We start from the raw sequence: 288,358 nt of genomic DNA on the forward strand, positions 1-288,358 counted from the left end.
TTAATACAGGTAGCTTGGGAATTAGATGTTTATCATTAAAATAAGCAGAATGTTTAAAAGCATGAAAAGAGTTTATTGTGAATTAGACTGTGCTTGGTCCACCCAGTGCTTAGCAAAGGTTCATGCAGATGCACAGCACTGGTTCTTTCAGCTCCAGAAATTTTTTTCAAAGTCATCTTGTAGTCCATGTAAAGTAGATGGACCCAGTAGCACGCATTCATTTCAGTGAACCCAGGACCAGTTTCTTGGTTAGCTGGCCAGTGTGGATGACTTTTTAACTATTCTTCCACAACCTTGGTTCTTGTTATTCATGACTTGTTATAAAGATGTTTCTATGTATGTAAACACATACAATTATAAATGTCTTGAGAAAATTAACCTGTACATTAAACAGACCCACATCCAAAGCAAATAGAAAAACCTACAAAACCCATATTGATTTTCTATCTTCTGTCGGCCCAATATTCATACACTCTCTGGACTCTTGCAGGACTGTTTTAAATGCTTTTTATCAGCCTCATAATTTTACATAACATTTCCATGTTCAAATGAAATGCTAGGCAAATTATTTTTGTTCTATTTCCATAAAACTGCCATACTCACCTTCTGTAGAGAATCACAGTGTGAAACTTCTCCTGTGAAGTTCTATGCATTATTAGCACTATCAGATATATTTTTGCTTTAATAGCTGTTGCAGGTCATATTTGCTACCCAGCTATTTTCTCAATGAAAATATTACCTACCTCTCCTATCAAAGTCAGCCAACAGCCAAGCAATCCACTATGGAAATCCCAAGCGTCACATGATCAGTAATTATACAGTACAAGCTCAGCTGAGCTGAGAAGTGTTTTGTTTATTCTTCAAAACCAAGGATGAAACATCCCCAAAGGACTGTTGTGTTTCATCCAAACCACCAAAGGCTGTGGGACATGAGAGAGGGCAGGTAGTTGAAGTTTTGTCCCATTTCTGTGTTGTGCACATCAGGGTGGTTTGAGTTTGTAACACCTGATCAGCCATGTGTTTAATGTCTGCACCCCATCACACCTGTCCTGCAGGCACATCTGTGAGGATGAAGCCACGTGCTGAACAGCACTGTCCTTCCTCTGCACTGGCAGATCTGGCTGCACAACCAGACCCTGGCTCTGAGCAGTGTTCCCCAAAAAGCCAGAAGTGAATGCGCTCATGCCTAATCTCTAAATTAGTGTGGACACAAGTCTTTATCTTGTTCATAAAAACAATGGAAATATGTTTATTGTGTATAAACTACTCCCTATTTTTTCCAATAACTGCCCTTCTTTTTAATCAGAAATAAACTAAATCCCGGTGCAATCTATTGATGAAACCCAGGATCTTTACCCATTCTAAGTGGTTTTCAAAGTGGTTTGGAAGCAGTATCAACATACGACTCGGGGGCTGGCTGTTGTTATGATTGTTACATTATGTTGTTTCCATTTTATTTATATTCTGGCTTAGAAGTGGCATTAGAAATCCATTAGAGCAAACAGCAGGGCTTCAAGCCTGAGGTGAAACGTTTGCTAACAGAACTACAGTAGCCAGCTTCGGGCGGGTTTATTGGTTTGATCGCTTAGAAAGCGCAGCCCCTGAAGTTGTGCTGGTTGTGTTGTGGTCAGAACGAGCTGAGCATCGTGCAGTAGATGCCGGCTGCCTGCAGGCGCCTGGGCTGTTCCGCCTCTGTGAGATGCCTGCAGGGATTGTTTCAGCGTCCCCCCGGTGACAAGATGCATCGTGCTTCCTTCCCAGTGTTTCCAGGGACAGCAGCACCTTAGCTCTGTGGGTACGAGGGAGGAGGGCAGTGCACGCAGCACGCTTGCGGGGGTCCGGCCGCTCCCGCCGGCTGAAGGCGTGTCAGCGCTGTGAGGGGGAGCTCATCCTCGTGCTTCTCCCGGTGCTCATCCCGGGGCGCTCCAGGAGCAGCGGCCGTCCGGGCCCTGGGCCGGAGCGGGCGAACCCCGCGCTCCGGGATTCCCTCAGGGAATGACGTCCCGGCGTGCGGCCATTGGCTGCGCCGTGGCGAGTTCTCCATTTATGGACACATCGGCGGCGCGGGGCAGCCCCGGTGCCGGCCCCTCGCCCCCTCCGGCCCTCACAGTGCGCCGCCGGCCCCTGCACCGCGCCGCTGCCCGCCCGGCCCCGCCCCGCCGGGAGCTGCGCGCGCGGGGAGGGCGGAGCTGCTGCCCCCTCCCCTCCGCCCGTCCCTCCGTCCCGGGGCGCCGGCGTGTCTGGGCAGAGCCGCGGGCAGCACAGCGCCGAGGAGCAGCGATGGTGAGCGGACAGCTCGGCAGGGGGCCGAGCGGGGCCGGGGCAGCTGTGGCGGGGCCGGGGCCCGCGGGGCAGGGGCGGCGGGAGGGCGGCTGTCGTGTCCCCCTGCGTCCCCTCGCGCGGTGCCGGGAAGGGGCCGCGGCAGCGCTCCGTGTCCCGCTCCTGGCCAGGGAGCGGTTGTGTAACAGCGCCGGCCTGTGGAAGCCGGGCCATGCCAGGCACTTGGCGAGGGCCAGCGGCTGCCGGCCCTGCAGACCCGGGTCGGTGCCTTCAGTCTCGTCCCGAACCCGCTTGTCCCATCGCGGGGCGCGGGCAGGGCCGGCGCCGCCTGTGGAGCGCGAGCCGCGGGTGCCGCCCTCTCCCGCCGCTTGGCTTCGGAAGGTTTTGGATGTTGGTGTCCTCGGTAGGAGCAGTCCCCTGGCAGGGGGACGGGAGCAGTACAACAACAGGTGACGCCTCTGGTTCAGAGGGCGCTGGCCGAGGGCTCTCGGCGGACAGAGCCGCAGCCCGGCCCTGCGGTGCCCGGCGCTGCCGCCGTGCCGGGGTCGCTCCGGTGCCCGGTCCGGCGGCGGGAGCTCTCAGGTGTGCTGCAAAGGCGGCTCCCGAACCCGGGAGCTGGGCACCGCCGCTGCTGGGCTGTGCGCTGCTGGGTGTCATGAGGGGATGCGATGTCAGGAAAACATCTTCGGTGCTGGACTGAGGGAAAACTGAGGTTCGCAGGTGAACCTGCTTCGCCTTTAGTAATTGCCTCCTGATGATTGATAATAGCTTTCATCCTGAGGTAACCCAAATAACGATTATGTCTACCTGTTACACAAGAGCTAAGAACAAGTAGTGAAGAATCCTATGTGGTAATAAACTAGGCTAAAATCCATAACTTTTAAACAAGTAATTTACTTAAAAATTTACTCTGTTCTAAAGCAGAGTACTAAAGATCTGAGTGTTAAGATACTTGAAAAACTTTTGCACTATTTTTGCTAAAGCTTAACTAAGGTTGAGATTTAAACTAGACTGACCAACCTAGTTCTTGTGTATTCAAAGCTTCACTCCGAATACCTTTTCAAGGATGTCTTTCTTATTGCCATTGCCTCTGCTTTGACTTCCTGAGGCAAGTGAAGTTGGACCTGGTTACATCTATGTGGAGCAAGATCTTTGCTTTAAATAAAGTATTGCAGAAGTTAGGAAACTAAAACTTCTCTTGAAGTCAGGGATAATGATACCAACTATCTCTTAAAAACTTGGTTTTGGTAAGGAGCTTTGAATAAGATAGGTGCTTGTCTTCCCTGGGGGCTGATTGTTTTGCCAGGTGATTCAGATCAACTCGTTAGACTTAATCTTTGCTCCTCAAGTACCTGCTGTGTCACAGACACCTGTGGCACAAATGGGCTCCTTGGCGGAGACTGGGTCATTGCTTACACTGCTGGCATGTTAAATGGGGTTGGAAGTCTTTGTTGCAGGTGCCTCAGGTGTGTCTGCCTGTTACCAGTAATACTTTGAAATCAGTGTATTAGTTGATCTGCTGTGGGGTCCATTCATTCCTTTTTAATGAAATGTTTTAATCATTTTCTGTAAATACACATAACTAACTGGCAGCATACTCCGTGAGATTTACTTTATCAAAATAAGGTAATTACTTTCTTCCACAAGATACACTTTGTAGGGGTGTATTCAGACAGTTATTCCCTAGCTTTTAATTTAATACTTAAAAGTACTTTTTCACTGTGATACCTCAAAATTATATGAATTGCATTTTTAGATTATTGGTAAGTAATTATTACAACAAAACTAGAAAATAATGTTTTTGAAAGAGCTGCTTTTCCAAATAATTTTGCCTAAACCATTGTTTGATAGTCATTAGAAGGTAGTATTTTGTAACTTAGTTGGCAGAAGGATTGCCTGGCAGGACTTAGAATGACTGCTGATGAACATGAATCATGCTACTAATATCCTGAAACTTTATACCCATTCTCTGTGCGGTATAAAAAACTCACATTATTCCCCTTATTTTTGTCTTAACAGTTTTGATGTCTGAAGGGTGAAAGAAGCTGAGTGTTGCAAGTGTTTTGTGTTTTCTAAATCGAGTCTTTTCTGCCATCTCTTCTTCACTGTAGACCTCAGAGTGACCCTTTCCTGTTTGACAGGGTCCCCGGTGCAGGGTGCTGAGTTGCCACTGAGTGACACCAGGTGCTCTCGGTGCTTCTGGGGCCATCTGACCGAGCAAAGCAGATCCCAGTGTCACTGCTCTGTCCCTGGTGCCTTGGCCACTCCCTGCCATGGTGCACTGCCCCGCCCAGCTCACCTGGCACCCTGCAAAGCTCCCTGCACTTAGCAACATGTCTGCTCCTTTGGCTGGTTTATTTTTAATCCAGATAGATAGATGTGTTACGTTAACAGGGTGGTTAGAGGAGGAGATCTGCCAGCATGGAATGGGTGAGCTGTTCCATGGCTGTACGTGGCAGTACAAGGTGGGAATGAGCAACAGAGGGGCAAAACTGTAGTAAAACTGACAAGACTAAGGAACATCTGGCATCTTGAAATTTTTCTCTTGAAATGCATCCACTTTGTGTTTCAGTGTTTTAAATTCAAAATAAAAAATCCTCAAAGCCTCTAACAGCTTAGCTGAAGCTTTTAAGTCTTCAAAAACTGGGTATTTTGTCAGTGCCAAGTAGTCCCACTCCAGTGAAGGACTCTATCCATAATATTCAGGAAGCCTCATGGTGAAACTAAGCTGGAACATGCTTGAAAGGGAAGCAGGAAAGTCTGCTGAACTTTATGCTATGTTATGTTATACTGTGAATTAGAACCTTCATGTTATGGGGTAGTTCATGGAGATGCATTGGAGGATCTGGAATTGGATAGAGAATCTGTATCACATTACAAAAATTATCTTGGACCTTTGATTTAAAGTAGCTCTTTAGTCTTCAGGGAGAGATTGTTCCCCTGAGTACTGTCAGCTGGCTTTGACTCTTCTAAAGATAAAACTTTGAATGTCAATCAGCAAGTATGTTCTCTAAGACATAAACTGCTGCTATATTTAGAAAATAAGCCGACCACAAAAATCAAATAAATGCTCCACTCCAACAACAACCCATCAGTGATCAACTTTGCCTGCTTTTGCATAATCTCTGTTCCAGAGAACTTCTGCCGAGGTTTTGTACCAATTTGTTGGGCAGAGAAGGGAAAGCTCTCAAGAGAAAGCAGTGTCTGGATTAGCTCACAAGTTGTTGAGCAAACCAGGGTTGTCCAATATACTTAGGTTAAAAAACCCGATGTGTTTCTATGTTACCTTTAACCAGTATTTCAGTGCTAAGCAATTTTCTGTAACACTGCAGTCAGTATGTACATTTTATCTGGGTGTACTTGGTGTCTTTGTGGTTCCATCTCTTCAGCAAGGACGGAAGGCTGATTTTTAAAAGGAAACATTTTTATAGCAGTTTGGCATCAGAAGAGGGCAGATGTTTATAGCCCAGTCCAGCAAGAAGCTGAGGATGTCTTGATTCCATGTAGTGCCCATGAAAGTCTGCAGAAATGACTGACTGGATTAGCCTGAGGGGACTTGCTGGCCTTTAGGATTCAGTTCTGAAATAGTGAATGTGTGATGGGAACCGGGACCTTATACTCCATTAAGTCTTTTTTTCCTGCAGGGAAGTCACAGGCAAGACAGTGATGCTTCTGTATGTGAAGGGTGCTTTTCTGTCTGGTGCTGCAGACAGTAGCCTCAGCTCAAACCTTGCTTTCTGCCAAGTGTGCAATACTAGGGAGGGTAACAGCATGTGCTTTGCGTTATGTCTAGAGGTGCATTAATGGAAAATCTTCAGCTGGATGATGTTTCTTTCTGGCTTATATATAAAATATACTAAAACACAGTAGCATTTGATGTGTTTTGTTTAGGCTTGCATTGTGTGCCTGCTTGTTTTTGTTTCTAGTTTAGACCTCTAGAATGATTATGGATATACTGTGTATGTTAGAGCATTTTTCAGAAGACACTAATGTATGCAGAATGTTACTCAAATACAACTTTTGCAGCTGGAAACTGAACCTGTGATTGTGTATGTATGTAGATCTTGACTAATTTTCTCATCAACTCTTTTGCCTCCCAGATATGTTTTTTTCTGTTCTACATACATAACAACTTGTGATGGAAATGGGGTGGCAATGCTATTAGTAGTTTAAACAAATTATTTGCATCCACTTTTTCTTAACTTTAAGGAATAACATTCACCAGTCTCACTGCCTTGTTCTTAAGGCATTGCTGCACATGTGGCATGGGTGAAGTTAAAATGAGTTTTGTCATGGTTAGCACATGGAATGTTAAACTTTTATGAGTTTTCAGTAAAATCTTAGTAGTGTTCCCATCTTAATATGGAAAGTATGCTTGCTACATTGCTCAAAACAGTAAAAAGTTGTACGTCTCTTTACAGAACTGTTATTATCATCTTTTGTAGTAATTTAAATTAATTTGACTTCATAAATACCAGTATATTCTCTTTTCAGTTGCAGGAGTTAGTCAAAAATTGTCATTGATCTAAATAGTCATATCTTGCTGTATCCAAGATACATTATAAAGAATAAAAGTTTTAGTATTTCTTATTTCAGCATCAGGATTATGAAATTCCTGTGTGTTTGGATTTGTATTCTAATATAGTCTGCATGTATGCATTAATGATACTAACGTATAGAACGTGTAAATAAACATCTTCAGAGTCCCAGAAGAATCCTTTGTATTAATAAAGCCTAACTTAGTTGCTGCATGTTGTGATGAGGAAGGGAGCAAAAAGATAGGTGTCTTTTTCCCTCTTGGGCTCCTAGCTTTTACTTTGCCAGGCTAACCCTGGGAGTGAGTTTCCTGTAGTTGCCTGAAGAGTTCTGACACAGGTTATTGTAGTTCTGCTGATGGAGACCAGCCTGGGACTGGCCTGCAAGTTGTCAGGCTTTTGTTTACCCTTTGGTTCTAGTTATTGCCGCAATAAATGGCTTATAAATGATAAATTCATCTGCTTTCCTTTTCAGTTTAGTAGAGCACTCTTGTAATGCAATCCTTCAGTCTGCTTTTTTTAAGAAGCTGCATTCCAGATGTAGGTGGTGTGTGGCTACTGAAAGGCATTAAGAACTGTGTTAGAAGGGGATTTTGCACCTAATTAACAAGGGTTTTGTTCTGGGAGTTAACCGTGCTAGACTAGAAGCAGTAAAATTGAAGCAGTTTTTGGAACTGGGAGGAGTGTGTTTATGTGTGTGCTACAAAAATAAGGATTTGGAAAATATTTCAGTTCCTCTGCAAGCACAGAAATCCAGGAATAGGCTTTGGTAAGAAAGGATTGGCTTGCATTACTGGTAGCTCTTTGAATCAAGCCACTTTGTACTATCTAAACTCTCCCCATTAATATAAGCAGGAAAGTTTACCTCAGCACAAAAGGCTAAAATTTCAGGGAAAATCATATAAAGGTTCTCTCACACATTTTCTCATCTGTTGGAGGCCGTTCACTTCTTCACTACCTATGGTCTGCCAAGGAGCTTCTCTGGTTGATGCTGGTCACTAGCAATTGACCAGCATTGTTTTCAACTCTGATTGAAGTGGATTTTTGTACTGCTTTGTATGGAGAAGTGTTCCAGGTGTATGGGGTGCCTGCTGACTTTTGGAACTGCTGAAGTCAGAGGACTCTGGATAGCTGTAGTGTGTTGTTTGGCTTTTATCATTTCTACTATGGCTGTAAAAGTATTTGTAAACATCAGAGAAATATGGCAGGAAGTAAACAGGAATTTTCTCTCTTCAAATGAGAACTGAGAGCTGTCTCTTAGGACTTGCTCAGACGTTCACCTCAGTCCCCCGTGGTACTCCTGGGGCAGCTTGGGTGTGAGGAACTGTAATTTAGTCAGACCTTCCTGGGCTCGATTCAGACTTTCCCATCTCCTACTCCCTTCCCCACATTCCTGAGATGCCAGTTACTGTCCTGCCCAGGAAGTACGGTTGTCACTCCTCCTGACTCATCCTCATCTTCTAGCTTTCCTATCCTCCACCTACTGCTTTCCTCCCTCACTTCAGAGCTGTGACTACCCCCTGGGGACGCCAGGTGTGCAGTCAAGTCCTGGCAGTGCATGGGATCTGTTCTCTCTGCTTGACTGAGTCATTGCTGTGATCAGAAAAGGTGTCTTGGTCTACAGCTTTTCCACACACTGAACCTCACAGGTGTTTTCTGCCCCTTCTGTTGAATATGCTTCAAATAAATGTGTAAATGGATTTGGGGTTTGATGGTGTCCTCTACACAAGGAAGTGCATCTAAACCCAAGATTCTGTAATGTAAACAGCCTAGGAAGAAGGATGGTCAAGGTTTTTTTCCAAAGACACAGCAGCATTTAATTGATACTAAAACCATTCATGGATTGGGTTCATAAATTATAAAGTGTAATTTTTACAAAATTCTGAATTTAATTTTTTTAAGTTGAAACTGAAAATACTTCTTTAATCAAAAGAAATGTAAGAGCTGACAAGGAAAGCAGTGTTGGCAATTGGAGCATGAGTCAGAGCTATCAGAAGTGATGCCTATTGGGAAGCCTACTTACAAGTGCTTTTAAAGTACAAAGGCTTATCTATTAACATAACTTACTAAATGTGAACTTGAAAGTTAAAGCCAGATATTAGCAGATCTTGAGTATACGTCTGATCAACAGTGTCCTGGAAGTGTCAAAAGGATTATAAAATAGGTCTGGTGCTCTGCTGTCATGTGTGTGATTTTTCAGCTTCCAGAAGTGTCTGGTGAAAGCCACTTCTGGCTTTCAGGGGATCAGTGCAGTGGCTTTGGGATGGAGTGATAATAGATGTTTTTCTTTAGACTCCTTCAAAAAAAGGGGACATAAATAGTTTATGCAAAAACATGTGCTTCTAGAAGCTATTTTCATGCTTTTTTCAGCAATCTGAAGTCTAAATTAGAGGTTTTGGTTGGCATCCTTCAAAGAGGATTAGCAGTCTCGTAGTGACTTGCTGCACTTGTCCCTGTACAGGAAGTGTGGGGCTTTTTTTCTGTGCCAGCTCAGAACCACTCACTGAATCACTGTCATCAGCTGAGCCTGAGTTTGTAACCACTTCTTGGTCAGCCTTGTCTAATTTAAGTGTTGAAGTCATACTCAAGTCTGAACAATGCAGCCTGATACCCTCAAAAGCCAGCACAATGTTTTCAACAGCTTTAAAGTCTTTCCTGCTTGTGTCTTATAAAATATGCTGCCTGGTGTTTGATCTTGCACCCTAGGACAGTCTTCTGTTTTCAGTCTGACATTCCACAACATTTGTGAGGCTTTAATTCTAGGCAGTTTACCAATGCACACTGCTATCTTTTGCAGTGATTGATGTCTTTTCCTGTGCTTTGAGTTGGATATTGCTAATAGCACAAATACAGAAAGATGGAAATTGGAACCTCTTGTTAGTAATGTATTTGCAGTGCCAAGCAGTAGTCAAGAACTTGTCTCATCTTGTTTTGGTTTGGTTTTTTTTCCTGCCTTGAAGGATACAAGTCTGCACAAATGCCTAAGTGCTTCCAAATTTGCTTTTGCAATAACTTCCAACCCTGTGTTATTCACAGCTTTGTGAAGAAGTGTGCAGATGCAGAGTGTGCTTTACGCTGCCAGCGCATTTGGAGTCCCTGGGCTCTCTGGTAGCTCTTTGGTGTGGAAGTGCTGCTGCTCTGAGGGGTAGCAGGAACATTCCGAGGGCAGAAGTTTACCTGGATATTGTGAACATCTTTGAGCTGCTGTGCTGCTTCTGGCACACACTGTTCACCTCCTGATCGCTTGGGTTTTGGACTTACTGCAGGTGTTTTGATGTATGAACCAAAAAATACTTCTTTTGCTAACATGAGGCATATTGAAGGAGAACTTTTGTTAAACCTAATCTTAAAAACTATTTCATGGGACTCAAAGCAAGTGCATACTTTTAAGTATTTGTTTATTCTTTCAGTATTTGAGGAGCGTTTGTTTTGTCTGTTTATTAATTCTGAAAGAATTTGTTTTCCTGTACTGATGCCCACCTGTATTCAGTACATACCTAAAGAAAGAGAAATGTGCAAAAGTATTTATAACAGTAACTGAAAACAGTCATACTACAGGTAAATTAAATGGGGAATTAAAAATGTGGTTAGATTCATTCCAGAAAGGATATAAAGCTACAAGCCCACCCATTCTTGCTTTTAGAGCACAGAGGTATAAGCTGTCTACATAGTCTGAAGTAGTAGATAAATCTATGGTATCTTCTGATAAGGCAAAAGAAACATGGATTTTGTGTAATTATTTCTGCTGTATAGCTAAATATAGATTGTTTTTGAAGGAATCAATGATAGGATGCAATCATCTAGGAAAAAATAATGAGTCATGGGAATCCATAGTTATATTAGACCCTTTTATCATACTTCTGTATTTTTTGTTGATTCTTGATAGTGTAATTTTTATGAGAGCAGGTTAAATTAATACACTACTTCTGTCAGGAAACTTCTGATATCTCTCCTACCATAATTTGAATTAAAAAATTTGCTACAGTGAAAGCTGATATATGACTAAGCATGATTTTGTTACATGTAGCTTCTGTAGCATGAAATATTCCACTTCCCTTCTAAACTTGATTTGTTCTTGAATTCTGAATTGGCTGAATCCAAGAAAACAAATATTTGAGTTGGCCAATGCAAATATAGTACATCCACTAAGAACAGAATCACTTCAGCTGGATTTATTTTCTCCACTTAAAAACTGTGCCTTACTTGCAGTCATGTTTCCAGGACTTGATGCTCTGTTGTTGGTAGTCTCCAAAGCCTTTTTCAGTGCTTCCCCTCAAGTATGCACTGGGAACCGCTATATTGGTTAGTAATTGCTAGGTTCAGCAAACCAAAGTTTCCTACAAAAACATTCCGGTCTTTGCAGTGGAAAAGCAAAAATAGCTTCTCAGAGTAGGGCAATTTGTGTGTTCAGTTTTTGAGGGGATCCTGGCTGATTTTTTGTGTATCCTGCAGGACTTGAGTAGACTGAGGTAAGGTGCCTTTTTGGAATTGATTGGCCCTGGTGGAGGGGAAGCATGTGCCTCCTGCTATGGAGGAGCAGTGTAAACCTGCTAAAAAATTGGAGAAGAGCTAAAAATGCCCAATTCTATCCTGAGCTGTACCCAGACTGCTGGCCATTGTTTGCTCTGCTGTGGCTGTTGGCTTTGCAAGCATCTCTTCCTGCTTTTTCCTGCGGTAGCTGGGAGTTCCTGATCCCAGCTGCCTGCAGCCACCTTTGCTGGAGCCCTGGTGGCACTGGCACACAGTGCTGCTGTGAGGAGGGACATTCTCCTCCCAGCTGAGCTGGGACTCAGCAGCCCTTGGGCATTTAGGGGCCAGAACTTGCCAGTGGCTGAGGGCAAGGTCCTGCCAGGAACAGAGGTCAGAGCCCTGCCAGGCACCAGGGACTGTATTGGTGATCCTCATTAGAGGAAGAGACTGCCAGCAAATAGAGGTTGGAGTAACTTCTACAGACTGTGCTGTTTGGTATGGTTTTTAAAGAAGGGTTAGACTTGACCCAGGGAAAAAAGTGAACTGGGATGTTTTGTAACAAATCCTGTATGAGATCCTGTTATAGCTCCATGTATGTCTGTGGAGGTCTGAGCTGAGGTCTGGCCTTTAGTGAGCAAAATCTTGAGCTCCATTTGAAGCAGAATTGGGAGTGGGCAGAATGACTTCATTGTAGGAGAGGCCACTGCTTTTGCTGTTTTGCTGTGCTTTAGTTGTTTTTTGTCTCAGCATTGAGTTGCAACCACAGAGTTCAAAGCGTGAACTGTTTTCAGATGAGAAGGAAAGCAGGGATAGGCCTTCAGCAGAGAAAGTCAGGTCAGAAGTGTACCTACAAGTGAAAGAAGACTTGGTAGTACCTGAGTATCCAGTGTCTGAAACTTGAGATAACGTTGAGTACCTGTTTCTAATGACTGAGCCTGGTTTCTTAAACAGCTTAGATATTTGTCTATAATTGTCACTCTTGTCTCTCAGCATTCTGTAATAAATATCTGCATAGCAGTAAAGGACTAGATTCAGTGTATTGGAGAAAATAAGAATTTGCTCAATTTGATACTTGCTTTAAATAACAAATCAGCATATATTCTGGTATGTGGTCAGCAAAACTTAGATTTGATAAAACTGAAATGGCTTCTGTTGTGATTTTTAAAAGTATATACAATAAAGGAGATTAATCTGATCTAGCTTGAAGCTGTCTTCAAGCACACAGAATATGTGTTCCCTGTAGCCTCCAGTGACTTTGACCTCAGTCTCAGGAATATGTAATGAAATGTGAGGCTACAAAGAGGTTGAACTTCAGCAGCACAGAGAGAATGGTTTCATTATTTCACTATTGGTAACTGGTAGTTCTAATGTTGAAAGGAGTACTTGGTTTGCCAGTACCAGTGTCAGTAACTCAGCTGACTGCTACAGGAGTCTTAACTGCTGCTCCCATGAGTGCTGTTTGTTAAAGCTTTTCTAGTGGTAATAGGAATTCTGGTTCCAGGGTTCTTAATGCCTGAAATACCAGCACACCCAGTCCACAGAGACCTGATCTCAATATGCAGAGTAAGTTCATGACCAGCAGTGGTTTCTTCCTGTCGTTTGTGTTTTTATTCTTGGTACATTCTAGGAGCACTTGAGAGGAAGTGGGGCAGTGGCTGCTTATTCCCATATTTGGTATTCTAGACAGAATGGACATCCTAAAGGAGAGAGGTAATCCAGTGTTCCTGGGCATCTAACCTGCCTCCATCCATGGCTTAATCCTGGCAGAGTCTCAGGGGTCCATTTCCTTGGTGGCTGTGCATTGTGCAGTTTCTGCCTGGAGTTACAGTCACGGTCAGTGGCACTCGTGGGGGCCCCTAACAGAGGTGGGCCTGACTCTTCACAGTACTAAAAACTTGTATTTACATGGTTGCAAATCCTTGTTCTCCAGTGGAGCTTCCCTTGGTCTACACATTAGTAGTGGTGTATTTTGTGTTGTAAAGAGTTGGAATTAGTGAGTGTTACTGAGTACTTTGGTGAAATGAGCACTTAAATATTTAACTGTGGAAAAGGAAACAATATTTAGAACATCAGCTTACTTGCATCTCCTAACCTTCTCCTTGGTATTTTTTCTGAGACTTTTACTGGAAAGGGCTCAATCTTCTGTACAGATTTAGGGGTGAGGAGGGAACCCCAAGCCCTAAATCTGCTTTCTTAAATAGTCACTATTAAAGCTATTTGGGAAAGAAGCAAATACGATATATTTCAGAAAAGCATTTTAATCACTGACAGTGTAGGCACTGCTTGGTGCTGGAATAGCTGGTTACCTTATCTGCTTCCATGCAATTCACCAGTAAAAAGACAAACTAAGATTTACCTTTTTTTGTTCTTAATTGCAGCAGTCTATACTTGAACTGAGACTAAATATGTTCAGCTGCATGTGTCAGAATGGCTGAAATGAATCCTTTATGGACACAGTCTTGACAGAACTAAAACCCTCCAGTTCTGAATAAGAAAGGAATGTCTGAAAACGATCCAGAAGACTAGAACGTAATACAGAGTTTTAAATCCCTGTTTCAGTGCCACAGGATAAGTTTATAGACTTGAACAACTGGTTTTTTTCCCGGAGCTGAGCACTTCTTTTGGGAAGAGGAATTTAAGAGCTGTTTATTCTGAAAAGAGGCTTAACGGTGTGAAAGTTGACAAGTGCTGAAGCAAGTCTGTTTGGGCTGTACTGGCAGTACAGGCTGTACCCTTAGAGTATGGGCAGGTGCTTCAGAAACCACTGAGGATGCTGTGATGGATGTTCCCAAGGTGGTAGTTTGTAACGCAGCAGTGTGTGGTTACCACAGTTAATGAATTAGTCATGAAGAGCTATTTAGTCTGACACACCTCGAGAGTGTTCACCTGCTGAAATCAGGTTTTCTTTTGTTCAGGTAATTTCTCAATGCTGCAGCAGGCTGAGGTGTTTTTGCACCTGAGGCCATTAGGTGGCTTTTTCACTGGACTTGTCCCATCTGTGGGTCTATTCTGAGACCAGAATACATTTAAAATGCAGCAGTAAACAAACTTTACCCTGCAGCCCTGCGGGGAGGGGGGCTTATCTGAGTGTGGCTGGAGCCCAGTCTGGGACTGGGAGGGACAAAACAAGCAAAACTGGTCTTGTCAGTTTGACTGTGACGAACCGGTTGTGGTTTGTACTGGGTCTCTGATACTCAAAAATGGTTAAATGGCTCTCAACTTGGGGGGTGGGAGTGGGGGGGAGACTTCAGTCAAAAACCAAGAATACCAGTATTAACTTTGACTGTTCTAGAAGCACTTAAGACGCTGGGGAGTTCTTCCCAGTCTGCACTTCAAAATATGTAGGTGGAGAGTCAGTAATTGTCATGTTAACTCCCTGTGGTGAGGTGGCTGTGGTCATTCATTTTACATCTGAAGCAGACAGTGTATCGGGACAATATACATTCTTATTTCAAGGTTATTTTGCCTGGTAACTACACTGACATCTTAAAAGTTAAAAGTCAAGGCTGTTATGGTGTTTGTTTTGTTTTTTTTTTTTTTTTCCTGCAAGCTTTTGAAAATATTTTATAATCCTGCTCTTTACAGGTGTGGAGTAGTTGGTTAACTTTAAAATACTAATCCTGTTGCTGTTTGCTCATTGATAGTGCAGGTGTACAAACAGGAAAAGAAAAAAAACAAAGGGGAAATTAATATCATCTGATTGCTAAAACAAAGCAGCTCAAATTTAGTAGCTAAAATTATGTTCAGGCTGGTGACAGGATACAGTGAACAATGAAACTACATTCTGTAGCTAATTGTGTCCTTTTAGGGCTTGTTTTGGAATTGTACTTGGCCAATTGAAACTCTTCAGGGGAGTAGAAGTCAGCCTCATTTAAATGAACCAACCTACTTATTTTGCATCACACCTCAATGAGATGCCTAGGCTCTCATTTTTCCTTCTTTGTATTTTTGAAGACTTTGAAATATATTCAAGAAATAAAACTAATAAATAAAACTAGTTTTTGGGGTTTTTTTAAGGTGGTGTTTTAAGTCAGGGCAGGTCAGGACACAAAGTATTAGAACTGGCAGATGGGGGGAGTACTTTTCTGTTGTTCTATCCATTTACTACTACAGCTGTAGTAAAACTTAAGAGTTTTGCATCCTTATTCCTGTTCTGCCTTCCAGTCTCTAGTGTGACAATGGGGGAGAGCCTCCCCAAGTACCAAAGCTGTGCAGAGCCTTTGTGATCACTCTGTGGGTGTTGTTTTGTTCTGGTGTCATTTTAATAAGGATGGAGTGGGGAATATATCTCAGGCATGTCCCTAACTGCTACCATGGATTGTGTTGTGGAGCTCTTCTAGGAGCCTGAATTATCTATAGGGTGAGAGAGGGCTGGAATGCTCTGCTGGTTTTGGCAGATGATACGTGCAGACTACACTGTGCCCCCTGTGAGGGAAATGGGACTTGGTCCATAGCAGGCTGAGTGACACAACTTTCTCAAACAGGACAGAGAATAAGGGAAATAAATCTTAGAGGGGATGGTGGGAGCCTCATCTGGTCCAGGCAAGCTGCTTCCAATTTCCATGTGGAGTTCTGCTCCTTCAGCTCTACCTTAGTAGTGCTCTTTCCATCTGTTTATAAGCCTTTAATATTGCTGATGGAATTGGTTCAGTCTGACGCCTTCTGTGATTCTAGCCTCATACAGGAAATGTCCTCTTACCCACAGATCAGCAATGTGGCTTTGAAATACCTGCCTGAATCTAGTCTTAGCTCTCACCCTCTACAGTTGCCTTTCTCATGCCTTCCCTTCTCAATCTTTAAGTCTCAGCAAGCCTTTGCAGGGGTCTTTTGTCTTCAACTGCAAATACCAAAGGACATGCTCCTTTCATTCTCATTTCTTTACAAGCTTTCAGAGTGATTTTGGGGGTTTATCCCATAAATGTTATCTGTAATGATGTAATGTGATGTCTAAGTTATGCTTTTACTAGTAGTTCTAAACAGGTTTAGGCTTGCTCAGGCAATGGTGTGTGTAAACATTGGATCATTTTTCTGGTCCTTTTTAAAGTGCAGATTTTCCTGGCAGTACATACTACAGGGAAGCTTGCAATGAAATATGTTGTATAAAGGCAAAGAAGTTCTGTTTTGTACTTTGCAGTAAGGTCATGGAGATGAAAATGCGTGTACATTTGTAATTCATGAACATGGTTATGTGAATGTCATCTTAGTACTTTTATCTTCATAGTAGTCCTTAAAGCTACTGCTGTCAAATGTTGGACAATTTTCAAAGTGCAATAAAAGATATCAATAATTGGTACATTAGCACTAAATAGGCAGAACATCCCTGAGGATAACTCTCTGGTAGGAATCTGTGGAATAGCTGGTGTTGGGTATTGCCTGTAGCCCACAGACAACAAGTGTGTGTTAGAAGATACAGGAAAGTGTTTCTGTCAAGCAGGCTGTCACTGAATGATTTAAAATGTAGAGCATTTTTGAACCTGCTGTCAACACTATCTAGAAGCAATACAGCTGCCTTACAACTGGGCTCAACTTGTACTTGGAAAATATGGCACCATTTTCCACCACAAATAACCAAAACCTCTGACACTTCACTTGCAAGGTTTTGTCCCTTTTGACAGCCCTTCTGCTAAACTGGCAATTACTGACTTATCCATGATTAAATTACTGCTGTTGTTCTCTAGAAATCTGGGCTTTACCTGATGCTCTGCCATGCAAGTGGTATGTAGATCAACCCTTGCTAAACATTGAGATTTGACAGGAGCAAATTGCAAAGCAAGATAGCTGCAGGCTGCCTCCTGTTCCTCTTGCTGTGTTTCAGCAGGAAAAAAATTATTCTGGCAGCCAGACATTGCAAAAGGAGTATGCAGAAGCACATCTGCTTATCTAATAGTCTGATTCTTTAATCTACAGCTTTTAAGAGATGCTTTCATTAACTGGATGAGACATGCTTAGCTACATAACATAGTTATTCAAATGGATGTTTTGTAGGGGAAAGAAAAAGGCACAGGCAGATGGCTGGGATGGTTGAAGATCATCATACACATGCCTGATGTGTGATGTATTTTTTCACTGTATGATACGTAGAGCTGTGTGTGGTTTGTAGAAAACAAGCTTTTCTCAGTGATGTGCTCAGGTTAATTTGAAGTATGCTGATTACCCTGGATGTATGTACAGACTGGAGAGTGAGAGGCTGGAGATGAGCACCATGGAGAAAGGGACCTGGAGTCCCTCCCTGATGGTGAGTTGAACATGGGGGCAGCCACGAGGGCCAGGCGTGTCCTGGGGACATCAGGCCCAGCATCACCAGCTGGACAAGGGGGGGAATTGTCCTGCTCTGCTCTGCATTGGGGCAGCCTCACCCCCAGTGCTGGGGCAGTTCTGGGCACCACAGTATTGAGCTGTTTGAGTGTCCAAAGCAGGGCATGAAGATGGTGAGGAGCAGCTGAGGGCACTGGGTCTGTTCAAGCTGGAGGGGACCAAGGGGAGAGCTCACTGCAGGTACAGCCTCCTTGGGAGGGGAAGAGGACGGGCAGGCACTGATCTCTTTGCTCTTGTGACCAGTGACAGAGCCTGAGGGAATGGCCTGAAGTTGGGTCAAGAGTGGTCTAGTTTGGACATTAGGGAAAGGTTCTTTACCCAGAGGGTGGCTGGGCACTGGAACCGGCTCCCCAGGGCACTTGTCACAGCACCAGCCTGACAGTGTTCCAGGAGAGTTTTGTCAACACTCTGAGGCACATGGTGGGCTTCTTTAGAATGTTCTATACACAGAGCTGGACTTTTGTGGATCCCTTCTAACTCAGGATATTCTGCAATTCTATGGCTTTAGCAGAGCTTTTGAGAATGGGAATTAGACTCCCAAACCTGTGTTGCTCAGAGCTTCAAATCCCACCTGATTTACCAAAAGGGCTAAAGCATTCCTTGTGTGCCTTGGCTCCCTTTTCCAGCACGTGCCTTGAGTGCTGTGGAGCACGGTGCCCTCGGTGGGCCCCCCTTACCAACAGTGCTGCCAGCCTGGCAGGATGGGAGCAGTAGGAGATGATGTGGCTGAGAACTGACAGCTTTTGCCTGACTTCACTCCTGGTTTGCAGCTGCCTCTAAATGCTTCACTAATGTGTGAAAATGTGAGAAATGCAATCCAAAACCAAACAGTCTTTTCAGTAAGTTAAACTGAAATGAAATCAATAGACATTTGAAGTATTAGAATAAGGTTACAGTACTGCATATAAAAACTTAATAGGAAGCTGTGAAGTGGGGTTATTCATCTACCTATTAAAAAGCCAGACTAGATGAGGCATTCCAGTGCACAAAGGCTTTGGGTTATGTTTCTGCATTTAAGTGCAATAGAAACCTACAGTAGGGGCTATTTTGTGTTGTTTGTAAACAACTTAACAAATTTCAATAAAGAACAGTTCCTGCCATCATGTTCTTTTTTATTTTGAAAAAATGTAAAGAGAAAACCCTGAGGTTTTCCTTAACATAGGTGATTCTGATAGCTTTCATTAATTGGGTTATTAACAAGGAGTGAGTTTGAAATACTAAAAATTGTATTCTCCATGGCAGCATAGCAAACAGTCACAGATTGGTTTGGCTGCTGGCAGCCTTCATACCTTGTTTGTTTAAAAAAAAAATCTGGGTAAGGAGTTCCTCTGGTGTTGTTGGATTTGGACTTATTTGACTTAGTTTTGTTGATACTCTCTTGTCTGTGTGTAAGGTTATCTTGGAAGATATTTGAAGATCCAGCTCTATAAGGTGTGGAACAAATTGTCCTTCATTTCAGTGGGACAGATTAGATGGAATCTGTAACATTGGGTTTCAGATAGTATCTGAAATGTGCAGACAAGGAGGAAAACAAGATGTGTAGATTGTGTCCTTTTTTTACATTTTTTTTTGGAAGGACACTATCCTTAAAAACACATAGGCTGCCTCAAAATTGTCTTTCCTTGCAGTCTTGCAACTGGTAGTTGGCCTAAATACTTTTTGCAGAAGCAAATGGTTTTCTTCTCAACAAAACTTTACTATGTAAATAAATCTGGCAAGTTATTACAGATATCTGGATATTTCATGATTCTTTGTTCTTTTTTAATTGTGTATTCATAATTAGAAGAATTTTGATTTTGAAAGCCTCAGTGAGTTTCAGTATTTTAGGTGTTGAATAATTCATTATGAACTTTGTTTACACACTGTTTATGTCCCAAACAACCTCAAGCAACTTATTAAAAAAGACTTTACCACATTCCTTTATTCAGAATTATCCTCTGGTTAATTACACTTGGCAAAATCTATGTTTATGGAGAGACTGGTATTCTGCTGAGCCTCAGTGAGGGATGCCAGGATTCAAGTCAGGATTGGGAGCTGCCTGCTCTGGATCATGCTAGGGAACCCCTGAGCCCTGCAGAAGCCAAAGGCCAGCTGAGACAGGAATGAATAGTGCTCACAGGTAAAAGGGACAAACCCAGGCAGCTGGGTAGCAGCAGAATAAGAGATTGATCTTGGGCAAGTTGAAAATGGAACAAAACTCTTGGTCCCTTGCAGCAACTACAGTAAAAGCCCTGGAAATGTGTCTGCAGGTTTAAGATTATTCAAATGCTAATACAGCATGTTCAGCCCTTAGTCAGCATTGGGGAAGCCTGCAGAAAGTGTCAATGTTTTTTAAGAAGTTGGTTTTGGCATTGCTCCTGGAATGCTCCCAACATTTCTTGTTTTCCTTCTGATTCTCATTCTGACTTAGGGGTGCCTTAGTGTTTCTAGGTCAGGTGTGAGGAAGGCAAAGGAACAAGTATGGAAGGAAACTGTATTGGAATGATTTGTCAAAGCTCATGAGAATTCTGCACAGAGTAGTTAGGAACAAGGTGAACTGCAGTGGTACCTGCTCATGGAGTCTGTGTGTCCCCCTGTGTGCCTGGCTCCCAGCCCTGCTGCTCAGTCAGGGCTGTGTGGCAGCACTGCCCCCCTACCTGGTACAGCCTAAAGGCACAGCTACTGGCATTGCATTTGGGTTGCTCTTTTAGCACTTAAGATTGTAATTCTCTTAGCCAAGATGGAGTCAAAGGCAGCATTTATAGCATGGTTGAAAGACTTCTAGCTTCTCCCGTGGTCCTGACCAGGTCGTAAGGAGTAGGTTGTTTATGAAGCTGTCATGTAAGCTTAGAGAAAAGCTATTCAAATGCAAGATACTTTGTAAGCCAGAACTTTGTTTTAAAGAAACACAAATTTGGCATGTACCACGGAATGTAGAAAAAGGTAAAGTTGCTTTATGGGCCTCACCAGGGTAATGAATTGCAGCAGCCAAAAGTGAAAGGATTTTGATAATCTGAGCATCTCTTCATGTCCAGGTTGTTTGGGATGGAGGGAATGAGAGACTGTTCACTGAATAGCTGTCCTGTCTGAATCAGAATATTATGCTTAGATGAAAAAGTAGTTCAGTTGCCTTTATTTTATATTTAATTCAATATTATTTCAGTTCATGTGGGTTTGAGTCAGAGGTCTGAAATTGAATGAGTCCAGAAGTTGAAAGCAAGGTACATCACAAGTTTAATGTGGGTTTGTGTAAAAGTGCTGCAAGCCAAAGTCTTCAGCCAAAGTTCAGCATTTGAGACTTAAATAGTTTTTCTTCATTATGCCAATTTTGAAGCCTTGTGATTTAGCTTGAATTGCACCTGTTCTGGGTTTTCATTATGAAGTTTAGCATTTTGCTAAACACATAGAAATGGGAAATTAAAGGGAAAAGAAAATGCAGCATCACACTGCACCACTACAGAGGTTCTTTTAAATAAAACCAGGCAATTGATCTGCAATGGTCTGCAGCAGTTTATCCTCAAAGCTGACACTTGGCTCTTTACTTGGTTTCCCCTTTAAATCGTTGGAATCTTATGTATACTTCTGATGCTGATGCTGAATTGCAAGGTCTAAAAGACATTTAAATTTGGTTTTTTGCGTAATACTGCCAAGTCAGTGATAAAGTTACAGGTTTTGTGAAACAGCTTCTTGGCTGGCATCTGTGCTCACAGCATAATTATGCCAATACAAGGTCTATGAGACTGAATCTAATACATGTTCTGATAGCATCAGTTTCTCCTAGCAAATGGAGGAAGAAGGATAGTTTGTAAATAATGTGTTTGTTCACATCTTTGGTAAAAGCCTAGAGTTACAAAGATAGCTAGATGTCCAAATTAATTTTTTGTTAGCTTTCTTGATTCAGGAATAATTTGAATACTAGACATTAACATTAAACAGTCTCACATACTTAAAATAAGACTGTTAGGAAATGGTTGTTTCTGTGTTAAAAGCTCTTTCATAGACCAATAGGAACTATCACTGTAGCTATGAAGTGAACTTCTGCTTAGAGTTAATAAAAGAGGAATCCTGGGGAGGCAGAGATCATACAAATGTTGGTAATACACAGCCCAGATAATAACCATGAAGGCCAGGTCTCCTAGCTGTTGATGGTTGTCTTAAAAAAATGTTGGGCCAGACACTTTTTATATGTCTCCATGAAAAACTGTGGTGTTCACTGCAGTGGAATGAATGCTTCATATTTGCAGTGGGTTTCTGTGCTTCCTTTTCTGGGATATCAGCTTCACTGGCAGAGTCCAGTGAGCTAGAGGAGATCAAGTATATTGATTTTTCGTTTAATTTTCTTGGGTGACTTGTATATTATTATGGCAATATGACAGTCTACAGAGCCAGGATACAAGCCTAATACAAATTAGACTAAATAATTTGAAGCATAGGATTTTAGAGGAAGAACTTTAGACAACTGTATGAAATCTTAAGCTAGCTGGGTTAATTTAAAAAAATGTTCAGAGAACAGCATTCTTATACAGATTTGAAAGTTACTGTAATAAAAGCAAGTGAAGTGAACTATCATATTGATTGAATGACAATAAGTCAGTTATTCTATACAACTGGAGCGTTACATGCTGGTTTTTTAATGTGTTTCTTCTCAAAGCTGCCGTGGACTGAATAGTCAAAGCTGCTTTAGAAAATTATTGAAATGACGTGTATTAGCTTTATGAATAATGTGCATGTGGAAGATGAGAATCTGTCTGTTATGGACATTGGACACTCAATGGGACCTGCTTGCCCTGGCATAATGTAATTATTAATTAAAGTAAAAACAATGCCCTGACAAAGGATGAATGAAGCTGTGCATGAGGTTGCCTCCTGACAGAGGTGACTGTACAGCTGAGAAAGTGGATTAGTATCTGCTTGAGAATTCTGCTCAGTGTGTGAGATTTGTTGGGTCTGATGTTTACTTCTTCTCCCAAGATTTTTGCCTCCTGTTGGTTTTTGATTAACTCTTTGGCAGTTGAAGTGAACTTGTAAATTTGGTCCATTGGCAAGATGTAACGTATTCCTGAGGTGGAATGCTCAAACAAATTCTTGTTTGTATTTATGTAATAATTAACCAAGGAAACGTCTGTATCTGAATACACGGAAATAAATGCTAAGGTTGGATTATTTTGAAGTTAAATTAAAGGTTTAGTCAACATATCAAATAGTCTTATTTCCCACAGTGTCTGAAGTAAAATCTGATTTTTGCACGAGTATTAAACCATGACAACTCATAAAAGGGACTCGTGTTGGGCCACATGCATGTTACCACCCAGGTACAGACTCTGCTGTAGGTGAGTGAGCACCACTCCCTGAGCCTTTCCCTGCTGCTCCCAGTTTGTGCTGCCAGAGGTAAACAGGAAGCTGCTGCCCTCCTGGAGCTTTTACTCCCTTCACTCAGCACTCTGTGAAATTAAAATAAACATGGAAAGCAATTTTTGCATCAGAACCTCCCCCAGGGCAGAGTTCCTCCTGACCCCCAAACGCGCTCCTGCAGCCGCTGTCCCGGTGAGAGGAGCTGCCAGCTCCTGTGCCCCGCGGTTATTGCTGTGAAAAACGCCAATCACTTGTTTCTAAAATTTTAAAAGTTTAATAGTAATAAAATGGTTATAAAAATAGTAATACAATTAGAGTAATAATGATTTGGACAATTTGAATTAGGACAATATGAGACAACAGAAACAAAGAGTTACGGATGTCCGGGTACCTTTTTCTGGGCAGCACAAGCCCGCAAAAGGACCCACGTTAACAGAGGATTAACCCTTAAAAACAACAGCCTGTTGCATATTCATACACCCCATACATGATGCATAAATTCCATTCAAATACAGGATTCTGTCTGGTCATCGTCAACTTCTTCCTCTGAATCTTAACAGCACCTTCGAGGCGGGAAGAAGTTCGTTTCTTCTGATAAGAGGGCAATAAATTCTTTTTCTCTGAAAGATTTAGGTGCCCTGTGGCTGTTATCTCGCTACAAGTCCTTTCTTTAAAAAAGTATCCCACATAGCATAGTTTCTATTTTAACATTTTTTTATAACCTAAAACTATATTTAACACACTAATTAAGAGAAATAATACAGCATTACTTTCTAACATAACACATATAATATTAATTTTAATATTTGCGAAAAGCCAATCACATAAAATCCGCATTTTTCACATTGCTGTGCGGGGAGCACTCCTGAGTGAGCAGGAACCTTCCAGCTGTTGCCTCCACATCCCACCTCCCCTGCCCCTGCTTCTGGGGCTCTCTCCTTGTGCAGGCTGCCCCTGTTCAGAAACACACTGCCCTGAGCCCCACATCTGAGCACAGCCCAAGAGCAGAGTTCCCAGCTCTACCAAACATGAAATAGACGTTCTTGAAGCCAGCGACTTGGGAAAATCCTGTGTAAACCTAACAGAATGCATTAGAATTCTACAAGCAGGTCTGCGGCAGTTGAGCTCTTTATCACAGGCTCCACCCTGGTACACAGAGCACTGATTGTCTTATCCTGCCCCACTCACCCCTGTTGAAACTATGCATACAGGAGCGAAGATCAAAGCAAATACCTCAAAAATAGGTGAACTTGAAACCCACGACCACGCTAATGCCCAGGTTAAGAATTAAGCATATCTTATTTGTGGTATCAGAACAGTTAAATGTTAAAACTCTGAGCAGTGCATAGCACTAATAAAGTTTGGTGATGTCAGCACAAAGGTGCTTTTTGGTACATGCTGTTGAAAAAAGTTTTGGCCACAGTTTTTTGCTGTGTTGCAGCTTTTGCAGTTTCATCATGCCTGTTGCAATAAAGAGTGGTTTTCTTTAGCCTGAACTGCCGCAGGCATGTGACTACATGACAGTCTCCACTTAGAAAAAAATATCTATATTCTCTCCGGTTTGTAAATAAGTTCAGAAAATGGCTTTTTTTAAAAGGAAAAAAAACAAAACAAAAACAAAAGAGACTCAGCTGTAGTTTTTCCAAATTATTTTAAATTTAGTTGTTATTCAGGGGGATGATTTAGCCAATGCTTATTTTAGAAATTAGTCTTTCAATTTTTGTGGAATTGCTACATACTGTTACTCAACTAAATCAAACTGTTGGCATAAAAACATCTTGTTTGGTATTCTTGGTTAAAAGCAGTAATAAAATAAGGTCTGTAATCTGCCCAACGTGTTGTGTTCTTACAATCCAATAATAATTGGTGATGACAAATATACCCAACAAAATGTAGATGTTCAATAATTGCAATAATTTAATAATTGCAAAAATATATTTATCCTTCCATCCTTAAATGTATTTATCCTTTTATCCTTTCATCCTTCAGTGTTGTTTTGTTATCAGTTTAAATGCTAAGTAATTCAGAAATATTGCAATGCTCTTAATTTACATTCTGCATAAATTAAAAAAAGCAAAACCTGCAGCTAAAGAATAAGGCTAAAAAAGTAATTTTTCTTTTCTTCATATTACTCTGCCCCACTCTGTTTTCTGGAAGGAGAGCACTGTGGTGCTGGGAAGGGGTAGAGGGGAGTCGGGGCTGGGCAGCCGCTGAGCTGCAGTGGCAGATCGCTCGGGGAGCTGCAGCATCCATGGCTTTCGGCATCGATGGGAGCTGCCATCCCAGAATTCTCCCTCCGGGGGGACTCCGGGGGTAACCAGGCGTTCCCAGTGAAACCCTGTCAGTAAACCCAGTAAAAAAACCAGGTGTTCCCAGTAAAACCCAGGATTGTCAGCTGCGGATGCTGCCGGGGCAGACCTTGGCCTTAGGCTCTCAGGGTGCTGTCCCGCAGTATCGCTGTGATGAGGAGACAAGTGTCTTCATTTTCCATGCACAGAAGGGAGCAGGAACGGCTGCGGCCCTACAAAGAGGGCAGTGACTGAGCAGGGAGGAATTCACTGCGGTCATTGGGGCCTGATGGTCTAAAGCTGGGTGCTAAAGCCTGAGATTCCAAAAGCTGAGATGGGGCAGGGGAGCGAGTGTTGACATCAGCTAGAGCAGGACATGGCTGGGGTGGTATCTTTGTAATGTGAAAAAATTGGGTTTTACTTGGTCGGAAATTTTCCCCCGGCACCAGCAGAGTGCAGGAAGCCCAGCATCCAGTGCTCCCCTCTGCAGTGCGTGCTGAGGTGCTGGTCCCACACGTGGAGCCTCTGAGTCACATTGCTCTGACATTCCTCCCTCTGGGGAGCACATGGGAAACTCCCAGTGGACTTCAGTTTATTACTTACTTGCAGGATGATCCAGGAAAAATATTTTCAGTCTTCTGCTATAGCAGAGGCAGTGGCATGTTGTCTGAATCTTCTGATAGAGTTGCCAAACTATGTTTTTCAATTAAAGACCATAATAATTTTACATGTGAGGTGTATGATTGCTTAAACCCCTTTGAAACCTATCTTTAGTGAAGAAGAGCAACACACATAAAATCTTTATTACACTTCAAGGATTGACAAAGCCAAGATGAAAATATTTGTTGTAATTTATCTCGTACATTTCTTAGATTGTATGATAGGTATATGCAAATGTAAACCGCATGTACAATTCACATATCAAGAGTTAGTGTGTGTGAATGCTGCTCAGTGCAGTGACTGCAGTGCAGGGGGGATTGTGGTGCTGTATATGCCCACAGATACATGGAATAAAAGCTGCTATTGCAAGGCAGCCAGGGCCTCTACTGCTCTACCAGTCCCAGGAAAGCTTGCTGCTCCTGCCACAAGGAACAAGTCAGACTTCAAACAGCTCCAGAGACTGTTCAATAAGTGAAGTAAGACAATAAATATCGAAGAGCAAGTCAACCATATTAAGTTGTTAACAGTATTGCATTTCCTTAGGAAAGGTATTTCTTGGAACATCAGGGCAAAGCCACCCAACAAGCTGTGGGATAAGCAAATAGGAGTTCACAGTTCATTAACTACTTCCCAGTATCTGCCTGCAGTCTCTGTAACTTGTTTCAAAATCTTAGGCCCTTTGCACGATCCGCTTTTGAGCTTGTTCCTGTCCTTACTTTTGTCTATCATGTCGCTGTGCCTTATTAAAAACAATATTTCAGAACTTCTAGTGAAAATTAATACTGATGCAACAGATTAGCCTTGTGGTTAAATACCGAAGTAACTTCTATTCTGGTAATGTCCTGTTACATATCTTAGAAGAGCTTATCTTAGAAGAATGCCAGTGTAGTTTCTGACTCCTGAAAATGAGCATGATGTGTAAATCCTGTAGACTCCCATGCTCTCATAACTCCTGTTGTGTTAGAGTGTGCATTTGCTGTCCAGGTGAGCAGGCTCTGGTTGCTGCCACATCTCCTCCTCCCAGCCCTGGCTGTCCCCTGGCTCCAGAGCCCGGGGCAGGAGGTGATGGTGGGGAGCTGCCCTGGGGCCAGGCCCTGCTGGGGCAGCAGCACCTGCACAGGAGCTGATGGGAGCAGGTGGTTGGGCCACTGGATCTCCTGCAGCCTGGAACCAGCTCTGGGGTCCGTCCTTCAGGTCATGTTGGACTGAATCCAACCCTGTCTCAGAGCAAACAGTGAGAATTTCCCCAGAAAAATTTTTATCAGTATTATATTTCCCTAGTGATTTTTTTTTCATATATTAACCTGCTAGTAGTTTCCATTCCTTAATACATTTTTGGTATTTTTAGTTCTCTGTTTAAGATGTCTATCCTGCTGCTTAGATGCTCAGTATTTTTGCTTTGCTATTTTCTCAAATCTTTAAGCACTGCTTTTCATCTTCCTTAAGATTTTCCTCATGTTAAATTTAAATAAATGGCCTTTTATCTTTGTCCATCTTGCTGCTTCTGCTGTCTTCCTTTAATTTCCTTTCAGAAATATGGTCACATCATTGCAGCCAATAAGTATTTTTTCTAACATAAGATATACAAGAGCTATTTTGGAGCCCATTTGTTCACTATAGCTTCTCTGTTTTGATTATCCCAGTCAAGGACCAAAATTAACATTAAGTATTTTTGCAATATTCTCTGGGAACGGCAGACCCTTTCATTTTTTAGAAATATGTGAAAGATTCCTCTAAGTAGATTAGAAAAGTTTGCTAATTTTGACAGATGATATCATTGCAGAAAGCCGTGGGTTTATTTTCTTGTTAGCTGGGAAAACTGATACAAATGATGAGTGTATGGGACTGGTGATGGGCCTCTTCTGGTAGAAGCACTGGTATCAGGTCTAAAGTGAATGGTGTGCAGCTTTGTCAGCTTTGTGACATCTTTGGCTGATGTGTGTGTCTCATTTACTATTGTGTTTAAATTCTGAGCTGAGGAGGCACATGCTCCAGAACCACAAGGATTTTGTGCAGTAGTACTGTGTCAGTTGAAAAGGGGAAGAAAAGGTCATGCTTGTGATCACTTGACACTCCTACTCCCTCGTGGAGGCTGAGCATCCCTTCTGCACTGTGATGGGTGTTCGCTACTGAAAAAAGCTGTTAGAGATTGAGAGTGGCAATTTTTTCCTTTGTGGGAATGAAGAATGATTATTGATGGCATGTAGGTGGTTGTAGTTTAGTGAGAGTTCTGATGGACAGAGTAAGAAGGTTCTCAGGCACTGAATATACAGTCTCTTCTGATCCCTTGTTTTTAGTGCTTTATTTTTAGATGTTCTATTTTTAAACACCTTGAAATACAAAACTATTTGCTTTTTTTCCAGTTAAAAGAAAACCCATGTTGTGACACAGCATGGCTCTATCTTTTTATAGCTACATCAAATACGTGTTGCTTAGGATAATGCAAGAATATACAAACAATAATAAAGGCAAAAATGAGAAACCAGCAGTTGATACTGTAACACAAGGTGGAGGCCAGCAAAAATAAATTCTGTAAATAAATGTCTTCTCAATACTTACTCATTCCATACAAAACAACGATCTGCTTTAACCATATTGTACTGCCAGTACCAAAAGCAGTGCAGGAAGCACAGACAGTATCTAGTACATAGGGGATGCAAAATATATTCTTTCTTGGTATTCATGTAGCAGGTGTGTTGATCTGTGAATGAGTGGGTGTTCAGGAGCACAGAGGGTGGGAGCAGAGTGGATTTTGCAGGATCCTGGTGTCCAGGTGCCAGAGATGCGGGGCAGCCCTGCCTCTCCTTGGGCTGCAGCTCAGGGGAGCAGCAGGCCCCGAGCTCACGGGGTCAGCTCGTGACTTGTAAATATTATTCTTGTCAGAGCAGAGCAGATCTGATTTGGAGCCTAAAACAGCAACCAAATGAATAATAACAGCTGACAGCAGTGTGGTACACGCCTTTAATTGCAGCCTTGCCAGTCCAGCCTCCACTCCCTGTGCAACGTCAGATGCTGGGTTTGGAAGCCCAGGAAGAGCCTGGGGGAGGCCTGGCAGCCAGGTTGTTCTACACTGGTGTTTCCACTTCTGTGGCTTTTTGCAGCCTGTTGAGATGTGTTTTTGTTTTAGGGTTGGTTTTTTGTTTTGTTTTGTATTTTTCTTAATCTGCCAAGCTCATCTTTTTCCAGCTGCTCAAGCTTTGTTAGTGCTGACACAGACTTTTATTTGCTTACTTACTGTACAGTTAGATCACACCTTTCTCTGAGAAAACCTAAGAGAAGCCAAGTGCCCATCTGCTGCCATCTGACCCTCCTGGCTTGGCCTGGGACTGGACCTTGGGCTCTTTGGCCAGCTCAGACCATGTCCCAGGGGAGCTCTGTGGGAGTTCCCGTGTCCTGGCTGGGGCTGCTGCAGGATCAGGTGTGGGGCAGCTCTGCCAGCCTTGTGCTGCAGGCTCTGAAGAACCTTCTGGGACAGAAGGACTCAAGCAGGCCAGGAGACCTGGCCTTGTGTCTGGATGATCCCTCTGGAGAGGGGTGGAGGGAGAATGTGCTGTGTGCTGGACAGCAGAGGGCAATTAGCAGCTGAGAGAATTACCCTGAGTGCACCCTGCAAAGCAGGTTCCAGTGGACACCAGGTAACGAGCTCAGGTGCAAATTGTATCCACATTGGAATGCTGCATTTTTATCTGGAGAGTGGAAAGCTCTGGCTAAAAAAAAGCTTAAATTCTCAAGAAATATTCAATAAGAACAAATCATTAGTGTAATTTTTAAACATATAGCCTTGACCTTTGGGAAATATGCAGCCTGAAGTAAGATTAAGAATTGCTTTTATAACTGCTATGATGTGAAGTTTTTTCAGATGATTGATTATAGGAAATTTTTAAATTTTTTTTCATTTCAAAATTCAGAAACCAGTTAGTTGTTAGCTGGATAAGGTTATAGTACCAGTTGGAAGTGACTGAAGTTGCTAAATTCAGGTTAGACTCTATAATAGCCATTGCTCATGCTTGGAAGGGCAAGAACTTGGGAGTGGGTGGTGTCTTCTAAACACTCCCTGTTTTGTTGCCCAGAGAAAGAGGTGGTAGCCACTGCACCTGGCCATGCCATTGGTGTTACCTTCCTGGAGAAGGAAGGGTGAGAGCAAAACTTAAGCACAGCTGGTCAGGCTTGGGCTTTTTTGTAGATCCCTGGGAGAAGTCTGACAATAATCTGGTGGTGATTTGCTGCTTCTCTGCACATTTGAATGTAAGGCTAAGTTTTGAAAGGAAAGGGGCAATTCCAAACTACTAGGAAACTGCCATTTAAATTGAGTTACATTTTTAATGTGAACTACTTCGTACCATGACTCTCAGCTGTCTTCTGTGCCACTGCTTTACTGGGTGTTTAGGCTGATTCCCTTTTTGTTGAACCTCTCTCTGCACGGTTTGCAGTGTCTGTGGTCGTGTGGCTCTCAGCTTTGATGGCTGCTGTGATTAGAGCTGGGCAGGAGCTGCCCTGGCACTGCCCTCCTGCTTCCCTGCTGGCTCCCAGTGCTTTGGGGAAGAACCCTTTGGCCTTAATCACAGTCAGCAGCCGTCAGAGACTTGCATAAAGCTGCTGTTTTGCAGACTGTGTGCACATTTTCCATGTATCCCGTGGCTTTGCAAGCTTTGTGCTCATTGAGCTCACTGGGTCTGATGCCATGGCTTCCAAAGGGAAGCTTGATTGTTTTCCCAGTCTCATTTCTTACACGTTTTCTGTGGCTTACTCCATTATCTGATACTAAACCACGTTCTGTATAGCTTTGTGAACAATCTAATTATCCATATTTATTTTGATACTGTACTTTTTTGTCTATCCTGCCAGTTCCTTTTTCCAAGTGTAATATCACAAATAACCTGATGAATACACTGAAGGAAATTATGCTTCTCCATTGGACTTCTTTTTGCTCCAAAAACTCAAGCTTCAACTAATATTTTCAGTCATATGTTTTATGACAGTTGAAAAATTGATTCTTTGTTTTCTCAGTGCTTCCAGATCACTGCTTCCATTGTACAGATAGAAAATCATCAAGGTTCACACAAGCTAAGCCAGTTTAAGGTTATTATTATATTGAATGTCATGTACACTTGTGGACATTCAGGCAAATTACTGAGATTGTGTTTTCAGACATATTTACTTCTGCTGTACTATATTTGAAAGCATTCTTTTGATTTAAGTTTGCAACTGTTCTCCACTGGTGTTGGCACTAATGGATCTGCATCAGGGTAGCTGGGGCTGGAGGCTTAAGAGAAAACACCCATAAAGGCTACAGCTTCTGTGCTGTCTGCAGTAGCAAGGTTTAGTGGAAGTTAATTTAACTTGAGGTAAAAATCCAGTTGGTTTTTATGTCACTTGACATGAAGCCAAGCTGTAGGCCTGGTGTAGCACTTGGTGCTAGTAAAGTTGTGTGGGTCATTTGCTCCTGCAGAAATATGTACACACGAAAATTGCCCCTCTGTAAGTTGCTGATGTCCCATTTCAAAATACCAATGCAGCTGAAGTGTTCAGAGTACCTAAATTTTCTTCTTTAATCTGTAACATTTTTGCAGAATAAAATAATGCATATACTTTGTAATAATAAATTGCTTGTATCCTGGCGAATGTGACTTGATCCTGGATAAAGTACACCCCAGCAGTGTAGCTAAATCACATTGTTACAAATTGGAGCATTAAAGAATAAGGGGAATTTGCAGAATTGGCATTTTGTTGGCCACATCTTCCTTGACAGCATACTTGATCACTTCTCAGCTTTAAATGTAGTAATTCCAGCATCACTAATTTCAGTATTGTGTAAGCAAAAATTAAGTAAAAAAAGGGAAGAAATCAGAACTCCATTAGCATTGTCTGCTAGGCTACAGAAAATAGGTTTGGGTTTGGAGAGCAGATTTATAGCTGGATTAATAGCCTTGATGTCGACTGGATTTAAATCTGTTTGTGGGTGTATCCATGGAGCCAAACTACTGTTCAAATCAGCTGGAAGAAAAACAGATTTTGATTTCAAGTGGTACAGCATGAGATGTCACATGTTTTAGTAGCATCCTGAAATAGTAGTCTCTGAATGTGGGGAGAGGGTATCTATTTAGATGTCATTAAGCATGGTGACTAACAGATCAAAAGGGACTGTGAAGACATGCAGCCGACAAGCTGGGGTACATCATTTGCAGAACATCCCTGAATACTCAACTGCAGCAGACTCACAGCTTCCCTCCCAGTAACAGCTTCTGTGCAGCTTTGACTTAAAAGACTGTAAAGGATGAGAAATTCATTGTGGTGATGGTAATTATCTTCACTGCTAATAGTTACAATGTAGGAGTGTAATTTTTGCATCCTTAGCTTCCAATAGCTGCATCTCAGTTGGAATAATTGGGGTTTTTTTCTACTAGTTTAAAAATGTCTGCCATCTGAAATTCATTCTGTGTGTAGGTGGTCACAAAACCCCCTGGAATTACCTTCTAGTTCTGGAGGGCAGTGCAGAGGCAAGTCAGCTGACACCACTTATGGATGCTTTCATGGAATGCCTGGATCAAGGAATAGAGTTCACTTAAAGGAAAACATTTGGGAAGTTGGAATTCAAATAATGGCTTTCAGTTACTTAGTGCTGATGAGAAATGTAGTAACCTTTGTGATGTTCATTGTGCTTTCCTGCAGGGCAGCAAAGGACACTACAGATACCACTGGCAGAGCCACAATGTCAAGCACAGTGGAGTGGATGACATGGTCCTGCTTTCCAAAATCACTGAGGATGCCATAGTGGAGAACCTAAAGAAACGATACATGGATGATTATATTTTTGTATCCTTTGCTGGTTTTGCGGAGCCCTGTGGCCCTGCTGAGCCAATGTGACACTAATTATATGAACATATTCTCTTTAAGCAGGTTACTCAAGGATGCTGAACATTTTATGTGACACTTCACCTGAGATAACAGAAATGGCTGTGAAAAGTCAGCTTATTTTAAGGGTTGAAAATAAAATAGCAAAAATTATTTTAAGGTACCCTTTGTAATGTTTTGAAGATTGTACTTCCCTATATTTATACATTCATGTGACCTTGAAGCCTCCTGAGGTAATGATACTTTTAAGAGCAAGAATTAATAGGTTTTAAGCCTGTTTACATTTATTGATGTGTAGTCTTCTATACCTCCAAAATTATAAGGCTTTCAAAATTGCATTTCTTCTGTCACACAGCCCTGTTTACAACTTATTCTGGAATTGTTAATACTGTGAATCGTGGGATGATGGAAACAGGTGAATATGTCAAAATCTGTAAATCTTCAGTGTTCTCACTTAAATTTTTTTCTATGATTAATGAAAATGTGAAAATTTAAATACTGGAACATGCAACCTAACAGGAAGAAAAGACTTTAGTACCCAAGGCTTGCTTTTTAAAAAAATTCATATGAAAGCAATTCCTTAAGATAAGAATAGTCACTATTTCATTTTCAGCTTTTGTAATGTAACATGAGCTGCAGTAATGAATTTGGTAAATTCTAGTCAGTGATGATGTACTCGAAAGTTATGCTGTTCCTTCTGCTTTAGCCAGGTTTTCATACTTCCTAGTTGTATCTGGAGAATAGTTTCCTTGAAGAGCTTAACATATTTTAGCAGAAAGGGGAGGAAATAGAAGATCTGGCTGTTTCCATATATTCTTGACAGATGGTCAAGAGCTGTGCAGCAGCTCAATTTAGCAAGGGCTGATAGAGGAAAGTTCATGTTGCAGTTGTTTCCATCACGAACTGCAGAGGTTTCTAATCCATGTGTGAACATGGGTTTGGACGCTCTGTTGAAGTACCACATGATTATTAAAATTGCTTTCTAGCAGCAGGATGAAGTTGCACAGTACAGGGACAGGCTGTAGAATCCTTCCTGGTAGCAGCATGAGTGCTTTTGGTCTGTGGAGTGCTGCATGTTCCTTGCAGTGTGTGCAGAGACTTCAGTGCCCTGTGCAGAAGAAGGATTTTTGCTTTTTCTTTTTTATGAAAATAGTGGGATTAACATGGAGATGATCTTTCTACTGAAAACAGAAATAAAAGTGTTTTCCAAGGGGACTGGTGGTCACATTGAGGGATCAGTCTTCCCTTATGTAGGGAGAAAGACTCCTTTTGCAATTCTGTGAAGGCTTTTCATTCAAAGTTGAAGATCATCTCTTGAATATTTGAATTGTTTGTGTGTCCACCCATGAATGAACATTTCTCAGTGCTACATTGTACAGAGATGACAGAATCAACCCAGAAAATGCTGGTATTGTTTACCAACAGAAAACTGTCACTTCAAGTGTTTATACTGACACAATGAGTAATTGATCTGTTATATCCAAGACCCAGATGTTGTCACTTGTTTTGAATTAAATTAAAAATGTATGAAGAAAGCATTGCAAATTAATATTACAGAAATTATGTCCATTGAGTTCTAGTTCTTCTCTAACATGTTACCTTTTGGCTCCACAGTAGGAGGTTCTTACATAGTACAATCCAGCAGGAGAGATTTGTCAATTTTCCTGCTTTGAACAGAAAGCTTAGATAGCAAGTTTGCCTGTGAACAATTCCAGATTGTTATTGAAACCTGCAGTACAACATTTTGGACCCATAGGTGTGGGCTCATGGCTAACTCCCAGCTCAGTGAAAAGTCATAGTGATACCTGTGAATTACTATCAGGTGCTTCCTATGTGGACACTGCAGCTGTAGTTCCAAAGGTTTATGAAGTATTTGAAATGCAGAGCATGTGCAGCTGAATGTAGAATGATGAAATACTGTATTAAAAATGTTGCAAAAAAATCTAATAATGGCTTGAAATTGAGTGTCGTGGTACAGGGCAGCCTGCAGGAGAGGACTCTGAGGGACTGTTAATAGTTTCACTCATAAAATAACAGCACAGACTGAATTACCCAATCTCCCCAGCACCCCCAGTGCATGCAGCTGAGTAATTGTCTCATTTAGCTCAGCAGTGGCCCTTTCCATCCAGCTCTGCTTGCTCAGCACTGTCCTGTGAGATCAGAATGTGTCACTGCACTGTATTCTGCAAAGGTCAAACCAATATTGCCTAATACTGACAATATGGCCTCTTCAGTTACAAAGGACTAAAACCAGTTCAAATGTGCCATTTCCTTTCTGTATTTTTATTCAAGGTGTGTCATGTTTTGGCCTTTAATACATGGTTCTGTACTTAGCTTATTCTAAAATAAGATAATACAAAAATATTCCAATTGAATGGTATGTTTATATTCTTGTAAGCCTGTTAATTTAATTTTTATTAACAATTGTTGTAAGCTGTGGTGGTTTTTACTATTTTTTGAAGTATTATGTAATAGGGGGAAAAGTTCTTTGTTGTTAGTAGTAAGATGATGCTTTATGAAACTGTTGTTACCTTAACTTCTTTTGAATGCAGACATACATTGGCTCTGTACTAATCTCTGTGAATCCTTTCAAGCAAATGCCATATTTTGGGGAAAAGGAAATTGAAATGTACCAAGGAGCAGTAAGTAAAACAGTCTAAAATATTGTGCACTATTCAGGGGCTTGGAAATATTATCCTGTACGGTTTTACTCTGGGAAGAGTTTGTTTCTGGGTTTGCTAGCATTGTGCTGGCCTGGGAAAACTTGGCAGGTGGTCATTGCCATAGACTGAGTACTCAGATTGAACTCCCTGCCATGCAAGATCAGTATTTCAAGAAAATATTTGCATTGATTAGCTCTAATCCATATTAGGTATCACTCCTTGACATGTCCCTGCTCCTGCAAAGGCAGTTTTTAAGCTGTCATATGCACAAAATGGCCATTACTGGATTTGGGGACTGTGATTTCAGAAATCTCTAACTGGACAAGAACAATAAAAAAAGGGAGGTGCCAAAATTAGATGCCACTTTTGAAAATACACCTTGAAGAGTGAGTTAGCACAGATACATCAGGGACTTAAAATTCAATTTCCTGCTTGAGTTGGGTGTGTGCACTCGGGGCAGCTGTTGGGTTTGGATGGATGAAAATGGGACCTGAGGCACCAGGCTCTGAGTGCTGCTGGGGGGAGAGCATTGTTAGCACATCACTACTGGTGGGATAGGATAAAATTGTGTGTGTCCTTTGGACAAGTAATACATTTCCAGCAGAAGCCATTTTTAGAACAGGGTATTTCTAGGAGAAAATTATGGATGAGAGAAAGTTCACTAGCAAAGTCTAGAGACTTTAGTTTGTTTTTATTAAATGTACCAAAGAATTCTTGGGGAAAACGCACTATAAAGTGCTATTTGGAATTACTTTTTCCAGAGAAATAACTCTTCCTATTTAAATACAAATTTATTTTGCTGTTTCTGCATTTTTTAATGCTGTCTTGACAAATTATTCTTTATTTCCACTCCTAGGCACAATATGAAAACCCACCACATATTTATGCTCTTGCAGACAGCATGTACAGAAACATGATTATTGACAGAGAGAATCAGTGTGTCATTATTAGGTAAGAAAAAGATGGGTAAAAAATATTTCATCTTCTTCTGGTGTTTTAACTTGATGAAGCAGAAAAGTTTATTATCTCATGAAAAATCCTCTGTCCACATCCACATTTTGGGATTTTCTGGGGTAGCTAGAATTTTCTGACCCTCCTTTTTGTTTTCCAGTAAAATCCTGATGACAGCTTAACCACAAGAAATCTCTTACTCACACAGCCAACTTCTTGTCCAATGCCAGAATTACAACAGCTTGAATGACTGCATGAGGGGGCTGCATTAACAGCTGTACAACCAGATACTGTTAAATCCAGCAATCCCACTTGGACTGCATTTATCATGGTCTTTTGTTCCTTTTGGAATTCTGCTTGCATTCACTCAGAGACAAAAGGCGAGAGATACTGGGAAATTAATTTTGTCTTCATTGTTAATCTATTTTAATTATTAAGCAATGGAATTCACTGTAGAATTCTTACTAAACTTTTTTTAATGACAGGCATCATTTAAGTGACAGTCAAAGTGAATTTTGGGACCAGAGTTCTGCTTTGTTCACATCTGTGGGTTTTATAGGTGGTGTGTGATAAAAGAAAATGTGTAGGGAGCAAGAACTGCAGGATCCTGGAGCTGGGACCCTCTGTCCCTCCTGACAGGGCTGCTGGGGGTGCAGGGCAGAGCACCTGGAGCTGCCCTTTGCCCATCCCCAGGGCTGTGCAGGGATTTTATACCTGGGAAGGCCAAGCAGGTGGTAACAGTTTGCTGGGTCCAAGGAGGGCCTCCCTGCTCCTGGGCCCCTGGGATAAAGGAAACAAAAAGCCCAGAGCTCTCCTGCCTTCACTGGGATGGCTGAATTGTTCTCTGACCTGTTAGGAATGGGTAAAATTGGGATTTTGCTTTTGGCATAAAGTAACATCCCAGAGAGTGGGATGTTTCACATGAAGCTAAATATATAGTGCAAATCTTTGAGCTGTTGTGGATTGTGAATAAAACCCCTATTTTTTGATCCTGTGCTATGCCCCACAATGCAATGCATGCTGAGAGTCACATTGAGAGAGTTCTGAGATGCAGATCTGAGATACAAACTTAGAGTTTTAATTTTACATGAGAGTTCTTGTTCTTGAGCACTGGGTGATGATGTACTTGAATGCTCTTAGGAATGTACATTTTGTATGTGCAGAGTGAAACTTCTCTGTGTGTGCACAGCCTATTCAAAGTCTGCAGGTGTTAATTGAAATTAGTGCAAAACTGAAACAAGAAGGATCATGTTTGCAAGGGACATTTCAGGGACTATTTTTCTGCATACACATTCATTTTTCCTTTGATATTTTTATTACAAACACTGTAGAAACTGTGGGCTAGGCTTACAAGTAGTTTTCGTTATGGTTTTTGATTTTTTAGGACGCTTTAGAATTCTTTTTATAAATAATAAATCAAGTAACTCAGCTGCTCACTAAATTCATATTGTTTGGTTGATATTTTAATCTTTTGCACCGCATTTGATTTAAACTGTTTAGATACTGCTTGTATTTTCTGATATAATGTCATCGCTATTTCCAACAACCAGGGCTGGCTTTGGGAGGAAATTTCTTGAAGTTTGGAGGTTGCTTGCTTTGTGTTTTGTTGTGTGGACCAGAAGGCACTGAAACTGCTGCAGAATGGCAGCTTCCAGGATGCTGCAGCTCTTGACTGAAATGAATGTTCTGCCTAACTTAGAGTCTGCTTCCACTCCATCAGTTTCACATAATAGCTGCCAGGGGCTTTACCATTTCTGCCCCTAAGTTTTTTCCTCAAAAAACTGAGCCACAGCTGTCTGTTGTCATTGCCACAGAAGCTGCTGAGCATAAACAGTTCCAAATGAAGCTTTGTGTTCAGTGAAACATAGTTTTTCTGTGAAAAATTGTCCTGTGGGAGATGAGTGATGATGATATGGTTATAGTGAGGTGCTTCTTGCATCTCTGCTTCATAACTAGTCTGAATATCTGAGTGACTCCACTGAAAATCCCTGGTAGAACAGAAGGAACAGAACCAGATAAAACTTAACCAGGTTTTTCCGTGTCAAAGTAGGAGACTTTCCTGCAAAGACAGAAGGTAAGAAATAAGGTGTAGACTGGCCCTGTTCCCAGCCAGATGACAAAGGCTCAGTCTGGCTGCTGTTGCATATGGAGCCTCAGGAATGGAGACAGAAGGGTGCTGGAGAGGGGGCAGGTGCACACTGCTGTGCCCTCTCACCGTGTGCTTTGGATACCTGTGGCGTCTGCCTGCGAGCCTGGGAGGGGACATGCATCCCACAGACTAGATCTGTGGTTCCAGGCAGGTGAAGAGGGTCCCTAAGGTAGGCAGAGCTCCTTTTACCTGGAGCATTAATTCCAAATGCATTTAGACACTGATAGAAAAACTCATCCTCTAAAAAACTTAAAAGTCAGTGAATGAACTGGGAAAGCAGATCCAAAAGAAAATGAATTCTCTGAAATGGTGAATAGATGGCAACCAAAAATAACCTCTTTTCATATGATAATACTAATTTAAAAAGAAAAACTGTTACCCAACAACCTTTCCAAGGCCAGGGAAGGCTTTTTCATTAGCTGAGTAATTCCAGCATATTTGCATATGTGTTAAGAAAGTTACATGTGCACATGTCTAATCCCAGCTGAGCTGCTTTGCATGGCTGCTGCAGAGTAAATGAACAATGAGATGATTCATGGGCTGGGCTGAGTCCAGGAGCAGCGTGTGCTTAGGTGGGAAGAGGGAGCAGTGGCCCCAGGTCTTCCCTGGCTCTGTGTGCCCGGGCAGGAGTGCAGAGCAAGTTCACTCACAGGGGTGACACAGCCACACTGGGCTTTATTTCTCATTCAGTTTATGTTTTACTGAGGCATGATATTTAATTTAGACCTTTCTTGAACTAAGTTTGTCAGTGGCAATTCAAGAGACTGTTGGCATTTCTGCCCTGTGTGGCGTGGCAGCCCTTCCAGACTGTCAACAAGGGGTTGTCCACTCAAGATTTTAATTATGAAAAATTGTCTCTTGTGTTTCTAATTCCTTTTGGGCTATCACTGTCCTTTAATTGAGAGAGTGGAGGTTATGATTAGTATTTTTCTATCATGTAGCAATAAATGCATTTCTAGCATGTTATGGTTCTACCTTTCTATAAAGCTGAGGTCTGTATTTTCACTTTGGTTCTGTGATCCCTGCCAGGAGATGTTGCCGTTGCTTTAAAGCAGTTTTTCTTGTTTGTAGTTTTAGTTTGCATTTGCCATTTGTGTGGCAACATTTGAGTCCAGGAAAGCAGTGTATAATGACTGCTTTTATAATATCTGAAAAGACAATACATCTTATGTACTACAAATAGGAGTTAATGAAAAGATCATTTACTGCCTGAACTGCTTTTAGTGAACAGCTCATGTCTATCTTAAATCTATTAAGTTCAAAATTCAGTATGAGAATTCTAGTCAGCTTCTGTATCTCAGCTTTCCAGGAGACTTAAATGGCTGATCAGTCTGGAGAGAACCTGACTGGAAATATGGCTGAGTTTTAATGAGGAAGTGGTAGAAACATAGGTCTAACACTGTAAGAAAAGTTAGGTTAAAGCTCTGATTCAGAAGGGAGAAATATTTCACTGAAATCATGCTACTGAGGTTTCTCTGAACATAATTGCAGAAAGTAAATTTTCTGTGTAAACAAACTAGAAAACTTATCCAAACGCATCAGAGTATTTTACATATACAGTGTTCTTTACTGGCAGATCCAAGAGTTCTTTATAAATATTTGGTATTAAAATGTCTACATTGTCCTGGCAATGTAGATAAGCATCATTTGTATTGTTCTACAGCCATGGATACCATGTTAATTGTCACTCAGAAAATTAATTTTAGAGAGAAGGATGATGCTGTGTATTGGATCTTGCTTCTCTAATTACTGATTGTTTCCTCTGGGAAGGAAGCAAGGAGCAGGAAAACATTTCCTTCTCTGTTTGTAGTCTTAGTCTGATTTGAGCTAAGTATTAATGGACTTTGTGGAAGAAAATGTCATTTTTCTGAAGTGGCAAATAGTGCTAGAAGAAACAATATATCTTTCAAAGCATTATAATTTTTGTTAGTGATTGAGATTATGTGCTAGTTTTATTTTTAGCAAGAAAAGTCTCTGAGGAAATTGTCACACACAGAGTCCACTTTAAGCCATTTTAAGAATTTTTTCAAGCTCTGAAAACCTCCAGACTTTCAACATACTTCAAACTTCCAAGTTAGATGATTCTTACATCTTCTTAAAATAGTGTTAATAGCAGCAGAGCAATAAGATTTATATGAAGCAGCTGCATGAGAACCATTTGGCAGGAATGGCACAATTTCCCTGTTCCATTTGAATACCTGAGCTTTACTGGGGGCAGGATACCATCCCATCAGATAAAGCTACTTAGGTTCATAAATAATGCATCTTCTTGTTTTATTCTAGTTTAATTGGAGCAATTTGCTGGTCTTTGATCAATAAAAACCTAAAACTGAAAAACAGTGTATGCATGCATAAATCTAGAGAAACTCTGGAAGGCTTTTGGCCAAATTAATTTACTAGAAAGGACCACTTTACAATCCCATTAACAATAAAACAGAGCTTTATTGCTCCAGGGCAGTTCTGTGGCAGAGACTATGGAATAAGAAATACAAGCCTCACTTAATTTGAGCAAGGAGGAGAAGGATAATGGATGCATTGAAGAAAAGCTTACAGAAATGTGTTATATTTTTACAGTGTGATAAATAATACCTGATCAGATTTATTCAGTGTTTGGCCTTGGATTCTCCCCTGTATTCATCTGAAAACTGCAATTTGTAAGCTTAGAGTATGATTCAGGTTCAATTGGTTTGTCTGGTTTTACAACAGGAAGAACAAATTTACTGCCAGCAGATTTTAAAGAAGTGTTATTTTAATTATTGAACTATTCATGATTTGAACTTTTAAAAGCAGTTTGCCATTCATCAAAATCTGTCCCTGTGAATGTAGTAGATATACATAATACAGGCGTTCTTGATTGTTAGGAAAAGGTGACTCAGAAGAATAATAATAATTATGGTCTGTGCTCCACAGATGGATGCTCAGTAAGTACTTTTTCACCCTTTCAAGTTTTCAGTTTGATCTATAAAACTGTAGTCAAGAGAAGACAAAAGCATGAAAACATTTCTGGGAAAATAATTTAAAAGAGCCTTTCAGTATTTCTGTATTGTTTGGAAGCTTTAAAGATGTAAAATCACATTTGCAGCTTGGCAGTTTGGGGAGTTTTTCCAGAATGAAACCTTTAATAATGTGTCTATTAGTCATGCTGATAAAGAGGTCTGAGTTGTTCTCAGTGAGTCCCTTTCCTGTACAGGACATGCTGATGTTTCTTTGGCAGATGCAGCTGAAGTTTGTGCAGGAAAAGATGTGCATTTGATCCATATCCAGGGACAAGTGGGCGCAGGGTGGAAGAGTCAACAACATTCACTGAAATTATTCGGGAGTTTAAAGACAGCACAGGTTTTCACCAAGGAGAAAACTATTTTAGCTCTTCTTGTGGTGTTGACCCAACATCTGTGTGTTGTTCTTTTTGCTCTGGTGTAGTTGTCCTGCTCATGGGAAATGCATTAATGTCAGAGCTGACTTGCACCAAGGCTTACAAAGTCTGGAGGAATTTTGTTGAAATGAAGGGCAGAAGCTTTAAGGGATGAAGTGAAGGGAGGTTGGGTTGCCTGCCATGCCAGCTTTCTTTCCCTCCTGAGAAACTTACTGATTGCAAGAAGGCAAAGCTGCTGCTGGTGTAAACACCATTCACCATTGAAGTGAGTTATTATAAAGGAAGGAAGGAAGGAATTGTGAGAGCTAGTATGGGATAGTAAGACTTCTTGTACCCTGTGTCAAGAGGCATAGGAGCAGGAAGGCAGTTCTTCCGTCATTCAGGATGTGATTAATAATGCCTCATTATTTTATTCAGGAACAACTAAAACAAAAAACTACTAAAATGAAGTAGGTATCTGGCATGGCATGCACAGCTCAGATTTTCAAATTAGTTTTTGTGTCAGGACCTGAAATCCCCCTAAATGTAGATGGGAATTGAGTCTTTAACTCTCTTTTGAGCATCTTGATTTAAGTTGATGTTTCTCAGTGCGTGTACTTTTCTGACCTTGGAGTCTCACAGAGGTTCTGGTGTCCATGCAGGATGGTGTATTCAGAGTTCTGTACTCACAAACATATCCCAGTACCATGCTACCACACTGCATCACAGTCTGTACTACCAGGTTACTCAGTCTGAATGTGCTGTATTTAATTAAGGTACTTCACCTTGGTTGGACAAGATGAACTTCAAATTACCCCACTGTAGAGTTAATTAAAAACTAACATGTACATTTTTGTATTTCTTTTTCTGTAGTGGCGAAAGTGGTGCTGGAAAGACTGTAGCTGCCAAATATATCATGAGTTATATCTCCAAAATTTCAGGAGGTGGTCCTAAAGTACAGGTGAGTTGATACACAGTAATACTGAAGCCTAAGTGGTCAGTATCATGATCAGTGATCCCAAAACAGATTGCTGAAGCACTGGCAGATTCCTAAATTTCATTGCTACTCTGACTTCATTGATTGTGGTCCCAGACCCCCCCCAAAAATTAAATTCTCATGTGTAAGTATGATTTGAAATGAAGATGATGGAAAAAACAGATCAGTTTATTGGCTCTGTTGATTGGCAGAACAATGCACAGAAGAACCTGGTTTTAGCCTCAGGCATTTTGTTTAATTCTGTAGGATTTTCCTCAAAAATAGGAACTAAAAGCTCTGGAAGAAAAATTGTTGGATTCTATTCCTTATATGATTGAGAGAATTTTTTTACAGATGCAGGATTTCTTAATATATAAGAAAGCCTTTTTAATATATATAAGCCTTTTTAATATATCATTTATATCTCATGGGGGGTGTGTTTTAGAAAAGCTGTAAGAACTTTAAAAATATCTATTTCTGAATTTGCATTTCTTTCATTTCCTAAAATTTTAGCATGTTAAAGATATTATTCTACAATCCAACCCTTTACTGGAGGCCTTTGGGAACGCAAAAACTGTACGGAACAACAACTCCAGCAGATTTGTAAGTCCTTCTACCTTCGAGATGACTTTACTCTTGTGTGCTGTTACAGAGACAGTGTTCAGGGGTATATCATCAATTTACTACAGGTGAGGTAAATGTCAATAAAGATAGAAAAAGATATAAAGTGTGTTTTAAACCATGGTGGATATCAGAGGCTTCTGTATAGTTTTTTTTCCCCTGCATTTCTTTCTCTATATGTACTGGGTACAGTTTTTGAAGTACCAAGGCTGCAGCCTTTACTAATATTATACAGGCAGTCTGTCATTCGAGAAGGGTCAAGATAATCTCATGAAGTGACTGCTCACTAAATTGCACACCAGAGGTTCCATTTGAAAAGGTTACACATAGGCTTTAATAATTTGAGATGTGTTCTTTGGCTAACATGAGTGTTAATGCAGGTAATGTCTCCCTGAAAGCAAGAGAACTTTGCTTCCAGGCAGAACACTTTGCTGTTGGTTGTAAATCTGTTGAGCTGACCTGCTGTTTAGGTGAGCCTCAAGGTTTCCTTTATACTGATCAAGAGTCTCAGCAGTGAAGAGGAGCCACTGATTTCCTCTCTACATTTGCATTAACATGGGATGTGTTAATATTGACCTGTATAAATACAGAAAATGTGTGGTGGTTCAAGAGTCTGAGCTTAGGTTATACCTTGAGGTATCCATAAAGATGAAATACCCTTGTAACATTGCTTGGAATACAGTACAAGTGCACAATTTTGAATTTGCATTTACTAATCATTTAACAGCTTGAATTATTTGTTGCAGGGGAAATACTTTGAAATACAGTTCAGTCCAGGTGGAGAACCAGATGGAGGGAAAATCTCCAACTTCTTACTGGAAAAGTCTCGAGTTGTAATGAGGAATCCTGGAGAGAGGAGTTTTCACATTTTTTACCAGGTCAGAAGTGTCTAAGTCCTTTCTGAATTATGTAAAGTATCTAGGACCTGTTTCTCCTTTTGACTGAATAGTTCTCAAAGCAGTGAGATTTGAGTGCACACTGCAGAGGTAACCTGGTCTCTGCTGGGAAGCTCAGTAGCATGGTGAGACACCATCTGCCATAGACCTGCCTGGCTGCCTTTCAGAACAGAATATTGCAGTATTTCAAAGCCTTGCTTGGAAACTCATTGTGAGTTCCCATCTGGAAAAGTCTAGGAGAATATAATAGAAAATGAGAACTTTTCAGCAGTTTTCTATTTAAACTGGCCTATATATAGAGAGAGAGAGGCCAGTTTATATATATATCTGTATTGGCCTATACTTCTTGTGACAGAGAAATCTGATTGTCAGTTTATTTTTCTGAGACATTTATGATAATACTTTGTTCAATTGTCCATGTATCCCAGTTTTTGTGTTTGAAAAGATTTTTCTGGCCTTAGTGGTCTTTGATGTGCATGGTCCTCACCTGCTGGAGTGCTGCTGATTAAGCTCTATAAAACTAGGGCCAAGCCAGAGCTTTGTAAGTGAGCTTGTAAGTTGAAGTGCCATTGCCAGGAGGGAAAGCTGAGTTGGTGCTGGAATTGCTCCAGGAGCTGTGTTCTCCTTTTCTGAGGTGTATGTACAATTTGTCCTGTCCTGCTGCTTTTCCTGTGGCCTGGAGAGGTTGTTTGACACAAGGGTTAAGAGACTGTGGGGTTTTGACAGCTCTGTTTTGTGTTTGTTCCTCCCATGTCTGTGCATGGCTGCAGGGCCTTTGCACAGGCCTGAGGAGTGTGAAGGGTGCTTGTCCTCACAGGGAGCCACAGGTGATGCTTTCTGAATGTGCTGTCAGCTGTGCCTGCCTTGCAGCAGGTGTGGAAAACAGATCCCTGCTAAGGAGTTAGGGAACACATTGTGGATGGAAAACCCATTTTGCCCTTTCTTAATGAGTTAAAGATAATGGAAGGCATTCAAGGCAGTCACATTTTTAGCTATTTATTAGTTGTGAAGTTAGAACTAAACCATTTGTGGGAATGGAATTGAGAGCCTGGTCTTTTGGGTGAAGCAATTACCAGAAGTTAGGAAGGGTTCATCCCTGGCACAGCAAGCACCAGCCATATCTCTCCCAGTAATCCCAGGCTCAGTCACCTGTTTCTGACCTGCTCATCTCTGCTGAGATTGTTGGGTGATCCCTAATGTGGGGGTTTTTATTCTGCAGCTCATTGAAGGGGCCTCCTCAGAACAAAAAAGCAGCCTTGGCATTACCAGTATGGACTACTATTACTATCTGAGTCTCTCTGGGTCCTACAAAGTGGATGACATCAATGACAAATCAGATTTCCAAGAAACACTGGTGAGTTCTTTACTGTATGATTTACATAGTGGTGGATGTATGTTCATTTCACTGTTCATTTTTAGCAAAGATGTTGATCTACTAATGTGGGAATGAGAAATTAATGTAGATATAACTCACTCTAGTTGTATTTTGCCTTGAGGAGGAGGTATGTTAACCCTGAAGACAGGTTTTGTAGAAAGCTGTTGTGATTTTCAGTTTGTTCTTTTTCAGAAGGGTGCAAATTTAATGAAATTTAACTTGTACAGATAATCTGCAGTATGAAAAAGGTGAAAATGCAAACACAATGAGGAACTTGAATTAGATGAAAATTATAAAAGAGTGCTCTGTTTTAGCTGAATTACCAGTGCTGGCTGACCTTCCATGCTTATTTAAAACAGTACAGCTGAAAAGCTGGAGAAAGGGAGTGTGAAAACACAGATCAGGGATCTTTATCCAGAGCTGCTGCCAGTTCATTGTGTGACTTGCCAACTGCTGGTGTCCTGTTCTTAGGAATTTACTATTTAAAGTAGATGTATTAACACATCTATGTATGTAGCACATTTAAAGGCCTAAAACATAATCGTTACTGTTGTATTGGAGCTTATTTGATACTTTAGAAAAACAGTTTGTTGAGAAGACATTCTGTAAGTTGTCATGTACTCAGAACTCCAAAACCCAGGGGTGCTGGGAATTTTCTAGGCTGAAATTCACAGCCTAAGCCAGACACTGGGCTGTGTTTTAGAGTAATTCAGTACAGCTTCACAGTTCTTAGTCTTGGTGGGTAAACTGACTGTGTAGAAGGAATAAAATCATTGTCTCTTAGGTTCCTTGTTTCCCAGTTTGCAATAAAACTAATTATTTTTAGTGTGACGCTTTAGAACAGGTGTTTATATTTTCCAGAACTTATTTTGTTAATGCATGTTCTAAAAAGTGTAGATGCTTCTGTATTTAATTTTAAAAAATACAGAAATGCTGAAGTAGAACATCTGGTACCCTTTGAAAGTTCAGCTTTAATGAAACTTGATTGTGTTAGGAATCTGAATTGCTTTGAATAACACTACTTTTTAACACCAACATTGTAAAAGGATTTCTAAGACAAGAGTCTCTCCGACTGATGCAAATTTGTTTGTTTTTCTTCCCAGCATGCAATGAGTGTGATTGGGATCTTTGCAGAGGAGCAGGCATTGGTACTGCAGATAGTGGCAGGAATATTGCATTTGGGAAACATCAGCTTCAAAGAAGTTGGCAACTATGCAGGAGTGGAGAGCGAGGAGTGTAAGTACCTCTGGAAACTGTTCCAGCAGCAGCAGTGGGCTGCAGCCCAGATGGCAGAAGGTGAACTGCAATTTAGAGCTGCTTATCCAAACAGAGCGTAGATTCTTAGAATGCCAGGCTGCCAATTGAGTCTCTGCCAAAACCAGGTGCTGAGGGCCCCTCTTTTGTCTTGTAAAAGGCCACTGACTTAAACAGAGGGTGATTTTGAATTTGAGAAATCCTGTTCCAGCCTTTGAGTGTGAAATAATAGACACTGTAAGAAGGGCTTGAACTCTGCTTCTTCCAGTGCATCAGCACACATTCATAAACCCCTGTTTATTGTGTGGTTTGTGTGGCTCCTGTGCTGTGGAAGCAGCTCCCAGCTGTGGGTGTCCCTGGGCCCAGGCATCCATACAGGTGTGTGCATGTGCCCTGTAAACAGAGATTCAGAAATGCAGGCTTTACATTCTGTAGTTATGTTCCCTGTCTCAAATTCCTCAGCTGACCCCTCATTGTTAGCCACAGCTACTGAGTAACCATTTCTTTCCAGTTCCCTTTCCCTTGTGCTCTGTCCTGTAGCAGCTGGGCTCACAGCAGCAAGGTGTTGGAATGTTCATGGACTTGGAGTTTTAAATGTTTTTGTTGTCATTTACACCTTGCATCCAATGTGGATTTATGCTACTTGGATAGTTTAAGGACAGAGGATAAGCACAACACACATAACAGTACCTTACACATACCTGTGTGATCTCTGAATTCGTGGTTCAGGATGGGTCTTATGTTTAGGAAAATTGCATTTGTTTACTTCTATGTAATTTATTTCATAACTAACTTATCTTGTGCAGTCAGCTTCACACTCAACTGTATTAGCATTCTCCTGCTATTTGTTTTATGAAACTGGGAAATAAAAATTACTAATTTTTAACCTTCCTAGTCTCTCAGACTTCTCAAAAGAAGTTAAGCGAACCCAAAGAAAAACATTTTGTGGCATGGTATTTATCTGCCTTTTGGTTCCAAATGTGCTACTGTGCTTCAATTGAAATCACAGTGTTAAATCTTTCAATCAGATCAAGATATTTGAAAGCCATACAAGATGGATACAGAGCGAGTTGCATCAAAATAACAAATGGCAAAGACATTAATTGAAAATAAATCATTAGAAGTGGTTGTATTTCTGTGATGAGCCATGTCCACCATGTTTCTCCTGCTCTCTGGGATACAAATATATAAATTGTGTATGAAAAATACAAGGGAAGAAATTAGAAACTAGAATGAATATCAAACTTACACATAAATATACTGATTTTAGAGAAGCCAGAGAAGAAATAGCCACATCCAGCACATCATTTCTGCATTATGCAGATGAAAGTTGGTCTCATTTCTCTTCTCCGTTAGTCCTCCCCTCAGTTTACTGTTTGTCCTAGCCAACTAAATAGTAAAGCATTCATAGCCTGCATAACCATGAAAGATAAAGCACAAAGAACCACCACTGGTTAGTCCTGCTTTGTGTAAGCCTGAAATAATAAAAAGTTTAGGAATTTGGTCAGTAGCATTCTGATTGTTATACAGCCAATTGCAGAAAAACATGCAAAGCCATTCTTTAGGACACCAGAAACTCTACTCTGAGTCAGAATGAAATCTGTACAGACCATTCTTGACAGACCTTTAGACAAATACATCTTTAAAACTGCCAGTGATTGCAGTCTGCTCTAGTTTTTGTTTATATTAATAGATGAAAAAAGTTCTTATTTGCTGGAAACCTTCCATGCTACAAATCATGGCAAATAATAGTACTTCTCTCTTGGAAGGAGAAAAGGGTTTGAACTCTCCCTCTTTACACTTGCATTGTGTTGAAAGGGTTGTTTTTCACTTCCTGGAAGCCCAGGAGGTGAGCCCAGTCTTTTCAGCTTTCCTTCACAGAGTGCATTTAAAACTACTCCACTGAATGCTACTGATGACTCTTTGAGGATCATTTTTTCAATTACATGCATATCCTGCTTTATAATAATTTCCAGACTGTAACTTTATGGTCCCTAACTAGGGAAAACAATCAGGCATCTTAGGAATGTGAAGCTGTATCAAGTGCTGGCCAGCTCCTCTTCCCTTACAGTAAATCATTAGCACTGGGGAGGGTTTCTGGGCTCTGCATGGTGCTCCTTGCCATTAGACTGTCTTCATAAATTCTTACCAGTAGTATTGGTTCAGCATTTTTCCTGGCATCTTAGCAGTATATGTGAGCATATCTGGTGGTCTGTAATTGCCTGCATTCTTTCCCAAGGTAAAGCCTACAATGATTGACCTTTTCATGTGCTCCTCATCCTGAGTTCTCTGAATTACCAGAGATGTTGCCAGTGACTCAATTTTGTGTGGTTCCTGGTACCCCAGAGTAAATTTAATCAGTTTGCTGATGGTAATAAATCATATTTTAGAAAGTGGGTGGTTATTTCCAGTTTTAAAAATACTTCTGGAATAATGTACTAAAGGGTTTAGTGAAGTCATGCTGTGACATTACAGATGCATAAAGTGCAAGTGGCTGCCACCTTAGTGATTATTTTACATCCTCTCCAGAGCAGTAAAGTAGATCTGAAACCAATGGAACATGGAGGAAACACTGTTAGAGGATCATGTGCTTTAGTGGAGGTGCAATACCAACTCCAAGAGTTTTCCTCAGGAGCTGTTTCCATTTGCTTTCAAGGCACTTCTATTTTTCCACTCCCTAAGGTGTGTGACACCTGCAGTAACATCTGCACCATGTGCTGAGAGTGAGAGAATACCAGACCCTGGGCTGGGCTGCTTGTGGCACAGATGGATTTTTGTGCTTTACTTTTGAACAGGGGGAAACAGAATTGGCAAAGTACTTACAGAATAAGGAATTAAAAAATAAAAGGCAAGGTAATTGAAAACTTTTTGCAATGATCTAACTTATAAGAAGAAAGAGAAAGGATATTAGGAAACAGCCTATTTTTTATTACATTTTAAACATTTCATGTTTTTACAAAGAATTTTCAATGGTGTCAATTTTATTTCATGTGTGAGCTCTACATTTTTTCCATCTCCTCCAAGAGTGGTTTGTTTGAACCACACAGTTCAAAACTATGTCCTGTGGCAGCTTACATGTTTGAAGGACTGAGGGTACAGAAATAGCTGACTATTTTACTTCAAGGTCGTTTATCTTAATTGAAATCCATGTAAGTAAAGAGTTGAAAATGTCCTTGAGGAGCATAGAGAAATTTTGAAGACATAAACTGCTCCACTTTTCTTTTTTAAGTTGCACACTCCATGCATTTTACTGTTATTTAAGATAAAGGTAATTTTTTTCTTTGTTCTGTGTTTAGTCTGTAAGTCATAATCCAGCAAGCCTGATCTTTCTTGCAGTTTTAGCTTTCCCTGCTTTTCTCCTGGGAATTAACCAGGACCGCCTGAAGGAAAAACTGACCAGCAGACAGATGGACAGCAAGTGGGGAGGCAAATCTGAGTCCATTAATGTCACACTAAATGTGGAACAAGCCTGCTACACCAGGGATGCCCTGGCCAAGGCCCTTCATTCCCGTGTTTTTGATTACTTGGTGGATGTAAGTTGGATTTGCTTGATTCTACTGAAGTATCCAAACAAGTTCAAGCGCACCAGGAATGTTCCTTGCAGGCCTTTTGTTGCCTGCATTTCTCTGCCCATGCCTGCCCAGTGCAGTGGGAGTGTGGCCATGGATACCAGACACAGGGCACTGCCTCTGACACCAGCTGTGCTTGCAGGCTCCTGCTGTGACTGTCCCTGGGGATCCTGATCTCCCTCCTGTCAGAATCCCCATTTCTGAGTGTGATTCCTCCTTCTCAGCAGGGCAGAATTGGCTGGTTGTGCTCCCCTGCTCTCTGCTCCCACTTCCTGCCAAGAGCCCCTTCAGCAGCAGGATTTGGCAGTGGAGCCAGGGGCCAAATTCCACTCTCCATGCTAAAATGCTCTCTTGTTCAGAGTCAGACCCTGGGCTGAGCTGGAGCCTGGGAGCCCTGGATGCTCCTGGTGCAGCAGGGATCTGCTCCCTGGGGATCTGCAGTGACCCAGAGCTCCCTCCCTGTCACCCATCCCTCTGTGCCTGTACCAGCACTGACCCGCACAGGAGGACACACGGAACACACAGTGCGGGGAAGAGATTCGGTGAACCCTCAGCAAAATTCATCAAATAGCAGAGTTAAAGCTGTTCTTTTTGTGTTGGCTCCTTTTATTTAACTGAGCTAATTACAATGAAAAGGAAAGATTTTTGTAGATAGTAGATCCAAAGGCTCACTGACCTGGAAAGCAGGATAACGTACTGTTCATTTCCTACCTGTAACACTTTATTAAAAAGTGAAAGCAAAAGAACATTTTCTATATATTTGTATTCAATTCAAGTATTTTTAAAGAATTTTATTATAAGTATTTAAGAATATTGGTGTATTTTAATTGTATAAACTACACTTTGTTTTATGTTTTGTTTCTCTTTTGTTAGTCTATTAATAAGGCTATGGAGAAGGACCATGAAGAATATAACATTGGTGTCCTTGATATTTATGGCTTTGAAATATTTCAGGTAGGACAATGGAATACTTGGGGTTTGAGCACGTCTGACCTAGGAGAGCTTTTTTGTAATTTAGAGGGGAAAAAATTTAAACCAGAAAAAAAATCACAAATCCTACAGCCAGAATGAAAGCAAAAAATCCCAACCCATCTTTCTGGACATTGTGATCTCACTGGTAATGTCTCACTTAATAAACATGAGGTATTGAAGAAACTTCAAAGAAATTAAGTCATTGTTCTTAAAAGGAAGATCTGAAATTCCACAAAATGTCTATAAAGTCAGCAACCCATCTGTCACTGACAGTGTTTCTTTGAAGCTTATTGCCAGAGTGAGAACTAAAAATCATTGTATATAAGGCAGGAGACTAATTTTTACATTGCTTCCTTTTCTACAGAAAAATGGTTTTGAACAGTTCTGCATCAACTTTGTAAATGAAAAACTGCAGCAGATTTTTATTGAACTGACACTGAAGGCAGAGCAGGTAACCAGACTTTTTAAAAATTATTTTGGAATTCACAAATGAGCTATTCCTTTTTCAGCTGGTGGCAGAATCGAGGTGCCATCATCTGCAACAGTAGATCTACCTTGTTAAGCGAGATAAAGGGAAAGAAAACAACCTTTGCTGTTGGCTGACCCTAAAACTGTAAAGCACATCAGCTGCAGGCATTTGTTCTCTGCTGGGGTGGTGCAAAGCCAGTCCACCCCACGGTGTGCTGCTGCAGTCTCATGACTGTGCCCAGGCTGCTGCAGTCTGACTCATGGCAGGGATGAAAGCTGCAGCCTGGCTCCATCCCTGGGCTTCCCTTGAGCATGACACACATCTCACTGGGGATACTTCCCTTCATTTCCTCCACACCTTTTCTGGTTTTGAATATATATATATTTATATATATTTATATATGTACATGTGTCTATATGTAAGAATGAAATAGATCAGAGAAATACAAAGGTACTTGTGAAGGTATTTGCAGTTCTCTGCTCACAGTCTTACTGCCAAATCTCACTTTTTTTGTTTCTGCATGGGAGAGCAGACAGGATGCAGCTGAGACAGGAGCCCTGTGTGCACTGTGAGCTCAGGGCTGGCACCAGCTTTGGGACAGAGTTTTCAGGAGTGCCCAGACACAATTGCCTTTGTGGGAGAGTAACCAGTCATGGCACTGGGTGCACAAGTGACCTGCAGAGTGTCTGCTGAGCCCTTGTATGTGCCACTGACTGGGTCAATTTAATCGAATTTTAATATGGATTTTCCCTCAGTCTTTCTTTAGGTGTCTTTTTAGATACAGCAGTTGCATACAGAAATAAAAAGCTGCATCTTCATTTCATGCACATTTCTAAATGTGTTGTCTGGGGGATCTGATCTTCCATGTGCCTGTCACAATCTGAATTTTTTTAAAATAGATCAGGATGTGGATACTTAGGTGCACTGTCAAGATACTGTGAAAGTCATTTTGTTACTATTTGCAAAGTGCTTTGACAATAAATGCAGTTGAAATCTTCCTGGTGTTGTCAGTAACCACGGAAGGGCTGTGAATGACAAAGGAATGTGTGGGGAGAAGAGAGTAGGATTCCAATTCATCTTTTAGGCAGCAGAGAGCTGGATTTAACTATCAGTAGGGTCATTTCTCCCACCTCCACCCAGTCATACATTTGGCAAGTCTTCCTGAACATGAGTAGTGCAGAGTTTGTGTCTGTGGAGTGTGTTGTAAATCTAGTGCTACATCTACAGTGCAAAAGAATGTTTGCATCTGTTTCTTTTTACTTAACAGGAAGAATATGTACAAGAAGGAATTAGATGGACACCAATAGAATACTTCAACAACAAAATAGTGTGTGACCTTATAGAGAACAAAGTGGTAAGTATTTAGAACAAGCAGGTGGAGAAAACAGCAAGAATTTTTTTCTCTTAAATATTTGGGTAGCTGCTTTTTCTCTAAAGAAGGTTCATAGGAAAATGCAAATACTGTTGTTGAGTTACTGAGTCATACTAAATCTATATATAAATCTTACATAAGATGTCTTATAGGAGCCCTAAGATATGTCATGTAAGATATACCATCCAAAAAGAGAACTATACCATAGCATGATTGACATGCGACTAAAAAGACAAAATAATGGGAATAAATTTATATCCACTGAAATATATCATGACCATACTGACATACTATACATCAGCTAATGCTCTTTGTGTCCCTGGCAGATGGAATTCAGTCTGGGGAAGCTACAGCACCACCTTTCCTTCCAGATGCTGTTGCAAATCAAGCAGAAACAAGTGAAGAGACAGTATTGTAGATAATGGAAATTGTGTCGTTTTGCTCCACAGACCGTTCTGTAGTCTCAAGTCTTTATGTTCTGTTTTGGGATGACAACAAATGTTGAGTTGTGCTTTAGGTCAGAAGTAGGATGTTTCTCAGATAGTTCTTTATCCTCATGTAGGCCAGGACAGTTTTGAAAGACTGGAGTGGCTTGTGCTTAAATGCACATCAGATTTTCCCATTTTCTGTCTGTATGAGAATAGTTAGCAAGAGAATAAAATTTCCCTCCCAGTCTCAGGTTATTTAGCTCCAGGTTTGTCAAACTACAGCATGTCCATTTAAATACTTTCCTCAGACGTGGGTTTACTTTTCGGTGGAGTGAGGAAAGAAACTTTAAACAGATGTTGAGTGTTTTGATGTTTTTGTTAATGTGGTTTTTTTCAACAGTGACCACTGTTTCCTCCATCATTTCCTAGTGTCATCTCTCCTTGAACTATTTGCATATTGGTGTAAAATTAATCTCAGTTGATTGGAGGGAAATCTTTCCTGGCTGTGCTTTAGTGTTTTTGTAGCAAAGACAACTTTCTCTTTGGGGGAAAAACTGGCATCATAATTTTTTTCCCCTCCCTTGAGCTGCTGTTGTTGTTCCCCACCACATTAGAACCCCCCAGGGATTATGAGCATTTTGGATGATGTGTGTGCCACCATGCACGCTGTGGGAGAGGGGGCTGACCAGACACTGCTGCAGAAACTGCAGATGCAGATTGGCACTCATGAACATTTCAACAGCTGGAACCAGGGCTTCATCATCCATCATTATGCTGGAAAGGTAACGTGGAAAATCCTCGCTGAACTCTCTGTAATGTGTTTCTGAGAAGGAGAACAGTAATGAGGGGAAGGGGGAAGCCCTGCAGGGGGCTGGCTTGGTTTTACACAGCCAGATTCTCCCAGGAGACAGTGTCCCTTCACAGGGCAGGGAGCTTAGGACAGAAATGCCTTCACAAATGGCCCTTGCTGGAGAGAGGAGTCTGAGCCTTGCTGCTCTCAGAACCAGAACTTAAATGTAATAAATGAGTGCCCCATGACTTTCATTATTGTAATCTCATTTGTTTATTACAGTAGCAGTAAATTTAAAGAATTTAGATATGAACATGATATTTAGGTGATGATATGCCAATAAAACTGGAAATATAATGTGCAGATCTATCTTGTTTGGATTTATTTCTCAGGGTATTCATTGTTTTTTGCAGTTAATAACAGTGAATCCTTGCTACACAAAAACTTTTCTTAGTAGAATTCAGTATTAAATTCTCTTGTCATGTTCCATTCACTAGTTCCATTAGTTTTTTAAAATTTGACTTTAAATGGAATTTATATTTAAGAATGAAGCTCCTTTGTTGTGAAAAAGTTTAATAATACATGCTAGAATTTAGTGCTCACTATAGTATCTAAGTTTTACCAGACTAACCAAAAAGTACAGAACAGCAACTGATGAGCACAGAATTAAAATTTTCTTTAATTATTGGGTTCTCAACTTACCACAAACAATCAATTTCCACCTTGGCCCAGGTATCTTATGATATGGATGGATTCTGCGAGAGAAATCGGGATGTTCTTTTCATGGACTTGATTGAACTCATGCAGAGCAGTGATTTGTACGTAAGCAAACCTTGCTTGGAGCAGGAATGCCGTGGTGGTTTGGAGGGCACAGAGGGCCACACTTCTCTGCTATGCACCTGCTGACCTCCTTTGTGTAACAGTGCCCATACCCAGTGCTGCAGGACAGCAGCAGCACTGCATTACCCTGACTTTGATTCTGCAGATTGGACCAAGGGAGGCACTGTCAGAACCAAATGTTGTAATGGCAGCCTTTGTTGTGGCCTCAAGCAAGGCCATCAGTGCTCTGGCTCCTCTCAGAACAGGCACTGTTTTGACAAAATAACTTTTTTGGTGATGTATTTTAATTAATTGATGCTTATTTTTTAAGAAGTGTGCATTTCTTCAAGTCGTCTAGATGTCTGGTGTCATGGCTTTCAATGCTCACCAAAATAGCAGAGGGTCTCTGTGAGGAATGAGGCTAATCTTAAAATAGATTTGATATAACTCAAGAGTAATAGAAATAGCTATTTATATTCTGCTCAACTATCAACTTTTACAGCATATTCCTTGACATGCCTGCATTGAATTGTCTTTCTATGCCAACCCTGTTTTATAAATTCTTTCCTAGGCCTTTTATAAAGGCTCTGTTCCCTGAAAATCTTCAAGTGGACAAGAAGGGCCGTCCTACCACTGCAGGCAGCAAAATCAAAGTATGTCTCTTTATGCCGTGTTGGTGTGTGTATATGTGGTTGTGTGTTTGTGTATGAATAGCTAAATGAGTTTTAAAAAGTATTTTCTTTTTTTACTGTCCTGATATTTTTAAAGATAGATGTTAGGAGTATCTTCATGGCAAAGTGATGCATTGTTTCAGCATTGTTAGAGTTGTTCTGCCCAGCATCGGTGTTCATTAGATTTTGCATCCTATAGCAGTGAATTTTCAAAAGGAGCAATTGATGGTTGTTGTGTGTGCATAATGAGTGAGCCACCTCACTCAGCCTCTGATGTCCTACACTAACTGCACATTACTGGTCTCTCTGCAGTGCAGAAATGCCTGACCCAGCACCCACCCAGTCAGCAGCAGTCTCTGCTGACCACAGAGTGCCTGGCCTAAGGCAGCGAGTGCTACAAGGCCAGGCTTTGGAGACAGATTGTAGGATACACACTTAGATTACACATGACTTGCAAACCAATATTTTACCAGCCTCTCTTCTCACATTTCACCCTGACAGGTTCACTTGATGCATTTGCTCCATATTTTTATATGGAACTTCTATGTACTTATAGAAGTTTTAATGTATTACATTGCTGGAGATAATGGTGCCTTCTATTTACTGATAAGTTAATTATGAGGTGCAAATTATCCCAAGACACTTTGGTTGTTGGAGAAAGACCAAAGGCACTTGTATCTAACCAATGGAGTCATCAGCAGATGGTTGATAATTGTAGGATTCCCTCAGGATTTACCCTTTCAGCTCAGATGCTGTTGTTTTCCTGTGTTTACAGAAACAAGCCAATGACCTTGTTGGCACCCTGATGAAGTGCACACCCCACTACATCCGCTGCATCAAACCCAATGAGACAAAGAAGTCTCGGGACTGGGAGGAGAGCAGGTATGGAGCACAGAGTGTGTGTGTGAGGAGAGGCAGTGCTCATGGTCAGAAGAAGCCACAAAAATTCCTGATTTGTAATTGTACAGACTACAAACAGAACTACATACTCTAAACCATCAGAAATGAAATCTGGCATGACCTCTCCTAAACTCTGAAGATAAGTGCTGGTCACTTGGTCTAAATCAGCACTTGGTGTGTGCAGCTCTTGGCTTTTCTCTTGCCAGTTATGAAAAACCAGCATTTGCATGAGTAACACAACCAGTATATTAAAGACTCAGTTTTCCATGTAAAATGTGCACACCAAATGTGTTATGATCACTTCTAACTTTGGCTTTATGCTTTGAAAATAGCTTCTATTAAGAAGCCAGAAAGCCAGTAGGAAATCTGTATCAAACCTGCCCAGCAGTCTCTATAACCAACAGTGGAGAAGGTTCCTGTTTTACTTGCATTTAATTAGCCAACTCTTTAAAAAGAATTGACCGGAATGTCACATCAGGTGATTATATAGACATTAAATAGATGTCTAAATGATGTTTTTGGTTTATCACATCTGTTTTAAGGCATCTTTAACTACATGGTGCTTGTAGCACCTTCCTCTGGAAAAGATGCTGCTCTTTTTGCACTGGGGTAGGTGCTCAGTGGGATGTGTAAGCTGTGTGGGGCCCTAATGTAGGTAGCATTCATTACTATATACCAAGTACTTCTGAAAATGGTAAAATTGCTGATAAAGCAAGTGGTTATTTTTATCATGGTGAAACAGCTTGCAAAGTCTGATAAAAAGCATTCTTGGACAACCCCAGCAGAATTCCCTTCCTGCCTTTCCAGCAGACCAGCACAGTCCCATGCAGATGGAGAGCACTTACAGAAGCTGTTGGGGCTGCACTCCAAAGTCTCACTGAGGGCTTGGCAGTAAATGTAGACCCACTTTAGCTTTTCCACCCTGAAAATCCTACTGTGCAGCACTTAATTTTCTGCTCTCACTGGGGACCAAAGGAGGAGACTAAGTGATCCTGGGAAAAGTATTTATAAAACTTATAGTTAAAAATCGAGGGGCTTTTAAAATCAATCATTTGCATATTGGGAAACAGGCCTGTTATTGTGGAAGGTGTTGCTAGGAAACCAGTGAAACAAATACAGTCCTAGTCCTGAGAAAAGGACAGCTTTCAGGAAACCCCTTCAGGAGCAAAAATGGGCAAGATTTCTTCTTGTTTTCCTGTAGTGAGGATGGTGTGTTACCCGTAGCTGCTGTATTTGCCAAGTGAAATACAAAGGATTGTATACTGTCAAGCTCAGACAGAAATGGAAAATGCTGCTTACAATGGTAATCCTTCATCCCTGTTTAAACATCCCAACATTCTTCAATTTCAATCTGTTATTGCCCACCTATTGTACTAGGACTTCACTGGGGCACTTAGTGGCAGGTCTGGGGAAGAGAAATTTATGTGCATGTGACAATTCAAAGTTAAACTTAATATTGTTGTTTCTCAAATTTACTGTGAAAAAGATTTGAGGGAACTAAAAAACATAATTGAGTTTATGTAATACTTTGCTGATTGGTGGATTTTAAATTTTTTTTGTTTTATTTTCTTGTGTGGTCACATAATGCTGCATCATACACAGGCTGCCTTAGTCAGTGGAATGGGAGTAGCAATTTGCTTATTAGTAGCAGGTTTACTAGACCGTGAAAATGTAACTGAAAAAGGAAAAACCCTTTCACAGAGCTGCTCTTACTTCATGCTCACAGAAGCCGTGGAACTCCACCTTTCTGCTGCTGTTGAATAACTCCAGAATATTTAGCACTGAAACATGGCCTTGTGTAATACCTAAAGCTTGTATAATACCTTAGTTAGTCCAGAAATTGGGATGTTCTTGAAATGTGTTTTTGTTCAGGTCCTGGCACAACCACTTGGACTTGTATTCAAAACTGCTGCATTAGCTGAATTCCCAGACCCTGACCTGCTTGAGGTTGCTGCCTGAAGGGAGATTTTCAGTGTGTCTTTTCTCAGAAAGGAAAGGAAAAAACCAGAAAAATGTCTCAAATTCTCTGATGCTGGACACTGATGCTGGCAAGACAGTAAGAAAATGGGAGTAGTAGTGTGGCTCCAGTGCATTATTCCAGATGTGAACAGGAGGGAAAGCTATAAACAGGAAAATGTATTTTTGTCCACCACCTTTGTACTGTACCAGAATTCTTGGAGTGGATACAAAATATACTTGATTCCTTGAACACAGCAAGATTAAAATGTGTAGTAGTCTTTATTTTAAGCTAAAAGAGCAACATCACTCATCATTTAGTAAAATACCTCTCAAAAGTGATCTTCAAAAAGAAGAAATAACTGAAGAGATTTTGTCATTTGTGGCAAGGGATTTCAAAAGATTTTTCCCTTCCTACTATGAGTCATTTGAAAAAAGTCTCAACAAAAAAAAATTGAGTAGTACATTTTATATTCAAATTTAACTTTGCAAAATAGCTTGAGAAATAACATTGAATTAACTGTGAGTGTTCCAGGATTTGAAAAACCTTCTGTAAAATCAGAGAAATAGTAAGCAAAACAAAAAAATGGCTCATTACAGGCTCACTTTTTAAAAATTATATGTAAACAAATGGTCTTTTATATACTGTTTGTTAAATTTGCAGGACTAAAATCTTAAAAACTGTTATAGTTCAGACTGAAAGCTAAAGCTTTTATACTTTGCTCTGTAGAAGAACAGCAGCAGAGTGAAAAACGGACCTTGCTTCTTTCAGCGTATGACTTAGATGAGAAAAGTAAGAAAATGCAAAGGAAATCAGCAACTGAAATTCTTCAAATCAAATTACCAAACATTAGGCAGTAGACTATGTAAGGATATGTAGACTAAGCAGGATATGTAAGAAGAAACATATAATCATAAATGTGTCAGGGGTGTAGAAGGAGGGAAAAGTGCAAAAGCTTTTTTGTTTTGCTGTTTTTCTGCTTAGCTTTTCATGGGCACATACTTGTTCTGATTAGAACCTGGCTGGAAGTGCTTGGTGTGAGGCGGCTCTGCTGATCTTGGGATAATGATGCTTCAGTTCCCACGTGCAGCAGAGTTTCTCCACAGCCATTAACACTTTCTGTGGGACTGGTACCAGCTCAGCTTTTGTTTGTAATTTAAAATGTGCCATGGATGAGTCATCTGTTGCTGGTTGTAGCCAGTTTTGTGCCTATCCTCGAATCCTTCCTTTGCAGCATGGTAAAATTAGGAGGAATTCTGGCTTTTCATCAGTATGCTGACCTGGCTTTCTTCTTTCTGATTCTTTGTGTAGTGAAGGTTTGGCATCAGGGGCTTTTTCCAGCCATCACATTTGGTCTTCTCTCCATAACAACGAGGAAAAAAATGTTACTGTGTTGCTGTTTGAGCTATGTAAAGCATAGGAAAAACCTTCAGAAGAGAACACAAAACAATTTCCCAATCCCTTGGATACCAGCTGTGTAATTGTATCAGTAATAGTTACTTGGCCTTTTATGGATTTTATTATTTAAGAAATTTATACAGAAATTATTTTGGAGATAGGAAGTTAAACTAGGAACAAATTATAAAGTTAATTTGCTGCATATATTTCAGTGCTGTAGTCTACCTACCTGGAATATCTTCCCTTCCATGCAGTGTGCAGGGTAATGTGAAAATGAAACTCATTTACCTGTGCATGAATTTTAGCAATCAACAGTTAAACGTGATTCAGATGTTTAAGAATGCCTCAATCCACAAATATGCTGAAATTAAATGGATTTTAAGGCTTGCATTGTTTTTGTCCCCAGGGTAAAACATCAAGTGGAATACTTGGGTCTGAAAGAAAATATTCGAGTCAGAAGAGCTGGCTACGCCTACAGACGGGTTTTCAAGAAGTTTCTGCAGAGGTAGGTAGCACTGTTTAGAAGAATTACTGTAAACAACAGCAGGGTTGTTTACATGATAAGGAGACAACCAAAAGGTTGCCAGTTTTGAAACCTTCCCAGTTCTCACTTAGCCATTTCTCCACATGTGCCTTGCTCAGTGATCTCCATTACACAGAAATTTCAAAGTGCTTCAAAGCCTGGCTTTGTGTCATTGAAAATACTTCATCTTTTCTGTAAACTTGCCTAAAGTCTCAGTATTTGTAGTGCTATGAGAGGGTTCCACAAAGTTACAAAGAGTTCAAGGAACTGATGCAGTGCCTGAAATCTGAGTGTCCAGCTGCAAGCCTTTTTCTAAAATGTTACTGCTCCACTCTCCCCACAGCAGACAGAAGACAGGTAAAGAAATCCGCATGTGCCATTCAACCACTGCAGTGTAAAGAGAGCCTCAGCTTACAGAGCTTGTTATCCTTCCACTGGTGTTCTGACAGCTGGGAATGGGCACAGCTCAAACCTCTGCAGCTGCTCTCAGAATGAATGAGAGCGAGTCAGAGCTCTGGAAGATCAGTCCTGTTCTCGGTGTCTTAGCGCCAGCTGTTACCATGATTAACTACCTCCACTAGCTAATGAAATCCTCTTAAATAGGAGCAGTTTCAAGATTTATACAACATTCAGCTTCTGTTCTTCAGAAACTGGACACATGCAGCTAATAAGTGCCCAAGCAGGCTTTATGTGATAAATCAGCTTTTGCTGGAAGTTGTTGCATTGAATTTGAGAGTGTCAAACAAAACCCAATCAGTTTTTGCGAGGAGTGGAGTATAGTTAATCAGACAGCACAGAACAAAGCCATTAGTAATCCTTCATGATAGTACCGAGAATATTCTAATAATGCAGTAACAGCCAGACCTAAAATCTCTGAAAGTATGGACTTCATTTTCATGGAACAATTATAAATTCCTTTTTCTTTATGACTTTCAAGCTTAGATGTATAAGCATGAACATGCTACAGGCTATGTTACTGAACACAGACTGTTGCTGAGACAAATAACAGATTTATACTGTGTGTTAAATCTAGCCTGCACACAGACTGTGAGGGCTGGGCAGGCTCTGAGAGTTCTGCACAGAGGAAAGCTATGTGGTACTTCTGGATCCACAGGCAACTGAAACTCCTCTTACAGAATTCATCCTTTTGTTTTAGATTAATTATCTTTGTTAAATGTAACATTTTGTTATGAGTAAAACTTTTCCTGCACCCTTTCCATTCACAGTTCCTAGCATCCAGAACAAGCTCTGTTCTGACCCCCAGAGTCAGTGTGAGTAAAATGGGGCTGAGACATGGGATGACAGGAAATGCATGCTTGTACACTTGTTTTCATTGGGCGTCCCTTGGCAGCTCCATGCAAGTGGAGATTGCTGGGCTGAATAGACTTTTATGTACAAAATTTACATTTGCATGCAAAAAGCCACAGTCACTGAAAAGGCCTGTGTGTTCCCAAGCATAACCAATCTGAAAGCTGAGCTCCCACTCCCTGCTCAGCCATCAGACCTAACTGCTGACTGGGAGTTTGTAATACCTATCTGGGGACAGTCATGATTTAAAATTGTTTCAGAAGCATGTTAAGAACACACTTAGTACTTGTGCTGAAATCATCTGCAAGATCATATTACACAAGCTTAACAAACCTGGATTCATGGATAGTGACATGACTGTTTCATGGGGAGCATGCATGAGGACACTGAAGTGCCATTGCTGAACAGCAGTGAACAGTCAGAGTTGTCACATTGTCAACCTGTGAAATGCTTAAATAGCGCATGTTCTAGAATTATCTGTTTGTTCTGTCCTCTAGATTTGTCACAGAAGTAAAATGTATGAAGTTAATTTGATGAAAAAGGAGAATTTTAAATCTATTCTTTGTTCTCAAGAGTTCTACACATATTAAAAGGTCTTGAATCACGTTTTCCCCTATGCCCTCCTTTGCAGCTCAGGAGATGTAGGAGAGAATTTGTAGCATGCTGAAATGTCATGTCACAGTCTCTTGTGTTGGTAGCAGTTTCAAACACCTTTATTCACCTCAGCTCCTTTACCTTCAGACTTGGTCACACCCACCTACACAGCTGCACTGTTGGCAGTACATGATGAGCCTGCAAAAGAGGCTGGTAAATAAATGAGCTGGGAGTTACTTTAAGTTACAACTCCTTACTGGGTTGCATCTATTTATCCCATAATACTGATAAATCACATAAATATGTAAATGTACACATTGTCTAAACACAGACTGTGTATAATACACTGCCATATTTAAGGTGGTGTAAGAGCTACTTCATTACGCTGTCCAGCAGAGTACTTGAGCATTTGTTAACTGAGAGATTTGAACATCAGTGGTTTGAATCCTACTGAATTACTCAGAAGTTACTTTCTTTTCATGCACCTTCTATTCAGAGGTGTTTGGGTTTTGTGATACGTTTCTTCTTAACTGTTTGCTATTTCTGTTTGTGTGGTATTGTTACTTAAATTGCATGATACTGTTCCTGCTTCTTGGCTGGATAACATTTTAGATATGATGATAACCAGTAATCAACATTCCTTTAATGTATTTTCCAACAGCTCCTTGCCTGGTTTTTGAGAGCATTTTATTAGGAGCTGCCTATATCATCTTAAGAACTTGGGAATTACAACAAACTGACCTCCAGAGCTGATCACTTTTTTCATGGGTTGAATAGTTTTGCTAATAAGCATGATTTACTTTACATCACTTAAGTATGCCTAAGGCATTAAAAGGAAACTGTCAAGAGTAAAGAATATAAGACTTTGGGGAGAAATTTGTCTCAATATATTTAGCTGTTCTCCAGTCTTGTCAAAGGAGCCCAGACAGCTGCTGCCAGAGAAGTTCCTTCCCCACAGACATGCTGGGGCAGCTAAAGCCCAGCAGTGCTCCTTTGGTGGGCAGTGGAACAAGGCAGCTTTGTAACTCCAGCCTGGCAGCTCCAAAAGCCCAAGTGAAGCCTGGAGAAGTGGGCAGTTTAAAAGGGGCTGCAGCCTGGCATTACTTCATTCTCAAGGCTTACAGAGGACACCATGAGAGAGAAGGCTCCGTGCTTTCTGTCAAAGTTAGGGCACTTCCCTGCTCCTTGGGGGCCCTCTGTGGGGTCAGTTCCCAGAGTGCCCTCAAGCACCAACATCACTGTGGCTTCCTTCTTGCACCAGCGGCCAAGCCAGAGGCTTCCTGGGATAGAGCCAGCCCTGGCTCCGTGCTAAATGCAGCCCAGCTGTTGAGCATGTCGTTAGGAGCACAAACTGGTCACTTGCTCAGAAACAGAAAAGACCTTTGTAAGAATAAGAGTGAGAAGGCTTGAGTGAGAATTTGGACATGTGCTTGGGAACCAGCTCAGAGTACCAAGGATGTAGCTACTCAAACCTGGGCCATAGGTCATTGTTGGTGAATAACCTCACCCTGGACTTAAGCAGATTCCAGCAGAACTTTGTGCAGTGAACTGCTGCAGTTACCAGACAGAACTTAGCATCTGGAAGTGGGAGACTCCAGGGTACTGTTGTCCTTCTCAGTTGTTTGGTCTCACTAAACAAGAAACATCTTAATACTGTGCATCTGCACACACACCAAGCTCTGAGCCTGCTGCCATTGTCACCCTCCCCCAGGGTAGTGCTGGCCAAGAGTCAGTGGTGTTCTGCTGCTGCTGTTTGACCTCAGGTTTTAATCTCTTCTCATTGGTGGTTTAAGGTATGCCATTCTCACCAAAGCAACCTGGCCCTCATGGAAAGGAGAAGAGAAACAAGGTGTCCTCCACTTGCTTCAGTCAGTCAACATGGATCCTGACCAGTACCAGCTTGGGAAGTCCAAAGTCTTCATCAAAGCTCCAGAGTCTGTAAGTGTGCCAGAACACAATTCTTTAATTATGCAGCTATTTGCTGAAATTAAAGTCCTGCCTGCTCAAGTTGAGCATGATACCTGCTGAGGTGTGGGAAGTGTAAAAATCTGAGACAAGCTGAGCCTGTCTATCACAGAGCCTCTGTAAAGGGCACACTACATAAAGTCACTGCAGGGGTTTGGCACTTAATAGAAAGAGAATTAAATACATCAAGAAGAAAAATAGGTTATGAAGATGCTTTGGTATCAAGAACATTGGTCCTCTTCTCATAACAAGAACTGTTGATGAAGGTAGAATAATCCCCAGGGACGGTAAGGACAGTAAATCAGTGTTCCAGAATGACTGCAATTTGAAATCCTAAAGGGAACATTAGGGAGGCATCACAAGGCTGGTTTTATCCTGTGCCTACTAAGTTAGGCAAAATCTGTTGGAAAAAAGTTTTCTTACTTTGCTGTTCAGGAAGGTTGTTAAGGAAAATCTGTGCTCTACTCACCCTTCTGGATTCCTGGTGCATCAGGAGCCATGGGCCTTAGTTTGTGTAGCACATCTTGCAGCTGAGCATCGATTTCTTGGTGTTTGAAGTTACATGCTAAAACAAAAGCTGAACACTTCTATAGCTACCATTTGCTGTTCTAGGAACATATATTTTTCTAATAATTCTAATAATTCAGGCAATGACGCTGCTGTGCCCAATCACATGGGAAGGTATTTGTTAAAGGCAAAAGAAGAATGTTTCTCCAAGGCATTATAGAAATTTTGTTGTTTCTACCATAAAAAGGGTAAGATATTGTTCAGGAATAATGGGATTTACATTCCTGCCTACATCTGAGAGACATGTTCATACACCACAGCATGTAGTACTTGAGGTGTTGGTTATTACAGTTCTTCAGGTGGCATATTGGCAGAGCAGGAAACTATTATGGGATTGATCCTACTTGGTCATGGCAACAACAGCCAGCCAGTTCTGAGGGAGTGTGAGCTTTACCTGCTTCCTGTGGAGCACAGCTGTGATTTCTTTCTGGAGATTATTGGGAGTTTTGTCTTACAAAGTTGGTGTGATTTCCTGGTGTCTGTCCTGTCCAATAGCCCGGTGGCAATGCTGCCATGGGATTGATGGATCCAGTTTCCCTTCAGTCATAAATGATCTGTAACCCAGCCTGAGTTGCTGCTGGCTCTTTGGAGAGGAGGACGTTGCTGCCCAGTAGAAGCATCTTCCCATCCCAGTGCATTTTTGTGATGCTAGGTCCTGCTTGCATGGATATTCACTTAATGGTGTATCTGTGAGTTTTACTGAGGGGCAATTCTGCAGGTTAGGACAGCATGAAGTTGACTGGAAATTTTTTGGGGGTTGTGTTTCAATTTTAATTTTAATTAATATTTTTAATTACTAGATATGTTTGGGTTTTTTTTTTTAATGCCATAAAATCTCTTTTTAAGTAAGTACTAAAATGAGTCTGGGCTTTTTTATTTTATGTTAAAAATATTTTTAAGAACTGAATATTTTAAAGAGGGATTTATCTTTTATTAAGAAAGACAATCATCTTTCATCTTATATTACTAAAATATTGGCTAGGTTCATATTGCTTCTGAGAAAAATAATCTTTTAGATGGTAAATGAAATTTTTTCTTTCTTCCACCAAAAACAGCACTTGTTGGGGTTAAAGATGAAAAATACTTGATTTGCTTGAGAGTGTAGGGGAGGCTTTATAATACATGTTTTAGGAAAGGGTTTATGTAGTATCTTTATTTCTATAGTTCAAGAACTGTATTTTAGCTCAGTGATTTAATTGAACTTCCTTAATGGTGACCTTCAGCTGCAGATGATAGATTATTTTGCCCTGAGATTTTGCAATTAACATTATTGTTAGAGAAATAACTGGTGAGTATTCATCAATATTGGTCACTGTAACCTGAATTTGGTGAGGTCAGTCATGCTCCTGCTGCAGCTGAGGATGTTTTTGCATCAGGAGCTCTCATGCCTGTGCTGAAACCCCAGCCAGTGCTTGTGTTCAGGAAGAGATTTTAAAAAAATTTTAAATAAGTTTGCTGTAGATGGAGAATTGCCAACTGTGAAATAAGGTTTTATGGGTGGCAGAAAGGCTTCATTATTTACATTTCCATCACACACCTGAATAAATAACTCTGTACAGGAGCAAGTGAGGTTTTGTGGAAATGGTTTGCATCAGATCGAGTTTCCTTTTTCAGATCAATATGAACAACTGTTTTTCTAGGTTTGCATGGTTTAGAGCAACAAAGTAAAAAAAAAAATCCTAAAGCCCAGGTTTGCTTCTCCATATACCCATTTTTGCTAATTACTCCTGTGAATGTTTAACATACAATGCAGGGAAATAATAAGCAACAGTCATGTCAGTGGACTGATTGAATGCTGCAATTTAGCCAAATGCTTGTGCCCCTGATAAGAAAAAAATCCCATTTCACTGGAGTATGTAAAAGGCTGTAGTGAATATGCTGTATCCTACAATATGAAGTTGTTTAAAATGCATTAAATTTACATGTCTTTTAATGAGACCTGGGATTCTCAAAAAAGGAGATCCACACTCCATTCATGTTTTAATAAAATAGTATTTTCTCTTGATTTCTGATATTTTAGACCTAAAAACCTTACTATGTCATTCTTGTGAGTTGTAAGGTCATAGTTACAAGTCCTGCAGCCAGCTGACAACCTTCAGTGGTGAGAAAGAATGGAGCCAGTGGACAGGAGGGTCTGAAATTCAGCCAGGGAAGAAAGTTGCTCGTGAACAGTTGTGTTACACATGGCACAGATCCCCACAGGCATGGTAACATTCTGACAAGAGAAGTAGGAATTTTGGAGAATGTGTGGGTGGAGGCTGAAGAAATGGCCAGTAGAAAACCTTGCATTGCACCAGTAGAGTATTTCAGGGAGAATCCGTATTCCTCTTCCTTCATCATTGGGTGTGGAACTTAATGGGTAGACTGGTAAGAGCCACAGCCACTCAAGCACCAGAGATCTCTTCCAGAAAGGCTTCCTTAGCATTCCAGTCTAGATACCACAGCTGTGGAAGAGGAACCAGCTTGGATCTAGAGTGAAATGCACTGGAGAGTTGTCAGAAGTAAAATGCAGCTTTTTCTTGAACTTTGCGTGTAAAATGTCTGCCCCACCCCACTGTCTCTTTGTACAGCTGTTCCTGTTGGAAGAGATGAGAGAGAGGAAGTATGATGGATATGCCAGGGCCATCCAGAAGGCCTGGAGGAAGTATGCAGCCAGGAAAAAATACGTGCAGATGAGAGAAGAAGGTAGGTCAGAACTTCTGGTGGCAGGGACTGCACACACACATGGTTGCAGGAACAGAAGGAGGGGCACAAAGGCGGGGAAATCCCTCTCTGTAGGCAAAAGTTGCATTGCAGGTAATTGTCTGAGTGATTGCACTTTGTTGGAGCCCTGCAGTACCACTGAGGAGGTTGACTGCTCTGCATGCTTGGACTGGGCAGTGTTTTGCTCTGAAATCAGAGCCAGACTGAGTAGGACAGACAGGGGAGGCAAAAAAAGAAAACTTCCCACAGTTACACAGGATCTGAGTAATCTGTAGGTGATAAGATCAATCCATGGACTCTCCTGGGACTTAGTTGTGTGTGACCTGGGCTGTGTGAATGAACATGCTGGGTTTGGAAGGGTTAATCTTTAATTTATAGCACTGTGAGAGATTTCTTAGTTCCAGAAGTGCTCCTAATTAATGAGAACTACACTTGCCATCAGTGTATTTCATTAGGAATGGGTTTAATGATCACATACATCCTTACCTAAAGGATTAGAGGCAGTGCTTCACTGTTTTTCCATATTACAAACAATGTGGTTCTCACTTCCCAAGAAATTCTGTGTGAAACAGTTGGCTCTTGGAGAGCATGAGTTTAGGAAACCTGGTAGATGCTATTAATCAGTGTTTATGTTTTGTATTTAAGCATCAGATTTGTTGCTGAGCAAGAAGGAGAGAAGACGGAACAGCATTAACAGGAATTTTGTGGGAGACTACATCGGCATGGAGGAGCACCCCGAGCTGCGCCAGTTCGTGGGCAAGAGGGAGAAGATCGATTTTGCAGACACTGTAACTAAATATGACAGAAGGTTTAAGGTGGGTGGAACAGCAACATCCCCTGAAGACCAGTTCTGCTGTGAGTCAGACTTGTCTTCACCATCTCGTACCAGGAACTGCCCAGCTCAGGGCCACACCAGGCAGGACACAGCTGAGTGTTTCCAGTGCCCAGGACACAGCTGAGTGTTTCCAGTGCCCAGGACACAGCTGAGTGTTTCCAGTGCCCAGGACACAGCTGAGTGTTTCCAGTGCCCAGGACACAGCTGTGTGTTTCCAATGCCCAGGACACAGCTGAGTGTTTCCAGTGCCCAGCTCACAGCTGTGTGTTTCCAATGCCCAGGACACAGCTGAGTGTTTCCAGTGCCCAGGACACAGCTGAGTGTTTCCAGTGCCCAGGACACAGCTGTGTGTTTCCAGTGCCCAGCTCACAGCTGTGTGTTTCCAATGTTGTGTTTCAGAGTGTGAAGCGAGATCTCGTCCTCACTCCCAAGTGCATTTACCTGATCGGGCGGGAGAAGATAAAGCAGGGCCCAGAGAAGGGCCAGGTGAAGGAGGTCTTGAAGCGAAGGATGGAAGTGGAGAGAATTCTTTCTGTTTCTTTAAGGTCAGTACCTGCAATATATTTTTTCCATTAATAGAGCAATTTGATTGATGAAGTGGGAATTGTAAGCTTTCTTTTTGAATTTGCTTGCTTTGGGTTTCAGACTTGCTTCAATAACCTTCAAATTTGCAATTTATCCCTAGTCAAAAATCTGCCATTATTGAAGAGAAGGATTTTAAATGTAATTTTAATAGCACCATTTAATTTTAAATGTTTTTTTTGCTAACAGTAATTACTGTAAAATTACTAAGTAGTATTCCTGTCTCTCAAAAGGGATTGTTTCAGCTATTCTATTATCAACACCTGAAATAAAATCAAACCTGTTCTCAGAATGCAAGGCTCTGTAATTAATGCTGCTTGGACTTTGTTATGTTTTTAAAAATTAACCATGAGTACTCTGCAAATGTCATTATAATGCTGGCTGTGTTTGCTGATGACATTTTAAACTGGGTGGTGTATGCTCTGATTTCCTTGCAGCACCATGCAGGATGACATTTTCATTCTACATGAACAGGAATACGACAGTTTGCTCGAATCAGTCTTCAAAACAGAGTTTTTAAGCCTCTTATCGAAACGATACGAAGAGAAAACGCAACAAAAACTACCTCTGAAATTTAGCAATACGTGAGTTCTGGCTTTTCTCAGTGGGCATTTAGGGATAAATGGTTTGTTCTTGCTGCCAAGGCAAATGATTGAGTGTAAGTTGTACTTTATTTGCAATACTAGGAGGTAGCACAGTGTAAAACCCTGCATGTGCAGGGATTCCAGACTTTGTGCTTGCCTTGTCAGAGGAACAGGTTAGGATTTACCAGGGCCATTTGACACTTCCCACTGTGTGTGTGCATGGAGAGCTGCCTTTGTTCTCCTGACAGGGAGGGCAGGGCCTCTGCTCAGCTGCTGCTGGCTCCTGGCAGGAGCAAGGAGCATCCTCTTCCTTCACCTTCACCTAGGAGTGCAGACATCTCAGTGAAGAGTTTGAAAGAATTCTGGGCACATAATGTATCAGTCTGAAATGCTGAAGTTTGTTGTGGGTGCCAGGGACTGCATGGTGAAAGAATAATTCTAAGGAGGCCTCACTTAAGTAAATGATATTGGGAATATTGTTTAGAAACAAGTGTGAAAACCTAGAGCACGTCTGACGTGCACTTTGGCTGTGAGGACATCCTGGAAACAGTCCCAGCAAACATGTGCTTTTGTTAATACTTCCACCCATTGAGGAGATCAGCAACAGCAGGCCTTGGATTTGTATGTTTATTTTATTGCCTTCAAAAAGGTGGAGGAATTACAAGAAGCAACAGGAGCTCACTAATTTTGTTTGGAAAGGGTGTAGAAAGAGAATTGAAGTGAGGAACATAACTCTAGCATACACTCCTGTACACTGAGAATGCAAAGCCAGTATCAGGAGTGTCACGTATTGCATTTTTGGGGTCTTGCCCAAAACCCTATGTGAGTACAGTTCAGAGCAGATGGGTAGTGTGGAAATGCTGGGAAGGAGTGTGTGTGTGTGTGTGCCTTTATGGGAAATAATGTGAAGTGAAGGGTGTGAGGCGTGTGTGTGCAGAGCTGTTCCCTTACAGCTCAGCACAGGCCCTGCCCCGGAGAACCCAGGGCGGGGCTCAGCCGGGCACAGGGTGGGGCTGTGCCTCTGACTGTGTGCAGGGCATGGTCACAAACAGCAGAGGCAGCACAGAGGCACTGCTGGCTCAGGGCTGACACATCTCCTGCTTGGACCTTTGCACATTTCTGTTCAAAGCTCACTGTCCTCTCCAGGGCATCTTAAACTTCCTTGGAGAAGCTGTACCAGGAAAGTTAAAACATAAATTAAGAACATTTTTTTTTAAAAAGCATGGAAAAAAGATTTAAATATGTGGTTATGTCAGCTGAGTCATTCATGGAATGCAGATTCTCAGTCTAAGCTTTTAATTTTATATTTCTAAGTTATCTGCTGCCAAGCAATACTGCCTTGATTTGATGTAGCAATTTTGGGGTTTTTTATTTGTGTGTCAGACTTGAAGTGAAGCTGAAGAAGGAGAGCTGGGGGCCCTGGAGCAGTGCTGGTTCCCGACAGGTGCAGTTTATACAAGGCCAAGGAGATGTGGCCATTCTCAAACCAAGTAATAAAGTGCTGCAGATCAGCATTGGACCAGGGCTACCAAAGAATTCCCGTAAGTAGGAATTTCCTCTGGAAATTAGGGGTTTATAAAATCAGAGAATGGTTATGGTTGCCTTTTTCTATCCATGCTTGGCTCTAGCCTCATCATGTTCTGTATGAATTTCTCTGTAACACACAGAGATCCTGAGGATTGCAGCAGAGTTCCTTGCTGCTCTACAGCTGTCAGTGGTCTGGACCTTGTTTACTGTAGATGCAAGGCTTTGCTTTATATCCTGAGGCTGAACTGGATCACTAAAGGGAGAATATCCCAAAGTTACCCTTTCTGCACCTAATGCTTTATAACAGCCTGGCCAAGCCTGCAGGAGTCAGATTGCCTATTCCTGAAGATCAGCTCTTTCTGATCCCAGAAGAGGGGGCCTTACCTCAATGATGTTATTGTGAGGGGGTGACAGAACGTTGCTGCTTTCTTCTAGGTCCTACGAGACGGAACCTTAGCCTAGGCAGAGGATATTCCAATAGGTCTCAAAATCAGACTTATCCTATGAGAGCTGCACCACCTCCTCCAGGTAAGTCCTCTTAGCTTGGGCTAAACAGAATTCCAGGTCAAAGTTCTTGGTTTTCTCCTGTCATCTGGCAATTTTTACCCATTAAAAAAAGATTATGGTAACAGTTTAATTTTCTCTTTCAAAGACCCTGCCTGGAAAGCATGTGTTTGTAGGCATTTTATGAAGTGTCCTGCTGGATATTCCCCCAGAGCTGTCCTGCTTGGTGTGGATGGTGACTTGTTCAGACACTTGGTATAAGCCACTCAGTCTAAACCTGACCTTGTAGCCTTCTGCAGTGTGAAGGGTACAGGCTCTGTGCTTATCAAGCCATGGACAGTGCTTTGCAGTGAAACTGCTTTCAGGGCCAGCAGAGCACAGAATGCAGTTTGTGTCTCATTGCCAGACACGTTACAGCTCCTGTGTGCTGTGCCAATGGGCACTGGCTCTTTCTGCAGGGCACTGATGTCATTAGGGTGTTCTACTTCTGCCCTGGGCAGATAGGATTCATTTTGCTTGTGAACTCACAGGGGAGAACAATATTCCATTGAGCCAGCATTTCCCAAGAGTTTGGGTTTTTTTACTTACACTCCCAGAGTACTTTCCTTTTAACAAAGAGTCCTCTTTCAGTCAGCTGCTGTTTATTGAGAAGCACAATGCTAATGGTGGAAGTTAGGGGTGTGACCAGTCTTGGTCACCAAATTAAAAAGACAATTCCAAATCCTCACAGCTGTATGAGTCAAGCAAACAACTGTGTGATCTCCCAGATCAGTAGTGAAGTGGGAAATTACTGTAAGAGCTGACCTGTGAGCAAACAGAGATAGTGAGTATTTGTGCAGCATCAGTTAAAGCAAGGACAGTCTGGTTTATGTTTTCAAAAACTGTTTCAGCAGTTTTATAGCTAGGAGAATTGTTACTGCTGAAGTTTCAAGTGCTGTGGTGACCCTCAGGCATTGGGCTGTCACATTTAAAAGGTGAGTAGAAGTTTCCTCCTACAAACCTCTCTGTAGGATACAGTGGCTTTGAATGTTAAACTCTCTTGGAAAGTAGCCACACAGAGCTGGAAAAACAAAATTGCAGACAGGTGTTACAAAAGAGTTCCAGTTGAAATTCTCAGACTTTCAAGGAGTTTAAAGCAATGTCAAGATTTGGGCAAATTCCTCCTTGAAAGTCCCAAACAATAATCTGGGTTCTGCTATTTTCACATCTTGTTTTGAAATCAGTGGTGCAGTAGCTGAACAGAGTGTTCTGTACGGGTTCAGAACAACCCAAACCTTTATTAACATCACCATAATGTCTGTGCCATCCTGGCTTGGATTGCACAGTGGGGTTTATGCAGGAGTTTCTGACCCTTAGTTCTGCCACAGCACCCAGAGAACATCAGCAGTGAAGAGCAGCTGTTACAGGCAGTAGGGTTTTCCCTGTAAAGGTGCTGATTGTGAATTCTCCTCTCTACACAGCTCTGTATAATCACAATGAGCAGAGGCTCACCCATGTAAGTGAGGAAACTGATTTTTAATTGAAGCATAGCTCCCCTTTTGTTCCATAGGAATTTTATGAATGTAAAGCAACCAGACTTGGGCTCTTTAGGCCCTGATACTGCAAGTAGCTCAGACATGGGGTGGGTTTGCTTTAAATTCAAGTTAGAGGCGTAATTATTTATTTAAAGGCATATACCCATGTCAGTCCTAGAAAATTCAAACTGCTCTTCAACTACCAAAATAACATCAAGGCATTTTTTAAAAACAAAACAACAAAAAAGCCCAGACACCCCCCACCCACATGCTTGTTAAAATAGACAAGTATTTATAGCAACTTAATAAAAACAATCAAATTCCTTGAGTATGTGGTAGACTGAGTTTGAACTTCAGGAGAAGGATTTTGGATATGGATTAGCTATGGATATGATTAATTATGATTATTATGGATTAACCCTTATCTGGATAAAATATTGTGCAGTGCTTTAGAGAGGAGTTGTTGATACCATGTTAGCTGAATGGAACTCAGCTGAGAGCTAACCCAAGGCACGAGTCTTAAACCTGAGCATGAGTCCATGAAGTTGGCAAGCCAAAAGAGATTGTCAGCAGACCAGAAGCTGGGTATATATCAACATTTCCACATGATTTTTGTTTGGGTTCTTTGATAGTGGGGCTCCCTGACAGGTGAGTCTGACAGCTAAGCCATCACAGGTTCCCTTTGCTGAGCTGGAGTTTGGGCTGCATGCACTCACTCACTCTTTCTTTACTTCCAGGTCAGCAGCAGAATGGAGTAATAAATCCCCCCCAGTGTGCAGCCCATCCCCAGATCCCAGGAGATCAGTGGGCCAATCAGAGGAACCTGTACACAAATATGACACGACCAGCTCTACCACGGCAAATGTCAGGAGGAGCAGGCAAGATTTCACAGCAACCACAAAGCTTGGATTTCTTGAAAGTACCTGACCAAGGAGCAGCTGGGTAAGATTTTACATTGAATCTGATAAAAAGATGTCCATTTTTGCAAATATTTTTACACACTCAAACTGTTCATGACTGATACACTCTGTGCATCAGTCACCAGGTTGTACTCTTGAGCTGTACTCAAAGGTTATCCATTCCATCAGATTCCAAAGCATACTCCATCCCATAGGAATAAAGGTGAAACAGTTCTGGTTTAATATCTTAAATATGAATGTTGAAGGCCTTAAAAATGTTAAGGTTTTTCAGTCACCCCACAGTTTCTACTTTAACTCAGCCCTTACTCCACTCTGTTGTAGAACATTAATGGAGCTTCACTGCAGTGGGAATCTTAAGTGTTACTTAACTGTCAAATTCAGCAGTTCTAGGAAAAAAAGAATTTAGTTTAGAAGCAGCAGTTTGCTGATGACTCCCATGATCTGCATGAATGGGCGTTCTTGGAGCCAGCAAAAGTACATTTATTTCTAACCATATCAAGAGCAACTTTTTGTGTGAACAGCCCTGTCTCAGCTGTCAGTCAGCAGACAAACCCCTGGGCAGGTGTTCTGCACTAAATTACCCTGTTGGTCTAAGCATTCTTCTGCTGTGTTATCCACCAAGGCTGATTATTAAGTAGATTAGTTACAATTTAAGCGAGCATTACACACCTCACAGTTGTCAAACAGTAACATAAATGTGCACAATTGACAGATTTTGAGAATCAGAAGTGCACCCAAGGGTTCCCAAGGAGGAGCTTTCCAGTTCCTAAACACAGAGCCCTCAAGAAGGGTTAGGCATGTGCAGAGGTCTTTGCAGTTGTACTGAATGGGTCATTTTACCCCACTGTGCCACGGGTCAGCCATAAGATATTTCAGGCATATTTAGAGCTTTTCTTTGTTGAAGATTAATCTTCAAATAAGAAAGAAATCAGAAGTAGCCACTGCTACTTATTTTACCACTTTCAAACTCATCAGCACATGCTAACAGGGACATCTCCATCTTGTAATAACTTCCATGGCTTTTAGTGGTGAAATGTTCTTGGCACATGGCAACTTCTTCCTAAACTCTTTTACTAATATTAAACTTTACTTGGTCTTGAGACTACAGTTCATGTAACAACAAAAACACATCAGCCACATGATAAAAGCAAAACCCAACAGCGCCAGCTGTTCTGCAGCAGTAACAAACCTAAGTACTCTTAGGAAAGTGACATTCCCAAGGCTGTCTTCCTGAGCATTATGAGCTCCTTTTTTAATACACTGAAAAGAAACAACGTAACTCTATTCAGCAGAGGATTTCAGACACACTGTGAGCTAGAAGAGGTGTGACTTTAGTATTTCAAAACCAGTGATATATAAGTAGATGCAACTTTTAAGGAGTAGAATTGGGTTTATTTTTAGCAAAGCTGCCAAGAAGGATACAGTGATACTAACAATCCAGTGCAGGACCAAGATGAAAATCAGCAGGCTCCCCCCAGCAGCAAAACATCTCATTTAAGATACTGTAGTTCTACCACAGCTGCACAAGAGCTGAGCTACTTTCCACTGTGCTGAATTCTTTAATTTCCGTACGTAGGTTTAGCTCTCACAGTGTTTCCTATCCTGAGCAAAGGCAGTAAGTAGATGCTGAAGATCATGAGAAAAATCTCTCCCCTCATAGATACACTGAGAACTGAAGTGCTGTTATAATCCATACTTCTAATCTTATTTTCTGGTGCAGTTCACTACAAAGTTAGAATCAGAGCTTTATTGACAAATTAAGCCTAGGACGTCATGTAAGTAACTGTAACCCTGTCCTGCAAAAGCCATGTTACATTATCATGGCATTACTGACACGATCACAGTTCATTCTCCTCCCCATCATTCCATTTTCAGTCATTGACCACATATATTATTCATTTTAAACTGACATACTGAGTCTAATACCTGTTCTCTCTTCCAGCCTTTATTAGCTGATGAGCTGACAAAAGGCATTTCTTCCCTCTTTCCCTTTCCTAATCTTTGGAGTGGTCACAGCTGTGACAGTTTGTGCAGCATCTCCCCTGCTGCTTCAGAGTTGGCTATAACAGAACAAGTCCATAGATGGCCCTGGAATCTGAGGGAACTTAAGAGATGCAAGTCTCTGTTACAGCTTAGTCACAAGAATGGTAAAGTAGCAAGCCTGTGAGCTAGAACTTATTTTTGATACTGTAAAGTGAATCACTGGTGACACTGGGGCAAGGGGAGAGACACAGCCTGAGCTGTGTAGATGTACCAAGATATGCATGAACTGCATGTACACATTTCCTTCCATTTCAGCCTGGGCACTAAATGTCTTCTAAGCATTGGAACTGCTGTTGGGAACTCGTCCATTTCCATAGGAAAGAAATGGCAACTCTGTCCCTTTTACAGGGAAGTCTCACACCGCTCTTTTGAGTTGTTGTGACATTCAAGCAAATGTGTTTTTCCTTTTTGTGTGCCATTGTTTGCAATGGATCCATTAAGAGAGGGGTTTGCTGGGGCTGAGGTTTGGGTGTCTCAGCCCCTGCTGTGTGTGGCAGTGTCCGCAGGCAGACGTCGAGCCGCCCGCCGCCCGCCGGGGGCCGGCCCAAGCCGCAGCCCAAGCCCAAGCCGCAGGTGCCGCAGTGCCGCGCGCTCTACGCCTACGACGCGCAGGACACGGACGAACTCAGCTTCAACGCCAACGACGTCATCGACATCCTCAAGGAAGGTACGGACACACCCAGCTGCCACTAACACGCTGAGCTTTGAGCCACGTGGCCACAAGGAGTTAGGACAGCACTTCCTGAGCCACCCCACTTCATCTTCTCTTGTTGGGCGTGCAAATTCCCATACTGGCCCAGGGGGCAGAGAAGCCTCCACCCCAGTCCAACCTCTCCACTCAGGAGGATGTCACACAGACCAAGGATCTGTCACTGCAGAGCTGTACACTCAGTGAGACACTAATTCTTGCTCTAGAGGAAAATTAGGCTAAATCACAGCTGTAGCACAAAAAGCAAAATGTAATTAAGCAGTTCAAACTCTGGGTCCCCAAAGCACCCTCCTCAAGGCAAAAAGATGTGGCCAAGAGATGAACACACTCCAAAAAATCCTGTCCCCTCATTCCTTCCCAGAAATGCTCTCACTGAGTGGGCACAGCTTTGCAAGGTTGCACCAAGTACACAGAAATGCTTCCAGAGCCTCACCCCTTACCTTGCTGTCTTTGTTACAGATCCTTCTGGCTGGTGGACGGGAAGGCTACGAGGGAAACAAGGTCTGTTTCCCAACAATTATGTCACCAAGATTTAAAACACTGTCAGAGAAAAACTGGCATGAAGGTAGCAGTGGTTGAAGTTATTTTCCCTGCCTTCAGGACACTGTTCTTCCAAGGTCTGCCTTCTCAGCAGTATTTTCACCAGTAAATTTGTGTATGAGCAGGAAGAGTTTCCCACAGTACAGACTTTGATTTTTGTCTCAGCACCATACAGCAATGAACTGACCAATTATTTATTATATTTAAAACCTGGTTTAAACACCTGGTAAGTGAAGAATGCTCAAACCTACCATCTTCCTGAAACAGGTGCTTTACAGTCTGGAACCAGGGACTTTGAAAGGGGTGTATTTATTAAGTGCCTTCAGCTCAGTATCAGTAACCTTTTTAATTATCTGCTGAAGATAATGTTGAATGCACATTTCCCCTAATGCAGATCATTCTGGGGAACATGTTAATAAGTATGCTGCTACATGTCAAAACGATTTAGGCTCATTTGGGATATTACCATCTGAAATACTACTGTGATGGTCTATTTAATTCTGTACAGAGATGTAATGGAACTGGTTTGTGTTTGCAGGTGTGTTAGGGACTCCAACAGGCACTGTAAGACTTTAAAACAGAAAACCACATAGTACTGTATGCTAAACAATGTTGCCTTCTTCAAGATTTATATTATAATATGGCTGGCCCATGTTGGATTTATGTTTAATACTCTACCTGTTATAGGAAGTGTCTTTATGCAGAGCTGTACATTTATAGAAATAGTTATATACTGTATATAAAAACTGGTTATGATAGAAACATGTATAAATGTATAATGCAGTAGTCCACTGTTCTTACGAGGTAGTACTGCTAGAATTTTTATGCCAGGTACTTACAGATATGCACTACTCCTTCTCCTTTTAAATAGCAAAAGCACAGGTGTTACTGCCCAAGTCTGCCTCCCCCAGAGTGACTGTTGCTTGCCCTGCAGTTCTGAGAATTCCTGCTTTGCCTTTTGAACCTCCATAAAATAAAACACCGGATGATCAACAGGTTTGTTCTCTGTGAAGTTTGTTCTCACATATACAAACATCCCTTGACAACAATGGCTTCAGGATTTTACTGCACTGACTTCTGAAGAAAGAATCCCTTTCTTCACTTCAAATTATTTTCCCTATGCCCAGCTGCAGTGCCATGTATTTCATTCTCTCATGTTAAAGTTAAAAGGCCCTGCCTATGCTGGTATTAAAAGTTGCATAAGCTTTAAGAGACAGCTAAAAATCTTGAATCCCTCCCAAACTATTGCCTAAATCTAACTTAGGTACACAAACTTTATCTTCTATAGCAGCTGTTTCTGCGAGCCAGAAATGAGGACCTCACTTCAAGGGAGGAATAATATCCACACAAGGAATGAGGCACATTTTTCAGAAGACATTTTGCAGCAAGTGCTAGGCTTACTTATCCCAGGGGAGAGAAAAATCTCCTGCTTGAGGAGAGAAAACCCAGTAGAGCTTTAACATCCTTCCCACAGGGGAACACTGAGAGGTCTAGGGCACTTCTGTAGTGTTGGGTTCTTGCCTTCTACATCAGAGCCAGGCACACTCATGAAGAGATGCTGAGCAGGCATAGAACAGCTAGGCATGGAAGGGAGATACTGAGTTCAGTATAACCTGGGGCCTATCAAAAGGTCTATTTTAACATTACTTACACAAGATTAATTTAACAAATAGACATACATGAGGTATTGGGGCAGAAAAGTTGCATTACTTACATGGTTGTATTCCCTGGGCATACAGATGCTGACACTTAGGTTAGAAACACAGACAAAAGCAAGCAAAGTGCCAAGGAGGTGACAAGAAGAACTGCCTTATGCTGGGTTTGACTCTATGATCCCAGGTGCAGAGGTTTATTGGAGAAGCAGGGGGGAAAAAGATGTGGGCAAGCAAACAGGTAACAAAAAACCTAAGGGGGTTCTTTTCAGGAAGTGGAGGAGGTTTCAAGGGTGAGCTGCTTTCAAAAGGTTTCATGCCCACAGTTCCACATCTCTATTCCCTGCACAGCATTCAGGAGCCTTCCACTTCTTCTACCTTAGCTCCCTTTTGTTTAGCACACAGAGAAACACAAAGATTTACAAGGTTAATACCTGTTAAAGATAGCCTACATCTTTCCCCAAACTTGAAGATGGCTAAGTCCAAAGAAAGAAATAAATTCCAGTATACTTTCTTGAAACAAGGCACTGAAAAAAGTACATATTTAGTGTTCTTTAAGGTACAACAAAAAAACCTGTCTGCCTTCTCTATCTTAAGAATGAAATAAGTTAATAAATATAGTGCAATATATAAAGCTTGGAGATTCTCTCTGGAAACAACCACAGAGAATAACCAAGCCCATTTAACTGCAAGTTGTAACATTCACCTGTTTAGTCAAATGTCCCACTTGGACATTAGATTGCAAATATGTAGGTTGTACCTTAAAGAGTCACACTCTCAATATTTAAAAGAAAGGAGTTTTATTTTTAGATAGAAAGCTGTATTACAAAGCAAATTTAAAACGTCACCTTCAGTGTGAGTCGGAACTGTCTGTGGGAGCTGGAATGCTATGTACAAAAGCAGGAGACAAAGTGCACACACCATCAGCCCTGGCTGCCCAGGGCTTCACAGCAGTGATGCAGCCAGATCCTTGATGATCTCACTGTTCAGCTGAGGGATGGTGCTGATGGTCAGTAGTTTGCTGCTTGCATACTTGTTCTTGATAGCCTGCAGAGAACAGAGATACAAAAATTTCATGCATACACCATTGACAGGCAGGTAATTTTGGGGCAGTTTGTCTGCCTGCTTGAAAAACAAGCAAACTGAACCATTTTGCAAAGTAACAAGAGCACAATTTGTCTAAAAGGTTTTGCTGTTAACATTAATGCAACAGCCTCTTACAGGCTTGTCAGAGGAGCATATGCTTTAAGATAACATACAGAGTATTTACCTAAGGAACTACAATATGCAGCAAAGATATTTTGAAAACATTAGAGAAAGTATTTAAGTAGCTAATACTTACAGTGTATTTTGTTAACTTCTCGTTCACTTTGACTACATTCTTGGCCATATGTTTCATGGTCATCACAAGGCCGTCTTCTGCATAGCCAGTGTAGTACTGCTGCTTTGTACCCTGCAGCAGAATGGGAACAAACTTGAGATTTGTGAGGGAGGAATTGCTGCTTGAGACACAATCAGTTCAGGCAGCAAACACCCCGAGCTCACGGCTAAGCCCCAAGTACTGGAAACTGTAGCTGTCAGTTCAAATGACAGCTCCAGAGCCACCTGATGGGCAGAAGTCTGGACACATGAATTTTCAAGACCATGCTTCTAGACTGAGCAGAGGATAAGAAAGCAACTACCAGCTGAATTACAACTCACTACTCATGGTCCACAACTTCATTATGCTACATGTACTGCAAGAATTATGAAAATCTACTTTTACTTACAGTGTAGCCTTCAATAACTCAATGCTTTCATGAGAAAATCCTTTTGTAACCCCAGTATTCACAGAGAAAAGGACTGTGAGTTTTTACTGGTACATTCCTTACTCTACCTGCCACTGTGCATCCAGCTGCTCAACCATCATTCCAGCACCAGCACTGTGACCAACTAAACACAATTTTTAAAGTACTTTTTTACTGGTTGGATTCCACTGAGTGTAGAACAAGTTTGATTAAAGTGCTCACCCATTTGGTGTGTCCCAGAGTCCTCTGAGACAGGCACAGGGCAGCAGCTGCAATCTCTGAGGGCCGGTGGTGCACCATGTCATAGTCTATCAGGGTCAGCTCCATCAGGTATTTTGCCAGAGTGTGTTGCTTGGCATCGGCCTAGCAGGTGGAGAGCTTGTTAATCCACAGTTTCACTTCACTTTAGCATTATCATTCAGAATTGCTTATTGTGCTCAAGAACAAAACAAAAATAGCAAAATCTTTACTACAGTTTAGGGATTATCCTTTCTAATAGACATTCCTCTCAAAATCAAGACCAGCAGCCATTTGGAATTTAGACACAAAGTCAAGTGAGGGATTTGAACAGAAATCTGCTGTATCAGGTACAGCTGTGCCCAACTAAGGACACTAATGCTCCCTCTGTAAAGCAAACTACGGAGGGGAGGTGTAAAATGACTTAGGGAGAAACTTATTTGAGTTACCCAGTGGTCTGCTGAGGTAACTGAAGCCCACCTCAAGTGTAGGCAGTCACTTGAATATAATTACTGAGATGGAGAAAGAAAGGGTTGGGTCAAAGAGAAAGCTTATCTTTTGATTCTTAAATAACACAATATTTACAATCAGAAGTTACAAAGAACTGCAACACTGCTAGTGTTTAACATAATAATTAGCCTGATTTATATTATTTATAATATAAATTATTATAAATAAATTTATATTATTTATAATATATAATATATATATTTACTAATAAGTAGCCTGATCACCAAGATTAAAAAGATTCAAAGCGAGGCTTCTTAGTTTAACAGTAAAATTACTGCCACTAAGGCTGAACATGGCATCAGTAAATAGAAATGTGAAATGCTACTGGCTGCCACAGTGACATTGTCGTGTTAGGCCACACGGTGGAGTTTCAGAGCTGAGCATTCCTTCATCCAGCATTTAAGCTGAAGGAGGAAAGGTCACATGATAAAAAAACCAGAAGCAATCCTTACAGGCTTTACCAATACAGGGAAGTGCTAGATAATGAGGACAAGTACCCACCTCCCCAGCTTTTGATGCTCTTCTTAAGAAGTGAATTGGAAGAGGTCGCCCCAGGTCAAAGTTTAATTCTTTAAGAATAATCATTTCCATTTCTCTAATTTCATTACTGGTGTAGGCATTGTCAGTAATATAAACAAAGTCTGCTATATCAGGAGACAAGATCTCTTCATATTTTGAAGCTACAAGCAGCGCCGTTACGCCCACCAGCTGAAGCTTCTTGCGAGGTACTGGGTGATTCTGCAACAGAGACATTTAAAATGCAGGCCCTGAGGTGTCAAACTCTAGATAATCAAGATTCATATTTATCAGTTTAGAATGTTCATTCCTATAAATGAGGTTTTCACTCTAGGCAAAGGTGTCTGTATAGTAACAGGCTCAAAGAAGGCAGCAGCCTCAGAGTTAAGGTGCTGCACTGTCACAGCTTTGTTTGCACACACCTTGTTTTCTAAAGGAAAGTTAAATCCTGAACTCCTTTACAGCCATTGCAACTGAGTGATTACTGAGCATGGCCTGGGGAAGATCTCACCTGCAGGAAGCGATCCATGATGGCCACACACATGTACAGGGTCTCCTGCAGCAGGCGGAACCTCGAGTGCACCTGCACGAGCCAGTCCACCAGGATGGCGCGCATGCGCCCGTTGATCGTCCTCCCGTCCAGGTAGTGCGGACGGACAGACTGCTGCAGCTGGGGGGACAGACAGGGGGTGAGCAGCCAGGCAACCCCCCTGGGACACCAGGGCAGCCCTGGGGCACCCTACCTCGAGCTCCCTCAGGTACAGGTAGATGTCTTTCACGTAGTCACTACACAGCTGGGGGTTCTCCCAGTCCTCTGCATCGATGTCTTCTACGTTGTTGAGCAGCACATCAGAGAAGGCCTGACACAAATCCTCCTCCTGCATGGATACATCCATAGGGACAGGAGACAGAACCTGAGGAACAGATCATACCTGTTAACACGGATCTACTGTGTAAGCATCACTGTTCTTTGTTTCCATGTTTCACCCATCACTAATGCAACTTCTTTAGATAGAAGCCTGGGCTCCAGCACAGCAAGTTTCCACTGACATACCACAAACACAGAAACCCAAGATCTTCCAGTAACTGCCAGCTAAAGCAGAAACGTCATCCAGTACTTCAGCAGCTCATTCTGCCACTTGAACATCATGCATTATGCCTTAAGTACAACATGCATTAAATGAAGACCTCAGCACAGAGACTTTGTTTCTTCAGCAGGGGAATGAGATACAGCCACAGATAAACTATTGTGAAGGTAGAGCTCAAAGTTGCAAATCAAATTAAAAACCAGAACAGTATCATCAGTTCCTACCTTTGGAACATCAGTTTCTTTGTTTGCTTGATTTACAGCAGCTGGAGCTTTAGGCAGTACAATTCCATTTGTCACCTTGCTAGGTCCTTTCACAGCCTTTATAGATGCTTTGGGGCATTCTGTTTTCTGTAGTGAAAACATTTATTATTAGCACAGAGCAGCAACCGAACTTCTCCCTGTACAGAGATTTCAAATGTTCCTTTACCTTAGATATGTGTGTTCCTCTTGTTGCAACTTTATTTCCTATTTCTTCCAAAGCAGCCCTTTTGCCAGTCACATGAGTTTTCGCTTTACTTCTAAGGTCAGACACAGCATTCTCCATCCCTCTAGTGATCTAAAATGATAAAATTGCAAAAGTTTAAGACTCAGAGACCAACAACTTTCCAATGCCTGATCCATTACAGACCTACCACCACTGTACCTACTATGCATTACTCAACCAGCTTTTACTTCCTAGCCAGTCACATATATTCAGAGGAAGAAGCCTCCTCTCTAGGTTCAGAGCACTGTACTTCTGAACGGTGTTATAAAAGTAAAATATGCACCCTATCTCATACTTTTTAAGGTCAGAGCGCTCACCTGCTGTTTAAAGCTCTCACACTTTGTAACTCTAGCAGCGCCCCCCAGAGGATGCATAAAGCAAACGCCTGGTTAAACACATGCCCTATGAATTAAAAAGCTGGGCTGCACACGCAAAACCTAATATTCTTTGTTAAGCATAGCAATGAAACCACCAGGCTTCAGTTTTTTCGTGGAGTTCAGTTTAAAGCATTAGACAATCGTCACAGAAGCGAGGCTCCTGCAGTCCCTGCCTACACCTCCCCCTAGGACAGCTTTAGTTTTCCCACTCCCACGTTCCCCGCAGTTCCGCGGGGGCGGCGCGGGCGGCCAAGGCCAGCCCGAGGCGGGGGCAGCGCCCGCGCTGCAGGAACGGGGCTCCCTCCCAGCGCTGGGCCACAGCTCGGCCCGGCCGCCGCCCCACCCGCCGAGCTACGGGGGGGCCCGGCCGGCCCGAGAGCCGCCCCCCAACCCCCGCCGGCCAGGCCGCGGCCCTCGCGCCGCCTGAGGGCTAACACCGGCGGGGCCCTCGGCCACCGGCGGCCCCTCTCGCCCTCCCGCCCCCCCGACTCCTCGCCCTGGCTGCTCCTCTGTCGCCTCCGCGGCCCACCCGCCGCCTTCACAGGGGTACTCACAGGGGCACGGCGCGTCACCGGCAGCGCCATGGGCACGGACACAGGGAGGCCGCTGCCGCTGCTCCACACAGAACCGCTCCGCTCTCCAGCCAAACCGGCGGCCGCTGCCTCACGCTGCCGCGGCTCCCTTTAAACCCTGTCCTGCTCTACTATTGGACAACTTCGTACGATGCACGCAGCCGATTGGTGCGTCTGCATAAGCCCCGCCCCAGCAGGAAACGGCTGCAGCGGCTTCCGGTGCGGGGGGCGCAGCGGCTCCCTCAGGGCAGGGCCGAGGCCGAGGTCCCTCAGGGTCCGGTGGGGTTTAACCCGAACGGCACCGGCACCGCGCCCGCCGCCCCCAAACGCCTCCCCGCGGGCGCTTCCCGCTCGGGACAGGCAGCCGAAGGTTTAATAACGAGTCCCGAGATTCAGGAACTTCAACGCTACCGCAGTTGCCTAAACCGACAAAAGTTTACTTGCAATTCTTCTCCAGAATTGCACTCCTCAAATTAGAATTCCAAGGTTCCCGATAACTCCATTTAGCAGGCTAATTAACTTCAGCTGAACGCTGATCCTTCACTAACAGTTTTTTCTTAGGCAGTACCTGCAGTAATACATATAAACGAAAATGTTTAGGGATCAAGATTTCCAGTGCAAAACAATGAAAGGGGAAAAAATTGCAAAAGAAACGGATTTTGAATTATACCAGTCTAACATTTTATTTATTGCATACAAAAGGATTTCTTTTGACAATGGAATTTTATTTGAAAAGTAATTTGATGCAGACTGTTGAGAATCTTATCTTTAAAGATGCTGCAGAAAACTTAAGGCAATGCATCTAAGCATATAAAGCACAGTAAGTGGTGGAAATTTTCAAAATGAAAAGCCTATTCCTTTTCCTTCTCTTAAACTATGGTTAAGTCACAACCTTCTGGAACAGAAGTAAGCTGCAGCTTTTTAGCCCCTGCAATAGCATTAAGATCAGAACACTGTGATTCCTGACAAATACCTAAGTGTTCAGCATCACATTACAACGTTATGCATACATTTAAAAGCAAGACAGTATCAGTAGCTATTATATAACAAATCAATTCATGGATCACTAAAATACCTCTAGTACCAGGCACTCAAATTAGACCCATAAAATATTTCCTTAAAAAGAAAAAAAAATCCCCCCAAACCTGTGCTTCTCTGTCCTGAAAGGAATCCAAAATAGATTCTATCACACACCCAGGGTCTCAGTTACTTCAGAGGCCCTGGGTTTTTTACCATATCTCTCAAGTACCTTCTTGGAAACTTTTAGAAATGAGTATCATCAGTCTTCAAGCATTAGTGGTCAATTAACTTCAACAGTCACTGGAAAACACAACGTGTCTGTTCAGTCCTTCCAGTTACTTTTATTCATTCTTAGCAGTGAACAGATTAATGCAGCTTCAGCTTTGCAGTCACTTTCAGTTTCCTACAGCCAGAATGTTCAAGAAGCTTTAGCATAAACCCAAGTAAGGTTTTGAAGCAGTCCAATCTGTTGCCTCTCTCCCATATCCCCCATCATACAAGCGCAAAGTGGTTTTAAGTTCAGTTTCAGCAATGCCATTAAGCTTGAAAAGGTCCATTTATCACACATGCTGGAATAAAATTTCTCTGTTTAAAGCCTCAGTGCCAGAGGTGTGAAGTTTGTTGCCAGCAATAGACACTGTACTCGCAAATGCTACTACTAACAGGTAAAAAAAAAATCAAATAAAAGGAAGCAGCTTTAACCATACAGAAACAGGCATCAAGTTCCATAAGGTAATATTCATAAATGGATTTTTTAGTGTAAACATAAGAGTTCATCTTCTAGGTTTACTGTAAACCGTTTACACGTAATCTGATCATGAAAGACAAAGACAAGGAACTGAAGGTATTTATTATTCAATCCACTTACAAAGCAGGTGGCTTAATGCAAGCTAATTGGCATGTTCATATATGATCCCCAAGGAACATCTTTTCCAAAGTGACAGTAATGCTGTCTCAATGTTTTTGCACATTTGTACTTTGCAATGTTGAGCACATTTAAATAAACTATAATCTATTAGATGTGAAAGAATGTTGATAAGCAACTGGAATCCTGATATGGACTAAAACCTCCTTCAAAGGCAAAATGTTAGTACATTATAACTTAATTCTATATACTATATTATGCAGCAAATCTTAACTATAGAAAATATTTCAATCAGTGATGGACTATTGGTAATTTGTAAAGAGGGAATCTATGATCAAGGCAAAAACTAGGGAACCACATAATTTGTGTCTCAGTTTCTACAGGAATTTACAGGCTTTCAAATTACTAATGAAAAATAAAAACAAGAGACAAGTGGATTTAGCTAACTTTATTAACTTTAAATCTAATAAAAATCCCAAGACAAGCCTGGAATCCTTAGAAATTCTATGAATTCACGTATATAAACCCAAACAAAAACCCTGCAGCTTTAAGTCCTTATTGAATGGTTTTATATTTTAAAAAAACACAAACCAACAAAACCCAAACAAATAAACAAAAAACATAGGGAAAAAAAATCCCAAAAAAACCAACCCTCAATGTGCGCAGATACTTCAATTTAAGTTAGCAGAAGACCAAACAGATTCTAAGCTCTTTTTCCATGTCCCTAAAAATTCTTTCAGTCTGCAAGTATCTACAATCCAGCTAACTGAAATCAACATTTAGTGTTCACTAAGAGCTGTTTCACAGCAGCATATATTTAAGTTAGGGATTCAAATTTCTAGACATAGAGAAAATGATAAATACAATCTGAACAGCAGTCTAAATGTTTAATATTGACATTCAAATATATCTGCATTGTGCTGAAATTTTTAAAACAAACACAAAAATCTGATCAGACAAAAACTCTGGTGATGAGTATGCTATATGTATCAGTCAAACTGAATATAATGCATGTTCTGTTCCCAGTATTAAGGATGTTATTTGACTCATAACTGATCTTGTAAATATACAGCAGCCATTTTTTCCTAATTAAGGAATGTCTCAATACATAATATTATCCTTTTCTAGATGATCTTTATACATTTCAACTAAAATATATATGATCGATTAAATTAAGGAATTCAAGGTTAGTAATGAGTGAAATCATACTTTCAAAGCTTGATACTACATAAAACAAACCAAAAAAGAGACCACACAATTCTACTTACTAAAGCAGCTAATCTCGCCTGCAAGTTTGGGGTCACAAAGCCCATAATATGTGCAAACAAATGCAATACAAGGAACCATGCAAAAATACAGTAATGAATTTAAAAAAAAAATGTAAAACAAAACAAATTTATAAATACACTGAAACTCAACTGTCTTCTACATAAACTGTAGGTCTAGCATTAGTTGTACCATATAGCAGAGCCAGCACTCTGGGTTCAATGCTTCCAAATCTGCGCAGGTAAGTCATGCCATCTTTGGTTGACTGCAGTACCAGCAAGGATGAGAGGGAGTGACAGGGAGGACAAGAGTTCTGGAAAGCAGTGTCAACTTTCACTAGGCAGCTGAGCCTCAATGTCCACTCTGCAAATGGGGCACTTCTTGTTAGTAATCAACCACTGATCTACACATACTTGGTGGAAAAGGTGCATACATGGAAGGCGCCTGTCATCAGAACACAAAAACATCAGTGTTAATAAAGCATTTCCATATCAACAACCCCATTGGAAAAAAACCAGTGTGGCCTTTGCTACTGAGGTCTGTTCTTTCTGTTTTCCCAAGTTTCAGAGCCTTTCCAGATGCACATGCATTCTGTCTAGTTCCAAAGAAATGGATGTGGGCAATGAAGTCAAGCATCACCTGGCTTCTGCTGTGTTAGACTGATTTAAACCTGCTGAAGTTTAAATGCTGTAGCATTACTCCAGAAACACTGACAGTCCTGATTAATTCAGGCATCAGCTTGGGCTCATGTTGTAACCCCGTCAGTCAAACTATGGAATAACCCACACTCTACCTAATGACAATACAGACTGAGCAATGTGCATTTTCAACTGCAACTTGTTTTATAGTACTAGTTCAATGCAGTAGTTAACTGTAACTGCTAACCTCAGCAGTACAGCAAAGCAGGGTACCAGATTCAAGTATGGTGCCAAAGCCAGAACATTAACATTATATTTGGATATTCAGTGTTATTTACCTGACATCTTCACCTTCCTCCAATATAGACAAACAGATGGTGCACTTTTCCTCTGTGTCTTCTTCTGTTCCTTCCTCCCCATCTTGTTTGCAGTGCAGTTTCCTCTGTGAGAACCAATCAGTTGTTACCTTGTTAGTAGAGATGACATTATTGACAAACTGAGTAAAATCTGTTTTTGATACATATTCAACACATTTATTTGAAAACATTTTGTAATACTTATTAAAATGTATTTGAATCAAAATGAACCAGCACTTGGAGCAAAACCCAGGACATTTCAGATTTAACTATTGTTAATTACAAAAGTCTACTGGAACCAGTCCTTTTACTTATTGTCTATGTTTAAATATCTTAATTTCATTCATGTAGAGGCAAACAAAAATCCTTTCAACCTATTTAACAAGTATGAAAAAAGTGTCATGTGGATAGGATTGTATCTTGCCATAGACTGAACTCTCGATGAGAGACAACCCCAGTTATCAAAACTCTGTACCCCAGTTGAAAACCTCCTGGTGTTCCAGTCTTCCCCATGTGTTCAAAGTAAAGGTTAAATTGATATATACCAAGCAGGTAAGCACTGTGAAGTGTTTACTGCAAACATAAGCTTTCGTTTGTGAGCTATCACTGAAGTCTGTTATTGGCTATTACCAGCAGTTATTTCACTACTCACAAGGCTACTCATAACTACTGGACAAGTTAATCATATCAAAGCACTTCTGTTTATCACATCACAGCAGCTCTCTATCTAAGCAACTAATTTTAAATTTTCCTTGTGAAACAAGTGGCACTGTAAGCTTTGTTTACAATCCTTGAAATTTCAAGATACAGAAAACATGCCCTCTTTGAAGCTGACATTTCTGCAGACTTAAACTAACCATTCACATTATTACAAGTTCAAAGAAATATTACAGACAGGGCACAATTTGAGAAATCCTCACCTTTTTGTATTTATGTGGATATGTGCATCTTTCTATAGTTCCCTGTGTTGCTCCACGATTAACATTGCCTAGTCGTTCCTCCAAGTGAATCAGCTCCTAAAAATCATGAAGGAATAAACAGTTTAAAAACTATTCTTTCAACTACATTGAGGAAGTATTAATTTTATTCTAACCTATTTTCATTTTTAGAATGACAAACTCTTATTTCCCAACTTAATTAAATATAGGCAAAGCCAAAAAGAGTATGTTGTGTGGGAAAAGTGATGGGCTTCTGTAGAAAAACCCACACAACACAGTCTGGTATTTTAAGTTCTAGGGAAATACTATTTTATGACAAAAAAATGAGAGCATTTGTCAGATAGGAATTGCTATCAGTATGTTCACACATACTTCTGTGTCTAATGAGGAAAAAGGCAATTAAAACATGCTAGGTAAATATTTGCTTTCTAACAGTCATTAAGGCTTTGAAGAGGAAAAAAAAAGTTGCTTAAGTTGAAATACAATGACTGATTTATTCTTCTCCAGCAATGAGTTTATTAGAACCATGAGATGTCACTGTAGAGGTTTTCAGTGGACTAGGTCATTAACTCTCTGCATCTGATACCTTTTATATTCTCCTGGCTTTTTTCCTTCACTCCATTTCAATTCCTGCACTATACAACAGGACAGCACTGTTAGCATGGCCAAGTCTCAGCCTCGCTTGGAGGATCCTGGCACAGTTACTCAGAGACAGCCCTGCCTTCCCCCAGAATGTCCTACTCAGTCCTACTGATGGCTGGTGGGCAGAGCAAGATGTACTGTCAGGTCATTGCCACCTAACCTGCATTGTCCAGGGCACCTTTTCCTGACCAACTTTTCAATTTGCTTTTGTCCCACTCCACAATGGTAAGGGCATTCTGTAAATAAATGCTATTTTCTTTATGATTCTTTTCTATCTATATATAGAACTAGCTCTATCATATACCCTCCCCATAATTCCCTCATGAGACATTTTGACATATATCTAGTTTTATTCTATTACAAACCTCAAAATTGCCCCTGAAAGGGCCTCTGAATGATGTTCCATCCAATCCCGATGAAATGTAACGGATGTGAGGGTAGCCCGCCATGTCTGGTACCTATTCAAACAGCAGATGTTAAGTTAAACCTATTCAGAACAGTTTCACTATTTTACTGTTCACTTTGAAAAGTTTAAGTTCCTTTTGCTTTCATTGAATCGCTTTTTACACTCCTCAGCCTGAGCATACAATTCCAACTGACAGCACAACACAAACACCACTCTGACACATCTAACAGAACCAGAAGCAAAACTGAAGTGAGACTAGAGCCTCTCCTGGAATCTCTCCACATCCACATTACAATTTCCAAGTCTCAAAATCTCAACCTACATTATATAAACCACCAGAAATATCTACCTATTTTGTAAACAGAGCACCTCACAGCTACACATGAAGTTATGAAAAGGACTCGCTACGGATTCTCAAATATAAGCTTTTGGTACCACAGAAAAAAGGCTAAAAAACTCAGTCTGGGAAAAGCAGCAGATACTCTTATCTGACTCAAAAGAACTGAACATCTTCAAACACAGTTTAAATTTAGAGGCCTATAAAAACTAACACTCAAAACTCACATCTAAAGTCAGTTAACTCTACATACATTCTACATTCGAGCATCCACTAAGCCTCCTTGCACAGTAAGAGACAGAAGCAGTGAACAAAAGCCCAGTGCTGTATCCCAGAGGCCCTTCAAACACCAGCACTTTTCATAAAGCAAAGCTGAAGGATAATTTATATAGCAGGGACCATCTCCACTGCAGGGCTGCTGCATTCCTTTTTTACCCCAGCAAGATGAGTGAATAATGGTATTGACTTGTTGTCAGGAACATTCCAATAGCAATCTTTGATGAATAGGTGAAAAAACCCCAAATGAGCAGCAGATGAGGTTTGCTTAATCCCACAGCACACCAAGAGAAAGACTGTAAGCAGCAATTCACTTGGAAATACTTGAGTACCATCTTCCTTTCTGTGCTATCAGCTGATAATGCCTCTGCTGCTGTATGTGACAGCTCAATATGCATCTCATGAGGCTGCCCACAAAACTGATATCCCAGATACTATTCATGAAGTCACATATTCACATGTTGCTCTTCTTTCCATCAGACACTTCCAAGTTTAACATATATAAAGGTGTAAAACTCAATGAATGCATTGTGGAAAAGCACAGACCTAGACAAAGCTACCCACATCAAATAAGAGACCAATAAGCTGCCTTTCTACGGTTTTCAAATCCAGTCTTGTAACTAAAAGCTGACAGGGATAGGCAAGATTCCTCTGCCCTAAATAATTTGTTTTCCAGAAAAGAAAGGCAGAATCTTATTATTTTAAAGCAGTTTACATGGTGCTTGTTAAATGACAATGTAGTGCCAACATCTGCCACAAATCCAGCCACAATATTGGTCTTAAATGTTAACAAACCAGAGTAATAGAAACTGAAGGTGCATATCAAAACACTTCATGTAAGTAATATCTGTTGGTATCATAGGTCTTACTGTTTGACAACATAAACTGTAGCTGTAACTAAGGAATTTTGGGGGAGCAGATTAAAAATATGGTGATTTGTGAGAAATCTGTCTCAGATAATCACTGATTTATGATTCATTCTGCATTTAAGCATGTAATTCTACTTCAGCTTCCAATTACAGAAGAGGCATTTAAAGAACTAGGTCATTCACTCACACTCTGAACATACTTATTGTGCCAGGTTTTCACTAGGCATAGACTTGTCTGGCATAATTTGGGAAATTTTATTGCCCAATATAACACTGGCAATCAATGGCCACCATTCAGAGGAAGGGAACTCCTGACAAAAACTAACCTAAGTCTCAGAAATGATATTCAATGCCTGGTGTTTTATTGACAAGGATTTGAAATCAGTGTTTTGGAAAACAATGCATCTGATAGTGCAGACACTGCATCATTCCAAGAGGTGCAAAGTCACAGATGTATTGCTGTAGTTCCATAATTACTGCCTCAGCAGCCAGTTTACCAACTGCAGTGACATGCACCTGGATACAGAACAAACTCTGCTACTGGAGACTAAGAAACCTATTAAAATTTATTTTAACAGTACAAAACCAAAAATTTTTCAGAGTACCTACCACAACAAACTACTGAACTCAAGATAATAGAAATGTTGTGTGGGACAATATATTCTCATGCTAATAAATGGGCCTTCATATTATCCTGACAGGGCTGGCATAACACCTCTGCAAAAATACCTGAACATACATTACGTACAGGCTCTTTCATAAAATACCCTGAGAGCACAGCTCACATTTCTGGTCAGGTAAAATGCTACTCTGAAAAAACACCTCTAAGAACAAAAGAAAAAAACCAGTTCTTTTACACCTGCAGAATAAGCAGTCTACTAACACAGCAAGATTTTAACTAAGTATAATTGTGACTACAAGATAGAGAAAAGACTTGCAAGAGAGAACTATCAATAATACCTAACTAAGAACAGTCTTACTAAAATCCCTTTGACAGTTACCACCAAGCTTCAATGCAAAAAGATTTCAGCTCTCTTGAGAGAGCTTCACACACAAGCAGAAGTGAGTTTTCACTAAGCTTTCATACAGAATGTAAGAAAAAAGGAAATGCTAAAGCTAATGAAGAATGTGAACAGTTAAAGGCAATGCCAGTCTGCACTAAATGTTTGTATATATTCTTTTGGATACAGTCAAATTAAAATATATACTTTAAAGCAATATATTCTGGACCTGCAAATTCCAGCACAAGTCTGCCAGGAACTGTAGAAATATCATTTGTTTCTTGTTTTGCACTTTCTATTGATACTTTCCATGACCACAAAAATCTGCAGCAACTACAGTAATTCAAGGCTAAGTCTGAACCATTCACAACACAAACATCCTCAGCAGTTTGAAACATCTGACCTGCAGGGAAGGCTTTCTTTCTTGCTACTCTCTGCTTTAAATACCCTCTGTCTTTGCAGGATCTTTCTGCTTTTTCAGTGGAGAGATTTCCTGCCCTGCATGGTACTACTAATCCCGTCCAGCCCAGCCTCCATGGTTCACATAAATATAATTTCATATGTATTAGAACAAATCCCCGGTGTGAGCTTTTCAGTTAACTAACTGCTCAGCTACTGTCAATACAAAAAGAAGTAAAGCTCATCATTTAATGTCTTAAACCAAATACAAACAGGGAAAAGCTGCAATTTTCATAGAAAATCATTGGGTGAAGGAACCCAATGAAGCACCATGTGCTGCACAGATAAAACCCAATGGTACCTGTGTCTTAGGGGAACATAAAATGAGGGCTCTTCAACAGTGTTTAATCTACAAAAAACCAAAGAACAGTAATTCATGTTTATATTATTAAAAAAACCTAGAAGCTTTTTCTTAAAAATGCAATTCTACTTGATGCAGCTAATCAAGGCTATTTCAAACCTGAAGTTCATCTTGAACTACTCTTACTACATCAAGCTACAGCCTTAAGTGTTCAGGTATTACACAGAAACTTGTGGGCTTTTGGGTTACAGAACAGCTGCATCTCTTAGAGCTGCCAACACCTGTATGACTACACTCTGAGCAATAGTATTCTGACCAGCACACAGCTACCATAATGTGCTGGGATCTACTGGCTTACACCTCCAAATCCCGAAGGATTTTCACAATTAAGTGTAAAGACAGCCTCAAACACTCTGAATCAATCCACAGGTAAAGGAAAAAAACAGTAAGGCTCTGCAATAGAAGAAAAAGGGGGCACAGGATATTGAAAGCTAGATGTGAAACACCTGAGAGAGACTAAGGTACCATAAGAAACTTTAGGTTTGCTTGGGGTTTGTTTTGGGGTTTGGTTGTTGTTTTGGTATTTTTTGGTTTGTTTTGTTTTTTTTTAAATATGATCCAAAGATCTCCCTCACACCGAGAAGCTGCAGGTTCCCAGATAAATTAAGGAGTCTTTTCAAAGCTTGCATCTATTTCAGAGATATTTCTTATACCATACCTAGCAAACTACAAAGTCCAAATAATTCCCCCACCACTCCTCACCCCTAAAATTCACATTCAAAAGGGCAGAAGAAGCTGGAGTCAAGAGTCTGGTACCCCATACCCCATAATAAATTACAGGAGTTGCCATCCTGCCCACTCTGATGTGGCAAACAGTGCTAGAGCCCCAAGTCAAAAAGCCTTTCATTAACAGTGCCAAAGGAGCAGCCAAAGGAACCCAGAGTAAACAGAAATAGAAGTGGCATCCAACAATGCTGGTATCAGAGAAGAACGGGAACAGATGAAAAGCCTTTGTGTCCTGCATCCTTCTTTTCTAATGTTCCATTAGTTATGCAATGCACTGATCTTGAGTCTCCCTAAAAATGATCAGTTAGCAGAATGGGTACTTGTCCAGAATGGATTTCATTCAACAGCTCTTTCCTCAGCACATACATGGCCTTAAAACAGTGACAAAGTCTAAGCCATGGTCACAAAGTAATGATATTAAATCTGGAGGGAAGCAGCCTGACCTTTGGATAGATAGATATGAAGAAAGCTCTTCCTAACTGCTTTTAATCTAGGACTCCTCCTGAAACAACACTTAAACAGGTAGAAGTCTCTTCAACCAAACTAGTAGAAAAGGAGATTTTGTTTCCCCAACCCTCTATTTGGACTGTCAAAGCTGCTGAACACTGATTAACTTCCCCCACATATCTTTATCATTTGGTCTCCCTGAGGATTAAAACTGCAGTCTGCATTCCAGCACTGAGTAGATGAAGATTTGGTTATCTGCATCTAATTAAAGTCAGAAACTGATACAGAGTTAACATAATATCATTAAAGCCCAAACAATCCATTATGTCCTTTACAGTCTGGAAGGGGCTTTAGTACTCCACTGCCAATTGTGCTGCAAGCCATTTCACAAAGTGGATTCAATACTAATGAAATTCTTAGTTGAGTGACTGGATCAGTTACTTTAAAAGACAACTCCCTCTCAAAAAAAGAACAGTTTATGATATCTGCATCAAAAAATACGACTCATGAAATCTCTGTTTAGTACCCTCTGTACTTGAAGAAGAAAGCACTCCTTAGAACATCAACAACTTTGCAGAGGGACTGTAATCACAGTTCAGCCTCTCCTCCTCCACCCCACTCCTAAAGTTACAGAGAAAAAAAACAGGTGGCAGGTGCAAATAATCTGCTGCCTAAAACAGCACTTTTGTTTAAAATCCAGTTAAGTTTGTTGATGAAAAACTTCACTGACTACTCACTCTCTATTCAAAATGTTTTGCTGACAGATCTGCTGTACTCACACACACACGAGAACAAAACCTGTGACTTTCTTTATTGCTATAGAAGGGCTAGAGTCATCAAAAGGCATTTGTAATGCTTTGAACTCATTGTATCTATAACTTCTAGCAGAGCTCTACCCTGCCTTCATGTTCTCCTAGCGTGTGAATACATTTTAAATTAGTCAAAGACTCTACACAACTTCAAAGCCACAGTGCTAGGTCTGATCACAGCAAGGTTCAAACCAGATCCCAAGCACTGGAGGAATTCCTGTGCTGCTCAGAGCAGCCTGTTCTGATCAAACATGCTGGCAGTGCACCATGTGCAAGGCCTCAGAACACAAACTTCAGTTTCACTCAGCCCCTCATTAATTACTGTTATCAGGATCAAATATCCCTCTACAAACACTTGTACAAACTTCTGTGGACTTAAAGACCCTCATTTCATCTGCCACTTTTGCCAATTAGAAACTGCATTTGCCAAGCAGAGGGGCATAAATCGCTAAAATATTTTATCACACACTAAGGAAATACTTCTGAACATTCTCTATCATAGCTCTCTTCTCTACTGCTAAAAAGATGAAGTGTGGGGTCCCAACTATTTGCTTACATAACGTTTTAGCTGTAGGAATACCCCAATTAAAATTAAAAGTTTCTCATCACACTGTAATATAAGGATCATCTAAACTCCTAAATTTCTAGAAACTTCACAGTGATGATTGAAGTAAATCCCACAGATGATTTATTACCCCTGATAAAAAGTACAGTTCCCTGAACTATTAGGAGGGAATCTAAAGCAGCTGATGTTGCCTGTTACTGTACAACACATTAAATAAATATGAGAGTGTAAAGCCATCTTTTATCCACTTGAAAAAGCAGACACCTAACCAAAGTATGCAGAAAAACTTAATTTGAAGAGATGATGCACAGGAGAAGGTTCTGCATTAAAAACCTCACTGGCTACACTAAAATACCAAATTCTACAGACTGATTTAGAAAGTCTCTGCTAAGGATGTCAGCAGCACCCAAGAATGACCAAACTTCATTTATCAGGGAGGTACTTAAGGATCATCATATCTGGTATTAAAGAGTGAGGAACAAGCAATGCAAGACCAGACTGGAGACAGTTACTACAGTTTGGTTATAAAGCCACAGTTCAAGCCCCAAATGTCAATTCAGGCTACTAACAGAGGAGTTTTGAAAGGATGAAACTTATAACTTTTCATTATAATTTTAGCGTTCATTTACAGATGAACTCACAATTTTTATTGGATTATCTAGCTTTAAGAGGATTAAACATTCTTGCTTGACAACACAGAAACACTAAATATACTCAAACTAAATCTGTTTCTCTGTGAATTTTCATTAAACAAAATTAAGAAAAATTTTAACTAAACCTACAAGCATTCTTTCAAAAATAATACTCTGTAACAAGAGTAAAAATATGCTAGTTTGTTTTCGTTTTCCACTGCAGATTAAAAAAAAAAATATGTGTAACATGTGTGTGACCTTACTGCCACATTTCCTGCAGATTATAACACTTCATGCTACAAAATTATATACTTGATCACACAGAATTAGGTTGATGAATAATAAATATTATTTGAAAACAATGAAATCTCTAGCTGGAATTCTAGTTGTGTGTATACACACATTATAAAGAGAGAATCAGTGCTAATTCTCATGCATTGGGTGGAAAGTTGGTACTTTTAACAATCCAAAACTGAATACTCTAAAAATCAGATGCAGAGGGTCAATGCATTGCAATGCAAGTGACAATTTAATTCAAGTATATTTCATTTTACAAGAGCTGAAGTTAGAAATGAGGATGTCCCTATACTGTCTCCTCTTACTACACAATGGGCCTGTTCAAGCACCCTCACTGGGAGCAACACATGGACAGACAGTGAAATATTTTCAGATAAGCACTTTGCAGCAATGTATACACATCCATTTTCCTTACAAACAAAATCAAAAAGCAATGATTATAATTCTCCATAAGCTGTCTCCTTACCATTAGAGGAAGAGCCCCTATTTGCAAGTGATGCAGTCGAGGAGGTGCATGGTAGTGGGCCAAGTGAGGATGCAAGGGCCCTGGAGGGTAGGTAGCTGCAGTCACACCAGCTTCAATTCCTAGTTCCCTGTCACATGAATGAAAGTGGCATTACAGTAAAGGAACAGCTTGCCTGCTAGGTACAATCCCTCTGCTTTGGAGAGCCTACAACACAATACAGCTACAACAACAGTTTCATGTACAATTTTTTTTTTTTAGCCATATTTAGATTTTGCTGAAGAATCTTCCTGTCATAACTAAAAGCTATATTTAAAACAGCTGCGAAGATTTAGTATTAAAAAAATCTAGAAAACTCCACCTTTACTGAGCCCAATAATATTATCCATGTGGAGTCTTCCCTGCAGCACATGCTGTGGGGACAGCAGTTGTCATGCATGCACCTCTTCACTAATGGCCAAAAGTATATTTTTTAATAATAAATATATTGTGGAATGTAAGTGCATGCTCATAAGTGGGCCTGATGCAATTGTAAATAAGTTCAAACAAAGAGGGGAGAGAATATACTAGTCTGTACTACAAAACCTTAAAAACCACTAGAAATATATTTAAGATATTGAGTACTCCAAGTAATATTTCAAAGCCATATCAACATCTACAAACTTTAAACTACAGGTGCATGCAGCAGCTTTTAAAACCACAGCCAGCATTGTCAGCACTGTGATCAGCACATTCTGGTCTCCTGCCCAGAGTCCCAAGGGCTCAAGTAGTGTCTGACTGCTCACCAGGCAGATCTCTCTGGAGCCTGTCGAGGATGGGAAGACATAGTCTGAGGCACATGGATGTGATGCCCATGACCATAATTAGGATGCATTCTGTGAGGATGTGGAGGAGGCCGTTCATGAGCACGTCTGTAACAACAAAGAACAGACACAATTAATTTCACATACTTTTTAGTATGAAGAAACCAACACCCATAACCAAAATGTTACAGACCAAGTGCCTTTAGAATAAGAAACTCACCATGCAGTATTTTAATTTCTACTTTAGATATAAGTTACAAGTTAATTTAAACACAGATTTCATATTCTAAACCAAACCAGCTTCAGCTACAGTGACCTGCCCTTCACTTGGCAGTCATGACTGCAGAGATTGAGAAATTGTTTAATCCTAACCTCAAAGGGCAGGGCAGGAAAGGAAGGGCCACATGACACTCATGCTCAGATTCAGTGCCATTCACAGCTCTGCTGCAGATTATTTCTAGTAAAACTATACCAGCAAGAGTAATTAATGGAAACTTAATACACTAATCAGAGGACATTTTCCTTGAAACATGTTTGCATTATAGCTCAGGTAAACTGAGCACACAGTTCTTATCCATGCCAGCTGGTACAGAACAATTATGGATTTGAAAAAAACCACTTAACTCCTGCTGACTGATTTCTATTACTTTCCCACTTTACCACAACATTACCATCAACATTTGCCTACAATTTCCTGTAAGTGTCCATATTTCTATATAAATTCACTAAGCTGCAGAACTGCCAATATTCACAACTCCAATCCCCTAACTACAGAAAAATGCCCAGATCTGATAAGATAGCACATTCATTTTTTCCAAAAATGCTACCTTGCTGTCTCACAGCCACTGGCTTCTCTGTCACATGCCATTTGTGGGCAGTTACTGCCTATAGATACTTAACCTGAAAACTGCCTCAAAAGCTGCAGTTAAAGCAGAATTCTCTTTAAGCATTAACTTCTAAACGAGTTTCAAGTTAGTTATGAGTCAAATTTGTATAACAAAGTTAGGAGCAACAACTAGAGAGCTCATTCCTGAAATTCTCTCACATATTTTAACACATTACCTGCAGAATTAAAACAAGCTCAGCTACTCTGTGAATACGAAGCTACTACTGACCTGATACTACTAATATCAACTAGCATCTGATGATACTAGTATCAAATGCCGAGTTAAGCAACAATTGTTACATGTCTTAGTAGCTACATTGCAACACTGATGACATTCTCAGTCTCCTCTTGTAAAGCAAAAGGCATAGTAAAGATATCTAAGTATCTTTATTTGATCTGAATTAAACCCAGTATATGGTTTGTTCATTTACATAATTTGTTCATTTTATTTTAAGGTATTGGTTATATAAAAAGAATCTTAACTGCATCAACAAAGCAAAACATGCTGTCAATCTTAGCTATTGTTTGAGTACATTTGTGACATACGTTGGGTGTTGCATCATCCTTCTTCTCTGGACCTCCATCCTCTGGATCACTTCATGAGGATGTAGCCTCTGTGCTGGAGGTGCTGTGGCTGGGATGTGATGGGATATTGGCTGGTGTGCTGCAGGGAGATGCTGTGGTATTGGAGCAGCTGCATTGGCTAAGGGATGAGTTGGGGGTGGAGGTGGAACAGGATGAGAAGATGCATGAGAAGAGATCGAAGGATGAAAGGGATGCACTGGATGAGGGATAACATAATCCACTTGAGGTGGAGGTTGTGGCTGTGGAGGAGGATTTCCATGAGAGTGAGGACATGCAGAAGCTTGATGGTGAAGAGGTCTGGTCAAGGAAGCATCTGCAATGAAAACATAAGGTGCTTTTAATTTGGTCAATTTTGCTCAAATTTATTTTAAGAAGTATCTTCACACAGGCATTTCAGTATTATTACATCAGTTTAAACAGTAGCAACATGGGAATATGTGTTTATGCAACTTTTAAATAAAGTGATTCTAGAAATATACCCTACAAGAAATCTGCATTTTCTGCAGTCAAAAGCATTCTGTTTTCCAATACTGGCAAAAAAAAGAAAAAAAAAAAGTCTGTGTGATACCAACTGGAAAAGGTACATAGAAAGGTCTGGGTTGGAAGTGACTTCAAAGATCACCTTGTTCCAAGCCCCTGCCATGGACTGGGACACCTTCAACAACACAAGGCTGCTCCAAGCCATGTCCAGCCTGGCCCTGAACATTTCCAGGGAAGGAGCAAACACAGCTTCTCTGGGCAAGTTTTGCCAGAGCCTCACCACCCTCACAGGGAGGAATTTCTTCCTTAAACCTGATCTAAATCTACTCTTCCACTTTAAAGCCATTCCCCTGGTGCTATCACCACATACCCTTGTCAAAGGTCTCCCTTCGGCTCTCCTGGAGCCCCTTTAGGCACTGGGAGGTGCTATAAGGTCTCCCCAAAGCTTTCTCTTTGCCAGGTTGAACAATTCCAACTCTCCTAGCCTGTCCTTGGAGCAGAGATGTTCCAGCCCTCTGAGCAGCTTCATGGTCCTCCATAGACTCATTCCAACAGGCCTGTCCTCCTTGTGCTGAGCAGCCCAAACCTGAAGCACTATAGCAGAGAGGAATAGTGCTTCCTTCCTCCATGAGGGACAAGTAGGAGGACAGAATCTCCTTCCAATATTACTTTACATTTGTTGTTTAATCTTTAAAAGTTTAATCCCCATCTTTCTGGGTTCACTATTCTATAGAGACAATAAAATTTAAAAAAAAGAAATCACAATCAAACAAATTATTGTGCTAAAGCAGATCTCACTGGAGGGATGAGACAAGGGATCAACCAAGGAAAATGAAATAAAAAGCCAGTGCTAGAATACAAAGGAAATGAAAAATATTTTCATTGTAAATACAGTTTTGAAGTCTCAGTGTTACTACGGTCACTCATAATAAAATATTTTAACTTTACCTTGGTCCTGTTCAAACCCCCTAACTGTTTAAAATATTTCTCAATCTGTGTTTTGCTACGCCAACTCTAGGATCAATGCAAGCAGGTTGGAGTGTTCCCCTGCTGCCAGGGCAGTGTGTCAGGGAGAGTGCATGCAGTGGTGCCAGCAGCACTCACAGGGAGAACGCATGCAGTGCTGTCAGTACTCACAGAGTGCATGCAGAGTCAGTACTGACAGGGACAGTGCATGCAGTGCTGTCAGTACTCACAGAGTGCATGCAGAGTCAGTACTGACAGGGACAGTGCATGCAGTGCTGTCAGCACTGACAGGGACAGTGCATGCAGTGCTGTCAGCACTGACAGGGACAGTGCATGCAGTGCCAATACTCACAAGGAGAGTGCATGCAGTGCCAATACTCACAAGGAGAGTGCATGTAGTGGCGGCAGGACGAGAGCGATGCCTGGGGCGGGGGCTGTGGCTGTGGCTGTGCCACGATGCCCGAGCCGTAGCCGTCGATGGGCAGGGCCTGGCTGGGCCCAGCGCCCGCCTGGTGCCCGTAGAGCGCCGTGCGCGACGAGGAGCCGGGACAGCACGGGTCAAACGCCGACGTGCCGTGGAAAGCGCCGCTGCCGTGGCTCCTGATACCACTGCTGCTCAAGTCTACTGGCAATGCCTGCTGCAGAGACAAACCATCTTTCTTCAAGCCACTCTTCAGACATTGAAAGCAAAGTCACACTCAAACATCAGATTTTTTTAAAAATAAAAATAGATACTATCAAAAGCAACTGGGATCCAAATATAGAAATTTTACTGCTTGACTCTGGAACATTTTTTATTCTTATTCCTAAATTCATCAATCTGCTGAGAGACTAACTTCCTTACAGTAGATTCTGTAAAAACCAACCAAACCCCCCCCCAAAAAACCCCCACCACCCCCCTACCAAACTAAAAACCTCACCAAGAATCTCTACAATAGATAAATAAGATTGATAGTTCTGCATACTGTAACTTAGCACAGTACTGTTCTTTCCTATGACTGTACTGGTTTACAGCTGTGATTTAATTGCTAAAAAACAATGCTTTTAGAGGAGAAACTCTTTTATACTTCTTATATACAGGACATTAGACTTGGTATTTTTCTTCCCTCAAAGCAGCTCAATGATTTGCATTGCAGAACTGCTATGATGGGCAGAATATTTCAAGGTAATTATGTTAGGTTTGCTATGCAGTCACTCATCTTACAGCCATGAAGAGGTCAGCCATCAATGATTACTTGAAGGGTTATGTCTTTCCATAAAATTTCAGGGTTTTGTGTTCATATAAATTACAGCTCAATTTTTCCTTTTAGTTCCCTTCTATAATGCCTGATGCAGAGCAAGAGAGCAATTTATAATTCAGCATCCTTATCCTCTTCCCTCCTATCTGGAACAACTTGAAATCCCAAGTCACAAGGTGTGATTGTGAGTCACAAGGATTAAACCTGCCTGCTCGTGGTAAGTGGTGCCAGAACTGCTGCTTGCTCCACATGGGGCAGGCACAGGAGGAGGCCTTTCCACAGGGCAGCTGGAGTCACTGAACGAAGGAGACAGCGGGACAGCGGGGTGAGGGTTGTGGTGGTGATGGTGGTGATGCTGGAAGTGGTGGCCATGTTGCTGGAAGCAGCTGCTATGTGGGTGTCCCAATGCATGATGAGTCTGTGAAGGCCCTCCACAAGGAGAATGCTGGGGGCAGCACGATGGCAGCCTTGGCATGGCTGGAGGGCCAGTTTCCAGTGTCGAATTGGATGCAGCTCTTCTTATTTCATCTTGAAGACAAAGTTAATATTGAAGTGAAAGAAATTAGTAATACTAATCACTGTAAAGCAGTGTCATAAATAGAAACAAAACACCCTGTACCTCAGAATTAAGTATTTAACCAATTGAAAACCAGAGTTAGACTATAACAAAACAAACTAGTTACAAAAAGTAGTATTTAGCTATACCTGCCAAATGAACCCGAACTGAATGGTTCAGGTGGAAGTACCCATGGCAACCACTGGAGGACAGGAACTGACACTTGCCTAATTCTACAAATTTAAGGCACATCATCAGCAGGGGAAGGAAGAAAAATTGTTCCTGTGGTCAGCGTGCAGAGACCTCAAATTCCTGTGCAACTGTGGTCCACCCAGGTTAATTGGCCCTCACCACACTTGCAGACAGGGCAGCTTTGTTTCAGTGATGTCATGAGTGCTCTCTGTATATACAGCTCTATATAAACGTGCTCCCAGGGGGTTATCCACAGCAGGAGATATACTCAAGGAATCCAGATACATCCTTCACTTTCTTACAACACACATTGAAATAACACCTCTGTAACACACTGAAATGAGAGGCTTAATTCCCAGTGAACTACATTCCACCTCCTCAAAAAGCAAGGATGTGGTTTCTTCTGTATAACCAAATCATTCCAACAGGCACAAACAGAAGGCTCCAGCAAATTTCCTGTATCTTTATGGAGAAATCAATGGTCTTTTTCAGATTCCTGTCCTCTCAGGTTACTACTGTTAGGTTCAGTACTAGAAGCTCACATGGGATTTAATTTTGAGAATGCTGATTAACTTCCTCTACCTCCTTTGTACTCAGAGGCAACACAACAGCTCAGAGCTCATTCTGTACCTCCAGTTGAAGTGCCAGCAGTGCTGCCACTGGGGAGACTGGGAGTGGTCTCTGGTGCTGCAGAGGGCTGGCTGCTGGAGACGTTGGGAGCTGCATCAGAGGCCTGCTCTGAGGTAGAGGTACTGGAGCTGGTAGTGGAAGCAGAACTCACGGCCTGCGGCTCCACTCGAGCTGATGTGGTTGGCACAACTGTCGGCTCTGGTGAAATAAAAAAGCTTTCATGTTCTCTAAGCTTTAAAAGGGCTGAGGTTTTTTTATCGTTGTTCCTGCTTTTGAACCATTTTACAAGACATTCGCGATTCTGGCCTTGCCAGAAGTTAAGAAAGTCAGAACATAAAAACCTGACAGGCTTGTGTGTGGAAAGAAAATTATCTTTTTTTCTCTCTTGCTTTTTTAATCTACTCAAGTTTTAATAATTAACATAAAATCAATTCTCAACCAAATCTGACATTTAAGTTTTATTTACTGGATAAAAAAACTTCTACTATAAAAGAGATTAAATTACTTCAGTACTTCATGATAAAAATGCTTGCTGATATCCTCCATTAATCTACAGGCAAACTACTCTATGATTAAGTATTATCCCTATAACTTTCTATTGCCTATGAAAAACAGAACAACTTTTAGACAACTCACCAAGAACAGCAAACATCTAAGCTAGCAGTACTACTTTACAAACTTCAATCATTCCAGATGCATTGTGCTAAAGGCTTTAGCAAGAACTTGGTTTCTAGTCTCAACACATGCTAAAAGCAGATTATCAATATTTGAGACTTCTCTTAAAGGTACATACCTGTTCATATTATATATTGCAAAGCTAACAGTGAGCAATGTATCCTGGAAATCCAAAGCACTTGATGAGTCTTGTCCTTTACTAGATAATTGTAAACAAGTTAAAATTTAAAACTATACTTGGTGGCATAATTAGAATTTAGTTTTGAAAAGGACTTGGACTATAAGTTTGAAATTTTTCTTAAGTAATGAAAGGCAATGACATGACTAAGAATATAAGATACCATAAAAGGGAAGATTATCAGAAATAGCTCAGGTTTTTTTAGTAAAAATGTTTGCATGGATATCGGGGGGGGGGGGGGGGGGGGAAGCATCAAAAAACTTCAAATACTTCCTTTACAGAGTCTCAAAATAAAATATGAGTCGTTTTCAAGACTTCTCTCTATATCTAGCAGGAGTATCAGCAACTCAGTGAGCAAAGGAATAAATGTATCTTCTCCCTCACAAGTCTTCCAACTCATCACATTAAAAAAACATGATCTGATATCGACATTTACATTCCTCTTACTTTTAATGTGGCCTTCCAATATACTAATTTTATTTCTTTTAAGACAATGTTTTGGGTGAAATATATTAATGTTTAAATTCAGAAAACGAGCAACTTTATAGAACATGTATAGCCTAAAATGAGAAGTGATCAGGCAGTGCTCAGGCCAGCGGCCACCCTGAGTTCCCTCAGGCTCAGGTTCCCCACCAGTCCTTACAGACACTTCTGATTCTCCCCTGCCCAAACCACTGAAAAACAGGGGGCTTGGTCCATTGTGAACTATTAGCTAAGAGAAACTGGATTTCTCAACTCACTGCCCAGACATGGGCCCTGGAAAATAAAAGGAGATAGGATCTTTATGCTCAGGGAAGCAGCCAGCCAAGTTTTAAGACCAGTATCTTTGATGAAATAGGTAAAGTTGGGCTAAACTCCTTTTACAGTGTTAATTCAGAAGTCCAATCATTTAACACTAATTCATGTGTGAAATTTGATGCCTAGACCCAAAAATAGTATTCCTTAAATCCTGGAAGATTCATCTTAGGCATTTCCTCTAGAAGGCAGGAGAAACAGCCAGTCTTTAACACACACATTACAGAAGTGTATTTTAAAAATAACTTGGTTTCTGAATCCAAGACTAAATTCTGTAATACGAATTTTAAGAGTAAAGTAAAGCAATAGAAACCTACACTGCACTCCTTCAACAATAGAGCTGTTGGGATATTTCACAGTAAATACCTAAAACGAAGAATCTGTTCATCAACTCATCCTCTACCTTACAAGCCATTAACCAACCAAAATTATTCTCAAGCCTTTCCGACTCTCCATCCCACCCCAAAAACCACAACTTGAAGAATTAGATACTGTACAATACTAAGCTTGCAATGCACGCGGGCAGAACCACACAACAACAAAGCTTACATTACAAATAACATGCACCAAAGAAATCCCCAAAACCACCACCATCTGCAAATGTGCAAAAACATACATGAGCTTCAGTTTTTCCTTCTCCCAATTTTATGCTAATTGCTAAGTTTCTCTTACGATCTTCAGCAGGAATAGACTTATTAAGTGTCAGCAGGTTTTAATGTTAGGAACCAATGAAAGGTTACAGCTTCAGAAACCTAACACACTTTACTAGTTTAGGGTTGGGCTTTTCTTTTTTTAAAAGCTATTTTTACTTCAAGGCCTGAAAGAACAGTCACTATTCCAAAGCATAGGCAATGATAGACTTTCCTTTTATAGTGTTGCATTGAAGTAAGTGCATATTTTTCAAGAAGTAGTTCCAACCTGTTCTGTAATTTCTGCCTGGTGAGTCAGCTCTCAGACACACACCCAAGGCAGCTTCGGAAGAAAAACTGTATCTTTAGATATAAAAGACTGAAAACAGCTAAACATTAAATTTTGAAAGGAAGGGCACATTTTCTGACAGGTTTGGAAACAGACATTAGAAATCAGACTTAGAAGGGTACCTTCTATCTGATGCCATTAACTCCAGTGCCATTACACTGCCCATCCTGCTCCTGCAGATTTCTCTGACAAGGCAACTCACCATCCTCATCCACGGTGAGGTCCACGACTTCGGCGGCGTTCTGCCGCAGGGGCTGGATGACGGTGGAGACCCTGCTGCGGGAGCGCTGCTCCGGCGGCCGCGCCGCGTGCGAGCTGGAGCCCGCGGCCCAGTGCGAGCGCGCGTGGCCGAGCGCCGAGCGGGACCTGCACAGGGGAACACCTTAGTGCTGGCCTCAAGCTGACCATGATTGCTTTCTTCTCCTCCTCTCTGAGGAGCTACCTGGAGATTTTTATTATTATAAAAGCATTTTATCACATTGACATACCCCATGACTCCGCTTTCACAAACACACTCACAAATGCTATTGCAGCCTTTACCAGAGAACATAACAGCAAATGCCCAGCATGGAGAGTTTAAAGGTCTCTAAGCCACATCCCCTGTACATGCAGCCATTTAAAAAAAAAAATTCACTGTGAAACCCTACAACCATGGCCAGGCAGCAATTACAGCTGAAGTTGTTTTGGGTTTGTAAACAGTAATTGAAGAGTCTGCAAATCTAATACTACTCCTGTGCAGTCTGAAACAGCTAAAAATGGTCTATAAATGATCTATAGGTCTATAAACGATGACAGACCTATGAAGACACTAAAAATTCATAAACATTAAATACTTTTGCACGTTAACATGTGACAGAGTGCTTTCAGAGGATAATTTTTATACTTCAAATTTACAAAATGTCATGACTTTGCAAAATCTCTGGACCTTTACCTCTAATATGATTTTGCTCCCTCTCTTCGGAGAACAAACAAAGCTTTTTGTGATACTTAAGCTAAAATGCAATGTGGCTTGAGGAGATCCTAAGCCTGTAACCATATCTAAGGAAAGGGATGGGTTTATCTCTATTTTATATCACACAGCACCCATTCTGTTCAGTTTAGCCATGCAAACCCCAACACTCAAGACAATGATCTTTGGAGTGTGTATCCTCTTTGAAGCATACAGTCTTTAATTAAGGGAACAGTATTTTTACAGTCTTGTATTTACCATTGCACTCCCAAAAAACTTTGATTCTCCAGTATTTATGTCAATCAAGTGGCTCTTATTTTCCAATTTGGAAAAACAATGTACTCAGACTTCAGAAATTCAGACGAGGAAAATATGAAGAAAAGGGAATGACTTCACTAAAAACAAACAAAACCCACTGCACAAATCACCATGGAGCTACTGCTGTTTTGGCTGGAGCACTGCAGAAGGTGAGGGAAGAAAGAATTAATTTTTTCAAGTCTTAAGACTATTACAGAAAACACATCTTATTGATGCTAGGAATATATGAAGCTGTTTATTTTTCACAAGCATCTAGCTTTAGGTAGGTTTGAATTTGAAGTTTTCTTCAAGAAACTCTACTTTAATAGATTCTGTAAAAATCTGAAAATATGGAACAAAACTTCCAGAGATTCTTGGAAGAACAGGAAAGCATATACAGCAGCAGCAGTTTCAAAAAAGTAGGCTGCATTCCTGAGAAATGCTCAGCTAATCCCTAGATAGTCAACTCAGCCTACACAGGCTCTCTCTAGGATCTCACTGTGCAGCTTTGCTTCCCCCAAATCCTGCACATCAATCACACTAATACAGCCACCTCAACTACTCCAGATTAGTTCAATTCTCAAGCTTTGGCAAAGCTGTGCTTTGGGTTTTTTGCCCTTACTTTGTTTGGGGTTTTAGAATTGGGGTTTTTTGTTATTGATCGGGTTTTGTTTTGTTTGGTTTGTTTTTTTAATCAAAAATGCATAGTGTGCATTCTGGTTAGAATTCCAGTGACATTAACTTATGGGCTCTTAACGGCACAAAGCATTGAGACAAACCCAGAGACAAGCAAAATTTTAATACAAAGAGATGCAAATCTCACCTGTAGTTTTCACCAACTGTGACAATCTCCACTTCACTGTCTGTTGAGGTAACATTTATTTCTTCGTTAGCAGTGACTTGGGGAGTGGAGGATGCTTCAATCACCACAACATCTTCATCAATACTTCCTGATGAGGAAAAAGGAAGAAGAAAGTTTCCATACTTTATTTATACTTCATTCACCAACTGTCATTATAAGAGATTATTTTTCACAGATTTAAAATATATGTAGGCAGAGAATTCCATGGTGTATGTCAAAATCTTAGGTGCAACTGTCAAATACATGACCTAATTATTAAAGGGAGCAATTCTGCTGTAAATATTGAAGCAAAAAGAAGGAAGGAGACAGAAGACTGAGTGTGGGGTAGATATGCAAGCTTGCATTACAAGCATTGAAAGCAATTGCAGTGAATTTTATTATCTGTAACACCAACAAAATTCAGTCATTTAATATAAAAACAGATCAAACTTACAAGCTAGCAAAGCAGTAGTGGTTTGTTTGCACTAATAGCTTTTAAAAAATTAGCTTTTTTTAAAAAATGTTTTTCTAGGTATCAGTTATCGACCAACAAGTTTATACTTACAAAATTAATCCCTTGGTGTTTATAAACACCTTTATCTATCTAGACTTTTTGTGGCATTCACAATCTGTACTAGACAGAGGAAGATAAAATTAAACTAAGAATGATAACAACAGCAACCAAAACCCCACAAAACAGACCAGTTTTCTTAGGAAAACACTTACACTTCAGGAATAATGGTTACAGTTTCAGCCTAACAAGCAGCCACATGAAATACTCCTCTAGAGCTGCAACACTGGCAGTGACAAGTCTGAGCCATCTACAAGACTTAAATTGAGCTATGGATTATTCACTGAGCACAAAAGAACTAAAAAAACCCAAGCTGTATAGCTTAGAAATCACTAACTATCATTTTGGTTTCTGCAAATTGCCTCAGGGAAGTGTTTGAAGAATTTGGTCTCGTTCAAGTCAATGCTTCCATCCTGTATGCACTGACTGTTCTCAGCTGCTTTATCCAATGAGAAAGATTATTCATTTTTATTTTATCCGTTTTTCTGCTTTGAAAAAAACCCAAACTGCATTACCTATTTTCCAAAGGCCTTTGTTTCTGACCACACTTATCTCAGAAAGATTGCTGGCTGAAGATGTAAAGAGTGATGCTTCCAAATACTGATACTAATAAAACTCTAACAATTGGAAGTAGCGTGGAACAAAATTAGTTCTCAGACCTTGCATGAAAAGTTTGGAGAAAACTGAAAACACTGCAAAGTCTAAAAAACAAAACAACACTCCAAAACTGAAAATATGAAAGGCCAGTTACTCAGAGTGAAAGGCAGCAGCTAAAGAGGCCCATCCAGAGCAATGTAAACATTGTGCCTATCAGGGCAAACAAGCAACAGCTTCCTTACACAGAACTATCTCAGTCAGTCACTACACTTATCTGCTGTCAGACAAAACCACCAAGCAGCTGGGAAAAGGTCCCTGAGAAAAACCCCCAGCTCCTCCTTCCATCTTCCAAAGCTGCACTTCTCTGAAATACAGCAAGTTTGAGAGCACTCCTCAGAGTCCACACGTCCTCAGGTTCAGTATTTATTAAACTTATGACAGATGCAGAAGTAGATTTAGGCTTAAATATGATTTTGTTACTTCAGAAAACAAACGAGTTCTCCTTGAGGACAGAATCATCTAGAATGTAGATCTATACTGAAATTCACCCAGTGTGCACCTCTACTGAAATTCTGACACAAGCTTAGCTCATGAAAACCAAAGGGAATTCTTAACTGAATATCTACACAATTCAGACACCTTTCTCAATGTTCAAAAGCTCATTTTATTCAACTGGGGTTTTTTTAAGCACTCCTTTAGCTGAGAGGTGATTGTACCAACTACACAAATCAGACTGTAAAAAAACATCCAGACTGGTACTGAATGAACAGGTTTTGTGACTTCCAAAATAACAAATAAAATCTTTAGGAAAACAGTCAAAGTTGCTCCAAGTAGGATACAGCATAGACATAGTTCAGAGACATGCAATTTCCTACTGTTTGTGCTTCTAAAACCACCTTCCTAAGTCAAAAGCACAAACTGGTGTTTTCATCCCATGAAGTACTTTCCTATGCAAGGAACCAGTACCTTCTTCAAAATTAAGCAGAAAAACTTCCCTAAACTATATAAAAATTGAATTGTTTTATACAGTCCACCATGATACAGTATAATTCACTTTTTTTTTAGCACCTACCAGTCATCTGTCTGTAAAGAACTTCAAGCAAAATTTAAAGCATGAATAGCTTACACATCAATGCATCCCCTGAGTGAGTGAAGCTGTAAGAAGGCAGCTAAATCTGGATAATTACAGAGTTAACTACACCATTCCTGCAGCTCCTGAGGGTTATCTTGCTTCAAGGAGAAGAGTCACTGGACTGCTGACAGCAAAACAGCTACACAGATGGAAGAGATGTATTTTGCACTACTTTCTGAATAATACCTTTGGCTACAAAACAAACAGAAAATCATCCTCCTGCAGGCACACATTATTTCTTTGTCATCTTCTGAATCACAGAACACATCAAGAAAATTATACTCTAGTTATTTGTGAGTAAATTAACCTTCAGGCCACCACTGAAAGACTCAGTCTGCATTTCAAGTGAGCTTCTTACAAACAAAACTTCTCTTGAAAATCAAAGCAAGGATTTTAATAGTTTCCACAGAGTTTGGGGTGTTTTTTCCCCTTCTCACATCTACAAATAATATTTCATAGTGCACACAAGATACCAAATTTCAGTTTGCAAGTTTTTCATTTCCCATTCAGACCTTTCAATAGCCATTAGTAATTAAGTCCTGCATGTGACTATTAATCAGAAATAATCGGTAACTTCTTCACATAAATTTTTTCCCCGCTTTTAAAAGCCTTTTCTATGATGGAAACCCAATGCTCAGCTGGCCTAGGGGAAGGGATAAACTGCACATGCTTGAATCCAAATCTGAACATGTGTAAAACTGTAAACCTCCCTTACAAATAAAAACATACTCTCATCCAGGCCTTACCTCACAAAATCAGTAAATCTGTCATAATAAAGTGCTTTTGTAAGCAGAATATAACTTTTATAATAAAATAAATATAATATTGGACTCTAAAGTTCAATACTTAGGCCAGTAAATGACATATTTTTCCCTAGAAAGTTGTAAGATTACTTCACAACAGAAATTACTTCACAAACAGAAAAGCAGCAAGTTGGTCTATCAGCAAGTGACAGAACAACTTGCTGCTTTAGAATCAAATACTTTAATAATCCAGAAGCTGTAAGCAAGAGACTAAGCTTTGCACAGTATAATATGTATAATATATATAATTATACTACTATTTAAAAGACTATGGCATAACTCCAAAATTAATTAATCATCATCCCAAGTACCCCACCAAGGGCATAAATAACACTGGTGTAATACTCAAATTTATGTTCGGCTGACTGTTGTCATTCTCAGAGGGTATTTTTACATCTGTTTTGCAATTAACATGGAGTTTAACCAGCTAGAATATTACATGTAAGATAACAAAAGTATTTTTCAATACACAATTTTAAATGAGACAATCTGATCAACGTTTAAGTGAAAGCAGAAGAGATTTAAAATCAGCAGTCAAGTTCCAGTGAGAGAGATGCCTTATTCTGAGTTCCAAGCCTGCACTGGATCAGACCAAGAGCCCACTCAGGCACATGTTCTCTCTGCCAGCTGCAGCAGGCAAAAACACTGTGCAGCCAGAGCAGAAAATTCAAACTACAAATTTTAACTAAAAGCTCTCATACCACCCAGCGTCCACAACAATATGTCAGAGCTTTCTTGCCCAGTCATTGCTCAGCTGTCAATAAGAGTGTTGTATGTGGGACCTAAGCCACTTATGCTTGTGAATTAAAGATTATGACTTGGACAGTAATTCAGTTTGAAATTAATAAAATAATATCCTGCTAGTATTAGTGAGTACTGTCTCCTTTACCTCTCCAATGTCTTGAACTAGGTATGGCTGGCAGCCCTGCTCTGAGCCTGTCAGAGCAGGACAACGCCCCTGTATGAGCAGCCACCCTCTGGGACTGAGCAGGTCATGGATTTGTGGCTTTGCTCTCGTTCTCAGGCTCTGAAGGTCCTGTGAACCACGCAGACAGACCAAACACATTTGTCCTTTCCCTCCCTAGATGTCTGAAGATTCCTGGGTGCCAGGACAGTCACTCCCTTCCCCTGGTGGCCTTGAAGGTCCTGCAGGAGGCCAAGCAGGTGCTGTTGATGAGCGTGGCACAGAGCAGGGGAGCTGACAGCACCCAGAGCACTGGCCACAAAATCCAGCAGCTACAAGCCCCAAGTGGGAACCTGGACCAGAAATGCAACCCCTCCTGTCACTGGGGCAAGGGACACCTCTGTCATCATCTGCTTCCTCTGAGGACTGAGTGAGTGACTCATGCTCTTTTGTATGGTTTTTGAATCTAGATTATGATTAGGTTAGATAATCTAGATTATTGTTAGGTTGATAAAGCAAACCCCATGTTAAGATTTGACCTGATCTGCAGAGGGTCCAGGTGATTAGAAATTTTAACTTGGTGGTAGTACAAGTTTTGTATTATGCTACTTGCAGATTGTATTACATTGATTCTACTTATAGAAATCCAGTGCCATTCTACTCATAAAATCCTGCTAAGAAAATAAGGACTTAATTGTAACTAAGATTTAGTGCTGTCAACATTCTGGCAAGAACCTGCCTGTTCCCTTAGGGTTGTGTGATGACAGCTTTTTTGTACCTGAGACTTACTTGGAATATACCTTCCAATAGCTGTGCACGATGGGAAAAATTTTCCAAAGCACACAAATTGCTTAGGAGTCTGCACCCTGGTGGAAAAGACAGTCAACCACAGTTTAGGGGATTTTGTCCAACTATGAGCCATGCTAATTGAAACCTGTACTAACTGTTCTTTAACCTTGCACCAAAACCAGTCCTATGGGCAATGCCACAACAAGCCAAACCTACAAATAGCATCTTTTCAGCACAGAAAGCTGCAGCAGGGCTGAAGTGAATGCTACACTAACTTCTATTACTGTAGCTATTTAAAGCCCCAATCCACGGCAGATGGATACAGCAGCACTGATTAATGTCCACTGCTCACAAAGCCAGGTGCTCCTCTCCTCACCACTTCTCAGTTCTTCTCCAGTAAGCAGCATGGTAAACAGGATACTTATACCCTTCCTTATCCACTAATGCTATTGAGATGAAAGGTTGGAATTATCAGCTGCATCAGTTGGTGTGAGAAAAGGACTGCATGCAGTAGTTTGTAGGAGGGATTAAGTAACTGAATAATAATCAACTTTAACAACAGGCAGCTCACTTCCACTTAATACCTGTTTATCTTAAACCTGTTAAAATAATCTGAGCATGAAGCAGTATTTGCTTAACGTTTTCACCAGCCTCTGCCTTGTAAAATATTGAATGTCTATATTCAATGTTTTTTTGGGAGACAGACAACAAATGTTAGAGAATTAAGATGACAGTAGTGAATAAACACTGTCTTATCATTCAAAGCAGCTTTGAACAAAATTTGGAGCGGCTTCTCATCAGCATTACATTCCAAGAGGAGAAAAACCTGTCTAGCATTAGTTGTTCAAAAATATAAAATAATACATCAGACCCTGAAGGAATGGTAAGTTATTAGGTGAACAATTTGAACAATCTATGACAATGCAAAACTCTACACAGCTTGTTTTTTCTAACAACACTTTGCCCTTTTCCAGAGTTCTGCTTTATTGCCAAATCAAAGTACATAAGGTTAAAAAATTGTTCCAATTTAAGCTTTTGCTAGATTTCCCTCCACAGACTGCCTCCAAAAGGCAGCTCCAATCCTTTAGATTCAAGATGAAAATCAAATTCTGGCAGAAGCAGAACATTTGCATTACAACACAGGAGATCCAACAACAGCAAAAGTTGAATTTTGCCACTTTTCATAGGCAGGATTTCATAGGAGGATCATTTCTGATGGTGTGTACACAGGGTTAGAGAAAAGCTTCTGCACTACCTAAACAAAACACAGAATCAAAATTCATGTCTCCCAGCAAAAATGCTGCCTTCTGTCATTTTAATTGCAATTGAAACCAAGTGATCAACACTGCAATTAGAATATACACCCTGTAAGCACCTGCACCTTCAGCTGCAAGGATCATTAAACTGCACCCAGCTGCTGTCTCCCCTGAAGGAGCTTCAGCTGCCCATCCCAGATGCAATGAGAACAATGCCTTCTATGGCACACAGCTGGTACAACAATATCATCCAGTCCCAGGTGTCAGGATGTACTGTGCACACTCCCACACTCCAAGGTTCACAAGGTTTCACCAGAAGAATAGCTTAAGCCCTAATAGAACAGGAGGAAAAACCCAATATAATGCTATTTGTTTTCTTGGTAAAGGTTTTGTTAAACAAACAACCCCCCCATCCCATCTCCATTAACATGATTTTTCCAAAATTAGCCAAGTTAATTTTATTAATTATAAGAACTGACTAAATACTTTGGTTTAAAAGGTCTGTTACTTTAATTTCTTGCAACAATCAGAAAAATTGTTTTCAGAACAGTCAAAACTAATTTAACTCGCTAGTTCTTTAAATGCATTGTATCTTTAGTTAAACATCAATATTCAAAGCAAAGAAATATTTTCTGCAATATCCTTAATACAAATTGCTATTCAGTAGGCTGCAAGACTAATCACATCACTTTGAAGCCTGCTTTTTTTAAAAAATCAGTTATTGCCACATCTTTTTAAAATGTATTTTCTTTTCCAATTGTTATTTTCCTCCTTTCCTAAGTCTGTCCTCTAGCACCTTTACATATATACCCCAGGCCTCATATTCTTAGCAGAAGTTATTTGTCCTTCAGCACACTGTAAATTCAGCAGATATACAGAGCAAAGAAATGCTCCCTAACATTAACAAGCTCATGTACATTACAATCAATACAAGCCTTTCCTCATATTAAACCCCCTCATGCTTGCTCACTACACAGAGAAGTTGCATAGCTGTTTTCCAGCTGCCCCCATTTCTGTCCTAATTAACTCAATAACCAGAAATGCCTTATATAACAGCACAAAGCTACCAAAAATGTTAATCACATTTTTATCTTGCTAAAAATAGGACACTTTCACAGAGGATGTCTGCTCAACTTCCCATTATATCTGCGATGTAAACAAAATGCTCAAAAACCTTTCCATCAATATATATTTCCACTGGAAAAACCCCCACAGTATTCACACACACTAAGCCAGAATCACTTTTCAGCTCCCTGCAAGTGCTGGTCCTGGAGTACAGGAATGAACAGGACACAATCTTTGAAGCAGACCTTCTTTCAGTTACAACTCATGTCAGTATTCTCATCTAAAATTACTTGTGCAGAACTAATTGGTTTTCTTCATTCATGACATGAAACAGACACTTTCATTAATTAAGAGTGCTTTTTACGTGGTATAAAAATTAATCCATTGGACTTTTCCACATCTGTGTGGAAGGAGAGTTGTTACTGATCCTACATCATTTTGGTTACATAGAAATCCACCCTCTCTGAAAATGGTAAGAAATCACTAACTTGGAAACAAATGTGTTAACACAGTAGTTTGAGAAAATGGCTTTTCATATAAATGTATGCATATCCCCATTATTTATTATTTACAAATCATATTCTTCAATATAGTTACACATGCATGTCAAATGCAACTTTTTTAGGCCTAATTAATTTCTATTCCCACAAATAGGCATTAAGATGATTAAGGCTGTGCAATAATTCTTCTGTTTCAGTTATATATGCCCAGCCCTAGCACTGCAGAAGTAAAACTTTAGCATTACAGATTTTACTTGTATTTAAACATCACAGACATTATTTCCTACTGCAATGAGTAACAAGCAATAATCTAGACTTTACTACTCTGGTTCTGTTCAAGCATAAATCCTGCCCTGAATGAATGAACATTCACACTTTTTCTTTTTTTAACCTGTTCTTCTATTTTCAGCCACATTTTCTTAGAGGAATGATCAGCACAGCCTGAGATATGGTTTCACTTATTAAAACATATTTGTCACTAGATAAAACACATGGTTGCACAGATTAACACCATGCTGTGTTCTATCTACTTCCCCATGCTCTCTAAAAAGCTGAACTAAAACAGAATGCACAACTACTTTCACTTGGCAAATTCAACACAAAAGGAAGCCCAAAAAAATCTGCCAATTAGCAAAAAACCACAACAAACTAACAAACCAGGAAAAACACCCCAAACAAACAAAACTAAACAAAAACATCCCCCAAAAAGTCTTCCTCCAAGCACTCAAGGATTCAGATAATGTGGCAAGACATATTATAAAAATAACTGTGTAAACCAACTGCCTTGGATTGAGTTTATCTGGGTAAAACATCTGGTATATATACAATACTTTTCTCTCATTATCTCAGTACTAAAGCTACCTTCAACTGCCTCATATTTCAGCTCTTATAACAATGGACTTTTTTCTTCCTATTTTTCTAAATTTTCAAGAACAGTTAAATATTAGCATATAGTTCTACATTCTGAAAATAGAATTATTACCACAATCAGTTCAAAACTAAATTTTTAACACAATTCAACAGCTAAAATAAAAATGGATCAACTCAGCAGCATGTGACTAATCAGACTGAGCAACTTCCATTATGTGCTGTAGAAGCCATTAACTTTTACATTCAAGATTTTAGATTTGAATGTTCTAAGATCTGAATGTACTTCTCCCATCAAGAATTTATGTTGCAATGTTCACAGTACTTGCAGTAAGTCTATCTGTAGTATTAACCTCAAGAACTGCTCTAAAGGACTTATACAAAAGCCCATTATACACAATGAAAGGTAACTAATACAAAATACCTCAGGAATTTCGTTTTACCTGAAGGAACAGCTGTGCTATTCTGGTGGTTTTCACCAGGTGACACAAACAAGTCCTCCTCCCCTTCAGTAGATGAACTGGAAGAAGATTCAGTACTGAGATCATTCTCACTGGAGCTGCTGGAACTGGGGAGTAAAGCATACTTTCTTCGAGCCAACACTTCCCGCTTTTTCCTCTGCATTAAAATTCGTTCTTTTTGGTTCTGTGTCCGCTGTGATGAACTCGTTTTCACAGCTCTCTTCCTATATGGAAGTCTTCTTAAAGAACTGTTGTGAAAACAGGGCCTTTTCATCAATAACCCAGGTACAGAGTCTGCCTCAGTCCGAGGCCACTTTTGTGACCTTGCACTGTGAGTTCTGCTTGGAGTATTCAGCACTGCCTGAGGGTGTCTCACAGGAGCATCCTTTTCCTCATCAGATGTTACTGTGTCAGAGTCTCCAAAATGCAAGCTAGATGAAGGCGATGAGATACAGTCACTAAAAGAAGAATCATTGTCTTCACTCTGTGTTTCTAGATGCTGTCTCAACCCTAAGATTCCTTTGTTTTCTTTATCAGGACAGTTCTGAGTGTATGAAGGACCAGCCTGCTGGCTCTTGCGTTTTTTTCGCACCACAATACCTTTCTCTTGGTCTGTATGGTTGCCATTCATGTCCTTTTGCTTTTGAGAATCACCACACAAGTGAGAGAACTCATTCCCTACTTTACTGGCAATCATCTCAACTTCTGCAGTGAAGCTTTTGGCCTCCCCAATAGGCTCAGGGTTCAAGAGGATCCCCTTCAGACTCTCCTGTCTCTTTGGTGCATCAGAAGGAACTTCACTCTTCATATCCGCTTTTAGAGTATAAACTATATTACATTCAGGAGTCCATTTAGACATGGAAAGATTTAAGAAAGGCCTAGAAAACAAAACAGATAAGCATCAAGAAAAGAAGCATTAGATTTTTTCAAAAGCAAAGCTAAAATAAGAGAAAACCCATTTACTGCTAGGACTAATCCCCCAGTGGGAATGGCAAAACAACAGTAACCAAAATGCAACTGTTTCAAAATAACAAAAACACACTTTGACAATGTAGTTTTTCATGAAGACAGAGCTCTTTAATTTTTTATGGTCAGTGAATATATTATCACTCTCACAGAGCAAATACTTGTCTATGTCACCTGCAAAACCAATGATGTTTGCTTTACTGATACTTAATCATGGCAATTACAGGCTACTGCTTATAGAAGTTACCTGAATTTTGGCTAAATAGCTCCCATAGCCATCAACTAAAATGCCTACTTATTTAATAAGGCCTGTATCTTTCCCTGCAGCAGAACATATGGACAGTAAATAGCTCAATACAACACATGGGGTTGTATGGTGTCAGTTGAGCCATAAAAGTCAGTTACTTGAATTCATCATTATTTCTGAATGAAAAGGAATGAAACATGAGAGATTTTGAACTGTTATTATTTTGGGGCAAGGTCATAAAAATCCATTTATTACCTTGAGTCTCTTTCAAAAACCACCACACATTAGCAGTACAGTGTACAAAGCTATTTTCAGTCCATGTACTTTTGACTCTTACCCTATGACAGAAACTGAGTATATCATAGTATGTGTTCCCTTAGCAGTCACTATTGGGCAGCTTCCCCTCCCTGCAAAATAGAAAGCTGCCAATGTATAACATGAGCCTCAAAGAATACTTTTGTACTGGAAGAGACAGACAACAGTAACCTCAGTAATGGATCCATGTTCAATCTGCTTCATCTGCCATCTCTGCCTTTGGTTTCAATTCCCAAAAGGGAATAATGAAACAATTTGGTTCCCACTGTGATAACTACTGGAACTCTTTTCTGTAACTAATATCAGGGGTTTTATGCCTCAGCTGAATAAGGCTATAGTAGATACTTGACATCTTACAGCAAGTTGTGCTGAACTACCAAAAGGCTGCTGAAGAAAACATGTGCAACAATTCTCAAAGTGGAATAAGGCTGCCTAAGCAGCACAGCTGGGAATATGCCTGAAGGCACAAAAAACACCTGAGCTATGCTAGAAACAGCAGCAACACCCAGAGGCACTCTGAGAGCCTGGTCTGCATGAACCTCCCAGAGTTCCACAAGGCCAAGCGCAAGTCCTGCACCTGGGCTGGGGCAATCCCAAGCACAAATACAGGCTGGGCAGAGAGAGTGAGAGCAGCTCTGGGAAGAACTTCAGAGGGTGTTACTGGATGAGAAGCATTACATGACCTGACACTGTGTTTGCCGTGGCTCAAAAAAGTGTGGCCAGCAGGAGGGGATTGTCCCTCTATTCCACCTGGACTAACATGTGCAGCTCTGCAGCTCCCAGCTTAAGGACATGGAGCTGCTGGAACAAGACCACAGGAGGGCCATAAAGATGCTCCCAGGGGTGGAGCTTCTGTCCTATGAAGACAGACAGAGAGAACTGGGGTTGCTCAGCCTGGAGAAGAAAAGGCTGCAAGGAGACATTACAGCACCTTCCAGTACCTAAAGGGGGTCCAAGAGAGCTTGAGAGGGACTTCTGACAAAGGATATAATGACAAGAAAAGGGAAAATGGCTTCAAACCGAAAGAGGGCAGGTCTAGATTAGATATGAGGAAGAAATTCTTCCCTGTGAGAGTGGTGAGACACTGAACAGGCTGCCCAGAGAAGCTGCGGATGCCTCCTGGAAGAGCTCATGGAAAAGCTGGGCTTTAAGCCACGTGGTCTTGTGGAAGGTGTCGTTGTCCGTGGCAGGAAATTTGGCAGTAGATGACTTTTAAGGCTCCTTCCAACCCACACCAGTCTATGATGGTTCTGTGATCTGTGGCAGGTTAAGCAGCCCTGCCTACTCAGGTCCATAATCCTCTGCCTGAATCTCCAAACTCTTCCAAATGCTAATGCATCCTATGAGTGCTAATATTTAACACTCATTTATTTCCTCACAGAACATATCAATACAAGACTGAGACTACAGAACAGATTTAAATAAGAATTTTTTTAGACTGTTTCACAAACTGATGCTTTCAAGAGCAACTGGGAGCTAGCTGTTCCTAACAGACCCTAAAGAATTCCTTATTTCAGTTTGCAATGGGTATAAACTGATGGATCATCCCTGTGTCCTCTTCCTAGCCATAAGCAACTACTACACTCCATGTGATGTTATCTGGGATAAAAACTTTGCAAAAGGCATCAATGCTGCACAACTAACACCTACAGAAGCTGTAAGTTGACAGGATCTTTTTGGAGATCAAGAACCTTTTGGATCCTAGAACCCCAGCCAAAAATCCCCATTAGAATGTCCTCACTGGAAAGCCTACAAACATTTATAACAACTACTGTTAAATATGAGGCCTATATCCTCTGATAACAAAGTATTGCTGTTCCCTGTAATACAGTAGATAGGCTTGTCTCACATGCAAGTTAAAAGTTATATTCATGCAAGTTGGAATAAACCTCCTCTTGCCAGTATAGACAAAGGGCTCTTACTGCTATAAAAAAAAGTAGTGCTTTGATGAAGTAAGTTTTAGTGGAATGTACTATATAAGGCTACCTTTTTCTTTAGGGCTGAAAAAAAAGAAGTAGCAAAATTGGAAAAAATTAGGAGTACAAAAAGTCTACTAGAAAATAAAGCCTACCAAAGCTGTGGAGTTCTGCTGTCTACCCTTGCCAGCTCCAGCTCTTAGACAGTCCTCACCATACTCATCCATACTATCCTTCTTTGGAAAGATAAGGACCAAGACTTCCATTTTATCCAGTTTCTAGTAAGGACAGGAATGCAGCATTCAGACCTTCCACAAGCACACAGAACAAGCAGTACATAGTCCTTCTTCTCATCCTCCCAAGGTCACCTTTTAGCTCTGTTATTTATGCACCACTCTTTTACAGAAATGTAACAGTCTAGTCAGTCTTCACCCCAGTCCAAAAGCAACCCAGACCCTCCCACAACAGCCCTGTATTTCATCACAATTTTTTTTAGAAAATCCACAAAATATTTCAGTTTGGGGGGATTTTTTTTTATTATTTAGAAAGCTTATTGTCTTTGAACACAGTCATAACTTGCCAGCATATACTACATGTCCAGCCTATACATAACTGTTTCCTCTCCTTTTAACATGATAACTTCAGAATCAAAGAGAATTGACTCCTCCATTTTTTATAAGAAATTAAAATCTGAACATTTTCTCATTATGTGAGCACAACCAAGGGCTGATCTACAAAGGATTCTGTTCTATTCACTGGAGTGCTATCCCCCTTTTTATTTGTAAACTAAAGTGGAGGAATCTCCATCAGTATGAAAATTCTGCATGCTCAATGTGATTATCCTTGCATAAGCTCTGTTTACTTTAGTGCAGAAGCCACTGTGCAGAAATACAGATATAGCTATTTAAGTTACAACAAAAAAAATGAGTGCAATGACATTTACACTTTGAGAAACCTCAAACTACTGTGAGGTGATGAAAACCTGAAATTATCACAGTGAAACTGAGTGCATCTGAAACATTATTTACTGGATTTGTTTTATTCCAACAGGGAGCCTATGTACACTAGCCAGTTATCATAGATTCAAACATTTTGTAAATTTTTACTCTTACAACCATGGCAATTCAACCAAGTAATCAAGAGCTCTCTATTTTTGCTAATCAGTAGAGAGGCTGAAGGACTGCTTACTCACAGGAGAGCTGCTGCCTTCAACTACAAACTTACACAACAGCTTAAACAGGAGGGGTTCTGAAGTGAACAACAGCAATCAACAATGACAAATAATCCATTCCTTCACCATTTAGAAATGCTATTACAAACTTTCAAACAAAAAATTTGACCAAAAAAAGACAAAAGCTGGACTAGATTTCAGTCCATTTAAAGTATCTTCAGTGGTGAGACATAAATGTCCATTTTTCTTCTGCACAGAGGACAAAATTAAAGAGGGACTACAAAAATAATATGCAAATAATTAAGTCATTAGAATGAGGTCATTTGCTGTTAAAATATTTAGAAGGTCCTACAATATATATTTCTAATTAAAAGTAGTCCTCAGAAGCTTTTTCAAAAAGCAGCAGATGAAGTAAATTCAATCAGCATTAGTGTTCCTCCTTCTAATCAAAACATCTGCCTATTGACTTAGTCCCCCATGTTTCCTCTCAAAGTTTTGATTTACTATCCTCTTTTAAGCCATTATGACTCAATGAAGAGCTGTTAAGACAGATACCTGACAACTATAGATAGTTATTCTAAGTTCCCCTCTCAGGTGTATGACTGTTCAGAATTATGAAGTGCACATGACTTTTATCCATTTTTTTCACCATTTAAAACCACTGATATTAATCATTCCAAGACATACAGCTATGCAAGGAAATTCATGCAAACTGGGAAATCCCTGGAAATACCTAAGTCAAAGAAAAAGGTTAAAGAGGTCTTTAGAGCAAGTTTTTGATCACATATCAAAGCAAAACACATCTGAGTTATAAGATGGAGCAAAGGATTTTGTCATTAATCATTTCCTTATAAGCAATCAAAATGCATGTAGCATTACAGCACTATAAAACAGTAAAATGCTTTATTACACAACATGTAACTCAGTTTTTTGGTATAAACTTCACTGATGAATATATGTGACCTAATAATAATTACCCTGAAAATGTATTTTCAGCCACATTCCGAATGCAGTCAACTCCCTTCACCACCTGGGAAAAAATCTCCTTGCATTTGTTGTCTCTTTATTCAATTCTAACTTGTTTTCTTTGCATATGGTCACTGAACTCCCAACTAACTTCCAAATTAATTCCCTTCCCTGATATGCAGCTTGTATCAGATTTTACTTTTACCATCATTTTTACTCTGACAAGCTAATACTCGCACTGTTAAATTCATGAGAAAACCTTTCTTTGCTCTTATTATAAATATGTATTCTTATTCATTCAGCAAGGCTTTTCCATTATATATATCAAGAAACAGGAAAATGAAAAAGGTTATAAAATTCATACAAGGCCTTCAGCAAAGTGAGAAACCTTAAGCACTGCTACTTTCCAATCTCAGGGAGGCAGCCAAGCAAGGCTGATTCCTGCATGGCCCTGACACACTGGAGGCTGACAGAAGGCTCAGGAGCCACTTCAGGAGTTGGACCCCCAACTCAATCCCATGGAGACTGAACCTCAGTGCTATCATGTCCTGCTGCTCCAACAAAAAAAAGGAACTCACTGAGCAGATCACAAAAAAACACCACTCGTTTTCTTAAAAGAAGCAGTTCTGTCTTATTAATTTCATTTCTATCAAACAGGGACAACCAGTATGCCTGTCCAATGCAGAGTAAGTGACAAGAAGCAAAACATCTAATATTCACTTCCACTAGCAGGAAAACAAGTGCAATCAGATTTCAAAATTTTATTGCATTCTTCTTCACTTTTTATCACTTTATTAGAAAAACAATGCTCTTCTAAAGCTTGTTTAACTACTAAATTTTAGCATCCTACATATTGTTCATCTAATCTTTGACTGAGAATAAAGCAACAGATAAATTAAAGACCTATGCATTTTATAAAACAGCCACATTCAGAAGGTAATCTGTAATTCCATAGTGTTTGCATTGATACTATGTATCTTTATTCATAGGACAATATGAAATACTATTGCAAACCATTCTCAATTTCCTTTCTGTGCTTTAATGCAGACACGGTGATGACTCCATTTTTAAATGACAAAATTACTGGAGAATTCTCTGAGCAGAATACTTATGTTCTGCCCTACAGAAAGGTACAGTAATTCAGAACAACATACAAGTTCTTGCTTACAGGCTCCCAGAGCCAGCCCACTACACCCAGCCCCGACAGGAGGGTTTGCCTGTGCTTTGCAGAGGTGCTACAGCTACGTGAGCCACAGCAATGCAGGGAGGCTTAGCCACTTCTGGCAGGCAATTCCAGGAACCATCACTGCCTTGGAAAATCTACTCTTGAAGTGAAACAATGTTATTCCAAGTACAGTACTACCCTTACTAACCTTCACAAAGCCATCTCAAAAGTCAGATCCCACTAACTCTACCATCAAGTACTGTAATGAACAGTGTCCAACCTCTGGACCAGCAAAGTCACCTTAATTTTATCCCCCCAAAAAAATCTTTTGGGACCTTCAAGGTTTGCTTCCTGATGCCTAAGTCAATTCAGCTCATTGTGCAATTATCCTGTAACAGAAACATCAGGACACCTATAGGACAGCTCTAGAATGCCTCTGTTGTGCCAGGCTGCCATTCACCTGAACAACACTGCACTCCTAGGGAGAGACTGCTGAAGTGTCTGCCTCACCTCTTCCAACAGAGCCCAGCACACAACAGCCACAAACAGAGGAGCTCTTCAGGACAGGAGCCACGGCCTGGCTCCAGCTGGAACAGACAAAATCCACAGAGCATGTGCAGCTGGATGCACCTCCTGTTAGATGGTGAGCTGAGAGCAATGCTGCACAGAGCCCCCTGCGAGCATAGGGGAGCTGGGCTGCACAGAGCCCCCTCCCAGCACAGGGGAGCTGGGCTGCACAGAGCCCCCTGCGAGCACAGGGGAGCTGGGCTGCACAGAGCCCCCTCCCAGAACAGGGGAGCTGGGCTGCACAGAGCCCCCTCCCAGAACAGGGGAGCTGGGCTGCACAGAGCCCCCTCCCAGAACAGGGGAGCTGGGCTGCACAGAGCCCCCTCCCAGAACAGGGGAGCTGGGCTGCACAGAGCCCCCTCCCAACACAGGGGAGCTGGGCTGCACAGAGCCCCCTCCCAGCACAGGGGAGCTGGGCTGCACAGAGCCCCCTGCGAGCACAGGGGAGCTGGGCTGCACAGAGCCCCCTCCCAGCACAGGGGAGCTGGGCTGCACAGAGCCCCCTGCGAGCACAGGGGAGCTGGGCTGCACAGAGCCCCCTCCCAGCACAGGGGAGCTGGGCTGCACAGAGCCCCCTCCCAGAACAGGGGAGCTGGGCTGCACAGAGCCCCCTCCCAGCACAGGGGAGCTGGGCTGCAGTACACTGAGTCAGTCCATGGCCATAAAGACACCCAAGGAAATCCCAGCCTGAATCAAGCATCAGCATGCACACACTCAACTGGACAAGGAAGCTGCCTGCCTTTGCAGGATGGATTTGACAAAAATATATTTGATATTGCAGGTGTATTTGACAAAATACACAAGCACAATGTGTATTTTTCACAAGCACATTTTTCAGTCTAGACATTTCTTTGCTATGTCCTAGGCTTAAATCAGTTAGCTACATTAACACTATGTAAATCATGGGTTTAAGATAGAAGCATTATGATTTGGCAATCAGGAATGTTTTGGCTTCAGTGAACTCCAAGACAAACATAACAGCATTGAACTTCAGAATAAAAAGTTGTAGTTTTATAAAGTGATGACAAAATGCAATTTTTTATTGGAACTTAAGATCTTAACTAAAAGTTCTGCCTCCCAAGACAGCTAGGAAAGTTCTGAGATACACAGCCATCAATAATTATTTTAAAAATTGTTTCTTAGTCCCCCTGGCATTTTTGACCTTTGAGGTATGTGTAATTCTTCTTGATGTAGTGTCATTTTGCAAACACTTCTCAATAAAGCTTTGAGGAGCAAAGTTAAACATGATCTTTGCCACAGCTGCTAGTAAGAGCCTTTCAAGTGAGACTTGTGAAATTAACCATTAGGACAGTTTTATGCTGCTCTTCAGGAAACCTATGAGAAGTAGGGGATTTTACAGATACTAAACTGAGCAGATCTGCCAGTTTCAGGGGAAAGGACACTGCAGCAGACTTCTCCACTCTGCATCCAGCAGAGACAAAAGTAAACATTTTACCTAACAGCAGTCAAATATTAGTACTAAACTGTATTGGGGAAAAAAAATGACAGAGGCAAATAGCCCTTTCTCACATCTTGCTAGCAAAGCCATGAACCAGCCTTCTCAGATTTCACTTGGTGAACACTTAGTGAGGAAGACATCAGTTTAATTTAGGGAAATTCCTTTTCCAAATAGCATAAACTACATAAAACAACAAAATAATCTTGTTTTATCACCAGATCTGTAGTGGTTTGGCTGTTTGTATGTCAGTAAGGGTGAAAGAGATTTCTAAACATACATATTGAATAACATTGTATGGGATAAATGTACAATGTAAGGATAGGATAATTACTCAAAGTTGTAGTCTCCTAAGCTTTGCCAGTGTAGTTGCATCCAAAGTTTACAGTGCTCTTGTAAGAGACACAAGATGTATCCTCAGCTGAAGTCTTAACTAGTGAACCTTCTTCAAGGTTAGGTACAGACTGGTGGGATTTTTTTGGTGGGCTCAGGTTAGGCCTAGCAGAGAACCCTAATGGGGCAGAAGGAAAGGAAGAAAAGAAAATGTTTCTTTCACCAACCCAAACTTTTGCTGACACCTCACTTAAAGGAGACTGCACATCAGGAAAGCCATGAGGAACCCTTTAGACAACGTCTGCCTATGGCAAATCCATCTCTCTGTACTATCCCCATTGTTTATCTGTGAATGAAATCACCCTGTTCCCCATCCCATCATCTCCCCCCCCTCAATTTTTCCCTATTTAATCAACTGCTCGACATGCAAGCCTCTATAATCCATCAGCTATGGAGGAGGGAACTACCACTTCTATCTTCTCAAAAGAATGTCCTCACCATTAGAGGAAACAGAAACAACTGAAATGAAAGATTGTACATCTTGGAAAAAGAAGGCAGCAACTGCTGTCAGCTAAATGTTACTGCAACACAGCCACCTCCAGTGAAAATCAACTGCTGTAACTGATCTGGTTATGTAGGTCAACAAAGTTACTAATTCAAATATAAACTGGAGTCACAGTCCTGTTAAGATACACTCTTAATACACTTTTACAAAGCCATTGCTTCATAAAAAACATATTTCTGAAAGGTCAGAATGTTCTCATCCATATTTTGAAAGGACATGCAAAATATGCATGAGTGCCGTGAGCTATTGCTCCCTTCAAGTTCCCAATACCAGACACAACCTCATCTGTAGCTGCCAGGACTTCAGCCATCAATAAAAACCACCAGGTTTTTAAATATGTGAGACTTCAAGAGTTTTAAAACAGGAAGCTTGGTGCCTTCTACACTATTACTTAATTAAAGTGAACCATAAAATGTTCCTACAGCCTTTCCCACCTTATAAATTCCATAAGTGATTCTATACTGTGCATGAGTGCAGAGACAGGTGACCAGATGTTCTCTCTATCAAATAAACCAAGATCACTTCTTTCCCTGTCAACCCTTGCACATCAGCAAGGATCATCCTGTCTAATATGGTTTGCTTCTGTTCCCTCCCTGCCCCAAGACAGTCCCTTTATCCACAAAAAGTAAGTGCAAAAACACTTAAATTGCTTAAATTGTTCTGACAGCAAGAACTATGGATATGTAAACAACAAGAAGATGTGATTTCTGGTTTTAAGACTGGCAAAGCATTGTAACTATTTAAATATTAGTTTTCCTGGAAAAGCTTTCTACTAAGTATCCAGCATTAATATACCTTTGGAATTTTCTACAAGTTACAACAAAGACAAGGAAAGACCTTATACTGAAAACCCAGCTTTCCTTTAATAGTTCATAATACAGACACCATGACAAACACAGGTCTACACAATGAGCAGTCAATTCTTACCCTTTTGTTCAAACCTTTTGTTTCTGAAATAACTGCATTAGAATCAAATTATTCTAATGACAGTAAACTCTTACCTCCTGCATTATGTCCTCTTCTGGAGAAGTACTTGGCTATCAGGAATTAAGGGTCCCATTTATTCAGCTAAAGCAACCAAGCCTTGCTTATGACTTAATAAAATCATTTCAAGCCATGGAAGAGCTTATTCAAACAACATGAAAATTCCATGAATGCATGCTCAGCCCTAATCTCAGAAACACGGACACTTAATAAAGTACATACCCTTAGCACCTGCCAATTGCAACAGTGACAAGCCTACGTACCTCTGAGGATCCTGGCCTACATTTCTGAATGAACGTTCCTTCCTTGTTCATCAGGCAAAAAACACCTGAAAACAGTGATTTTTTTTAAACATGGGTTAAGAGAACACTAACTTCGCAAACAAAACAAATGACGTCATAACAAACGCTATTACGCACAGAAATAGAAACTCATTTCCCTTAGGGGAAAATTTGTGACAAATTTGTGACAAAACCCCAGAGAGTGCTGCGGCTGCCCGCAGTGAAGACACGGCTTTGTGCGTCAACGAGGCGCTGAATAAAAAAGGAAAAATACATTCTGCGTGAAGTTCCCACCCGCTGCACAGCCCCACGGCTCAGCGCTGCCGTCAGGGCGCGGGGCGGGGGAGCCCCGGCCGGCCCCGGCCCCATCCGCGGGGTCCCCGCCGCCCCCCGTACCTGAGACAGCGAGGCCGCGGGGGAAGGGGCGGGTGCCGCCGGCGCCCTGCGCAGGGCCGAGGGGTAGAAGCGGCCCCGGTAAGCGCCGCAGTGACCCCGCGGCGCTTCCCGGTGCGGCTCGAGAGGCCGCAGCGTCCTGGCTGTGCCGGTGCGGCCGCTGCCCCCGGTCCGGTCCCGGTGCGGCCGCTGCGCCGGGCGGGCCCCGCTCTGTTGTGGCGCAGCCCCCGCCGCTCCCTGCCCAGCGCAGCGCGACACTCGGCGCTGCTTTACAGCCGCCCGCAAAGCGCAGCCGCGCCGGCGCGCGCCCCGCCTCCTGCCGCGCCCCCTGCCGGGCGGCGGCGCCGCCACAGCGCGGGCTGCGGAGGGGACGGGCCGGGGCAGGGCGGGCTCCCGAGGGCACCGGGCTCCCGAGGGCACCGGGCTGCTCGGGATGGGTTCCCGAGGGCACCGGGCTGCTCGGGATGGGTTCGCGGGCACGGCCCAGGCTGCCTTCGCTGCTGCTGTATGTACGCGGTTGTGTGTAAATACGTAAAGCGGTGGTGTCAGAGCATGGACCGGGCTGTGCTTGGTGGTGCCGGGGAAGGGGACACAAGGCAATGGGCAGAAACATGCACAGAAAGTTCCACCCGACCTGAGAAAGAACTTCACTGTGCAGCGAGCGAGCGCTGGATCAGGCTGCCCAGGTACCCCACAGCTGGATGCAATCCTATGCGTGGCCTCTGGGATGACACGGCTTGAGCAGGGAGAAGTCAGATTAAAGGGGGACCCACTGTGATTCCCTCCAACCCGACCCTTTCTGTGATGTCCCTTCTAGGACTGGTCTAAAAGCCTTGCCTTCTCTGCCCAGCGCTGTGTCTGTCCTTGACACCACAGTATCTATCTCACGGCTGCCTGTCCTGCAGCCAGTGACAGCTGTGAAGACATGCCAACAAATCCCAACTCTCCATCCCAGCTCTTTGGAAATAGGAATGCATTTGCCTTTACTGCACAGTGCAGTCAGTGACTCGGGCTGAGGTGAGCCTTCCCCCTCTCCATTAGTGATGCGCACACAAAGGGTGAGGAACCTGTCCTGTACAGTGGCCGTGTGTCACAGGACAGCACAGCTTTGGGAAAGCTCTCATACAGCAGCAAGCCTCAGTGTTTGCTGAGTTTGCAACTGCCAGGATATCTCTGCCAGAGATGACCTTTCATCAATGTCAGGGTACACATTGCAGCTCCAGACTGAAACACTGGATAGAACAGGGTCCTATACTGTCAGTGACCAACAGCGACATTAACCCGAGGCTTTGGAGCAGAAAAGTACAGTCTGGTCTACTAATAGTTAAAGATCTTACTCAGAACGCACTGCACCAGAGAGTCATCAGCACACAGCAGTTCCTACGTGTTTTGGAGGAGCTAAACAACCTGCATGCATCATTACAAAAGACATGGTCACTGGGGAAAAATGCATGTTGACACTATTAATTGCATGAGTTTCTGAACAGAAGTTCCTTAAAGCAAAAGTGGATAAAGCAACATGGAAATTAGACTCATAAGTGTACAAAATGCAAAAAGTGCTATAGCACATAAACAATATGGAAATAAAGACTTTTTCAGCTTTATGTGTGAAATGAGAACACAGGAAGAAGTGAGACCCACACAGAATGAAGGTGGAAAAAAGGATCACAGGTTATTTCATGTGGTTCCATGAGCAAAGCAACAATTAATTTCAGTTTGCAATAAAGACAATACCACAGGTTTTCCAGCATTAACTGTCTACCTTTCTCTACATATTTCTTGTGGTGTTGGGTAGTTTTCTTTTTTTTAAGTCATGTCACATTCAACTAATTTCAGCCACAGATAATAACCAATGAAACTGGGGAAAATGTGAAGACAGCAACAGACAGTGGGAGGAAGGACATATCATTCCACAGAGGTCACTAGTGGCTTGACTGTGTAAGCAATTTTAATATTTTCCATTAAGCATTAGATCCAAAGTTGGAATACTTTACTAAAAATCAGCTGGGGAAAAAACAATCAAGACAATATATGGAAAGAAGTGAATCACCCTGAGGACTAATAGAAGCAAAGGGAAAAAAACATCAAATACAAAGAATGTGCACTTGAATGTTAATGACCAAAAGTTTTGGGTATTTGTCAGATAAAAGGCAGTTGGATGCAAACTTCAATTACCAATGTAATTAAGTAAATGACCATCAGTCAACAACATTTTGTAGACATGAAAAAGCAAACATGTCTGTATAATAATTTAGTCTAAATAATTTTCAGAGAGAGAAGTTTCAGTGCTATTGCAAAAATTATTCCTGATGTAGTCTTGCAACTACTTTATGCAGCTTTTTTTTAATATGAATCCAAGGAAGATGAACTCCAATCTTAGTGAGACACTCAAGAAAACACAGTATAGATAATATGAGAGGAAGCTAATAAAAAATTGGCTGGATTAGTTTAAGAAATGAGACAGAGGAGCACTGTGAATAAGCTGATCAGAGACTAATACCAATAAAAATCCACACCAATGAGTTACGTATTTACCTAGTTACGTAATAATTGGTTTGAACTCTTGTGTCAAAGGTGACAGAAAGGTAGTTCTTGGTAGAGAAAATGTAGAGTCACTCTGCTCACCAACTGAGAGACATACAAAAGATCTTTTAAAAAAAATCCAACCAAACAGGTGGCCAAAGTTTCCAGTTCACAAGTTAAAAAGCAAATGCAGTCAGTCTAGATTTTCTCCCAGTGAGGAGTCACAGCGGCCAAATGATCTGTAAATGTTCTGACTGTGTATAAATCTGTAGAACTTTCTGTAACATAAAGGCCGAATTGCTAGGATCTTTATTGGCTAAGACTTCCTAACACCTATTTCAATATGGACCACCAGCTGACAAGAATTTAGTAATTTGTGGGCCAGTAACCCTTAAACAAACTCTTGATAAAAATGAGTTTGTCCATTATTGACTGGTTATTAACGTGGTTTTTAAAGAAAGGTGATGTAGAAAATACTTCAGTGCCCAGAATGATTCACTGTTTTTGAAAATCTAACCTTCTATCTGTGCCCTTTCATGGAATTTTTTCCTGCCATTATCTTAGTGTCTTACAGAGACAGACAGTTGTCTTAAAATTAGGTTATTGATCCCTTGGAGCAAACCAAAACATTCTCCTTCTCACACTTCTTAGGTACAGAAAACCAAAAGATTAAATGGAATAATTCTAAATCACTAATGCAAATTTCACAATGGCTTTTAGGCTATGGTATCATCAGTTCATACTGAACTCTTCAACTTCTTCTAACTACAGCTGAACAAAACCATTTATATGCACACCCCAGGGCCTGGCAGAACTAGAGACATGGAGAAGAAACAATTTTATCCCAGATCAAAACATATCAGCCAGTAGGAGATTGCACTTTACATTTTTGGCAAAAAGACAAAAAAAAAAGTAACCCCCTTATCCTGAGGTACCTGCAGCAGGTTCCTTTTTTTGGGACACAGCTCTGTGCAGAGCTTTTGTCTTGGACACAGCTCAGTGCAGGGCTGCTGGAGCAGTTTGCTGGCCCAGAATGAAAGCAAGGCACAGCTTTTTCCAGGGCTGAGCAGCAGCTTCTGGAACAGCCCCACGGGCACGGGGCCAAGGCCTGAGCTGCACTCACACTGAGGGCTGGCTCTGCTCTGGGCCCTGCTGGCTGAAACCTGGCGGTGGCCAGGACAGAATGGACGGTGCTCACCTCTAAAACTCTGCCTGTAGCCAGGAGTGTGGCTCTGTCACTCACAGCCAGGAGTGTGGCTCTGTCACTCACAGCCAGGAGTGTGGCTCTGTCACTGCTGGGGAGCTGCCACAGCCAAGAGTGTGGCTTTGTCACTGCTGGGGGAGCTGTCCCTTACAGCCAGGAGTGTGGCTTTGTCACTGCTGGGGGAACTGCCACAGCCAGGAGTGTGGCTCTGTCACTGCTGGGGAGCTGCCACAGCCAGGAGTGTGGCTCTGTCACTGCTGGGGAGCTGTCCCTTACAGCCAGGAGTGTGGCTCTGTCAGTCACAGCCAGGAGTGTGGCTCTGTCACTGCTGGGGAGCTGCCACAGCCAGGAGTGTGGCTCTGTCACTGCTGGGGAGCTGTCACTTACCCCAGGGTATTCATTAGGCCATCCTTGGCACATACATCAGATGTACTTCTGTAGACTGAACATGGACCACACTCAAGCGTACATTTAAATATTTGTACAAGTTAAGTCAACTTACAATTATTAGTAATATTAATAAAATGTAAAGCCCCGTGAAATATCTTGTGATACAGAAAACCAGATAATACAGAAACATTTCTGTGTTAGGTCACAAAAACTTTGGGATTGGTACTTGGACAATAAATAGTCACAGCTCCAATTAGCCCAGATGAAGATCTTAACAGTGAAAACTGGAGAAATAGGGAAAACATAAAAAATCCTGAAATATTTATATTATGAAAAATTGCTACTAGGAAACAAGAAAAGAATGATCATTTGCAGAATCAGAAATAAAATTTGATGGTTGTCTGTGCTATATATTTTCTGATGGAAATTTTCAAATGGGATTAATCAAAGAGTTTTCAAAAGCTCTGAAGATAACATGCACCACTCAGGTAAATTATTTTTAAGATGTATGGAAAAACAAAATACCCTGCATTATATATATTATATATACATAGTATATACATATCTAATGTTGATATAGAAATGACCCACCAGTCACTGGTTTGATTTCATGTTGTACAGCCTGATGAGGCTCTGTAAGCCTAGAAACAGCACTTTCACAACACATGACTTCAGAAATTATGCAAATCCCTACTAAGGTCCCACAGTATCTTTCTGAGATTATCTGATAGCTTAAGTATTTAAGTTGCCATATAATTAAGAAGGTGTGGTGCATATAATTACTTGGAAATAGCTAGTTTGTTGACAGTATTTTTAATAGTTCATTTTCTTGTTCAAAAACAAGTATGTCACCAAGCTCTTAGTAGAAAGATCACAAGATATTCCTATTTATTCTTTCAGTGCTTGTACAATAATGGGGCCAAATATATTTTTGTGTTTTAATGATGCATCAGTGGCTATTTTTAGAGCAATTGGGTTTAAAACAAACAAAAGCATCCTGCATTTAATGATCTGACTTTGCACTAGGAAATTCAATAGCCATTTCCTAGCCTGTATGTATGGTTTCAGTGGTAAAATATAAGATATTTGTGTTTGATTTACAATTGGATTTATGTTCTTTTCCTTGCTGTTCTCTAGAAGAATTATAATGAGAGCAACTGAGAGATCAGAAATTCATTTTTACAACCTCCTCTGACTGCTCATCATGCAATACATCAATAATACATCAAAAAGAAAACTGTACATTCAGAGTGGAAAACGCTATTTTTTTATAGCAGTGATACATATCAAATTATCAGTGGTTTTTATCTCAAAGTGTATCTATTGTCAGGCATTCACTGAAATCTCCCAAATAGTTACTCTTGCTCTGTCTGCAGTCCAGAAAAGTGCAGTTTAAAATTGTAGCAACCAGTCAATGTAACATGAGAACTGGGACAAGACTCAGTGTCTTTCAAAGGAAAAAGGATCCTTCCTGCTATTTCAGTTAGACCAGTATCAGCCTAGCCTCACTTTTAAAAGGATTAGACTGAAAAAGGAACTGAGTCACTGCATCATATATTCCTGTAATAACTAGCTTTCATGTAGTCAGCCCCCAAAGCAGCTCCAAAAATCTGTACCAGAAACTTGGGTTTCAGAAGCAAACAAAGAAAAGTTTGTTAGAGTTGTTGTTAATTAAAGTTAAGAGTAAAAACACAGACTGCAAAAGTCAGTTTTAAAAGAAGCAATATGTTAAGCAGAGAAGTACACAGATCTTTGCAATAAAAGAGAAATGTGTTTCAAGTGAGACAGGGTTCTGTTTGACTGTAGACTGTACTTGGAGGTGACCTTCCAGCACCCCAAAGTCCTCCCCTCTTCCTGAACCAACATCTCTTTTTTTGAGAAGGGGATATGGACAAATGGGTGGCTGTGTGAAGAGAAGGAAACTGGGACAGCCTGTTGATTCTAGCTGAATGCTCTTGCCAGGCTTCCTTACAGAAGAGGCAAGAACCACTTCTCTATGTTTAAAAACATTGAATATCCCCTTATTTTTACAGAACCCAAACACACTAATACTGCAGTTTTAATTAATTTAAAAATTCAGGTTCCAACCTCATCAAGCCATTAAAGAGATGAGAAAGCTGGTGTTTGCTCCTGCATTGTGCTTCAGTGTCAGGCTGGGAATGGACTGGGCTCAGAAGCTGGGACTGGGATAATCTACACAGAGAAGCCCCACCAAGGAACAAAGCCCAGGGGAAAATGTGACAAATCTAAGGATATTCACAGCTTCCAGCTGTCTCACATACAAAGCAGACAAAAACCAATTTACAGGAGCACAAGTCTGTATTTGTTGAAATACTAATATATGGGCCAAGCATTTCTCCCCTTTGGAAGTCTATTACCATTTCCTAATCAATCCTTTCCACAAAATTCAGAACCTAATGGTAGAAAATAACATTTATTTTGAAAACTGGCAGATGTTTCAAGAGACTAGTAAAGGACTCAGTGTTTTCCTTTGGGAAAAAAAAAGCAACACAACAATCAAACAAACTGGAAATTAGAATCCAGTCAACTTGATTAAAATTCCCAGATGAATGCAAAAATATTTTTAGATACCTGAAAAATAACAAAATTATAAATACTAACCAATATGATTTGTTCATAACAGTCTATCAAACCAACCTAGTTTTCTATGTCTGGTTCTACAAACATAAATAAATTGAAGATCTTCACTTCAGCAAGGCTCTTCTGTGTCATTGACATTTTCTCAAGAAAGATATGGAGATTTGATCTGGACACAAAGTCCACCAATTTGATGCAAAACTGGTTGTACTTAGAGGATCATTATCAACAGTTTATACAAAATAATATCAAAATGGAAAAATACTAAATTTCCATCAAACAAAATTCTTTGTACACTTCCATATGGTAATCTCTTTGCAAAAGGCTTAGAGACCACACTCACCCCTGGCTGGAAGGTGCTGCAAAGAGGAGAAGCAAGAGTAGAGTTTGAAATCATTGCAACAGGGGGATGATGATTCTACAAACACTCAGCAAGAAACCAGCTGCACAGAGAAGAGTAATTGTTGTCATGAACTTGCAGAAGAGAAACCAGTGGGCAGAGTGGATCACAAGCAGAACACAGCAAGTTCATGAGGTTGGAGAAGGCACCCACTCTGCTGAGATCAGAACTGCCACCAAGGCAACTTTGGGAAGTTGTGAAAAGAGCGGGTGGGAGCTAGAGGGGTATAGCAACAAAAAGTCTTGTGTTTCAGAACTGATTAAAAGAAAAGAAATAATTTGTGCTTTTAATAAAAATCAACCCAAAAGAAAGACTGAACAAAAATATGGTAAAAGTCTCAATTTGTGCAAAAAAGTGCTGCAAAAAGAGAACATTGTCCATATTCACTTGGAATAAATCAGCTAAACTGCAGCAAAAGGTATTTAATCCAGACATTGGAAAAAGGAGAGTTAAGGACTAGACTAGACGGCCTGAGGAATGAGTGGAATCTGTGTTTAAGGCTTTAAGAACAGGTTATGCAAACATCCTTTGAGGTTGTTTTTATAATAGTTTAGTGAACCTTAAGGCAGGAGGATGGCTGAGAATCCAGGTAAGGTCACTTTTGGCTCTCTTGGTTGCTTTTTATTTGAGAAGGGGATAAGTTAAGTGCAAAGCTTTAATATCCTCACGACTTCAACCAACAAGCACTGAGGTTTAGGTATGTCAAGAAATCCCTAAAAACCAGTGCAGGTGCTGTGTTTGTTATTCCTCTCATCTTCCTTCCAGAAATGAGGCACACTGAGCTTGCCTTCAGTAATACTGGAACCCACACAGTGGGTTTTGGGTATATTTGTATAACAGTTTACCACAGCAAACCTGACAGCCCCGATTAAAATTTTGCTGCAGTGCTGAATTCAAGTTTATGTGAAAATAAATTTTTTTCCATACACCCACAAAATTGTTTCTGTAGTCTATAGTTAAGCTAGCATTTATCTATGAACCTCAAAGTCAATCATATATTTGATGCTAATAAAAACGTTGTCACAAAAGACAGCATAATCAAAAATATATTGTCTTATTTAAGATTGTTCTTTAAATAAAAACCTCGGTATCAACTGCAACAGCAGCATAACATAACTAAGACATGCATGCAATTACCAGTCCAGTGTGCTTTAAGGCTTCTGTGCATGTCTACTTTTAAATACATAGATTTTACCCTTTGTCAACTGATAACTATTAATGAAAGTAGTACTTCAGGTAATTTTGAAATGCACTTCCAAGTACATTTTGGAAAAAAAAAAGAGAATAGTGTAACAAATCTTCTAGGATTCAGAACTTAATTTGCACAAAAGGTTGTTCAACAAAAATTTGTTGAATAAAACAAGCATTCATTTTTTCATTTTTATCTATATGTAATTTCTGAATGAAGAGACAGATTAAGAGGACTGTTGTGACTTCAATTTATAGGTACTTAAATTCTGCCTCATTTGAAGATTTAGTAGGAGTTTAACATCTGTTGTTGACAAAATAACTTCAAGCGTTTCTTACAGAAAATGAATGAAAGGGAACTAAGAGGTAACATCTTCCATTACCTGGTACAAGTACAGCCTAATAAATCATAAGAAGAGATACTTTGGTAAAAAATTAAAACATTAGTATTGTACTTCTGGAATACTTCCAATAACAAACCGTTGTACAAACAGATCAATTGTTCATTTCCTAAAGTGCGACAAATCAGTGGCCAGAACACGCAAGAATCACATTTGTAGTTAGGCTGGAAAAGACCTCTGAGATCATCGAGTCCAACCTGGGCTGAAATCAATGTCAGCAGGACCAAGGCACCGAGTGCCACGTCCAGTCCTTCCCTAAACACCTTCAAGGACAGTGACTCCACCACCGGCCCGGGCAGCCCGTTCCAGTGTGCAATCACCTTTTCTGTGATTTTTTTTTTTTCTATTGTCAAACCTAAACCTCCACTGGTGCAGCTTGAGGCCGCGTCCTTCCGTCCTGTCGCTGTTCCCTGGGAGAAGGGAGAGACCCCCACCCGGCTGCACCCTCCTGGCAGGGAGTTGTAGAGTGGTAAGGTCACCCCTGAGCCTTCTCTGCTCCAGGCTGAGCCCCTCAGCCGCTCCTCACAGCGCAGGCGCTCCATACCCTGCCGAGCCCCGGGTCTGTCCCCGCACACGGCGGGGCCGGGACGCGGCACCCCCGCGCCCCTCACGGGCAGGGCGGGCCCCGGGCGGGGCGGGCGCTCCGGGCCAGGTGCGCCTCTCCGCGCCTGCGCAGAGCCGCGCGCCGGCCGCGCTCCATCCGGGCACCGCGCTCATTGTGCGCGCGGCCGCCGCGCTCGCCCGCCCGCTCTAAAATGGCCGCCGCCGCCTCCGCTCCCGCCGCCGCCGCTGCGGGGGCTCCCGCGGCTCCCGCGGCGCCGCCCACCGAGAGCAAGAGGATCAGCGACCTGCGTGTCATCGACCTCAAGTCGGAGCTGAAGCGGCGCAACCTGGACATCACCGGCGTGAAGACGGTGCTGATCGCCCGGCTCAAGCAGGTGAGCGGCGGGCGCAGGCCCGGCCCGGTCCGCCCCGGCGGCCGCTGCTGCCGCCCGGCTCCGGCTCCGGGGGCGGGGCGCCGGCGGCCCTGCCGCTGGCCCGGTGCGGGGGGCGGGACCCGTCCCCGCCGCGCCGCCGGTGCCCGGCCCGGGGTCCGCCCCAGCGAGCCCCTGGCGCTGTGCGGCCCCTCCGGGCCAGGCTGGGCGCGGTGTCCCGGCTGGCGGAGCTCCCCGGGCCGGCTGTTGGAGCTCGCCCCGCGGCCTGGCGGGCGAGCCCCGGGGCAGGCTGTGGCTGAAGGGTGTCCGTGCTTCCCGCTGCCCTGTTTTTGAGCTGCCCTTAGTGCCATTATGGATGGCGGTATGGCCTTCTGGTGTTACGTTTCCAAAGAGAAGCGTGCGGGTCCTTGATAAGCTGTACTTCCAAAGTGTCATTTTAACAGCTGAAACTCTCTGCGTTTATCCTTACTGTTCCCTTGCTCTTCTCCAGCTTTAACACAGAGTGTTTTGCTAAATATTTTTGAGATGCCGAAAGAACTGTTTGGCTTACAGACTTCTGCTGAAGTCAAACTGTCCAGCTTTCCATGGAAAGCCATTAAAAATTGTAATTTTTTTTCTCATTTAGGCTATTGAAGAGGAAGGAGGTGATCCAGATAATATTGAAATAAGTGTTTCAGCTGACACACCCACCAAGAAGCCAACTAAAGGCAAAGGTTAGGATCTGTTGATATACTTAATATTCTTGCATAGGTTTTTTTTTTTTGCATGTATCATCTTAAAGAAGGACTGTGGTCTATATTTTGGGTGCAGTTGTGACTTTACTGTTTATAGCTTTTGTTATATAAGAAGTCCTTCGCCTTGCATATCTGTTGTCAGTCACCGTATGTAGACAATGTATGGGGATGCTGGAGAAACATATATTGAGAGAAATATAGGTAGATGGAACATGACTGGGATTAGAGGTGTGTGTTTTGAGGTAGTGGCTGCAGTGCCCCCAGCTCCTGGAGAGCTGTGCCGTGTGTGCCGGGTGCTGTAGGTGAGCTGGGGGAGTTTGGTGTGTGCTGTGCTCACAGATCCTGAACGTGGGCTGTTCCAGGTGTGGGTCCTGGCCACAAGGATCTGTGTGACAGCAGAGGTTCTTCAGCCATGAGCAGGTGCTGGACTTGGCTGGGGATGAGGCCACAGCAATATGTGGTGGGGGTCCCTCCCTGAAGAGGGCTGTGTAGTGTGGGTGTGTTAGCATGCTCTCTACTGAAGACAGGATTTATAAACGTGAATTTTTTGAATAGGTGTTGAAGCATCACAGTGGAATGTCTAATTAAGAGATTTTAGTGTTTCTCTTATGAGAAATGAATATTTACATAAATATTTTGTGCTGATCTGTTTGGCAGCGATTTTTTTCAGATTTTTCAGCTCTGTTTTCTTTTGCCTGAGAATTTAAATACTGTTTTGTAAGTTTGGAGTCTGGGGGATTTTAGTTTGTGTTTTCTGTTGTTCTGGGAGCATCTGTGATCTATTAGTACTGGGAAAGAACCTGTCTGCTTTATGCACAGCATTTTTCATTGAACAGACACACTGAGGATGTTCACACATGTGCTACAGGGGCCTGAACAGTCTTGTAGCACTGTCTCTTGTGATGGGCTGAGTTTTGTGGTGAAAGTGATTATTCAGTCAGTCTGGTGCTGTGAATGGTGAAATTAGTAAGAAAATCTGTTTCCTTAGAAAGTTTGAATAACTTTGCACTTTTCACACATGAGAGAAGTGAAAGGAAATAAGCTTTCAAATGTGGTTTCATATTTTTTTTCTATGGCTTTACTTTATTCCCTGCTTTAGAAAGGTAGCTGCTGATTAAGATAACTACATGGAAGCTGAATAAGGAAACTCTTCCACAGTTTTTCATACAGAGATCTCAGTGGCTCCATGTTCTGCTGTGACAAACACTTCTCTTATCTGCTGCTTTTTATCCTACTAGTCTCCAAACTGATATCACAATATGCATCATGTTCTTGATCTGGTTTCTTGGGCAGTTGGACTGTTTTGTTTCTGCAGAGGTAGTTTGCCAACCAGTGCTGCTGCTGCCTGGGGCAGGGCTTCAGTAGCTCTTCCTGCCACCTCTCCTGTGCCCCAGATCCTAATGCATGCATATGATATGTGTGATCTTGGTAGACCTCAAAGGAAAACACAGTTTGTGAAGTTCTTATCAGTTCACTTTGCAAGCTCAGGAGTTTCTCCTCATTACTTTTTAGATTACAAAAGTCTTATGAACAAATTTTGTGCCAAAAGTATGGAAAGTTCATGGAACATGAAAAATTTCATTGTTTTGTTTAGGGGAAGTATTTTTAATTGTATTGGATTATTTCTAACTGTGTGAAATGATACATTGTTTGATTTTTAACTACTCACTGTGAGGGGTTTTTCCTCCTTACTGATTTTGCTGACAGATTGATCCAGGCCTTTTTGCTAGTGCTTGTTTTCTCCCCATCCTGCAGCTTCAGACCAATACTGATGGGTCTTTAATTATTTTACTACTGGACAGCAGTAAAATTAATGACATTACTAGTTCTGTAGTATTTTTCCTTGTGCTATTATTGCTGTACAAGGGAGAGTGGGAGTATTAGGTACTCATTTACAAGGAAAATACATCTTCAGGAAGGGCCAGGGAGTGGAAGTCGTGATTAAACCTCCTCAGAGCAGCCAGAAGGGGAGGCCAGTGGGAGGGAAGGTTTTACTGAAGCTCTTAAGGTTTGTGCTGTGGAAAAAGTGTGATTCTGATTCCCTAGCACTGTCTGTTACAACAGCCTGGTCTGGAATATTGATAGAGGCCAAATTAGAGTGGGAATGGGGTATGTGGGGGGAGGGAATGATACATTTGTCTTTCCTTGCCTTTTTTTTTTTTTTTTTTTTTTTTTTTTTTTTTGTGTGTGCATGTTTACTAAAAGGGAGAAAGAACAATACTCAAAAGATTAAGAATGGGCCTTTATTTCATACAATTTGAAAAATGCTTGCAGAAGGATTCTGTAATCCAGCAAGAATCCTTGATCGGTCCTCATGTGAAGTTAGTAGAACTTTAACACTTTTCGATGCTACTTTAATTAAATAATTAGGGTAAAGAACTACAGAACAGCAAATCAGATTATACAGGTGTATAGGTAAGATCAGTGGGTTTTGCCAATTGAAGTTTGAAAGGAACAAATGCCAAGTGCTCCTTTTTTAAGTGCCTCAGCTGTGCTTCTCCACCCTAGCATTTAGTAGCTATGGAGGAATTTCTGTTTTTATAAAAAGATGACAGGTTTTGGGAAAAACTTACCTTTTCATGCCTGACCATTCTGCTGCCTAGTCTGGTATCTAGAGGAAGTTACCATACTACTAGTATGAAATAATTTTCAAATGTTTCTGATATGAATGCTCCTTTGAAGGATCTGCAGTCAAAAATGCTGTTGGATATTGAAAATTACAGTTGGTAATTGAAAATTACTTTCCTGATGAGTTCTGGAATTATTGTGGGTGAAGAACAGATTTTAGGCTGATAATATTTAACTTTGGAGAATTAATATGAACAAAGATGTTTATTTGCTGCTCGACAAGTTTCTGAGGCCGGTTATATACCTGTTAGTTTGTGTCTTAAGTACCTCTCCAGTTTGCAACTGAATTTCCAGTTTGACAATACTGTTTCTTGGATCAAAAGCTGACAGCTGACAGTGGCTGGCTTGTACTATTGCACAAATAACTTTGACTTCTTTATTAAAACTGTTTAGTTACTTAAATATAAGAACAAAACAAAGTAAACTAAGTTGTACGCATGGTTTTTGCAGACCTTTCTTTCTAAAAACAATTAATGACTCAGAATTGTATTTTTTAGACACAGCAGAAGACTTAAATATTCCTGTACCTCATGGTACCATTTCAGAGTTAGAAAAGGATTGTTTAATTTTGTTAATATTGTGGCAAATGATACTTTTCAAGTTGCACTAGACCTCTTAATGCTATAGAGGGTTAATTCCATTGTAAGGATTTATCTCCTCTTTCCCTCTTATCCCATGTTTTTGGTGAATCTTTAGCATTAGCATGACAGAACCCTGTTGGGAGTTTCAGCAGGAATACCAGAAGAAATACAAACACTAATTCTTCCAAAATTTTCTGATAAGTATGTGTCACTCTGCTTCTGCCTGAGATGCAAATACCTAGTTCAAGAGTTGTCCAGAATACACTCTTCTGTAATTCTGTAAACACTCAGCCTGAATTTCTCACATGGAGGACCATGAATAGGTAGAATAATCTTGTGCTACTGTAAGGCTTGTAAATGAAATGAAAGCTAAATCTGCATAATGTAAAACCAACAAAGATGTTCTAATTCTTCTACTTACCTATAAGGAGAATATTTGTTCTCTGTGTAAGAGTCTGTTGCAATTTTATGGTGTGTAGCAATTGCTGTTGCCAGAAAAGGGATTGAGCAGGGCTTGTAAAGGAGTGCCATCACTCCAAGGTAAATGAGTGTTTGTGCTGTTAAGCACCCAGATCTGTGGTGAATGCTGCATACACACTGACATTTTCAACAGCCACTGCTTGGATAAACCTGTACAGAAACTTGGGTGTTGACAACTTGTGTGACTGGAGACCAGCTGTGCCTGTTGTCTGCAGAAGGCTCAGCTGCCCTGGCTCTGTTTATTAACTTACCCTTCAATCAGGTCAGCACTGGTTTCCAATAACTTCAGAGCAACAGCCATTTTCTGCAAGGTGTGTGTTGCAATCTGATTTTAGTTATGAGAATTTAAGAGCCAAGTGTGCCTTTAAGCAGCCCACTGTAAATAAGTGTCAGTCAGACAACTGTTGAATTTTTTGTGGATGCTGGCTTTTTGGCAAGTTCTGTACCAACATCTGAGAACTGTCTGTATCAGAACCTTGAAATGCCACTTTTGAGTGGCATAGTGTAACTCTAACAGAAGCAAAGTAACCTGAAGCACAGAACTTGAGAGGGAGAGCGAGCTTAGACCACTTTCTGGCTTGAAGCTGAAAAGTGAAGGTCATTGTTCAGGTCTGGTTATGCCTTGGAATACCTCTGGTACTCAGAGTAAGTGGGACTTGCTACAAAGACAACAGACATAGTATAGAAGGGCTAATGAAATCTTTACTTCATCTAGTAGCAAGTAAAAGATACAACAGCTTCATTACTGACTGCTGTAACTTGTTCTTGATGAGGACCAGTCAGTAAAACACAGTTCTCTAGCTGCTATTGCATAATGGTGGGGCTAACTTGAGGTAGCTTTGCCATTGGTTTGGTTTTCTGTTCTGTTCCCTATAAAGTCTCAGTTCTAGTCCACCAGCCATACCTCCTCAGGCAAAATGATTGAAATTATTTAAATAGCTTTCATGATAGTCTGTGCTAGAGGGCTGCTAAATGTGTTGGGCATCTGCCCTGTGTGCTTGCCTGTCTCTGTGTATGCTTAGCTGGACATGGGATGCAGGAAAAACTTGGTCTTTCAGGTTTAACAAACAAACTGAAATGTGAGAGGATAAAACAGAAAGCAGTGGAATGTGTGTAGAAATCCTTGCAGTTTCTCATTGCTTTTTATTTATGTTGAAGATGTCTGGGATCTGTAGATTTTATCACAGAATGCTAAAAAGCTAGCACAAAATTTGAGTTAGTCTTTGTTTCAGGCATCAGCTGTGATGCACATCAGAAACTGTCCAGTGTAAGACCTCTTCCTGAGAAGAGCTGGCTTCCCTCATCATACCTGTGCAGGGGGAAAATCTCACGAATCTATTGCATTACAAGTATAAAACTGGACTTTCTGTGGGTTTGGGGGTTTTTTGTTTGTTTGAAGTGAAGTAAAATCAGTGACGTTGACTTGAGATTTGAAAGTTTAAATCTCATGTTTTGCAGTCACAGAAATAGGTTCTGCCATGTGCCTTTTCCTGGAGATCAGTGTGTGCCTGTACTGAAAACAGCAATGTGCTTTTTCTAGGAGTATGGTCAGAGTGCTGCCCTTCAGGGAAATGAGTAAAAGCAACTGGAATCCAAGCAAACCCAAAACAATAGTGTTGCTTCTTGCCCTGTAGTTCAGGACTTCCCAGCTTTGAAGTGCATTTAAGAACTGCATATGAAAGACCACAGAAATTAATGGCTGTAAAAATTGAGTATTTCAGCTAGCAGAGATGTCCATACTGTGTTGAACTTTGCCTTATGGTTTTCTTTTATATTCCTTTGAAATAACTATAAAGTTGGTTTAGCCATTCATTAGAGGTTGAAGGGAGCAGGGAAGATTCTATGCCAAAAAATGAAGCATTAAGTGCTAATTATGACTGCCATCTCATTTACATTTGAATTGACCCTGAGTTTCAGTAGAAGATACAGTAAAGATACTTCCTAACAGAACTGCTTTTGTACCTTGTGCTACTGAAAACTGTTGCATTGGCTAATCTTTGATAGACTGAATCAAAGAGACAGAATGTTCTTCAGAGGCTGTGTTTGTGTGGAGATGTTTCTGTCTAGTGTTCTTAGGTCTTGTTTTTAGAAGAGTAAGGAAATGCAATGGGTTCCAAAGGGAACTGTGTCTAGTCATCATCCCCACAGAGACATCTCTAATAGAGAAAAGTGTGCCTGTGCTGGAAGAGCAGAACTCCTCAATGGAACAGGCCCTTAATACAGTAAAGCATATGTAGAGAGCAGAAGTGCTGCACCTACTCAATTCTTCTGCCTCACTTCATCCTCTACTGAAAAAGGTGGCTTGGAGAGGCTTGTGATTGCCATGCTTGTGGGTATTCAAAGATGCAGCTAAATGAAGCCCTGAGGCATTCTATTGTCCTTGGAACTTCACTGTGATTTTCAGCAGGCAGTTGGGTGGGCTGGATGACCTTTAGAAGTTCATTCTAACCTAATTTCTCAGTGATGTTAGTTACCCTCTAAAGCAAGACCTTTCCAAAGTCATAATGTCTAGTTAACCTCAGTAATTCTGGAAGTGTTTAGTTTCTAGTTCAATGTTCTCCTGAATTCCATTGTCACTCAAAATAGAAGGATAGGTATTAAGATCACTGACTTGGATGTAACCACTTGTTTATTGAACAGCACTGATTGTTCATTCTCACTCAGCTGACATTTTATCTCCTTATCTTAAAAATTACTCAGATTTTGGAGGGCTATATTATAGTGAACAATCCAGCTAAACTAGAACAAGTAGAGAATAATAAAGTAAGGCCAAAGACATAATCAGTATTAAAAGTGTGCTCTACATAGCAGATCTAGCCTCAGCATATCCCATCATTTCAGGTAAAAAGCAGGAAGCTGATGAATTGACTGGTGATGCTTCAGTGGAAGAGGACTCCTTTGTCAAGGTAATAAAAGTATGTAAAAACTTTTCCCATTTTGTATTTAAGGTCAGTGTTTGACTTCAGTTAATGAAAAACCTTCCATTTTCTTTGTGGTAATTTATGTGGAAATTTGGAGCATTTTTACTGTATTCACAGTGTGATGCCTAAGGGTATGAAGCTGGGGGGGGTTTTAAAACATGGTATGAATTTTATTGTGCATGTGAGACACGGCTCCAGCAGTGAAACACTGGTTCTAGCAGTGATTTTTTTAGAATAAAGCTAATACTTTTAGGCATACTAAGTATTTGTGTTCACACCAAAAGGAAAGTGAATTGGAGACTCAAGATGCAAGTGATCAAGATGGAAATGATGAATTGAAAGACTTTAAAGAATCTGTTGAAGATGAGAACTTGAATTCTAAAGAACTACCATCTTCAGAAAAGAAAAGATACCATGACCTGGAGCCAGTGGAGACAACAGAAGATGTGGAGAAGGATTCTGAAAGTCAGGTACTTGGCTATATTTTACCTGAATTTTTATCAGCAAAATGTACCTTTTTTTCTTAGTGTTTGTTACTGGGAAGTCAGAACTAGTTTTTCAGTTTGTCTTGCTTAACTCTAAAATATAGGTTTTTTCTTTTTACTCTACTTTACTCTTTTCTTTCTATTTGCCTTGATTTGTTTTTGAATAGTCCTGAAACAAATGTGGCACTGATTGATAAAATTCTGCCAGAGTCCATCCAGAGTTAGTTCCTAAGGGATTCTTTTCCCTTGTACTGGCAGTGACTTGTGCCTTTCAGTTCAGTGCTCAGATTCTTTACATCAGGAGAACTGCTCATGGATGTTCACATTGTTGAGTGTGTATCCACTTAAATATTTACTTAAATGTCTAATGGAATCTTGACCCCCTGAATGTTTGAGTGTCTTGTAAATAGTTTGCTTATCTTGTCCCTTTTCTATTTCTATAGGAAAATGAAGGTCCAGACATAGAAGATTACACTTTTCCAGCTGTCCATGTGAGTTCTAAATCCATTCTCTTAAGCTGATTTTCGTGTCTGTTTAGTTGGAAAAGATCACTTTAGACTGGTTTTTCTGTTCCAGCGTGCATATTAGAGTCAGATGATGTAAGGCTGTAAAGGTAAACTGTATGGGAAGCTTTCATTCAAATATTTAGTAATGCAGATAATTGTGATACCAAGTAAGTTGACCAATTTAAAGACATAATTCATGTCTACAATTTAGGAGTATTCAGTGCATAGACTACACAAAGAATATGTTTCACACTCCCTTAAAAACACATCAGAGGGCTATGCCAGATGCTGTTGTAGTATGTATGGCCTGTACAGGAGTTTACAACTTCTGTTTAATGTAGAAGTTTGCCCTGTGGGGAGTGTGGAATGGGGGATGGTTGTTTAGGGATGCTTTTTGGTTTTAATACTAATATCTGATATCTTTAAGTTCAGAAATTCATTCTGAGTTGCATGGAACTGATGTCTGGAAAGTGACATCTCATACAGCATCTCTTGCTCTGTAAAGCTAATGGGAAATAAGTAAATACCCATCAAAATCAGAGTTTCATTTTTATGTAGTTACTGGAGGGAGGCTCCCTAGTTTCTGACTTCTCTCTTGAGCTTTTAAAGCTAATGATGGACTGCTTGCATTTCTCTGAAAGCAGTAATCAGCAGCTTGGCATCCATTCTGAAGGCTTTGGTAAGACACGGAATAGTTTAGAAATGTCCCATTGAGTTGAGGGGGTAAGACAATATCTGCATGTCCCAGTCAATTGCAAACTGCAAGTGTTGCAGATAAATAATCAAGTTATTTCATAAAGAAGTTTCATAATTTTTTTTAGTGATTTGACAAGGGAGCTGCACAAGTTTGGTTCCTGGATAATCTTTGGAAACAGTTATCATTTCAGTATTTGCCTTCATACAATAGAAATTTTAGGAAAAATACAAACTGTTCTGCCTAAAGTTTCAAAATAGGAGACATTTAGTGTTGACTTCCTTTTCTTGCAGGATGGGGAAGATGAAGAAAATGAGAAAGGTATGTCTAAAGTTTAATAGAGTTAAGAGGTTTTACTCTGGTAGAGCAGGCAACTTTCTCTTGTAACATTCAATCTCTACTAATACTAGGCTTATCTCCAGCACTAAGTATCAGTTGTCTCCTCATTGAGCTCAGCACCTGGAATCACTGCAGTCAGTTTATTTCACTCCTAAGAGTTACTTTACTCTTAAGAGTTGATCACAGTATTATCAGTTACTGTGGTGGATGTATAATCTATTTGCAATACTATGATTCTTAATAAAACCCATAGTATTCAAGGACTGATTTTAATACACGGTAAGTGTTGATGCCAAAGCCTCCAACTTGCACTGCAGTAACTGATGTTGAGTGAAATGCTGCACTCTCACACTGAAGTTGAGCACCCCACAAATGTATGGACCATCATATGCTTGGCTTACTGTCACTTAGAAATACCACTTGTACATAGGATGGTAAAACAGGTGTTTGCAAACCTGTGGAGTGGCTACCATTTTTTATGCTGTGCTCATTAGTGAAACTATAGAAGGAATGTAATGCATTTGGGCAAACAGACTTCCTGGACAGAAGTCATAAGGATTCTACATTTTGTGGACTCGAAAGGACATGGGACACCATCACTTTCCACAAGATGGAATGAACACATTACTGAAGCTACAGGATAAAACTACAGACTCCGTGTTTACGAGGGACCCCATGGCCGAAGTGTCTCACCTGTGCAAATCCAAGAAGATGGAGATGTCTCTGTGGGACTGAGATGGAAAATCTTTCCAGTGGATGAAGATTGAGACCATTTGTCTACGAACTCTGGATTAAGGCTCACCCATCCATGTTCTGCAGCAGCCTTGTACAACTCACTTGACTGCCAAGCAACTGCTTGGGAAGGAAAAGAACAGCGAACACCGAGGTGGAAGATTGGCTGGAATTCTCCAAGACTGTGATTCTTTTGGATTTGGGAAGGTTAGAAGTTCTGGAACCAGGAAGATTCAAAGACAGATTAAATCAAACTGTGAACATCCAAAGCAACTATGTTCTTCTGGAATGCTCAATCCTAAACTGGAAAATGGATACTTCTTATGAAGAACGGGTATCTCCAGGATGGAACCATATTCTCCCTCCTAATGTTTTGGTATTTGTCTCTAGAAAATGTGTTTTGCCATGAAGAATAAGTGATCCTGGGTAAAGGATTTATATTTGTGTTAATACACCTTGTGTTTTTTTCTAACCTTCCATCAGTGCTAATAACTGGCTTTGTATTTTCTAGGTCCTATTCTAGCTTATGCATATGAAATTGTTTAAACTTCTTGTTTTGCCATATTTATTCCTGTTAAATCCTCTTAGATAAAGCAGGTTCTGGTGATGGTACACAAGAAGTATCTAAACCTCTTCCTTCAGAAGAAAGCCTAGCTGAGGCTGATCACACGGCTCATGAAGAGATGGAAGCTAACACCTCTGTGAAAGAAGCTGAGGATGATAACATATCGGTTACAATCCAGGCCGAAGATGCCATCACTCTGGATTTTGATGGTGATGACCTCCTAGAAACAGGTAAAAATGTGAAAATTACAGATTCTGAAGCAAGTAAGCCAAAGGATGTGCAGGATACCATTTCACAGAGCCTGGAGAAGGAAAGCAAGGACTATGAGGTGACTGAGAACCATAAAGATGGTAAGAAGGAAGACTGCGTGAAGGGTGATCCCGTCAAGAAGGAAGCCAGAGAAAGTTCAAAGAAAGCAGAATCTGGAGACAAAGAAAAGGATACTTTGAAGAAAGGTCCCTCGTCTACTGGGGCCTCTGGTCAAGCAAAGAGGTTTGTTTTTCTATGTCAGTTCTTTACGATACTGAGTACCAGCATTCAATAAGATCACTCTACATTAAGGGGGTAGCAGCAAGAATCTTATAATTAGTATCCTATGCTCCTGCCTGTAGGTTTTTTGACCGCCATAAGTTACTTTTTAAAATTCAAGATCTTCGTATAGACACTATGTCCTACTGATTGCATTGTCGAATTGTCAGCATTTATTTATTTTTTTCAAATTGACGATTTTTTTAAATGTCCTTGTGATGATGGTAATGAACAGCTATCAGTTCTAAGAACACAAAATGAAGTCAAGTCCCCGTCCTGAAATCTGGAGAAGATTGCCATATATCCACTGAATAGAGTTGTCAGAAAATCTAGATCTTCAGGCATCTTGGGGAAAATCAGTGCAAGAATCCATAAGGGAATCATTTGTTCAAATATACAGTCTGGCCCTTTTTCATTTTTATTTTTTGAAATGTTAACTTGTCTGTTAGTGTTAGTAGTATAAAATGCAACACCAAATTCTGTAGTTTCAACTTTCTTCTGATTTTTTTAATTTGCTTCTCTAGCTCTGCTAAGGAATCTAAAGAAAGCAAGACAACATCAAAGGATGATAAAGGTAACTATTATCAATTAGAGTAGTATTTCTTGAACTAAATGCTTTCCTGACTGAGAAATTGCTTGCCATGTAATAAAATGGTTTATATGATTGAACCCAGCCATCTCTAGTAAATTATGCTAGAGGTACAGAAGTCATTTGCTATATGTATGTGTCCATATATTTTGTTTCTCCTTATGCCAGGTTTGTAATAAGATTAAAAATACTTATTCTAAAGACTTGATCAAAATATATTATTCTATTGCAAAATACTTCTGGGAGGAAATTCATTTAACATTTCCCAAGTCTTTGTTTTGATGAGAAGCTGTAATTTTCAGATAAGTCTGCTATAACTTAGAGCAAAACAAGCAGAAAATAATTGCAAGTACTTAAATGTAATGACAATTTTTTTGTCTTGTTTGTAACTCTAACTCATTTTAAAATAAACTGAACTCTCAGACAAGTACTATAGCTGAGATGCCAGCTTGCAGAATTGCACTTGTGGCTGTTTAATGTATTAAATTTGAACCTTGGAGTTTCCACCTGTTTCCATAAAACCCTGTATTAAGATTACAAATTTGAAGAGTGGATCTCAAGAGCACATTAATGTCACCAGTTATACTGATGCTTCACAGTTGAACAGATGCATTTGTGTAAGCTCATGTGTCTCCTTCTTTACCTACTCCTTTTCTGCCAAAAACCTTTGTCAGAATCTCTGGCATAACACTAAGGAACGAATGAAACTTTACCCGATAAATGAATTTGAGAGGAAATTTTTGTGGCAGACATAATTGGGTCTTCTGTAGATGCTTACAATGAAACTGAAAGCAGATTTGCTGTGTCCTCATTTATGTAGCATATGTGATAACTGTGAGAGTAACTGCTGTAAGGCTTTCTTAATATAAACAGCCAAAGCCAGGATGGTGGCTGTTTAATGGTATTTATTGGTGGTCTAAGTGTATCACAGAACCATAGAGTATTATGGGTTGGAAGGGACCTTAAAGATCATCTTGTTCCAATGCCCTGCTGTGGGCAGGGACACCTTCCACTATCCCAGGTTGCTCCAAGCCTTGTCCAGCCTGGCCTTGGACACAACCCCCAGGGATGGGCCAGCCAGAGCTTCTCTGGGCAACCCGTGCCAGGGTGCACAGGGAAGAATTTCTTCCTTATATATCTAAACTAATATCAAGATAACCTTAGTATGACAAACTAATGTCAAGATAACCTTAGTATGACTATAACTGAGAGGTTGTCTTTTGCTCTTAGTTAATCTTGATGCATTGAAGAAACAAAACGATCTTTTTTTCTCAAGATGGTTCAATTACCTTTTAAAACTCTGCATATCACCAGATTTTCCAGCTGTCAAGATGGAAACTAGTTCTGGTCTTGCCTGTAGGACTGGCTACATTTTAACATATCCCAAAGCAGTTCATTTATTTAGCAACAAACAACAAGCTGAACTACGTAACTGAGGACTGAAAGATACTGGGAATGAGATTACATGAATCTCTTTTGAGTTCTTATTGCTATGTTGTTGCAAAAATACCTAATATATGGGGTGAGGGGAGTATTTAAGGCACAAAGTGTTTTTCCAGCTTTTATTTAGTATTTTCTTTAGAACGTGGGAAATAATTTTGGCGGGTTGTATCTAGTTCTACATCCAGTAGTATTTTTAAGAAACTACTCTGGATGAAGCCAATACTCATAAGTTGTGGAAATTGATCACATGATTCTGGTGGCTGGGATTATCCAAGTCTCCTGTATTTGCCTTTCTGTTGTCTCTGTAACTTGAGCACTGTACAGACATCATGATGGAGAACAAATACTGTGTGCAAAAAACCCCTTTTTATGGATGGTAGCTAATGATAAGAGCCAGATGCTGAAGCTAAATGCACATACCCAGATGAGGAGTAAAGCATGCCTTTAACAAAGATTTGTATTATTTTTCTGTCTCTATCCTTTGAGTACAAGCTAACCAAACTTTTGGTCTCAATACCTGGTTAAATGAATGAAATCTTATGGCATGTATTTTTTTTTCTATAGAAATCTTTTCAAGAAAGGTAACCAGATAAACAATTACTTAGAGGTAACAGGCTAAGTTTCTCTTTTCAGCAACACTTTAGTAAAATATTCATGGTACCTTTGTCTCCTTAATTTTTTGGCTGTTTGTAAAACTTGTTGCAGGAAGCGCGAGCAGTGTTAGTGGTAGCAGTGGAAGTTCAACTAGAAACCTCTGGGTTAGCGGACTGTCTTCCAACACAAAAGCTGCTGACTTGAAAAATCTCTTTGGCAAATATGGAAAGGTATTTTATGGGGTGTGATACCATGTGTGCAGTGTGTGTCTATTCCCCCCCCTCTATTCAGTTACAGAAATTAATACTTGATTTAAGTAAAGGTTTGAGAGGAAATGTCTGACCAGTGCAATCTAAAACCCCATATTGCAGCAGTAAGAGTGTATGCTTACAGGAAGAGCCATCTATTCATTTTATTAGAAGTTTTTCTTCCTGTGGAGGTAAGATAAGTACAAAAGAAATTTCACAAATACTTGAATATTCTGGTCAGAACTGGCTTTTAAAATAATGATGGCTGTGTTCCTTTGTAGCAACTGTATTTAACCATGAGTGCAAGATAGTGCACTAACTGATAAAATTGTAATTACAAATAGTGTTTCTAGAATAGAACATCCTGCTTTGGGAGATTGTTTTTAAAATGTGTTCTGAAGGCTTATGAATGGGAAGAATTGGTAAAAAGATGTCACGTTTAATGTATCATGCTTTAGGGACTCTTCCAATGACTTGATGATTTTTTTTTTACAGTCTGCCTAAATTAAGTCTTTTCCTAATTTTGGTTAATTGAAACATAAAAATTCCATAGAATAATGTGGAAATCTTGAAAGCTAAGCAGTCTTCTAAACCCAGAGTTCTCATTTTCCCAAAGGAGTTGCTGATAACTCTGTGAATTTGTAGTTTCAGTGTAAGCCTGTGCAGTTATGGCACTATTGTATCTTGGGAACTAGTTAGAACCTGAGCACTGTGACTATCAAATATGTGTATTGATTTTGGCATATCTGATGTTTCCAATGAATTTATTAGGTGATTTTATTTAATGCATTCACAAGTGTGGACACCTGAGAGTATATTTTGTTGAAACTTCCAGTTACTTGGCTGTTTTCACTGTAAAGCTGGTTGGTACTTACATTTATGTAGCTTCCCAGTTTTAAAATTGATTGGGAAATACTTCATGACTGTACCATGACAGTCTAGACAGCTAAAAAGATAAAATTGATGACAGCTAGAAAGATAAAATTGTCGCCTTTAAAGCATGACTATGGCAAAAAGACTGGCTCCAGTGGCCATAGAAATTCTAGCAAGGAGGAGCACAAAGGTTAATACCTTCTCAAGAAGCAGATGTCAGAGCTGACTGCTAAAATGGCTAGATGACTTTGAAGAGTTGGCTCCCTTATTAAGTCACTACATAATACTGCTAATACCTTCCTGCCATTTATTGGCAGCTGCTGACTCTTTTTGTGGGGGTTCATCTGTCAGAGATGAACCATCAAATTCAGGTCAGTGGTGTTTCTGTGAATGAATTTTGCCAATAACTGAAGAGTAGCATTTAGATAATGGCCATGAGGAGGTGACTGGTCAAAAGAGGATGCAAGCTATAATATTCCTTGATGTGCAAGTTGGGATAAAGTTCTCAAAGCTTTTGAGAATTTGGGAGTGTCAGTCAGTCTTTCTAGCGGGGTGGGAGTTATGTTGCTGGGGGGTTGGGGTGAATTTGTTTCGTTTTCTTATATACGAGTGTAAAAACCTTACTGCAATATACCATACCTTCCTTAGAAATGTCTCTCTCAGAACCTGAATTCTTCCTGTTTGCCTAGGTACTTGGTGCAAAGGTGGTCACAAATGCACGAAGCCCGGGGGCAAAATGCTACGGCATAGTAACAATGTCCTCTAGCACAGAAGTGGCCCGGTGTATCGCACACCTGCACCGCACAGAGCTGCATGGACAGCAGATCTCTGTGGAGAAAGTAGGTTTCATTCCATGAAGACTTTACCCAAAATAGACCATCTTTTACAAGAATCTGTACTAACCTATTTGCTTTTGAAAAAAAAAAAAAAAAAAATTAGGTGAAAGGTGATCCCTCCAAAAAAGAATTGAAGAAGGAAAGTGATGAGAAATCTAGTTCGGGTAGGAGCGTAGGAGATAAGAAGACTGCATCAAGTGACAAAGCCAGCAAGTAAGGAATTTCACATCTTCTGAAATTGTGAAAATCCTCTAAGCTGAATTTCCCTCATTAGATTTTTGTGCTCTTTTTCCTAATAAGAACTCCATCAACCAAAAAAGAAGAAAAGAAATCAGAGAAATCTGAAAAAAAAGAAAGTAAAGAAACCAAGAAAACAGAAGGTAAAGATGAGAAGAGTGATAATGGAACAAGTGGCCCTAATCAAGAATCCACTAAAAAAACTGAAGAAAAGAAAAGAATAAGTATGCCATATAGCCATATTTCCTCCTGTTGAATCTGTGTGTCTGACTTGTCTTGGGGGCATGTTCTTGCTCTTACTGGAAACCAGACAATTAAACAACTGTTCTTTTTTAGACTCCAGTAACACATTTATTACTTCCAGACTTTATACTAATATTTAATTACAGGCATGTACTGGTATGTTTCTCCTACCAGTACCAGTTCACTTCAGAGATTTAGAAATTTCACTAAGGAGAATTTTTAATAGGCAAATAGAGATAGCTGTGTGTGTGTTTTTAAACCTTCTTTTTCTTTTTTTTTTTTTTTTGTTTCCCCCCTTCACTAGGTGGTAAAAGCCCAGGTCAAGTTGTAGTTTTAGACCAAACAAAAGGAGACCAAGGCCACACTAGGACAGTTAGAAGGGGAAGGTTTGATAAAGTAAGTATCTATAGATTTGATGCAATCCTTACCTGATTTGATCCTACCTTGCAGTTGATATTTGCACTGAAGAGTCAATAAACTATCACTAACTGTTAAGCTTAGATAGAAGCTTTGTATGCTTTGGGATTGCTAAGTCATTAATCATACTTGAACGTAGCATCCAGAAATCTCCCTAAATGAATGAGACTTCTGAAATAACCATTGTAATCTCTATCTATAGCCACAGATATTGAGGAACAAAGAGCGTATTATTCAAGAGAAAGTGAAATTCAGGGAATACAGGGGTAGAAAGGATATCTTGCCTTTTGAAAAGATGAAGGAACAGAGATTGCGAGAACACATGGTTCGGTTGGAAAGGATACGACGAGCTGTTGAACTGCGAAGGTAGTAATTCAACTTTTTGCTAAAGGCTATTGTATACATTAATTGATCAGATACTATATTTAGAAATCTAATCAGAATGCATTCTGTCAAGCCTTCTAACCAGATGTTAAAGTCTGGGACTCTATCTAACATAGATACCTAAGATACCTAACAGTATCTTTATGGGAATTAACAAACTTCAAAATTTTTTTGTAATCTTTTAATAGCTATATATGTACACACACAGCTTAAAGTTTGTTACAGTGGGGGGTCTATCTATCTCATAAGTGTTACTGCATGCCAGTTTTCTTTTTGGAAAGGTGAGAAGTAGACTAAGAGACAGGGCTAAAAGTAGTGTTTGGTATTTGCTTGTTTGTTATCACACTGAGATTGTTGTATGTCTAAATGACAAATCAAGCCTAATACAATCTTGATCCTTTAAATAGACCAAATGGCTACACTGTTCTGTTCTGCTGTTTTCAGTTAAATGAGCTGTGTTGTTAGCTGGGTTTCCCAAAACAACAGGAAACAATTCCTAAGCAAAGGAATTCCCAGCAAGCATAAAGCTTAAAGGAGAAAATGCCTTTTGTGCTTCTTCTAGGCTGTATTATGGGAGGTAAAAAGGAGAAAGCAAAATGAAGCTGTTCATGAGTCTACTAACCAGTGCAACTCAGAGTGGTTATGACTGGCTGTCTTAATTTTTTGAACAGAAAACCCTAAGTAAATGTTTTGTTAGCTTGGAGAAGATAAGAGCTAAAATAGCATTTATTTTTTAGATCAAATCATATTCTTGGCTACTGAGTACTGTTGTTGCCGTGTGCCACGTGACAAATGAGAATTCTAAATTAAGAATAAAATATATCAAGAAATGGTTCTTGAAATAACTTTACCTATCAGTTGTGTGCTAATGGTTCTGTAGATAAGCTAAAACCACTTTGGCTACTTGGGGCTGAAAGGAGTAGACGTGTGGTGCAAGGACTTCTGTGAAGAGCTTACTCTGAATTAATTTTCGAATGTCTATGTCTAAGGTGATGTTAGTTTTGGATGACAGAATTTTTCAGATGAATTTCTGCTCCCTCTTTTTCTTCAGGCGAAGAGAAATTGCGGAGCGAGAGCGGCGCGAGCGAGAGCGGATCCGGATAATGCACGAGCGAGAAGAGTGCCTGCAGAGGGAAAGGGAGAGACTGGAAATTGAGAGGCAGAAGCTGGAGAGGGAGAGGATGGAACGGGAGCGCTTGGAGAGAGAGCGTGTTCGGATTGAACAGGTGGGCAGAGCTGTGCTCTGGACTGTGCAGGAGCTCTTTGGAGCAGGGCCCACTTTGCCCTTGCAGGGAATTTTGCTCTTTACTCTTCTACCCGGTCCTTTTTCTTCCCTAAGACCCAGCCAAACATTCCATAATTCATATTGTACAACAACGGGAATCTTCATCTTGTTTGCTTGGGAGTAATTTGATGTAAAATGCTCGCTACTGTAGCAGCTATACAAGTCAGTCTCCAAACATGAACTACAATAGATCACTTTGTCTATACCACTCTTCCATAATTTGACTAGATTTTTCCTATAGAATACCACTGCAAACTTCAAGAAGTGTTTCTGGGCAATAAATAGGGTAGTAATACAAGAAATTACCTGGAGATATTTTTGTGTAACAGCCAATAGCATCTTCAGACCTGTTGTCTATTTTTTAGAGAAATTTTCCCTGTGCTCTTTAATCTTAGATGCTATCCAAGGATGAATTTTATCAGATAACTTTTAGCAGAAAACTGACAAGGGATATGTTTGGATCCTTGCTAACTGTTCTCTGGGTATCTCTAGTTAAGACCTGCTCTGTTTTTGTTCCTCTGGTGGCAGGAACGTCGGAAAGAAGCGGAGCGAATCGCGCGGGAGAGGGAGGAGCTGCGGCGGCAGCAGCAGCAGCTCCGTTATGAGCAGGAGAAGAGGAATTCTTTGAAACGGCCACGGGATGTAGATCACAGGTAATTCTCAAACTGGGCGTTTGCAGTGCATCATAAAAAGAGCTACAAGCCTTGTATCAGATTTGAAAATGCATTTGGACCTGAAGCAGCTCTTCTTCCCAGAAGAACTGGATTTCTGGTATTGGTTTGGTTTGACATTAGTTTAAGACAAACAAGAAACACTCCTGTTCTGTAGCAGGGAGCTTTGAAATTAGAGAAGCATCCCATGATTTAATTCTTATTGTGTGGGAAAAAGCCACAATCTAGAGCATTTGCTGAGAAAAGCTCTTTTGCCTTAGTGGTTGAAGCCTCTACTTTAAGAATTCGTATTTCTGCTAAATGGATGGTTAGTTTTGGGTGTTTTCTTAAATGATTTTGTCTACTACTCTTCAAAGGTTCTATCTTTGTCAGTGGCTTTTCAAAGGTCAAATGAGCATCTCCTAAAATAGACAACTGACTCAACAATTTTCTGCATATTAGGCCTTGATTTGGCTACACGTGACTGATGAGGGTTCCTTTGTTTTGGCTAAAGGAGAGATGATCCTTACTGGAATGAGAGTAAGAAGATGGCTCTTGATACAGATGCACGTTTTGGCCATGGCTCAGATTACAGCCGCCAGCAGAACAGGTTCAATGACTTTGATCACAGAGAACGAGGCCGATATCCAGAAGGTTCTTCTGTTCCATCATCTTCTTTTGATAGGTAAGTTTAGATAATGGAGCTGGTATTTGTGTGCCAGCATCTCTGTGGATTTCACTCCTGACTGTTCAAAACTGAACATGGTGCTAAAGGCTTCACACAGTTCTGATATAATAGAATTGCAGTACTGTCCTGACATTTCTTGTGTCTTCAGGACTGGCTACTTTTATCATGGAATCTAATCTGCTTTTCTCTGAGGACTTTAAATTAGCTACCTGGTGGCCTTTTTTTGTGAGACATTTCAAAAGGATTTTTGCAATTATTCCTTCCTCTTTCACATCTAGTCACAAGTTCCTGTGGATTACCTGTGTAATTTACTGTGCAGTAAATGCTGGTTCCAGATGGAACTTCATGGTTCCAGTAACCACTAGTAAATCTAAGACCACATAATTGTACCTTCTGGAATTCTGCTTTTAGGTTGCAGTGAAGTAGAATTGTACTGCAATTCTGACTTGAGAAATACAGCATTCCCCATTTAACAGTGGGCAAAAAGGCGGCCCTGTAGTTGCTTAAATTACACTGAACAAAATAGGAACAAATAAATGCATAAAGAAATGTTTAACTGGCTGTTAGAACTGAAGCTCAAAATTATAATTGTAGAAATAAATACAGTTTGGGGTGGGAAGGATTTCTGTTCCACATATATAGTAACAAACAACTAATGCAAAGATGGGTGATATTTTATATCCTTATGCATGTGCTTATACGTGCAGAGAAAGGTGAAAATGGGAAACAAGCAAATGACTCTTTTCTACTTTAACGACTTAGGCGAGATCGTTTTGTAAATCAAAGTGAGGCAAAAAAGACTCGCCCTACAGCACGAAGAGAAGAGCCAGGCTTTGAGAGATACCCCAAGACCTTCAGTGAGTCCAGAAGAAATGAACCACCACAGGCAAGAAGCGAACTGCGGGACACGGACAGGCGCGAGGTGCGGGGAGACAGAGATGAGAGGAGAACGGTGATCATTCACGACAGACCAGAAATCCCTCACGGCCGACACCCCAGAGAAACCCCTTCCAACCCACCCCGGCAAACCAGCTGGAAGGGCGAGGGAGGCATAAGCACAGACAAACGGGATGGCAGGTAAATGTGCTGACTGACCAGGGAAAGTAGTGATTCTTGTAGAATTCATCCATAGTAGCAATTCCTCAAGAATTAGTGTGTAAAGAGAGAATAGACCCTCTCCTCCTAAAGAAAAGCATTGTAGGGTATCAAATGCTAAATCTCATCTAGGAACTGGTTGCTGACTCCCAGCAGTCTGTTTTAATCATGAGTAGCAACACAGAGTTAAAGAGGCTATTGTGTAGAATGTAGATGTAAATGAGTAGCACGTGAGCTTGAATTATTTAAAAAGCCACACAGATTTAAAGGAATGCTTCTAAGAAGTCACTGCAGGTTGCTAGGAACCACAGGAATCTCTGCTGTCTATATGTGTTGTGATTTGGTACCAATTCAACTATACTGAAACCCAAATTTTGATGAAAGCAATTTTTACAGAGGCGAGCGGCCGGAGCGGTCGGGAAGGGAAGTGTCCGGCCACGTGAGGGGAGCTCCTCCCGGGAGCCGCAGCAGCGCCTCCGGCTACGGGAGCAGGGAAGGAGAACGGGGCGTGATGGGAGACAGAGGTGGAGGACAAGTGAGTCACCTTCTTGTGTTTGTGTGTGTGAAGGAGAGGCTGGAAAATGCAGGCTCATGCTGGAAAAATGACCACATAACATCATCAGAAAGGCAGAATGCTTGCGAATCAATCTTCAACTTAATTTTCTTTATGTTAAAGGCTCTTTTTTAATAACCCAAAAAAATTACAGACAAATTACCCTGTTCTTCTTGTCCGGCATCTTTGTTATCATAAAGATAATTTGTTATCTTTATGATAACATACATATTGATTATTTTTATGAACAATACCTGAGAGAGTAGATGATTAAGCTTTTGAGAATTTGTTGTCACCTTCTCAGGGTTTTAACCATACACTCACTGCCTGCTATTTTCAGTGCAGTTTGTAATTGTAATTTGTAATGTGATACTGAGTGAAAATCCTTCTGCAAGACTTGTCTTTAAAGACTACAGATTAACTCACTCCTGAAGTATTTAAAAAGTATTAATGTGTGACGGTGTTCGCAGGGGTCTTAGGATGAGGGAAGAGATGAGGATCTGACTCTGTGTTTCAGAAGGTTTGATTTATTATTTTATGATATATATTATATTAAAACTATACTAAAGGAATTGAAGAAAGGATTTCATCAGAAGGCTAGCTAAGAATAGAAGAAGAAAGAACGAATAACAAAGACTTGTGTCTCAGACAGAGAGTCTGAGCCAGCTGTGATTGGCCATTGATTAGAAACAACCACATGAGACCAATCACTGATGCAGCTGTTGCATTCCACAGCAGCAGATAACCATTGTTTACATTTTGTTCCTGAGGCCACTCAGCTTCTCAGGAGAAAAAATCCTAAGGAAAGGATTTTTCATAAAATGTGTCTGTGACATTAATGTTCGTCCTGAGTTTTATGCCAGTGATAATGAGTTCCGGGCAGAATTGGAAATAAAGTATGAGTTTGTGGAACCTCACTCACTGCATACCCACACAATTGTTATTAAGTTTGTTAGCTAGAATTCACAGGAATATTGTAAACATGTCTGAGCAGCCTGTGGACTGAAATCTTGAAAGACTTGTGTTTATTCTATCAGCTGTAAGCTTATCTTTCTGGACAGGCCTGTTCCTTGTAGGTGAACCAGTCCCTTCTTTGTGAGAATGACTGTGTCACTTTCTCCCCAGCACTACAACGAGGACAGACACGTCGTAGAACGCCACAGTCGTGAAGCTGGACCAAGGAAAGAGTGGCATGGACCTAGTTCTCAAGGAAGTGGCTATCATGACACAAGGAGAATGGGAGATGGCCGTGGAGGAGGGGGCATGATGGCTCCACATACAAGGTACAGAAAGCACTCCTTCCTCTCCATCCCCTACTGAGCCCCTGCAGGCTGTGGTGTCCTTAGGAAGCGCAGCAGGGTCACAGCCCCAGCCCCACCTGCCTGGCCTGCACAGGGCTCCCCAGGGGTGCTGCACAGCACTGAGGGACTTCTTGCCAAGTCTCTTCTCCTGCATGTTCTCAAATCTCTTTTGAGACTTACAGTTTAGCAGTTGATAGGAGATGTAAGAATGTTATTACCTGTGCACCAGGAGTTTAGGTATATATCATAACACTTTTTTTTAAAACTTCTGTTTCCAGTAACTCTTCACCCATTAATAGAGTTGTACAGATCACAGGCAATTCCATGCAGAGGGGAAGTGGCTCAGGATTTAAGCCATTTAAAGGTGGACCTCCACGAAGATTCTAAGATCTACAGCTGTTTGGTTTCAAGATAACTTATTGAAATTTCTTGTAAACTTTCTCTGATTAAGAACAGGAAATCTTGTCTGGAAATCCTGGTTAAATTTTTTTAATTTAACATGATTATTTTCCTCTCAATTTTGGAGGCATTTTCATAGTTACGTTGTAATTTTGGATAGTTTTTGTGTATCTTTGATAAGCATTTTCCCTGAGGCACTAGAGCTATGTAAAAAGAAATTGGAACCAAAATATTTGTTAATTCTGTACAAAAGGATAGTTTGCAGGTGTGTGCTAGTAGTTTGATTTGCCAACATTAGCTCTGTGGTGTCATGCTTTAAGGTTAGCTACTTCTCACAACATCCACAATAACCTCCATTTTGAAGGTTGTCCAGACTATTATCTCTGCTTTCTAATTTGTAGAGAAATAAGATTTGTTCTTTCATTACTGGGTATTATGTAACCTATTTTTGCAGAAGGTACTGTTACATTGAGTGCATTTATGTGTATTCTTGCAAATGTATTCTTTTGAAATAAACCTTCATATTCTGTATAGCTTCTAGTAAGTCTTTAAAGCAGTCTTTGGTGAAGGCAGGCAGAATTAAAGAGACATGTTGGTATAGCAAATCAAAGCATGGGTGCCATTAGGTTCTAACTAAGACTTGTCTCCTTCACTGTTACTGAACTGAAAAACGTAGAAGCATATTTGCTCACAGAAGAAAGATTAGAACCGAAAAAACCCCAAAATACTCAAGCAAGGCCCAAAGAAATAATTTTAGTTTGCTCTTTGTGTTTAGCAAAGCTCTGTGGAAGTTTGAAACAGCTGGGGTTTGACACCAGAAACCACAAACTGTGCTTACAGGGCTCTGGGATTCCTGCAGCTGCTCCTGATGTGGCCCTGAGCAGAAGGCTGCATCTTGTTCAACCTTTTGGATTGGGTCAGCATGGAAGGGTCTGTGTTAAACCAGGCCCAAACAGAAGTGCCAGGCAGCCAGGCCAGGACTCATTTATCACCCAGCCAGGGTAAGGGTACACTTACAACTCTGCTCTTCAGCAAGGGAGAAAAGCAGTGAATCCCACGTGGAAAAGCTGGGTGCTGGATGGTTACCCAAATGACAGGGCGCTCCTAGCAGAACAGAAGAGCTTAGGAAATAGTCCTTGAATAAGACCTGGAAGGGTTTACTGATCCAGATTGCCTGAGAAAGGATTTCAGTTACATTTTTTAAGGCATGGGTCAGTAAGAAGATGCTGATTTCTGCTTGCTGTGTGGAAGAACTGCTAAGCACCTGCAGTGTTCCAGGGGAATCAAGAGCAGAGCAGAGAATAAGGTCAACTGGTTTTGAGTAAGCAGCCTTTCAGGAAAGATGGAGGAGAGAGAAACTGAGAAACCTGCTGTGCAACAGCATTGTCTCTAATTAATCCTATATGCATATTCACATCTGATAAATATTTAAGTTTAAACAAAAGAAATGCAGTCTCAGCCAGTGTGTCACTTACCTTGATATATTAATACATCTTATTCAATTCTTAAAGAAAAATCTAGGAAGTTCAATTTACTGAGTTTTGCTGCAAGAGTTTCCAAGAGAAAGTACCAATTCCCAGTGCATTTTCCAAAGTACTTGTGCATTTGGCTGCAGTCTGTGCTTTATCAGGTGTGAAACACACACAAAACAAATACCTGCTCCAAGATGAATTGATAGTGGCTAATGGATCGAATGGACAATTTCAAAGTTTATAACCTTAAAAGACAAAGCTATAGAGAGGTACAAAAATAAAACTTGAGATGTGCTTGGTTCCCTGTAAAAGTCTAGATATGCATTCCAACAGTTACTTAAGTAAATTAAAAATGTAATTGTGCAGGTGTAATCATTTCCCTTAAAATACTAAAACTCAGACAATGGGGGAAAAAACTGATTGAAAACAAATTGCTGAAACCTTTGAATTTATCAAAACCTGAAGAGCACCAGAAGTCTATCCTTTTTTTCCAGAGTGAGTTTTTGTTGTGTTATTGTTTGTTGGGTTTTTAAGTATATTTTTTAAAGTATATCATCCAACCTTTATTATTAGGAAAGAACTTAAATATCTAAATGAAATATTTATTTAAGTTTGCTCACTTAAATTTATTTACATACAATGAGTTTCAGAAGACTGTTAACCAAAATAAATCTCAGTTGGGTAAAGACCTTGAACTAGAGAGAGGCTGATAGCAGGAGACACTATTTAAAAGGTAACAGATTTTAACAGCTTGTGGTACACAAACAAAAAGGGGTATTAAGATACAGAACTGGATTTCTCTGAAAACTATTTGTGTTCAAAATTATTTTAACAATTTACAAGGAAATGTTATTTCCTTATAGTCCTTAAAAACACATTAATACAATATAAACAATTAAGGCTTTTAAAATGCAAAACATTCAGTAGTTGAACTTGTAGATGCCATTACAGTGCTGGATAATGGTGTCACATGATGAAAAGTATTTCATTCACATACATTGGTACAAATGATACTGCATGACTAGAATTAATTGTGTCATGCACCTCTAAAACACAAGTTAAAAAAAATTTAACTTCTCCCCTCTCTTGGTCAATCCAGAGTCACTTGCATCAGCTTTACTTTGCATTTCCTTTTAAGAGAGATCAAGTAGGCATGGGGTGACTAACAGACTCACAGCTAAATGCTGATTTAACACAGGAATTGCACAATTCTGATGGCATCTTGAAGACATTACTAATCTGGAAGTATTTTGGATTTTTTCTAAAATATGTCAGGTTTTGTGGGGGAGGCTTTTTTAAAAAAAACATTTCATTGTAAAAACACCCAGTCAAGGCAGTTAAGACAACAAATATTTGACTTAGCACTGGAGAACTTGGGGTGACTTCTGTAGGATTCATTTTTGTATGTCCCATCAGTCATTTCTTCACTAAGCTTACATGTGTGTGTAAAAGGTGATTATCACAAATAAGGGCTATGCAGGTGGTGACCAGATAAAAGGATAATTGAAAATTATTAAATAAAACCAAACTTGGATAAGAACTTCTTTTGCTGAAAGCTGTAATATAAACCAAAACTCTGTCATTTAACATTAAAGCTCTATCAGGTTATGCAGACAGTATTTCTCACTCCCTTATAAAGAAGTTGCTGTAAGGAATTTAACATAATACTGAGCAAGATGTAACAGATTTAGAATAGATTTCTGTGGCACAAGTACTTGATACTTCTGTAGTTCTGAGAACTGCTATCAAAGTTGTAAACAGTGACTACACACTGCAGAAACAGAGGGAAAAGCCATTCACAGGTGCTCTGATCTGTCCAGTACAATCTGATAGTAACCTGCATTAATTTGGGATGTTTTTGCAAATACAAAGCCCATCCAAACCAGAACCCTGCTTATTTCATCACTGTCTGCACTGTAACTCCCTCACCAGTCACACTTTCCAGTGGAATGTTACAGCACTGGTTATTTCAAGAGTTATCAAAATACAAGTGAAGAAACCCTTGCTACAATAGGTTTGTCTCTTGAAATCATTGTACCTATGGTCACTTCTTTAAGGAGTTCTCTAAAAGTAATTTTGCTTGCCAATCCCTAAGAGAAAGCATGTAAGAAATCCGGAAATGCAAACATACCTGCTGTAACCTGAGCATATGGAATGCAAACATGTAATTATTGCAACTATTCATGATAAAAAATGCAAAAGCTGGATTACAAATAATATAAAGTCCACAAGCAGGTTCCTTGGTTCACTGCATCCATCTGCAGTCTCTTGAAGATACCACCTACTACTATGCTTTTCCAAGCAATGGAAGGATTTTATTTCCACAGCAATACTTTTTTTCTGTAGTTAATAGAATCGCTGGTAACATATACCCATGCAATTGGCCAAAATCCCCATACTGTTACCTCACAGAGAACCTTGTTTCAAACTTTCACTGTGAAGGGCTTCACTGAAACTCAATTGTGAACACAAGAGTAACTAAGATAAACCAGAGCTAGAAACTGGTTTATCTGCAATAACAAAAGTCCTCAAATTAACAGACCTATTGCTGGCCTGATACCAAAATACTGGAGAGAAAATTGTCTGGTTTTGTAAATAGTTTGGAGTTCCCCAAAACAAGAGATGAACAAACCCAAGGGTGTTCCCATTACTCAGCTTATTTAAGTTTTTAAAGTGATTTAAGACACACTGGTGTTTCTTTTAATTGCAGCTTTGACCTTTTCCTTGGCATGTGCTAATAAGCAGGAGCAAAAGCCATCACAGGGTTTCTGTCAAAAATACAAGTTATCTCAGCTTTTTTGGAAACACATTCAGAAGAAATCTAAAAATGTTAAACTAAGGTGAAATTTCAAAACTGCTTAGCACAAATGTAACAAAGTTACAGCTGAAGTTTTAACTCAAAAAGCCAATCCAAATTTTCCTAAAGGCTTCAACAAGAGAAATGAACTTCAAGACAGACATCTCACTTATTTCATCCAGCTCTGTGATGGAGAACCTCAGTTTGTCTCAGCTAAAGGCTTTGGCTCATGAGACACTGTTAGATCAATCCCCATGTGATTCACAACAGGTGTCACTTATCGTGGATGGGACCTAAACTGAAATCGGGTCAGCACTAAAGGAAGTTCAACAGAGTAATTTAAAAAAGTAATAAAACTTAGCTGAGTTTGTGTCCCTGTGCACCCCCAAGGTGTTTGTACATTTGGCTGAGTTTGACTCTATCAAACAACCCCCATTTCACTCACTGCCTGTTGTGCCTCAGCTCTGACCAGAGCAGCAGCTGCCTTGGATTCCAGCAGTGTTACACTAATTGTAAGCACTCTGTGGACTGAGCTAGCAACATTTCAGTTACTCTGAGTGCTGAAACTTCATCTGAATCATTCCCTAGGATTTCCCAAAATAACACTATTTTGTTGCATGAATTTTTCTATGCTGTTGAGGCAAACATGGCATCTCGATTTTCTAATGATAATTAACTGAGTATTTAAAGATTTTAACCTTGAAAAACAAGGAATTGCCCATTTCAGCACATAAAGCTTCTCCATGAACACAAGTAATCCTACAAACCAGAAAAGGAATGAGGAAGGCAGATTTCAGCAAGTTCTCTAGAGAGCTCAAGAGTGATAGGAGCTGACATTGAACAGTAGGCAACTGACATTTAATAAGAATATTTGGAGCTATCAGAGGATCAGCACAGCTAGTCCTGACTTTAAAGCACAGTGAGAGTGAAGAGCAGTGTGTCCAGGGACAGACACTGCCAACCTGCCAGGAAATGAACCTGCTGGGCATTACCTAGGTGAGAAAATGTGGCCATTGCACGCTGTGTCACAGCTATTTGTGTCCAAAATAACAGCAAAATTAAGGACAAAGCCTTAAACAATCTCTAGAGGTAGCATAGGGACTTGTTTGTGTTCCAGCCTCTCCTTCCTCCTTAGCATTCCCCTGTGGCACTTCTCCATCAGCACAGATCACAGCTGAGCTTGCATCCACTGCTTTCCTACTGGGCAATCTGAAAAGAGGGAGCTGTACAGGAGCACTGACCATCAGACAGACTCTGCCCATGCCATGGTGTGAGAAGGTGTCACTCACCTCCTCCCCTTTTCCTACTCAGCACTAACAGTCTCTCCTTAGTTATGCTTGATAAAAAAGGATGTGCATTTGTCAAGATGAAATGCCATTTTCAGGCCTTGCACGTGACATTTGCTATCCCTGGACTGAATTAATATTTTTGAGAGTTGGATTTTTCTTGCTCCCAAAGTGTTCATCATAGCACAGATGGAAAAAATGGGAGCATTTTACTGCAACCAAACTGCAGCTTGTTATTTTTGCTTTTCTGTAATATGCTTTCTAATGAGGATTCTCCATCAATAAATGTGCATTTCCTGAGTCACCTGTTCAATGCTGCAACCTTTAAAAATCTGCTTTTATATAAAGTAAGCTTGTAATTCAGTATGTTGTACTGAAGGATGTACTTTGTATAGATTCTCTAGTAAGCATCCTAATGCAAAGAGCTGATCCAAGCAATGAGCTGACTTTGCTACAGAACCAGTGGAGCAGGAATGAAGAATGGTTCATTAAAAATACATCAGCTTTACCTTTCACTTTAGTATTTCCTGCTGAATGCACAAGAAAATTCATTTGAAGAACTCAGAACTGCCTTTTATTACATACTGGAAACTTTTTTCCAAGAGCTTGTGTGTACAAGTTTGAAGAAACATGACAATAATGTGACATACCAAGTGAGTCAGAGCCTGCCTGGCAATGCCAGCAGTGCCTGCGCTTCCCCTGGAGCTCGTGTGACCTCCTGGGAGCCACAGAGCAGCTCTGCACAGAAACTCTGAACACTTCATTTCCTCTATGAACAACATGGACAGCTAACAAAATGTAGTTTTTGCATTGTGTTTAAGTGAATTTTCAGGAATGCTAATTTCATTCTCTGGTGTTAAAACCCTCTGGATCCGCTTTGCTGGCTTGCAGATTCCATGAGTGTCACAAGAAAACTGGTGGAGTTGAGCATTTACAAAGTGCCTTATAGAAAACATTTATCTCTACGGCAGTGCTCTTTTTTTGCTAATCTTAAGAATACTTGTATGTAGCTTTTTTTATGTCACAACTATAATGCAACAACAAAAATTCTATGATTCTGTTTTCTGTGCTAGCATTTATCTAGTGGAAAACAAGTTCTACTCTACTTTTCTGGACACTTTCATATATATTATGTAGGTATTTGGAGCATGTACATGCTAAACTGTATAAATAGATTTAAAGTATAAATCTATACCTTTGCCAGAACATGAGCTGGAGGAAAAAAAAAAAAGAAAAAAAAAAAGGCAAATGAAGTAAACAGAAGTAGATATTGTCTTCCTGGTACTCCAAGACTAAATTGTGCAATATTGTTTTCCAAGCTCACTTCATATAGATCAAAGCAATTCTGTTCAGGTTTTTTGATCCTCAGATACTGTCAGAGGTACCAACCGTGACAGGTGCTTTTGGAATGGTTACTCCCAGTAGGGCACAAATTAAGCTTCCAGGTGAATTTCATTTTGGGCATTAGGAAGCTCAACTGCTTATAACTTTTGCCACTAACAAGTTCAACTCATGCAGCCCTAGATTTCAGGAATTCTTTACCTTTTTTCCAAAGCTTCAAGACCTGTAAAGAAAAAAGGATATTAACAGAGGACTGTTTTCATAGCATGCCTTCCATCTCAAATACCCTGAAACCTTTATTCCTCTACTGAAAGAAACTGAAATATCTGGGAGTTACAACTTCATGATGAGCATTGCATTTAACTCTTCTTCCTCTGTCACCAAATGACCATAATTCCTCTAACTACAGTATATTAAGTTTCAGGCACATCTGTCTGAATCTGAAAATGTTACATGAATTCTTCTAATATGAACAAGTATCTTAGGCAAAGAGATAAACTCCATAGCTACAACAGCTAGATTCCTTCCAAAAGGAGTTAAAGTGGCAATACTGTCACTGAAAATAATAACAAACACTTAGCTTGACATATTTATTTTTCAAGGTCAATAAATAAATGTAAATACACAAAATTTGGAAAAATCTTAGTAACAGAATGTTTTTAAACAACATTCTGGCTTAAAGTCTCTGTTATTGACACTATTGGAATATTTTCTCATCTACTTAAAGTAGCTAAGTCATTATGTTGGTGATCCTCCATCACATTAATTTTTGAAGTTAGGCTGCTGCAAAGGAAAAAAAGACATCAACCTTTGCTTTGACATATAAAATTATCTGAACTGCATACATTAAGTATTAAAATTACTTCTCCGGGCATGACTTTTCTAGAGAAGATAATTTTTAAATTTACAGTTTACATATTAGAGACCTCCTACTGTTCGTTACTTCATCATTATAAAAGGGAAATTGTAACAAAAGTGGAAGAAAAACAAAGGAGGAAAAGGCATGGAAGAAAAGTGATACAAATTGGCCCTTTAGTTGGTAAGACATTCTTCCTTTATCTCATTTTCATTCTAGGTTGGTAGCAGATGTGTGTGATGACTGGTTGCCAGCAGTGCAGCCAGTGCAGCTTGAAATAATTGTGAAGTGGCTTTTTACCAGTGGACTTGTGTTAGACACCCACTTTTGCAGACATTCTCCAAACACCTGGAAGCAGGAATGTCATATTCCACCTCTTGCCCAGGTTATTCTGTGTGAACACTAAGGCTTAGAGCACAGATACAGAACTTGTCCAGTAGAAGCAGCCTTTTTCAAAAGTATCTACAAATTGCTAAATAGAAATTTTTATCAAAAGGTTCAGCAAGAACTAATTGTTATTGATTTAATGGAAGTGGAGGAAGATTTGTGGTTCCCTCAAAATTCATCAAGTGTTCTGTTTCTGCATTCTATAAATACTACAAGATGCAACACGTTTATTTGGTTCCCATAAATTAGAAAAGTCTGGTTTCCAAAAATTCTAAATTAGTGATTTAAAAAACAAAATATTACACCTGACCACCTTTCAAACCATCTCAGAGAGGGAGCTTCACTCCTCTCTCACCCCTTCTGAAGTGTGCTTTTTTAAGAATACATGATTTATAAAACAAACAAAAAAGTGTGTTTTTAACTACAGTACACTTGCTTAAATATACAAGTGGACATGTTAACGTCATGTTGAAGTTCAAGGTACTTCTGGATAAAAGGCAGATAGTTAGTTATTTTAACTCTGCATTCTTATATAGAATAATGATTATTATAGACTTTAGTTCCCTCTCATCATTCATCTATCATATGGAGAGGTCAATAAATAAAAGCTTATCTGGTCCAGTTTACCTACAAGAGAAAAAAATAATAAAAGAAAAAGAAGTTACCTATAAAATTACTTGTTTAACCCTGATAACATCTGAGTTGCCATACCCAGTTTGTAGTTGCAAGAAAAGCAAACAATATTCATCTTGCTTTTTAATAAATGCCCCATTTTCTTCATGACAATTTTTGTATGCTGCCTATCAAGTCACATATTCTTGGGGCAAGAAAGCTGGCCAGGAGATGCAGTGATAGCAGTAACAAGTATAAATCTGGGTTCAAAAAAAGAACATACCAGATCCAGAAGCAAAGAAATCTGGACACACTGAGGAGGCAGTGCCCAGCTGTTATTTGGGCTCTTGTGTCATGGAGACTATACCCAGCCTAAGATATAGTTTCATACTAAGGAAGTAACACAGAACTCCATTGTGCTCGTGTACAGACTTCAGGGAAAAGCCTTACACAAAATGAATTACCTTTGTTTAGAGTAGAAGATAAAATAGCTTACTACTTGATGTAATGAGTAATGGATGTCACTATGACACAGGACTTGCCATGAGTTGTGTGTTCAGCTACAAGGTGCAATATTTCTTATGACTAACTCAAAGCACAGCCGCATCCAACTGTGGTTTGGAATTCCCTCTTGAGCAGCTCGCGCTATGACTTTGAAGGAAGTCTGATTGGTACAAAGCCATCCATCCTCTCTTGGAACGTGAACAAAATCCATGGGGTAATCAGGCACAGGCGGCATGTAACAGGTTTGTCTTCCTTTTGACTCCTTGTTTTTGCTTCTGAGGACATGCACTTGGCTCCAGATGGAATCCATGCTCTGTTATAAGAGAACACAGCTGTTCTTCTCTTTCTCCCTCTCCTTCTCTCGAGGCTCTTTGCGTTTGCGTTCGTTACTCCCGGATTGTCTTGTGCTGGCTGGAGAGGCAGCACCTTGTACCTGCTGTGTAGGGAAAATAACATGGGAAATAAACCCAGCACCACTGCACATACAGCCTGAACTCCTCCTGTGTGCTCAAGTTCACAAACAAAAAGTTTAAGTATTATGCAAAGCAGTAGAGTTCAGGTAGGGTTTTTGGTATACCTACTCCGGGACCTCCACAAAGTTGTGTATTTCTTGAAAATTAAGTCAGATGAAAATAATATTTCAAGTTTCATGTGTCCTTTCTGTTGTGTCCACATATACAGATCAGTAGTTTCAATAAAATACAGTTTCAAGCATTTTCTGGCGCTTCTGTATTATTGCACTGGAATTTTCTCTTGGTTTCTCTTATAGGCACATAATCCACATTTCACTATTTGCAGAGTCAAAGTGCTGCTGTGGACAGCGAGATAATGGTAAGGCAGCAGCTTTTTGTGACTACAAACTCCTTAATAACTTGGCAAGGGGGTTGGTATACAAAGGCAATGTAAGTTTTGTTAATTCATCATCTATTCCCTCTGTACCCATTCATAGCTGCAAACAAGCAGGCTCTTAATCCTGTTCAGCAGGTCCTTCAGTTCCTTCTGCCTTTGGCAGCTATGAATCTGTGTCTTAACTAGATACTGCTGGTTCTATTAAAGCAACAAAGACTGCAAATAACACAACTTTTACCTGTCAAATTTCTTGCTTCATGCTTAACAAACTTAGTAGTTAATGGTTCTGAATTACTTCAGGCCAAAGATGCAGGATTTATATAGATTATTTCTTACCTATTTGTAATAAATAAAAGCAGTTCTGAAAGCCCTCAGTGTTTAAAACCTCTCTAAATCCAAAACACCAGCTTAAATGAATATTGTCTATGGCACAGAAGATTCAGTTAAATTGCATTTTTTGATAGACATGTGCATGAATCACATTTTCAGAAGATTTTGAAATCAACTGCTTATGGTTATGGGATGGAAAGGTGTACTGGGAGAAATTGTGAATTGCCTGATTTGGAACAACAGAATAGATTCACATGAGATCACAGTCTGAATCACCTAAAAATGTACAGCAACAAACTTCTGCAACACAAAATAAAGACAAAGCTTCAACTATTATCAAAAAGTTTAGCTCAATGCTCTTCTGCAAGTAATGTAAAATACTAGCTAATACCATCTTTGTAACCTGACATATTAATTCATACCATTATTCCAAAATAAGTATAAATGAAACCCTAATTTAGAAGGCTAAGCCTGCTCTAAAGTATTTAAATGTCTGCAGTTTTCATATCTACATGCATACTCTAACAACTGTAGTGTATTCCTAAAGATTCCTATATTCACCTCAGGCTGAAATGTGTACAAGCACAGATGTATCGATGCAATTATTCATACTTTCTAAAATTGATGATCATATTCTGTAGTACTGTTTTCTTACCTGGACCTGAGCAGCTGCTTGTTCTTGTTCCTGATAGTACTGAGAAGCTCTCCTGTCCTCCTCTTCCTGGAGCTTCTTTGCTAGCTCCAGATCACTGATTCCTTCTGGGATCTGTTCCCAGTTAATCTCTTGATTCTGCTGCTCTTGTTGTAGTGACAATGCCATCAGGTAATCCTAAAGAGTAAACTTCTGAATTAATGCTCTTTTACAGAGAAAACAGTCATGTCATACCAAGGGAATTTTTCAGCATGTGCAGCTACAAAGTACCAACACTTTTCTCCCAGCCTTATCTTCAAATGGAGATCAGGAATTTGTTTCAGAACCTGTCCATAACCTCAACCGCAGGAAGGCTGAGAACAGCTACTTTACATGTCTGCTTTCACAATGACTAAGCTGCAGCACAGAAGACATAAAAAATAATTTTAAAATGTTGCTTTCAGGTTTAAATTATACTACCTAGACAGCAGCAAATTATCTGTCATATTTTTATTCTGAGAGAGAGAATTATTAATTTCCCCCCCAGTATTTAAAAAAAATTAATGGTGATGACTATAAACTATAGATTTTCAAGGAACTTAGTCTTGCTCTGCACTTGTGCATTATCTGGTACAACTCAGCCCAACCTCAGACATGACTACTGCAAACTCTGTGTCTCAATAAGAATAACAAACACCCACCAGACACACAATCTGCTGTGGGGTCTGTCCTACATTCAGCCAAGTGGGCAGCAGAAGGCAAAGTTCAGCTATGACAATCTTAATTAGCTGAAGGGAGTTTGTTGTGTAGGAAGAAATTCCCCAGTCTGTTTCTGTTTCCATATACAGAACAGAGGTGACATTTCACCTGAGGGAAGACTTGGCAGAAGTGGATTCTGAGAGATTAAAATCCCCTTTTCACTCAGTTGATCTTACCTTTTCTCCCTCAAAACCATATTAATACATTCAAATGGAAAACCATATTAATACATTCAAGTGGCGCTTTTGGGAACCCCAATCTAATTACCTGAAAGAGTTTTATAGTCCCAGATATGCATGAGTATACACACATACACATCTGTGGAATTACACATAAATATGACTAAAAATCAGTACTAACTCACAATGGAAAGGCAGGAATCCAGTACCTGATCTATTTGATCCTGCTGCCCTCTGTAGACAGTTTCAGGGTCTGATGGAGGCCTCAGGTGGAATTCAGAGTCACAGAAATTCCCATCACCATCCACATTGTGTAAACTTTCCCACACAACCTTCTCTTCTGTAAGAAAGCCCTGGTCTGTCACCAGCAGGTAAAGCTGACCCTATACAGAAGAACAAGGAAAATTTGTAAAACTAAAAAAAAAATACTTTTTACAATCTAAGTTGCAGAAATGAGATAAATGTTGCATTCCAATAAAACATTTAGAGCTTTTAGCACATTCAGTAATTAAATAAATCAGCATACAGCATTAAACCACCAGATACTAGTATTCACTGCTAAATTAACAACCACACCATTTCTGTATTCCATCTTGCAACTCTTCATTCTTAACAGAAGTTTGTATTGACTAGAAATTAATATATATACATGAATGAATATATTAATATATATCAATCTATATACCTTGACAACTCTTTAGAAACACACCTAAGAAGCAGACTTAAAACCTGGCAACAAAAACTTTAAATCCTAGGAGTAATCACATTAAATTCCAAAGGCAAGGTATGGAGACAAAGGTGACCTTTCCAAACAATCCAAGAGGCATTACCTCAAAATGGCCACATCTCAGACTTCATGTTTCATAATGAGCTTTGATAGAATTTGAGGTCTCTGTCAATTGAAAGCTCTAAATTTAAAGATTCTTGCTATCACTTGTTACCAATAATTACTTTTGTTGGCATTTTAGTAATTTTACAGTTCCATAAGGCCAAATTTCTTGATTTCAAAGTCTGAAATTATAAAATGGGCTGGTCTGGAGTGAAGGAGACAATGCTAACAAGTGCAGATACCAAGGCACTGGAAGGATGAAAGGCAAGCTTAGGATGTTTAGGATGAGGGAGTGGGAGAAGAACTGAAATCAGAGGGAAATAACTGGAGTAGGCACCAAGTAAAAGGAGATGGTACTGCATGTCTGAGGGACAGCAAAGCAGCACAAAATACCTGTTTGAATTTCCATTTAAATCAATCCATTTATTTCATCCTACCTTTTTCATCATGTTTTTAGGATTATGCTCCAAATCAAGAATGTTGTTACTGACCATAGAGCATTTTAAGACTGAAACTCCCATTAGTATGACTGAATGTACCAGATCAAGACACTCAATACAAAACTTGTAGCAGTGGTTTAGCCATAAAAATCAAGTTTATTGTGACATCAACAAAAATCTGGTATTTGTATTCCAGCAGCATACAAAGGGTTCTCAAAGATTGCTGTGCTGAAGTTGTACCAAAGCAAGAGGCAGATCCTGTTCTAATGATTTCTAAGGCTAAACAGGCAAGAAATGGAAACTCTGTCCATACTCAACACACACAGAACGAGCTCCCTGACTTCTCTGGAGTCATTCAATAACTCTCTAAGGGAGATGTTGAAATTCCACTCACGTCTCGTCAATCCCACTCTGTTTACAGCTGCCCGTGCTGGGGCTGGGAGGTCACTTGATGTAACAAAAATATTATTTGAAGACTCACATACAGTAATTATTCCAATATTACCTAACACCATAACATGCAGTTATACACAAGGCCAAACAGAGTGGATAAAAAACCCAACCCAAAACCAAAGAGGTAACACTACAGTATGTTCAAGCTTTGGAATGGGAGTTAACCAGCACAGCGGGGCTCCACAGACATAAATGCAAGTGTCAGCAACAAGTCTGATCACATAACATGATCTAAGAAATCATCTGTCCCTTGGAAACCTGCCTAAGAACTGAATGATACTCCTGGCACTTAAAATTACCTGAAGAAAATAAAAGGAAGTAATTTTGCAACATTTCCAGTTTGCACAAAATAACTACTTCACAATATTTTTTTATACAAGAAGTCTTCAAAAAGATATTAAAAAAATCCCAGAATTTTAAATATAAAATGCATTTGAACTTTTAAGTTTTATTTTGAACACTACATTGACTCAAACAAAACCTAAAAAAGGGGGTGGTTTGTGTGTCTCCCAGGTTTTCCTCTATTATGCCATACATTTTAATTACAGCCCATAAACTGTGCATCTTAGTAATACTGAAATTGTGAAAATACTAGTTTTCCTATCTCCAAACTATTATAAGCTTAATTTTTCCACACACAAATATTAAGGTATATCATTGCCTTCATGCAATTAGAATGTAGCATCTAAAGATGCTACATAGCTAAGGATTAAAGCTAACACTTGCTTGAAATGGAGACCTGTTTCAAACCTGAAATTCATATTCTTTGTAAGAATTTCTCAGTCGAACACTGATTGTAAAAATGTCACATTAGAGTAAATAATGAAAAATAAATGTAACACAGCTCCCTAATGAAAGGCAATAAACTGCAATTCCAATACCAACTGCATACCTTCAAACATTCTGCTTCACTTGAACAAAGCTTAGCAAACCAACAAACACGGGCTCCCTAGGACCTGATAAGGTACCTGATAAGGGACAGAGTTCCTGGTCACATTATTGGAATGGAAAATGGGAAATCACAGATCAGAGATCCGAAGTCATCTTTCCCTTGTTTTTAACCAGCTTCTCTGATCTTTACATCATATTAGTATAATTAAATTGGATTCCCCAAAAAAAACCCAACCAGGACCCTCACAATATTGCTAATATTCATGGAACCTTTGGCAATAATTTCATATAAAGTAAGAGGAGGTGGCTCTTTAGCTGCGAGCTGTAACGTAGCCTCTCATCATGGGTTTGTTCTTCACTTGCAACTAGAAAACAGAGACTGGCTCTGCAGGCACAGTTTTAATGCCAGGCACGTTCTCTTCCCCACGCTAAAGGCACAGGCCACACTCAGTGGCACAGGCCGGCCCAGCAAGGACTGCCTGTGAGCCGAGAGAAGCTTTTACCTTCCGAGCTCCGCGCTGCCCCGAGCCGGGCCCGCACCGAGCCGGGCCCGCACCGAGCCGGGCCCGCACCGAGCCGGGCCCAGCCTGCGGCCAGGAAGGAGCCGCCCTTGCCAGGCACTTCCACAGCCGGGCCGGGGCTGCCTGCGAGGGACAGGGACACGGCCCCCGAGGGGGGACAGGGACACGGCCCCCGAGGGGGGACAGGGGACACGGCCCCCGAGGGGGGACAGGGGACACGGCCCCACGGCCCCCGGGGGGGTGAAAAGGGACACGGCCCCCGGGGGAGGGAACGGGGACAGACACACGGCCCTGAGGGGGGAACAGGGGACATGGCCCCGGGGGGGATAACAGGGGACAGGGACATGGCCCTGAGGGACAGGGACACGGCCCCGGCCTGTGCTGACCAGGCCGAGCTCGGGACACTCAGGCAACCAATGCACACAAAAATGGCTTTCAAATGCTCCTCACTCTCTGAGAAGAGTTGTCCCACTTTGCAAAATGTTTCTACCCTCAGAAAAAATCTTAACTGGCCATTTCTAGAGCGCTACCAGATTATCTTTTAGATTTGTTTTTAAATGTGGGTTTTTTTAACAAATACCCAGTCTCATGGGTTAACACTGCCCCCAAAATACCAGCATGTAATAGACAGCAAAAGTATCTACTACAAACTATAGCCAGTAGGGAGTAAAACAGTGGAAGTCCCAAGTGCATAACTACTGCAGACAGTTTACTTTAACAAAGTTATGACTAATTATTTATCCTAAGAATTGGTATTTAGATATTGTAGACCAATGCCCAGATTTTATAGTTTCACATATAAAAACCTTGAAATTGAGGATAAAGCAAGATTATGCTCCCAAACAGGGATATCTCAGTCTTCTGGTTTGCACAAAAAAACCCCTCTCTGACATGCACAAATATAGGCTACAGGGGATGTTACTAGATCTCCTTTCCTTGGATAATTTCATAATCAGATTAAATAATTAATGTTTTTAAACTACTTGTTCTAATGCAAATTGCCAAGTTTCCATCAATTCTGGAAACAGAAAAAGAAAACCAAACACTTGTCCAATAGCTTCGTACAGTAAAGACATTTTAAGCATTATGTTTTGAATAATATGTAAATATTCTCTTGGACTTCTGGATCAGATCCCTTTGTTTTTGTGAAGTTGTTTTAAGTGGATGAATGAGTGTTGTTTTTATTTTCTCTAACAGTTGAAACATTCAGATATACTACCATTAAAAAGATTTTTTTAAAGAAAGCATGTACTACTGAATTCAGAGTAACCGTCAGCATAATAACTGTACACTTACTAAGAAATTGAAAAATAAACATGTTTTTAAGCAATTATATTCATTGCCTCTACTGTGCCAATCCTAAATGCCCAAGGAAAAAGTGCAATTAGTGTTATAAAATTGGAATTGTATTGGAATAAAAGTATCTGTTGAGTTCTGAAGCAGAAATACAACATTCATAAAGTAGAAAACACACATACTTAAAAATCCAAACAGGTAAGTGTCTTGATACTTTTCAATAAAGAACACAGGATCTGTTACAAACAAGTCTGTGGGAAAAACGTTCCAACTGAACTAAGATCTTCTTACCAAACTGATCCCCTCTTTACAGTCCTGTTTTTCCTTGATCTAGGGAATTATCATTTGATGTATTTATTATCTGCATAATGAAAAGCAAAGGCAAAAAAATAAAATCACATTTTTAACTGCTGAAAATTATTACTGTATAATCACATGAGCCAAGACTATTAGTATGCAATGAAAGGGACAGGAAGTAGAAAAAATTACTTGGACAAGGTTTGGAAATCCAAGTCCTTTCACTAAAGTATCAGCCTTAAAAAACCCACACTGCACTTAAAAATATCCTCAGTGTACAGGTCCTTGTATCAGCTGTACATTAAAGCTGCCAAATAAAAGTTTAAGCATTAGCTTAATTAGAATAATAATTGCTAATTACTTAAGCTGTGTTTCTAAAAATACACTGATTTTATTACATGGACAACTTAATAAATGTGTAATTCCCTTTTGATTAACTTCATAGCTGCTTTATTTGTACATTTCCATGTATTGGTTTGGAGGGGAAAGAGAGAAAGGCAGTATTAGAGAAGGAGAAAAAATAATTGCATCATTCTTGCCCTAGGAGTTCTATACCTCCATTTTCCCTGGCATATGTTGTATTTCCAGTTTTCCCAATGGATGGACTTTTCTCCATAGTCCAGCTACTGCTGACTACTGCTCAAACTGTGAGGAAACTCCATCTGCAGAGTGAGCACTAAACCCAGGAGATGGAAAGAGTGGGGCAGTTGAAAAACATCTCAACTCTTCAGCAACAATGCATCTGGCACTCACACGAGTATCCTGGAGGGCCAAAAGTGTCTGGAGAGCTGATCTTGGCTAAAAGCCCAAGTTAAGTCTATTTCTGACTTGATACAAAAGACCACCTAGACTTACAGCTACTGCAACCAGCTGGGTAGGTAGGAGCCAAAAGAGTTACTGCTGGCCTTTAAACATCAATTAAAAACGTATCTTCTGTCTTTATTTAAAAGTTTCTTTGTATCTCAAATTCTGCCATGTACCACTCAACAGAGATCCAAATCGAAATGAACACTGTTTACAAGCAATAACCTCAGGAACTAAGACATGTAAATAACATGGAAATTAAACACTAACTACAAGGTCATTCCCCATAATGACTGTGAAAAACAAGAATGGCCTCTATTTCAAAATTTAGCATTTCAGAATTCTAAGAATTCTCAGAAAGCACAAGATTAAAACCACTGTGACTTAGCAGCAACAAACCTTAAATATACAAACCACACTAATTTTCAAATACTTCATATTTCTTAGGACTTGTATTTAGTTCTTACAGGTAAAACTCAAGACAGATTTTTACTCACTGCCTTAACCTGTTCTGTATTATTAATATTGGCTGAGGAGATTTAACTCATTAAAGTATTTTTATTTCTATAAGGAATTTTTATTTCTATAAGCATTTTATTTCTATAAGGAAAAAGGATCTCAACTGAGAGGTAAACAAATGTTTACAAGTATGAAGCTGATAAAGCACAGACACACACCAGATTCTGCCCTTTAATGTAATACTGGGCTACAAAAGACTACAAATAGCCTATGTTTTACAAAGCTAATCTGTACTTATAATCCACAGGTCAAAGTGATACTTATTGACTGTATTTAATACAAATAGTATTTTAAAGGACTTAATAATAGCACAAAAATGTGTTATTTCCAGGAGGATTCATGTATTTTATCTGGAATGGCCTTCAAACAAAGTACAAGAGCACCTGCACCTCTAGATACCACTTGTACCCAGAAAGTACAGCTGTACTTTTACTATTTTCTTTTTTAAAACCAAACCCCACTCCATGTAACAAGTGTGAAACAGTGTACAGGCTTGCTTCACAAGCTGCCACCACCTAATCCAAGAACTAAATTTAGAAAAGCAGAGAGGGGAAAAACTATACTCAAAATTGTGATTTAAATGAGCTGCATCACATAATATTTGACCACACACAGATTCATTTCATAGCTCTGGGTTATTTAAATGGAAGAAGGGAGGAGAAGGAGCCTTTCACTGCCCTACTGCTTTAAGTGAGTGGCATTGTATACACAGATTTAAACCACATCTCAGATGTACTCTAATCAGAAAACCAAATGTGTTACCTGCTTGTAGAGTTAATCACTATTTATCAGGACTGTTCAGACCTTTAGCTCAGCTTATGAGTAGTTACTCAAAATGCCAAAGCTTAGCACTGACAGTCAAGATTAACAGAGGGAGGAAAAAAGGACTAGTAGTAACAAATGAAAGTGTCATTCACATGAGGTATATGACATTATCATATAATGGCAAAAACGAGTTTCTTAACTTTTTTGCATGTTACACACCTCTTCTTTTTTTTGCTTTTATTACCATTACTCATAAGAACAAGTGTACATTAAATTGAAGTCTTATTAAAGAATAGATAACCAAAACATAATTTTAAGCTTCTGTACAAGGGTAAAAACTCATATACTACCATCCTAGCAAAGTAAAGTTGTTTTAGCATGAAGATGCTCCATAAATGAATGTAAACTTGCCAAACCAGATTCTCCATTCCACGGAGGAAGGAGTCCCAGAAGCACTAACCAAGCTGACACTTGCTTTTGGTATCCTGGAATACTCCTTTCACAGCTGCTGCCATTTTGCTTCCCCAGATACAGATAAAAAAATTAAAAGAAATTCTCTTCTCTAACAAAGGGAACCAATTTGTAGCCCATTTCAACTTCTCAAAACATTTGGGATTTTGCATATGGACCTATTCATCTACTGGCCAAATGTAATGCAAACTTTCAGATCCTCAGAAATAAGAAATTAAAGTAACCTTATCATGCCAACCACAAACTGCAAGAAAATTTAAGCCATGTAAGAAGTGTACATAACTATACCTAACCACAAAGAGTTAACACAGGGAGTAAACTGAACATAAAGGGAAAGGCTACAAGAAGATTTAAAGTAGTAACGGATCCCAGTGACTAAACCACTGTAATCAATAATTCCTAAGTAACATTTGCTACAGACCTTACATTCACTGTAAGCCATATTTATATATAACAACCTGGAATTTAATTCTATTTCAAGACAGTAAAAAAGCGTGACTTGCTTTGAAACACAAAACATAACAATAGAGACAAAAATGCTGAATGTACCTTGTATTTGGTCATGGTGCTAAAATGGTTGTTCCTGAAGAACACACAAAGCTCTCCCTCCTGGACAGCTGAAGTCAACTCACACAGTCCATGGTATGTCAATTGTGTAGCTGTGTTATTTAGGAACTGCTCAGCTACAAACCCTACACAAGCAAAACATACTGTTATGTGTGTCTATTACACACTTGCTAATACAACACCTGGAAACAAAAGTAGTATTTTTCCTACTTTCCCCCTACATCCCCATATTGCCACAAGCATTAGGGAACACATAAAAAGAAGGGACAAGTTTCAAAGTTCTAAAACCACAGCATTGCAAACAAAATTCCCATGTTCAGAAATGCTATATCCAATTCTAAAATTTCTCATATTTTCCCTTGTTGTAATGGAATATATAATTGATATTCTGATTTATAGGAGACAATATATAGCTAAGTTGAAATCTGAATGCTGCCACAATAGGGGAAATTCTTGCCAGCTTTTGAAAAAGTGTATTGACTAGATCAAGAGCATGCATTAGAGAGCTGAGAAGACAAGCACAATGCTGTGTGGCTGCCCAGGGAAAGCAGCTCAGCACACAGAATGCAGCTCTTCCCACTGGTATCTCTACTCAGCATCACCCACGTGGAAAATACGTCACGTAGATTTGGCAGGGCACATACTTTGATAAATACAGGGAAACGTGACTTACCTTCACTAACCAGTTCACTGTTTTCTGACTGTTTACAAGAAATTATCTTCTCCACCAGCTGATTGTAACTGCAGTTACCAACTGCTTTTACTATGTCAGCAACCTGCAGCAGGAAGGAAAAACATGGAGGATTTATCTTTGAGAAGAACAGAACACGGCTGCAAGCCAGTGGCAATTATTAATAAGACAGTAAAAATTCAATAAAGAGAGGATGTTATCCCCTTAAAAAATGTAGGCCAAAACATTTTAGCCCAGTGTTACACATTTTGCTATTTCAGATCCTGTTTTAAATCCTTCAGGTGACCCTTAGCATCAAAAGCTAAGGCATGAACATGACATTGTTGGATCAGCTGTGCCAGGGGAAGAGAACAGCAACTCTCACCAACAAGGCATGAAAAGAAAAACTCTTAGGCATTATTATTGCAGCCAAACTCACCAGTTTCCCACTCAGCAAACAATACTACTTTATTGCTTATTAAATAATATAATTAAAAATAAATTACATGTTTGCTAAAGATGCAGTTCTCTCCAACCAGTTCCACCATCCTCATTTCTCAATAGCAGTGACTAAGAAATCAGAATTAAAAAGAGGAGGAAAGTAACTTTGTATTCCTTCCAAGTGTTCTCTAATAAGCTTTCAAAAATGATGACTGGGACACTGTATCTGGGGCAACTTGCTACTTCCCTCAGAAAAACAATTCTCCTTTACAGAGTCATAGAAGGCTTTTAAAGTAGTTTGACTATAGACTCAGGCTCTGCAAAGTTCCTGCACTAAAAAAACACAGTCTGTATTCACTCAATTTTTCTGACTAGATTTAAAAACTTCATTACTGTTTTCATTATTGACTTGTTAAAATTCAGAAATACCTCCCCTCCCACCAATAACATTCAGGATAACATTTTTTTAAATAATTGAAACAGAGTAAATTACCTGAGGGTCCACTAACCATCCATGGTACAAGGGGATATCAAGCAGATCAAACACTATGCATTCAGGTGTGTATTCAAATACTCGGACACCTGTGAACTTCACATTGACATCCAGACCCGTCTGCAACTTATGCAGAATTGCCATTGCATCACTCATATTCTGACAACAGAAAGAAAAGAACAGAACAGATCACCCAACACAGCTTTGGACATTTGGTGATTACTTTAGTAACCATTCATCATTTAGTACTCATCGACTTAATACTTTAAAAAAATAATTCAAGGGGTAAATTACCTAAACAAATGTTTCAATGCACATTCACTTCACATATTGTGCCAGGAGATACGTGAAATAAAAGAATCTCCCTCCAATCATCTTTTTTACACCCATAAACTACTTTTAGGCAGTTCTGGTTGCTTTTAGGTCTATTTCCCAAAGCCACAAGCCAGATGTTTGCAAGAAAACTGAATTATAAAGGAATCTTCAAGGGACTTTTCTTGAGGTTTCTTCTCCCCTTTTAAGCCTTCCCTTACAAGTCAGGCTGAAGTACTTGTCACTACATAATGAATGAACAGTAAGATCTACACAGACCCACTTGCCAACTCTAATTTCAGGGTTCAGTACTGAGAATCAGAGTCTTTAAATGTTCACTACTTTTTTTCTTTAATAAAAACCCCATTTTCTATCTTATTTTGGGCATACCTTTAAATGGCCTGTAAATTCTACTGTTAAAACAAGTCATGAAAGTAGCACTTATTATAGTAGTGAACCCAATGGAATCCTAAGGAGAATTATCAAGTTACGAAGTTCCAATCACAGAAAGGAAAGATGAGCCAAAGAAAATGTGCTTTGTGGGACAGTTATCTTGAGCCAACAGATAAAAAAAATTCCCGACATGCAGGAAAAAGAATTTCCCACTAAGTGAGAAAAGTCCACAAGAATATGGTCAGAAAGTCTTGTGCAAAAGATTTGGGGAAACTGAGGCACTTTGTTGTTTGTTTGGGGGTTTTTGGGTTTTGCAACATTCTGTTTTTTAAGAGAAATTCAGGCTTACAACAATGGGAAAACAGCATGACAAAGACCAGAAATGCAGATTGGACAGGAGATGGAGACAGCAAAGATTCACAGACTGAAACTACTGATGGTTAAAGACAGCTGCTTCTGCTGTCTTCTAATCAGAATCTGCACCATTGAGCATGGCTGCTACAAATGAATTTTAATGCTTGTAGTCCTTTAACCACCCTGTTCTGTCAAGTTTCCATGATCAGGAATGGAACAGCTCCCACTGCCTTACTACAAGTTGCTTCATCTTACTAACATTTTGCTGTGACAAGATTTAGAATTCAGCAAGATTTGGAAGTAATTCTCAAGACTGGCTTCACCTTTTAAGTTTTTATCAAAAGCAAACAAAGCCACCTTAACAAGAGCATGTCATTAGGAGGGGCCAGACATCAAATATGAAAACCTGTTTTGAAAGATATTTTGCCATAATCATACTCTGCTGAATGAATAAGAAGTCCATAGTAAGTCAGCACTAGCCATCCACAAATTCAGGCCATACATCTACAGACAATAGCTGCATTTATTTTGTTAATGTTTACTTTGCAAACAAAGCAGGATTACATCAAACAGACCAGAAAACCACAGAAGTTTCTCGCTACAATTTCAACATTATCACTTCTACTTTAACTATTTCCATACCTTCAAAGCAACTTAGAAGATTTCTAGAACAGGCTTCTTTGAAATTACATGGTTAAAAACTTCAGGTACGTGACATTTATGTTCTAAATCCATATATCTGAGCATAAGAAAGCTATAGAGGTTGTACTTTCACCAGGCATAATAGTTTTCATCACCCTCCTACAAGTTGATTATCGCTCTAACATTCTACAACACAGAATTGTGTGGAAAAAAATAGCCAATTATTACAAAAGTAATTCCTATAATCTGATACAAATCAATCTCAAGTTACTCAATTTGGCTTTCAACACTGAATGAGAATAAGAAAAAATGACCTAAGAATAAAGAGAACTACCCTGAAACCTTATACCTATTAAAAATTCAAATTCACCTTTCCATGAGTAACCAAAAAACCAGCTATGACTACAGACAGAGCTCAGAAAATATATACTAAATCAACAATTTTTAAATCTAATAGCATTATCTTCAGTACAGGAAGAATTCTGTGATGACATATAAACAGTGGTCAGTGCAAATAACATTGCCTTTCATAACATGGGATCAACCACTTTTTGTCCATCATGATTAAGAACACAGATCTCTCTTACTCAGTTTACATCCTCAGAAAAACTCTGGCAGGCACCACTGAACAGAGCAATTGAAGGACATGCAACACAAGACTTCAAAGAGCAACCCCCCTGTTACATACTTTTATTAGTACCTCTGTGTTACACTTCCTCAATAAAACCTGCTTTACTTCATTACTGTTATTTCATAACAGGGGGAAAAAGAAGTGTCTTCTGTTAATAAATAGTGAGTTTTTCTTCACTAATAGCACATATATAAAATTATTACTCAACATCAAGCCCAGACAAAAACAAACTACAAACAATGGTCTGTATGGTTCTGGTTTTTAACAAGGTGACAAACCCTAGGTGAGAAAAGTAGTTTTAGTTTCTTCAGATATAAGTAACTCTGTTTTAGGAGCAGCTCCTTACCTGCTCATAATTAAGTCGCTGAATTTCAGATATCTCTTTAGGTTTTGCGTCAAGAATGTAGTCTCCTAAAAGAAAGCAAAAATGAAAATAAATTTATTCCACAACCAAAGCTTCAACATTTCTATTAATGTTTCTGACTGAAGCTGACTGATAATGAATACCACAACCGAAGTTTTCTACCAAATTAATGAGATCACATTTGTTTTATAACCCAAATTATAATTATGGAGTAAAATATGAATATAAAAACTTAGTAAGATTATATTAAGATATAAAATTCAAATGGCCAACTGTTACTAAAGCAACATTTCATAATCTCTTGGGGTATAATACCAATCTCTTCAGTATTCAAAAACTAACCTCCCTCTGTGCCTCAGCTTAAAAATATAAGAAGGTCAAACTGTTCACAGCAAAGTATGTAATTCTGTACACATTTAAAAAGACAACCACTTATCCTGACTGATACTGTGAAAGTTTTGCCATGTTTTATACACCAGTAAATCTATAAAACTTGTTGTGCTGGTTTTGACTGGTATATAGTTAACTTTCTTCACAGTGGCTGGTGTGGGGCTGTGCTCTGGGTTTGTGCTGAACACAGGGCTGATAACACAGAGATGTTTTTGTTATTGCTCAGCAGGGCTCACTCAGAGCCAAGGCCCTTCCTCCTTTTCCCAGGGCCACAGGAGGCTGTGAGGAGACACAGCCAGGACAGGTGACCCCCACTGAGCACAGGGATGTTCCTGTGCTCATCATGTGACATCATGCCCAGTATATAAAGGGGGGGTAGAACGAAGAAGGGGAACACTTGGAGTGCTGGATGGTGTTTTTCTTCCCAAGTCACCACGTGTGACAGGGTGCTGCTCTCCTGGGATGGCTGAACACTTGCCTGCCCGTGGGAAGCAGTGAATTAATTCCCTGTTTTGCTCTGCTTTCCCTATATTGAGTCTTTAACTCAGCCCACAGGTTTTCTGTTTTTTACCCTCCCCATTCTCTACCTGATCTCACTGGCAGGGGAGTGACCAAGGGGCTGCCTGGGCTTAAACCACAACACTTGTATTCCACCTTTGTCTACAATGCAAAGGTAATAAATTAGTTAATAGTTAATCAACACACTGAGGTTCAAGATTTATAACATCTTTAGAGACTAATACCCACTTTCCAGATTTTATTTCAATGTTTTTGTACTTATTCCTTGCTCCATTACTAAAGTCAGAAGAACATCATTCTAAGTTTCCTAATTTATCCTCTTCTAACTTGAAAGTGGTTGAAGGCTGTTTTGTTGGTTTTGGCTTTTTTTTTCAGCTGTAGAAGAACTGTAGAACTGCTAATCCTGTTGAGTGAAAAGGAACCTAAGTAATTTGAACACTGTTTTATTATTCAATTTAGTAGGATAATTCCAGAAGCTAAAATAGGCCTTCAGAAAGAATACACATTTAGACAACTGGAATTATGTAGTGACTTCAGACAGTATTGTGTCATCAATGCAATTATAAGAAATGCTTAGACACAGGGAGCAAGATTTCTTAGTTTTTGGAGAAAATTATGTAGGTAACTTTTTTCTTCAACCAGAAGACTCAGCAATTTGCTTCTGAAAAGAACAAGCTATGTTCTTTACAAGCAAAAATAAAGAAAATATCGTAAGGGTTTTTTTCTCCTGCTTAAGAAAAATCAAACCTAGTCTACTAAGTTCAAACATTTTATATTTGTCAGGCTACAAGGGAAGGAAAAGTGGTACATACAGCTTAAATACTATCACAACTGCACTTTTAACACCTGGATCATCAGGGTTATTAAAGTTCCAGCCATGAGAGATACAAAGAGCTGCATTTTTGCTGAACACTGAATATGATACCAGAGTAGTGCCTGCAAATGAGACCCCAATCACTGTGAGGACTACATTAATTTTTCTTGTTATTTTAATTGGGTCATACTTCCAATGATTAAAGTTACTATAGACAATTAAAGACAGAGTTGACTTACTACATTCTGTCAACTATAATAAAACAACACTGTAAGAGACATGAATAATTTTAAATCTGTCAATGTGTTGGTGCACTGAGCCATACCAATGGCATAACTAGATCAATCACTTTGGAAAGCAGTGCAGAAAACTTCTAAAAACAGTTAAGGAAAAGCATGAGCAACTGAATACTGTAAGTAGTTTTCTGGAATCAAAAAAAGCTGAATAAAATAGTAAATACATAAAACAGCTCTATGTTGCCATGCACTACTAAGTACAACATACAAGTGGAAGTGATTTATTGCAATTACTAACCTAAGTATTCCATCAGCTGTTCAGCCGTTATGATTTCCATCATCGGTGGCAGTTTAATCTGTCAAAGAAAAAGTATATTCTCGTTAAAACACCACAACACCACAATTTAAAAAGCATGGTATTTCTAGACAGAAGACTTCTGATTACATTTCCCTCACCAGTTTATAAGGCCATTAGCATACTGGACCTCTACTAAATAGCAGCCACAAGAAGAGATTAAAAAGGCACTTTGGTTTTTAGAGAAACCACATGCACACAGCACTTTCTCCCAGGTGCACATCTGCATAGTGCTCCCTTCTCCCACCAAAACATTTCTCCAGCAGCCCCTCCACTTCACAGGAACCCACTACACTCACTGCAGTGGCTCAACTACAAGCACTCAGAATTAACAGACTGGGAACTGTTAAGAAAACTGCCCTCAAGTCTTTGACTCCCTACCTTTATTAAAATTCTTAATTGAGTATTAAGAGATTAATTTTGAGTATTAGCTCAAAAAGTTCCTTTGTAGAAAGTCTCTAAAGGATCTAGTGTCAGTACTGCTGGGACAGGGAAGCCAAAGACTTGTGCAGGTACAAGGAAATGACCTCCCAGCCTCTCTCCCATGCTCACATTCCAAGGTTCAACCATGTGGTTTGACCCCACACAGAGCAGACCAGACACACAGAACTCCTGTGGTGAATATTCTATTCCCCTCTTCCCTGATCTATTCCCACCATAATCATGGGTAAAACCAACCACCCTGGCAGAGCTAAAAGCTTCCTGCATTCTCATCTCTTCCAGCATCCTGGGTAAACACTTTGATTTACTGCAGGAAGAAAAGCAACAGGTAAAGCACAAACACATACAAGGACATGCTTCTGGCAATCTGAAGAAATACCACAGGAGGATATAGATCTTAAACATAGTGCAATTTTTCTCTGCATAAATGTGAATTTTATTTTTCTAGGATTTGGGGTTGGCTTGTCTTGGGGTTGATTTTTAAGCTCTCTTCAGTTTTTGATTTTCTTATCCTATCTCCCTCCAACATCTTGCCATTCAAAGTCTACAAGAGGTATTTATTCTATCAGGAATTTTTTAATCACGTCCCTCAATACTGATCACTGCTGTCCTTGACACATATAGAAAGACATGGCATAAGACTGTTAACTCATGGTTGAGATTTAATAGGTTCCACCTACTTTTCTGGTTTGTGGAGAAGGGAGAAGTAGAAAACCAGGAGATGGAAGAGCAATCTACATAAAGCCTTTGATGCAGCACCCCAAACTCAAATATACAGTATAGCAACACACCACTTTGTTCACATTGTGATGGAGAGGGTTTTCAGTACGAAATCTCAGCTATTTCAATAACTTTGCAGGGAAAATGAGGTGTGATTTGGCTACATCTGTCTTATCAATTTTAATTATATTTGACAAAAGGTAAATGTGTTAAATATATGTAGTCATAAGAAATTTCATTACATGTGGAAAAAGAAAGAGACCCAAGTTTATATGGCTTTCTTATTTATACTCTAAGAAATATGTCTCTACTTGGGTTAGAGTTGACATTTGCCACACATTGATCAACCCAGAGATGGTGGGCTTATAAAGAAACTGGTTGTACTGGGATCTGGGAAAGGAATTAAAGAAGAAAAATCAGGCATGCATGGGTACGTGGTTTTTTGAAAATATTAAATGAATATCAACTGATTGTAACCTACAGAGCTCTCCAACTCTCCAACTCTAAAGCTCAATTACATAGCTTACCTCCATTTAAGCTCTATGTATAGAGCTTAAAATAGCACAACATATTATTCATATCACTGGTTAACAAATGGAACTTTCCCTCACAACTGTAAAGCTAACCATTTATTTTTTTACTGCAGAAAAAGCAAAGTGGTTTTACTCATATTTCCAGGATCTCTCAAAGTTGGATATTTTAGCAAGCTACCTCTCAAAATTAACTGCTTGATTAAATGCTAAGCAAAGTTAATTGGTTACTTCATGGCATAATTTTAGGGCTGGCATGTGTAGTGGGACCTTGATCACACCTTTAAAGTGGGCTAATGGGGTTCCAACACATTCTAAGTACTGCTGAACAGAGCTGACTTAGGGATATACAGAGAACATGACATTTCCCAGCTGTTCAGAGCTTCATTGCAAGCACTTAAGCAACAGGAAATGCACAGTGAAGAGGAAATGGGAGAGAAAAATACCTTAGGAATTAAGGGAGAGCAAAACATCATACAGAACCACAGTCATTATCCAGATAAATCAACAGAAGAAAACAATGTAAGCAACAGTAGTAGAAGCTGCTGTTGTCCATAACAATCTATTATTTTGAGGGACACATTTTCGCAATAGGTTTCAATGTTTAGTTGCTAGATTTCACATCAATTCCACATTTTAGGAAAAATGCATTTCCTCAACTCCCACCCACTTCCTGTACCCCTCTATTGCAGTTTCCTGGTCCTTTGCCCTGATGGCTCTAACTCTAGCTACATTTTACTTCCTACACTCAGGAGTGGGAAACTTAGTCCTTCTCACACAACTATGGCATGTCATACAGTTCAGTCATACTTTAATTAAAAGACAAGAGTGGTGAACAAATTTTCATATGGAGCAGTTTGTCTAATAAAACTTACACAGTTTGCATGAATTAGACTATAAACTCCAAAACTACATAATACTAATTTTCCACTATATTCTTCCACATTACAGAAGGGCTTAAAAAAAAATAAGTGATATAGTCATGCACAGAGGATAACACTTCTGAAAATACTATGAATATCAAAAGGGTCCAAGAAAATTTCTAATGGCTTATATAATAAGTCTTACATAAGACTTAAAGTCTCAAAACATGTTTATCTAAAACATGCAATTCCTCTGAACACAGTGTTCCAGAGAGGTATGGGTAGCTTCAAGCAGCTTTGACAAAAAACAATTAATATTCTCTGCAAATCAGTGCCCCTGGCCTGGCAGGAACAGCTTCATGAACCTATGAGAGGTCAGTGTGTGCTCCACTCCATTTCCTCAGTGTCTGCCTTTAGCCAGGTCACCTCCAGCCCTGGGAGTGGGCTCGTTGCTGTGCTGGGCACGGCTCCAGCTGCACCTGCGGGCTCAGCTCATCCCACAGGTGCCGGAGGAAGGGAGGCTGCCAAGCCCCGCTGAGCAATCTGTGCCAGCTCCGGCCGGGCAGAGCGACAGCGCCAGGGACAGCGCATCACGTGTGAGTGAAGGGCCAGGGCCAGCCCCCAGAGCAGGCAGCACCACGGCAGCCTCGGAGCAAGGGGTGGGGAGCAGCGAGAGGGAGCTCTCTGCGCTCAGCTCCTCCCAAAAGCGCCATTCTAATGAAAACATAACGTTGAGAATTTCTAAGTAGAATTTTTTACTCTACTTCTTATCTGAACAGTCAGTTTGGCTACATCTAAGCAAGAAAATGGTTATATAACATTTACTTACATAATTGTTATGATACCTAAATAGGTAATTCGTACAGTTCTAAAAGTTTCCAAAATTTTAGTAGAACTAGGTGTGTAGGGAACACGGTCCCTTCCATTTGTTGAGAGGATTATGACACAAAAAACTTTCAAAGGCATTTTCAAATATGCAATACCACTGTTCTCCTACATAAGGACACGCACTCCTCAAGACAATATTAATATTATTTATACTCTATAATGTTTTCCCTTTGCTTATTTTATGTTTCACAATCTTCCCTGGACATTTCAGATATGTAATGCAACATGTTAAGGTTCACAGCATTCTTCAGGTACAAGACATCACATCCTACCTAAGAAGCACAGAGCAGAATCACATGGCACCCTCCTAAGCTTTCAGCATCTGATGATTGCCACATTCCCCCCGCCCCATATTACACTTAATGAAATGCCAGAAGTTATCAGAAAGTGTTGCATGAACTACATCTAACAAAGATCCCAAAAGGCACTTAGAAAAGCCAACTTTGCATTGCTAAGCTTAACCACATAGTGAGCCACAGGCCTGAGCTAAAACTGAGCAGCCTCCAGATTTAAATAAGCTGAAAAACAGCATGCTACACTATCCTACATCAGAGGACACAACTCATGCTTGCACATACATTTAAAAATGCTTGTTTCAATCTCTACTTCTGCTTCATTTCCATCACACAAATCTAAGTGGTTACGACACTGTTTTCCACAACAGCTGTTCAGCACCACAACTGCTTTTCCAAGTTGATATCATGCTTTTGTTTTTCTTCTTACAACATTTCTCTAACACTCCTGTAGCAGAGCTCCTTGGCTCTCCTTCCTATAAGCTAAACTGCAAGCTACACTTAGACAGGCAGACTGCAAAAACACTTCAAAAGAAAAGTAATTTCATAATTTTAATATTTAAAATACAGCTTCTGCAATCTGTCACCTCAAAGTTTTCTGTATCCTTTGAAAGTGGTGGATAAAAGAGAGGCAGCAGTTTTATCACAAGCTTAGTTTCAAAACCTGGTATTTTCAAAATGGAATTTGAACAGTCACAGTGGGTGCTACTATTTCAGAATTTCCAAAACCCCAACTGCCAAACCAGTACTGCACTTAAGCTGGCTGAGACCAGATCTATCCACAGGATGACCAGAACTCTCAACCCTGTCAGGAAAGAGTTCCAAAAAGGAAAAATGGTGGCTGATAAAGGGAATAGAACCCAAGGTGTAACTGTTTAACTTGTTATTCCCTGTTGTGAGTCTGTTTCTCCTCCTCATCTCCTTCTTGTGCTCTTTTTTCCCCATTACATGTAGCTTCTTTTCACCTAATATGTACTATGGTATTCTCAGTCTACTTTTGCCTGTTTTCATCTTTCAGTCTGCCTTCTTGTTCCCAAATTAAGATTACTTGACCCAGCCTAGTGTTCATGTTGGTTCAGGAGGAGTGAGGAGGTGGATGTCCATCCTCAGCCCTCACATGTGGCAAGCTGCTGTCAGTGATGTACAGATGAGCTGCCACCCCAACCACTGTGAAGGTGATTCTTGACTATGAACTGGGGAAAAGAAAGGCCAATTTGTAGAGGCAGTAATTAGGAAAATCAATTACAAGCAACTACAATATATAACCAAATAACAGGAAAACCCTCAAGCCTATAAATAATAACTTGTGATGACAGTTTCACCAGTTTAGCTGCTTGTCTGCAACTCATGTAAATTCTGCTGAGGTTTTACATAGACAGAACTATAGAAAACTTCCTGTAATCTGAGCAATAACAAACAGTAGGGCATTCCCAAGGGGTATTTTGGTTTTTGCCTATTTATAAAACTGGGTATTACCTTAATTCTCACTAATGTAATATTTGATCCCAGCAGAATGTCAGCTCAAATTCTGGTTGGAGAACAGCAGCAGAGGGAGAAGGAAAAATGTTAAGGAACAAAACCTCCAAAAACTTGAATTCAAAGAACAGGACCAGTGCTGTCCCATTTACATATTTCATTAAATCAAAGATTAAAAAAGAAGATACTGTAACTAACAGTTTCTTTTAAAATGTCCCCCCCAAAATCATAAGGAATGGCAAGTTTTTCAAGCCACCCCCAGATGCTAAAGAGAGAGCACAGAAAGCAAGTGTTCAATACTGAAGCCTGTGACAACATTCACACCCTCTTGAGGATAGCAGAACCTACATAAGGCAGTACCTTGAAGTCACACCCAACTTCCCTCTACTGCTTTTACTGATGCTTAAATACCCAGAGTTTTCTTTCTGATGTCTAAGCTATTCTGCTCAGAAAAATATGTAGAAATTGTAACTCAACCAAGAGCCTTAATCTTCTTCAGTTACCTGCATCTAAACAAATTTCTTCTCATAGTTCCATTTTGACCTTTTCCTAAGTCACCTGTCACACTGCAAACAATCTCTTACTCTTCCAATACCAAATTTCTTCCCCTTGCTACTACAAGCTAAAAGCTATTCCTGTAAAGCTTTCCTATTTCAGGACTCTGTTCTATCAGTTCTTCAGTCTTCCGGGGCTGAATTGCCAGCATTTCCTGAGACGTGCCCCTCATCCTTGTTTTGCAATGCACTCAACCTTACAGCTTTCCTCCAACAGATACTCCTTTCACAGAGACATGTTAATAACTACATTATGGCTTAGATTTTAATTACTTAAAAGATTGGGAAGAAAACTACTTTAAGACTACGGGAAGTCCACATGCACAATGGCCATAGAGAACAAGAACTTCCAGGTCTCAGAGCTGCACTTGATCATTATCTGATTTATTAATTAATTTAAATACAATCTATACTGCATAACTGTATGAATGTGTCCCTATTACTCAGGCAGCTACTTGTACAAATCAGTATTTTGTACAATTCTGCATTTTGTACATCTCCACATACGCTTTATTATATGAAACTAACCTATTTTCCAAAAATATCACTTATGTGCTCAGTGCTATAAATAGTAATCTTTACTTACTAGAAACCTGTACACATCAGTAAGCTATTATACATTATATATTGTTCAAGTTAGTAAACGTCATGGAGATATTTTATTTCTGTTTTAGGACAACGAAGTAAGCCTATATATGACAGCAGCATCTAAGTAGTATATTGGCAACATACTGCACGGCAGTATTTGTTTTCCAAGTTCTGTATGTGAGACATGTGCTTAACAGCACAAATAAGCCTGATATATTTACTGAAAGAATCGGAGAATGGTTGGGGTTGAAAGAGACCTGAAAGATCATCAGGTTCTAGACGCTCTGCCATGGATAGGGCCACCTTTTACTAAACCACGTCGCCCAGAGACCGAACAAGCCTGGCCTTGGACACTGGTAGGGATGGGGCATCCACAGATTCCCTGGGCAACCTGCGCCAGTGCCTCATCACGCTCACGGGGCAGAATTTTTTCCTTGTATCTAAACTTGCCCCCTGCTTGTTTAAAGCCATTCCCCCTTGTCCTAGCGCCACATGCCCTTGTCAGAAGTTCCTCTCCAGCGTTCTCGACAACGTCCTTGTCCCAACCAGCACAAACTTCCCGCGGTGCCCTCACGCCGCGATGGCTCGGGAGCCGCGAACGCCGTCGGCGCCACACGAGCCGCCCGAGCGGCACCGCCCGCCCGGCCCCGCCATGGCGCCCGCCCGCCCCGTACCTTCCAGGCCAGGAGCAGCACGTTCATGATGGCCAGCAACGGGCAGGGGCCGTTCTCGTTCTGGGTGATGACGGGCGTGTTCTCCTCCTTCCACCGGACCCACTTGATGTGATAGACCGACTGGCCCGGGAAGCGTTCCTTGGAAGCGGAGAGGAGCTGGGAGCCCGCCGCCGGCCTGTCCCCTTCGGGCTCCGGGGCCGGGCCCCCCGAGGAGGCCCCCGCCACCACCGCCTCGTCGGCGTCGCTGTTGAGCTCGGAGCTGCTCGGGCAGCAGGAGTGCAGGTTGGAGAAGGACTCCAGCGAGTCCAGGCTGCGGGACTCCTCCCCCGGCGGGCTAGGAGCGCCGCTGCTCCCGGAGCCGGCTCCCGCGGGACCGCTCTCCGAGGCGGGAGCCGCTCCGGGACTCTCCGGCCCCGCCAGCCCCGCGCCTTCCGCCGCCGCAGCTCCCTCCGCGGCCCGGGAGGGGGACGCGGACTGAGGGGCCGCGGCGGGAGCGGGGGCCGGCGGAGGGGAAGGGCTGCGCCGTCCGCCGCCCTCCTCGGCCTCCCTGCAGCCGCCCTCGCCCGCCGCCACCTCTCCCAGGCGGAGCCGGCTGGCAGCGCCCCCGCCGCCCGTCTGCAGCGAGCCCGGGGGCGGCGGGGGCTGCGCCAGGCTCTCCATGCCTGGCCCGGCCGCTCCGCTCTCTATTGGCACCGCAGCGGCTGCGCCTCCGCCCGCAACGCCCGCGACGCCATCACAGCAGCGGCGGCAGCTCCGCCCCGCCGGGGACGTGCGGGCGGGGGGGGAGCGGCCGCGGGTCACGGCGGGGCCCGGGGCGGGGGGGCCCCGGGGCGGGGCGGGGCGGGCCGCGGGAAGGGGGGGGAAACAGGTGAGTCCGGCTCTCCCGAGTGTTCTCGGCGCTTTTCCTTGCGGTTTCTTAGACAGTCGTACTATAAAAAATACGGCTGTGGCGAGTATAATAGATAACTTGAACAATTTGATTGTGAAGACTAATTGAAAGAGACGAAATTTGAGGTAGGTATTAGGAAAGTTTTCTTTACTGTGAGGGTAGTGAGGCACTGGCACAGGTTGCATAGAGAGGCTGGACATGCCCCATCCCTGGAAGCGTTCAAGTCCCGGTTGGACAAGGTCCTGAGCAACCTGGTTTGGTGGGAGTCGTCCCTGTCCGTGGCAGGGGGCTGGAACTAAATGTTCCTTAAGATCCATTCCAACCCTTTAACATTCTGTGATTCTGTAAGATTTAATGTGGGTGTATTACTCAGACTTTACCCCAAAGAACCTCTCCTCTCTCCACAGAAATCTTCAGCTTTTAATAACAATTTTTAAATACCCTTGTGATAATAAGGATTTATCCTGTCATTTTATTCTCAGCAGGTCTCTAATTTGAAGTCTGTAAACACTTGCATCAGCTTCTGCAGCCTTACCTGAGGTACATTAACTGTAATTTTACATTCTATGTGCATTTCCATAACACCCTCTCTTACCTGTATCAGTGACAGAAGTTTTTTTATTCTGACACGACAATAGGGCACAAATATAAAGGGCTGACAGTAAACTGAGAAACTTGACACAAACTCTAATATAAAAAATAAATCTTTGAGATGGCACAGTTGATAGAAGAATCAATAAGGACAAACAAAAGAGGAAACATTTTGCTCAGATGTCTCACATTTGTATTTCTACGGGAAGATTTTCCTGTACCCTTGAATTGTGAAGAGACAGTCTCAGAATGACAAGTCCCTGTTCAGTAGGGACACTGCAACACTTCAAACATGTAGAGCATCGGGAGAAGCTGGTGATGTAAAATAAAACTCTGAAAGTACGTAAATTAGTTTGTGCAAAGAAACAATGTGTATCTGGTAAGGGGATGAAGGAAACCAGAGCAAAACTCTAAAAGTGAATTAGTTCTCTGCAAGGAAAAGCCATGTATGGGGGTGAGGGGACAAAGGACAGCGGTCTGTCGGTCTGTCCGTACTCCGGAGCGGGGAAGGCTGCGTAGCGCCGGCCCCGGAAGCGGCGGGGAGGGAGGGCCCGCCCCAGGGTGTGTTCACAGGACCCCGCCCCTTCCGCCGCGCCCCGCCCCCTTGCGCGTGGGCGGGGCGGGGCGTTCCGCACGCTCTGGGCGTGTCCCGCGGCCCCGCCCCGCCGGCGGCGTCTGGCGCGCGCGCGGGCGGAGGGAGCGGCGGCGCGCGGAGCGGAGGGAGGGGGGCAGCGCTGCCGGCAGAGCCGTCGATCCTCCCGGGTGATCCGCGGCCGTTCCGTGGGCGGGAACAGTCCTCGGGAGCGGCGGGGGACAAAGCGGAGGGAGGCGCCCAGCTCGCCCCTCCCCATCCCGCCCGGCGCCGGTCTGGGGCGGATGTGCCGTGGGTAGGCGGCGGCGGCGGGGCCTGCGCCCGGTGGAGATGGATCTGGCGGGGACGATAATCCTGCTGTGCTCCTGCGCTGCGGGCGCTGGAGGTGAGGAGCCGCCCGGCCTCGCGGGGCCCTGCTTTGGGGCCGTCTCCCTTCCTCTCTTCCTCCTTCTTCCCTCTCTCTCTCTCTCTCTCTCCCCCGTCTCCGGCGCTCGGGGCCGGGGGCGGCGGGCCCCGCTCTCCGGGGCGCCCCGGCGCCAGGGCCGCGGCTGGGCCGCCAGCCGGGCTCCCTGTTCCGCCCGCCGCTTCAGCCCGCCCGGGCCTCTCCCCCGCCCCCCGGGGCCGGCCTGGCGCCCCACGCCTTCCCCGGGACTTTCCCCGCCGAGGACCGGGTCAGTTGTCCTGCGCTCTTCTTCCCCCTCGGGTCCTTCTCTCCGCGCTCGGCTGTGTTTGTTTGTTTTCCCCTCCCGGCTCCGCTTCCGTCCCTCAGGACTTCCCGCCCGTTCCCAGTGGTCGCTTCCCGGCTCCCTACCCTCGCGGCCGCTTCTCTCACCCCGAAACCGGGAAGGACGGGCAGGCGGAAAGTTCAGCTTCAGGAAATAAAAGAGAGGAGCCCGGTTTCTTCCCGAAGTGTGCCCGTGACTTCCAGCAGGGTCTCCGCTCTCCCAGGCGGGGGCAAAACTCGCTTGTGTTTATGGGGACGTGTAACTGTATCGGCTCCCGTTAGGAATTGTTCCTCGGCGTTAGGAACTGGGCAGTTTCTCCACTGCGCCTGGAAATGAATGTTTAATTGATCAAATCATGGCAGAGAAAATAGTTTCGACTTTGTACAGAGAAAGAGTTTCGGGAAGGGTGCACTTGGGAGGGTGTTTCTAGAGAACTGTGGGTGTAACAACTGATAAAGACTTGTTTCCTCTGTTTCGTTTGGCACCTCTGATTTATCTGGGCTCTGCCTCTGTGTGCATCAATATGTAGGTTTATTAACAAAGAAGTTAGCGCTAAATGCTGGTCTTCCAGCATTCTCAAAAAGTAACATCAAAGTATGGGAAACTTCAGTTGCTTGTACTTGTGGCTAAGCCGTGAGAAAAAAAGCAGGGTGATTTGCATGGTCAGAAGCCATCCTATTATTTATATGATGAGGAGTGGGATGCACCAAAGAATTTACGTTTTTCTTCGTAAATTTTTGTAAGCTATCGAGATATTTCAGACTTAATTGTTGGCATGCTTTCAAGGCGTCTTTGTTTTCTGAACTAAATGGTGCTGGCACAGAACTAACTCAAAATAATTAATTAACCAGTTGTGAGGGTTGTTTTCACTGTTTAATTCTAGGCAGGCAGTTGTGCCTTAAAAATTGTAGTAAAAATGTGAGGTGCAGTCCTCTGGATATATAGACGAAAGTTCATGAAATGAATTTCAGAAATTCCTGGTAATTTTTTTCTTTGAGAGAAGAATGGGCACTGTAAATATTTCTGGGGACTAGGAAGCACACCTCACTATTAGTTGGTAGAAGTGTATGTCTTTGGTGTGTAACAGTGCAGGTAAAACTTTAAAGAAAGATTAATAATACTGGATAGAAATCTAGTGATAGTGCCAATACACATCTCTAAAATACCCAGTAGAACATTTTTGGTAAAAGTCTGACTGTAATTATGAAAGATTTGCCATAGTTCTGTGTTAAATTAAAATTAGACTTTTAAGTTTAGGAAAGTCTATTTTACCAGTGTTCACATTTCTAGAGTTTCTTATATGCTGCAAATATTTTTATTTATTGAAAAATAGGATGCTTCATTTGCATATTTTTCCTTCTAGGCAGGCACTAATATCTGTGTTCATGATTCTTAAAGAAGTTTCTGTGAGAGCTGTGCAAACTGGAAAGGACTGATAACCCAACAATTTACATTTCATTTATGTGCAGTGCATGTGGTCTCATTAATCTTACACAGATCTTGAAGCTAAGTTTCCTTTATCTGTAAAGTTGTCTGGTTTTAAGCCACATAGGTATTAAATAGTAATCATTTTGAAAATTTCATTAATCTGCACTTTAAAAATAATTAGGAGTTTGTATGTTTGGTCAAAGATTGGAGCATATTTATGGGATACCTGAGTTTGAACTCTTTCAGAATTACACAAGGCCTTATGCCTGTGTACTGTGCAGGCACTCTACATATTCTAGATATAAAGGTATAGATTAACAGAACCAACTCTAACATTAGCTCACAGCTAAGTATGAATCATAAAATCAACTTCTAAAAAATGATGCAGCATAATTTGGATGGCTTCTTTGAGAAGGTTTAGTGAAATCTCTTTGTGTTCGTAAAATTAGGGGAATGCCATCAAAAGCAATCAGTAGTGCTGCTGCACTGTGAAATGTACTGAGGAGTCTGTCTTGGGCTGCTTCATAGCTTTTGGCAGGTTATGTCTGTGTGGTTAAAGCAGGGATGTCATCAGAAGTTTGGCCTAATAGGCCCAGAAACATTCTTGATCAGGTTCTGGTATTAGATCACTTTAGTGTTTTCTTCTGCTTTCTTTGCTTCCACTGCATAAATATCACCTTCATAAAACCAACGGTCCAGCAAGTCAGTTTGAATACTGTTTAAATAGTATAAGAAGGAAAAGCCACACAACATGTATTTTGTTTTCTTTCTGTTAGTAATTAGGGAAAGCTAGAATTTAGTTTCTGGTATATGGTGTCTACTTGAGATAGGGTATATGTACCTTGACTTTTAAGAATTCTTTTTTTAAAAGTGAATCTCAGCATCTTCCCAACACCCCTGGAATTGCTTGGCTTAAAGCATCTCTTCACTCACTGCTGCTGTCATGAATTTTGATGTGTGTGAAGTGGTGCTTCAGTTGGGTAATATTATTGGCAGCTTTTTGCAGCATGCTTTGTTGCATGTGATGAAGATGCATGCAGGTATATTAATCAGTACTTAATTATCCGTACATAATGATGTTCATAGAGGAGTGGAAATAACTAATTTAACCTCTCCTTCTACCTAAGGGTCGTTAAAAAAAAAGGGAAAGAGCAATAGCAAACACAAAGGAGAACTGTTGAGGTCTCTGACAAGCTTGGATTTAACAAGAGTGACCATGCTTTGGCTAGGCTGATGAAATGCTGAATATCATTGCAAATCTATGATAAATAGTTTCTTGTCACTGGTACAATATGCTCTTTTTATGTTGCTAGGATTTCCAAGTTGTATCTTAGTGTCTTGTGCTGCTGGATTTGAACTGCCTATTTCCCAGTGAGCATGGGAGAAATTCTGCTTTTTTTCTGGACACATGGGGGAGTTGTGGGAAGGCATTTATGAGCTATCAGCATCTGAGTGATTTAGTTGTGTTCTTATTATAAATTGAGAAGAACAGTAGCCTTCATAAATATGGCAGCATTCAGCCTCCAGCATTTATTTGGAGTTGAAAATAAAAACATTATGGCTGAGATAGTGCCTAGTCAAGACAGCTGTCAGATGGTTGTTTCAGAAATGCCTGTGGTAATTAAAAATAAATAAAATCAGGTGTTTAGGTGATTGCTTTGAAATACAGTTGCCCAAAAGCCTCATAGTGCAGTTTGTTTATGCTTCTAAAAGATGCAAAAGTTCATTTTGCGGTATGGCAGAGCTGCTGTACTGAGTTATTGCTGTCTGGTGGTCCTGCCCTGGCTGTGCACTCCCATCTCTCCTCCTGGCATGAGAAGTCAATCCAAAGAAAAAAAAAATTCATCAGTTCCTGCCAGATGTGTAACTAGAGTTGCTTTATTGAGCAAACCCAGGCCTGATGGGGAAGAAGAACTGGGACTTTCACAGGGTGGAGGGGAAGAAGGTCAATAAAAAGCAGACATCTGCTGGCACTGGTGTTGCCATACTGTCTGACCGTGCCCTAAATGGAGGCCTCAGTGAAGGGAAATGATCCTGACTTGACTTCTTGATTACATGTTTTTCTTTCACCAAAAACTCACTTGACCAGAAAAGAGAGAATATTTTTGTCAGCTGAACCTAGTGCCAGTGCAAGGGGAGAAGGGGAACAGAGTAGGTGTAAAAGGGCAGCAGTTTCCTTCTGCTGGCAGTTTGGAAACAAGAGCCTGAATAAGTTCTTCAGAGAAGTCCAAGTCAGGTGGTATATGGTAGAACATCTGCCTTGCTAAATCTGAATGCAGTGTACATTCTTTAATGTCCCATGTAAATTGAGCTTTTTTGTAAGATGGATAAACTCTATGTTGAAAATAACTTGAAGCAAAAGTTGCTTTGGTTATCTTAATTGAAATTATAATAATAATTCTCTACAAGATGTTTATCACATGCTGGCATTTTGAATCTGCAAATTAGTGATGATGCTTGCAGTAATAAGACTTGTCTGGTGAGTTAGCTTGGCTTCTGAACAATTTCTGATACTCTGTCAAGTTGTATTCTGTGCTTTTTTCCAACCCACTAACAAACTTGAGTTGTGCTTGAGCTATTTGCATTTGTCATGCAAGTCTTCTTCTGAGTGGTTTAATGCAAACTTCATCTTTTAGAACAGTGCATGCTTGATTTATCCTCTTATGGGAAGTTAAATGTTATTCTGTTTTATAATGACGTGTATAAAATTAATAGATATTTATATTTACATGGGTAAACTTTCAGTACTGTTTATTACTAGTCATTTTTTTGTGCATGGAGCTAGCTTCCATAAAAATGTCCTCCAGAATCTACACAGACACTGAGATTAGTCTGACCAGCCTGTAATTCTCCAGGCCCTCCTCCTTGAAGATGGGGATGACATTTGTCAGGAGCGTCCCTCCATAACAGGACCTTTTTAGAAAGGTGATGGAAGCCTTGAGGTGGTGTCAGCCAGCCTGCTCAGCACTCCTGCATGCCTCCCATCTGATCCTGTGCGCTTGTGTATGTCCAGGTGGCTGAAGTGTTCCCTTGCTCATGTCACCTGCTGCAGGTGCAGGATGGGAAGGGTTTGTCTGGGGGGAGAAGCTCTTCAGGTTTTCTCTGGGGAAATAACTGACCAGGGAATCACTGAGCACATCCCACCAGACAACTGCTCCATGTGTTTGCTCACCTTGTGCCGGGAAGCTTACAGCTAAAATCACATGGATGATCCAATTTAGCCTTTGCATAAGGCTGGTTAGAAGGTGAGAGTACATGTCTCAGACTCCATACCTGTCCAGTGGGATTTGTTTATTCACAACAACAACAACTGTAGATGCTTCACGGCTCTCTAGGGATCCTGAAGAGTTGTATATCCTCACACACAAAACGTCTTTCACAGGGACTGGCACACTGAGACATTTGCCTAAATGCTCTGCTGGATTCTGTTTTAAGTCCTTCCTGGTGTTTGGTTCTAAGCTGGTGAGAGTAAAGCTTCGTTCCTGCAGGGAATTTCTCACAGGAAATGCCACATCTAGTTTAGCAAGTCTTTGGAAGACTATACTGTCAAGTTCAAAAGCCATCCCCATGTCAGTCTCTGATGTCTGTATCCTAAAGGGTTTCTGTCTCCCAGCTTAGTGTTTAGGTGGAGTGTAATGTTGTTTTATTCCACCAGATTGCCTGGAAGGCATCACGCTGTTTTGTTTTGTTGATGGCAACATGACACATGGAATTTGTAGAGCAGTTCCCATAAACTACATTTAGGTGTTCATGGTTCAGTGTTTCTTACTCCGGGCTTCCTGACAGTATCCTTAATTGAAAAGATCTTGGTCATGCAATCTTTGTTAAAAACCCCAGACCCCTAGTTTTTCATTTACAGAAAATAATGGCAGTAGTTTGTAACAGAGGTTGGGATCTGGTGTGTGCTATCATAATGATTTCTTGGGGTGTGCCACTTCCAGATTCTGTGAAAGACTTCTTCCTTTTTGATGCAGTCTTCTAATTACAGAAACTGGAGCCAGCAGTTCTACCTGCCTCATGTACCTCAGTTTAATGAACTTTTGCCTCAGAATCCTCTATAGATTCTTGTGTTACTATGGTTGAGCTACTTATTAAGCTACCTTTGTAAAGAAGATAATCCCTTTTGATAGGTAGCTGGTTTGATTACAAGGAGAGTGTGATCAGTTGCAGACTTTGAATGCTGTAGCAATGTTGATGCTATAGAGGTTTCTAGAAGTGAAACTGTTAATTTTGAAGCATTAAGTCCCTTTTTGGAGAAGCCATAATGCTCTAGGTGCTGTGCAGCTGCTCTACTTAAGCAAGAAGAGAGCAGCAGGAGTGTTTGTGTTAAGTGTTTGCTATGAGAGTACTTAAAACATAAGGAGTTCTTAAAGTTTTGGAGAAAGGGAAAAGAAAGTGTTGTTTCCCTGTGTGATCATACCAAGTGTATTAATTTTTTATTGTTGTTGTTAAGAAGAAATATCTTTGCTTAAAACCCTCTGCTTTTCCTTAGCAGAGAGAACAGTTACAAAACTTCTAATGTCAGTAGTCTTTTACTGTCTTGTCACAGTAGTTAGCACTTAAAAACTATTCTTTGTGACTCAGTTAAACGCTGTCTCTCATCTTTTCACGTGGTCATGAGACCTGGATCGAGTGCCAAGTGTATTGGGTCTTCAGTTAAGTTGTCACACTTCAAATTTTTTTTTTCTGGTTGCCTGAAGCTGTTCAAAGTGTATCTTGCAATACTGAGAAGAAAAATGGTCTGCAGCATTTTAAGGAGTGCGTTATTACAAGCTTCCTACCACAGAAAATTTAAAGATGATTCTGAAGCACAGGAGTTTACACATTCTGCACTTACTCTCTAGTTTTGATCACGTTCTTAAAGCGGGTTGTTAATATAATACTCTAGATTCAGGTTCATTTAACAATTAAAACTTTTAAGTTTTAGCCTATATCAATTAATTTTGAAACTTGGCTTCTTAAATGTTGGCACTTCTGGGTCATACACCCGGAATTGGAAAGCATGTATCTGTAGTCAGGCACATGTACATATTGTGCATGATCTCAGGCCAATTTGATTTGGTACACAGTTCTTGGGTTACAGGAGGTTCATTTTGGAGAGATTACGTTGGAAATGATGAGAGAAACAACAGACACAGACAATGTCCTGCATCCTCAAAACTCCTGCTAGTTACTGAAACTTTGTAATGATCCTGTGTCTTACTGGGATTAGAAATAATGTAGACTTTGTTGAACCACACATTTTAAACATTTTAAGGTGCCTAAGATGCTTTCCTTTCTGAAAAGCTGAGTGAGAATGGACATGTATTTTGAGACTAAGAGTGAGAGAAAATTAGAATGAAGTTTTGTTATTGGAATGTATTTGCAGTTAACAATGAAGAGTCAACATTTGCAGAAGCCTACAGTACTATGAGTAAGTTTGAATGGGATTTCTCTGCAGTATAGCATTAATTGAATTTTAAACAGATACAGCAATATCATCTTGTGCACATGGCTGCTAGATGCAAGCAATGCATTTGAAAGTATTAATTTACTTGGCCATCTTTTTAGATATCTGAAGAAAAATACCACATATAGTGCCTGAGAACTAACATTTAGGTTGGTTTGAAGTTAAATTGATTATGAGATAGTATGGTTTCTTCTTGCATAATTCAGAGTTCTTCTGGTTTTCTCCACAAGTTGTATTTTGGGGCTCTTTTAGTGGTTAGTGTCTCTTCCTCCATCAGGATAGGAGGGTAAAAATCTTTGCCATTTTCTGCCATGAAGTCATTTTAACATAAGGCATAAATATTACCCTAGAAGGAATTGTACAAAATAGACTGAACTGAATCTACATCTCTGGAGATACATTTTAATAAAACTTTTCCATGTGGTAGAACATTTCACATTTCATGTGATACAAAATGTGTTGCTAAGTGTCATGATTTGCTCTTAATTTCCCTGGATATTTCACATGTAGAATGCAAACATTCTGAGCAGATAGTGTGGTGTCATGACTGCAGAGTGAAGTTGGAAGCACAATTTCAGGGAACCTGAAGAGAGATATTCAGCTGTTGCACTTCTTATTTTGAATCAGGAGTGCTTTTCTAAAACATCTCTCAAGCATTCCTCTTGACAGTGATGTACTTTGCATTGGGAGCTAGTTTTGGAGTAAATGAACTATACTTGTATTGAAATTCAAGTAGAAGATGCTTTCAAAGGCCATCTGATGCACTTGTCGCTGCAGATTTTGTGTCCTGTGTGTGGGACTAGAGTTGAATGAATCTGATGTGTACAAAGGAGAAAAATAAGTTAAAATGGATATAATGTGGAATTTGGGTCCTTGTTACCAACTGCTTTGCACCACAGGTCTGCCATGCCTGGTAGTATGGTTATAACCTTGCTTGTCTCTGTTTTCCAGGCCAGTATGGAAATCCTCTGAACAAGTACATTAGACACTATGAGGGACTGTCCTACGACGTGGATTTGTTACACCAAAAACACCAGCGTGCCAAGAGAGCAGTGTCACATGAAGAGCAGTTCTTGCGCCTGGATTTCCATGCTCACGGAAGGTTAGTGGTATCTTAAAAGGTGTTTGCTTTAAATATTTTATTCATGTGTTTTAATTGGAGTGAAATGGAAAGGATGAAATGCAACCACCAAAATAACATTAGCTAGAATACACCACATTGCACTGTTTGCAGTTTCTGCGGAGTATTTTCCATCATGTCCAGTTCAGGTATGAAATTGTTACTTGCAAGCACTTCTTCAAGCATCTGATGGTAATGCACTTTGAAGCTTAACTAATGGAATCATACTCAAAACAGAATGGTAATTGATTCTGAGTTTATAATGTGGTTTTGTGTTGCATATATAATTGGTTTTTTCTTAATTTTTTTTTTTCCAAGAGTTGTGCCAAACTGCCTGAGAAAATGTAATTGAGAAAAAGTAACATTTCAAATTGCATTTGAAGCTACAGAATAGGCCAAAAATGTTCTGGTTTGTGTGTACTGGTGTTATCTGATTTTTTTGTGCTATTGTGAAATTCAGAAATTATTTGACATGGGGAAAGATGGTTACTGTTACAAGACATGCTGTGCATTGTATTTAATGTGTAAGATCCAGTACGAAGTGAGATATTCAGTGTGACCAACTGAAGTAGAATTTGTAGGTTTTCACTTAAGAAGATCTCATTGCAATTTGGAATTGCCTGCTTTTTGGATAACCCAGGATAACAGGAAGAAAGTTCTAATATTTCTGTCTGTATCTTAGTTTCTATGACTCCCTCCTTTACAGCACTTAATATATTTCAGGAATGTGTAATGCCCTTCTTTTTCTTGTTACTTCAGTTACAATTGAAGTATTTAGAACTTGATAAATAATTGTTAGCCATATGTCGAAACAAAAGAAGTTTAACAGAGAAAATGTAAACCTGGGTCTCCTGAATCTGTTTGGGATATTTTTTTCTGAGTAAGTGTTTTGGTTTTGTGCCAGCTTGTTGTTTCTTCAGGGAATGAAGTGTTGTTCCTGAGGTTTCTGATGTAATGACTGAATTTCAGTGCATGCTCCTGGAAGGTCAGCATTAGGGTTGTATTTCTAAATACCATGGAACTACAACCCAAATCCTGATATTGAAGTCCTGTCCTTAAAACCATGTTTTCAAGTGTGATTTTTAGTCCAAGGAATTTTATTGTTTAAAGAAGAGTCATAGTGCTGCTGTCTCTGCTGTAACTTCACTGGCAGTCTCTAGTTTTCCATTTTAAATTGTTCTAATAAACAAGCCTGCAGAGTCGAATGCTCCAGAGGCTCCCCACAGTGTAAACCTTGCTACTTTTAAATCTCCAGCAAGGTTTCAAGACAGTGAAGTTCAGTTTGAGCCTAATGCTGCCACTTCTAAGCTGCAGGCTGGTGGGTAATTTAAGCTCACTGAAGTGTGCACTGCTGCAGAGAGAAACAGGCCTAACCACATTCCCAGCATCATCCTTGTGCTAACACTGCTAGTGTTGAAGCCATGCAAGGAATAGCATCGGGACACTAATCTGTCTAAAAATTATTTGGGGAAAAAAAATCAGTGCGACTTGAAGGAGTGATGGAAGAAGGAGGAAACCACTCTCGCTGGGACCAGGCCACATTTCAGGCCACTTGAACAGGTTCCTCTTGTCATTGGTAAAGATCCCATAATAATCTTCTGTAAGACAGAGCTGCTAGCTTAGGCTCTGAGTTCTCTTTGTGGTGAGAGGGGGGGTTGAAAATCCTTTTCCTGTAAAAATAGTAATTGCACTGAGGATAATCTAAAAAAAATTTCCTCTCTTACTTCACAGAGGAAGACCCCGCTTAAGTCAATCATGTATATAAATATTTTGGTAACACCTACTGTTACTCATGAAGAAAAATGTTGGTGTTTGTATGTGGAATTGATCATAAATCCCTATGGTTTGAGGCACAAATCCATCATTAACTGAGGAGGCTGATTGGAAACTGACTGTAAGGTCAAATCATTCCATAATCTAGGATTTGGGTAGTTTCCTGTGGCACACCTAACACTTGTGGCCAAAGAGAGGGTAGTTAACAGGATGTAAATTTAGTCTAAAGTTCCTGTTTATCAGTTTGGATGTGTTCTTACAAAATATTTTCATTTTGCTTTAAATATGAATTAGGAAGGATCAAGTGAATTGGTTTTACTTCACAGAGTCTGTTTATTTGCTTTGAAGGTATATAGCAGTTTGAGAAGCTGTATAAATAGGATTGGCTTCTTGCAGTTGCAGCTGGTTTATTGTGAATAACTAAGTGATTTATGTCATCACTGAGAAGGACAAAAGTAAAGCTTTTCTATCAAGCATTGGAGTTACTTTGTGTGAAGGTAGGAAATAAAGCATTTGCAGAACACTTGAATGATATAGATACAGGCCATGGAATTTTAAAGTGCTGTGGCATTTAAAAACAGATGATGAAACGTAAGGCATTCAGTCAACATGAGAGTTAAGATTCTGAAAACTTTTACCTGATCTTATTTAATGGCCTTTTACCAAATGGTCTGTTAGGATTTGTCCAGGTGTATTGGTTCATTGGCACACAGCTGTCCAACTTGCATCCCCTTAATAAATATAGTAAACAGCTTCTATTTATGAGGACTGAAATGACAGTCTTGTATTTTGATTTGGATTCTGATTAAATGGCTGTGTTTTGTAGTCAGGAAACAATGGAAAAGCTGTCCTAATATTTACTGCTGTTCTCTGCTGGCAGCAGCAAGTGAAGCTGGGCCACAGTGGTTCTCAAGCTGTGTCTCTGTGAGCAGTTGGAACTCCTAAACTTCATCTTTTGGTGTGTGCCAAAGGAAGCACCTGCTGCTCACGTGGCCAGTCAAGATGGGAAAGTGATTTGGCTGCTTATTTTTCACTGAGGTTAATTGGTTCTTCTGTTCCGTGTAGAGGCAAATTTGCTTGAAGAAGGAGTGGAGAACTAAGCAGTGGTGAGAGGGAAGATGCAGTACCAGCCTTTTCTGTGGCAGTGCTGACATATGCCAGATAATCATTCATCAGACTTATACTTTCATTGTCCAGAAAATAGCTGGCAGCTACCAGTATTTTAGGATTGTGTAAGTAGCATCTGTTCTTTTCAGTGGGCTGTTTAGATTTAAGAACTGTATCTCATAGTATCCTTCTGTTGAAAAAGGAAAAAATAAAACCACAATTTAAATATTACATATTTATACCAAATGAAAGGGGCCATTTAACTATGGGCTAATAGTTAAATAATGAAATAGATAGTGAAATGATGGAATTAAACCCAAAGCTACCTTTTTTCATACCAGATTTAGTAATTCTACAAATGAATGCCATTTGTATAATATGCCATCACTCAGAAACCTTCTTTGTTTAACTTTCAGATGAAAGTTAGATGCCACACAATATACGGCTCAGAATAGAAGTTGTTCAACATTTTTGTTGTTTGGTAATATAAAATACAACTTCTTAGGGTAAATGCAATGAACTAGACTGAACCAGCCCACTCTTCAATGCTGAAATACTAACTTAGTAGGACAATTAAAATTGCTGAAACTGAACTACAAATCCTCATTAATTCTTTTTTATAATAAACCATGCATTAGATTAATCAGCATTATTGCTTCCCCAGTGGTGTAAAATGTGCTTATTTCTGTAATGCTTCAGCTTGGAAGGAATATGAAGGTTTGAAACGATCCTGGGTGTGTATCAGAGCTCTTCCACCTGCCAGTTCATATTGAGTGTTCTAGTGTGATTTAATTTAAGGTGCCCTTTGAGTCCAGGAAAGACTCACACAAAGTTAATGAATGCACAGTATTAATCCCAGGAACTTGGTTAATATAAAACAGTTTTTGAACCTATCCCACAGCCCTTCCCCCCAAAAAGCAAGATATAGCACAGACTCCCCAAAATACATGTATTGATTCAAAGAACAATGCCTTTGGCACTGCCTTGAGATACAGCGAAGCATTTTAAATAGAGTAACTTCCTTTTGCATGTCAAGGTAATGTCAGCAGCTTCAAAAAGGAAGTTGGGACATCATTCAAACTGACATTGGATTTTATACAGTTTGCACTTGATCACAAAATGTGCACTTGCACTTGTTCACTTCTGACATAACTTTCCAGTTTCTCTGCAGGGGAAGAGCTTTCTTCCCTTTTTCAGTAGAAATATTTGCAATATATTAATCATAGAATATCTTGACGTGAATTCCTATCCACTGTAGAATGTCAGAAGAATGCTGAATAGTTTATAGTGATTTTGAGGACAGAGCTTAAAAAACGTGGATGATGTCTGATATTCTAACTGTGCTTCTTTACCTAGTGACAGAACTGGGAATTCCTGAGATGCTAATGCATTCAGAAGGGAAAAATTATGTCTGTGTATTGTTCAACTCTATTTTCAGTCAGCTTTTTATTTAATACATTACTAATAACTTATGCTTTCTAATTCTTTGCTTGATCCTGTTAATTGTCCATCCACACCCACTTTCAACACTCCTAGATTAGTTGATGACTCTTGCTTGGGAAAGGTGCCCACACAACTTGAGTGAACAGTTGAATTTTCAAGTGGTACTTGAACACATGATAACACCTGCTTATTATTAAATTAAGGATACATTAAGAATTTCTTTTAAGATGTTACTAAAGGTAATACCTAAAATAATAGAATTTTAGGTAAAATCTACAGAAAAAATGTAGCTAAACTGTAAAACATACTTAGGTATTTCCTGTAAGAAAATACCATATTATTTCTATACAGTATTTTCTTACAGGAAATACTGTAAGTTGTCCAGACATGTTTGTAGGATCTCTCTACATGGTCCTTATAGGAAAACTGTGGACCACAAAATTTCAGTTCCTAATTAAGTCTGAGGGTTCTTTTTTAATTCTTGATTCTGTAATAATCTGTAATCCTTCATATTGCCCTCATTACTTAGAACTGATAAATGTGTTTAAACAACATCATCGTTGGCCATGTTTGAGTAGTTTATAAAAACAAAGGAGGATACCTGCAGAGAAATAATACTTGATAAACTGATTTTAGAAGTGGTGTTCTGAGTGTGCTGCCATGCTGAGATGGACTGAAGTTACTGAGCTAGTTTCTGCTGCTTTAAAGAGGACTTTTTATTGTCAGCTTAAGGTTTTTATTACACTAGATGTTCTTTTTATGGCTTTTAATTTAAGTACTTTTTAAATTGTCCATACAGTACAGGGCTCAATTCATAACATGGATCTGCCTTCTATGTTCTATGAGCCTGTCAGAACAAAAAGCAGATTCAGTATTACTGGACTAATCTGAAAATGTATGTTGTGTCTCTTCCAATTCCATGTGCACTTAAACACATCCTTGAACAGCTCAAGTTCTTAAGTAGGTTGGTTCAGCAGTAATCAAATAGAACCTACTCCTTGGCTTTATGAGACTTAGGAGAATTATTTTCATGAATTTTACTAAATGAATTTTTTTACAAGATTCACTTACTGCAACTCATTTTAGGCTGTCCTGAATTAGAAAAGGAAAAAAAATTATGTCTTTAGTTCTTACTGTAGTTTTCTTAGTATTATTCACTGCTCTGTGGCAATTCTTCATTATAATTACCTATCTATTGGACCTTTTAAGTTATATACCTCGACAGATAATTTGTCAGACAAGACACCTGTGAATCAAGTGTCACTTCTTACACCTGTTTTGTCAAAAAAAACCCAAAACCAAACCCACCCTGTGCTGGTGGTTGTAGGTGAAGCAGTTTAATCTTGCAGAGAATTGGGAAGCAGGGAATTTCTTATACATTTTTTAGCTGAAATGAAGTTAAAAAATTCTGGGGACTGAATCTGTGGGTTAAATGTCTTGCATTTTATGAGTTTAAATACAGTGAGCTGGGTTATGTGTATCCCTCAGGAAAAAAGGCATTTGATGTTTGACTTGGGTTTGTCTGGGGGACACGTGGTACAGTGGTGTTGGACTGGTTGGACAGCCTGGCTGAGGTACAGCGTTTCCACTGTAGTGCTTAAATTGGTATTAATGGTTTACAGCTCTACTCCCTGGCCAGCAAACTTCAGTAGACACAGCCATGCTCTGAGAAAGTCATGTTCTTAAAATGTGTATATAAATGAATGTACCTAAGCTATGTGCTCTTATTATCAGCTAGTGGATTTATCTTGTGTGTCTTTACTTGTTAACAAGAAAGTAGTAGTAGTTCTTTCCTAACTACTTCCATAGTTTGAATTCATGTAGTAACTTTGCTTGTGCTTGTATTCTAGTACATCTTTACCTCTCTTCTGATTTTTGATATCTTGTTTTTGTTAGGACATGGCGTTGCATATGAATAGCCAACTTCATGTAAATACAAATGGGAAGGTTATTTTCACTAAACAGGAAACCAGGAAGTCAACTCCATACTGAACTTCCCAAATAAGTTTTACTGAAAGGAGGGGGGGAAAAGTCAACCTTGGGTAAAGGCTGTTCTGCCTTTAAAATCTGTACACTGTCCTCTTCAGGACAGAGATACTTTGTCAGAGTGTAAATTAGCCAACATGTAGCTTCCTGTAATCCTACTTGGATGGTTTCTGTTATCTGAGCTAGCTTGTGTTTGCAGCGATGCATATCAAGAGTAATCAGTGGGAAATGCTTTGGAATGAAGGCTGCATCCTCATTGGAGTGTTCTAGAATACCAAGTTTAGCAAGTCTGACTTCTGAAGGTTGGGAAGGACATCTGCATAACCACAAGTGTCATCCTAGAGGTGCTAATGGAAAGCAAACACAAGTTGCAGGCATTCTAGCTGGGATGGCTGAGTGTTGAAATACTGTAGAGATTGGGATTTACATAAACACTTACTAAGGGATGATTCTGTGTGCATCTAGGTGGATCAAAGAAAGAGTGATAAACCTGGAGACCCTATCATGTCCTGCTTCAAAGATAAGTTTTCTTTAGTCTAAGTAGCAGGACTGTGGGAATTATCAATTAAGTTATAGTATGTTGTGTAGGTTTAATTGCAAGTTAAAACAATGAAAAAAAACCTCCAAATGTGATGGTTCTGTAGAATTGTGGGTAGTATAAATCCAGTATTAGGTTGTTAAGCTGCCTTCTATTTACTATAGTTCAGAGCTGGAATGAGTCTGACAGTCCTGTGGGAACTGAGTGGATTGTGGGATGCCTCATGGAAGCAGTTAGAAAGAGCTCAAGTTACTATCCCTGTCCATTTATAGGCCCCCCTTCCATTTTTCCAAGAAGAGAGTCTTTGAGTTCTTAGGTAGGAAAAGTAAGGATAAAAGACTTGCACCTCAAGCAGAACAGTATTTTCTAGGTGCTGACTTGTGAGGAGGGTGATGGAGCCATGGCTGTGAGGATTTTTCTGGTTCCTACTGGGAAGAAAAGACTGTGAACCTAAAAATGACCTCTCCTTGTACTGAAGTCATGTTACATACTGCTGCCAGCTCATCCCCTTCAGCTTCCTTTCCCCAGCCACTTCTTTCAGCTGTGGAGTAACTCCTCCATCTCCTTTTTTCCCTTTCTCTTTTCTCAACAACCTCCTCTGGTCACTTGATGATTCTGTGGGCCTGTCACCAATTAGAGCAATTTGAGGAAAGGCAGAAAAGGGATAGCACCAAGTGCCCTTTTTGTATGCCAGATAACAGCCTTTTCTGCCACTTGTGTGCAAGTCTGCAGACTTGGTACCAGTTACCCAATATCCTGGACATTGCTTTCTGGTGAAATCCCTGGTCTTAGAAGGTAACTAATATTAAAAAGAAAAGGAATAATAGATTATGCATTAACTCTTGTATGTAAGCCTTTATATACCCTTTACCAAATGTTGCTAGTATATAAACATGGCTTGTTTGTTTTTTGTTTTTTTTTTTTCTTTCAAGTACCTGTTCTGATTAGAGCTTAGGATAACCTAACTTGAGCCCATGGGAAAGTACTGGGTCTTAGCTAAGGGTGATGCTCTCAGCTATAATTTTTTCTTTAATTATGACTGAATCGCTGTGTTACTTGCAAATTGGACATAGTCTCCCTGAGGTAAGCTAAAGAGAAATAAAAATCTACCTCTTGATAGTCTTTTGGCTACTGCCATTAATATCTAAGATATAGTTTATTATCAAAGCAGATTATATAATTTTATATGTGTGTATAGATGTAAAAGTTTTTGCCAAAATTCAGCCTACAACCAAGTGGGCAGCCGTACAGTAACTAATATCAGTTTTCAGATCTGTGGAAAACAGAAGCAGTACTAAATAAGCAAGGTCAAAACTTGGTCTTAATTGATTTAATTCTGTTCTAGAGATTGCTGCTGCTGTGAAGTGTCTTCTGTAAGGTACAAAGTGTGTAAATAAAAGAGGCATTATTTTTCTGAAATTAGTTAATCTTCTGCCTGGTGTGTTTCTAGGCTAAGGAATAGCTTAGCTTGCACTAAGAATTTGGTGCCTGCTGTAGAAATTGTAATTGTCAGAAGGCTTATTTGAAGCTTCTTGTTTCTTCCATTGTGGCTAATTTAGAAACCATATTCAGTAATTGTATAGATAGATTCATTTAACTTCCTCAGAGTCTCCTGTCCTCAGAAGAATCATGAAGTTACTGGGTTTAAGCCAGGGTAGAATTTATGTTTGAAGTTTGATGATGTGCTAAAGTTACTAATTATTGGAAGTAGAGATGAATAGATGCTTGTTTACTCCTCCACCCTCCCCAGCCCTTTTCCTCCCCACAGTCCCAAGTTGGCTCTTTGCTCCTTTGATGAGGGAGAAATAAAGAAGTATTTGTCAATTTTTCATTATTAAGAAGGTGAACAGTTTATACAGATTATCCTGTTCTCATCAAGCATGTTTGAATGACTAAGAAAAGACCTGTTTAAAAATAGCTGAGAGATGATCAGGTTATCTAATAGTTTAACTAAGTTAAGAAATCAAATAGAGAATTGCTAGTGTGAAGCACAGCTGAGTTTTTTTGTGTTTGTAATAGTTCTCTAATCCTGCATATAGAGCTCATTTTATTAAAAGATAGATAATCTGCAACACAGGTTAGAATCTTTAGTGTTTATTATGTAGCAATGTGGAAAGCAAGGAGAGGGTAAAAATTAAAGGAGAATAAATAGAGGCTTCCTAAATGTTAAACTGGTGACACTTTTAATTTGTTCCATATAACTTCTAACAGTCCATTTTGAAGGCCTTATGGATAATGTTGATGGAAGGGTATCCCAGAGAAGGAACAACCATTCCCAGCTTCATTAAACTCCCTCTTTCTCCCAAAAGCGAGCCCTGGATGTGTAGGCAAAGCTCAAGGCTGGCCCTAAATCGTGGCCAGGTGGCCACCCAGGGTAGCCCATGCCTGCCCCACGATTGTCCTGCTGGTCTGTGAGGGTGAGAGCAGCAACTCAGGGTACCCTGGGTGGCTGCACAAAGCAGGCCTAGGGCTCATCCATCTGCGCCTTTGGGGTTACACTGAGCCAAGCTCGGTAAATGACCGGCTGCCAGGCTGAGGTCAGGTCCTGGGTTTTTCCTCCCACTTTGCCAGTATAGATGGGAGTTAATACATTACAAGTCCTGCATTCTCTTGCACTGCGTACTTCAAAGCCATATGAAATTGCTGATGCAGATGAGTGTTAGAGACAACTTCTCCACAGTTGTATTTGCAACATGCATGAATACAACCAGAAAAATGTCATTTTAAAGAAATGGTGTATACACTTCTGAAAGGAAAGTACTATAGAGGGTGAGGGTTTTTTCTCAAAAAAACTTTCTTTCATGAGGAAAGGTAAGAAGTCTTCTATCAAATACTAAAGCAGGGAGGAGAGATTCTAAGGGGTCCCAGATCTCTTGCCATTTAACTTCAAATGCACTGAGAGTCTGATCCATCCTCGAGTGTGACAACTCAGTCACAGGGAGAGCCAAACTAAAATGGAGCTCAAATCTGTGTAACACCCTGAGCAGTGTATTACATCCAAAGTGAGTATAACATTTCCAAGTACTTAAATGAAGTTTGTCATATTCTCATCACTGTTGGTTTTAATTTCTTTCTACCTGTTCATTTTTAACTTCTGCCCAGGAGAGCCACATAAAGTGGCTGCAAGTCTCTGCACTGCTGACCACCCCACCCTCAAAAAACTTGTTGAGTAATCTTGTGGCTTTCAGTCCCAGATGTCTCTGGGTTGCTTGTTCATGTTATTTCCTCTTCCTCATGAACCTCTGGGTTGCCAAAGGACTGTTGTGGCAGAGGTAGTAAAAAGATGAACTTGAAGAGCACTAATTCTTATTTCTTGTCTCAGTGATGGCAATATCCAGGTGCACAGTGAACTGTTCCTTCCTTTGTAACAGGAGGATCTTCCTCATAAAATCCATCTCTGCTGAGCTGCGGTAGGAGCACTGCTGGGCTTGGCACAAAGCCCGAGTCTCAGGGAATTGCAGAAGTTTAACCTTCCCCATCCACCAGCCACATCTCAGAGTTTCATAACCCTGTAGTAGATACCTGTGACGCATTGCCAGAGCAGAGTACTTGCTTTGAAGCTTTATTAACACTGTGGCAGTAATAATAAATATAGTTGGATTGTGAAATGCTGTTTGCATTACAGAGTAGTCAACATGAGTCACTACAGCCCTTCCCAGGCTTTAAGTGTAGGCAAGACTTTTTTTGATCTTGAAGTTTGCATCTTAATGTTTCAAAATACTTACAACTATGGTGTCAATATTTAATGTGCAGGTGGGAACTGAAGATACACTTTGTGTGTGCTTCACTCATTAGTAAAAAGAGATTAGATTTAATCAACTTTACACTATGGCTCTTAATTGCCTGGGTAATTTTGTTGGTTGCATACTTGGATACTAACTTTCACTGTGAAGGTCAGCTCTGCTGGGCATGTTTTTTAGATGAAGACTCAAATCCAAAAGTATTTGACTTACCGGAGTTAGTTTTTGTGTAACAAATTAGTGACAAGTGTGTAGTCCAAGTCAGCACTTCAGAATTAAGTGTTTAAGTCTAATGTGTTTTCTGGCTTAAATCTTGTGAATTTAGCTACTTATATAAAAAGCATCTAAAGAATCTTGCTTTTAAAATCCTTCTAGTCTCTAATTCTTGTACAGTAAAAGCATTTTCTACAGATACATTTTACAAGGTCTGCAGATTGTTTGCACAAAAATGTCATTTTGAAGTACTTTATTTAGTGCTCTTGTAGCTGAAGCTCAAAGCCAATTTACTGTCTTGTTTTATTCATTTCAGACAGTTCAACCTTCGAATGAAGAGAGATACCTCTCTTTTTAGTGATGACTTTAAAGTAGAAATATCAAACCAAGTCATCGATTATGATACCTCCCACATTTACACTGGACACATTTATGGTAAGTATACCACTTGAAAATGGATGAAAGTGCAGCAATTTTAAACAGGAACTTTCTAATAGTATGTGGAGAAAATTAGTATCAGTATTATTAGATTATTGTTAAACTTTATTAATGCATCTATCATATTTGAGCTCCCATCTGGTTTTATATGAGTCACACTTAATTGAGTATTTTATCTAATAATTTTCATACCCATAAAACTTGAATTTCAAATCTGTTTATAAACATACTCTTCACAAAGTCTGATGCATTTAAAAACAAAGATAGAAAAGTTGTATATATTGAAGAAAAAAGAAATCAGGTGCCATTTTTAGTTTAAAGGAGTAAAAGGAATATAGAGTTACTATCACTAAGGGTAATATATATGATTTTAGTAAATACAAAGGATAAAATTGATTGAAAATGAAGAAGAATTCCAGAATTAAAAGCAGATGGAAAGAAGAAATGGACTAAGATTTACTCCACCCCTCTTTGTATTGTTTGTTTGATTTTCCTGAAGGTCTTTCTAAGCCATGGTCTGCAGTCTTGAAGTAAGCATTTTCAACTTTGAAAAGTAATAAACACAGGGCTTCATATGCATCTAGGCAGACCAATTTGCCACTTATTTTGAGGAGGTGAGAAGGCTTTTTGATAGTGTGATTCTGAATTTTCCTCAGTGGAGGAGTATATAAATATTGTTTTAGCAGAGTAATCTTTCATCCTTTATATAGGGAGGGCTGTTGGGTGCTGCATGTTGTAGCAGTCAGTGATGAAACTTCGGCAGTTGAACTTTCCCTGATTGTAACTGTTTCAAATACAAATTCATTCTATGAAGATTTAAACCTAGCTACAGTTTTAAGAGGATTATGCTTGAAGAGAATAATGGATGTCTTGAATATAGAGAGTCCTTCTTTGAAAGTTTTCAAAGTTCTGTATATGCTCTGTTTTATTGTTTATTATTTCTAAATGTATGAAGGGATGTGTAAGGACAGGATTTGACTATAGAATTACATGCTGTGTATGTACCAGCTTTAAAATACAGAGTTAAATTCTGCATTATATGGGTTTTAAACATTTCATTTATGCACCTGGTTGGGAAGCTGCTGAACTTACTGACTGTCATTTTGCTGTAACTGTTTGTCTTAGTGATGGATAATCTTAGTCTGAAAAAGGATTTTTGAAGGGTATAAAAAAGCTAATACACTTTGTCCCTTAACAGGTGAGCAAGGAAGTTTTACTCATGGCTCTGTTATTGATGGAAAATTTGAAGGATTCATTCAAACTCACAGTGGGACCTTTTATATTGAGCCAGCAGAGAGATACATAAAGGACAGAAACCTACCATTCCACTCTGTCATTTATCATGAAGATGATATCAGTGAGTACTTCCATTTTGTGCTACAGATGAAATATTTCTTTTATTAAATGTCAAAACTTGTATGCCATTTGTAAGCATCAAATGAAACTTTGGCTTGTGTGTGACACTGTAAATCATGCTCTCCTCAAGTGATTCATACACAGTTAAGGTGTGAGAGAGATTTATGGCAAACCAAAGTCAGCCTTTATTCTGACATTTTAAGAAATCCTTAGCAGTCAGGCTTAAGTGTGCAGGCAGTGCATTTCCTACCCAATGGATACATGTTTCTTTGAAAAATACATTCTTAAAATGATCTATACTGATTGCTCTTCCATGTGACCTGGAAAATAAAAGATAATCATTGAGTGACTTGAACTTTAATTATGTATATCTCATGAGGGTGACATTTGTGTGAAATAAAAGCTTCCCCTGCCTGTGTCTCTCACATGTGCACTCAGAGAGCTCTTAAGAAAAGGTGGTGGCACCCAATATGTCCCATTTTACACAATAGCCAATGGAAGGGTACAGAGAATTTAATTTGACAAGTGTAGCCCCAGAAATCTGGCTTCAGTTTCAAATGCTCAGAAGGATGAAAAAGTACCATGAAATACTTCTGTGTCTTCAGAACTGATGCACCAGAGTTCTCCTGCACTTTACCTGCTTATTTATGATCAGTCTTCAGATGTAATACAAATCAGTTTTGTTTGATGCTTAAGTTATATTGAACCTGAAAAGTACTGCAATAAAGTTGTCATTCCAAGTTTGAATCCTTCAAGGATCAAGGAGGTATCAAAGGTAAATGTTAGCAGAGTCAGTTTAAGACTTAACTTTTGGTTATTGAAGCTAACAAAATGTCTTTCCAGCTAACTTCAGGATGTCAGTCTTGCTTAAAAATCAATTTAAACCATAACTTCATTTAAAAACATGTCCCATCAGGGCACTGTGCAAACCCTAGAAAACTTGAGTTTGAAATCTCATTTGGAATTGCATGAGGAGGCTTGGATTAGATCACTAGAAATTACTTGAACCACTCTGAAAATGGTTTATACATGTATCATTAACAAAGTATGTCATAATGAGACTACATTGTGGAAAGAAGTGTCAAAAAATAGGAAGTTAGATGAGGAAAATTTCTGATTGTGATTTGACTTTGTATATTATAATTTTCTCAGTGCTATAAGCCAGTGAAAAAACCAGGGTTATTGCATATTGCTCTCCTTGATTACTTCTCTTGTGTGAATGCAGTGAAGACAAGTGATCTTTCTCCACTGAAAACTCAGCAAATTTGGGTGGCTTTTTTGTATTTTATTTTCAGTGGCAGTATGTGTGCTGTCTCTGAGTATATTAAAATTGCTGTGAGCTGGCAAATATGTTTGTCATTCCTGCTATCTCATTCTGTAAATATGATTACTAACCCAAAAGCAAATAGAATTTCCATAATTTTAAAGAGCTTGTGAGCGAAAGCATTTACTGGATTTGTGAACAGTATTTGTTTTCTGACTAAGTGTATATTTTCCTGGTGCTCACAAGACTTATACTTAAGAATAATTTTATGGGATAACATTCCATATTTTTGATTCTCAGAGAGAAGCTGCAGCATGAGCTGCATTTTCATCTCTACAGAGCATTGCTGGTCAGTTCAGCTGGGGGAAGTCAGTTCAAAGGGGAGAAGGCAGTTTTCCCTGTTAGCTGCAGTTGGAGTATTACTGGCTTTGCTGCTGTAGCAGGAAAGTAGTGAGGGAAAAGTAATAAAAAAGTTTAAAAAGTCTGGCATGGAACTTATGAAAGATACATCTTTCATAATATTTCTGTGAATAATTCACACATACTTCTAAGTTTCGTGTTGCATCTTATAGGTCTCATGAACAGTTCACTGCTTGATAGTGGGAATGTTGGACTTCACTTATGTAGGACTTTGTGTAAATAAGTCACTGTCAGCTTCATAAAGGGTTTTATTAACTAACCCTGTTGTTGAAAAGAAGGGGAGGAGGAAAGTAAGCAACATAAGGCAGTGATGTGCCCAGTTTTCAAAGGTTGAGACAAGCAAGAAGATTGTCTCATGTCCCAGTTCCTTATGCTGTAAATAGTGAATGACTAAAAATACTCTTCACTGTTACTGAATGCTGACAGAAATAGAACTGTGCCTTGAAGAAGCTGATAAATTGATTTTATGAAAGTTACTATTGCTGTTTTGTAGGAGTGATCTCTGTTGGAAGAGTAAATGGATCGTTTTGGGAACTGGAGAAAGTAATGTTGAAATTGGTTCTTACTAAGGTCTTATAAAGTGAATGGCAGCAGGGTATGTTGGGGTGTTTTTAATTATTCAGGTATGGGAATGGTTTACATCGTTTTTCCTCTTGAATCTAGTGCATCAAACCCATCAATTAGAAACAAAATCAGATTGTCAGAGGGGAGAGTCTAAATCTATTCTGGTGAGGCACATTAAAGCATCAGTACAGTTTGGCTTCCAAGTCACCAAGTGAGTGAACATTGCTGCTTGCTCAGCAGGGTTGAAAATAGCCCATCCTGGAGCAAAGTCTAAGCAGCACTATTTAAAAACACATCACTCCTCCTGGCTGCTGCCAGGGCAGTCTGATATGCCTGTGTTCTGATTGTATAGAATCACTTCAGTCATTAGGATCATAGATGCCTCTAGGATTTCTGTTGTCTGAAATATCTGGAGTATACAACTGCTTCTGTCTCTTTCTGAAGAGTGCTTTTGAAGCTAAATGATTTTTGTCTTTCATGAGACCTATTTTTGCATTGAACTGCAGCTCCAAAAAAAACCCCAACAACTCAGAAAAGCTAAGCTTTGTAGTAGATTTGTTGTTAATTTGTTGTTACTGCTCTAATCTAAAGCTAGCACTCATGGAACAGAGTCAAACTGTCCCACTCTCTTATGTAGGACAAAAGCAACAAAAATGGTCACATTTCTGACTCGGGAGAGACTGAGGGAAAAAGTCATCTTTGCTTTAATTTGGGTATTTTTTTGGTCAGCCATGTTTCAGCCTTTTGAAACAATATGCTTTTTAGTGCTTTTCAGAAACCACAATGCAACATATGATTAGCATCTCAATGAGTTCTTTTTCAGTAGTTAAACAAAAGTTGTTTTGTAAATGGGGATTATATTGTCAACTTTATAAGGCAGCTTTTGTCTGTTACAGTGGATCTGGTGACCAGTGGAAGGCAGCCTTCTATTCATGACTTGAAACACAAGTTGAATGATTTTAGTTTCTAAACCAGTCTTGATCAAACTGTTTTATAATTTACAGTTAGAAAGATGCAAATTGCTGTTTACATTGAGATATTTAGGAAACATTTCTTTAAGGATGAGGATATATTTACTCTATTAAAATCATATTTGCTTCAAGTGTATCCCTGAGTTCATACTGTAAAATAAAAACTCATTATTTCTTCAGATCAACAGTATACAGGAAAATCTTCTTCAGACCTTCCAGAAAATTAACATGGTCACTTCATTGTGTTTATGATCTTGGAAGGGGCATACAACAAAGAACAGAAAGTGAAGTGGTTTGTAATTTTGCAAACCCCTATCTGCTGAATAGGCTGACCATGCAAACTGTGTTATTAATGAGAACCTGGTTTCTTTTTCATCACATTGTGATGACAGTTGTCATGGGAGCACAGCATCACAAAGTGCTGTAAATTAAATCTGTAAAAAGGATTTTTTTCCTGTATCTGCTTATATTTTAATTTTATTCTGCCATTATTGCTTTTGCAAGTATTGGGCAAATTTCTATGGCTGTTAAAGAATTGAGTTTTCATAATTTGTAGTGGAAGTTTGATGTCAACCTTGCCCAAGATGCCTAAGTTCAGTAATTATTAAGTGGTGAACCTAAATGCTTAACAGATCATACTATTAACTGATAATTAGAAGAAGAAAAACCAAATGTTCAGGAATGTGTTTGTGGAAGGAAGTAGTGCATCTTCTTGAAAGGAAAAAAATCTTATTAAAAATCATCTGCCATCTAGTTAGAATAAGACATTGTAGTCAGAAGGTATGAAATTACAAGATTTTGCAGGTGGTTTTTAAAGTCATTGTTATTTCTTTCTACTCTTTATAATTTCTTAACATTCTGCCAGGATGTACAAAATGTGAAATTGGACAGGACTGGAAAAGAAAAAATTGGGGATTTTTTTGCCTTATGATTTTTTCTAGTTAGAAAATTGAACCTATTACTAACCTCTTCTACAGTAGCTCTGTTGGAACATAGTCTTCTGTTTTCTCAACTCTGCATTCACTGTGAGCAGTCATTTCTTGGTGAAAGCAGGTTTTTCCTTTTCACTTGTCAGGGTTGTGGTAGGGATAGGCTAAGAAGCTCTTGATGCCAAAGGACTGCACAGAAATCTGGCACATCTCAGAGCATTGAAAAGCTTCACAGGATCATGGGCAGACTTGTGTCCTGTGGGTCAAAACTGGCCAAGTCATCTGGCACCATGCAGTTCTTGCTTAGCTTCAGGTATTTAAAACTGGAACTGCTGCAGGGGATGGTGGAAATAGGAAGTCTCAAAAGATGACAAGGGAATGGTGCCTTCACAGTTTGGGGGCAGTTCATTTAGCAAATAAAAACTTTATATGCAACTTTCTTTGGAAGTTAGAAATGGTTCCAAAGTGAACTATCCTGTATTACCTGTCTCTGTGATTAGTAGGGTGGTTCTAAATCTGCCTCTGGGGGAGTTGTCTTTTCCAGCACGTGCAAAATCTTGGCAATTGCTATTACAGACTGTTTTGTGTTCATTTTTTTGTAGTTTTAACTGTCATGGCTTTAAAGTGTTTCTTACTAGATTATTACTTTTGAAGTGAGAAATATTTGAATTGCAGGCAGTCAGTATAAAAAAATGTGTTAAGGGATTTCCTAACATCTTTGGGAAACAAGATAGAAAGAAAAGAGATCATTTTGTGTAATAAACTGAGAGCATTTATTTCCAGTCCTGTTCTGTTAGTTGTCATAATGCTTCAGAGTGGGGTTCCTGCAGGAGTTTCTTTCAGGGTACAGTGGTTTTCTGCAGGGGCAGTGTGTGAGGGAAAGGCAGGATGGGCCATTGCTCTGCCCCTGGGTAACCTGCTCTTGTTGCAGAGGTAAACGCTTGGTGCTGTGCAGTCAGGTCAGAGGTGAGGAAAATTTGCATTAGAATAAATGCAGTAGAATTTTTTGTACTATAGGGGGAGGAAAACAGGGTGGTGGAGATGGAGAAGGGAAGGATCATATCTACAGTCCTTTGCTCATAACTCAAATTTAATGATATTAAACAGGATCCCCAAAAGTAGAAGGTGACTCCAAGAGTGGTGCCTTTTGTATAATATTGGTTGTAGCCAAATCAGCATTCCACTACCATGCTGGAGCAAATTGTGTGAGGTGATTTGCAGTAAGAGCATTTTTTTCTTTTTTTCTCTTCGTTCCTCTGGCACTGTGCTAGGGCTATTTGTGCTGGGAGGAATGTGATGAGATAGCAGTTCAGAAATGGTATTTGTGTGGTGGTGGAAACTGAAATGAGGGAAACCAGTATGTGGAAAGTAATGAAATAAACTTACAAGGTAAGCTGTATATTGAAATAGTTTAGCAGTATCATGCAGTATGACTGTAAGAAACAGAGTCAAAGATAAAGGCAGCTGTCAGATGAAAGCATACAGAGCCCACACCCCAAGGGAGCACATCTGCTGTGCTCCAGCTACTGCCAAGCCTTGACTCCACAGCCCAGGCCAGAGCTAGTCCAGGGCAAAATCACCTGAAATGCATAGGATGTGGGCATCATGTCCTTGGTGCCCAGGCTTTACAATTCTACTCTTACATAGCTGTTCTATTTACTCTGTGACTTTGGATCTCCACTCTGTAAAAAATGAACACCCCCTCACCAAGCAGAAATGAAAAGACAAATGAATCAACCAAAAAATCCCAAAACACAAGAAATCTTGGTAAAGTTTGTAGTTTTCTGACAAAAGTGGCACTGTGTTGAGATGGTGCTAAAAATCTGGTTTGCCCTACAGAAACTGACTTAAGTATTCAGATCTGTATTCCATTATTTCTTACTTGGGCACCAATTTATGATGGGGTTGAATATGCAAATAAATCAAAGGGAGAAGTATTCAGTATTTCTCATCTCCATAGGAAACTTCTGCAAATACGGGTTACAAATCTGCAATAGGTGCTGCCAGTAAAAGCTGAGCACGTGTGTCTGAAACACATTCCCTTGTGCAGTGAGGCCTTTGGCAACTATTGCAAGAGTTGGCCTTGTTGAACAGGTGATTGTCAGATATTCTCACTAGTTTGGATCTCCAGCTTGTTTAACTAACATCTAGTGGTTAACTAAACCATGGTTCTATCCATTAGCATTTCTCTTCTTATGTCTTGGTAGTTAAGTAGCATAATGTGAAAATTTCCAAAAAATCAGTGGAAGATGAATAAAATAATAAAATTGTCTAAGAATGTTAGTGAGGCTTCTTAGTTTGTTTACCAAGTAGCATAAAAACTCTTTCTCTTACCCAAGCAGTCTTTAGTATACTTGATATCTAATAACTTTCCATTGTCATGTCATATTTTGAAGGCTGCTTTTAGCTGAAGTAAGTTGGTACAGATGTGTAAATAAAAGCTCTTGTTCTTATGTTAGGCACTGCTCATAATATTTTCTTGTGCTGCCTGAGAAGATAATGTTAAGAAGCAAATGTCAGTTTTGTTCTGTTTGTAAAACTAAGAATGTCTTAGTAGAAATGTTTAATTAAAAAAAGCTGCATAGACCTTGCATCTTCTAATGCTTCCTCAAACCACATGCACGATATTGGACACCAGCTGAGTCAGTTGCACTGATGCAGCCATATTTTGGACTTGTACTTGGAATTTGAAAACTCAACCTGGGCTTCCTCTTTTCAGAATATCCACATAAATATGGACCACAAGGAGGTTGTGCAGATCATTCAGTATTTGAAAGAATGCAGAAGTACCAGATGACCGGTATAGAAGAACCAACAACAGAGGTACAACAAAGGCTAATGGATTATGTTGATTAGTACTTAGTGTGATAACTTCCTATTTCTTGTATGTTGTTTCTCTTACTTTTGGTGAGCTATCATCCCTCCACATTGTGAGATACTTAAATTATTGCTGGAGGTTTCTTTTTAATATAATTTTTCTAAGTTCTTTTTCTTATTGCTTCTGTAGCCCAGATGTGCTACTTACAGTCTTAATGAATCCTAAGTGATCTCAAATTTTTCAACAGTTGGAATTTTAGATGGATGAGGAAATCAAGCTTAAAATGAGGAATATACTTTATTGCAATTGAGAAGGAAGAGTTTCAAGATCCCTTCATCTACAAGTAATACATTGGTTCTAAAGAGTAATAACTTCTACATTTTCAAGTTATATTAACATAACACACTTGGGATATCTGAGTGCTTTCAGTGGAAAATTAAGTGATATTGGTGGGAGGGTCTTCCTAACAAACCCTGTAAGCTTGTGGGGGTTACAGCACGTTACAGGTTGGCTGCTGTGACAGGTAAGTGTCCTGTGGCAGGAACCTGTGGACCTGGGTGGAGTCCCACAGTGGGTTTGCACTTAGGTTTACACCACATGTCACAAAATATTTTTTTTCCAACAGTAAGTTACTGAATTTCTTTTAGACTTAGTTGTGTTCTCAGCTGTTCCAAGTCTTGGCATAATTTTGTGATGTCAGCTAAATATATACCCAGAAAACAATGCAATATGTTAAATAGCATAAGCAACTTAGTTTATTTATGTTGTGACTCCAGAAATTGTCAACACTAATGCCCTTTTCAGCACTGGTAACAATAGCATGCTTTCCCAGAAATGTGCTTGTAAAACTTCATGGAGAGAGAGAGAGAGAGAGAGAGAGGGCCAGCAGCCAGTGAGTGCTGTAGGGCCAGGGTGCTGCTGCTGCCTTGAGAGGCTGCCTGGAACTGAGGCCAGACAGTGCTACAGGAATAAAGCAGGGATTTGCTAAAAGGCCTTTAAAGGATACACCTTGGGCAGTACAAGAACTCAGCTGTGGCTCTACCCAAGATGGACTCTGAGTCACAAGTTTTCACACTTTTATAAGTTTTGGTCCATTTCCATACTGGGGTTAATTGTCTGATTGCTTCAGGTTATGAAGTCCCATCCTCTGTTTGCCCTCCTCAATTCACTGTTGTTTGCACTTTTTGGGCCCAAAGCTGCAATGCTGTCCCTGGTTCTCAGGCTGGAAAAGGATGGTTTTGTCTGACTAAACTGTGAAGAGAACTTGCTAGCACTTTATATGAATTCAGAGTTACCTACTATAGCAGTACAGAATCTGGAAAATATGAAAGCTAAAACTTAAGGCATCACTACCAGATACCACTCTGCCTAACCAGTGTTCCTTTACTTCTTGTTCTTGCCCCATTTGTTCCATGCTGAAGCGCTTAAACATTTCTGTTTGCTGAGGTAACTGACTACAGTAATTTCATTTGAAATAACTGGTGTTAGGCATGGTGCAGTTAAGTCCCACCAGGGCTGATTTTTTTTCCTAAGCAACTGTTTGTTTATCTTAGCAAAGGATCATAAAAAAGAAAAATTCCGAAGATCACCACACTGACTGCATTTTGTAATATAAAATGAAATGCAGAGAGAGCTTTTGCTAAGATTGCATTCGAAGTATTTGAAAACGAAGCATTATGTACTTACTTCAAGATTCATCAAACTTTGCAAGTTAAAGAATGAAAATCTATTTGTATTAGTGGAGTATGTTTAGAACCACTGTTATTTTTAGGTAATCTAGTGCAGCATGTGGAACTACAAAATTAATGTATTTCTTCCCTGTGCATATGTAGAAGCCTGTTGAAGAGCCTAAGAAGGATGATCCACAGCTTTTGAGAAAAAAGCGTGCCACTCAGGCTGAAAAAAACACGTGCCAGCTGTATATCCAGACTGATCATTTATTCTACAAGCACTATGGAACCAGAGAAGCTGTGATTGCACAGGTATTTCCAAACCCTCTGTTTTAAATTGCCTGCTTTCACTTTGGTAGTCCTGATAAATTTCATGTAACTTTTCTTTTTACTTATTTCCTTTATAATGGCTTGTTTCCCTTGTTAAAGTGGTCTTGACATAATTGAAAAAGTGTTTTTTATTTTGCTAAAAAGATGCTGTTTCTGTGACAAAAGTCCTGGGCACTTGTGCCTCTTTAATGGCAGCTGTGGTGTGTTTAGCCCCTCTGAGCAGGATTTGCAGTCTGACTGTTCTCAGTTCTTACTCAGAAAAAGAATATTTCCTGAGGAGTTCTGTCCTGTTTGACAGCCTGCCAAGCCTCTGTTTTAACACTTGCATAGGCTTCCCTTTGAAATTCTAGCTCAAAACACCATGAGCTAATAAATGCTGAGATCTATTCCTGTAGTATCTAATAGAGTGGATGGTAAAAAAAGCAGTGGCAGCTAAAGGCAGATGCTTTTCATTTGTCAATATACTACTAACTGAGAAAAGGGTTGATATGATTTGCTAAAAATATATCTAGCATTTTAACATACTTCTTCTGAAGTCTGAAGTTTCACTGCCACTTGCAGATCTGAATTTTACTATTTATCACACTGTACGTAGACAAGTCAAGTAGTATTTTTCAAAGCTCTGAAGTCACCTTTTAGCCACCTTTAGCTTTTTAGTGAGTTAGCATTTCTGTGTGCTTTTAGAAAAGAAAAGGTAAATTATTTGTTTTTCCACATTTGTGTTCTACCAGAAATGAAAGAATAAATCTGTAACAAGTAAATTTTTTTTTCTGAAAAACAAATACCATGCTTTGAATACAATTTCAGTACAGTGCTGTCTTACCAAAGCAGTGAATAAAGGAGTATCCCAAACAGCTATGTGCAAGTTGATAGAATTGTGTTAATAAAAATCAAATGGCAAAATCCTTTGGTGGTATCTGGCATGGTGATGGTGCAGGTAGGGATTTATTTCCGTTGTGGGCCCTGATTTATTTCAAAGGGCCTGTTAGAAGTTCCTACAGCACAATATCCCATATTGTAGGAGTGTAGGCCTTGCAGCTATTGCTGTTAAGATAAGCTGTAGTGTAGTGCATGGATGCCTGAACTGTAGCTGCTTTTGTTTTTGACAGATTTCCAGCCATGTTAAAGCAATTGACACCATTTACCAGTCAACAGATTTTTCAGGGATCCGTAACATCAGCTTCATGGTGAAACGAATCCGAGTAAGTTGGGTTGGAGAGGATTTCAGCTTCACTGATGCTGCTGGGAGGCTGTGTTCTTCAAATGTGCTCCTCCTCTTCACTTGTACCCATTTATTGTTTTATAACAGTTCTTTAGCAGAAGTGTCTCTGCAGGAAATGGTGCCCTAAGCCATTTATTTGATTTGGTTTTAGTGATTATTGTCAAAAGCCCACTCCTGCTGTGATTGAGCTGTGGTCAGTTTTTCTATAGGAATCAACTTACTTTGTTTCAGCACCGTTGTTGTGTGGTGCATAGATGATTGCTATTCTCCAATAACTTTAATGCTAAAATAGAGAATGGCTATCCAGGTAGACGCTTCCTTGTAAAAGTGATAATTTAGGAGGATAAATACAAGTTTTTGGGTAAAAAAACTTGGAAACGCATGGAAAAAAAAGAGAAGGAAATAAGAGAATGGGGATTTACTACACAAATGCAATTCTTCATTTATTGTAGTGCTTTGTTTTCCAGTTATTGGGGTGGTAATTTACAGTCAAGGCTTTTAAATTTTAAACAACATCTTTAACTACATAACATAGCAAGGTACTGACAACAGTGAGCCTCTTAGCTGACATGTGCAGGTGGAAATGAATCCTGTCTTACAGTTTCTTTCAATTTCCTTTTAGATTAACACAACCGTAGATGAGAAGGACTCTTCCAATCCCTTTAGATTTCCTAACATTGGTGTGGAAAAGTTTCTGGAACTGAACTCAGAACAGAACCATGATGATTATTGCTTGGCCTATGTGTTTACAGACCGTGATTTTGATGATGGAGTCCTTGGTCTGGCTTGGGTTGGAGCCCCTTCAGGTAATTCTATACAAGCCTTCAGTGCTATGAGATAAAGTAGGTAGGCACTAGAAAAAAGGTAGAAACCACCTTTTAAACTGACAGCAAATGCACAAAAATCTCCTAGCTTGTCACAATTTTGTTTTAGTATGGTTTAATTTTATTTTTAGTAGATTGTGCCATTTCAATTAATCTTTCCGTATTTCTGATGAACAGGATATGAAGAGTAAAGAAAAACATATTTATTTTGTTATACAAAGGTGATATTACTTGGATTGCTTTTTATTTATGGTAGGTGTGAGTGACCAGTAAAGTGACAGGTGAAACAAGTATTTCTGCTCTATATAAACAGGGCTTACAACTATGAAAACTACACTGCAGAACCTTTAGGTTTTCTAGGTAGTATTGAAAGAATTTTTTTTTTATCAGTGAGATCTGTTCTGGGAGATAACAGAATAATTACTGCATGACTCTTCTTGAACTGCTTCTCATTAGTTTCAGAAAGTATGTCCTTTGATGTAAAAAAATCTCAATCAGTGAGACATTGCAAGAGACAGGATACTTAATGAGAACATTATTGAGAGCTTTAACAGAATTGAGTAATGGTGGAAGAAACATGAAACTCTTCATATAAGGGGTAAGAGATCAACAGACCCATGCCTGCAGTTAGAGAACTAACCTTAGGGACTGTAGAAGAACCATAGGAAAAGTAATGCCCAGAAGGTGAATAGAAATGAGAAATTTGGTTTGTGATGACTATTCTAGTGTACACACTGACCAAGAACAGGAGGAATTGGAATATGCAGTTCAAAAACACTGCTTTCAAAACTGAATTTAATGGAGAAGAGCTATGATCTTTGAGATTGTCATCCTTAACACACATACTGATATATATTAAATGGGATATGTCACTAAATCAAAATTCTCCTTGAGAAAGGAAATCTTCTTTAGACTGGTCTTTAGACACATTTACGTTAGCAATAGAATAGCTGGATTTTAGAACATTAATAATGCTTCAGTAGAAACTCAAGTTATGGAAAAATTTGGTGAAATTAAAGTCAGAATTTTGGGAATTTTCTGAATAGGAAGTATGATAAACTTGACTGCCAGTCTTCTAAACATGGGTCTCATTAACACATCAAAAGCATTTTCAGCTTTAGGTTTTGGGTTTTTTTCCTTACAATGAGATACATATATACATATATGTGTATATATATATGTACTTATTCTGACAATGACATTTTATATAAATGCTCTTGCTGTGAGAGAGGATCTCCAAATTTACCATGTACTTTTTCACTTGGTGAAATCCAAATAAGATGTAGATTGAGGCTACTTCTGTTGGACATTGCACCCTGCTAGTCTTGTACTACAGGTATGGTGAAACAAAGGCTCATCCATTCAGGGAGTGCCCAAAATAGCTCTCAAAAGCTATTCTAAACCAGCTGTCTTCTTGTGTGAATGCATCCAATCTGTGCTGAGAGCGTTTGTGTGAATAAATCTAATCTACTTTCAAGGTTGTGTTCATATTAATTCTAGAGAGCTCTTAGTCTGTAAACCTGCAGAGGCAAACTGATTGTTGTTCTGGATGTCAACAGACAAGTAACACAACACTTTGCCCTAAATGTGTGACTTGTACTTTTGTCTGAATGCAGGGAGCTCTGGTGGAATATGTGAGAAAAGCAAATTGTATTCGGATGGTAAGAAGAAGTCTCTGAACACTGGAATCATCACTGTCCAGAACTATGGCTCTCATGTGCCCCCCAAGGTTTCTCACATTACTTTTGCACATGAGGTTGGGCATAACTTTGGTTCCCCTGTAAGTATTACTGGTGATCTGTGAACTCACTCTCAGCCATTTCATAGGGTGTGATTTACAAATGGAGATTTTACTTCTTATGAACAAGGACAGCAGAGTCCTGACTCCATGAGCATATGTGCACATACATTGTGTACAAACAAAGGGATGGCAACTGTGCATTTTGTGAATTGTTTACTTATATTAGTTCAGTTCCTTACAAAGGTACTTTATTATTGTTCCCTAAATACTTCTCTGTCTTTATGAAGAGTAGGGTCACACACACCTTGTTAAATTGTACTTTATCCTGGAGAGGAGGAGGCAGCACTGCAAAATTGACTAAGATAACACTTTATTCAGCAAGTGGCTCACATTTATTAGATGATTTATACTTACAAGTTGATCTAAGAAAATAGTGGAGGGAATTAGGATGCCAAGAAGAATGTTTTTGAGCAGGATTGTTTCACTGCCAGTTAGGGATGCAACTTGTTTGTGGTAAGCTTGAAAACATGAGGCTTTTTGTTTTGCCAGTGTGTAATGCATTTCATTCCTCATGCTGGATATCATAGGTGTAGTCACTGGCTGACAGACTCCTGCTCTGTTTTGCAGTTCTCTTTGTACCTCCCTCAAAGCAAACAAGAAGAATGGATTGTGGTTTCTGTCAACTCCTCCTGCTTTCATTCTACAGAATGCTGATTACCCTTTTGTGATCATAAGCCACTCTTTTTAGGAGATGGCAGCTTGTCCAAGTCAGTATTCATTCCAGGACATGTACTTGGGGGTAAATTACCAAGAATGCAAATAAGATGAAACTGGAGGAATTAGATTCTTGCTACTGTTGTCTTGGGGTAAACAAAAACAACAACAGAACAAAGAGAACCCAAAATCATACCTTGGGTTTACATTCAGGTTTTGTATTGCAGAGAACCTGAGAGTGAAATATGGTGGTTTATTTTTATTTTATTTATTCTCTGTTAAGTCTACCAAATCCAGGTTACTTTTGCACCTTCCATCATTGAAATAGTTGTAAAATACTTGTTTTGCAGCATGATTCTGGAATGGAGTGCACTCCTGGAGAGTCCAAGAACTTGGGGCAGAAGGAAAATGGAAATTATATCATGTATGCAAGAGCTACATCTGGGGACAAACTTAACAACAATAAGTTCTCTATCTGTAGCATTCGAAATATCAGCCAAGTTCTTGACAAGAAGAGAAATAATTGTTTTGTTGGTATGTATTTCATCCTCCTGAAAGCCAAATAGCTAAATTATTACCACAATGCTTAATTAAAAAAAAAAAATCTTATGTTTTTAAATTTACTGAAAGATTCTGCAAGTAAAGAATTGAATTTGAGATTTCCAGTACTGTGTCAAACTCTGGGCTGGCCAGCACAGAAACAGCAGGACACACTGGAGTCAGTCCAGCCAAGGGCCACAAGGATTATTAAGGGATTGGAGCATCTGACATAGAAGGAGAGTCCAAGAGAGCCTGTTTAGTGTGGAGCAGAGAAGGCTGGGGGAGGCTCTTCTCTGTCTTTGTAAATGCCTGGTGGGAGGGAGTAAACAAACAGGGTCAGACTGGTTTCAGTCGTGCTCATTGTGAAAAGACTAGAGGTAAGGACCCCATATTAAACTGCAGGGAAATCCTATTTAGACTTGAAAAAGGATTTTTGCATGATTTTTTCTTTCTGGAGTCTGATGTATGAGCTCTCACAAATTTTGTGAGCTCACATAGGTTTGCACATCTACTCAGTAAGTTTGGATTTTGGAGTAGTTGACCCCAGTACCATCAGCCTTTGCCTCAAGGTCCTCTGACTGTTAAAGGAAAGGATGCAGCTCCCTGGGAGAATGAGCAGAAAGCTTGTTCTTATACTCCCACTCTTGTAAATCAAAACCTTTTACTCAGAGGCTTAAAATTCTATGAATTGTGGGAGTGACTAAGCTGGGTGTCAAGCAGTAATGCAAGTGACTTGAGCCCTAGTCTAAAGTCCAGTTTGACCAGGCTCTTTCAGTCGTGATTAACTGGATGCTTGTTAAGGTTTATAAGTATTTGCATGTTCTTTGTACTGCTTTGTACATAAATATACTGGCATTTTTCAGAGTCTGGGCAGCCCATCTGTGGTAATGGACTGGTTGAACAAGGAGAACAGTGTGATTGTGGATACAGTGACCAGTGTAAAGATGACTGCTGTTATGATGCAAACCAACCAGAAGATAAAAAATGCAAGTTAAGACCAGGCAAAAAGTGCAGGTATTGTGCATGTGTTACACTACACTTTCATTTTGGGCATTTATTGGGGAATTCAGAATCTGAATCTGCTTACCTGCATTTTTATAAGAGTACTGATTTTGTTTAAAATGCTTTATACAATGAGTGAGATGTACATAAGCATATTTATGCTATGGGAAAAATTCTTTTCAAGTCACATTTGATTAGGACGAATCAGAAATTTGTTGAGTGCTTGAGTAGGCTTCAGGGTGAATAGTCTGTTTGGAATTGTTCATGCTTTTTGTTGGCATCCACAATCTGTGTTTGTTTCCAGCCCCAGCCAAGGCCCGTGCTGCACTGCCCAGTGTGATTTCAAATCCAGGACAGATAAGTGTCGGAATGATTCTGACTGTGCTAAGGAAGGAATGTGCAATGGTGTCAGTGCTCTCTGCCCAATATCTGAACCCAAAGAGAACTTCACCGTGTGCAACAGGAACACACAAGTTTGCATAAAGGGGGTACGGTTTTTACAGCCTTATGTAACTGCTAATTACTGTGAATTGATACAGTTTCTGTACTTACTGCACAGGAGGGCACGCTCAGCCTCTTTTTCTGTATAGATGTTTGATTTATTGGTGTCAGTCAAAATAACAGTGAAGGTACATCAAGGATTAAGAAGTACATATCAAATCCCAAGATAGCAGTACTGTCTGAGAAAGTTACACTTACAGTTTTTTGTAAAAGTCAGGATTATGAAAGTGTTTTATTTTCTAGTGCCATCTTTTCACTTTTCTTCAGTCTTGGTCAATAATTCTGTTGCCTTAGAAAACTGGATATGCTGTGAAATGAGGTTGAATTTGGTTTATTGGCAATACACAGTTTCTCCAAACATCTACATATAGCACGGATGTGCAAACATATGGAATTAGAATGATTCTGAACTGCAATTAGTTTCCTGGATTAAAGAGAACATGGCAGTTGCCATGAAATATTGATGGGCAAGTCTCTTATAAATTGATCTGTGTTTGCTTGGACGCAAACACAAGCAAAAATCATCCTCTTTAAGACCTGTAACTTTTTGTGCTGTTTGTTTTCCACAGTCCAGGATTTTAATCAAGTACTGCTTGTAATATTTTTCAGCTAATTTATAGCCATCTTAAAGATAGAGGAATGGTCTTCATATAGTTACTGATTTTGAAACAAAATTATAAATAAACTGAGCTTGGAGTATGAAGGATCCTGACACAGTGAAATTAAATACAGAATCTTTTCTGCCATTAGTTTTTTTTAATTTCCAAGAGAAATATTTGTGTATACATGTGTTAGATGTATTTTTCAAACCATGATTTTGAGTAATCATGTTTCAGTGTGAACTGTGGTGCTGTGGGTGTTTTGCAGGGTACTCAGGTTATAAAAGAAGATGCTGTGTTATAAAATAAAATCAGTAAATCACCTTTTAAAAAACTTGATAATATGCCAAAATATTGACATTGAATAACTGTAATAATTTTTTGCTTATAAGCTTTGGAAAAAAAATTGAAGCAGTTGATTTATTGATAAGCATCTTTAGAGCTATAATTATGCTTTCAGATATTAATTGTTAATATCTCTCCTAATGTCAGTGGACTTGAAAGTGAAATTGATTTTTGTGTTGCTGTGCTTTTGTCTCCCACAGCAATGTGCTGGCTCTATCTGTGAGAAGCATGGTTTGGAGGAGTGTACATGTGCTAGTTCAGATGGCAAGGATGATAGAGAACTGTGCCATGTCTGCTGCATGAGAAAAAGTAAGATTTACCTGAATCATAAGTGTAAATAGAGCAGGAGGGCTCTGAGGAACCTGCTCATGATGTTTGTACTTGAGTTTTTGTTAGCTTTGAGAGCATTTTGTTCAAACATAGTTTCAGACAGACATTGCATTGTACCGTGGAGGAAACAAACAATACATTCTGCATTTTTACAGACTATTAGAAAAGCATTTTGAGCAATTAAACACTAGGGTGGATATTCATGCATGGATGTTTTAATACCATAATGGTTGTATTCACTTTCAGTGGACCCAGCTACTTGTGCAAGCACAGGCTCGAGCCGGTGGCAGGAATACTTTCACCTTGAAACCATCACTTTGCAACCTGGATCTCCCTGTAATGATTTCAAAGGCTACTGTGATGTGTTTATGAGGTGTCGGCTGGTGGATGCTGATGGCCCTCTAGCTAGACTAAAGAAAGCAATTTTTAATCCAGAACTATATGAAAATATTGCAGAATGGATTGTGGTAAGTATATTTTTATATTGCAAGTCTAATAGGAAATGTTCTTGGTAATCAAGATTCACAGTTGATAAGTGTTTTTATGCAGACTGCTTCAGCATTCTTCAAAGTATAATTAGCCCTTGTTTTACTAGATTTTCTGTAAGCACCCTCTGTGCAACAAGTTTGCTAGATTGAAGGAAATTGAAACAAACAAATAACAAACAAATAAATAGGCTCTGTGAATACCTCTATCCATTCACATTTTTAATTTACTGGTTTTTTCATGTTTTGACTCTTCATATTTGAATGCTCTGACTTCTTTTAAGGAATTAAATATTTTGATCTGTAGCATTCATCATTTTTGTTGTGCTAGGTGTCACTTTAATAATAATGTGCTGAAGAGGAGCTAGAGTGAAACACCCTTGGAGAGCTGCATAGGCAGTTTTGTGTAAGCTGTTGACTGTTTGAGGCTTACACAGCTTTGCTGGAGTGTATCTTCTGTGAAGCACCCTTCTGAAACTAGAATGGAAGTATTGGGGCTTTTCTGTGGAAGAACTTCGGGGACATTTCTTTCAAATGTTAGGCTGGATATTCTTGGTGATGTTTCAGAAAACTTTTTTATGACTTCTTAAACACAGTGAAAAGCCATATTCAGTGTCTTCTGTCTCTTGTGCATGTGTGCCAAAATTCTAGCACAATCTTTTTGTTGTTGTGGTTTTGGTTTTTAGGCTTATTGGTGGGCAGTGTTGCTTATGGGAATTGCATTGATCATGTTAATGGCTGGCTTCATTAAGATATGCAGTGTTCATACTCCAAGCAGTAATCCAAAGTTGCCTCCTCATAAACCACTTCCAGGTGAGTAATGCAGCTAATTATAGAGATATGTTTTCTCTGCAGCTGTTTAGTTCTAAAGAGAAACTTCAGGTGTTTCAACCTACACTTCTTAGGCTGGCACTGTGAAACTAGAAATGGAATTAATGCCTGTGAATCAATTCATGAAAATCTAATTGTCTTATTTTCCTATAACATAATATGCAATCAAAAGAAAGCTTTAAGGACTTTTTCCAGCATCAGAGTTCCTTTTATTTCCTATTCCATGCTACATTTTGTAAGAATTGGCCTGTTTAAGGAAGTGCTGTTGAGGTACTGAAATGTATTCTGTGTGTCCTCCATGCAGTTACTCATCTAGTTTAAGCTTTGCAGGTCTAAATCCAAAGCCTTCCAGACAAATAGCTGTATTTAATTTGCATGGCCAGGGTAACTCTTTTGAAAATAACTTGAGTTTTAAAATTTAATTTTAATAATGGCTTCTTTTCTTTGAAACAGGCACTTTAAAGAGGAGGAGACCACCACAAACCACTCAACCCCCACAGCGGCAAAGGCCCCGAGAGAGTTATCAGATGGGACATATGAGACGCTGACTGCAGCTTTTTGCCTTGGTTCTTCCTAGTGCCTACAATGGGAAAACTCACTCCAAAGAAAACCTAATAAGTCATTGTCCCCAGTCTAACTCTCAAAAATTGAAGAGGAAAAAAAAAAAGCATGATATGCCCTCAAAACAAGTGGAAGTGGTTGATTTTTAATGAGAGAATCTTCCAGCTCAAAAAGAAGAAAAGTGTTTTTCTTGAATATTTTTAATTTAGTGGCACAAAGTCCTAGCATATCATGATTCTTTCCCCCTTCTGTGCTCTTCATTGCTGCATTTTCTTCACTTGCAGGCAAATATGGCTGTAGTAAAACTTTTACTCAAGAATTGAGGAAAAGATCTATTTTTCAACTGCCAGACAAGGCTAGGAAGCTAGACCACCTCAGCATTGGAGACATTACTTGTCAATGTATATACATTGTTATATGCAGACATGTATTTCTAACGTACACCCGTACTTGTGTGCAATTGTAAACAAGAGAATTGCAATATGGATGTTTCTTTGTATTATAAAACTTTTCCGCTATTAATGAAGAAATTACTGTTTAATTGACATACTCAGGATAACAGAGGATGATGGTGTGTAGTGGTCAAGGGTCCTGTGATGCTTTACACAGCAATTTTGAATCCAATCACACTTTTTTTATCGTTATCAAAGTTGTTTCAAGCACTCGTTTCATCTTTATCCAACAGCTGTTAAGATACAGCATACAAGCCTGGATGGTCTTAGACAGATTTAACAGGTGTTCTGCAAACTTTGCAAATGTCAGAATGTTTCAAAAATGTTTTATGTGTCTTCCTTGTAGCTCAGCGTAAATATTTTTAATTTGTCTGATTATTCAGTGAAATAATGAATAGTTAGATCCAATATTTCCATGCTTTATTAGAAAATTTTGCCTGTTATTCAACTTGTTTTAAAAATTGCAACCACTTTATTTGGGCTGTTCCGATATTCTTACAGTTCAGTAATCAAGTTCATGTTCTAAGGGATGTGGAAAGAAAAAAGCTGTAGTTTTTATTTTCTTTTTTAATTTATCAGGTTTTTGGATAACTTTTCAGCATGATACTGTTGATTGATAACCACTAAAGTAGAGTGATTTGCCTGGCTACTGTGGCAGAGTTAATACTGTAGTTAGGACTACCAATTTTCCCACATTTATACCAGTAGTGAAGTTCAACAGCACAATGTCCCATTCCAGAGTTTTTATTACGAATGTAAATAATTGGCATTTTTGAAGATGAATAAAAGATGTCTTAAGGTGCTTACTGCTATGCAGAAGATGAAAGGGGGCATTACAAAATGTTTAAGCTTGTGATGTATTTATTGCTTGTTTTCCAAAAGCACCAAGCTAATTAGAGATGCAAATGGCTATAATTTTCCTGGCTTTGCTTAGGAGAAAATTTACTGAGGGTTGGACAGGCTTCCTTTGTTTGTTTTTTTTTTTTTGTTTTGTTTTGTTTTCTTTTCTTTTTTAAGAGTATAAGGTTTACACAATCATTCTCATAATGTGACGCAAGCCAGCAAGGCCAAAAATGTTACAGAATATAATGGGATCTCTTCCTTGTAAACTTGTACAGTATGTGGTAACTTTTTCAAAATACAGCTTTTTGTACATGGTTTAGAGACAAATTTTGTACATGAAACCCCAAGTCCAATAGACTATATAAATAATTCTAAATGATCTTAACTAGTTAGAAGTGTATGTAGTTGCTTTTAAGTCATTTTAAATACATTTGTTTTAAGACTGTGCAAAGATTGGAAGTGGGTTTGCATTTCTAAAATGGTGACTTTTATTCAGCAAGAGTTCTTAGTAACTTCTTGAGTGTGGTAGACTTTGGAACATGTAAATTTTTTGCCTGTAATGTTATCCTGTGGTAGGATTTTGGCAGACAAATGCTGCCCTATTTTATTTTGAGTCTAAGTTAAATGTTTTTTGAAAACAGAAATGTGCACTGAACTCTCCACTGCAAGTCAAGATGTGGTAAAGCCGAAAGGAAGTTCAAGACAATGAAACAGAAATACTACTGTCGATTTCATGTCCACTGTGTTTTATACAGTCTCTTTTTTGTTCACTTTGGAAATTTTTACTAAAAAATGCAAAAAATAAAGTATTGTGCAAAGATATGTAAGGTTTTTTGAAACTTGAAATGCATTAATAAATAGACTTGATGAAATCATCTGCTGAAGATCCATTTACTTGTTGAGCCCTGAAAGCAAAGAGGAATACACAGATTCCACTTTGCTTGATTTTTGGCTTTTACTGTCATGCCAAACTGTAGTTGCACTATCTCTGTCAAAGTGTCCCTCTCAATTTTAACATCCTGCAGTTATAGATAAGAATAAATGTGTTTGTGTAACCTGTTTAGGGAAAGCCATGAAATTAATTTTAAATTACTTACATGATCACAGGAATAAAATTTTCTTACCTCCAAAATGAAAAACTAGTTGCTGGTGGGATGTTCAAGCCTGGCATCATCGTTACTGATGGATACCTTTGGAAATATATTTGGAGAGGAATATTGGAATTAATATGCAATACTCTGAATAATACACAATTGGTGGATGAGACAGAAGGAGCAAATGTGATTTTTGCAAGGCATTTTAAAACTGCTAAGCTGAGTCTCTGGGTTTTTGTGTGTGTTGCATGGCTGATTTAAGTGATAAGAGTGCTTTTCAAAGCCAGGTCCTGCCAGTGAGTCTTCCATTCTCCAGGCTCTTTGTTGAGAGTGGCTGCCTGGACATCTGTTTCCCGAAGGGAGCCGGGTGAACTTTTATGTTATCAAAGCACACTCAGAGTTCCTTCCTCACAATGCTCCCCCCACCACCCCCAGGACTTTTTATAGAAGTGCTTCTCCCTGGAGCTAAATAGCACTGTCTGTGCAAAGGGCATTAGAAGAAAATCCCTTGGAGCAGAGCCCTTCTGTAAATCCTCACAGAGGTGGTGGCTGTGTTTAAATCTCTGTAAGAACGCAACCCAAAGGGGTGTAATAATGCCTAAGCAGCTCAAATGCAAGTTTCATGTATATTTTAAAGTAGGAGTGAAACAAATCAGTGCATAATTTTTCTAGCTAATATTTGACATAATCTTATTTGTACCGATTAATTTATTCATCTTGCATTTTTGAATGTTCAGTTACTAAATGTATACATTCAGCTCATGTAGAAGCATGTATAGATCAGTCAGGATGGTGTGAGCATGACAAAGGCATCAAAGTCCTCTTAAGCAATGAAACTTTATACCATACCATTGATGTAATTTGGGTTTTAATTAGTGTTCCAATATTTCTTTCAGGAAAAACACAAAAAGGAAGGAAGAGGCTTTTATTTCTGAACATTGGAAGTTCATTATTAGAGACAGTGATGAAAAGGACAGCAGCCATTCTGTCACTGAGCTGTGTGTGCTCTGACAGGAGTGAGCACCTGGTGGCTTCCAAGGTCTCAGGTCAGCTGTATGGAGAGACACAGCAGTAATTCCCATGAGCACAGAGTAAGGCACCACCTTAGGCACTTGAGATTGTAGGTATGACTTCAGTTTTATGTTCAGGCATGGTGAGACTGAATGTATTACAGCTTGGGCTTTATTCCATGTTTCTATCAGAAATTAGTGTAATGGCTGTCAAAGCAGGGACAGAATTTGGGTACGTGATTTGTGGAAAATGGCATCAGAAGTATCTTCATATCTGCAAGAGTTCACATACTGACTGTTCTTTTAATTTTCCTACTTGGCTTTTTAAAACCTTTCAAATTGTCTTATCTGAGGATATACCATCTTCACTTAGTAGAGAGCTGGAGAATGTTTTTTCACAAACACTAGAAGTCATCCAATGCCCACTTCTTGAGTTTCACCACAATGTAGACACCTCTGAACCTTCTTCCACCTGCTTTTCCTGAAGTAATGACTGCTTCTCCTGAAGTATAGATCCCTTTATCAGCCTAACCAAGAAAAGAATAGTAATTTGCAAGAAATGCCACTTTTGATGTCTGAAATGTTTCTAAGAGTGTCGTTTCTGTACTGTTGGAGTACAGCCCAATTCTTTTTAGCCTTTGTCTCTTGCTTTTTCATCCTTCAACTTCTGAAAAAAGCTTTTTTTGAGGAATAGGGGTAGGATTTGGTTCAGAAAGCTTACAAAATTCATAGCTTAGAAAGCTGGTGATAACTGATGTAAGTGCCATTTCAGTGACAGTATTAAATTTTCTAAACAGACAAGAATTTTATGAAAAAAGAAAACCCTGAAACACAAGTAAGTGGCAGGTTTTTAGTAGCTTTTTGCAGAAGCAACAATTCAATTCTAGAAACAATCTAGAGAGATGCCTAATTTGAGTTAACCACACATACTTCTCTCTCTGTTTACTTTCATTTTCCATTATGCTTTGGAGCACGAAAATGGTCACATTGTCATTTGTTCCTTGTCTGTCATTCTGCAGGATGTGGTTCATTGTAACTTCATGCCCCTAAAAATGCTCTCACTGGGTCTCTAGCAATTGAGTCCCTCCAGTGGATTATAGCTGCTGCAAATGTAAAAAATCAACCAAACAAAAGGCCTTGGTGCTTACCTAACTCTCTCACGTACTTTTGGCTGAAGTTTCCTTCTGTGTACATTCCTGATTTGACTCTGCTATTGTACTTCAGGAATTGATCCTTACACAAACACAGAATGTATTACAGAGCTCTCATAAAGTAATTATGACGCAAAATTTAAATATTCAATATAGCAACCTGAAGTATGAAATTAATCACTTAAATTGTAATTTTTGACACAGAAGGTGGAAATACTTTTGTGTTTAAAAAACCAGTTTGCTTCATTGAACAGAAGCTTTCAAAGCACAAACCTTTGTTTTCAGTGAGGAACAAGGATCCTTTTGCATGGAATCTGTATTTAAATAGATGAATATTTATCTAATCAAGATGCTACTTCTAGGAGCCATTTTAAATATTGGAACAGCTTCTGACATGTACATCTCAGGATGGACAACAATTCTGATTTGAGATCTAAGTATGCTTCAGTTCCTGTTGTAGTTTGTGAGCCTTTCTGATTCTGTATTGAGTATTCCTGTTTGTTTAAAGGGATGGTAGTTATTGAAAACAGCTTGTAAAAGGAGTTAATATTCTGAAAGTTTGGCAGAGATACCTGCATTCCACATCTGATCACTGTTCACTGCTTGCAGGATCTGCTCAGTTTCTTCATTTGTTGGGCAATCTAAATAAATCCCACTTTATTCCTGACAACCTCTAGATATTTAGATTAAAAATTCCCTGCAATATCTTGGTATTAAAAAATATGCTTTGCTTAAAGTCTTAGCACTTTCTTGCACATTTTTTTACCACTTAGAGAACATTTAACACAAATTACATTCAAAATTCAGAGTTCAAGAAACCTTATTTTTTAATTAATCTTGTGCTCAGCATTAAAGTGACAAATGAATACATATATATTGATTTCTGTTTCAATATGCACAAACCATAGAATAAAAGCAATCTGAGACAATAATGTTCCTTTCTGTTGTTTATATTCTGACAGAGGAAACAAGGGAATTGTATATATTTGACCTTACAAAGGCTGTTTTTATGCTCTGAAGTTGTTTAACCATTTTCATTTGTCCTAGCAGTTTCAAGCCATGCCAAAATCTGGTATACAGAGGTTTAGAATCTAAAAATCTCAGACCTTACCTGAATGCCTAAATATGATTTAAATGCAAACAATTACCTGAACTTAATTGTGCTAGAACTTTGTGTAGTATACTAAGTATCATTCAAATAATTAAATTGCTAGTAATTAAAATCAGTTCTTTAATTAAAATAGTTAAATCACAAAGCATTTTCAGAGTACAAGGTTTATTATAGAATTTTTTGATGATACTATTATTGGGGTTTTCATATGGTTATTACAGCTCAAACATTTTCTATTTTTGTATCTATTTGGTAGCATTTTCTTTTATGAACTATTTAATTCTCCCTTCATTAGGAAATCATTTAGCAAGGTTTTAACTGATAGTCGTAGCTATTAATACTTCAATGTATTTACCATGAAATGAAGTTTCTTTTTTTCCCTTAAATCCAACAAAATTAAGTTTTTCAAAGGCTTATGACGATGATTTTGTCAAATAATATTTTTATTTCTGGTGAGCAGATGTTTTTTTCAGATTTTATACAGTTGAAAATTGACAGTTGCCTTGATCATGCTGCTCACTGATGATTTTCAGAGTATGCTCCTAGATGAACAAAGAGCATATTTCAGTCTACTGTCAGATGACAAAACCTAAATGTCTTAATTTATTTTTTTTTACCATCTCTGAAACTGCTCGGATATTTGACTGTGAATTCTTAGAACCTTTTACTAGATGCATCATATTTTGAATATTTTGGTGAGAAGTTGCCTTTTTGTGTTCTTGCTCATTTTCTGTTTTGTGTCTGGAAGAGATCTTCACAGCTCACAAATATCTTCTCGTGGGATGGATGAAGGTGAATATTGTCAGTACTTTGGGGGCAAAATGTGTTCCTGGAAAGAAAAGACAGCGTGTGAGTACAGTGTTGGTTAGAAATCGTAATGTTAGTTAGAGTTTCCCACTCTTTAGGCAGTTCTTTAGCCTGTCTTTTACAGAAAGGCAGCTTTCTGTTTTATAGGCTTGTGAGGGAAGGGTTGTATCTGCCTGCCAGACCACAGGGACAGAGAGAAGAGCAGCAGGCAGCCCCTGGGTACTGAGTGCATTGTGCTGTGTCTCCCTGGTGTCACTGTGGGTGTTCTCCACAGCACACCCTCACAGTCACCTGGGCCTTCCTGTCAGGGGGGCATTGCTCCAACTCACTGTTCCCAGCATGGTTGCCCTATTTGGGCTGCTGGAATACTGGTATTTAGCTGGGAGGTTGCTAAAAATCAGCTGTGTAGGATGCTAATATCAGCAGCTGCATATGCTACAGAAATATTTGAAAGCAAATGTTGGACTGGGGTATTTTATTGCTGGTCTGTTTGTTAGCTGCTTTTAAAGTTTATGCTGTTACATCTCTACAAGTCTTTGCCATTAAATAATCTAACAGAGGAACTTTCATCATGTGTACAAAGATCACAAACATCTAGAAGTAGAGATCCTAGATGTTAGTATCTCTAACATATGGATATGTTAGTATCTCTAACATATGGATACGGATATGTGTATAACAATAAAATATTGTCAGTTGTTCAAATGCTTGAGAAAGCACAAGAGAAGTCAAAATACATTTCATGTTTATTACCTTTTTTAATTATTGAATTTCCAAAATTGCTTATTCTGCAATACACAATGTTTGGTATTCTGAGGAAGGCAGAACTCTACATACCTTTTTCTTTGAAAAAAAATACTTTTCCTTGAGTGTCCTTTGTTTCTCCTTTTAGAACCACCTAATAATCTTTCATTCCCCCCCTAAACATTAATGCAGTATTTCAGTGATAACTGAATGTCACTGCCCAGATTGCAAAGAACAAAACCCAGCACGTAATCAGTGTTCACTAAAAGCTTGGCACAAACTGCTTCCACTTGCAGCAAAAAAAAGCTTCTAAGGAGCATTAGGTACCTGAAGCTACCAGCATTATTTTTTGTCAGTATAAGAGCCCCCCTCAATAATTTCCTAGATAAAGAAAGTAGTACATCAGCAGTAATTAGCTTGTGCCAAGTTACTGGCACAGCTGCATTGGATAAGAGCTTCCTGGTTAGGAAAATGACTTCTCACCTTCATACCTTTTATCTCAAGGTAAGGGAACCTGCACCTAAACAGAGCTCCCTAGTTTGCAATGTATGCTTTGATTTAATTTGCTTTCAATACTGATTTTGGGTCGTGGCTTTTAAAATAGCAGGAAATGTTAGAGAAACTCCTTTGATTTTTATGGCAGGAGCACATGCCAAGTGCCATGTTAGGAAAACACCTCCAAAATACATTTTTAAGAGGATTCAACCTAGGAGAATATGATCCTTCCTCTGCCCCCCAGCACATACAGACTGTCTTATGAAATGTCTCTTTAAATTGTCTAATTTGTTTTTTTGTGTCAATATTAAGGAGATGCAGCTCTGCCAGTAAGAGCTGTTCTGCAGGAAGTCTGCACCAGTTGTGGTGGTAGGAAAGGGAATGTACCAAGGAAAAATTGCCTTCTAGGACTGAGCCTCAGTTAAAGGTAAGGTGCTTTTCTCATTAACCTTAATTAAACTGCTCAGTTAAAATTTCTCAAAGGATTAAAGCAGTGGAGAATCATTATAAGTTTTTTTTATTCTGTCTTCTGGCTGAAATTTCTCTGCATGAGTAGGCAGTTTCAAATGTGATAGCATTGCTGTATGTAGAGAACAAGGCTGCTCAGATGTGGTGATCCTGCTTCAAAGCAATAAACAGGGGAAAGAAGAACACCAAAAATAGTTAGAGGACTGTAGTACAGCACAAGATCCTTCTAATGAGTATTTTCAAGAATGGTGATGCTGACTTTCAATACTTCCTTTCTCTAGGAAGTAAGTATTGAAAGTCAAATAATTAAGATTTGGCACATTTTTTGTAAGTAGGAATCTGAATATTTCATGATGTTAATGTTGAAATCATTATTTATCTTGCACAGTACCTTGTTTCATTGAAATTTCATATGATCCTTATGGAGTGAGGTAATTACATTCATTGGTGTGACTGCTGGGGCTTGGCTGGTTGTGTTTGAACTGGGATAACCTGGGTGCCAAACACCTGTGGAGTTACTGAGTGCTCTCATTACACTTACTTTTGCTGTGTTTCCCCTGCTTTCACTCTTATTTCCTTCACTATAAGTCCTGGTCGACGGGTGCCCTTTGTCCATGGTATTATGGTTTGAAATGTGTCCCAGATGTTTCCCCAAAGTGGAGGTAATTCCCATTTGAACTTGATCATTATGATGTCACCGATATCATTGTCCAGGGTGATGAGAAAGGAGTAGGTTTTATTCCCAGTAATACTTTCAACTCTACAGAAAACAAGATGAGAATAATGTTGTCTTAATTATTATGAATTAAAGTGAACAAAACAGGATTTTTTTCCTCTGTAAACCAGAGAAAGAACTATGTTTGCTTCTTAATGTCTCAAGGATGTTCCTCCTCCAGGTGCAAAAAAGTGATGAAATATGACAACATGCAAGGAAAGAAGCATTCTTTTATCTTAATTACAGAAAAAATTATCTGATTTTTTCATTTGTGTTTTAATTGATTATACCTCCTTGTCTTAGCTATGGGATGGACCAAAGTAAGTGGACAGAAAAACTTCCAGATTTACTGTTTGTATTCTAACAATTTTTTTTCTGCACAAACTGCATCATCATTGTATGAACTTGTGACTTCCAGGGAGAATGAGTGAAGAGAGGATAATTTCCAGTTCATGTTCACTTAGCTGTACTAAACCATTTCCCTCATAGCATGATTATCAATGTGGTATGATATTACAAATTGTCACATGCACAATTACATGTGATACAATACTCACAGTGGGATGTGCAGGTTTTTAGCATCTGCCTTAGTCCCTGTCAGAGACATGGTGAAAGCTGGGTCTATGGGCTTGCCTTGGATTTCATTGATGATGTGGATCTTGAACTGATAATGATACACTGTAGGAAGGAAGAATTGGCAAAAAGTGGAAAAATTAATGGTCAAATAATCAATAGTTTTCTTAGGCAAAAGAATTTTGCCTTTCAGAGTAGAAAGTTGATGGTTATTTCATTTTATTTTTCAACCTAATTTGTTGAAATTAAAACATTGTCATTTTTCCTGGTTGTTGCTGTGCTATGTAATCTGTTAGCATTTGTGGCCCTGTTATTTAAAGGATAGAGAAAAAGGTAATCAGTGTTGAGTTTCTTTTTGGGATAAAACATTCCTTCATGGGAAATATTTCAGCTTTTCTGAAGTTTAGTTGTCAGAATTTCTGGCAAGCCCTCTATCTAGTGACCAGGCAAATCCTTGTGACTGGGCATGACTAGAAATGTATGATACAGATCAAAGACCTTATGCAATGTGGTCAGGCTATTTCTCTGATCAACTGGAAAATTGCCCTGCAAAACAGATGACTCACAAACTTTCCTTGACTGCATAATGATATGTTGTGCTTAACACACATCTGTTAACAATGTCATTAATGCTTCAAGGGGAGTTTCTAGAACAACACTGTTTAGGAAAGTCTGAACTGAGCATTGTCAGCATGAAAAATGCCGAAGAAGTCATCCGTTTGATATTTTGAAAATTATGAAAAAGAAAACCCCAACAACATAGATTTCAAGCATGTGCATACAGATACTGTCAGCCACATCTGAATGTCCAGAACTCTTCTATCTGGTCATTCTTCCAGCAACTTTCTAGACAAAACTGATAGATTTAGATATGAAGGAACATTATTGCATGCTAGTTTTTGAGTAGAGCCTCTTTACTCACTTCAGTCTTCACTACATCTGAGAATGGCTCCCCACACCACTAATGGAATCATCTTTTTATGCACATGCACAGATAGTTTTTTGAGGTTTTTTTTGGTGCAGCTCAAAGTGCTCACGATGGAAAGTATTTGCTGGAACAGCTGTATCCTTTCATTGTTTTATAGTTGTTGTATGTTAGTGAACAATGTATTTTCTTTTGAAAATGTGTCCCTCAGTAGAAAACAAAATGGCTGATTCTGTGCCACAAACCTGATGAGGACCAAGGCAGAGAGGGTTGTTTACAGATCACTTTCATTACTAATCTGTCTTTCTATGGGTTTTCTCTCTGTAAAAACTGATTTTTCAGTATATGATCAGACACAGCCTAAGGTTTTGCTGTGATTATGGTACTTACTTTAAGGAAAAATCATATAAGAACTCAGAGTCCCATCACAGCTTTATTATAAATGTTAACTACCGTGTAACAAACTGGGGGTTTTGTTTGAGCTGGACTGATGTATGCTCCAGAATACAATGTCATTAGCTTGAAAATTAAATGTTAGATTTTGTGAAGACACAGAGGATTGTGAAGTGTAATGTTGAGTTCTCAAATTTCTTCTGTTTGTGCTTCTCACATGATCTTCAAACATTTCTTTTAAAAGCATTACAAAGATGACTTTGTAAGCACCTTCCCACAGCTGCCGCTTTGTTTGGGAACTTTTGTGAAAGGAGATCATTGTCTGGGGTACTTTATCAACATATGTGCCAAGGATGGTTTTTTATGCAAAACCAGTACTAAGCATAAAGATGCAACATGTTTAATTGCAATCAAAGCCAATGGGACAGAGATATTTTACTCCAAACTGAAACTAGCTCCATATCCAGAGAGGAACACAACACAGTGACCACATCTCCGTGCCCAGGTGTGGGAGCAGCAGGCAATGCATCCCCAGAGCCTGTCATTCTCTGGTTCTGGTGAGGACCTGAGCCTGACTGTGCTGGAGCAAGATAACATCAGGAACTAGACACAGCCTCTGGAGTTTTAAAATCTACTCCAAGTATCTTCCTGAGCCATTTTAAACAGTATTTAGAAGAAATTCAGCAGGTTCAGCTGCTCTGAGTATCATTCAGGGCTCTGCAGATCCCTCTGGAGTAATCACTGAATATTTCACAGCTGTGCTAGTGGAAGACTTCCAAAATTACTTTAAAAGTACCTGAATTTTTGTTTGGTTTGGTGGTGGGTTTTTTTTGGTTTTTTGTTTTTTGTTTTTTTTTTTTTTTAAATCTGTGATAATGCATCTGAGTAACCGGGCACTGTGGGGAGACCTGCTATATAATGCAAGCAGCCTTTTAAAGCCTTTCTCCTCATCTCTTCAGTGTTCCTGCCGGGGTGCACGAACATGGGAAGCGCTCCCCAACCCCAGGGCCCGGGGCGAGGGGCAGTGGGCGCAGAGCCCTCCGGCAGGAGGGAGGCTCTGGCCCGGCCCAGCCCCGGCAGCCGCTGCGGGGGTGCGGGACTCCCGTGGCCCGGGCTGTGCCGAGGCTGTGCCGGGGACTTTGCTGAGGCTGTGCCGAGGCTGTGCGGGGCCCAGCAGCGCCTCAGCCTGAGCGGAACCTCCTCCCTGTGTGTGTAGCCTGTGCCTCAGCCCGAGCCCTGCCCGGCCGCCCCGCTGCTCCCCACACGCCTCAGGGCAGCCGGGGAAGGAGGTGGTGAGGGGCGAGCCGAGCGCCAGGCGCCCCTGCACCGACAGCCCCTCGGAAAAGGACTGTCCCACATCGTCCTCTTGTTCCCACTTTTAAAAGTACGTGAACATTTCCGGTGGCGAGGGAACGTCTGCTCAACAGCAACAGTGGGCTCTGGCGGCTGAGTGCAACGGAGACTGGTAGGAAGGCCCTGCGCCACCTGGCAGGCCATGCCCCCTCTGTCTGATGATACAGCCAAAAATGCACACTGACTCGATAAAGTAATGTAGTACAGCTAAAGCCAGAGTGCCAGTCTTAATTTTATTGTGACAGTTCAGCCTTGCAAAAGTCCATGCTATTCTGTTCTCTGCCCGTTGTTTGGAAAGTAGTAATTTATATGTCATTTCATAGTCTAATTGCAGATAAATTTGGGCAAACGCAGAACAGGATGTTTTATAGACCTCCCAGAGTAATTATGCAGCTTTTTTTGGTTTGGCTGTATGCCTGCATATGTTACAACAAACCTGCGCAGTCCAGTTGTAGGAAAACCCTGCAGATCAGGACCCTGGGCATCTGCGAGCCCTCAGCTCCACAGCTCGCCTGGGGCAAGCAGGCAGTGTGCTTTTTCCCACAGAAATATGAGAGCCAGGATCTGGATGAAAGGGCATCAAGATAGCGTACTGGGACTCTCAGTTGTCTCAGCAAATTGATTATTCTCACAGATTTTATAAGCTTTAATGAATGAGTAAATAGGATCACAAAGCTTAGGCTCAGACTTCTACTTTGTGATCAATCTGGACACTAAAAATATTCCCACAAACCTTTGAAGGGCATATATGCTCTTGTTTTCAGAAAGAGTCGTCTGCTTTTGGGCAGCCTTTCCTCCCTGATGTTGTAGCCCAGGGTGTTACAGCGGTTCTTCTTACAGCTGAGGCACAGCCCTTTGTTGAAAGTGTTGATGTCGTTGCACCAGTACGCTGTGCTTTGCTTGTCCTTGTGCAGCAGAGAGTCGATGAACAAATGGACTGACCTCTCATGGGCACATTTCACAGTTTGAGTGATGCCTGAAAAAATGCAACAACAAAATTTTACATGCCCTTGGTTTTTTTTTTTTTTACCATTTCAACGGCAGAGTAGTACTGTAGCCAACTATAAACTATAAACATATGATATTGTTTCCCCCCACCCACCCTTTGCATCATGGTTTTGCCTCAGAAATCATACATCATAGCAATTTTACTTTTAGGATCATTCAAAAATAGAATGGCTGAACTTTCATAATAATAAATAATTTTCTGCTTAAACTACTCTTGCCCTGACTGTATCAGACTGTAAATATGAACCTTGATTTCAGTGTTCTGGTTGTTTTTGTCAATAGAAAATACAACCTGAGTTGATGGGCAGTCTTTTAGATCATGCCACATTAAAGACAGCAGTCTCATTTGGAATGGCTGAACACTCTTGAATTTGGATGCTTAGGCAGCAATACCATATTTTGTCCCTATTAGGCTGACACGCTCTTGTGTTGAATTTCATTTTTCTTGCAGTTACTGCTTGGAAAAAAGGAGCAAAAATTTTATTAAACGCAATAAAAATATTAAATAGGTCTGCCATTATGAGATGTATATTCTTAAAATGCTATCAAATTACAGAAATTATTTTGTGCAAATAGGATGTTTTATGTCTCTGTTGATAAGCTTTGAGCTGATGCTTGGTTTCACGTTTGTCATGATTTATCTTCTAACAAGTAATGCCCAGATTTAGGCATTGTATGAGGATAATTGAGAAATACTTCTGCAATGTTATTGCTGGGTGTGCAGGGCTCTTTGGGAGTTTTCAGCCAGCACTTCTGGTTGTCACTGCACATCAGGACCTTTTTCAGTATCTTGCATCAGTTTCTCTATAGATTTATGTTTAGGTACATTGATAACAAGCTTCTATAAATAAAAGCTAGCCTGGAACACTGGCATTCAGGTCCTGGAGAGAGCATCATCTGTGCCACCAAAGGACATGAAGCTGGGAAAAGGTGAGCTATGGAGGTGAGTAGTACAGACCTGTGTTTCATTTGATTTGAAATAATTAATGGCACACTACACAAATCTGGCTTAATTAGAATAAATTGTCTCATCTCTCCTACTGCTGAAACAAATACCATTAAATTATTCAGAGGTGCTTGACAGCAGGATGCTCATGGCCTCATTTTCAGGAGTGCTAGGCAGCTCAATTCCTTGCTGGAGTCAGTAGAACCAATATGAACTCAAGACACGTGAAAATCAGATAATTAATCTCTAAACAAGAAAATACCCTGCATATAAGGGTGATCATAATAATCCTTAGATGCTTTTTAAGACCACCAGACAGGCTCAGTCCAGCTGCCCTGGTGCCTCCCACTGTGGGCCATTGGTTCTTACCAGCAATCCCCAGCTGTGCAATGTGGTTGTACACGTGCAGGATGTGACAGCCAGGCTGGAAGGTGCCTCCGTTGGGATAAAAGTCAAAATGAGCCACAGGCTGCTTGATGCCAACACTGAGGCCCATGTGCTGTTTGGTGAAGGTATGAATTGCATCCACAAAGTTTGCATCATCTGGAGATAAACGGTCTGTGGGTGACATTCCTTCAAACAGGGGACCAGCAGGGTCAAGGCCTGCAATAAATGCACATAATCCCATTGTCATGTAGTGCAGAAGGAATGTTCTACTGCTGTAAGTCTGGGATAAATGTCTGAAAACAGGCAGCACCTGGTGCTTTACAAGGTCTTTCCCTGATGGAAACAATAACAACTCTTGTTCCACAGAGGGTTACACCTAAAGCAAACACAGGCCCTGTAGCAAACACTAGCTGGGACCTGCACAAGGACACAGGCCCCGAGACAGACGTGTTTGTCAGAGACAAACTGTGCCTGCTGCCAGTGGCACTTGAGGGACCTTGACATAATTTTGTTCTTTCAAACTCTAGAGATTGTGTGTTTCAGAGGTCCTCTGGAAAACACCAGTCCTACAGCAAGATTGACTTTTAGCCCACATGTGGGACCTAAAACTTTATAAAGCTCCAGTTATTGTTTAAAAGCCCTGTATGCCTGCTAGATTTCATTTATAATAGTTCTTCAGCCTAAAAAATCTTCAAGGCAGATTTTTGCAGTATTCAGAGAAATAATACTCCATTTAGGGAGTCTTGCTGATTTTTGTTTTCTGGACTTTTTTGCATGGTGGTCTTCTTGGTTGGGAATTGATTCAGGAAGAGAACTTCATGCTTAGCTTAAAGCTGCATTCAGCTTTGAGGACAAGCTTCTAAATTTTATATTCTTCAGTTGGTATTGTGGAATAATATAGTTGCATAGATATAACCAGACAAAACTAGCAACACAGGCAGAAGTAGGGAAGTCCAACAAAGGCCCACATTTCTTTTTAGCTTCAATAACTTTTATCACTATCCATTTTTGGAACTTATTGTTACAAGTCTGAAAAATTTTTCCTGAAGAATGCATATAGCTCTCACAGTAAATAATGTGCTCTAAGTTTCTTTGCTTATCCATTTTCAAGGTGTTATGTTCTGATGAGGTTTGAGCAAGCAGTGCTGGGGAACTGAAGTCCTTCAGTGCATACACTGGTGTAATATCATGACACATTTTGTAAAATCAGCCTCTTGGCATGCAGGTACTGCCACAAGAACTGAGTGTGTAAGAGACTGTGGTATGTGGCAATGAATCCAAGATCAGAACGGTGACTTCCAAGTACAGCCATGTGTATTTGCCTCACTCCTAAGTCTGATTAAAGGAAAATGTTTTCTCTGATAACTTAAATGTAGCTGATGTGGGTCTTGTGTAAAATGCACTTCTGTTTTCATTTTGTTTGGGTTTTTTAAGCTGTCACTGTGTATTAGATGAGGTACTGCATATAGTGTATCAATAATATTATAAATGTATTTTCAATATACTCATAATTAGTACAGTTACAAAACATTACAGAAGGTTCAGAATGTCACTAGTCAATCAAGAATGTCACTAGTCAATCAAGTGTTAGGGTTAACTTTGTTTACTTTAAGCATCTACTAGGGGTACTCCAATGATATCCTTCTTGTAAAATGTAATCCAGAACTCTCATTTTTGGCACAGGAGAACTGTTTTGAATTCACCATATGGGCACTGTCCCACAATTGAAAGCTCAAGCACAGTCAGACAATTTCCTTAATATATTTTTTAAATTACTCACTAACAATGAATGGTATTTGAATGACTTTGGGTCAAGACAGTGGCCAAAGATCCAAGGTTAGTGGCTAACATTTAGTTTAAGGTGTTACTGGGAATGGATAAGAGATAAATTTAAGCAACCTGCAGCTTGAGGCTTTGGTTTATGATTTGTAGTCCCCATGCTTGTGTATTCTGTATGTCATAATTGGACTGAGGTAGGAAAGATCAAAGATAGAAATGTTATGAGACCTAATTTTCAAAAATATTTTCATTAAGTTTTCTTAATCTAATTTCTAAACCAATGAGATGAAACTTCTAAACTGTGCTGAGTATTGCTATTCAACAGCTAATTGTTGATATGGCATTGACATGTCAAATATCTTCATAACTTGATTCAGTTGACTGTTACTTTTCTTAAAGGTATAAGTCATTTACCTGTAATTCTTCCAATCTTCTTTGTACCATTGATAAAACTTCCAGCAAATCCTGAAACATGAGCTCCCAGGCTGTATCCAATTAGATGAGCATTGCTTCTGGAAAATTGAATGGATTCCTGGAAGATAGTGGCACCTTGATTTAGATGAAGAAATGTGAAAAGTAAACAGTGAAATATCTATTACATGCTAGGAATACTGTGAATTGTTACACAAGAAATTTGTATGTTGATGGTGATCAAATGAGGTGCACAAATCATTCAGTAAATTTCTGTTGGAATGTTATTCCTTGATTCTTTTTCATGCAGCAGGAAAATGCCACACATTTGGGCACTGCCACTTATCTTCTATGCACAGGAAAACCATCAACACAGTGGAATTTTTCTTGTTGTTTGTTGTCAGTCATTTGATGCAGATCTTCACTGCCTTTTGTTGGCAACATTTGGCTTTCCTATGATTATAAAATGGGTATCTGTTCTTTAACTTCAGGGTAAAATAATCCCCTATAAAAAGTGTTGTTTTTTTTTTTTTTTTTGCCTGAGATACCAGCACAAGCCAAACTAAAGGGATCAAAATATTGATCAGACATGTTAAATGATACAGCAGTGATATTTCTTGTACAAAGATGTGTGTCTGATTCATAACAAACCTATTGAAGCAGAATTGCCCTTCTTTCTACCTAATCAATGGTACATCTTAAGCATTTCACCTGAGCTGCAAGGTTTAAAGTTTATCTGACTTGTAAAGAAAAATATGGCATATTTTGCTTGCAGGAAAGGCAAACCTCACTTTCAATTTCTTTGTGGATGTTGCCTGTCACAGTGGAGTGGCTGTGCAGTCTCAATACCAATCTCTTCTGAAGATGAGGTGAAACGGTGAAACTTGGCAGACTTGTGAGAGAGACAGCTCTTAGAAATCACAAGATCTGACCAATTTTCTTGTCAGATGATGCTGAAATGGATGCTGTTGAGGCTGTTACTGATCATGCCCTATTCTTGAAATAAGAGCACTAATATTTACTTATTGTCTGTTCTTTATTCTTTATTAAAATGTTGTTCGGCACTGCAGGTTTTGTTACATCTGTTGAGAACCTTTGAAATAATTATCTGCCTGTAAGCAGACAGAAACATAGCAGAAAGATAATTGTGGGAATTGGAATGAAGGGGGTTTAACTGTTAAACTCTGGAGGGGTGCTTCTCAATATGAGGAACATTTACTGGTTGGAGACACTCAGTGCTGTGAAAATTTATGGTATATTTAAATTCTGGAACACATCACAGTACAAGAGTAACTACCTACAGTACTGGAGCAAGGAGTAATTTATTCAAGCCTTGGTTTGTTTGTTGACACTGGGAAATCACAGAATGTCTTTATTGTTGACAATGTGGTATGTCCTCCTGGGAACTGATCAAAGTCCACCATTTGATTCATTGAATAATTAACACTTTCAAAAAGTTACTTTAGGCTCCAGCAAGTTAAACTATATTTGACCAAGAGCTGAGGTTTCTTCTAATATCACAATGAAAAATAGTGACTCTGACTTTTCCTGCCTCCTCTTTTGTTCCTCTTGTCCCTAACTGGGTGTGGTACCTGACAGCTCCTTCTAGCCCTTCCATTCCTGCTTAGGCCTTTTATGGTATTTGCTCCAAACCTTTCAGCCTCACAGTAGATTTCTCTTCCACCTTAGGCCTCACCATATTTAAAGTAATGTACTCAAAAATTCATTGTCAGGTATAGAAGCATAATTTCATTTCAAATTAAGTACTTAATGTTAGAGATTGATACAATAAGAGTTGCTTAGAGTTCCTGGTTTGAATGAGTGATTCTCATTCTACTGTTTCTTTCTGCCTTTTCTTAAATTGTGCTGGAGACCAGTGATCCTCTGCAGACTCTGCTGCAGCCTTTTCAATCCAGCCATGGCCACTGCTCCCCGTGTAGCAGGAGTTTTGATAAATAGTCACTGCATTAGTGTGGCTCTGTGCTCACTGCTGCCTCCATGTCATCCACTTTGTGAAGCATATCTGTCCTCTTGAAAGGTCTCCCTTTACCTTCTGGATCTCTAAGCCATTATTTTATTCTAATCTTTGGGAAACTGCAGCAAAAATCAGACACAGTGTTGGGATTGAATTCTGCATTAAAAGCAGAAGTTGAGCACAGATAACAAGTTCGTTTTCCTGTACTTATGTCTTGCAAATGATGATGTCTGCCTGTTTTCTACATATGGAACAGTGTCAGCTGCCCACACACATGCTAATGGAAAAGTTAAAGTAGCAGGAAACTATCTCACCTCTAAAGATATATAAAAATATTTTCATAAACAAGCTTTGACCTCCTGCATGATGAGAGTTTTACAAAGTCACATGAAAGTTTATGGAAGAAAAATGTGCAGTTCATTAAAGAAATGTGAGTGATGGAAAAGAAAGCATTAGCAAGCACAGTATTTCAGAAAGGTTGTGGAAGTATAAGAACAAAGCATCTTTTCCAGAGAAACGTGTGGGTGTGGCATTCTCACCTCCAGCCACTGCAGGAACTGCGCGATCTCGTGGCCTGTGGTGCGCGTGTTCCGTACAGCAATGGGATAGTGCTGGTGAGCCAGGGCCAGCCAGTCTGCAATGATCACATTCATTGGCTCATGCTGAGACTTCAGAGCTGCTGCCATTTTCCAAATCCAGCTCTCCAATATCCCATCCACCTGTTACGGTTGGAAAAAAAAACCCGAACAATAAAAAAACCATTGCTATGGGAAAGCAGTCTCTGCCAAGTATTTCTTGTGAAAAACATGAAACAAAACTCCCAGTATGGACAGGGAGGGATTAATGCTGATAACTAGATTTTAGGGGGCCCAGCCTGCTTCAGGGCTGAGAATCTTTAGCTTTTAGTGGGCTAAAAAAAAAAAAGAAAGTAATGTAATGAGGGTATAATAGTGTGTGTTTTGTAATATGAACTCTTATAAGTGAAAATGATGTCCCCAAATACTTTAACTCATCCAAAGATAACTGGTTAAAAAGTACTGGTTAAAAGACAGACAGAAATGCCCAGGAAATGTCTGATTTCATTCAAAAGCAGCTATCCCTATAAGTATAAGCTAAAAAATCAGAGAAAGGAAGCTGGAGGATTGCAGACCAGCAGGCATTTGTCATCTCTAGCCATTCCATTTTGAGAGCTGCTTGTTTTGAGTCATTCTTTTTTGAAAACCTGGTTACAATTTTCTTGCATCAAAGCATGTTTCTGATTTTATGGACTAAAATTATTATTTAATCTATCAGATTTAATTGTTATTCTCATTGTATGTATTTCCTCAGTTGATAAAATAGCCTTATCTCTTCTAGTGTATTAGAATTTGGGAGTCTCAGGTCTGGGTTTCCACACACACTCCTCTAAGGGTCCAACACCTCTGCAAATTAAGTTAATGTGAATGATGAATTTCAATGGCAGCAGCTTCAGGCCCGTGGTTTGAGGAGGGTGTAGGTTTTGAACTAATTTTTTTTGCAAGGGAGTTTAATTTTTTTTTTTTACTAAGGGAGTTAAATACATTTGTTAAGGGAGTTATGCACATCACAGGGCGTGTTCAAAGTTCCTCTGCGTATTTGCAGATGTGCAGGAAAGATCCATTGTGCCACCCTGTGTGATTCCATTGGTGCTATGAGAATTTAAGGATCTGTTAAAATTACTTTGTTTCTTGTCCTCCCTCTTTCTTTTTCTTCAGCTGATGAATTGTCACTCTTACTATTGGCATGCTTTTGAGAAAGTTTTTTAATGGTGAATTGGTTTTTTACAGGCTTTTGTTGGCTTTTGTTTTAACTGGGAGCAGTTCAGTGATAATTGATGTTGAAGGTTTTGCCTCCAGCTGAAGGGGCTCGTGGAGAAATTCTTTTTAAAGGTGTATCTGTGAGAAGGATGTGGAGAAATTGTGGCCACTTTTCAAGAAGTCTGTAAATATCTGGCAGTGAACATATCAGAGAAAACAAACTGGTGTTCTGCTCTCCAGGGCATAGGACATTAATTCACTACTTGTTCAGGCTCTGCTGGCTTTAAACCACGGCTGAATTTAATCCTTGGCATGGGAGTCCCATGTGAAAAATTGTAGACCATTCCTTCAGAATCTGTCAGGAATATGCACTTTGTATTTTTTCTAGCCATGATAGGTACCAGTGAAATCTGTCATCTTTGTATCACAACCTTACTTCTGAAGTTGCTTCTGTAGCATAATGAGAAGGAAAGTATATCAAATCAGATGTAGCAAGAATTAAAAATAAAGTGTGAGTTCATACCGACCAGCCATGGACTATCATCACCAGAGGAAGAGAGGCATTGAAATGGCATTTGTCAAGAGTCTCCAGCTGATTAACAAAAATCTGGCAGCTGCCTCCAGCTCTGTCTGTATAGAGTCGAAATCTGGTTTTGAAGTTTTGCTGATCTTTCTTTCCTCTAGGGTGTTCACTCTGTGATCTCAGTGCCTCTGAAATGAAATTTGTGACCACAGTCATAATAGGAAGGAATTGAAAACCTGGAGAAGTTACTGGTGCAACACAGTTTGTCAAACAGTAAATGGCTGAGCTTGGAACTCTTCCTCTGTATAATTGTTGCTTGTTCCAGCAGGCCTAAGCTGTACATTTTAGGTCAAAAAAGTGATCTGTTTCCAAGTCTGAGATGGTCTAGATGTGCCTCTGAGTCCCTCTGGGTGAACAAGAACGGTTACACAGGAATAGGGATCTGACTGCTGCAGGCCTTTGTAAATGCACAAGGATTGTAAGATCACAGTACAGGTGTCACCACTTGTCCATGGAGTTGTGCACAGATAGGAACATTCAGAGGCTCTTATCTCTGCAGAGCATTTCTACTAATGTGCATTTGCTAGTCATTGCTGAGCAAGCATCATTACACTAAAATAACCATTTTATTCAGGGCTGTAACTGCTTAGAGACCTGGGTGACTGCTTAAAACTATTAGACCACATCATACTTCCTTTTTTTTTTCTCTGAAAAGGCAAAAGGACATGTTTTTATTTCAGTTGTAATATTTTTGATGATTTTGTTTTTAGGTAAAATAGCTTGGTGCACTTAGGACAGCATTGTCAGAAATATCTGTTAACTAAGAAAGTGGGGGCAGTGACATCATGAAGTTAGAAGGAAAAGACATTACATATAGAGCAATTGCAGAAAAATAGAGTAAAATAAAGCAAAAGCTTACAAAAAAGCACCTTGTGACGTGCAAGCCTTTCTAGTGAGACTTCAGAGTACTTATTTAGCTGAAAAAACTCCATATAATAAATATAATTTAAGCTAGAAAAAATGGGGTTTATTAGAAGAGAAGATGTGATGAACTAAGTAAGAAAGAGGTTGTTACTGTTTCTAGTATCAGAGATGAAACATTTAGATTAGAGAGGTTTTACTAATTAAGTTCCTTTGGGATGGTTTTTTGGCTAATCTTGTTTTAATATTTCCATTCAAGAAGTAGCTGGAAAGGTACAAGACTGACAAAACATGAGAGGCCCTTGCTAATACTGAGAAGACCAAGCCATTAAACATTAAGAGCGAGATGAAAAGTTGAAAATACAGCAAGAGAAACTGGTAGAAATCTCCTACTGTGAAGTGCAGGGTGATATAATTGATTGGAATTTCTCTATAAATGAGACTCACAAATTGGAAGTGACACAAAGATAAAAAACTTGACTGAAGTAATCAATAACAAAACTGACCACGAGTGACTGCTACCATTTGACTGTGAGAAAGGAAAATACAATTCCAAGATGCATTAAGGTAGATGGTTTTGGTAGGAAAAGAGGATGTCAGTTGTAAGTAAAGGCAGTTGTTAATCCCACCCAGAACTGTGTGCATAGCTCTTGTTGCCAGACACATCTGTGAGAAAGATGTAGGGATATTGTGGGCATGTTTCAAGAAGTCTGTAAATATTTGGTAGTGAATATATCAGAGAAATGATACTGGTAGTTTCATTTCAATGAAATTTGTGCTTCAGGTGCTACAAGTTCCATCAATTCCATCTGCAACAGCTGCTCACCAGCGCCACTGAAATGGTCAGGGAGGAGGCTTTTGTTTTAATTAGACCCAACAAGAAATGGAATATTACTGGAGATGAAATCAAATACTTTATTCAATGAGAAGTTAAAATTATTTGTGTAGTAGCAGCACTGAAATTAGTAAAATTTCAGGTTTTATTTTTCTTGCATAAAAGTTCTGTAATAAAACATTAATATCAGAAAGATTGTATTTTATCTTCTAAGACAACACTTTTTTCTTTTTTTTGTACATTGAAACTCTTATGTCTGTAAATACCTAAAATCATAGACTATTCATTTCTGTATTGTGTCTGAAAATCTCTCCTGGGGTTCTGTGATGCTGTTGTATTGATGAGATTTTGGTAGTTTACAAGGAACTTGTGCTTCATTTACAGAGGAGTTTTTATCCTGCAAATGCATGTTGTGACATGAAACTCCCAAGTTTAAATATCTGCAGTAGTAGCATCTTGTGATGCACAATGCAAATAACCCCAGTGTGGAAGTGTGCTGGCTTTAGGTCAGACTGTGTTTTTGCCACATCAGGTCTGTTACAAACATTATTCAAGGTTTAATTTCAGTGTAATGATAAGACATGATAAAACAGCATATTAATTTGTTTAAGTGTGTAGCATTGCTGGAAGAAAACTCCTAAACTGACCTGCACTGGATGTGCACTGCTTTCTATTTGTTGCTAATTATGGTTCATGCCAATGGACAGGCAATGTTGTGTTTCACAGCTGGGAAATGTTATTGAAGAAATCTATTCAGCCTTGTACAAGAGTTGGAATTTAAAAAGCTTCAAAGTTACAGAAGGTTTGGTTGATAAAATTTGTAGCTTCAATGTCTAACATTTTCCTTTCAGGACACTTTTAACTGCCATAGGAATAAGTCTGATCACTTCTCCCTTAAAATGCCCAATTTAAAGAACTTCTGTTGGATTTTTTTTTCTCATGCAGAGGAACTTAATTTCTGAAGTAAGTAATATCAGGAAAGTGTGAATCTACATAGCTGAAAATTAGAAAGAGCTTTAATGATGTTGATATTCTTATTGTCTGGTTTATTCAGCCTTTAGTAGTCTCTACACAAAAGTAAGCATTGTGTTCTATTTTTAGCACAAAAAGAAAAACAAACCAAAAAAAAAAAAGTAGCTTGTGCCTGTTCCATTGTACACATCCTTTCTTTGTTTAATGCCTTGTTTTCATTTTCTTTTTGCTGTCTCGGTGTTTGTGCAATGCAAAGGCGCTTTGTCACTCTGTACTGTTTGTACAAAGTACAGAAAACAAGTCTGATAAAAAGCTGTTTTCTTCAGACCCTGCCTGGAAAGTGCTGTGGTGCTTTAATGGCTGAGCGTTGTTTTCCTGGTAAATCTGGGAGGGGGGATTAAGAATACGTCTTGAACTTCTTCTTGGCTGTCAAAAGTTAGAAGTTCCTATAGGATCAGATGTGTTATTCAACAAGGAACTGCTTCAATCTGTAAATCTGTGTAATGACTGGAGAAGGAAATAGTGTCTGAAGAGCCAGGCTTCCACAAGAGCCTCTTGCTGAAAATGCCATGGCAGTGACTCAGTGACATGGCCACAGGGAGCTGGGAAGTTTCATAGGTCAGTTTGCAAAAACAACACAATTCAACTGCTAAAGATTTTTTCATGGTAATTCCAGTTAAGTGTGCAGAGATCTCTCTGAGCCTCCAAAGAGTTTTGTTTTGGAAAAGTACCAGGTGAGCGGGTTGCTGATTAATTTCCTTTTCCTTAGAAGATCCTACTCTGACATGAGTTCTTTCAGCAGAGGCAATGCAGTGTGGCCACAGTGATCAGTGAGCTTCCATAAATTACCTTCCCACACAGCAGCACAGAAATCACAAGCAAGAAAGGCTATTGTGAATTCTTGACACCCCAAAGTAGGTTCAGCCCTTTTGCGTTTACTTTGTATTAACAATATTTCTGTGAGGTGCACTGGAGGCTGGGTTTGTAAACACCACTTCATTGCAACATAGCAGATCCTTGTGAAATGCTTTGGAGTTAGTTTTGGGCAGACAAACCAGACCATTTTTATATTTGACTTGAGATGATAATGTTTTCTTATTGAAAAGTAACATGAAGAGAGATTCCCAGTTGAACAAAATAAGCAGGTTAATCCAGCAGGTTAACTTGGATTGAATGACCCCAAAAGACAAGAAGGCATTCCTAAATATAGAATTGTGGAGTCCCTTCTCAAATTTCCAGATGTGGTGGCACTGCTTTAAACTTGTTAATGAAAACTCTGCTGGAAACTGGACAAAGGTCTAGATGCTGTCCAGGGTTTGAAACTATAAATATCCTGTGCTTTTCTGGGAGAGAGATCCACAATTTAAATATGTTTATGTATTATATCTGATTAGGTATAAAAATACAGCTATAAAATATCTGCTTCATAGCACAAGAATTGCCTAAACATGAGAAGTAATGAGGATGAAGTATAGTGGAAGTATCTAATGTTAAGAGAAAATTTTAGTATTTACTAAGTCATACACTTTAAATTCATCTTACAGTACAGCATAAAAATTTTGAGTAAAATTGGCATTTCCAAGTAAGGAAAGTAGCTTTTCCACTTAAGAAAAATAATGTTCATCATCCTTCTTCCTGTCATGGAGCTTGGGTTGAAGCAGATGTTTCAGTGGCTCTCACCTAATCCTTAGACAATTGAAAAATTAATTCATTAAGTCTGAACAGAAGTTGAAATTTGGGACCAGGAGAACACCTCTATTACTTATGTGCATATCCCTTGGAACCATTTCCCATATGCTGATTCTCTCATGATAAGTGTAATTTTGATTTTAAAAAATAGGCTGTCTTGCAATAGGTAAGACAGTTTTTGAGTTGTATTTTAGGGTAGCTATACTGGAAGAGGGAGTTCATTTTCTTCCTATGGCCTTACTTTTTTTGTTGTGATCTTGCAGTGAAATCACTTTCCTGGTGCCAACTTACTGTGTCAGAAATTCAGCATGACCTCTGGATCACAGCATTCCATAGCAGGAAAAGTTAAATCCATGCACCAGGAACATGTGTTTAAAACACAAAACCAGAATAATGAGAAGAGAGAAAGATCAGCATCTTTAGAATATTATCACACGAAGGCATTGCTGAGTAAAACTCACTTGCTGGGCCATGAGACAACCCTGCAGGGCAGAGTGCTGGATAATAGATTTATTCCCTGGAAAGCAGAGCTGAAGGGGGTGGGTGTACAATAGTCATATGCACAGCCAGCCTTGTCTGCACAAAGTTAGTGAATTGTGGGTTTATTTACTTTTTTGTTTGGCTTTTGTTTATGAATTTTTGGTTGTGGCTATTCCAGCAAACTCTCCTTGTGAATATTTCTGCTTGGCAGCTTTCTGGTACTCAGAAAGAGACAAATGAATGTCTCAGTTTGTAGAAGGGCAGTGGGGAAAATGAGAGCTCAGTAGGGGCCTGGAAGATGATTGAGTGGAAAGGAGGTAGGAAAGAAGGGAAGGTGGATACTCAAGCCTTGCTAAGTGGGGGAATCTGCCTGGGTTGAGAATAATTAAATCTCAGGCTACCAAAGTGGCCTATGTTCCATTCAGGGAATAGGACTAAGCATCCAAAACTTTCAGTCTGAGTGGTGACTTGGCATCTAGTCCCTTTAAATTTTTCTACTTTCAAGAAACCTGTGTCTTAGAGGAAATATTGTGAGCATTTTAAAGGATATGTTTTATTTTGCTTTAAACTCCCTCTCCTCCCATTTTTCTTGTCTCCTTTTCTCTTGCCTCTCCAATATGTTCCTGTTTTTTTTTTTTTCCATTATGTACTTTGATTTTTTTTTAATAATTATTTTTTTAATAATAAAATAGTTTTGTTTTGCTGTTTTTGTCTGAAAGCCTTAGTTAAACCAAAATAACTGAGGGGAAATCCTGTTTTTGCAGCAGATAAAAACTTTTTGCTTTGACAATCACTAGGTGTGTTCATCTAAGCAAGAGTTTGATGGTTTCACTGATATGGTATTAAAAGGCTTTGATCATTTTAAATGTATCCTGAATTTCTCCAAAATGATCTTTTACAGTAGATGTCTGTAGATATTTCTTCTAAAACCTCTGTAGTGCACACTGTTTACAAAAGTTATTTCCATGCAATTCTGTCTAGAAATTAGACTTTTTATCAACTACTGAATGAATTTGTTTTCAAATGAAACTCTTTAAGAGGCAGAAGAATTTACTGGGATGTATTTTAAGTACGTTCTGTGTACAGAACAAGTCTTAGAACTTTTATGAATGCTGTCATGCAATTTTTGTTTCAATTTTCCTTGTATAGATGAGCCCAGAGTATAACAATTGCCATGACCTGAGCCATAGTTCACAAAGAATTTCTCGGCACATTTGTTTAGTGCTCTAGTACAGCTCTCTTCAGTAAAAGGGGCCTCACAATGGTGTCCTACAAAGATTTGTCTCTGTAAGTTTGGGGTGAGCCACCATTAAAATGGGCAAATAGTTGCTGAGCTCTGCAGGCCTTTCTAGGAGTCCTGTGAAAACTATTACAGAAGATACCATTTTGTGGAATACTTGATACTATCAGCACAGGACAATGCAAAGTGCTACTGAAAGTATTACAGCACAGAGAACTTCTAATAGGAGTTTAATCCCTTCCACCCATAACACCAGGTACCTTTGCACATTGTGATTCCAGTCATAGGGAAAATATGTATAAAATGATAAAAACTGCTTTTTAAAAGTCATGATGCTAAGGTCCAGTGAGTTAGATTGCCAGACATGTGATTTGTGTCTCACTCAAAGCCTTAAATCTCAATTTCAAGCAAACTAAAGCTGCCTCTTGGCAGCACTGCAAGGGCACACAGTGCTGCAATTTTAACCTATTACTGCAGTGACAGGGAGAATTCAGTTTCTGGACCTCTGGCAGAATTTGAGGTTTGGGTGCAGAATTCCAAATTTGAGAAGGGCAGAGAAAAAAATATTTGTTTCACTTTGTTTCCAGGTAACTTCAAAGTTTGTAGGATTTCAAGGTGTTCTGGGACCAAAACTCTGGAAACCAGTAGAAGTAAATATGTGTTAGAGGGCAGCAAAGTAGTGCTATGTAATAGTATAATGATGTGTTAGAATATAATTTGTAAGATAATTATATAAATTACATAGCTGTAATGGACAATTATGAACCATAGTGTAGTGTAAAGTGCATACACACATAGAAAGTGTATATTTTAAGAAATATATGCACAGTTGTTAAATGCTGTTTATAAATACTACGATATTTACATGCACTTGATACAGCATGTGACATTTCCCTCATTATTACAACATTTAATGTGAATGAAACATTACATTGGGCATTTGTCTTAGAAGATTCAAGTGTTTAATATTCAGAGACCATAGACATAAAATATCCAATTTCTAAATCTTTGCTGTGCATTCGTGCATTGCTGAGCACTTTTTCCAGGCCCAGAGCATGGTTCTTAATGCAGATGAAGGAGATGTGAGCCAAACAGCTGCAGTAGGTTGGATAACCTTCAAAGTGCTTCAAGGCATGAGTCAACCACTGATTTTCAAGATATATTTAAACTTTTTTTCTAGACCATTCAGTATTGATATATCTCTGACCAGATTTTTAGGGTGTCTCTGGTTAGATCTGCTATTTCAGTTCCTGTAGTCCTAGGTATTTGAATTTTGCAACATTGTATGTCACATTGAAGGAAAATTTTTAACATTCATTTTTTATTTATATGGGGTTTTTTAGCAGTTGTAGACTGACATAAACCAAACTGGGAAGATTTAAGTTGCTTTCCACATTTTGAACACAAAGAAACCAGAATTGTCAGTCAAACCCTTCTTGTGAACAACATATTCCTGATGCTAAATACTATGGTTCAAGCAAAAATACCTTCTCCCCCATTTGATTTGTTTTCCTGCTTGGGATGAGGTTTTATTTTATAACTGGTTTCCATAGTTGGAAATACAAACTTTCTTATTTCATCAGCTGCCCTTGCTCATTCTCTTTAGACTTCCCACCTTCACAAGTTTATGAATATCCGAAGAGAAATCATTCCCTGGAGTTTCTTTGATCTCTGCTTGTGATGTCTTGTTGATGAGAAATTTATCATAAACTAGCTGAACTATGAATGAGTTGTTGAAATTTTTCACACATTAGATTTGCTGGTGGATGTTTAATGAAGCAGCCTTGTGTTCTGTCTCCAGGAGCTGTTCAACAGCATCCAGCAGGGCAGCACCATGAAAGTGTGCTGAGGCCAAGTTTGCTTTGCTTTGCAAAGCAAAATGGATCTGCTTTAGTGGGAAAAAATCAACAAGCATGAGCAATGTTAAATTTTACTATAAGCTTGTGGTGGTTTTAAATTTGAAGTATTAAACCTTTTTAAAAGGAAGGTGTGTTTTGCTAAGTGAGGCCTCATCTTCTAGGAGTAGGGATTTTGGTTGTGATATTTGCTGGGATTAAAACAGAAAATCCTCCATAAACTTAAAGGTGAGGATGGAATCATTAAACAATGGATGTATTAAATCTGACAGTCTGGAAAACACAAGCAAAGTAAAGAATTCAGTTGCCAGATGCTGCAAGGAAAGATGTTCAAAATTGATCTCACAATGGCAAGGGTAACAAAACGTCTGCAAATTTCTCTTTGAAGAGGTTAATCTAAAATATTGTGAGCTATGGGAAGAAGTAATGGATGTGTTTATGCTACCTTGTTCTTCCTAAATATTAATTTTTAGATTGAGCCTATCTATATTCTACTTGTGTTTTAAGATATTCATTTGACAGGACTTTCTGGACTCATATAAATAATCCATGTAATGTACATATTAGTAGAGCAGAGTAATCCCCCTAAATCTAATAACTGAGAGTTGTTATTTGCATTCTAGTTGTACCTAGAGGCCTGTTCAGGATAGGAGCCCCATTGTGGCAAATACTACCAACCATCCAAGATTAGGGGATCAGGTTTTTATTTCCCTGAGAATCAAAATAATTTAGCAGAATTTTTAAGGAATCTGACTTCTGTCATTTTCATGTCCTTAAACTTCACTTCTGGGGTCTTTAGGTATGTGTTCTTCTAAATCAAGTTTATATTCTTAACTCTTTAAGTTTATAATCCTGCATCTTTAAGATAACCTCATGTGTTTGGCTGACATATTGGGCCTAATTTTAAGAAAAGAAGTGAGACTGGATGTGGCAAACCCCAGTGGGAGAAGGCATACAGGCCTGGGAGTGGAGCATTCACAGGGAGACTCTGCTGTTCCTCTGAGTGCTGGGGGCACTGCAGCCCCCCAGGGCTGAGGATCCCTGCTGAGCTTTGCTGTGCAGGGATGCTCTGCTGCCTCTTGTTGTTGTAGCACCAGGTCTTGCCAGGCCCTGCACTGTCAGACTTTGCTCTGCAGGCACATGAGACTGATGAAGATTTTGCTGGTGAGAGAGGAACCCCAGCTCCCCAGGCAGGACAGGCCTGGTCCCAGGAGTTGTACATCCATGGAGGTGATAATGAGAAATTCAGAGCACCCAATTCCCCATACCCAGTTCAGCCATGATTCTTGCACTTTGATTCAGTCCACTCAGCCAACATGTGAAAAGGAATTTTTCTTTCTATTGGGTTAGTTTGCTGTTGGCTTAGCAAGCTAAAAAGACTCCTGCAGAAACTGCCTAAGTCAGCGTAAGGAATAAGAAAAGAGATCACAGAACTGATCAGGCAAATTCTTCCAAAACTTCCAAATGTGAAAATCAAATGGAAGCTTTGTCACCCAAAAGCAGTGATTGTAGAAAAATTTACATTTTAATTTACTCAAGATTGTTCTGTGAAAAATATCACATCCCACTTAAACTTTTTCTTATTTTTCTATTAGCATAAGAAAAGGTATCTTTGAAAGTACCTGGAAAGCTGGTTTTATAATCCCTGTATTCATTTGCCTAGCGCAGAGTATGTAGCCTCAGAAGTTAAAAATTCTCCAAATAGTTACAGACCAATTGTATTTGGGCAACAATGTGAAAGTTTCTGTGAAGTGGCTGAGAAAACCTAATGAGACATTCCTCTGTAGTGCTTGAGAGCACAGCACAACCAAAAATCCTCATGAATGCAGTGTGGGGAAAAGGAGCAGTTTGTTACCAGTCCAGAAACAGCCATCTCACCTGCACCAGCCCAGAAGAGAGATCAGTGGCTCAGCTGAACAGCCAGATAGCCAATTTTGCTGCTTGGTGAGCAGCTGCCCTTGCTGAACACAGCAAACCTACAAAAAGCCCCAGGACCTTGTCAGAGTGGCAGATTTTTCCAGCCCTTCTCTGCAGAGTGTGGATGTGCCACATAATGGTGTCAAGGAGCTGCATTAGGGCCCACAGTAGGAAGGGACAAGGCTGAACTGGGGGCTTGCTCCTGTAATTCTTTGGGCAGGGACACTCCACAGGCTGCAGCAGCAGCTGGGTGCCACTGCAGATCAAAGTTTTGGAGCTCTGGCTCTCTGGGAAGGGGGGGAGACAGCGATAACTGGGGAGCCAGAAACCAGAGTGCACAAATGTGGAGATCACCTTTCTGCATTGTTCTCTTAGCTACTGCAGTTTGTCAAAAGCTGCTTTACCATATTGTGCATAGGTGGTGCACATAACACCAGAGCTCATGCTTCTGACTTTGGTTGGCATGTTTTATCTAGAATCTGTCATATTTTGTAATGCAAAGAAAGTGGAACTGCTATTCCTATGCAAAGAATTAAAGACACAAAATGGGAGGGAGCCTTGTGTAAAACAGTAGTTAAAGGTTCTTCCAGAAGGCTTCTTTTTTTCACTAGGTATAAATTCACTTTTCAGTTTAAAAACATCTTTTTTTTCTCTTTTTTAAAAAAAACTCTTGTAACAATAGAAACAAAACTATTTGGATGCAGACTTTCCTTTGTATGTAAGAACCTAAACGTGCTTTAGAGCATATTCAGAGTATAGGACTGGCATCCTTGTCTGTATCCATCTGTACCAGCAAAGAGGTTACCACCTCCAGGTTTTTGTCACCTCCCACCTGCCAGAAATTCCCACCCTTACTGTTCTGTTGTCAATGCTCCAATGTTGCCCATTTGCTGCAAGGAAAATCGGCTGGGTTACCTCACATCACCTGTGTTAACTGTTTAAACTGGTCTCATTTATATTGCTTGGAAGAAATTTGGGCATGTTTATGGGAACTGATCTCCTACAGGAGTTGGATGAAAGTGGTAGCTGTCAGGAAATGATAAAAATGGGTGGAGTGCCACCAGCAGTAATCCTTGACTGACCAAGGATGTTTGCTCATGGCCTGAGACACATACATGCAATCAGTTGTTAACTTCTGGAAAACTGCCTTACTGATAATTATTCTTCATTCCTTACACTTCCAGATGGACATCAGGTGTATTGGTTTGTGTGTGATACTCACTCAGTTTCACTGTGGACATCAGAATCTTTTCACTATAGTTATAAATATACAGAAATTCGCTATAAATAGACAGAACCCATGTGTTTTATTGTCATCTTCTAGCTAGCACTAATATCAATTTATCAAATTTTTGTGCACAGAAATAATTTCTAATTGTTTGCTTTTATTAAACAACAGAAAGCTCTGTAATTACCCCAAGGCTTTCTTTCATCTCTAAGCCATCATTTTGTTCATCTCTAGTGACCGGCCTGGTAGTACAGTCAGAAGATAAACAGTACAGATAAGTAGAATTATTTGCCTCTTCAATGCCTGGAACACCAAGTTGGTGAATTTATCAGCCTTGTTATTTGGCACTACATTTGAGTTCAACCTAGAATTCTCAGAGCTAAGTTTTTACATAAAAACAAAGCTATAATAGTCATAGTTTATGTGGCTAAGTCACAGAAGGTGATAATGTATTATACACTGCCAGAACATTTTGTTTTCCATGTCTCCTCTCTCCAGTTCATTGCATAATTTCCTTTTCCCTCTGGTCCATCCCTTCAAAGCTCTGATAATATCCAGTAAACATTCATAGCAGATCCTAATTTTAAAAAACACATTGTGTTTAATATTTGCTTATGAAAATACAGCCTCCTATTGCATTGTGCTGTTTATATGGATTGAGAAAATCCACATGCCCAGACAGAAAATTCAAATCTTCCCTGTCATATAGCAAAGCAACTAAATAAAGCACAGTGACATGTGTAATGCTGCACATGGGACATTCATCCTGTCCTCAGGGCAAGTTCTAGAGCTGGAGACTCTCCAGTCACCCTGAATGTCTTCATGACTTGACACTGAAAAACCAAACCAAACTAAACTCATCATCAGCTCTGCTAACTTCATCAGTAAAAGTCTGCATGATGCATGAAGTGATCTCAGAGTGGATACTGATTTTTAGGCTGGGATAATGTGAACAGTTCAGTGCCAGCTGCCAGCACTGCCTTTGTCCACAGCAGGGTCAGCTCCAGCCAAGTTTGTTCTCGTTCATGTCTGCATCTTGGCTGGAGAACGACATTTCTGGTTGAAAATAGGAAATAAGCTGAGCATCACCAGCATACTGATGAACCCCAAATTCCCTTGCAGCTGCTGGTGGGCCAGTGAATCCTGTTGAATGAACCCCACAGCACTGTGACAAGGGGACATGTGCCACAGTCCTCACCACCCAGTTCTCAGGCTCTCCTGAGAATTCTTCCTTCCTCTGTTGAAAAATGCAGAAAAAAAAAATCTACATGAAAAGCCATTTCTTCCAACAGGGCAATGGTTTTCTTGGGCTTATCAAAGGCTCATAAATGTAACAAAACCAGCATGGACAGGTGGACACACCATTTTCAGTTAAGAAAATGTGCAACAATTGCATTCTGAGCTTTACTGACAGGGAATAATGATAGCAGAAATATTCTGTGTCAATTCACTGTTCTTGTGCTCTCCATATAGCCATGGGGAGAGGGATAACGTGCATCCATACTGATATCTGGGACAATGTGGGAATTAATGATAACAGGGAGGCAAAGGTCTGTGCATCACATTCCCTGGCACAGCACATCAGACTGTTCTTGCCTGTGCTACTCCGTTTTCCCTCTCAAAGATGCACATCATGCACCTCAGTTTTAATAACTAAAACTATTTTCTTTCTACTCTGTAATGAGAAAAGAAATGAACAGAGGATGATTTTTAGCCAGGCAGTTATGGCTGTTGTTTTGTTCTCCTTAAAAGCTAACATAGTATGTTTAATTTAAGAAAAACTGTTGTTCAAGATCGATAAAAAGTAAAATGTTTAAAAAAAATAAAGGAAAGAATGTTGCCAGCAATAAATTTTTTACTGCTTGATCAGGCACTTGAAAAATTTATTTCTGGCAGAAAAAGAAATTCATCACAGAAATAGTTCTTAGTAGACTGAAACTAAGTAGACTGGGCAGTAGGTTTGGAGGATACTGGGGGAAATCTTGGTCAGTGAGTCCTTTTGTATTGACTGAGCATGTGAGTTTGGCCATGTGACACAGCAGACATGAGATCTCACTTGGTAAGTTTACTACTGTCTTTTCTTTTTTCCAAGTAATAACTTGCCTCTGGTGTGGAAATTAAAAAAAAAACCCAACTTGGTTCTAATAGAGTTTCTGGTAGCTATAGCTATGGTAAACAGACTGGTAGAATATTTGAATTATTAGATTTATAGAATTATGGATTTTCTAGGAATTTTATGTAAATATTTCTCAGTAATAATTGAGAAATTATGTTTATTTTTCTATGAATTAAAATGCTTCTGTATTTCTGCCAAAATGTTAGAAAGGTACTAAATTAGTAATTTCTATAATTATTTATTCTGTAGACCCTTAGTGATTAAAGTGACTTTACCTTAACCTAAAGAAAGAAAGAAAAATCAATAACTTCAATCAACCACTGAGGGTGTGACAAGCCAGTGGAAAGTGCCAGAAGATGGTTTAGGATAATTTAATCATAGAAAGAAAACCCCAGTTTATACTGAACTAATTGATAAAAGGAAAAGTCAAAGAGAACTTTAAAGAAAAAAAAGCTTTAACGCCCCCCAACACCACCACTCCATCCCAGTTTTAGTTCAGTGCTGTGATTGTTGTCCTCCCTATTTTGAGTGTTCCTGATGCAACCTGGACAATGCAGACCAAGTGAGAATTTATAACCAAATTCAATGTGGGGCACACTTGGGCTGCTGTCTCACAGCCATGGGCAGCTGCCTCTGTTCTGCACGTTCCTGGCATCATGTCCAATATTGCTGATGGGACATTGTTGGGATTGCATTCAACGATTAAATTGACATTTTAGACTTTGCTGTTTGTCAGATTGTCTGGGATCTGGGGGTTTTTGAGTTTGTTGTTGTTGTTGTCGTTGTTGTTGTTGTTTGGGGGTTTTTTTGGCCAGTTGGGTTATCTTGTGGGGTTTGGGTTTTTTTGTTTTGGTTTTGCTTTCTTTTTTTAAACATGTCTCTCTGAAAATAGATAATCCATATGCAACTGTGCTGAGAGCTGGTGTGATACAGGCCCTGTATCTATCAGCTGGAGATACATCACATGTTTTCCATGGGGGCTGGCTCAGTTGTTAGAAATGAAAGTGAAGCTCTTTCCTTTCTTATTCATTTTGTTTTGCAGCACTGTCATGGGTTTTATTCAGATTTATGGGAGACTGCCTAGACTACACAACTTCCACTGCAGGCAGCAAAAGTCATACTCTAGTCAGTTCATTTTGAATTAGAACCATCTATTATCCCTCTACTGTGATTTTAATAACTCCCATATTTTTCTGCTATAGATTCACATAAAGGGCATGTTATTTTTAAAAGATAAATACATGTTCTTCTACCTGGACCTGACAAATCTATTAGCCAAACCTTCCATTAACAGAAGAAAGAGCTTCCTTTATTTTGCACAAGTTCTTTCCTAACCTTTAAGGTAATTAGCTGTAATTATGCTTCTATGTAATGACAGGGCTGATATTCCAAGTATTCTGAATTTTAACTTTAAGCAGCACTTAATGTAATTTCTGTGGTGCTGTGCAGACCTGAGGTAGTGCTCTGTGTTGTAGCCACCGTTGGGGTTACATTTGTTGAAATATGGGGAGAATTATTCCTTAAAATGGATATTCATTTTGTCCTAAGCATAGTTCTTAGTCTCTCAGCTTTATTGCTTCTTTTATTAGCAGCTTTACAATTTACTTAATCCTGCTTTTTGGGAATGGAAGTAGCGATTTTTTGGCTTTTATTAACAAACCTAATACTCTTACACTGGTATAAGATTATTTTTGGGGGAGGATTATATTTGTGGAGGCTCTGCTCCACACACATTTTGTAGCTGCCACCCTATCTGGACAGAGCTCTTCAGGACAAGTAGAATAATGGGGTAACATAAAAGGTTTGCAGTTGTTTGTACAACTTCTGTCATAGTGGTTCATTTTGTAGAACTGTCCTGAGAGATCCTCAGCCACTCTTGTCAGCTGAACTTTGCTAGGCTGCCACACTGAACCGAGCTGTAATTTTCACATCAAAATATTTTGATGTGTATTTCCTGGTGTATCAGACTGAACTTCAGAACATGCTGGAAGCATCCCAGAAATCCTGAGAGGCCACAAGGGCAGGGCAGTATTTCTCACAGTGCTTCAGTATGTTTGCAGTTCCAACTAGAATTGAGTGGAAATGAAGTAACTATAAATTTATCAAAAATTTGTGACTTTTTAATTTAGTTTTTATTGTTCTTTATCTCTTAGAGTCTATTCAGTGATTTGCCGAATGGTCTCTGTTTCCTTCACATATGCAGAATAATTCATTTATTCCCAATAGAGTTGTCTGAGCTCAGCTTTTCCTGGCAAATACAGATAATAAAATGTTATTTATCTGAAATATATGCCTGAAATATACGTGGAAGAGGAATTAAATATAATTTAAATATTTCCCTTCAAATTTTAGACAGAATTAAATTATTCCTTCTTAGAGAAGTGGAGAATAGAAGGACTATAAACATGCCATGAGAAAAACGTCTAGTCCGCATTCACTTATCTCTTTTGTCCCTGACATAAAGTTGAGAGAAACAATCCTTGTATTAGGTCAAAAGTTCCCAGTGGAGTTCTGATCATCCATTTATGTTTCTGCTGTCCTGAAGTCCAGGTGGAAACAGTACAGTCCAAAGTTGTCCATCATCTTTAAAAGGCATGTTATTATCTGCTGCAATAAAGAAGAGTCACCAAGCCAGTCCCAGCTGGGTCTGGAATGGAAGTTGAATGGGGAAAATTTTGAAAAAATCCTAATGGATTCCTCATTCATTTCTCAGATAGGTTATTAATAAAACCTTACAACTGTTTGAGTCATAAATTTGCTATAGTTCTGTTTGGAGTGTATATTCCTCTGGGCACAAAGCATGGGCCATGGTGTGTCTGCAAAATCATCCCAAAGGGCAGTGACAGCCTAGGGTGAGGTGTGGGGCAGCAGCAGCCACCAGGAATTCCAATATTCTACTAATTCCTCTGTTCCTTCAGCAGAGAGCTGCTCTGTTCTGTTGAGTGTAGTTTGGCTGTCAAACATACAAATCTTACAGTGGCATCTCAGCCTAGGGCAGGGAGCTGCTCCCTGGCACTGAGGCACCTAAACCTCCCAGGCAGCAGATCAGAGTTGAGTCAGCCTTCTTCATCTTGTCCTTGGCGCTGCAGGATGGGGATGTGTCAGCAAACAGAGACTTTGGCCAGCGTGCAGGGAACATGCCCAGACAATGGGGCACACTCTGCATTTGCAGGGGCTGTGCTGTAGGTGTGCAAACACTGATTCCATCAGAGCAGCTGCCTCCTGCCTTCCCACACCTACCAGGCTTGGCTCTGAACTGCTGCTGTGCTTTGCTCTCTGCAGCTGGGACAGACAGCTCTGTCTGGAGGAGAAATTAAAAGTCAATGTAGCTTTGAGATATGTGTAAGAGCCTTTATGAGTTTAAATCCTGCTGCTGCTGTATTAGTTTGGGACTAGACATGCCCAGGGCATGTTCTCTGAACATCATGCATTGGAACAAGAGGCTGTAGTGGTTGTGCATGTGATACTAAAAGTGAGTATTTAAGAAAGATGTTGCTGACTCATAGACCTGTCAGATAAAAGCAGTATTTAGAGAGGACACAGTAGCTGACCTTTTGCCAGCTTGAATATGAAGTTAACTTTCAGTAGGACTGTGCAGATTGTACTGAAAAGGAGGGCAGAGTATCTTGTGGAGAAAGAAATACGAAGTCTGGAGACAGAGACAAGCTTTAAGTGACTTATGGGATCTCTGAAAATTATTGCTCAGCAAATAAGGACTTTGTTTGGAGGATTCTCTATTTCTATTGTTCTGTTTGACTTTTAATCTAACTGCAAATCCTAAAAATTGTGGATAAAATGTATTAGTACACAGAGCAATTTGTCACACAGTACAGGAACTGTTAGCTGAGGCCCACAGTCTCTGTGGTGGAGTGGATAAAACACCTTGGGAAGAAGAGAAAGAGAGCAGGAGTCTGAGTCAATGTAATTACAAAATGAGAGAATAAACATCTCTTCAAACACCAAACCTTATGGTTATGGAGGATGCCTAAAATTTGCCTAGGTGGCTGGGCCTTCCTCTAAAAGCTGTCTTGCAACAGATTAATTAAAGCAGACAAGCTTGATGGAATCACAGAATATGCTGAGTTGGAAGGGACCCAGCAGGATCACTGAGTCCAACTTCTGGCCCTGCTTGGGACCTCCAAGAATCCCACATTGTCCCTGTGAGCATTCCCCAAATGCTTCTTGAGCTCAGACAGGATTTGTATCTTTTTTTTTTTTTTTTTTTCTCTGGAGACAAACCATTCTCTTTGTAACAGCTTCTGATGTTCCAGACAGCCATTATGACATGATGAAATACTTCTCTGTATTTAATTATCAAGTTTTTAATTTGAATTTATCAGTAGACTGGTTGAGTAGAGTCTGCAAAATTGTCAGGCAAAGGAATCTTCTAAAAATAAAATGTTGTTAGCAAGATATTCAGTGTGCATAAGATGAAGGAATTTATAAATAGATTTGGGAAGAATTGAGCTCATTATAAAATAAATCGAAGAAAGATTTTTAGGGATACAGCCCATTTCAAAGTTATTTTAAAGGAGCCTAAATCTCCACTGTGGAGACTTTGTCTTATTCTTTCTCTGGCACCAGGTTTTTTCCAGCCCTGCAATGAGAGGCAGTGAAAGGAGGGAGCCTGTGTGGCAGGAGGCAGGCACAGAGCTGTCTGCAGCAGCAATCAGCAATCAAGGGATCTCATTATTAATGAGCTTTTATCTCCTCCCACCTCCTTTTTGTTGCTGTTGGTTTTTCTGGGGGTGTTTTTTTTTTTTTTTTTTTAAATCAGAAGTGTCATAAGTAGCCTCCCTGGAAAGAAAAGTGCATCCATCAGTGGGGGTGGCTCCCAGGAATCTGTTGGCTGCTTTGTGGTTCAGAGGAGGGAGGTTTGCAGTGCAGGCTGCAGTGGGAGCTGTGCCTGGTGTGGGAGCAAGGAGTAGCAAAGAGACAGAGTCGGTGTGAAACCGTTGAGTTTTGTGAGAGCTCTGCTACATTTACTCAAACAAAAATTTACCTTCTAGGATATGGAAGGGATTCTTTATAAAAAAAATTTTCCAGATGTACCAGCAAGGAAAAGAAAAAAAGAAACAAGCTGTACAAATTATTGTTAGGAAAAAAAAGTTTTTTTCTGTTAATGATAGTTTCTCAAAAAATCTCACAGTGCTATGTAACTGTATTGTATCCAATTACTTGCTGCTTGTTACATGTTTCAGCCATAGTGTAAAATTTGCTTAGACATTGTAAAAAACATTTAAAAACCAACAAAATTATGCAGATTTGACATATCATCCTTTTAAAAGTGGAAGTCCTGCTCAGCCTGGCTGTCAGCCATTCATCTTAGCAATGAGACCTTTTAAAGTTGCTTTTCAATGAAAATATATCTGGAAATAAAATTATTATCTGAATTTAATTGCATTATTTCAATTTCCATTTCAAGACTCATGATTTACTAATTCCTCCTAATTGGAAAGATAAGCCTATTCTTATGTTCTCAAGCCAATTAGATGAAAAGAGCAGTGCCTGGGCAAACAGTTTGTCTGTGTCATGAGAGGAGAACAGAGGCATTTTGCTCAAATGGAAGTACAAGAGAGATGCAGCTATGAAAGGTTTTTGTTCAGACCAGGATGAGTGAACTCTCCAGGAGTGCACTTTAAAGCAGCCCCCAATCTCCCCGTGCTTTGGTTTGTGCTGGGGAGGGATCTGGGCACACAAAGCAGCCTCCTTAAAGCTAATCCACTCAAAGGCTGTGCTTTTAGAGAGCAGCTGATGTGCTCCAGCCTCCCATGAATGCTCATCCCAGAAGGAGAGCAGAACCAGGCCAGAGTGATTCCCAGCACTGCCCTGCCCCAGAGGCCTCTGTGGGCTCACCTTGGTGTTTTACACCAATGTCTCCCTGCTCTGACCTGCTCCCCTTGCACTGCAGGACATCTTGCAGTGGCATGATCTAAATGTGGTGAATGATGTAATCATAATCTAGAGCAAGATTAATAGCTGCCAGTGAAGAAGAAATAGTAGTTAGAGCAAATACAAAATATTTTAAAGATATCATAGATTAAATAAAACACCCTTCTGCTGTCTTTCTTATACACCACATTCCTTTATTATTTACCTTTATACTGTCTTAGAAGCTGAGGGACACCATGGATTAAATACAAAATTCTTTGTTCTGTTTTCATATTTGGTCACAATACTGCATTGGAATGTGCACCAAAGCAGAAAGAAAATGTGTTTTTATTAATTGAATATTGGGGCCTTTTTCTTGCTTATCATATTTGGGGAACTTATTTTCAGTCTCAAGTGAGATATTTAATAAAAATTAGTTTTAAACCCAGTGAAGAAGTAAAAAACAAGAAGGAAATAAATCTCTTAAATTGCTTTCAAATTCCCCTGTTGGCATGCCATTTTCTATTACTTTCATTCACATTTTGCCCCTGTATTGCAAGCAGCACCAACAGCCTGCCCTTACTTATTTTTTATTTGCAGTTCTATTTCAGAACATGAATATTTTATCTGACTACTTCACAAAGCATGAAACTTCTTAGGGAATTGCATCATGTAAGAACTTGGTTGGGATGTTAAGAGTGTAGCTTGATTTCAGGGGCCTAATCTTCATGTTCAAGAATTGTCTTTCTGCTTTCTGACTTACTGGAGATTGTAGGGAATGCCCACATTTTAAAAAACACCTAATTTTAAAAACCACCTAAATTTAAATCTCTTGAGCAAATCTCTTTTTGTCTCCTTCCTCTAATGGGATTATTTCCTTTCCAGGAGCAAACTTGATAGAAATGGTGAAGTCACTGAAGTTTGGATTACATGTGATTTTTATGGAGTGCAGCAAACTGCCAAAAATCACTGGGTTTGAACAGATCCAGAAAACCAGAGTGGTCACATGAGAATCATTAATGTAAACTTTTATGAAAAATTTTATCTGCTGCTCTTGAATGCTTTTCTCCTGACTGTGGAAAGATGCCTTTTTAAGAAAAGATTGTTGTAATTTATCAAGCAATTTGGTTTTATGTAACTCCTAATAGGGAAACTGAAAGTGATCAGAGGGAAACATTATTTTTGGTTTGAAAATTAAGGAATTGGAACATTGGGTTTTAGTAACAGTGGAAACTGCAAACAATTCTTGCCCTTTAGAATCCTGCTCACCATCTTGTTCCATGATGAGTGCCCAATGATCAGTGTCATTTCATTGTGTGGGTGGTGGCTCATGTGTAACTGATGCACAGTAGATTACAATATGTGTCAATGCTGATAAAAATGGAAAACTGATTTTTCTAACAGAAAATATCACTAAGATCAGTTAAGATTATATTCTTCTGATATAGGAGAGAGAATTTAGAGCATTATTTTAAACATGGCTACCTCAGCATTGTTTTCCTCAGTTTTGCAGAGGTGATGAAGACAGGCTGGTTATATATCTTGACATTAGAGATTAAGCATGAAAAGCAAAGTCTGCAGTTCTTTAATTGGTTGTTTTCTATGTACTTTATAATGCCCTGGTTACCATTGCTTTTACTCTGCTGACCCTCCCAGGTCACCAGGGGATATTCTGGCTGCCTGGCAATGTCAGGCCAACAGCAAAGTGTGCCAGAGCAGATTCTTATAGGGCCACATTCCTCCTCTGAGATGACAGCAGTTGTACTAAAGTATATTTAATGTCTTAAATACTTGAACTGATATATGCTAAAAGGTGTGGGAAAAGTTCAAATATACAACAGCAACACATGGCTCTCAATTTAATGGAAGTGATTTTACGTGAATAATCCTTATTAAGTGAAATTGTGAGCAAAACTCCAATGCTCATACACAGCTTAGCTGAGTTTGGTTGCTAATAAATATGCATTGTACATTTGATTATTTCACTTTTACAGTTCTTCAGTGAGCAGGGTGGTACACACGCCTTCTAGTCTTGAGATACCAGAATCACAATCCCTCATGTCACAACAACAGAGATTTTTGTTTTCAGTTCTCTAATTTTGCACAACTTTTTTTGTTGAAACAGGCTGAAAAACATATATAATGTCTCCTAAAATAAACACTGCCCTCATTCTTTGAATGTATCCAGCTCCTGTTTATTTGGTGAACAGAATCTCTACATGGATATCCAAGGTATCCCAGGACTCTGGTGTACTGTCAGTGCTCAGCAACCTTTCCTTGACTTTGTAACCTTATGATTTGTCAGTGAGCCAACTGGGTTAGAATTATCACAATGAGATAGAAAATGATTCTTTTTTCCTTTCTGAGAGTTAACTATGAGCTAGTAGGGCTTGTTTTTGTCTCTGTGAGGTAAAGTAGTCCTGGTACATTTGACATTAATTTCTGTCATGGCATTTAAAAGGTGTGATTTTACTCAGATGTTCAGAGTTCCAGAATTCCCATTATCCTAATTAGTTCACAGAATGAAACTACTCAATGCACGTCCAGGCAATTATTTTACCCTTCAGCTGCTGGCATTGATACTAAAAGAAATAGATCACATCATTTATGCATTCCCAAAAATACACCTTGTTAGCTGTGCCCTGGAGTCAGGAAATCAAGTGTCTAAATAATGAAAATGCTACAAATGTGCATTGTTGAAAATTATGAAAAAAGACTGATACTCTGTTGTCAGCATCATGTCTCAGTTTGTGGCACTTCCTTTTCAAGACAAATAAAAAAGCAGTGACCTTGATTCATCTCCATAATGGTACTATCACTGAGAGAGTGCAGGCCAGAATTGTGATGCTATTTTATATGAGTTTTAGAGGAAATGCATTGCTGTTTTTAGTGTGACTGAGAAAGCTATTCAAGAGTGGGACAAGGAAGTAAAAAAGAAGGATTCTATTGTCACACTGAATACTCTCATAGTAGCTAGAGGCTCAGGGGGTTTTGGTGTCTAAAAGCAGAGGTAATAATACTGATCATGCTAAAATTGTGACCATTGATGTTACTGGGGTTTCAGAATTGTGCAGTTGTTTGTTAAAATATTGAGTGCTACCTTAAGGATGGTATAAAAAGCAAAGGGGCTGGCTGACCAGGGCAGCCACAAAGCTGATGTGTGGTGTCATGTGGAGGGACTGATGCATTTCCTAAGGCCTTATTCCCACTCTGTGAGCTGACATTTGGCTGTATGAAAATGTGGGAGAGTGCATTGCCAGGTGGGGAAGCTGCAGCCTCTGTGACAGACCAAACTTGAACACAGCTCAGAGTGACACAAGCAGCCCCAGCTGGGTGACATTGTCAGCTTTCAGCTGGTGGGTTGCATGCCCAGCTGCTGAAGAGCTGCCCCTTGTCTGGCTGCACTGAGCTGGGCCTGGATTTTTTTTAAAGCAGCATTTGTTCTGTGTTTCTCAGTCTCTGCTTTGCACTTTGAAAGGATTGGTAGCTGGAGACACATCTTGCTTATTATCTTTTAAGGCTTCCAGTTGTTTCCAACTTCTTGCCATAGAGAGGACAGTGACTTGTTTTTGGAGGTGAATCCTTTAGGTGCCTGGGTCCCACATAGGAAGTTCTATAATAAATATTTGCTAGTTTTATTTTGGGTGGTATGTTATTCTTTTGACTCCTGCTACAATTTTGCTTACTATTTGTAGAAAATTTATCTCTAAAGGTCATACTGGCAGTTATATCATAGACCCAAAATAGCTGATTTTAACACATTTCTTTCTCTCCTCTTTCAAATAAATCCTGCAACTGCTCTGAAGCAGAGCTTTTGACTAATGAGAGCTATTGCCAGGCCTCCCTGTTATGACACATTGTTAGAAATGTGCCTAAGAGACAAAAGTGATGGCTCACTGGGCTTTCATCACTTCTTAGCCACTGTCACAATTAGGATCAGTGTTTTATTTGGAGCTCAGTCATTCAGTTCAGATCTCTCTAATTCTCAAGGGAGGCTGCTCACAAGGACAAAAATTCAGTTTTCACACAGACTTGTCTCCAAAGTCTTACATAAAACACTATGTTGAAAGAACAGCACTGTAACTGGCTGGGTATGAATTGTCTGTAACGTGGTAGAAAGGTAAAATATAGCACCACTACATTAAGTAAGACCAGATGTCTTCCTTTTCTGATTAAGAGTCTGTTTAGGCACTTGTAGAATTCCTTTGTTTCGGAAGAGTTTCATCATATCTCTCCTTCTGTAGATAACTTGGTACATGGATCAGATACAATTTTATCAAAGGCCTATTCACATGCAATAGAGCAGTCTCCTGTTTCTAAAGAGGAGCAAGTTCTCTGATGCTTTCAAAGATGAGAGCAAATTCTGCACCATATTGAGTGCCCTTTGGCTGCAGGTGAAGAATTCAACAGCTTGTGGGAGTGCTAATTAGTGCTAATAATAACTTCAATGACCTGCCTTGGCTTTAAAATGCCTGACAGAAATTGCCCTGTCCTTGAAGGACAGAGATTTTGTTTCTGTGTGAGTCTGATTAGGGACACTCTTGCCTACATGTTTCTGTGTTTAGTGATCACACACAATTGCCAAGTGAGTGCTTGTGTGTGAATAAAAAAGAAGTGGGTGGTGTGGAGGAATCAAGAGGAAAAAAAGGCAAAGAAGCCTCCCAAAAATACTACACCAGAATTTCATTACTAAAGGGATTTCTCTTGCAATCTAAATAGCCTTATTAAAACTAGATATAGTAATAGGAAAGCATTAGATTAGGAATTGGATTAGTCAAAATTAAACCTTGTCTCTCCAATTTTGGTACTTTTTCTGTGGTTACTCTGCTGAAATATGTATGGAGGGTCTAAGGAAAATGAAAGCAGTAATTTGAGAAAGTGCACAAAAAGCTCCAAAGTATGAAATTTTTATTTTATCTGGATAATAGGTTGCTGATGGTGCAGAAAACAATTGTATTTTCAGGGATATTGCCCTAGATCTTTCTAATATATATTTTATTAACACTAGCCAGAAAAATGAATTACTTCATGAGCTGGAATGATAAATTAAGGGGTTTTCTGACATTCCTTTCTTTTGCTAAAGTGATTTTTGAAAATCAGTCAAATTCGAGGAGAGGAAAGGGTTTTTAAAATACCAATAGAGGCTTACTTGGATGATGGAAACACAGGTAAGGTAGCAGATTTATTTATTTTTTAAGTTGAGGATAAAAATTTGAAGTTAAAAAAATGTGACTCAGTGTTTAGTTCTTAACTAGACATTTGGCTCCAGTGCTGCTCAAACAACTCTAAGCAGCTCCTGACCTCCTGTGGTCCCATCACTGCCCCAGCACAACTGGTCCCTTAGTTGCAGAGTGAACAAGATCAGGGAACTTATCCAGCTAACAAGGTGGGATGACCAAGAAAAAATAGGATTGTTTTTCAGCTGGATCAGTTTCCAAGCTGACTGGCTCCAAGAGGAATTGTGAATCATTGTGTGGCTGCAGGGAGCTGTGCTGGCACCCTGGGAACCCTCTGGGCAGCGGTGGCCAGAGGCAAGGGCTGCTCAAGCTGTGGATGTCACCACGAGGTCAGGAACTCCAGTCCTTCCCTTTACATTAAGATGTCTGCCATCACTGCACACTGGTGAAGTACAAAGCACAAAAAGTCAAATATTTGACACCTTGCTTTTCCCCAGAGCTGCAAAAGTGCAGAATCTTTAGTTTTGTTTTGATTACTGTTAAAGAGTATCCTAGAAATCAAAGAGCAAAGAATATTCATATTTGATTGCCTTATAAGAGTCAATTAAGCTTAGTCAGGAACACAGATGTGGATTGAGGGACTAACTTGCTGCACAGCAAGAGGGAAAATACTGGTTTACTCCATATTCCAACTACCCACACCATCCCAGAGAGTGCAATATACAACCGGTGTGGAAACACCCAAGGCAGTGTCAGCTCACAGAAAGTCTGTGGGGAAAGCTACCACATTTCACTGAAATGAAGAGACATGTGCAACAAGCAGCCTTCCATCTGGAGATTCTGGGATCCAGAGTGCTCTGTAGTACAGCAGTTTAGTTGTGTGGCTGTGTTGACTTTGAAAAACAGAAACACAGGTAGCCAGTAGCCAAATTGTGACCAAGTGGATTACAGAGGAACTGTAAAAGATCCTTCAATCACTTGTAATAGACACAAGATTCATCTGTTTGGATTGCCCTGGACTTGGTCGAGAGTGTCTGAAAGGGAGATCAGAAGCAATGGAGTGCTGGGTTTGCAGGGTGCTAAGTGCTGCTCTGATGCCTGTACTGTGAGAAATCCTTCTGAGCTCAGAGCACCCGGCCCTGAGCAGATGTCTGAGAATTTGCTTTCCTCCTGCACATCAGGATTATCATATTCAAAGTATCCAAAGTGATTTTTCCTAAAGCCAATTTAGGAACTAGCATTGATACTTCATAGATGGAAAATAACTAATAATTTAAATATTTTTGGTAGGCCCATAAATATCAGCTCTTTGATGGTATTCAGGGGAGTAACATTTTATTGAAATTAATAGCAAGAGACATCTTAAAGCCAAGCAGTTATCATCAGTGGAATTAATTGACTAGCACTTAATGTTCTGTAAAGTAGAACATTTTTAATGAATATACGCAATCTTCATAACCTAGAATAGAAAGATAGAAAGGGGCATGGGATCATAAGAGAAATTCTAATCCGAGGTCTAAATCCTATGAATTTACTAAAATTCCAGAGATGGTTTTGGGAGAAGGAATGTTCAAAAATTCCTCTTGGATGGAATAGTACATCATACTCCTGGTTTTATTTTTATTCCCTAAGAATCTCAGTGGTAGTTGTGCTTATTTCTGCTACCTGAAATTTCAGATAGAACACAATGTATTCAGCAGCCCTTCCCATTGCCACTTCCTGTGAGGTGATTTAGGGAGATTAAAATAGCAAGCAGCACAAGTGTCTCCTCTGGAAGCTGGATCAAGGACTCTAAGTTTGCTGCAGGTCCAAATCTCCATTGCATTCTTTGACACTAGTGTCAGTGTCATTCTATAGAAGGTTGTGAGGGACACATTTCTTGGCTGAAGTTTCTTACAAAAGTTGCAGTTCCTTTAAATTAACATATTAAAGCAAAAGATCACATTGTGGTCCCAGAGCATGTGAGAAGAGACTGAGGCTATTTAATGGCATACATCAGGATCAGGCTGAACTCCCTCTCCAGGAAACTCTGGAGATTGCTCTTGGATTGCTCTTGGGAAGGAGGTAGACTTCTGACAGAGAGGGAAGGCACATTCAGGTTTTGAAGGCATCTTTGCCCTAAGAAACATGTGGAAACCTCCCAGTGCTCTGTGGGACACACTGCTGTCCTGGTGTAGAATGGAGGCAGCAGAGTAAGCAAAATCTCATGCTTAGCACACATTTTCTATGTATTTCACTGTGTTTGAAATGCTGTTGCCTGGAGGATGCTTTCAGGGTTTGTTTTTCTCTGCCTACCTTGGTGTGCAGTAAGTACAGCTCAGCTGGAACAGGGGAATTGTCTTTGTGGTGGGGGCCCAGCTGCTGTCACTGTCCCATGGCAGAGCACTGCAGGCAGCCTGGGGACAATGAGGCTCTCACTGCCCAGCTGGAGCAGAGGTGACTGAATTGCACTGTAATGGTCAATGAAAACCAGAAGTAACTTCAGTACTGCTCACTGAAATGTTTACTGTGGGAACCTTTTCAGAGCTTTATTTGGATTTCTGGTCAAAACACCTCATTAGTACCTCAGCTTTCATGACCATTTGATGTCATCTACTAAGAAAACAATGATTTATGATGTTCCTTACAAAAAACCTGTTCCAAATTAAAAGAACAAGCTCTACTTTCTATTCCTGGGTAAGCAGAAGGTAAGCATGATGGATAGAGACCACAGTAGATTTTCAGATGATGTGCCAGCTGGCTTTCTGTGCAGTTTCTAGTGCTGCAGAGATCCACTCACTAATGCTTCATGCTGGTAGCTGTGTTTTTTATATTTGAGTATTCTCCATTCCCTTCTTTCTTTGTTGTATTCCTCTAATTCTACAGTCCACTCTGCTCATTTCTGTACTGACAGTAGAGCAGGACAGAGAATTAACTTTAATCCAGTCACAGTTGCCTCCATTTGCTCTGTTTTTTGAGAATACTCAGAAACTGCTTTGGAGTTACTTTCAAGTATTCAGAGAAGACTCTAATTGTCTCCTGGTTGCAGTTGGTCCTTAACTTGAAAAGCAGATTTGGGGAATCCTGCACAGATGTGGTCTGTGAAAGTCCTGTTCTTGAGGGTGAACCTCTGCTCTGGGTCATGCTTCATCCTGCTTACTCTCATTTGCATAAACACATTAAATGCAATTAGGGCTGTCAGGTTTCCTTGTAGTTTAGCTAAGCACTGTGGTGTAGGAGGCAATTTATATGTTGGCATAGACAAGCTATTTTAGTCAGGATCACTTAAGAAATTGTTCAGATATTTGAAAGGTCATGAAGGTGCTGGCTCTAGTATCACTCCCAGAAGAGTGATATTGAAGCATTAATAGGGACTGGAGTCTAGGATGAGACATCTAAAAGGAGTTCAAGTGGATACCAAGGACTTGATTCAATACCCCTAGAAGGTTTTGGGGCATTTTTATGTAATGTAATTCAGTAAGAAAGATGAATAGTTTACAGAGATGTATTTGGCACAATAAATGACTTAGCCACTGAAGGCTAATTCATGTCCTCATGTCCTAAGAGCACTGCTAATTCATATTGTTATTTCTTCCTCACATTTCAGGCACTGAAAGTAATATTCTGCTTCAGTAAACAGTAATCAGTTTCAGAAATGCAGTAGCTCTCATGTCTTTCTGAAAATAATGATAAGGTTTTAAATAGCATCCAAGATTCTTATAAATAATTAAACTTTTAAAACAATTTTTTGAAGATTGTAAGCTCTCTAGTGAAAGCATTACCTGGATAATACGACTTGAAATATTTTTTTGTAGTGAATAATTGTTGCCCAAACATTTCCTCCTCAAAAAGAAAATCAGAGCTTCTTCCATATCCCTTCCCTTCCTAGAGTCAAACCCTAAAAAGCAGACCTTGAAGGCATGTGTACTGTTGTCCTAAGTCAAAAGTACAAGTGACATAGATATGAAAACAAGCAGTTCTATTTCACTACAACACAAAAAAAAAAAAAAAAAAGGAAATATAACAAACCAAAATATTAGCCTCTTCACTTTGTACATAATTTTCTAACACCTTTTTTTTTGTCAGAAAGTCCACATAATTTAGTAATTTGTATTTTTATAACAACTCATAGAATTCCAGTCAAAGGTAGGTTCTGGACAAGTTTTAGTCTCAAGACACAATAATTACCTGGACATTATATTAATTATACAGTGATTTGCCTGGTAAATAAATTAGAATGTATTTTGATAGTGTGTATATATATATATATATATATATATATATATATAATTAAAAATATATACTATATATATGTCAGCACTGCCTCCCCAATTTGACAGAATCTCTAATTTGAGTGACTTTTGGAAATGCAGGTTGGCAAACATGGAGTTAAACCTTAATTGATGTCCTCCAACATCCTTTATGACCCCTTGCTGCTCAAAGAGAGAAGAGTGGTGCTTGAAACAGTAAGTAAATTCTTCACTCTGACACTATAGATTACTTTGAGCCTGAGATGCATAAAGCAGAGCACAAGTGATCTAATATAGATAAGATTTTAAAATGAAAAATTTCCTCTCAGTGGTGTTTCTATCTAATGGTTTCCAATGGTAGCATTAAAGTATGGGAGTACCTGCCAGTATAGCAGAATTTTAGGGCAGCTTTTCAATTCCAGACACAAAGCCAAATCAAACATATGTGTATGTTTTTATTTTTGTCCTTGGACTTGCTCTGTCACCAGCTCCTCCATGGGTCAGTGCCTCCCTCTGTAAGCAATATAAAAATTTAGAAAATGCTTTTTTTATCAAATATTTCAAAACAGCAGAAGTTCAAAGGTTTGTCTCATAAAATTTGGGTTTTCAGATTGGACATGCTGGTTTAACTCCAGAGAGCATTATGTGTATAAACACCTTGTTTCCTCATATTCAATATTTCTACATCTCTTTTTTTGGTCATTTGTTGCACTTGGAGCAACACCAGGAATTATGGAGGCCAAATAGGAGCCCAAATATAAACAGTATTATTGATAAAAGATTCAAAAGATTTTACTAGACTGGGCAAGCAAACCAGAGAATTTCTGTAATTTTAGCCAACAACTCCTGTTTGTGCAACCATCTTGTTTTAGAAGCATTTCAGCACCATCAAAAGCTTTTGTTGGCTGATTACAATGGGTATGTGGAAGGGTGTGCAATCCTATGCCGTTAATGCCTTCTGAGGATATTAGCAACTGTGGCAATTTTTTAAATATTGAGAGGAACTAACAAGAAAGGTATCATAGTAA

At 39.9% G+C, this 288,358-nt stretch overlaps 7 protein-coding genes across 14 annotated transcripts; 3 read left to right on the top strand and 4 right to left on the bottom strand.

Moving 5' to 3' along the window:
* Window positions 1-1,980: 1,980 nt before the first annotated feature.
* On the top strand, window positions 1,981-78,726 carry MYO1E (myosin IE). Its single transcript, XM_066559106.1, is given in 30 exon segments — window positions 1,981-2,216; window positions 2,218-2,269; window positions 2,272-2,283; window positions 32,549-32,692; window positions 35,284-35,373; window positions 36,251-36,345; window positions 42,720-42,807; window positions 43,336-43,425; window positions 44,190-44,321; window positions 45,559-45,693; window positions 46,818-46,950; window positions 50,305-50,501; window positions 51,411-51,491; window positions 51,874-51,960; window positions 53,246-53,332; window positions 54,393-54,560; window positions 55,301-55,386; window positions 55,959-56,040; window positions 56,834-56,940; window positions 60,720-60,818; window positions 64,532-64,676; window positions 67,841-67,955; window positions 68,619-68,788; window positions 69,208-69,353; window positions 69,828-69,974; window positions 71,358-71,515; window positions 71,937-72,029; window positions 74,257-74,461; window positions 76,980-77,149; window positions 77,651-78,726. Coding segments are annotated over 30 exon segments (3,612 nt in total). The 5' UTR covers window positions 1,981-1,995; the 3' UTR covers window positions 77,728-78,726.
* Window positions 78,727-80,166: 1,440 nt separating this feature from the next.
* Window positions 80,167-85,047, bottom strand: CCNB2 (cyclin B2). The gene is made up of 9 exons (XM_066559107.1): window positions 84,939-85,047; window positions 83,951-84,079; window positions 83,746-83,871; window positions 83,177-83,347; window positions 82,945-83,103; window positions 82,419-82,655; window positions 81,393-81,533; window positions 80,726-80,836; window positions 80,167-80,430 (listed from the first exon to the last, which is right to left on the bottom strand). The coding sequence occupies exons 1-9, from the start codon at window positions 84,966-84,968 to the stop codon at window positions 80,329-80,331; spliced, it is 1,206 nt and encodes a 401-aa protein (XP_066415204.1). The 5' UTR covers window positions 84,969-85,047; the 3' UTR covers window positions 80,167-80,328.
* A 566-nt stretch (window positions 85,048-85,613) lies between these two features.
* RNF111 (ring finger protein 111) lies at window positions 85,614-129,755 on the bottom strand. Of its 6 annotated transcripts, none has more exons than XM_066558832.1 (15): window positions 129,652-129,753; window positions 129,238-129,302; window positions 118,306-119,201; window positions 109,361-109,487; window positions 107,494-107,657; window positions 104,666-104,863; window positions 103,496-103,815; window positions 102,432-102,687; window positions 100,565-100,916; window positions 99,115-99,240; window positions 98,333-98,459; window positions 91,047-91,139; window positions 90,022-90,117; window positions 89,084-89,211; window positions 85,614-88,551 (listed from the first exon to the last, which is right to left on the bottom strand). In XM_066558832.1, exons 3-15 carry the CDS (start codon window positions 119,180-119,182, stop codon window positions 88,434-88,436), a joined length of 2,982 nt encoding a protein of 993 aa, XP_066414929.1. In that variant the 5' UTR covers window positions 119,183-119,201; window positions 129,238-129,302; window positions 129,652-129,753; the 3' UTR covers window positions 85,614-88,433. The 6 variants fall into 6 exon arrangements, with proteins under 6 accessions (XP_066414929.1, XP_066414932.1, XP_066414933.1 ...); XM_066558835.1 differs by having other exon boundaries at window positions 89,084-89,187; window positions 129,652-129,751; XM_066558836.1 differs by lacking the exon at window positions 91,047-91,139 and having other exon boundaries at window positions 129,652-129,755.
* A 9,352-nt stretch (window positions 129,756-139,107) lies between these two features.
* SLTM (SAFB like transcription modulator) lies at window positions 139,108-162,848 on the top strand. Of its 3 annotated transcripts, none has more exons than XM_066558573.1 (21): window positions 139,108-139,290; window positions 139,913-140,000; window positions 146,552-146,625; window positions 146,916-147,101; window positions 147,560-147,607; window positions 148,610-148,637; window positions 149,976-150,444; window positions 151,005-151,054; window positions 153,218-153,336; window positions 154,917-155,066; window positions 155,167-155,276; window positions 155,364-155,524; window positions 155,848-155,939; window positions 156,163-156,326; window positions 157,396-157,570; window positions 158,158-158,282; window positions 158,794-158,964; window positions 159,730-160,044; window positions 160,447-160,597; window positions 161,741-161,898; window positions 162,195-162,848. In XM_066558573.1, exons 1-21 carry the CDS (start codon window positions 139,108-139,110, stop codon window positions 162,301-162,303), a joined length of 3,126 nt encoding a protein of 1,041 aa, XP_066414670.1. In that variant the 3' UTR covers window positions 162,304-162,848. The 3 variants fall into 3 exon arrangements, with proteins under 3 accessions (XP_066414670.1, XP_066414671.1, XP_066414672.1); XM_066558574.1 differs by having other exon boundaries at window positions 160,459-160,597; XM_066558575.1 differs by having other exon boundaries at window positions 155,364-155,443.
* A 1,520-nt stretch (window positions 162,849-164,368) lies between these two features.
* On the bottom strand, window positions 164,369-196,477 carry MINDY2 (MINDY lysine 48 deubiquitinase 2). Its single transcript, XM_066558576.1, has 9 exons — window positions 195,813-196,477; window positions 188,729-188,786; window positions 186,454-186,518; window positions 183,776-183,934; window positions 182,845-182,947; window positions 182,154-182,296; window positions 174,528-174,701; window positions 173,405-173,578; window positions 164,369-172,006 (listed from the first exon to the last, which is right to left on the bottom strand). Exons 1-9 carry the CDS (start codon window positions 196,470-196,472, stop codon window positions 171,887-171,889), a joined length of 1,656 nt encoding a protein of 551 aa, XP_066414673.1. The 5' UTR covers window positions 196,473-196,477; the 3' UTR covers window positions 164,369-171,886.
* Window positions 196,478-198,169: 1,692 nt separating this feature from the next.
* Window positions 198,170-240,031, top strand: ADAM10 (ADAM metallopeptidase domain 10). Its single transcript, XM_066558950.1, has 16 exons — window positions 198,170-198,269; window positions 206,438-206,588; window positions 217,723-217,841; window positions 219,043-219,201; window positions 226,068-226,171; window positions 227,999-228,148; window positions 229,276-229,368; window positions 230,011-230,194; window positions 231,829-231,992; window positions 233,018-233,201; window positions 234,071-234,221; window positions 234,514-234,697; window positions 235,855-235,963; window positions 236,231-236,451; window positions 237,156-237,282; window positions 237,754-240,031. Exons 1-16 carry the CDS (start codon window positions 198,215-198,217, stop codon window positions 237,846-237,848), a joined length of 2,250 nt encoding a protein of 749 aa, XP_066415047.1. The 5' UTR covers window positions 198,170-198,214; the 3' UTR covers window positions 237,849-240,031.
* A 4,174-nt stretch (window positions 240,032-244,205) lies between these two features.
* LIPC (lipase C, hepatic type) lies at window positions 244,206-259,015 on the bottom strand. Its single transcript, XM_066559047.1, has 8 exons — window positions 258,800-259,015; window positions 257,041-257,220; window positions 254,530-254,647; window positions 252,319-252,552; window positions 250,729-250,971; window positions 247,309-247,429; window positions 246,578-246,796; window positions 244,206-244,351 (listed from the first exon to the last, which is right to left on the bottom strand). Exons 1-8 carry the CDS (start codon window positions 259,013-259,015, stop codon window positions 244,246-244,248), a joined length of 1,437 nt encoding a protein of 478 aa, XP_066415144.1. The 3' UTR covers window positions 244,206-244,245.
* Window positions 259,016-288,358: the final 29,343 nt, after the last annotated feature.

This window comes from Molothrus aeneus, chromosome 13 (genome assembly GCF_037042795.1).
Source record: "Molothrus aeneus isolate 106 chromosome 13, BPBGC_Maene_1.0, whole genome shotgun sequence".
NCBI classification, from domain to species: Eukaryota; Metazoa; Chordata; class Aves; order Passeriformes; family Icteridae; genus Molothrus; species Molothrus aeneus.

Bases quoted from the DNA above. Each gene is read 5' to 3' on its own strand.
- CCNB2 (XM_066559107.1), bottom strand. From the start codon at position 84,968: ATGGCGCTGCCGGTGACGCGCCGTGCCCCT. The intron at 83,872-83,950 runs GTAAAGGAACAT...TTTTCACTACAG, and splicing joins GAGGAACACACATATCTAAG to AAAACAGAATGCCCCAAAGC. The intron at 80,837-81,392 runs GTGAGCACTTTA...ATTCTGCTGCAG, and splicing joins CTCTGGGACACACCAAATGG to GGTACAAAGCAGCAGTACTA.
- RNF111 (XM_066558832.1), bottom strand. From the start codon at position 119,182: ATGTCTAAATGGACTCCTGAATGTAATATAGTTTATACTCTAAAAGCG. The intron at 107,658-109,360 runs GTGAGATTTGCA...TCCCCTGTGCAG, and splicing joins ACAGTTGGTGAAAACTACAG to GTCCCGCTCGGCGCTCGGCC. The intron at 100,917-102,431 runs GTGAGTATTGGC...TTTTCATTGCAG, and splicing joins CCACTACATGCACTCTCCTT to ATGCTTCCTTGACCAGACCT.
- SLTM (XM_066558573.1), top strand. From the start codon at position 139,108: ATGGCCGCCGCCGCCTCCGCTCCCGCCGCCGCCGCTGCGGGGGCTCCC. The intron at 155,940-156,162 runs GTAAGTATCTAT...CTCTATCTATAG, and splicing joins GAAGGGGAAGGTTTGATAAA to CCACAGATATTGAGGAACAA. The intron at 160,598-161,740 runs GTGAGTCACCTT...CTTTCTCCCCAG, and splicing joins GAGACAGAGGTGGAGGACAA to CACTACAACGAGGACAGACA.
- MINDY2 (XM_066558576.1), bottom strand. From the start codon at position 196,472: ATGGAGAGCCTGGCGCAGCCCCCGCCGCCCCCGGGCTCGCTGCAGACG. The intron at 188,787-195,812 runs GTACGGGGCGGG...TTTCTTTGACAG, and splicing joins TGCTGCTCCTGGCCTGGAAG to ATTAAACTGCCACCGATGAT. The intron at 174,702-182,153 runs GTACATTCAGCA...TCTTCTGTATAG, and splicing joins GCACCATGACCAAATACAAG to GGTCAGCTTTACCTGCTGGT.
- ADAM10 (XM_066558950.1), top strand. From the start codon at position 198,215: ATGGATCTGGCGGGGACGATAATCCTGCTGTGCTCCTGCGCTGCGGGC. The intron at 198,270-206,437 runs GTGAGGAGCCGC...TCTGTTTTCCAG, and splicing joins CTGCGCTGCGGGCGCTGGAG to GCCAGTATGGAAATCCTCTG. The intron at 231,993-233,017 runs GTAAGTATTACT...CTTGTTTTGCAG, and splicing joins GGCATAACTTTGGTTCCCCT to CATGATTCTGGAATGGAGTG.
- LIPC (XM_066559047.1), bottom strand. From the start codon at position 259,015: ATGACTGTGGTCACAAATTTCATTTCAGAGGCACTGAGATCACAGAGT. The intron at 254,648-257,040 runs GTGAGAATGCCA...ACTATCTTCCAG, and splicing joins AGTTCCTGCAGTGGCTGGAG to GAATCCATTCAATTTTCCAG. The intron at 244,352-246,577 runs GTAAGTGTAATG...TTTTCTTTCCAG, and splicing joins GCAGGGGAAACACAGCAAAA to GAACACATTTTGCCCCCAAA.